The sequence below is a fragment of the Mixophyes fleayi genome, chromosome 11, assembly GCF_038048845.1.
Source record: "Mixophyes fleayi isolate aMixFle1 chromosome 11, aMixFle1.hap1, whole genome shotgun sequence".
Classification (NCBI taxonomy): Eukaryota; Metazoa; Chordata; class Amphibia; order Anura; family Limnodynastidae; genus Mixophyes; species Mixophyes fleayi.
The window spans coordinates 56,022,578-56,279,133 of NC_134412.1; the positions used below are offsets into that span (position 1 = coordinate 56,022,578).

Here is a 256,556-nt window from a genome sequence, read left to right on the forward strand (position 1 = left end):
GTACATTGTGAAGTAGGACTTACCTCCCAACTGTCCTTGTAGTTAGACCAAATCTCACTAAACGAGACAGTCACTAAAATTCGGGACTTCCCCACCAGTGTTCTTGTCACTTACACCACCTGTGGCTGCTGGTGTCTTTAGTTGCTGCTTGTTTGGATCCTCGAATGCTGGAGGCCCTATTTGGAAAATAAAATGGGTACATGTAATTTAGAACACTCCAACCAGCCCTGGTGTTTAATCAATGCAACCCATGTTTTATAATTAGGCCCTCCTCCAGCCACAACATTAAAATTCTAGTATTCACGTTTAATAAATAAACCTATATACCTCCCTCCAAACAACCCCAGCAATAAATTAAATAGCATTTACGTTTAAGAAATATACCTATTTCCCCCAACCATCACTGCCATTAAATAATTAATATTCACATTTAATAAATAGACGTTATTTTTTTCCCAAACAGCCCCACTTTCAATTAATAGCCCCCAAATCATATTATGCCACAATAGTGCCCCAGTTCATACAATAGTGCCCCCAAATCATATTATACCACAATACTGCCCCCAGTTGATATTATGCCACAATAGTGCACCAAATCATATTATGCCATACAGTAGTGCCCCAAATCATATTATGCTATACAGTAGTGCCCAAAAATCATAATATGCCACAATAGTGCCCCAAATCATATTATGCCACAGAGACTTTTTCTGTGTGCCATTATTTCCCCCCTTTTCTTGTTTTCTGTGTGGCATCCTTCACCCCGTTTTACTGTACTTACCTTTTCATCTTCTTTTCTCCTCTTGTTTCTGTCTTCTTTCTTCTTCTGTTGTCCGCTCCTCAGACCTGGCTGACTGGACAGTGAGCCTTCTTCTTGTGGTGGTAACGGGACTTGTGCAGCGGCACGTAATCGTGGACTGCTAAGCTAGTTGAATATGCCCCTACGAGTCTATAAATGTCTCAATCAGCACTTTTTTAGTTTATAAGTCTGTGACTAAAGATGTGGGACAAACTTTCCCAGCAATATGACTACGTGGAGTAAGCAACCTTTGGCAATTGAGACAATACAACTATATGCTACCTACAACAAGTCAACATCCCCACTTTTAAGCAGAATTAGGTGTGATGTCTAAAAATACATCAATTAAGAAACGCAGAACAGCCTATACTTCTACACTAATTGTATTTTGGGGTGAATTTGTTACCATGCTTTGTCCATTTACTATAAACTCCTGTTATAAAATTACCAAACTGTCCTGTACAAAGTATTTGAGCCTAAAATCCCAGTGACCTCAAAAACATAAGCTGCTCTCAGCATTTGACAGGGACAAGGCAGAGACAGCAACGTTACTGAAACACACCGATCGCATTTCACTGTGCCGAACCTGCGGAACAGCAGCTGGACCATCTACCAGATAAAGTGTATTAGGCAGCCAGCTCCAACACCAGCCCAGGCAGTGTCTATAACCCCCACAAATCAGAAAGCAGCAACGGACACTAAAACTAAGTTCCAGAGCCATGATCCCCTGGTGAGGATGTGAGTTGTCTGGAAATGAATGAGCCGTGTCACGTCCACAATAGAGTCCACCTCACCGCTCATTACAATGCAGTCCATCAATTCACCGTGGAGACATGTGATCTGGTGGCTGGTTCCTGGGGAGGAGCCAGCCACCAGGCAGTCAGTGCACGCTGTGTCAGTGCACTGTGTACGCTGTTAGTACACCGTGCAGTGACTGCCCGGGACCGGACCGGCCCATCTGCCCATCGGCCCTTCTGGCATTTGCCAGAAGTGCCAGATGGCCAGTCCGGCCCTGCTTGCACCTCATTGCGCTGTGCGGCTATTTGTAGCTGTGTTGTATAGTGTACTGCAATGTATATATTGTATTGTCCTGTAATGCTATGTACTGCTTTGTTGTATGCTCTCTGTATGGCACTACATACCCTGTGTGGCACCCTATAAATAAAGGATAATAATAATAATAATAATAATAATAATAATAATAATAATAATATATGTTGTACTTTCAAGATTTTTACATTGAGCAAAGTTTGTCTACAAACACGACTGAATAGTGCACAATGTATCCCAACAACAGCACTGGGCCAGACAATATTTCTGCCATTTCAGAGCTGATGCTAAATTCAAGTGTTTTTACAAAGGTGAAACAGCTGTGCGCCCTTCTTCAAAGCAAGGAATGCGCCTAAATATTGCCAACTCAACCCTATTATCTAATTTCATACTTTGCAAGGTAGGAAGTGTCGCTCTGCCCAATGCCTCCCATCGGCCAGTTCCAACCTCTGTTCCTCCCCAAATGCTGACATCATGCTCTGTAAAGCCATGTGCACCTACGTAAATCAAAGCACGGCTCCACCACATAGGATTCTGAACATTTTAAATTTCTTCCACCAATTTAAATGTGCTAGTATACCGCATACTAGCATGTATCAAAGATACAATGTACTTTATGTCTCGTATTTAGGTGGAATCATGATATATAGAATAACTAGTTTTAAGCATTTTATTTCTAACCATTAACATTAGATCAATAAATACACTAAAGCTTAAATATATGCGTTTCATTTATTATGTGTAACAGATGATATATTTTTATATAAAACAAACCCCTGGTTTTGAGGCTAGTGCTAGCTAAAACTAGTATGTTTCCTCTGAGTGATAAAATAATATACAGGTAAGTGCTGCCATATGTGTAACCATAATTGAGATACTCACCTTGCCAAACACACGTACCACAAAGAACAGAGCGGTCATAAGAGATGCCAACATGGTGATAGATATATAGGAGTGTATGAAGTGCCCAGTGCAGACTGGCTGTCAGCAGCAGAAGCTGAATTCTGCTAATAGGATTACTAGACTAGATCGCACACCTGCTGTTCTGAGGATGTAATCCTTCTGAGGAAAAGCAAAGCATTACCAGCAAATTACAAAATAGCATAGGGGGCAAGTGTGAATATGGGGAGGAAGGTTTCAGGCTAAAGTATGCATTCTGAATCCCAATTGCCTGTTAGCCATCCAAACTGTACATGATTGCCATTTTGTTTTAGTAGGAACTAGTGACTGAAGTAGAAATTTAGAACTGCTGGTATGGAACTTTCACTTTGAGATGAACGGCCGGTGGCCTTAGGGCCACCTAGGCCCCCCTAAAGGTTTAGGGTTTTCGATAGAGTGAAATTAATTTGATGCATTTTAACACTATATAGTTTAATATAAATCAGATTAAATGATTCAAGTCTATCTATCTGCGATACCCAGAAAACTGCAGGATACTGGGACCCAGTGGAACTGTCTCACAGCATGATACACTGGAGACTCTAGGACCCAGTGAAAGTCCAGTCTGGTAGACTGCTGGAAAGATCTAGGTTTTGTGCGACAGAAAAATAATAATACTGTTGAGAGTAAGAGAGACTGTGATTCAGCAAGGACGCAGGGTAAAAGAGAGAGGGCTGAGGAGCTTTGTGAAATGAGAAAATAGAATAAAACAGATAGAAAAAAGACAGCTAACGAACTGGAGTGATACAGCAGCAGTGAACAGGAGAATTGATAGAGTGACAGAGAAGCAACAGTGAAAAAAGGTGGTGAGACACAGTGAAAAACAAATCTGAGACAGACATTAAAAAGTCTGAGAAAGACCGCATTATAAAGAGAAATTGATAAAGAGATAGAAAGAGTTAAGAGAAGAGTGGGATGTACTAAACGGATGATCACAGAAAAGGATGATCATGATGATTGCCTGCAGTTAAATTTTCTGCCATTAGTTGGCACTTTTTCCCAATGCTTTCAATGGTTAAAAAGCAACTCTATTAACTTTATTAAAAATATTTACAATTTATAATTTATTAAAGTGTAAATTACACTTTAAAGAAACGTAATAAAATGTAATAACTGCAAAAAAAAAAATCATTTATTTTTATCAAAACAGCTCTATCATTTTAGAACATACTTACTGGTTAGTTAATTGGATGTAAACAAATTGACGTGTGTGTGGGAATTTAGACTGTAAACCCCAATGTGGCAGGAACTGATGTGACTGAGTTTTCTGTACAACGCTGCGTAATTAGTAATTAGTGGCGCTATATAAATAATTGGTGATGATGATGATATACACACACATTATATATATATATATATATATATATATAAATATATATTGTCAAAGTCAAATAATTGGATGAAGTAAACCAAATTGATTAATATTGTTTTACCGTGCGATTGCGATTAATACGCCCCGTATTATGATGCAATAGTACGGGTTCATAACACACATTTACATTCGCACTTACACTTGTAAATAATACATTTTATTAAGGTTCCGATCCACATTTATTTATTAGTAAAATGTATTAGATTATTAATGCATAGATAATACTATAGTAAAGGTATTTATGGTTCATGTGTTTTAAAAGGTAAAGAGTTTGGTCTCATATTAAAGCTTATTTCACCAGCATTAACCCGGTTTGGACAGAGTAGCGATTGCAAGATATAAGTGTCACTCACCGGACTGTGAGTGCTTCTTCCCGTATATTTAGGAACCGTGGCCGTCCTCCATCCTGAGGGTCTGCGCATGCGCAGCCCTTTCAAACCCTTCAGTACCTGTTCCTTTAACTTAATTGGCAGACCAGGCAACACTCCCTATTTAAAGCACCTGAGTTCCATACCTCGGCGCCTGATCTTGGAGTCTCATTCCCGTGAGCCTCTGCAGGTGTTTCCTCGTGTATTCAGCGCTGCTGATTCCTGTGGTTTCCAAACCACTTCTACCCCTGTGGTTTCCAGACCACTTCTACTCCTGTGGTTTCCTAACCACTTCAACCCTCCTGTGTATCATCGTGACTGTTAGCTGATTCCTATCCGCTGCCTCCGTGCACTACAGTCTTCAAGCCACTTCAACCCTCCTGTGTATCATCGTGACTGTTAGCTGATTCCTATCCGCTGCCTCCGTGCACTACAGTCTTCAATCTACTTCAACTCACCTGTGTGCCATCATGACTGTTAGCTGATTCCTATCCGCTGCCTCCGTGCACTACAGTCTTCAATCTACTTCAACTCGCCTGTGTTTCATCGTGACTGTTTGGCTGATTCCTATCCGCTGCCTCCGTGCGCTTCAGTCTTCAGCTCATCTCATCTCTCCCGTGTTTCCTCGAGACTGCTACAACTGATTCCTATCCGCTACTCTCCGTGCTCAACAGTTCCAGCTCAGCTCTGCTCTCCCGTGTTTCATCGTTGCTGCACCTGCTGGTTGCCATCCGCTACCTCCGGGTATCTGCAGAGTCCTGCTGCTGCTACTTCTCAGTTCTACTCGTCCTACAACAGCTGACCCGCTCTCCGTGCTTCTCCGTGTTCCCGCTGGTCTCTACTCGCCAGTCTGCATCGGATCTGCGCCTCACTGTTTTCATCTCATCTAGATCATCGCTACTCTTCAGGGTCCTCCAGGAGTCCAGTCCTACATACTACTGCTTCCTGAGTATTTGTTCCCCTGCTGGTCTACCTACCTGTGCGCTGCACCTACTTGATTACCGTTTCACCCCTCCAGGGACTTTGCATCCTGCCGCCCTTCAGCCGTTCAGGTATCTCTGCACTCCTGTCTGACAGCCTGCTTCTGAACCACGGTATGCATACTTCTCATTGACTGTGCTGGTGTATTGCATATCTTGCTGGACTGAGTTTGTTCTCCTCTGGAGTTTACTATCCGCTGAGACTATTGCCATCATTGACTGTGTTATCTTGTGCCGGATTACCTCAAGTGACTTTCTATTATTGCAGTGCTGTTCAGTCATTAATATATTGTGCATGTTATTGTGGATCAAGTTGAAGGTGCCCGTGTATCCCCTGTATTGCAGTCTCTCCCCGTGCTCCTCCTCACATATATATTCAGTGGTACAACTTGCTAGAGGCAGACCACTGATCCCTGTTTCCTGTGTCACCTGTTCCAGTATCCTCTCACATAGCAGTGGTACAACTTGCTAACGCAGACCACTGACTCCCCGGATACCTCCACGTGGATTCCATTCCTTCACTCAGACAGCGGTACAACTTGCTATCCGCAGACCGCTGACTCTCATCACCTCCTCGTTTCTGTTGGACATTCCTCCTCACTATAGCAGTGGTACAACTTGCTACCGCAGACCACTGACTACCTTCACGTGTCCTTTGTCCATACAGTTCCTCGTGTATTTCTACATCCATATTACCAGTGCTGCTAGTCATAGACTTTCCTGAGCATCTCCATCATCTGCTATTTCCTGTTCCGTGATCACCCTGCTACCAGAGTACCATATTACCATCCATACTGCTCTGGTAAGCCTATCACCTGGTGATCCCTGGGTAAAGACTCCTAGTGCCCGTGACAATAAGAAATATGAGATTAATACTCAAAAGTAGTTTGTGTGTGGGTAGGTTTGAACTGGTTATTCAGAGGAACAATGGAGACAACAGTTGAGGGAAGTTGTCCCTCACACTTTGAAAGGATCAAATGAACTGACCTATGACCAGCAGGGAACTGGAATATAATTAACCCTGGACCAATGAAGACCTCACTAAGTGTTATCTGTATACATAGTGATATCGTCAGTGTTTTGTTCTATACTGAAACTGCATATAAGCAAGCTGTTCCCCCAGCTAGATCTCTTAGCCTGACTACAGACAACATGACCGTATCTTATCATGGGCCTGTGTAACAGGATGGGCCGCCTATGCCACCTTGTCTGTTGTTGGGAACTGGCTGGGCTTATTTTGCCACAGTTTCCCTTCGTTATTCCAAATGCGCCCTCTTGCCGCAGTAGGAGGGGCTTACAAATTCTGCCACCACTGAACTCCTTACCGGCATCAAGAACCGGGTTTCTTCTGGGTAACTGACGCTGCTAGCGTATCTCCTTGCTAGTGTACCTAGGCTGGTACTCCTGACCTCTTACTATGGATCAGGGAAGCTGTGGATGGATCTCCCCTGGCCTATCACACTGACCAGGCTGCATGGGTAGCAGGCAGAGCGTTGGTACCGGAAAGCTTGGGTCCAAACCTCAGAGAATGGATTAGATTTAGGGTCTAATCTGCAGGTCACAGGAATACAGCAATAGTGAAGATATTTTCATGCAGGTCTTTGAAGCAAGTTATGTTTATTTGCTCTCACACTGCTTGGAGGTACCAGTGATCAGGTCAGATGAAAATCAGAAGAACAAGTTTCCAATACAAGCTAGTGCCTTTTATACAGTTTAGATACAAGCTATTTTTAGCATCAGGATATAACCTGTTTACACAAACATGGATTTACATACATTGCAAAGCCAATAATATTTACACTTAGCTATGAAATTCTTAAAAACCTTGCTGTGATATCCTGCGTCTTATTTCAGAGGCAGGATACATACTAGCAAGTCAAAAGGTCTAACTGACATAAATACCTTCTTCAGACAGTTGCCGAATATACATTCCCACAGAACAACACAAACCCAAATAAGCCAATTCCCCACATCACAATACACCAAAGGCTTTGTAAACAAAGGCTCATTGTATCAGATATATACATCAGACATAATGCATTTTGTCTAGAAAGGCTAAACAGAAAAAACACATTTTCTACCCTGGTCTCAGAAATAACGATTTCCTATCTCAAAATATACACAATATCAAACATAAGTGCTTGTGCAATTATATAAATAAGCGCCCTGCGCTATTTCCTTTAAATAAATTTATATCAGAAGTTATTTATCAGTGATCCAGTCACAGCCTGGGTGAAGCACTACTTAACATGTAATGTATTCGGTATATGTTTATACTTTCCTCTTTGATTATAATATCATGTATTGCTTGATTGTAACATATTTTATACATTATGATGGCTTGCTGTAAATCCTGCTATATTTTGCAATTAAATATCTTTGTGCGTTGGAACCACAATTATTTGTAAGCGATAAAATTACTTTAATAATTTGGGGGCTCGCAAAGGCACTACACTGCTCAAGGATTCACAAAACCTACGAATTTTGGTTTATCAACAAAGGGTGGGACGTCATATACGGGCGAGAATGAAAATATTTCTATGCCTTTATATCATCTAGCGTTGATAAATGGAATATCCGCTTGGTGTAATCTATGGGGTGCTAGTGAGAACTTGGGGACAAGAAAGATAAAACCGTTTCTTTTTATTGTCATTTTTGCAATTTAAACATGGTTTGTTGCTTAGCATACGCGTATGCATTTCCTATATTGTTGCCACGTGTTAAGTCAGTTGTGTTGATAGATAGTCCTATTGTATTTTATGTGAAATGAATTGTTAAAGCCTCTGAAAAGTTATTACAACCATTTGGGAAAGGAGTTTTCTGTGCAGAAAACATAGGTGTTTATGTATGTGAATTGTGTGATTGTGAAGATAAAGTTGATTTACTGTTGAAAAGAGACAGGGACAAAGGTTCTGTTTGAAAAGAGAACAAGGTATAGAGACCTTTGTGGTGTTCTGTTCGAAAAGAGAACAGGATATAAAGAGACGACAGAGTATAGGTAGTATACATTGAAAATAGGTACTATACAGTGAAAATAGGTAGTATACAGTGAATAGGTAGTACAAGGTATATGGTGAAAACATGTAGTCCTGTTACGAGCCGCGGCAGTACGCCGCATCCTGGCGTGAGGTAGCAGCAGAGCACGTGCATTAGTTACAATGCACTACTATCTTTGTGGCATAGAGTAGGACAGTGTAGGGACATCCTCCAACTCCAGTGGGAGCTCTCGCATGATTCTAATTGTCATTTATAATTTCATACATGTTCCTGGTTTGTGATATGACCTATGCTAGTTCTAAGCTAGTAATTAATTAGCAGTCTCCTGAGGCTGATTGTCAGCTGTGTCCTCCTCCTTTCTGATTTGTCCATCAAAGTATTTAAGGCCGTGAGGACTGGGCCACACTGCCGGTTATAGTTCCTGCTCTGTGCATACTTACCTGCTCCCTGCTCTGTTCCACTTCTCTGCCTTTGGATTGATCTTACCGTGTATGACCTTGGACCGTGTACTGGACTCTGCTATATTGCCTGTGACCTTGATCTCTGCCTGTCACCTGGATTTGTTGTTTGCGCCAGCCCTGACCTTTTGCCTGTACTACACCACCGCTGCCCGCTGTACCCCTTGACCCTGGCCCATTTGGATTTTGCTATTCTACCACCTGGCCCTCGCATGCGCTGCGGTAGGGTTTAAAACTTGTACTACTTTGAGCTTAAGACCTGCGGGCACCTGAGTACCTGTTAGCACGTTGAGCTCTACGGGAAAGGCGGCTTCTATAGGCGAAGACCTCTGTGACCTGTTCTACAAGTTTATGACACTTGCCGCAGACCTAACAAGTCCCAATTGCATACTACTGAGATCCTGCTATAAAATTTTTAGGGTGAGAGTGTTAGGTGTACTCTCAAAGGGTGGAGCTGTCGAAGTCAAATGTGTTTTGTTCTATACTGAAACTGCATATAAGCAAGCTGCTCCCCCAGCTAGATCTCTTAGCCTGACTACAGACAACATGACCGTATCTTATCATGGGCCTGGGTGAAGCACTACTTAACATGTAATGTATTCAGTTTATACACATACATAAATATATATGGACAATGTTGTAGTTTCTGAATCTGGTTTCGTGATTCTTGTATATCTATTCAGTAGTATTTAAATCTAGTTGTTTATTATAAGTTATTTTTCTGATATCGAAATCTGTTGATATCAAGTTTTTTTAATAATTATTTTATTTGTTAAATAAAAATCTTTTTAATATATAGTAGCATATTTCCGTCATATTTCTGAAAATTCTTTCTAGCTTTTGGCGCACCTTTCTTATTGTTTCAGGTTTGGTTTCCATTTAGGGATTGGCACCCATAAGATAGGTAGCGACAATAGGTCCTTATATTATATCGTGTGAGCGCCTGAGAGATAATTTTTATTTACAATTCCCAAAAATATGCTGTGCAGTTTCCCTTCTGGTAATACAAAAGGACTAGTGAACATATCTGCACAGATTCCAGAAGTGCATGAATGTCCTGAGAGGCAAATTCCCCTGGATAGCCATCCATGTAATGTCTTTATTAGTCAGCCTCTTAGGGGTGTATTCAATTGTTAAGAAGTCCCGCGGTGTTAAAACTATTACAGTTAATACGGTAAAATGTAGCTGCGAGCTGAAATCCAGCGAGTAAATTATCGTTTTAACTGTTTTTCCGCGCACGATTAGTTATTACCGCGAGATTTTTGGCGTTTCCAACGAGAATTGAATATGCCCCTTAGAGGCCACTTTCTCCTACACATGTTTAGTTGTAGCAACAGGGAGCCCTGGAATAGACTTCATAACGTCTTTAGCTCAAACCAGACCGAAGGAAGCCAAAAACTGTCCACAAGCTCATCAAACTCCCTCCAGATGGTGTTCCCTCCCAAATTGTCCAACAGCCAGGTAAAACAAAGGTGTAGTCCAGTTGTAAGGAAAGGAGCAGTCCCACTTGTTCCATGCAAGGAACCTCCAAAGAGGCAGCAGGAAAAAGCAAGACAAGGACTTTCCGGCAGAGCAAGTGTTCTTTTCAATCAAAGTCCTGAGGATACAGTTGCAAACAAAAAGGGCTGGCAGCATGGTGGGGATATCAGATATACCTTTTCCACCTTTGAGGGGCTCCTTGTACATAACTGCCCGCTTCATTTTGTCCATTTTGGAGCCGCAGATGAAGTGGAAGACTGTCCATGTGATGGTCTTGCAGACAGCAGCAAGAGGTGGCTAAGCTTGGGTCGTGTACTGCAGACCGGGAAAGATCTCAATGCACAGCACTAGTGCTTTCCCTTTAATTGTGAGATATCTGTGGCTCCACAAACCGATTTTCTGTCTGACTGTCGCCTGTCTTTTTTCCCAACATTTTAGGACTGCCCCCTCTCCACCAAACTAATCTCTGACTTGACTGTGAAGGGGAATGCAGTTGAGAATGACAGGTGCCACTGCCCAAAGAGTATCGCCTCTGACTTACCACAGATGACCTATGCTCCTGAAGCTCGGCCAAAGTCCTCGCAGATCTGGACGACTGCTGTCACCAAATGCTGATCAGCGCAGTAGAAAGTGAGATCATCCATGTAGAGCGAGCACTTGGCCTCTTGGCTGTCTGGACCTGGTGCAATGATGCCTCTTATCTTTGGATTCTGCCTGATGCACATCGTGAAGACCTCTATACAACAAACAACACCGAGCTGTAAATATCAAGATAAATCAGGTTAACATGAGGTTAAATCATGTTAACAAAACATTGGTCCCAAGCGAAGCCTGCGAAAAGCCCTACGCATACACTCATGAGAAAAACGAACAAAGCCCTTCTCCTGATCAAGACTGACAAGGGCCACGCGTGCATAGCGCTCTTTAATGTAATGGACCGTGTCCAGAAATGCCGCAAGTCTGATCTGGATGAACGATCTGCCCAATGATAACCTTTAGCATGTTGGCTAGTAACTTGGCTAGGATCTTGTAGTCCACATTCAGGAGAGATGGGACACCAAATTTAAAGGTCATATCTCTCCCACTTGTGCTTATACAGGATCGTGATCAGTCCCTCTCTCAGAGTAGGAGGCATTCTGCCCTCTACCACCATCTCCTAATACAGCTCTAACAGGTCCAGGCCAATGAGGCCCCACAGCGCTACATAGAGCTCCGCTGGGAGACCATCAGTGCCCGGGGTCCTACCTGGCCTTAAATATAAAGCAGCAGAGAGCAGCTCCCCCCAACACCAGGGGAGTGTCCATTGCCTCTTTACCTGTAGGATCAATAGCATTAGTGATATGTGACAGGAATGAATCAGCCGCATCTGTGTCAATGGTCTTAGGGGAGTATAGGTTGCAGTAGAAGTCTGTGACAACTCTCATGATGCCCTCTTTCTCCTTTCTGGAAATGCCAGTCTCATCTCACAGCTCAGCCAGGGGTGTTTGGATGGAGTGGAGTTTTCTTAAAAAGAAAGAGTTACATTTCTCACTGTTCTACAGATTCTCCACCTTGGAACGGAAGATAATGCGTCGGATTCTTCCTCAAAGGGCCTTTTCAGGCACCCCTTTTTCTCTGCCAGATCATCCTTCACATCCCAGTCGCAAAGTTGGAGATCCAGCAGGGACTAGTGTTGTCTTTGCAACCTCCTGAAGTTTCTCTTCCTCTCACATGCCTGTTGCCTACATTTATCCTGAAAGAAACTGTGACTGTTGACCTTAACATATTCCCACCAGTCAGACATACAATCAAAACACCATTTGTCATTCTTCCATGTGATGTAGGCATCCCTCAGCTCCACCAACACATCCTCCCTTTCCAGCAGAGCACAGTTCAGTTTCCAGGATGCTGGCCCAGGAGAAAACCGTGGCCTGGAACCCCCTCGAAGAGATTGGTTCTGTGGTCTGAGAATAAGCAGGGAACCATGACATGACTATTCTGCCCTACTGCTCTAGAGGTAAACACAAAGTCAATCTGGGAATGTACTGATCCATTGGATCGGCTCTAAGAATAATTAATAAAGCCAGCCCCCATGGACCCCAATGCATCCCCCAAGGATACTTCGGCTACAATCTGCCGGAGCAACCTAGAAGTAACACCTAGCTTAGCAGCTAGTACTACGACCCCCTTCCTCTATAGGACAGTTAAAATACCTGACTATCACTACCAGTCTGGTGGTCACAAGCTGGGTCTGGAAAACCTCTAAATGCTCTTTCTTACCAGGAGATGCATACACACAGATTAGCCCGATAGGCTCACCTGCCCAAGAGCCATCTACGATGTTAGTTGGGAGAAAAAAAAAAAGAAAGTTAGCACATACAGTACATTAGTTACCAGTTTTGTCAGGTGGGTCTCGGTCCAGTCTGCCCATATACCCATGCTGAGAAGGGAGCAGGCAGGTTGAAAAAGCAGACATCAGGCAGCTGCAGGAATTCGTCTACATTCAACTACTCCTCTGTTCCGGAATTTGAACTTGCAGCAGCTCATCAATCTCTTCCAGGGCCCCCTCCTGAGGAAAGGTGTCCTCGTGGAGCTTGACCGTTGGCTTCTTGGAAGATTAAGAGATGGCAGCTGGGCTGTCTAGCTATTTCCTCTTCCTCCTCTGTTTGTTATCATTGCCTGCAGCGGGTACAAGAGGGGGAAAATCTTAAGCTGGGAAAGGGAGGTAGCTGTAGTAGCGTGGGAGTTTAGTGTGTAACGATCTGCTTACAGCTTGCTGCTTGTATTGGCAGCTCCTGTCTCCTGGAGTTTTGGACTGTATTATTGTGTTTCATTTTATGTGTTAGCAGCAGTACCTCTGATAACCGGAGGTGCTGCAATTGTGCCTGCTTTTGTGTTTTAGGAGTTAACCTTTCTGTTCACTCATTATCCCATGCGCCTGGGTATGTTCCATTTAAACCTGTCTCTCCCAGCAGTCATTGCTGGTTATTGTTGTCATATCCTGATGGTATCCTCTGTGGTCACTTCCTCCTGGATTCATGCTGCCTGGAATCTTTCCTCACCTCCCATTTACCTGCAACTGCAGTACATCTGGTAATTTCTGCAATTTCATTATTTGATCACCTGTTCATACTCTCCAGCAATAAACATTGTTGTTTTTTCACCTTATCCATGGCTCCTTAGCTGTATTTCTACATTGATCCGTGACAGTATAACCAGCCCACAAAACAGCTTAGGAGTCAGGTGAAAGTTGTTTTTTTTCTGGGACCTTTTTTTCTGCAATCAATTTTTCATTTATTTTTTGGAACATGTCTGCTTTACCAGCTTTTGAATTGCCACAGCTACAGGCTTTACAAATGGACATAATCCTGCTACGCTCTCAGCTGGCTAAATTTTCTACCCTGCTTATGGACCTACTCAGGAGGCTGTCAGACTTTGTCTCTTCTAATGCAGAAGCAGGTGATTTATCTCCACCAACCCTCTCTGCTGTGGAATCTATGCAAGCAGCACCTGGTAATTGTGCTCCTAAAAATTTGCCATTTACGAAGAACTATGGCTTAACCAATTCTCGGTTCACAGGTGGTCCACGCCCCCATCTCTCCGAAGAGGAGCGGCGGCGCAGAATAAGAAACAAATTGTGTATGCACTGTGCCAGCAATGAGCACTTCTTACAGGACTGTCCTATCCGTAGACCACGACATCCTATGCAGCAGCCTTCAGTGTGCTCCTCTCCAGACCCTGGATTTGTCTGCACTTCACCTCCTGTTGCTATATTACAACCTGATTTGTTCCCTGGGATGTAGCCTAATCCACCGGCTCCAGTTGCCACCTGTCCTGTGGTGCCAGCTCCAGTTGCCACCTGTCCTGAGGCGCCAGCTCCAGTTGCCATCTGTCCTGAGGCGCCAGCTCCAGTTGCCACCTGTCCTGAGGCGCCAGCTCCCTCTGCCTCCTGTTACGAGGTCCCAGCCTCTGTCTCCTGTTGCGAGGTCCCAGCCTCTGCCTCCTGTTGCGAGGTTCCAGCCTCTGCCTCCTGTTGCGAGGTTCCAGCCTCTGCCTCCTGCTGCGAGGTTCCAGCCTCTGCCTCCGGTCCTGAGTCTCCTGCCACTGTGTCCGGTCCTGAGTCTCCTGCCACGTTGTCCGGTCCTGAGTCTGCTGCCACGTTGTCCGATTCCGAGTCTTCAGCCGCTGTCTCCGTTTCCGAGTCTTCAGCCACTGTCTCCGTTTCCGAGTCTTCAGCCGCTGTCTCCGTTTCCGAGTCTTCAGCCGCCGTCTCCGGTTCCGAGTCTTCAGCCGCCGTCTCCGGTTCCGAGTCTTCAGCCGCCGTCTCCGGTTCCGAGTCTTCAGCCGCCGTCTCCGGTTCTGAGTCTTCAGCCGCCGTCTCCGGTTCCGAGTCTTCAGCCGCCGTCTCCGGTTCCGAGTCTTCAGCCGCTGTCTCTGTTCCTGAGCTACAGTCTGCTCCAGTGGGGGCGCCGCCCTTGAAGCCTGCTCCAGAGGGGGTGCTGCGCTTAAAGCCTGCTCCAGAACAGTTTCCTGTCCATGTCAGCCCGAGTTGCCTTTCCATGCGGTTCAGCCCGAGTTGCCTGTCCAGGCGGTTCAGCCCGAGTTGCCTGTCCAGGCGGTTCAGCCCGAGTTGACTGTCCAGGCGGTTCAGCCCGAGTTGCCGATCCATGCGGTTCAGCCCGAGTTGCCTGTCCATACGGTTCAACCAGAGTTGCCACTCTATGCGGTTCAGCCCAAGTTGCCACTCTATGCGGTTCAGCGCGAGTTACCACACTATGCGGTTCAGCCCGAGTTACCACTTGGTGCTGTCTGCTTTGAGGCTTCTCACAGCGCTGTGTGCTCTGTGGCTTCTCACAGTGCTGTCTGCCCCGTGGCTTCTCACAGTGCTGTCTTCCCCGAGGCTTCTCACAGTGCTGTCTGCCCCGAGGCTTCTCACAGTGCTGTCTGCCCCGAGGCTTCTCACAGTGCTGTCTGCCCCGAGGCTTCTCTCTGTGCTGTCCCTGCCAAGCCTGCTGCCCAGTCCGGGCCTGCTGCCAAGTCTGCCGCCAAGTCCAGGCCTGCTGCCAAGTCCGAACCATCACCTTTCTTTGAAGGGCATCCTTACCAATTTAATGCCCTTTTGAGGTTTTTTGTTTCACAGATCCCCTCCATACCAAGCCTTGTTAGTAGCCCTAGGAGACAGGTATTATTCCTAATATCCCATTTCAAGGGAGAGGCATTAGAATGGGCAAACCCATTTATTGAGACGGACAATCCCATCTTATCGGACGTACAATCCTTTATTGAGGCAGTAATTAACAAGTTTGTAACTCCCCCTGCTATGCCATCTTGCGGGGCTTCTGCAATATCAGCAGTACCACCCATCTCACGTGGCCAAGAGATACCTTTGTGCTCCTCCCAGGTCCCATCTCCAAGGAAGTCCCGTAAAAGGGGAGGACGTAAAAAGAAAGGAGGTTCTGCAGTGCTTCAACTTCCATCTGGCATGGTCTCCTTTGCCTCTCTGCCCATAGACGAGGACTTTTCTGCCAGGCCCCCCCATTCTGGACTATGATTCCGATGAATTCAGACATTGGTGGTAATTTGGGCGTCTGGAATCCGCCCTTAAGGGAGAGGGTACTATAACGATCTGCTTACAGCTTGCTGCTTGTATTGGCAGCTCCTGTCTCCTGGAGTTTTGGACTGTATTATTGTGTTTCATTTTATGTGTTAGCAGCAGTACCTCTGATAACCGGAGGTGCTGCAATTGTGCCTGCTTTTGTGTTTTAGGAGCCTGATACACAGAAAAATCTCCAGGAGCTATAATGTAAATCAGTTCAGTTTACAGTATAGAGAATTCTGGTTCATTAATAAATAGTGAGCAATTCAAAGCAATAAACATTATCACTGCTCCTGGCCAGAAGCAAACTTGAACCTAAACATAACAATAATGGAAACCAGCATATATAACCATACACTGAGTCCAATGGTAAATGATAATAATTGCATGCAAGTTTACAGAATAGACAAGTGAGTGTTCTGTGTTCAAGAAATGAATAGCTATTTCTTTATCTTATTCCAGATAGATGGAAATTGACCAATCCATATTGAGAACGGTCTAAACTGACAGCCAATGTATGTAACAAAAGCACCTTATTCAGAATTAGTTTTGCAGATCTCTGGGACACAGTAATTGAATGGGATATAAATATCTTCTCGAGAGGATGTCTGCTTATATTTGGATCAAGGAATCAACGTGGGCCAAGAAGACAGAGTGTCAGGAAAAGATGAATGAAAGAGTGATCAGATCAGTATTATCACAACTGTGATGCCGACACTTAGTTATCATCTGTTAGGCACTTCAAATCCTGTGCTGTTCCTACCGATATGCAGTCTCTAAATCAGCGGTGTCAGCGAGTAAACTTTTGAATGAAGTGTTGAATAAATAGTACAGTATCAATCCAACCAACGCGTTTCCCTCTAAAAAGAGCTTCCTCAGGGATGTTGATACAGTGTGCAGAGTGTGTTTAAATAGTCATTCTCAGCTGTTAAAAGTAATTTGCATATATCTCTGACTACAATGCAAGGCATACAAGTAAGGTAAGGCGTTACATGTAAGGTGTTATTTCATGTTAAAGTTGCATAATTACTAGAAGCACAGTATTAGGAAGGCATCGTAGTAAACTTCTGTTAACAATGATAATTGAGTGTAATAACTGTTTCAAATAGTCCCAAATTCTTATAATGGACCTTGTACTTTTTCTTTATAGTTTAGTGCTACAAAATCTTACGGATATAAACTGTCCAGAAAAGGATGTCAGGAAATTTTACTGACATGTGCTGTAAAAAAATCACAAGTAAATCAATATTTATTTAGCCTTTTCTCTACCTAAATCTCATTTCCTTTATTACTTTAACACAGAATCCATATGTTATTCTGACAAGTACATTGTAGAATTACAAGGAGAATTTTCCGTGCATTAGTATCCATTTTTGGTAGGTTTCCCTATTTTTCTTCGTCCTGGCTGCTTTACACATACCTATTTGAGGGTAGTGCAGATAAGATCCTTTGCTATGTCACAGAGCCTGAGTTTGGAGTAGACCTCAAAGCCCCGCTCCAGATAGACTTACCCCTAGATAGATGTGCAGTCTAATGGTAGAGAGGTATTCATCAGGGATGCCTGCAAGGGAAGGGCTCTCTAGCCGAAAGTCAAGGTCCTCTAAGGGGGATTAGAGCAGGGTGAGATGGAACCGTGGAGTGGAGCAGGACTACTGGACGATAAATGCAGAGGTTCAGGTGAACGGCAGTGAACCAAAGTGTTGAGGTCTTTAGAAAGCGAATAGCTGAGAACAGGACTGATTATGAGGCACGAGGATCCGCAGGTCTTGATTGTGGAACAGGTAACACAGGATACCAACTGAGAAGTGGTGATCTGCAGAGAACTCATGCACTGAAATCCCTGGGAAGCGAATAGCTTGAAAACAGGACCAATGATGATGCATGAGGTTCTTGCAATAATACCACAGGTCTTGATCGTGGAACAGGTTACATAGGATACCAACTGAGAGGTGGTGAACTGCAGAGAACTGATGCTGAGATAGATGGAAAGCAAATAGCTTGAGGACGGGACCAATGATGAGACACAAGGTTCTTGATCTTAGAACAGGTAACGATACCGATAAGCAGACGGGAGCCAGAGAACAGCGTCTTAACAGGTAAGGAGACCTGAAGATCTGGCAACTTAGTAGAGAAGCAGGTGCTTTAAATAGACAGAGCTGACAGGCAATTAGCCAATCAAGAGAATGCAGGAAGTTTTGAAAACACCAGGGGGTAAATGTATCAAGCTGAGAGTTTTCCAGTGGGTTTGAAAAACCAATCATATTCTAGCTATCATTTATTTAGTACATTCTACAAAATGATAGCTAGACTCTGAGTAGTTGCTATAGGCAACATCTGCACTTTTCAAACCCACTGGAAAACGCTCAGCTTGATACATTTACCCCCAGGTGTGCGCATGCTCAGTTCAAACAAGCAAGTGAATGCAGGCAGTGAGAACCAAGGGAAACAGGTAAGAAAAGTGACCAAAATGCAGGTTAGCTGGTGCACTGTGTGACACAGGGTCTTCCAAAGAGAAGTAGGCTTCTCCCACTGAGGTTGATCCTGAAGTTTTCTTCCAGTAGGTAGGATCTAGCAGAACTGCTTTCCCAAAAGTTGATTTACCTCATCTTCTTGCTTCTCGGCATGATGTTTAATAGCAATTTTTACTAAGACCTGAGAAGGACCCTAACTGCCATAGGTAGCAAGATGCAGTACTGTCTCACAAAAGCAAGAAAGATACTACACTTGATATTAGCCAAAAGGCAGAGAAGCGATCACATCATGCACTGTCCATCACAGGCAGCTCTATCCTCAAAATAGCACATAAGTGGGCAAGTCATTTTCTCCCATATGATAAGCACATTCATAAATACTCTGTGTTGCAGAGAACATTATTTTGATCTGATCTCCCTTGAAAACTATGAAGAGACATTATATAATGAATATTGCTAAAAGAATGGTTGGTGCTCACACTCCAGTCAAACACATTAAATATATAGAGAGAAAAGATTGTCTTATAAAGTATTTATGCAAAAGATTCCCACACCGTTGCAAAACCCACTATATTACACTATGTATCTACCTTTTGAATAAAAAAAAGAACCTTCACACCACTCACCATCCTCCTGTCGTGTATAAAATAAACAAGTCACTGGAGCAAAAGACGTTTTCTTGAGAGTAATGACCGATACCCAATCACCGCCACCTCAGGATGTGGAAAAATCAGGATGATAGTGCATCATATTTTTTTTTTAATATACTTTATTTTTAATTGGATTAAATTCTTTATATTAAAGACCTCAGTGCTTATAGTTTTCTAAAGATTAAACTGGTTTGAGCTCATTTTAATGGCTTACGTGTAGCACATGCTGTCCTGAAAGGTGGCAGTGTCTATGAAACTGGTTATTTAGTGAAACATCCGGTTTTATCCTGCATCTCAAATTCTGTAGAACTTACCTCTTGGCAATTGGCAAGATCAATTTTAAAAACTCCAGCTCTTACTAAAGTTGACCCTCATGTTTACCAAATTTCTACAGAATATGAGGAGCAAGCGAAAACATTATTTTTTTTACTAGATAAGCAGTTTCAGGACACAAAGCCCAGTACAAGTACCTTTGAGATAATTCGGACAGGCTGAAGCAGATTAAGATTTTTCTATTGTGAAAGGAAACGTAAAAAAAATCCCATGGAGCTACCATTACAAATTAATCGCTAAATAGTCTGAAATAAATGCAAGAAGCTATACAGATTTAAAAAATAAAAATAAATATGATTAAACACAGAGGAAGATAAGCTATTTCATTATGTTTGCATAACATTAAAAAGTTTGTTTGATGTATATAACAGATTTATTTAAAAAAAAACAAAAAAAAAAAACACTTTTAGAAATATTTGTTTTCTTCATTAAAGAAATGTACACAAATATAGGGATACGTTACTCTATATTGTCTACAGAATTGTTGTACCTTCCTGAACAAGTATTTAATTTGTGTTTAGATTTAGGTGAAGAAGAATTCACAAGGATAAAGATTTCTCCAAGTACCTAAAGAACATTTCTTTATGTTTATCCCAAACCAGACTTTGTATAGCAGTGGGCTTATTTAATAGTGTTATGTTCACAAATGTGCTGGGCCCATAGCAGTCTTTATGCATTTTCCCTCTTGAGAAATTATTGGTAATAACGAAACGAATAAGGTATTTGAGTTTTTCACTGCACACTAAATACATATTGATCAATTTTATCCTGTTTTGTTGAATACTATTATAGAATGTTGGTACTTTTGCAGATTACAAAACACTTGCTGGCTTCATTATTGCAATTGTGACATCAGAAGGAGAGTTCTGCTAAACACTGGTGATGTCCAATGTGGGTATAGACAGCAAATAAAGTCTAACATTGCTGTTCTGGAAACTTCAGTGAGCACTGCTCTCAGAAATTGTAACACCAAGTGACTTAAGCGCAGCTGGTGCTATTTCTAGCTCTCTTTCTTATGAAGCTTGACAAGTATTATTTTTGCATTTGTCAATTCTAAACCATTCCGCTCAGTTGTAACTAGATTATCTGAGGTACCTCAAGGGCTATTGACATTCAAAAGTGATATATTTTGCCGTTTTATGACCATTTATATGTGATATTGGTATTTTGGACACTATAACCATTGATTTAACACTGGGTAAAGGTTTATAGCTTTAGTTATACAAGGTGCAAATTAGAAGCGTGTTTGTTTAATATTATTTGTATTATCTGTTATGGACAACTATTCAGGTTTGTTTTTAAAAAGTTATTAAATATATTTAAAAGATAATATTTTATTCAATGGCTCACATTATTTCAGTAATATTTAGTATATGCAAATTTATATTTTTTTAGGATTATTATTGCTTTCATTTTTTAATTTTGGATGGTGTCCCATGTTCTGGAAGCACTGTGTTTTATCCTTTAGACTTGTATATCAGTGGGCTTATATAATAAGACAATGCTCACAAACGTCCTGGAACCCATAGCAGCCAATCATACGCTTTCATTTTTACACTATGTGAGATAGTTTTCAGAGATTTAAATTCCACCCTTAGGATCTGGATACTATGGCTTATGGCACCTTAGTGCACAAGACACAACATTATTAAATAAGATGTGGGCTAAATTAGTATGATAACTGTTACCACTTATTTCAGGGGAAGAGTCTAATGATAAATAAAACTTTATAAACTATGCAAAATGTGAATATACAAATAAAGGAAATTGCAGTCCTGAGAAATGACAAAGCAAAAGTGCAAACTGAAGATTGTGATGCCGGAACAACGCACCATTTGGAACTGTCCTGTACCGTGACGAAACTTGAGTTACATGCAATGTTGTAGTCACTTTGTTTCTTTGAATTTTGATGGTGTATCTAGCATAACCAATAAGGCATTGTATAAGAGCAATAGGCACAAATTCTATACTATATGGCTGTCAGCACAATAGTAGCCATTGTGTATTTAAGACACTGTTCATTTAGACACTTTGCTTATTGTGTTTGTGTATATCTGTACAAATTGCACATGCTAATAATATTGTTCCCTGATACTGTATTCAAAATATATATATATATATATGTAAATATACATTGTTTGTAGAAATTGATGTATATATACTGACTGCAGCTCGCACAACCATAGCAGCAGCAATATTTAAAGCTTAGAAACATTATATTTGCATATTTGTAACTGTACTCACAGTGCAACATATCATAGTGACAGCGTGTAATGCTGCCAGCTACACTTACCAGTTGGGATACTATTGTCATTGAACAATTCATCAGTCCCAGTTGAGGTCAAACATCCTTCTGTAAGTTTGCCTACTTGTGAATTAAACCTTCAACATTATTTACATTACAAATGTATCAGGCACCACACAATTGTTTAGGATAAGTAACAAGCAGTATACTGAAAAACTGTTCTTTACAAAACAATATATATCAATTTATCAAACCAGTCCTGTGTGCTACTACATTAGCACCGTTCGTTAAATTCAAAGGCTTTGTAGTGTTGAGAATGCAGAATGTTCATGTCTGGCTCTTCATCTGTAGAAGTGTATCCACTCCATGTCTACTAGTAATGATATACTTTAATTTGGTCGTTTTCGTCCAGACCCAGTTGAACAAATCCTTTTCCTGTTGGGGACCTTATTACACGTGAGGGTAGTGGACTGTACGTTCAGTTAAGGAAAAAAAACCAAAAAAAACAAAGGACAAGGAAAGAAAATTTGAAGTTCTTTTCACAGGTGCAGACCTGTCTGTCACTATGAACAGATGGACAATTAGCACACATCTACATGCATATACTTATGTATATGAGACAACTTTTGAAAGTGATTTGGGGTGCTCATCAGATGCACACTGGTCAATAAAACTCAAAATAATATTGCATTTATTAGTAGAAAATAAAACATGTACATAACAATTTAGAATAGTACATTTTAAATTAAATTAAAAACATAACGTGTGACTTTAAGCGGCTCATGGTAAATATTCTCCATCACAAGAAGGTTGTTAAAAAAAGTACATTATATGTATAAATAATGGCCTCTAAAGGCTTGACCTGAAGGAAGAGACAATGCAACTACTGGTTAAGAGCTAGAAACACTTGTGGTACAGTATTACTCTCATATTTAAATCCATTCACTAAACCTGCTGTGGAAGTGGGAATCCAGACACCTGCTATGCCTTGTGTTCTTCTGTATGTTTCAATAAGTAAGGATACACTTTAGGGTCCATCTTGTAGTTTTCCAGCCACTTCTTGTTGCTGTCAATCATGGCCTGCATGCTGTGTTTGTCTGTGTATTTAGCATGGAGTGATGCACTTTGCATCATTTTAAGCTGTTCCCTGTAGGAGAGATCCAATTTAAGTAATGTCACACATTTGATATATGACGATCTTACTGCCGATACTGACTGGGAACAGCCATGATAAGCTCAACTACAATGGATTATACAGTTCTGTCCACAAATTCCACTACAACAGTATCTTTCAATTACTAACCGAAATAATAGTATGACCAGTCACTAAAATATGGCAGAATGCAATGAGAAATGTAGACCTTATATTAGGAGTAAACAAAGCTGCTCTGATGTGGAGGTAGTATACTGCAACATATCCACAATAGTAGCACCTGTTGTTAGGATTGGTAGTGAAGTGTGAACTGTTTGTGTAATACATATTATTCAATTGTATGCAAAGGGACATGTCTCCTCTAATTTCTAATGTCAAAACTAGGCAACTTAAACCCCCAACTCAGAGGATGAATTCAATGTAAGCCAGCAGTTCCCAAAGTGTGCGCCACGGCACCCAGGGGTGCTGCGGCGCTGCCACAGGGGTGCCGTGGGCAGGATTTTTATTTTTTTTTAAAAAAAAGGTTATCAATCCAGCGGCGCCCAGGACCCAGCATCCTCCTCCCTCCTCGCTTCTCACTGAATGTCGGGAGAGGCGTCATCACGCCTGACATATTCAGTGAGCAGCGGTAGGAGAGAGGAGGATGCTGGGTCCCGGGTGCCGCCGGATTGGTAAGAAAACAGGAGAAAAGACAGAAGAAATAGAAGAAAGACGACGATGAATGGCAAGTAAAGAAACGGAGGGGAAATGGTGATAGGAAACAGCAATGGAGGGGCAAAAGAATGAAGGAGGAGGATGAAGGAGGGCACAGAGTGTGTGGAGATTAAGGAGGGCACAGTGTGTGGAGATGATGGAGGGCACAGTGTGTGGAGATGATGGAGGGCACAGAGTGTGTGGAGATGATGGAGGGCACAGAGGGTGTGGAGATGAAGGAGGGCACAGAGTGTGTGGAGATGAAGGAGGGCACACAGTGTGATCAGGGCCTGATCAACCAATAGGCTGATCAGGCTGCAGCCTGGGGCGCTGGAGCCTGGGGGGCGCAACGTCGCCGAGAAAAAAAACCAATTCCCTGCCATTTTTTTTATTGAGGCATTGACGGGGCTGGAATCATCGGGACCGCCCCTTATCTAAAGCGGACGGCCCTAATGTCACTAATACATGACAGGCAGTCTGGCAGCGATCGCTTCTAGCTGCCTGTTAGTGCGGCCGCGGGAGCTTCTTACTCTGGTCACGTGAGATCAGGACCTCCACACCTCACGTGACCACAGTAAGAAGTGCCCGCGGCCGTGCTGACAGGCAGCTAGCAGCGATCGCCGCCAGACTGTCTGTCATGTATAGCGCTGGGCGGCTGGAGAGAAGACTGCTGCGCCAGAACAGCAGGTAAGTCCTAATGTCTGGGGGCGGAGGGGCTGGTAACAATGGTAAAGGGGCAGATAACAATGCTAATGGGAGCAGATAGTTCTAAAGGGGCGAGTGAAGAAGCTAATAGGGGCAGGTAAAGAAGCTAATAGGGGCAGGTGAAGAAGCTAAAGGGGCAGGTGAAGAAGCTAAAGGGGCAGGTGAAGAAGCTAAAGGGGCAGGTGAAGAAGCTAAAGGGGCAGGTGAAGAAGCTAAAGGGGCAGGTGAAAAGGCTACAAGGGCAGGTGAAATGGCTAAAGGGGGCAGGTGACATGGCTAAAGGGGGCAGGTGAAGAAGCTAAAGGGGCAGTTGACAATGCTAAAGGGACAGGTGACAATGCTAAAGGGGCAGGTGAAGAGGTTAATGGGGGTATGTAACAATGCTAAAGGGGCAGGTGAAAAGGCTACAAGGGCAGGTGAAGAGGCTAAGGGGGCAGGTGAAGAGGCTGAACGGGGCTGATGAAATGGTTGAGGGAACTTTTTAAAAAAATTAGAGCAGCTTTGGGGGGGCATAAACTTTGTATTGTGTGGCGGTTATGAGGATGGTCTCTGTGGTTCTAGGGTCATTAGAAAAGCTAAATTTTAGTCAGGTGGGGCTGACAGAGGTTTGTATTTGATTATAGCTCTTTGACAACAATTTTCATATATTTTATTGCCTACATATGCCTGTGCTATGGGGTAGTTTGACCTGGCCATAATGGACTGTTGTGTTTTGAAGCATAATCATTCAGGATTTGTTAACATTTAGCATTATAATACAATTGCAGCATATTTTCAAAACAGGATCCCAACTTTCCAGAAGCCAACTAGAAGACAACAAAGCTGCAAGAACAGGGAACAGAGAAGAGCAAGAACAGGTAAGATAGAATGCACAATCTGTCTAAGTTTGAATGCTGGCGAATTCTTATTTTTGGGGGAGGGGGGGGGGCGCTGGGGCGGCAATAGCCTAGGGCGGCTGGAACCCTTAATCGGGCCCTGAGTGTGATCATGAATGGGCACAGTGTGATGATTTTTGTACATGTTGTGTTACTTTGTTTGATCTTATTCCTCTTAATTTTAGCTGTAAATTATTCTTTGACAGATATATAATTGAAAAAAATATATAAAAATATTCTTTTCCCTTGGATTTATGTGTATTATTTTTGCAAACAACTAAATAAGTATTTCTGTCCTGACCTAAATACTTATTACGTTATTTTGACTCAACTACTTATAAAACGGGACTGCTCTGTAATTATTTTGGAGGGGTGCCTTGAAAAAATGATGTAGACTCTAAGGGTGCTGTGAACTGAAAAAGTTTGGGATCTCTATGATCAAATTATTTCTCGAAACCTGTTGAGAGTAGCATAGAGAGAGGCCCCTTCCAGTTACATAAATGTAAGCAGTCAATTACCTTTTGTATTATTCTTCCGTTTTCTAGTTAAATAAAAAAAATGACATATCTGAATGATGGAAGTAAAAGATTTTCATTTACTTTCAATAATGATATTGCCCGATAATTACCACTCATTGTAGGATGTTTACCTATGTACACTACATTTACTTCCATATCAAAATCCATAGTTTGATTGGCCTTTTGTTGAACAGCTCTTGCTCCAAAATACAGAAGTAATTATTTTTTTAAGATACATAAAAATGGCAGGTAAAGGGGCGTAACCCGCAATAAATGGGCCCCATAACAAACAATGTCAATGATTCTTCATCCCCTACATAGGCCCCCTCTTTGCTCTTCAGTTTCAGTTACTGAAAACCCAAACAGAGCTTCACTGAGCACTTCCAAGCCCCCTGGCATGTTCAGGAGAACAAAGCACCACAGGGGCAACGGATATAGATCTGCCCAAGGGCAGGAACACAAACATATAGTGAGGCTTTTCCAAGGCCATTTTCAGGCCATTCTGAATTAGACATGTGTAAATGCGTGAATGACCTTACCCAGCAGAAACGTAGCCTAATTTATTCGCTAATTGTGGACGTTGGTCACCGAGTAAAGAAGGTGTACCCCCTGAAAAACAAAAACACACAGTTCAGCTATAAATTGATAACCAAACGTGTATGTATGAAAAAAGAAAACTAGAAGTTAATCTTAATATCAATGTGTTCAATCTAGGTTGAAGAGGAAGCCAATCAACACACATTTATCCCTCTTCCAGCGAATGCTGACACTGAGCCCACGTGCATGAAGTTTCCATGCAACAAAGACAATCCGGGAGCATCTCTATCCAAAATGGCAGCACTTGTAGTGCACCCACTGAAGGTACAAACTTGTGCTGGCAAACAGTGCTGGACATCATTGTGTGAAAGACAACCCTTTTCCTTGCAAATGGTTCCATTGTTTGTCTGAAATGCAAACTGGGTCATATTACCATTTGTCTTAACAAGTAGGAAACATGTTTCAATCCAGGAATGTGTACATGATCAATACAATACAGAAATACAAAATTATGGTCAAATATATGTTTAAATCTTTCTGCCTCAAAAAGTGAGAGATATCATATTTTAAACTTTTCTTGTCTCACCTGGAAAGTACTTGCGCCATTTCTCCACCATAAGGGAGTCCACTGACTGAGTGGCAGAAGAATATGCTGAAGCAAGATTTGAGTGGATACCAGTACTCCAGGCCCATTGAGAGGGTGAAGGGATGCCAATCTGAGGGTTGATTCTAGTCATTGATGTATAGGTAGAAAGAGGAATGCCAGTCGATGAAAGTTGGTTGTGTGAATGTGGCATGGAATTAGAGTCAGTAGTAAGTGGCCCCAGTGATGATAAAACATTATTGAGCTCAGCTGTGATTTGACGTAGTGACTCCGATAGATGCTGCACTTTCAGTGGAAGGCATTTCTGAGATCCCAAAACACCACCTGCGGAGACAGACAAGAAATGGATACAAAAATAGAACAATTTGGATAAACTGACAAATAAACTAGAAATTTGAAATCATTGCCAAGCCAAACAAAATAAAAAACACAACAAAGGATTTGATGAACATGACGGCACTATAATAAAAAAAAATAATCAAGTCACGAGAATGTGAGGAAATGAATATTAATACAGCCCGTATCCAAAAATCACTAGTGTTATTTACATAAAATGGGTGAAAAGGGCAAATTGATGCAAAAATGTAAATCAAAAGCATTAGAAGAAAGCATTAAATGTAAATAAAAAACATTAGACTAGTAAAAGTCTAAAGACTTTCTCCTAAGTGCATTTAGTTTAGTCAAAAATGGTTGCAATATATGCCTACAAATCATGAAGTCATGTGATGTCACCACACAATCACTTAACCAAAATGAGAAAATTAAGACGACTTATGTTCTCCTTAGATCTTCCTCCTATGACATAGTAAATGTGGGGAAAAGACGGCTAATAAGGATTTCATAGAGTCTTACATCTGTACATGTCCATGCTGGTCACACTGCTGGTGTCATCCGAGTCACTAACATCAAATGTCACCACTTTTTTATTTCTTGTGCCTTTCAGAGTATCATCTTCTGAGACCTGGGAAGGAGGGAAAGTGAAGGTGTTCGATTGAAACACATTTTAGTAAGAAAATAAATATTTAAGACAGATGGGTTTTAATAACCATGATCATCAAATATTAAATATTAGACATGGACAAAGTCCACTGAGACCAAATGTTGAGCATCTGGAAGGTAATTGTACTGCAGTCAATAAATGTTTTTCATAGGAATATTTGGCTTTGGGAGTTTCTATCATTCATGTATGGAAGCTTGCAGCAAACCACACAATATTTATGTTGTAACATTTAAGATCAAGAGGTTCTACCTTTGCAGAAAAATGTCCAGGGCCATTACTAAATGTACCATTTATATAAAACCTAAAAATGTGACAAACTCCACTTTATGATCCTAAAATGGTGGCGTTTACAAATACAGCGTGTGTGTATATCTTCAATTGTCCAGTCCTCAATAAGGATCAACATTTTATAAATGTAACCTAATGCATACCTCCCAAAATTAGGGACAGGGGGCGTGGCTATGTCATGAAAAGATTTTTGCACTTAACGTAAAATCTCTTTCTCTATACACAGTTGAAGGTGACTGCTGATCATGGGGTATAGAGGGTGGTGTGGGAGTGAGACACTAAAAGTCTTGTTTAGTCTGTTCCCCTGCCTTATATGCACCCTCTGGCTGTAAATATCAGTTTATTTAACTAAGACACAAGAGGACGAAACACAACCAACAGAACATACACCAGGCCCGTCAGAACCAAAAAAGGGTGGGAGAGCAGTGTCTCCCAACTCTATTTAGAGAAAGTGATTTTACGGTAAGTACAAAAATCTCTTTTTCTCTAGTACATACAGATGGGGGACACTGCTGACCATGGGGACGTTCCAAAGCTGTTCCCCTATGGGTGGGAATGCTCAGATTGAGCAGAATGTAAAACTTTGCTTCCAAGATGCCAGTTTTGGCCTTAAAGACGTGAAATTGGTAAAATCTGGTGAACATGTGGAAGGATTACCAGGTAGCTGCCCTACACAACTGCTCAACCAAGGCCCCGTGCCGTGCAGCCCAGGACGCACTAACCGATCTGGTGGAATGGCCAGCAAGGCCTTCAGGCACTGGAGAGCCCTTCGAGATATAGGCTTGACGTATAGTAGCAGTTATCCATCTGGCTATCGTATGTTCCAAGGCTGGACAGCCACGCTGACGTCCATCATACAACACCAGAAGACCGTTGTTTTTTAGAACACACACAGAACAATCCCCATATATCCACAAGGCACGGACCACATCCAACAGCATATGAGAATCCTGACTGTTAGAATGAAGATGCCTAGGCAACGTTGGAGTGACAATATCCTGATTTATATGGAATCTGGAAACCACTTTTGGCTGAAACGAGAGCATGGTACATAGGATCTCCTGGTCTTCATGAAAAATCAGAAAAGTAGAGCATCAAGATAAAGCCACCAATTTCGAAACCCTTCTGGCTGAGGAAATAGCCAGTAAAAAGAAAACATTCCAAGCGAAGACTTTTAGGAATAAAGTTCAAAAGGTGATTTCTGTAAAGCCCTGAAAACCAGGTTGAGATCCCATGGAGCCACCGGGGGAAAAAAAAGGTGGCTGCACATGAAGAATCACATGTAAAAAGGTCTGGAAACAGAGCCATATGCCTCTGGAAATATACAGACGATGCAGAAACCTGGAGTTTGAGGAACGCCAGACGCAACCCCTTATCCAGCCCATCTTCAAGGAAAACTCTAGCCAACCTGAAGGAAGAAGTTGGAAGCCCTTGCTTCTCACAACAACCAATGTAAGACTTCCAGATCCGATGGTAGTTATTAGAAGTCGTAGATTTTCTCGCTTTGACCATTGTCTGAATGATCTTATCTGACAGACCTTTCTTCCGAAGAATTAAGGTCGCAACTACCAGGCCGTCAAAGCCAACCATTTTAGGTCCGGATGATAAAAAAGGACCCTGGCTGAGAAGATCCTCCGAGAGGTAGACGCCAAGGTAGGTCCACGACCATGTCGAGAAGATCCGCATACCAAGATTTCCGTGGCCAGTTGGAAGCTAGAAGAATGACTGGGACCTTCTCGAGTCTTACCGTTCTGAGAATCCGAGGCAACATTGGAATAAATGGAAAAATGTACACCAAGCTGAAACGCCAAGGAACCGTCATGGTGTCCACTAGAAACACCTGAGAATCCTGCGTTCTAGCACAGTACTTGTCCACCCTGTGGTTCAACCGCTAGACCATCATGTCGACCTCTAGTTGACCCCACCTGTGCACAATCTAGGTTAACTCTTCTTCATGGAGAGACCACTCCCCTGGGTGTATGGCATGCTGACTCAAGTAGTTCACCTCACAATATTTCACCCTTGGTATGAACACTGCTGATATGGCCGGAACATGTCTTTCCACCCACTTCATGATTCTCGCAACTTCCTTTATGGTTTGGGAACTCCTGGTAACTCCTTGATGGTTGATGTATAACACTGCCGTGTATCTGAATAGGCCGGAGCCGCAGGTGGTACTGAGCTTGAACCAGTGCATTGAACACTGCTCTCTGCTCTACACCATTAATAGATATGTCTCCTCCCGGGTCCAGGTGCCCTGCAACCGGAGATTGAGAATGACAGCACCCCATCCCACAAGACTGGGGTCTGTGGTCACCACTGTCCAGTCCCATATTGAGAAGGGACTCCCCTGACACAGATTTTCTGTTTGAAGCCACAATAGCAACAACAGATGTGTTGCTGGTGACAACTTAAAGAACGGACTTTCCAAACGGTGATCTACTCTGGACTATTTTGCCAGGCTCTCTAGTTGGAACTTTTGAGGGTGAAATGGGGCAAACTGAACGGCTTCGAAACAGGACACCATGCACCTCATCAGTTTCATACAATGAAGTATGAAGACACAATTCAGAGATAACAATGTCTTCACCTGTTGATGAAGTTTCCGGATCGTTTCTGGAGGCAAGAACACCCTCTGGGTTCTGGTGTCGAACAACAGCCCCAGAAACACCATCCGTTGGGTAGGATCCATGCTGGACTTCTTGAAATTGATGATCCAGCCAGGTGCTTGCATGGTGTCCGCTGTCAATTGTAGATGTGACCAAAAGTGAACAGCTGAATCTATTTTTAGCAAGAGGTCGTCCAGGTAGGGAATGATCACTACCCCCTGCAACTGTAACTGTGCTGCCATCACTTTTGTAAATACCAGAGGAGCTGTGGCCAGCCCAAAGGGAAGCACCCAGAACTGAATGATCTTGTTCCACTGCAAACTTAAGAAGATTTTGATGGCCTGGCCAGATGGGTATATATAGGTATGCATCCTTGGGAAGCCAGAAACTCATCTTTTTGCATGAAATTTCAAACAGGACTGATGGATTCCTTCCGAAAACTGGGTCCCCTTAAATGGGTGTGAAGTGTTTTTACAGTTGGAAAGAAAGAGAAGGCATAGCTCTTAAACCTAGGATCAAGCACAGTTGTCAAAATGTAATGATCCGATATCAAGATGTTGATAACTCTTGGATCCTGACGAAGCGAATCAAGTACGTAATCTACAAGTCCAACATAATTAGCGGAATTGCTTTGTCTCATTTCCTCCTTCAAATTTCTCTTGCTGCTTTTCAAAAAGTCTAATTAGGGGAATCACTTGACTCAAGCTAACAGTGTCTGCACTCTCTTCACATGTGACTACTTCGAGTGGTTTCAGCACCTCGCACAACATGTAAAGTATTCTCTACTGCGCTGGACGCAAGTACATTTCCCCTAAATTCTATTCTTCTTGCAGCTGCTGCACTCTCCTACATGCTGTTGCAGAATCCCGAAACTGACGCTAAATATTTCAGGACACAGACAGCATCTCCTGCATGTCTTTGGCAATTTTTAAAAAGTTCTGTACCACCAAGTTGATAGTGTGAGCAAAACAGGAAATGTGATGGAATTCCCCCAGCTGTAATGCTCTCACAATATTGGTGGCGTTATCAGAAATCACATATCCTCAGGAGAGTCCAAGCAGGATAAGCCATGTTGCAATGACATGCCTTAGTTTTTCAAACAGGTTGTCAGCTGTATTACCTCTGACCTGCGCCTTGTCTCGTCTCTGATAACCACCTCTCACTCCCGCCTTCAATACTTCTCCCATTCTGCTCTCCACTTATTGAATTCCCTACTGTAACAATCCTGACCAGGTTTTGTTACTTTCCCTGTCTGCACTGTTTTTCTGTGGATCACATGACTCGCCCTCAGTTTAAACCTGCTCTATTTAAACTCTGCACTGACATCTGCTCACTGTCAGTGCAACTTGTTGCTAGCCTGATTCCTTGGACTCTTGTGTATCCTGACCCTGTGTCTTTCCTGTGTATGAGTTCCATTTCTCTACCAATTGCTGGAGCACTTCTCCTGGGACTCGCCTGCTGCAAGTATCATCTTGTGCATACAAGACTGTTTGTGTTTATCCTTGCCATGCTCCGTCGCAGCTAACTGACATCTGCATATCATCATCTGTATATATATACATATATATATATACATACACACACATATATACATACACACACACACACAAGTTAACCCGTACATGATACTCATGCATTCTAGTCAAATCAAGCTACTTAAGGTGTTAAAAAGGTTCTTGTCATGCATTTGGGCCTAGCCCAGGCCTCCTCAGGGGAAGAGCGTTACTTCCCGACGCAAGCGCCCTTTTTTAACGTGGTTTTGTCCACATGTCACCACCTCATCATTTTTCTCCATCACCTAATCCTTCATCTTCATCGCCACATCCTTCATCAAGCTACTTAAGGTGTTAAAAACTCCCCACAGTCACCTCCAGCAACCACCAACCACTCCCAACTGTCACTTCTCCTTCAAGAAATATATAGGTCAGTGTATAACTCTGCCCAGCAGGTGGCGCTGGTGTAGCCATTTATATAGTAGATATATATATATATATATATATATATATATATATATATATATATATGTGTGTGTGTGTGTGTTTTTATCACTCATTGAAGAAGTACATCGTGTCTTGCCTCCTCATTCTGAACCTTGTTAGACTCACATCAGGTCGTGTACAGGCCTGCTCTGACTATCAGACCTGTAACTACCAGCACCATAACAGTTTGCACTGACCTAAAAGGAAATGAACACCATAGACAATCCCTTTCCCAAGGACCTAATTCAACACCTAATAGGGAGAGTGGAAAAGCAAGAGATCAATCAAGATCGCCTCATGCAGTTCTTACAGGATGTATCCTCTCATCTGGATTCTTTTCAGGACACTCTGGCATCCTCCCATGAATCTAAGACATCTGCTGAGTCTTCTGCTAACACAACTATCGTGTACCCACGAATTCCTAATCCCCCTATGTACGATGGGAACCCCAAGTCATGTAGAGGATTCGTGAATCAGTGCGCAATTCAATTCGAATTATTGACCAGAAACTTTCCTACGGATAGGACAAAAATTGTCTACATTCTGTCTTTTTGGTCAAGCCCTGGCCTGGGCCTCACCCCTATGGGAGAAGAATGACTCGTTGCTGCAAAATTATACAGAATTTCTGACAACTTTGAGTATCCTGTACCGCCCTTTGGGCTTTGTAATGCTGCAGCTGTATTCCAAACCCTCATGAATGATATTTTCCAAGACCTTCTCTATCAATTCGTCATCATCTACCTGGACGATATTCTGATATTTTCTCGAGACCTCCCTTCACATAGGGAGCATGTAGGTCAAGTCCTGACTCGTCTGAGAGAACACAACCTCTTCTGTACACTTGAAAAGTGCCTTTTCGAGTAACCTCAGATTCCTTTCTTAGGCTACATCCTCTTGGGCACAGCCCTTCAAATGGACCCAACTAAACTAAGAGCAATTGTGGATTGGCCCTTGCCCACCGGTTTGAAAGCTATCCAACGCTTCCTTGGCTTCGCCAACTACTACAGACAATTCATCAAGAGGTATTCTACCATCATTGCCCCCATTACTGCTCTTACCAAGAAATCAGCTAACCCCAAGCTTTGGTCCGCCGAGGCCATCTATGCCTTTGAGCATCTAAAGTCAGCCTTCTTTTCTGCTCCTATTCTTCAGCAACCTGATTGCCAACATCCCTTCTTCTTTGAGGTAGATGCATCTTATGTGGGCACTGGTGCAGTTTTGTCTCAACATGACACTTCTAGGAAACTACATCCATGTGGGTTTTTCTCTCGCAAATTCCTCCCAGCAGAAAAGAATTATGGTATAGGAGATCAAGAATTATTGGCTATTAAATTAGCCCTGTCTGAATGGCGACAGGTTGGTGATTCGATTTCAGCATAAAGTCATTCATTTGCTTTCTGGAGGATTGTGTCGAAGTCAGCAAATTGGATAAAGTCATTTCAATTAAAATCGAGCAAACTTGGTTGTCTTTGTCTGAAAAGATGCGTACGGTACGCTACAGCGTAAAAGGGCACGCTTCGGCGTAAAAGGGCGTACGCAGCTGCAACACGTGGCAGCAACAGTATTTAGCCTTTTATATACATTCGCACAAGCACGCATACTTGTAAAATAGTACACATTAATGGTAGTTGCAACACAGTCATTTATGTCGAAATATAGTAGTATTTATGTGTTATATTATAAGTTATATGCACATTAGTGAAATATATGGAACAGGTTGAAGAATCATATCATGTGTGGTATCATAATAAACCTCTTAACATTTGCTACTGTTCGGTTCACTCTGCGAAGGAATCGCAGACTGCATACACAAGTTATGAATGATAGGGAATTATGAACTACTTAAGACTAAGGAATCTTGGCGGGAAGAGCAGAGCATACCCCCTGGAGAGATGACCCCCTCCTTTGGATTCTTTAGGATGAACTAGCCAATGATTGACAACCCCTTGGACCTTCCTGAAACCTGGACCAATAGAAGCAAGATATACCATCTTCATTGTTTTACTGTATTCCTGTGTGCATATAAGCAGCAGCTTCTCATCTAGTGTTCAGACATTTTGTCCCCAGACTTCAGGATTGAATGACTGTACACTGGATCCAGAGCGCCTGCGATAAGTAACGGCTGTACTTATTATCACTTCGCTTGAATATATTATACTACTTTTTGCGAATAAATCGTTGTGCGTTGGAAACACAAATCGAGGTTCGACAATCGTTATTGGTTAGCGACAATACGCGCATAACAATTTGGGGGCTCGTGAGCTTTGGAGGTTTCGTTGCCAGACGATAAGCAAGACCAACGGATTTCCGTTTCGCAACAAAGGGTGGAGATGCGTCATATAAGGGTAAGAACGCAATGTGTTCAAAACCTGAATTTTACTCTGTGTTGTGAAACCGAATGTCCGTTTTGCATTGTCTAGGGCATGCTAACTAGAACCTAGGGACAAAAGAGAAAACTGTTTCTTTTTACTGTCATTGTGCGTTTTAACTGTATTACATTGCTTAGCGTATGTGTATTTCCTGCTGTGCGTACGCGGACTTCCAGTAGATTTTCCACGTGGTTAAACAATCATTTTGATAGTTATTATATGTGCATAGTATAATTACTTGTGAAAGCCTCTGGGACATTATTACTATTGTTGGGAACTTTGATTTTCTGCGCAGAAAAGGTGTATGTCGTGTGATTTGTTGACTTTAAATACACTAAGGTTTTATCTATTGTAAAATAGAGTGTCAGTTGCTTTTTGATGAGGCAGGTGATCAACTGGTGTACGGTATACAAGGCAGGTATACCGGGGGCGGAAACTGAATAAGTTTTCGCGACGTGCACACAAGGGTAATCGTATCGCTTACAGATTAGCTTTAAGCGTTGCGATTGCACCGCACGGCAAGGAAAGCCGTGAGTGTGACTTGGGAGTAACGGGGAGGAATTACGTTGGTAAGGCTAGTAATTGACTTTACCGGATGCTGCCAAGCGTAATAAACTCAACAGATTTTGTTGGAGAGTCAAGGGTAATCGAGGAGCTGATAACCCTTTAGTCCGCATTGATATTTCTGTATTAGGGGTCCTCGTTTAATATGAGAGGAAGCGAGTGGACGCGGCTTGTAGCAAATACGTCCACAGGCCGGTAAAATATCTCTAGCGGTAGTGTTGAAATCAGTGGCAGGATATTGTGTTATTTCTGGAACCCTATTTTGTGGCAGGATATTGTGATATTTCTGGGACCCTATTGTTCAACATGGGTGCTAAGCATACGCTAGAGATGGCCAAGGTACTGCCTAAGGAAGGGCCTATTGGTTCAGCGAGATTTCTCATGTGTAAGAAATATGGTGCATACGCAACTGTGTATTGCGACACGTGGGTCAAGATGACCAAAGATTGTGATAGGCCTTTCCCAACAATAGGGAGTTTTAATGCAGAGGTACTAAATACTGTAAAAGATAAAGTATGGTTGATTAAGTCAACGAAAGTGAGGAATAAACATAATGATTGTTTAAAATTGTGGCAAATGGAAGGTAACACGTGGCAGAGCAGCGAATGCACAGCGGAAGTAGGCGTGGCGAAAATCGCGCGCAGGGAGGATGTAGCCGTTGAGAAGCGTGGCGAACTCAGCGCAAGCGCGCCTCTGCCACCTTATGTGGCGGGAGGGGTAAGTACAGCTGTTATTAAAACTGAAAAAAGAGAAATTGCTAAGTTATATCCTGTTTTAAGTCAGTTTAAAACAAGTGTATCAGAAGATGAAAACGAACCCACTGTGATTTCGGCCATTGCTCATGCTGTTAATATGCTAGAGGTTCAGCGTAAGTATGGGAAAGGAGCAATGGCTGAGATAGGTGAGAGTAGTGTGATCACTAGGAGTGATAGCGTTCTAAATCTTGAAACAGCGAATCCTGTAGTGACTTCTGAAACCAGTGAACCAGTGGGTGCGTACCCAGTCCGCACAATATCAGTTCCCAATGGGAAGGCGGATAAGGATGGTGTAGTCCCTTTAAAGAATGTAACAATGCATTGTCCCTGGACTAGATCAGATTTACGTTCCATTATGACTGAATTCCCAGATCCTAGAAAGGAGTTGGCTAAATGTCAGAAATTTGTTAAAGACTTAGGAAATGCCCACGAACCAACCAATAAGGATTGGCGTGTAGTGTTGAGGGCGTGTCTTCCTCCCAATACTGACATACAAAAATTTATTAAAGATTGTTTGTTGGATGAAGATGACACCTTGACTGATGAGATTAACCAAGAGAATATAGAACAAATTGTCAAACATTTAGCCATCTATTTTCCAGTAGTGGTAAATTGGAGTAAGATTTTCACCATAAAACAAAAAGATAGTGAAACTGCAGCGGACTATTTTGGCAGAGCTCTTGCATCAATGACACAGTTTACTGGGGTATCAGATATAAGGGAGAACCCACATCATAGGGAAGTAGCAGTAACAGTACTGATGGATGGCTTAAAGGAAAACCTAAAAACAAGAGTACAAACCTCAACCCCTGGTTGGAGGGGCAGCACGGTAGATTCTCTTAAAGAGATTGCTGTGGAACACGACAAAAATATTTTTAGAAAAAGGGAAGAAAAGAGTGACAAGTTGATGGCGGTGAGTATACAGGCATTAGAGGGAATGCATACACGACCACCAGCATATAACCCACATGACAGGAAACGCAGAATGTTGAGATGCTACAATTGCCACCAGGAAGGACATATGAGGAAAGATTGTACAAAGGGAAGGTATAATCCTAATGAAGGGTCACAGATATCCTCCAAGGAGGGATTCACATAGGCAAGAGAACACACAGCTACCCGCGCATACTATAGCAGCAAATGCTGCGCGGGAAAGCAATAGTCAGCGCTAGGGGTCAGGTCATACCTGTAGTCTAAAGCCAGTGAGGTTAACTGAGAGTTAGATAGAAGAACCAACAATGATAGTTGACATAGCTGGTAGGAAACAAACTTTTCTTGTAGATACAGGGGCGGCCCGATCTGTGATAACCTCTCCTTTCAATCTACAGGTGACCAGTAAAACTATTCCAGCTATGGGGGTAACGGGAAGAGTGTTACATTATCCTCTAACTAAACCCGCTGAAGTTACTATCGGGCCCCTGCATACCAAGCATTCGTTTCTCTTGGCTGCGGCGGCTCCTACTAACTTGCTGGGAAGAGACTTGTTATGTAAAATGGGATGTTTCATATACTGTACTTCAGATGGTGTGTTCTTAGATATACCGGAGAAGGTCGCACATGAGGTGCAGGATATATTGGACACCCCTCAAAGGTTAATGTTACACTCTCCTGTTATAGAATAAAGTCCATCTCAAGTAAAGGGGATGTTGCTGGAAATACCAGGTTCCCTATGGACCAGAGATGGACAGGACACTGGACTGATGGCAAACGTAGCCCCTGTCAGGGTCAATCTAAAAAGTGGTAGGATAGCTCCAAAAATCCCACAGTATCCATTAAAACCAGAGGTGGAACTAGGGGTATATCCTGTTATTGAGAGGCTGTTACAACAAGGGATTTTAATTCGTACAGCCAGTACAGCAAATAGTCCCATTTTCCCTGTGAAGAAGAATGGGGGGAGGGGCTATAGATTAGTCCAGGACTTAAGGGGAATTAATAAAGTTGTTGAGAGCCAATTCCCCGTAGTGCCGAATCCAGCTGTCATCCTCATGCAGATTCCACCGTATGCTAGTCACTTTACTGTCATTGATCTATGCTCTGCTTTCTTCTCAGTCCCTCTTCACCCTGACTGCCAATACCTTTTTGCATTCTCCTACAGGGGAGTGCAATACACATGGACCAGACTACCCCAGGAGTTCATTGACAGCCCCAGTATTTTCTCCCAAGCCTTACATGACTGTTTGCAATCCTTTCAACCCCACAATGGGTCTGTTCTAATTCAATATGTGGACGATTTGTTGCTGTGCTCTGATTCTTTTATGTCATGTTTACATGATACTAAATTGTTGTTGCTCCATCTCTCACAAACAGGGCACAAGGTGGCAAAGGACAAATTACAGCCATGTCAGACTAAGGTCAAATACTTAGGACACTGCCTCACTAAGGGGCTAAGACACCTGACAACCGACAGGATTGAGGCCATACAACACATGACTCTGCCGCAGAGCCAGAAGCAGATTCGTACTTTCCTGGGGATGTGTGGATACTGTAGATCCTGGATCCCAGGTTTTTCTATTCTGGCATTACCATTGCAGGAGCTAGTCTCTTCCTCAAAACCAGAACATGTCGTACACACAGAAGAGTCAGAGCAAGCGTTCTTTAATCTTAAAGATAGTCTGACTAGAGCACCTGCATTGGGAATACCTGATTATGAAAAGCCTTTTGAACTATACTGTACGGAAGCTGATGGTTGTGCAGCAGGTGTCCTCACACAGAAACATGGTGACGCTAGCAGACCGGTAGCATACTACAGTGCACAATTGGAAAATGTGGCAAGATCACTCCCAACATGTCTCAGAAGTGTAGCAGCAACTGCTCTTCTGGTAAGTAAGAGCGAGGACGTAGTATAAGAACATAATTCAACTGTCTATACACCCCATGCTGTATCAGCTCTGTTAAATTCAGCCCAAACCAGATATGTTTCTTCAGCTAGATTCACAAAGTGGGAACTAGCCCTGATGGCACCCTCAAACATCACCATCAAACGATGTAGCACCTTAAACCCAGCTACATACCTTCCATATGTGTCTCTAGAGACACAAAGGGTGGGAGGTGAGGAGACCCTGGTTGATGATGAGTTAGGCAAGAATACTGACACGCATGACTGTATGCAACACCTGAATCAGACCTTTACTGCAAGGCCCGACATACGTGACACCCCCTTAGAAAATGTAGATTTTACGTTTTATACAGACGGGAGTTATCATAGACAGACAGAGACAGGAGAGCTATGTACTGGTTACGCTGTTGTAGACGATCAGGATGTGGTAGAAGCTGAACCCCTTGGTCCACCTCACTCAGCCCAGGTGGCGGAAATAGTAGCATTAAGGAGAGCGTGTGAGTTGGCAGAGGGTAAATCAGCCAATATATATATATATACTGACTCTAGGTACGCCTTCGGGATAGTGCACAATTTTGGAGCCCTTTGGCGTCTTAGAAACTTTACGACAGCAGCAGGTACGCCAGTGGCACACTCACAACACATAAAAGGACTTCTGACAGCGATACAGTTACCCAGAACAGTAGTCGTCATAAAGTGCAAAGCCCATACCTTTGAAGAAGACCCAGTGTCATTGGGCAACAACAGGGCAGACGAAGCTGCTAAATGGGCAGCAGGGCAACCTATGACTGTATCGACCGAGACTATGATGGTTTTTCAGACATTAGACATGCAGAAACTAATTGAAATGCAAGATTTGTGTTCCCTGCAGGAAAAGGCAGTCTGGAAGGCGAAGGGATGTGGTCCTCAGGACTCTGGAGGGATGGACAAGGTAAGCCTGTAGCTCCCCGAACGTACTATCCAAGCCTGACTCACCTGGGTAAAGAAGGTATGTGCAAACTGGTGAGAGCATACTGCAAAAAAGCAAAATTATGTGATTTTAGCAAAAAAAGATAGAGATTGTAGAAAAAAATATGGATCCAAAACCAAAAACCAAAACCAGAACACGGGCTCAGTGAACATCTCTGGAATAAATCAATTATACTGCAGTTAAGTATAATGGAGTATATTTCTCCTTCGCCATCACAAAAAAGTAAAAAATACATCCCAAAGCTCTTAGATAGTTTGATCATATTGTGTGCATTAAACCCCCTTCTCTCTCTTTAGCTCTAGTGGTGTGCCAACTCTACCATCTGCTACAGTTCTGTTGTTCCTCTGAGAATGCCTGTACCAGCCTCTGCTATAGTCCACAAATAAGACTTGTATCAAAAGGATAATGCTGTAGACTAATACAATAATAAATTTAATGTGCATACTGCAATATGGCATAGAATCACCTACTGCATAAAACGAGCTAAATGATGAGTAGTGTTTAGGTCACAGGAAATTATTAGCTTTCTGTTTGTTTTTTTTGGAAGAGAAGAGGATGAGACATTTGCAAGCTCTTATCAGATGGCCAGAATGCCTAGCAATGTCTAATTGTAATACCATATACAGAGCATTTTTTCATTAGTAGACAGTTGGTGACATTTTTTCTTCATGATCTTGGTGGATCCTAGTGAATTATATTTACTTTCTCTGAGGCAAGTGTTCACCAACACCTCAATTAATCTGAAAAAATATGTTTAAAATCGTCCAAAGATTCAATAGGCCCAAGGGTGAGATCTGAGAAGCCCATAACGAGCTTCTGTAACCTGGAAAGAGACAGCTGTCATTACACCTAGAAGTTATACCTCCTCAAGGAGAGAATTCTCCAGCTCCTGCAGACGCTGTTCCTTCTCCTGCAGCAGAATCTGCCCCTTCTCCATTGTGCTGTGAATGTCTTTCAGATTGCGAGCCTCCTGCAGGAAAAGGGGCAATCCATGTTGTTTTTAAAACATACTGGTACATAAATAATGAACACAGTACTCTCTATAATGATGATGAGAATCTACACTGTACATAGATAATTGAAATAATGCTATAGTGATGAATGTCAACATATAATGAAAACATTGTATATCAAGATGTGGAGTATACATACACTGATAATCAACATGTTGTTTTGTATAGAGATTCAGAGTAACAGTACTACAATTAATAGTATGCTGCTCCACAAAATGATAGTGTATTTATACCTTGAGAATGAATAGACCAGACTGCAAAATGGTGTAAAGCATCATACAACAACAATGATCATGCTGCTTTGTGTAGTAATGCAGAGTAAGTATATTCCAGAAAATAACATGCTGTACTTGTCGCTTACCTTCTCCTCTCCCGTTCCTTCAGCAGACCTCCTTGTGTGGCAGATGCCTGCTTCTTCTTGCAGCGCCTGAAAACTGCCAGCACTCTTGTGGGAAGAGGGAGAGGAGACTGGGCCCTTAAGGCCTCCCATAAAATAACAGTGTGATTTTTAAACTGCCATTGAGCCAATTCCTACATAATTTACAGGACCACTAAATACCAAAACTGAAATTTTCAGATATAAACCATGAATGGATAATACATTGTTCACTGCTATCCTGACATTCTGGTAAAGTATCAGCTAAAGCTCCTCCCACATTTATAGGACAGTGTCTAATGAGACAGAAAGCGGAGTCTGCAGGCACTTGAGCTGATGTGACATCATTGGGATGCCCATGTGCATGAATCCACCTATGAAAGCAGTGCATTTCTGCATAGCAAGTCTGGAAAGCTGTCTATCACTGCCATTGACTGAGAGGCTCCTCACTCCTAAAGTGGCAAGCTCACAGACACAAATGAAAATGTATAATACACAAACATTTAAGTAATGACTTTCACATGATAGGAAAAAAATCTTGATTTCACATTTGACTGTGCCAAACATCCTATGGGGGCTCATCATGGAAGGATCCTTTAAACCTCAATTAGTCCTAGTTTACTATATTGTATGCGACGGCGTCATCCGCATCGCGTGTCATGTGATGCGGCCGCCTGTGCGCCCCCCGGGCTGAAACTTCCCAGCCCGCCCCTGGCTAGCACCCATTGTACCTGCAACAGATGGTGGCAGCCCAAGAGGAAAAAATACTAGTCACAGAGTTAAAGCTCAGTTACTGACCCATATATCCATTATGAAATTAAAAAGAAAAACAGAAGAAAAAAACGAAAAACTATGTTATAAAATCTGTAAAAAGTCTATTTTATTTACTTAGTCACCCGCTCACTTAAATCAGAATTCTAAAGACAAGTAAGCAAAGTGTGCTGAGCATAAAATCAATGCGGATTGATTTACTTTTTTTCATTTATGAAAATAAATAATGATGAAATTACAATATTTACTATTGCTCTTATTACTATTAATGAATTAATGAATAGATCCAGGAGGTGCAGTGCCACCTGTGGGTCCCAGGAGGCTAAGCCGCACAGCTGAGCTCAAAGAGCTTCAGCTAGCGGCAGGCAGAGGCTGCTGCCTCCGGACCTAGTGTCTCTCCCTCTGGTACTATTTTTGGCCGGGGGGGGACACAGATCCCGGGGAGCAGGATCCCTGGATGTAGTTTTCTGCAGGAGATTTAAAAGATAAATCTCTCACCCCAGATAGACAGGCACCAGGGAGGAGAGTGGGCTGAGCCCCCCTCTGCCTAGCAGATTGTGGACAGTGGGGGGGAAAGGTACACTCCCTCCTTCCACTAGCTTCTATGTAAAAAGGTGTTAACCTCTCTGGGCCGATTCACGTGCAGGCTGCATGAATCAGTCCAGATTGGTTAAAGGGACAGGAAGCTGGATTACCTCCTGCCATGCTAAGTCTCAAACTGTATAAAAAGAGCACTGGTTTGCAATGAAATGTATTATTGTTTCTTCTGATCACTGGTACCTTAAAACAGTGTGAACGGTCATTATCAGGACACTTGAGGTAATTAACATTAGCTTCAAGATCATGCTTTGACAATTTCTTCCCTGCTTTATTTCCTGTGACCTACAGATTAGACCCGGATCAAATCTGTTTCCGGCTGTTCTGAGGTTTGGACCCAGCGTCTAGTACCACCACTCTACCCGCTACCCAGCAGCTCTGGCCAGTTTGATAGGCTAGGGGTACCATCCACAACAACTCCGATATGAAGGCAGGAGGCCAGGGGTACCAGCCCAGGTGTACCAGCAAGGGGGTACACTAGCAGCGACAGTTACCCAGAAGGACGCGGTTATGGATGCCTTCCATTCAGGGCCGTATTTACCGCTAGGCAACCTAGGCACTTGCCTAGGGCCCAGCGGTCCCAGGGGGCCCTGCGGGTGGTGGGGGCGCCAGCAATGAAAAAAATAATTTGAAAAAGTCACAGAAGTGACGAGACGAGACCGGTCGGGGCATTATTCGCGAACAGGAAACAGGAAGTAGCATGCGTTCCACCATGGAACACACACTATTTCCTGTTTTCTGTTGGAGAGCGGAATTTTTTTTTTGCAGCACATGGATCAGCCACCCTTCCTCTGGGACATCCAACATGAGGATCTGACATTTGGGCTAAGCAACACCGCAAGTACTCTCTCATCTTCCTATCCCTTGCTATTTTGGAACGTTTTCCCATACTCCTGGATATAAACATTTAGGAGCAACCAATTTTTCAGTGGTTCAGGACAGTGCTATTTTTTCTATTGTTTCTTTTTTCTTTCCAATTTCCATATTTCTTGTGTCAACCCATATTGTGCACCTATGTGTTTATTGTTTATTCTGATAGCGATTATTCATTTGTATCTTGGCATCCACATTTGTTTTCTTGTAATGGGATTTTATAATAAATAAAGCCTAATAGGTTTGTCATATACGTATTGTACTCAATTATTTCACTGTCTATTAGTGCTGGAAGGGGCACATGTGATATTGTGAAGGGGCAAAAGTAACAATGAAGGGGCACAGTGTGATGATGGAGGGACAAAAGTGACAACTGCTAGTTTGTTACCAGGTACATTGGTTGTTGCTAATAGGTACACCCCCCAACGATGCAAGCCACGCCCCAAATGATATGACCACACCTCCTTTGACGGTGCGCTGCACGGCAGCACATAGCTTTCCTTCTACTCGGCTATAGGGGTATATGGCATGCTAAAAAAAAACAGTGCTATGGATTGTTTCAGGGAGTGGGGCCCCCAACCAATATCTTGCCTAGGGCCCCATGAGGTCTAAATCCGGCTCTGCTTCCATCCTGTTTCAGTGTGAGCTATGGCACAGTACAATGTTACTGGAGACTGCCAAGAATACTGCCACCCCTCCTCTTTTTGTTTTAGCAATGATGCTGGCCAACTGCACTGGAGACTGCCAAGAACGCTGCTACCCCTTCTGTGTCTGTGAAATGGCGCCAGATCTCTGTATACGACGGTACTTATAGAATCCAAAATTCGGGAAATCCGACGATGCAACAGTGACGTTTTGCCTCATTTTCAGTTACGTGAGTGTGCGAAAGTAACGAGGTGGCTTGGCACGATATTCGGAACTGTGATGTTCGGCATGGGCTCGGTTTTCTGAAAAACGAGCCCGAGCATCTCTAGTTTTCAGTAACCTTTTGCAGATTCTGATGTTGATACCACCTAATTAATAACATATCTGCACAGATACTTCTAATGCCCTCCTCAGAGTGTCATTGACTCTGGACCGTATGGTATAAATTTATTTTAAAAAAATAGCGCAGGGTGCTTATTTATATAACTGCAAATGTATTTATTTTTGATATTGTGGATATGTTTGTAAAAAACATCTGAGACAAGGGGAAATTTGTTAGTTTTATCTTTGCTAGAGGAAATGCATGATATCTGAGGTATATATCTGATACAATAAGCCTTTGTGGAAAAAGTCTTTTGTGTATCGTGATGTGGAGAAATGACTTGTTTGGGGGCTCGAACCTTTCTTTGGGAATGTGTATTCTGCGACTGTCTGAAGAAAGGACCTATATTAATCTCATGTTAAATAAACCTTTTGATGTGTGAGGGTCTAGCACCTGAAGGCACAGGAAGGTTTAATTAGACTGCCGTTAGATTTCCTGTGTCCAAAATGAAATGCAGGAAATCACAGCAAGTTTTAGGATATCACAGATAAGAGTAAATATTGTTAGCTTTGCATTGCATGTAAATCCATGTTTGGGTAAACAAATTGCATCCGGATTCAAAAAATAGCTCAGACCTCAGTGGGCTAGCTTACCCTGTGAAACGGTGTCCAAATCTGTATAAAAAGCACTGACTTGTATTGAAAATTGTTTTTCCCATTCCATCTGACCTGCTCCCCGATACCTTCAACCAGGGTGAGCAAATAAACATCACTACCTTCAAAGACCTGCTTGGAAACTTCTCTATACCTACAGATTAGACGCAAAATCTAATCTGTTCCTGGCTGTTTCTAAGGTTTGGTCCCAACATCCAGTACCACCGCTCTGCCCACTACCCAGCAGCTCTGGTCAGTGCGATAGGCCAGGGGGATCCACCCACAGCAACCCTGAGCCATATCATCATCATCATTTATTTATATAGCGCCACTAATTCCGCAGCGCTGTACAGAGAACTCATTCACATCAGTCCCTCCATTGGAGCTTACAGTCTAAATTCCCTAATATAGACACACACTCACACACATACATACATACATACAGACAGAGAGGTAGAGACTAGGGTCAATTTTTGATAGCAGCCAATTAACCTACCAGAACGTTTTTGGAGTGTGGGAGGAAACCGGAGCACCCGGAGGAAACCCACGCAAACACAGGGAGAACATACAAACTCCAGACTAGGACTAAGTCAGGAGTACCAGCCCAGGTACACCAGTAACGGGGTACACTCGCAGCGTCAGTTATACAGAAGAAACCCGGTTCTGGATGCCGGTAAGAGTCCAGTGGTGGCAGCGTTTGTAAGCCCCTCCTACTGCAGCGAGAGGGCGCATTTAGGATAACGAAAAGGAAAGGTGGCAAAGTAAGCCCAGCCGGTTCCCAGCAACAATAGACAGGGTGGCATAGTCGGTCCATCCTGTCACACAAGTCCTTAGTCTTTGGACCTATTATTACTATTCTGACTACATTTGCTGACTTCTGGCTATTTACTGACAATGCAGCTTGCGGCTGCCCTTTCCATAGTTAGCAGATAAATTGTGGGGTTAGCTTGGGAGTCACAGCGGTGTCTCTGGATACATTAGACTGCCCCTCAGGTGAGCTTAGTGAACTGCTAGTAGCCGACTGGGTCCACATCTGGTTCCCACTACATTTCTCATTTAATTGTTTGCAATTTCTTTCAGAAATGCTTACTTTTTTAGACAGAAATTTTTATGTGTTTCAACTCCAGGCCAGAATAGGCATTTCCTAACATAGATTTGCCAACATTCATTATCACCTAAAAATATTCTTATTAAATGTTACAATGACATGGTGGCAGGTGCACTATAAAGACCATTTAAACCACAGCCCATAGAAACAGCAAATAGAGATTTACTACTGTTAACTTAATATTTTTGTAGAAATATCTGTTGCTCTCATTGAATGTATCTCTTTTATTTGTTTTGTTTTTAAAGCAAAAGCTAATTATTTTGCTCAGCACTTATTTATCAGCACTCGCTGAAAATATCTTAGCTTCTAATTTAATTTATGGTGTTACATAAAATTGCTGCAAATCTTTCCTGTTAGCTGTGTATAGTGCTATATGCATTGATAGAGAAGATGCAGGTGGCGACAGAAAGGTAGAAAAATTCTATGATACTGACAAACTGAATATTTTCAAAGCAGAGAGGGCAATAGTCATCTGCTACAGAAAGTAATCCAAAGCAAAGCATGCTTCCACTCATTTTAGTAACCAAAAAGTAGGACACCTAGAGGTTAACAATGACAGAGACATGTTTGCTTGTATTGGTGGATACAAACACTAACCTCGGTTTTGAAGACACTAGAGATCTAGGGTCTGTACAGTAACGTCACCAGTGATTTGGTATGGTCTGCATTATAAAGCTACCAGAGATTTTAAGCGTCTGTACCAGAGTTTTTGGATGGTTGAATTGTAAAACCACCAGAGATTTGGGGGTCTGTATTTTACAGTGGTCTCCAGAACAGGGGTGGCATTGAGTAGTAGTCACTAGTATGCACTGTGTTTTGATTTTGTGTTTATTACAAGCAAAGTTTTCATTATTTTATTGACTATATTAAACCAAACCAGCGTCAAACAAACATGTGCCACTTCGGTTTTTGTCACCCATTTGGTCACCAATGTTGAACTACGATGTATTCCTTTGTTTTACATACACATTTCTGCAAAAAATTAATTGAACGGAAATATCCTTTGATCACCGACTGTTTTGGATTTGAACACGGCTTCACATCATATTGAAAATGATATAGCACAAAACACTGGAGTTCAAAAAACACAGTACTTGTTGTGAATGGTGTTATTTAATTATTTGTGGGACTTAAGAAAAAGGAATAAAAAAACATATAAACGTTATTGGAATTTATTATTTGTGCATGTCGATATGCACTCTATATGATAATTTGTCATTAGCACCATTTTTGTGTCTATTTGTTGGTTTTAGTATTGATCTGTTATGGACTCGTATGTGGGTCACATTCCAGACACACAAGACTGCTAAGACTATTCTGCGCTGATTCACTATAATTTTTAAAGTATCATTAAACAAAGTATCTTCACTGTACAATTGTCTGTTGATTCAACTCAATACTCGCTTAGGGACATATTCAATTGTTGGCGTTACACGGAAAAGTAACGTGGCGTGCGCACTATTACCGGCATTACCGGTAATAGTGCGCGTAATTACCGTTATTACGGTACCTTTCACACTGGATTTCAGCTCGAGTTGAAATCTGGCTTAGTATTGCCGTAATAACGGTAATACTTTTAGCGCTACGGGAAAATCAAACAATAGAATATGCCCCTTTATGTTTGGCTCTAGACAGTCTTCCATCATGTACTACCAATGCTTCCAAGGGACACTACCACAAGTAAAGTATATGCTTTTAAACAGAGTATTACTCTAGCCTCCTATGGGGGACACCGTGGAAATTGGGGTATATAGTAGGGACAGGGCGAACTGGCACTTTAAAAAAACTCTGTTAACTAGCCATAGCTCCCGCTCTATACCCCACTTCCTGCTAGCTTCAGTGCCTGGCAAAACGGAATGTGCTGCAGTCCTATTCCATTTTATTTAATTTTTATTCCTTTTTAAATCATTTTATTCGACATCGGAAGCTTCTGCCTCCTGTTAAGTGACACCGGTGCCTGTGTAATGGCAGCACACGACACGGACGGCTGTGCGCTGCCTGGAGAGGGGGATCGGAGGTGCCATGGAGGTACCTCCGGAGTCTACCCTTCAACCCTACTAGGATCCAGGCACAGTCGCCACAGGCTGTGCCCGTCCTCCTTAGCAGCAGCTGCAGGAAAACAGTCAGTGCCCCAGTGCGCTCAGGAAGGATGACAGCAGGTAAGTAGAACCCTCTTCCAGCACAGTGCTGGGACAGGGAGTGGTAGAAGTTACAGTGTGTTCCCTAGGTGGCTGCCTATTACCAGGAGCAGCCATTTGTTTTACTTAAATAAATGTGCTTAGGGGATTGGGTCATTCAGGGGTCACGGAGATGTGCAAGCTCCTGCTAGACATTGGATTGGCGGAAGGGTCAGTCCAGCTAGACCCCTGCCAATCCAATGCTTGGCCCTGGAGTGGGGGGTGTTTTTGCCCATCTCATACTTCCTCCTTGGTGGTCTCCCACTCCTCGTGTGCAGACACCAGAATAGGCAACCATTTTCCAGCTCCAGATTATTCCCTTTTTGTATTGCAGGCTCACTTTCTGTGCTTTGATTTTGTGCTGCGTGTCTTATTCACAGTTTTTTTCCCACTGTGTTTTATTTCACGGCTTTTATTCCATGTTTTGTCCCATCTATTAACATGTCCGGTAGAGGGAGATCCATGCGGGGTAAGGCTGGGGTGACTTCTATGTTGAAGTTCACCTATGCCATCTGTAATGCTAAGTTGCTGTTTGGACATTCAGGTGCAAACGCTTTGTGCACAGCCTGCCAGTCTATAGATCGCAGTTTTTGACCAAAAATTGTGGCTGAACTTGCTCAATTGATGCGGTCTCAGTCTGTGGGCAGTCCTTCTCCTTAATCCCCCTGTCTCTGTAGCAAGTGAGGTGGATTCTGTTTCTAGTTCGCTAAGCCAGGGTCCGGCTGAACCTGTGGCGGCGGAATGTGAAAAACCAGTGTTGGGTATGTGGACTTGCATTCTCAATACAGGGTTTGGTTTCCATCTCCTCCTCCTTAGAGAGGATGTTGCAATCTTCTACGCCATACTCCTCTCGTAAGCGAAAGCGGGTGGCAGCACCCCTGCAGGGAAATGAGTCAGATTCTGACTGTTCTTCCCAGGAGGAGGGGCGAATGGCAATTGATTCTGACGTGGACGCTTCATCTGTTGTGGAAGAAGTCCATCCTGACCGTCAGAGTGTGGAGGAATTAATATGGGTGGTGTGTCAGGTACTTGAGATTCCAGAGGCGGCAGTCCCTGACAGTGTGGAGCCCTCTCTTATTCTGGTCCTTTATTCTGTTATCCCTTACCCCCAGAGGTTCTTGCAAAATGGAAGGCACCTCCATGTGTGGACACTCCAGTTGCAAGGCTGGCCAAGGCATCCCTCTTCCAAATGCAGCCACACTTAAGGATGGTGCAGACCGTAAGGTTGAGGGCATCCTTCAGTCCACTTTCGTGGTGGCAAGGGATTCTTTGTGACCCGCCTTGGCGTCGACGTGGGTCAGCAAAGCTGTAGAATGCTGGTCAGAACAGCTGCCTGAGGGTTAGTTGGCCGGGTGACCGTCTTCTGAACTGCTTCCCTTTGTGGAGAAAAGTCAGAGAGCTAGGAATTTTTTGCGAGAGGTGGCCCTGCATGCGGAACGGATAGGGGCAAAAATATCTGCCTCTGTGTTTCTGCCCTTGTTGGACTCTCTGGCTTAAATTCTGCAGCGTCCAGCGGTCTCCTGACTGCCAATAAGAGGTTGTCTGCGGGGCTTCTCCTATTAAGCCCGCAGACTGCCTTTTCTTAATGCCTTAAATGCATTGTGCAAAGTAGCCCCCCCCCCTCCCCCCCCTCTGAGGAAGGTACTTGGTAGTTTCCAAGATGGCGACGGCCATCGCTTCTGGATTCCGGCGCTCTATGCACCTCAGAGCAGTGTTGGTCCCCAGGAAATGATGTGGTCGTGTCTTCTCCCGCTCTGCGTGCCAGCATCATGCAACGAAGATACGCGGTTTCTGTGAGAGCCGTCGCTCTCACTACCTGACAACGCTGCAGTCCTGCAAGTAAAGTAGCCCTGCTGTCCCCTTCTATCTTCTTTCTACACTATCCTAGTGGAAAAAAAAAACGGCCTATAAAAATAAATAAATCGGAGCAAAAAAAAGTTAGCCCAACTCCTTGGGCACTTAGACTACGGTGACTAGCTGCAGGGGGTTGCAGAGGGAGGAGTCTGTCAGCAGTAGAGATGGTCACTGACCCCTGTGTTTTGGATCTGGATTACCTTCGTGTTTTGATTTTGGCAAAACCGCCCTTGCGTGTTTTGGTTTGCTATTTTTGTAAAAAAAATAACAATTTTTGGTCTAAAATAACCTTTTAGTGCTCCACCTGTTTCTTGGATAAGTGAGATAATTCTAAAGCTAATAAACTATGAAAAAACTGTTTAAACCCTGGTAGGCCTTCCTTAATTCTAACACTTGCCTGCAAATTATACAGACAAACCTGGTTGTCTTCCTCTCCATCTTTGACTATTGGCAATGTAGCCATCGTTTTTGGGTGTATATTACACCCTCCACTTGTAGTTAAATAGAAAAAAATCAGCCTGCATAGACTGTACGTTAAATAGAAATGGACAAAGGCAGTTTGGTTTCTGTCTGCATCAGACCACCTCTACACTAGTAGTAAAATAGAAAAGAAGACGGCCTGCATAGACTGTATAATAAAAATAGAAATGCAGAAAGACAGTTTGGTGTCAGTCTGTGTATGACACCCTACCCTTATCGTGAAATTGACAAAACAGCAGCCTTTCAAGACTGTATGTGATATAGAAATCATCATCATCATTTATTTATATAGCGGCACTGATTCCACAGCGCTGTACAGAGAACTCATTCACATCAGTCCCTGCCCCATTAGAGCTTACAGTCTAAATTCCCTAACATACACACAAACACACAGACATGCCCCAAGTCCCTTTCCTATTTGGGGGTAGATTGCACCCTACACTTATACTTATTTTTTTTTGGGTGTGTTTTTTTTCCTGATTTAAAAAGATTATGTACGTTTAAATAGGCTTTACCAGATGACGTACAGGGAAGACTACCATAAGGACTGGTGCCAGCACCTGCTTGCTGATCCTGATCATATATGGACTGATTTGAATCCATTTTAATGAGCCCAAAGCACTTGTAGTGCAAAATATTCAATAGATAGTGCTGTTAGATAAGACATTCTGCAGCCAGAAAATAGTTTCTGTAGGAGGGAATATGACACTACAAACAGTTGGTAATGTTTGCTAAAATGCCTACTCTATCCTCCTCTCTTCCTGCTATAACAATTGTTCAAGAATAATTGCAAGAATAATGAATATAATAATTGCTCTCTGCCTGCTCTAATGCTGCCTGCGACCTAACCCTTCTCTCTCCCCCTGTGAAATGGCGATGGATTGCTGTAGAGGGGGGTATTTATGGATTTCAAATATCGCGAGAATCGAGCTCCGACGACGTCACAATGATGTTTTGCCTCGATTTCGATTCCGAATTGGCGCCAGAGTACCGAGACTGCTTGGCTCGGTACTCGGATAGGTGAAGTTCGGGAGGGTTCGGATGTCGGGGAACAGAGCACACCCATCTCTAGTCAGTAGCCACACTTTAACTAGTTAAGTGCCAACTCCACACTCCCCTTACAACCCCATGGTAGCAGTGTCCCCAATGGTAGCAGTGTCCCCCAGATAGGAAGAAAGAGAAAAAATGTTAACTAGCCCTAGCTCTTCCCTTTCTATATCCACTTCCTGCTAGTATAATTTTATGTTTAGCCAAGCCCCACAGAAAGAGGAGAAAATAAAGGGAAAAACCAGGAAAAGAGAAAAAATAACACTACCTTAAAAACAAGACAACTAGAGCATCAAGGGTGGGTGCCTGGTGTCCCCCAATGAACTAAGAGAAACAGATTTTACGCAAGTATAAAAATCCTATTTTCCTGTTATTGATGTATAAAAATTTAAATCTCCCTTTTTTTGTTTATTTGGATTAACTATGTACGCAGGTCATTTGTGGAAACTAGGAGTGATCTGCAGCTGCAATATCATTGCTCTTGTGTGGCAGCCTAATGGTCATATGGTTCAGCTTCTATGTGTGGAAAAAAAGTAGACCTGCATGTTTGCTATATTACATAGCCAACCTGAGACACCTAGCACTAATTTCTGAATGAGTCGACATCTGTAAGATGCTGATTACATGTATAATGATAAACAAGGCATAAAATGATTATTTACAGTGGAAAACAGCTTTAGTTAAAACACAGACAAAACCTTGTACTTTGCCCATGCTTTCAAATAAGCATTAGAGGTGCTTTCATTAATGCATCTCAGAGCTTTGCTGCAGCACAATGTGCTATGTACATGTGTTGTATATAACTGCATTGTATTTTTTAGCAAAGATTATTACTTTAAAACTCACACAAGTCAAAGCAAAAGCTTGCCAGACAGTGCGCGTGTAGACATACATTCATTTACATTACTTTTTGAACAATGAGCATCAAAGCACATTTAATAGGCTTTGAGAATTAATTGCTTTAAAATAACGCCCATGTGTACAGGGCTCTAAGAATCTTCTCCTACTGGATAGTATAGTGATGGGGACAAGAACTCTCATTGCATAACACTGCTGAATATTTGCGCAATATTTTACCTCCTCTAGGTTTTTTCTCATGCCCTCTAGATTGTGGAATTGCTCCGGATCCTGCTCCTCATGCATGTTGTGATGCCACTGTTGTTTAGCTGTTTTAAGCAATGTCTGCCGTCGGCACATGGAACGTGTCTGAAGCCGCAAAAAATCCTTGGCCTTCTGTATAGAAGCTCCTTGCGAGGAGATGTAATATCGCAAGCTATGGGAAGGAAGGATAGAAAATATAAGTAGGACAAAACAAGAGGGAGATAAAGTAAAGGCAGCTACTAATGGACAGACAACAGTAAAAAGGCGGAATAGAGATTAGGGTAAACAAACAAACGTTTAATGGGAAAACCCATATGTGCCTGTGGAAGCTTAACAAATGTTATCCAAGAAGGTGCATCTAGCACAAAGTGGATGCACAGTGCAATATGCCTGGCTCAAATGCATCTACTTGCCAATACAGGGGTGTTTTGGGGAAAATGCTTTGCATGACCATTTTAGGGATTTTAGTCCTAAATGCTGCAAATTGTGATGGAAAAAGTAAAAATATTGCTTCAAAGGCCTGTGTAATATGAATTTTAGATTACCCTCTAATAATGAAAATAATTTCATTTTTTCTCACAAAATATAGACTGTTGGGAACCTCCTAAAAAAATAAGCGTAAAGGAAAATCTGGCCTTGCTTCATTTTTCATTTTACAATTGTGCATTGTGGGCCTCATTTAGAGCTGTATACAAGTGAGTTTTTGACCTGTAAATATAAGACTTGTGTAAATTTAGCCACACTGCACTTGCATACAACTTGTGCCTGTATTTAGAGATCGGCATGTCTTAAACTTGCGGCCTCTTCCGTCTGAAGAGGCGTGTCAGGGGTGTTAAAGCCAAGGACGTTTAGGAGGCCTACCTTTGTGGTTGCCATAAGTCTGGTAAAAATTTTCGTGCCGATGATGTCTCAAATCTTTGCGACAGATACGCTAGATTACACTCTACTTATATCTTAATACATGTGCAACTGTGAAAACAGTTGCAGGACCATAAGCGTATCGACATAAGAGGACCAATTTGTAATCCAACTCTAAAGCTGGCTCTGTATTATACTTTATTTTTTTACAGGTAGATTTGTGCCAATATAACATAAAAGGTATACCACTAAAGGTATATGCCAATCCCTGGTCTACGCCATCTTGGATATCTTAGATATTATTAGAATTATTACAAATAATTAAATTTTCTTGAGATTACTCCATGGCAGCTATAATGAATGGGTCAACTCCCAAGAGTAGAGGCAGGAAAAAGAATTGCCCCACTATAGTATAAAGACACCTCATTCCCGAGCTCGATCGTCACACTAATTAAGGAATCTGCCTATAAACTGTACAACAGGTGGTACTATACACCTGACAAGCTATCCAAAATGTTTCCTATGTCCTCTCCGAGCTGCTAGCAGGAATGTTGTCAGAGAGGTACGATACTCCACATTTGATGGACCTATCCACTTAGAGCCCTCTTCTAGCCCATGATCCTCTCGCTTATAAACTCTATCTCAGAACAACAGGTGACTAAGGACCCCTGGTCATTCCTGCTCTCTCTCGCCCCTTACCTGATGAGAGCGCCCCCTCCAATAAACTAATCTGCCATATACTAGCAGCTGCTAAGTTCCTGATAGCTAATCACTGGAAGAATCCCAATACCCCTTCCACGCGGGCCCTGCGGTATTATGTTTGGCATATCACAAGCATGGAAAGTATTTCCAACTATCTACACGATAAATCTTACAAATTTGATCAGATATGGGATCCATGGTATCTCTGTGAAAGCCATAACTACATATCTGCCCCACCTCACCCCCCTGTTGTAGGGACATAGATAGAGAGCCGCCTCTGGATCCTCTAGGCTGGGTGAGTTGTTCCTTAGGTAAGCGCTATGTATTCATGTCTGATCCCAAATATCAGTAGAGGACCCTCCCTATTTATATAGAGTTACTGATTTATTCCCAGTTGAACTATTCTCTGCGCTGTTAGTGTCTATTTCACCTCCACCCCTGCTTTCTTCTACCTTCTCTGTCCTATCTCTCCACTGCTACCCCCCCCCTCCCCCCCACCTTTTATATAAGCACAAAATGAGACGAAGCAACATGCATATTCATGTTACATAAATATGTTGGATGTTTCTTTCTCTGTTGCTTCCACTTCAAATACAGTTAAAAACAAAACAAAAACACACCACAGTCCCCTGGTGTCTTTGAGACACTTCCCAGGCTGTTGACAAAAAATAAGCAGACAATACAGATGGGAATATTGGGCTGCCATGGAGTATGTCAAGCAAATTAAATTAACTGTAATAATTCTGTCATTTCCTTTTCAATTCCATGAAATCCATAACAAATGGGATGTACCAAAGCAATACATGAGAAAGAGGATGGGCTGAAGCAAAATCGAGATGCAGAGTGAAAAATGTCCGGTAGATAATATCTGTTAAAGGTTTGAATCGATAACCATCATTTTCTAGGTAACTTGCTAAACTAGAATTAAGACTGACATAGTTAGTTCAACTTTGAATTGTTCTTGTTTATTATATCTGTACTGTTCTACTGAAAAGCCAGTCATTTACTACACAATAACTTCTGAACATAAGTAAGACAACTTACTCATCAACGCTGGAGTCCATTTCTGGGATATATGAAGGAGATATAGAGGTCATGGGAAGCTCTGTGCGATACTTTGAGAAAGAAACAAAGGTTGGTCATCACACTCAATGCTGTATATAAGTCTTTCCAAATTATATTTGATGAAAGGGAGCAATTAGTCCATCTGTAATGAACTAGGATATTTTTCTCAATTACTAGCATCTTTTATAAGCATTAAAAAAGTGAAACTAGAATATACTTCCTTAACACGGAACTGGGTATCCTTCCTAATACCATAAAACGGAAGAGCATTTTCTAGCAACCCACACTGACCTCTACTTAACTCAGCGGAGCTCCACCCACAAAGTATCCGGTGCTTCCCAATTCCAATACATAAATGAGCCAGGATGGGTTGAGGTTGTAATAAAACCATCTTTTCATACCACAGAATTGCAGAACTTACATCTGAGAGAGAATCTATGACAATGTCTGATGGCCCGTTCTAATAAAGAATTGCAAAAAAAAAAAGAAAACTGATCTAACTGTTGCAAACCTTGTCTGTGTCAAGAATATTTTTGCCTGCCGCCTGCCACTGACCACTGGCCGCCTGCCAAATTTATGAATTGTTGATGCCTGCCATAATCACTATTCTATTGTCTTGCCCTTTTACAGTTGATAGCTATCTCTGGTGTTCCTGCTACTCTCTACGTCACCAGACTTTGATATCCATACTAGGGCGTAAATGTATCAAGCTGAGAGTTTGACGGCGGGTTCGAAAAGTGGCGATGTTGCCTATAGCAACCATTCAGATTCTAGCTATCATTTTGTAGAACGTACTAAGTAAATTATTGCTACAATCTGATTGGTTTTTCAAACTCTCAGTTTGATACATTTACCCCAGGAGTCTTTGTGACAGTGAGAAGTGCCAGGCTTCGAGTTGCATCCAGCTTCTTGCCTTCAGGTAAGTGTGTGACAATTATACTCATGTCACGATTAGACTACAAAATGAAAAGTAATAAGATTTCATCTACAGAATGTAATTTTTTTTTTCCCCTAGCAGCTACGTAAAACCTCAATCCTTCATAATTAGCACTTTACATTGAATGAGAATAAGCTCACATGTACGCGGGTAGTGTGAACAGGACTGCTCGGCTTTGTCAGGTCCTCTAAGCGAAGTTCCGATTCTACTTTAGCCATTGCTCCCTCTTTGTTTAACTCATTTAGGTCCTCTCGCTTCTTGTTTATTTCTTCTTCTAAATTGCTGCAGAGATAATTTGATTCATTAGCTACAGCTCTATACATGTAGGATCAGCCTATATTTATGAACCTTGTACACAGTTCCAAAATAAAAATTAAAGGTATTACCATGACTTGCTAGATTTTCCTTAAAAACTTCTATGAATGTTTTTTCACATCCAAAATTGCAAAAGTATTATTTTGACTAATTTTGTACCAAATTACAAAGTTTGTATTTTGAGTTTTAAAAGTAACACAAATTTTACCTTAAAGACAAAAAATCCCACAAGGGGTTGAAGACGCACACTATATAGGTAAAGGAATAGATTCAGGATAAATACCTTAAGAATTAGTACATAAAGGTTGTATATTAATAAAGATGCATGGGAGAGATAATACAGATCTCAGCTGCTGCACTGTCGTGGTCTATTGCATATTAACCACTATCACGCACTTACGCCTATCAGCCAAGACAAACAACACAGACTGCGCTGCGGAGGTATAGGCCGGCTATACACAAGATTATTTTTATACCGTGTCACTACATAGCATACATGTTTTATTGTACCATTTGTGATTAAATATTTTGATGTCTGCAAACATTGTTTATTGTCTTTGATGGACCCTCCAGTAAGATTTATTTAGCAACATTAATAGAGGTCTCCGCAGCACAGTCTGTGTTGTTTGTCTTGACAAATTTTACCTTGCTGTTTTCTGTAGATGGGTGCACTGACTCTGCAGGTGCTCCAACTGGGCCTCTAGCTCAGATTTCTGCTCTTGCATCTGCTCTAGGTCCTTGCGGGTTTGTTTTACTACTTCATTGAGACGTCTTTGCTCCTTGACTGCAGTTTGCTGTGCCTTGACACTCTGAAAATGGGGGAGAGACATTACAAGGGTTTTAATTTTGTTTGTGGGGAGGATGCAGCCATCACCTGTGTTAATGGGCTTTGGGGATCTCTGCTGGAGAGTTATTTGATCAATGTTTTCATGCAACACACTGGTAATACTGACAGCTGGCTGTTCCTTCAGTCCAGTGCGTGGTACACAAACTGTACCGTAGTGCTGATATAGCACACTGCAGCTTTTGAGAGGTGATCAGTAACAATGTATACTGCTATAGCTCCTTCACATCTGCGTTGTGCAAACACCAGGAATCCCTGAGGGGAGAGATACCAACAAACGCACTAATCTAGAGGAAGGAAAGGGTTGTGTAAAAAGTCCATCAAAGCTGGAAAATCCATTTAAAATCGGCATCAACAAGTCTACTACTAATATACACATACATTAATTCATAGAGAACATAACACTAATTGGTATGTCAACTTACCTTAGCTTTTTCTTCTATTTTCTTTTCTTTCACATCCAGTTCTTCTCCTCTCTTTCTCAGGGCCTCTTCCTACATGAAAAAACACAAGGGTTTTAGTGACCTACAAAGTATTATTTTATTATACTTTTCTCTAAATATTTGTCTCATCTGATCTCCTGTGGCTACATGCATTCAGCAACTCCTATTGTGACCACAGAATGAAAGCATGGGTGCTGGATTCTTCTGCAGGATTAGAAAAGTGGACAAGGCATAGTGCCTCTGTGACCAGAGATGTACGCACTGATGTATCTATGGCTATTTTCGTTCCAAACAAAAATTATATACACGACTTCCTTAGGGAACACATGTAAATGTTACATAACTAAACTAACAATATACTAAAACAATATATGCTTTGTACATTTGTTGTTTTTTTTAATAATAGAACAATGGCAGACCCACGTCTCCCAGATTCTTTCAAAAGTTATCTACTCGATAAATCAATCAAGTATTTTGATATTTATTCATGATTGTTGACCACTAGGGGAAAAATCACATTCAAATATATGGATATTTAATTCTATTCTAGCAAAACAAACTGCATGACAGATCCCATTCTAGGTAAACATCAAACCTTGAAATCCCCAAACCACAAGTAGTAGAACCATGCTGCCAACTAAGAAGCTAGCACAAAAGTTGTTTATATGATAACTTCTTTGGGCAAATATTCAGAGCTGTGGTGCTGCCATGTGAGTCTCCCATGCTTTGGGGATCATATGCTTAAAAATTGATAGAAGCAAGGTGTGGGTGGAATCTCATTTAGTGAAAATGTGCAGTTATGAGATTGTCTGTGCAGGTGGATGTTAATTGTAAGAAAATTAAGTGAATTTAAACCCTACCTGCTGGGTCTATCTTGGTTTTGAACATGCAGGTAAGATAATGTTTAATCTATACTGGTCTACACCATTCAAATTCTAATGTCATAGCTTTTATTCTGTTTCCATTCTTACCTGGCTGTCCATCTGACTGGTCTTCATCATTAGCTGTTTTCTTCTAATCTCCAGGTTTTGCTCCAGATCCACCAGCTTGTTCTCCTTAGAAAAGATTTGGCATGTATAAACAAGGAAAAAGACCCTGTAGTACTTATATTCCCTATGAGGATCAGGTGTAAACCAAAAACTCAGTAAGTTGTACCTAATAGTTTGACATCCACTATGGTGTTACCTTCTCCTGGTAGCTGCACTGCCTCTCCTCCAGCCACCTATAATGTTCCTGATGTTGGGTTTCCAGCTCCTGTTCATGGAGCTGCCTTATCCTTTCTAGCTCATCTTGTAACTTTGCCAGCAACTGGGACCTCTGCGTCTGCTCCTAATGTAGAGCATATCACAGATAAGGAACCTCAGTCATTGCCACAATATGATGAAAGAGGCAAAAGTGCAGTAAACAGATACTATCCTCCAAAAAATACAAAAAGTAGTTATAAAAGTGTCATATTAATATTTACAGCTTGAATGATGACAGAAGTGAGCAGTATAAAGGACAGACATTGGAATCTACCTCCTCCTCTAGCTGCCTGCGAATATTCTGGAGCCCCTGCTCGTGTTCCTCTTTCATACATTCCAGTTTTCTTTCATGCTCTCTCTGCAATTCTTGACGTTTCTCTTGGAGAAGATCCCTCATCTGGGCAGGGAATTAGAAATGAACTTAATAGAGGTCACAAAGAGATATTATCTACATTCTACAAGCTATATGAAAGAGTCGTTACCTCTCTTCCAAAGTCCAAGACTTGGGACATTTTCTTATTAGTAAGGTGAAGATCAGTGGGTGTTTGAGAGTCCTCTGCTTGCACCAATGATATTTTAGTGTTCTGCAGGTCAGACACTTCCTGTGAGAGAAAAGTTGTCCATGAGGAATGATGTTTGGACAAAATGAAAGAGGACTAGAAAGAAACATGTAACATTATGTACAGAAATAATGGGAAAGGACAGAATGAATAAAGAGAATAAGGGAGAATGTGTTGTAAAGAAGCAGGCAGAATATGTAAGAGGTAAAGAAAGCTCTGAGTGCCTTCTATCTTGACCTTCATCATCATCGCTATTTATTTATATAGCTCCACTGATTCCGCAGCGTTGTACAGAAAACTCATTCACATCCGTCCTTGCCCCAAATGGAGCTTACAGTCTAAATTTCCTAACATACACACTCAGAAAGACAGAGAGACTAGGGTCAATTTGATAGCAACCAATTAACCTACCAGTATGTTTTTGGAGTGTGGGAGGAAACCGGAGCACCCGGAGGAAACCGGAGCACCCGGAGGAAACCCACGCAAACACAGGGAGAACATACCAACTCCACACAGATAAGACCATGGTTGGGAATTGAACTCATGACCCCAGTGCTGTGCGGCAGAAGTGCTAACCACTTAGCCAACCGTGCTGAAGTTTCTCTGTGGCTGCTGCTCTTAGACACTTCAGCTTCTCCGAAAGCTACTTTAGTGACTCAAGAGCCTGCCTAACATGCCTACAAGAGAAAGTAGATAGACTTAATTGAGGCTGCAGCTAGACCTCTTGTAAACTTTCTCCTCTGTAAACCATGAACAATGCAAAGAATATAAGGTGCAGAAATTTAAGCGATATGGTAACAGCATTCACTTGGGGCACACAAATATGATCATAATCAGAATAAATTATAATAAATTATTGTGAGACCATAACAGTAAGCCAGCTTCCTATAGTCTTTTATATGCATAGAACAGCAACAACAATGTGATATAAGATGACAATTCATTTTTTTTGTTAATTTTATTTTTTGGCAATGTAGTAATCTTTAGATAGTGACCGCTATTTCCTTCTCATTTTCACAGCTTTACACTTCGTCTACAGTCTCAAAAACAGACAATGCAATTTGTGTTGAAATGTTTAACTATTTGTAAAACCTTTTTTTTTAATCAAGTAATTTTCATTATTATATTATAGAGAAACAAGGCACAATACACACATAGAAAAAAAATAAAAGGAACACAAAACACAATTCTAAAATTAAAATCATAAAACAATAGTCGAAAAGAAAGAGCCATATCAGCAAGTATATCTAAGAGGTAGGAATGTTGTCTATTCAGGTAGCTTAAATTTTCATAAGTGTACAGGTAATCACTATAACATTTACATGAACAATGGTTAATCACAAAAGATTGCAAGTATGCTTAGGCATCTTATACTGCGAGTGTAGCAGGGCAGGAGCAAGCACCCGAGAGCTAAGCCAGGGGTAAACAGGAAGCTCTATGGTGAAGGGGGCTGAACAGTCACGCCCAGTCGTGCGGAGTCTATATAGTGAGGAATACCAATGGAACCATATTTTATGGTATTTATGTTCCGCATGCCTCCCAGAGTACATATACCTTTTATGGTACATTGTGTCATATACCAAGGACCTCCATTTATGAAAGTCAGGACCCTCCGTAGCCAGGTGCAGACTATAATATCTTTTTAGTCTTACAACTAGCAAGAGTTGTAAGGATAAAAATATATTGGTAGAAAGACCTGGTCAACAAATCCTCTAGGGAGATGCCAAAAAGGCATGTCTTAGGCTCAAGAGGGAGAACACCACGAAACATATCAATAATACATGGCCATACCTCTATCGAGAAGGAGTGCACCTGCCAACAGTCTCATAAGAGGTGTCAGAAGTGCAGTCCAGCAAGCCACACTTGGGGCAGTCAAGAGTCCTACAACCACCTATCCTGACCAATGAGCTTGTGGAGTGATAAATCCTGGAAGCGAGTATATGTAGTGGCGTCTCTAATGCTCTTTAGAATGTAGCTCCAGTCCTCCTCTGACAATGCATGTACATCTAGTTCAGATTTAGCTTTAAGGGGCAGCAGACTATCAGGAGCAGAGTCATAATTGAGCTCAGCAAATACAGTGGAAATAACTCTGCCCACAGCCATAAGCTGCAGTAGAGCCTTGATAGGAGAACCAGCAATTGGTGGAGGGGAACTAACAAATTGTGATTGTACAGTGTGTCTGAATTGCAAATATCAATAAAAGTCAGTGCAGGGAAGGCCAAATTCCTACTGGAGCTGAACAAATAATTTAAACACCCCAGACTCATATAGCTGGCCTTTTTGCAGACACCCCAAACGGACGCCAAATATTACCTTGGCTTAATTTGTTCAAGCTTAGTATTGTGCCAGAGCGGAGTGTCGGGGTCATTGGTTTCCAAACTTTTTTCAGTTCCTGGCCCCCTTAGAGTCTCCATAATTCTTTCAAGGCACCCCTCCAAAATAATTACCGAGCAGTCACGTTTTTTTTAAGTATGTGAGTTAAAATAACAAAATAAGTATTTAGGTCAGGACAGAAATATTTAGTAAGTTGTTTGCAAAAATAATACACACAAATCCAAGGGAAAAATTTTTTTTTATAGATTTTTTTCAATTATATTTCTGTCAAATAATAATTTACAGCTAATATTAAGAGGGATAAGATCAAACAAAATAAAACAACAATATGTACAAAAATCATCACGCTGTCTGCCCCTCTTCATCCACACGCTGTCTGCCCCTCTTCATTCTTTTGCCCCTCAATTGCTGTTTCCTTTCACCTTCCCCTCCGTTTCTTTACTTACTATACTTGGCCTTCTTCTATGTTCTTACCAATTCAACTGCGCCTGGGACCCAGCATCCTCCTCTCTCCCGCCGCTTCTCACTGAATATGTCGGGCGTGATGATGTCACGCCCGACATATTCAGTGAGGAGGATGCTGGGTCCCGGGCGCCGCTGGATTGGTAAGCTGTTTTTTGTTTTGCTTTTGTCCCCTGGCCGCAGCACCCCTGGGAGGCACGGCGCACACTATGGGAACCACTGGTCTAGGTCACTTTGGGAACCACTGGTCTAGGTCAAAGCCCTCCCCACCCAGGAGATTATGAGACATATTCCATACCTTCATACACTCATAAAAGTACAAAAGGCGCATATTGTAAGATGAACACGATACCGCTGTGTAATCAAAAACAAACTAGATATTGTGCACAATGTCCACCAAAAAGTGTTGTAGTGCACAGAAATACTGGGGTTGCACAATCATCTTAAAAAGATTGATTCTTCCAGTCATAGTGAGATTGAGCAATTTCCATATGTGATACCCATGTTTGAAGTAGTAAGTGATGGGGTATTAAGATAAATATTCTCTTTTGAGGTAGGGGTTATCCAGATACCCAGGTACTTGAAATGCAGCATCCATTGGAGAGAACAGCAGGGGGGCATTGAGGGCAGAAGAAGGCTTTAGCAGCATCAAGTGACATCACCGCAGCCCCCGCCTCAGCTTCATGGGCTATTTGCAGGCACATAAACAAGCAGCACAGGTTGGTTAAGCCGGATAGCAAGAAATTTAACAAGGATTTTAACGTCCGTACCCAACAGCGAGATTGGGCGGTACATCTCAAGGTCGAGAGGATCTTTCCCGTGCTCAGGCAGCACAACAATCAAGGCCTCCGACAGGGTAAAATAATGCCATCTCTATTCTAATGTATTGTAATGAACCAGATGTTGAGGAACAAAGAAGTTTCTACATTTCTTGTACATTTCGACCGGAATACAGTCTATACCCGATGCCTTACGGTTGGGAAACGAGGTAATTTCTAGGTTCATTTTTTGGACCATATGGGGGGCATCCAGAAATGCAGCTGCATTGCTAGATAGTCTGGGGATTCTAATAGAGTCTAAAAACGTGGTAACATGTTAATCCATTAAAGAAAACCTTGGTCCCATACATCGCCTGGTAATAGTTCAAAAATGTGTGGGCAATACCAGCTCTGATAAAATGCTTCACATTGGTGTCATCAAGGATAGCTATAACTGCTCGACCTGCCCCTTCTCCTGAGTCAGGTAGACCATGCAGCTACAATCCACACCCGCCTCAGAGTACTGAGAATGCCTAGTAAATAAAGCTGTCGATTGAATGCGCTGGATTGTCGTGGGTATTATCACCAAAATAGCTCTCCCCCATGAATATGAGGTCAGAGCCAGCAGCCATTATGGGCAGCCACGATGGGTGTAATTTCCAGAAGCATATTCCCTTATATGCGGCTGTGTCTACCCCTTGCCAAGTAGTCAGCCTTGGACACTAGGGATAGTAGCTGAGGGGACATGAGGATGAGGACTATGCGGTAGAGGGAATTGTGAGTAGGGGAATGGCACAAAAACTGTTGTGTATCTGGGAGATGAATCCTCCAGACATCCACAAGGAGTGTGAAAAATACTGTGGGCCTAGAGGATGGCCGAGGTGAGGCCTCTCTTCACCTATCAAGGCCAGGGTCCATGACATTATTAAAGTCACCCATACAGATTACTGGGGTATCAAGGGAAAGGGTTAGGAAGGACAGCGCTTTTCTAAGCACCTTGTAACCATACGGACGTGGAGTATAAAAAGCAAGAATGACAAATTGGGGATGATTCATGTACCTCTCGTAGAAATACTAATCTCCCATAGGGGTCTAGTAGCAAATGTTCTAATATGAAACGTAAGTATTTATTTAATGAAGAGAGAGACTCCCCTGGAGTTTGGAAAATGTACGGAATGGTAGGCCCAGCCCACACATGATCACTTGAGGGCCAATATCTTGCCTCCATGTAAGTGTGTCTCTACTAGGCAAGTTAAATCGGGACAAAATTTCCTTAGAGGAGAAAGTGCTCAGGAGCGTTTAACCCTTTCATTCAGGCCCCTAATATTCATGGTGAGCAAGCAGAGCCCCCCATGCAGGGTTACTTACTGCCATAGAGACTCAAATAAACGCTGGAAATAACAAAAGAAGGCAACTCCTGGCTGAAAGCATGACTCCCTGAGCCTGCCCCGCCCACCTCTGGAAGTAAAGGCACAATATTCACAGAATGAGAACATTGGTAACATGCAAATATACAGAAACATGAATTTGGTGAATCCCACACAAGCACTGCTAATATAACCATCACTTAATACTAAATGGAACCTGCACCGCGGAGGAGGACACAGAGTCCACTCAACCATGAAATGGGGGGAAAAGGCCTCTTTCCCAAACTCTCGGATTAACCAGTCCTCAAGGAACATCTCCAGATTAGATCCCTCTGCTTTCTCAGGGAGGTCCACAAATCTCAAGTTGTTGCGGCTGATCCGTCTCTTTAGGTGCAACATTTTTTGCTCACACTGGGTGATAAAGGCAGCCATATTGGTAAAGTGGCCTTGTATAGGAGCAGTGGCATCCTGCAATGACGAGTACCGATGTTCTACCTCACCCACTCTCTCCCGCATTTTTGGGAGGTCGTAGCGGATAAGGGAGAGGTTGGCCTGCACCTCCCCAATCGTGTCAGTTATCTTCGATTCGCAATCAACGATAGCCAGGAGTACCTGCTGCAAAGAGGGAGCGGTCTAAAGGGTCTGTAGATCAAGTTCTGATGGAGGGTTTGGAGTCTGGGCAGCAGAATTCCCCGCTATAGGAGGTGCAGTTATGTACTGTCGGGCATATCGTTCAGCTTGGCTGCAGCAGCCGCCTCCTGGCTTGATTTCCCCACACTGGTGAAGCAACTTCACGTTAGGACCGCAGTCCAGCCACTGCAATTCAGATGTCTGACGCAACGGTATTACCCCAGCAGACAACCTAAGAAGGGGGGACGGGGAGGAAGGGTACAAGATGTCCACACCAGAGGGCTCAGAATCCAGAGACCCCACAAAGAGTTTGTCCCCAATAAATCTCTATTTACTAATCCTGGCAGTCCCACATGGGTGGCATAAACACTGTATGGAGCCCTGCGTGGTTAAGGAGGCCCTTGCAGATATGCAGGGGTGATCACCTGGGTATTGACAGCCTGTCAATTAGAATGTATATAGTCAAAGTGGCAGCATGCAGGTGTGCAACATACAATGGTGGTACTCACTCAGCTCCTGGCACACGGTTGCAAAGCAGAACAGTCCAGTACAAAAACCAGTGCATGGGATGGGGTCTGGGACAGTAGATTTGCTGGCAACTGGAACCAGAAATACAGTAACAGGTATAAAAGCACACAAGCAAAAATAGATAAACTTCCCCCCAGGAATAATGTGCACAGGCACCGCAAAGGCCGAGGGAGCAGTAAGAAATGGCAGGCTTTACACAGGGGGGAAAAGCCTGGCAAGAGGGGATGTGTTACCTTCCAGTAGTGAAGCACTATCCAGCCCTTGTAAAATGGTGCCTATATTATTATATCTGGTGGGAGCTGCGACCGCCACAGCTCCCTACCAGACTGTCTACCCACCACCTGCGTCTCCAGCGCTGTTGGCAGCCTCCTCTTCAAGTCACCACTGCTTGCTGTCCTATCAGAGAACGAAGCGGGCAGAGACTGCCAGCAGCTCCGTCTCTGCCAGTGCAGGGGGAGACTGGAGCTGCTGCCACGGCCCGCTTCATTGTCCTGGTCCAATAATTGGGTCCTTGGTCCCCGCTGTAAGTGACAGAGTGAACCTTTCACCGGGAGCCCCAAAGATGAAGTGGGGGGTTGCAATTTTAAGCACTATCAGTGTTCTCCCTACTACAGTGGTGTTCATCCTGTAAACACCGCTAACGTTAAAACAGAAGAAAATATAGAAGAAAATAAAATAAAAAGATTAACTAAAAAAAGTGATCTACTTGCTATGCACTAAATAGAAAACTTATGCTGTCAGTCAAGGGGGCAGGGAAATGGGTTTCGTTCTTTAGTGCCTTATATATACATCGCCCTCTATACCCATGGTGAGCAGTGTCCCCCAAATGCTAGTGCAAAAAAGAAATGCACCTTAATTATGCAATAATTTCTTCCAGTTTTGTGCCAGTTATTGGCTTTTCAGAATTGTGCTTAGATTTTCTGTGACAATGTTATTTATTACAAGGCTTTATTTTGGTTTAGTGTGTTTATGAGAGGTGCCAGAGAATGCCACCCCCTTTAAGCACTGGTACTGGGCATTTTCCTTGTCCTTATTTGCGAGTTTCCTGGTAGTCTCAGATGACTCACATTCGAACGATGGTAAATATACATCCAATACACAGACAATGCACCTGATGCTTCAGGCTCTGTGAATCCCTCAGTGGATATATACAGCTCAAGACTACCACATGCTCACACTATGGACGGGGTTGGGAGGCAGGAAGAAAAACATCTGCTACTTATTCTGAAGCCTGAGCCTCTGTCACATAGTGTACAAACTCAAGGACAGTGCTGGATCCAGGAAATAATATATAAATATAATACCTACTTTTTCAGCTTCTATAGAACAATGTAACTATTGCATCAAAATGCAATTTGCAGTTCCCACTATTATACTAGGGAAAAAATATCAGAAATATATCTGGCTGGCTTTTATACACTTCTGCAAATATAATAAATCTACTTTTATTATTGGAATTAGATGTTTGCTGCCTGAGGTCACTCTCTCTCTGTTCACTACACAATGATTTGCCCACCACTGTGCTTATTCTCATTATTCAGCATTACTAAATCTATGTGGTTATTCTCATTGTTAGAATGAAATACCAATCTAACAGAGACACCTTGATGTGACTGACAGTTTTACAGTTTGCAGACATGTACACTATATGGACAAAAGTATTCGGACACTTGACCATTACACCAAGAAGGACTGTAATGACACGGTATTCATATACATATACTTTAATATTGAGTTGGTTCCCCTTTTGTAGCAATAACAGCTTTAACTCTTCTTGGAAAGCTTTCCACAAGATGTTGAAGTGTTTCTGTGAGAATGTGTGCCCATTCATTCTGTAGAGCATTTATGAGGTCAGGCACTGATGTTGGACGAGAAGGCCTGGCTCACAATCTCCGTTACAGTTCATCCAAAAGGTGTTCAATGGAGTTGAGGTCAGGACTCTCTGCAGGCTTGTCAAGTTCTTTCACATCGAACATCGAACTCATTAAAACCATATCTTTGTAGTCCTTGCTTTGTGCACTGGGGCAGTCATGTTGGAATAGAATAGGGCCTTTCCCAAACTGTAGCCACAAAGATGGCAGCATAACAGTGTTCAAAATGACTTGGTATGCTCAAGCATTAAGATTGCCCTTCACTGGAGATAAGGGGCCTAGGCGCTACACCCTGAATAACAGCCAACAATCTTCACAGTTGGCATAATACAGTCAGGCAAGTAACGTTCTCTCGGCATCCGCCAAACCCAGACTCGCCCATCTGACTGCCAAACTGAGAAGCGTGATTCGTCACTTCACAGAACACGTTTCCACTGCTTCACAGTCCAGCATTGGTGTGCTTTATACCACTCCATCTGACGCTTGCCATTGGTCTTGGTGACGAAAGGCTTGCATGCAGCTGCTTGGCATGGAAACCCATTCCATTAAGACCCCAACGCACAATTTTTGTGCTTACATTAATGCCAGTGGAAGCTCGGAACTCTTCAACTATGGAATCAGCAGAGTTGGCGACTTTTACGCACCATATACCTTAGCAGCCGTTGACCACGCTCTGTGATTTTACGTGGTCTTCCGCTTCGTGGCCAAGGTGCTGTTGTTACTAAAGCTTCCACTTTCTAATAATATCACTTACAGTTGACTGTGGAATATCCAGTAGGGATAAAACTTCACGAACCGTCTTATTGCAAAGGTGGCATCCTATCACAGTACCCCGCTTGAAATCACTTGGCTCTTCAGAGCAACCCATTTTGCATCACAAATGTTTGCAAATGAAAATTGCATGGTTAGGTGCTTGATTTTACACACCTCTGACAACAGGTCTGATTGAAACACCTCAATTCAATAACAGGTGTGGCTAAATACTTTTGACCATATAGTGTACATAAAAGATCTCTGCATTACAATTAAGACACTTTGTTGGTTGCTCAGAGTGCCTGAAGGATCTTCTAGGGCTTGTACACACAGGTATTGAAAAATACCTATAGACAAAGCCTCGCACTTTGCTCTCGCTTTTAGCACAGTGCTCAAAGCATGTTCTCAAACCCTCCATGCAGCATTGTGAATACAGTTGCTGCTCGCATATCGATGTAATGTGCCTAAGAGTGGTGTGATACTGGCACTTTCAAAACTAGAGATTTTGCAGACAGAAAAGCACTAGTGCTCAATCACTACCATTTGACAGGTTGAATGTTCTCACCCTATTATACGTGATAAATACGGGTAGAAGCCGGTTTCCAAGGTCACAACATAGTGTCCACTACTCTGGTGGATAAAACTTTTGCCCGCCAAAGACTGGCTTCAATAGCTACACCGTTAAAGCCAACCGATGAAGGTCCTGAAACTGAAATGGGCCCTGTAGTAGCAGTTCATTGCAAAGCGGTAGACGCTGCCCTTGCTCACTTTCCAGGTGCAGAATGTCTGCGAACCAGACCAGACGTGGCCAATGTGGAGCCACCAGGATCATGGGTAGTCCTACTTGTTTCACTCGTCCAAGTTCTCAGGCCAGTTGGAATGAAAGGAACAGATATCCTAGCTGGTATTCCCAGGGCATGATCATTACATCCACTGCTACAGCCAGAGGATCCCTGGTTCTCGAGCAGAACTTGTCCATTATTATTATTATTATTATTATTATCCTTTATTTATTAGGCGCCACAAGAGTTCCGCAGCGCCGTACACAGCACAAACAGTAGACTAAACAAGGTGACACATTACAAACGGTTAACAAAAAATACCAAAACTTCAGAGACTCCAGGCAGGCTAATGCATTAAAGACGGAGCAGAAGAGCAGGTATGGAGAACAGAGGGAAGAGGGCCCTGCTCAAATGAGCTTACATCCTAAGGGAGGGTAGACAGATCTCAGGCACACAGGGAGCAAGTTGAAGTAAGTGAGGAGAGAACAGGGGGGCGGGAGGAGAGAGGGGAAGAACAGGTGGAGGAGAGGTTAGGTGGAAGGTTGGTAAGCCTTTAGGAACAGGTAAGTTTTGAGTGCCCTCTTGAAGGAGGACAGATTGGGAGAAAGACGGATGGAGCGTGGGAGGTCGTTCCAGTGAAGGGGGGCAGCACGGGAGAAGTCTTGGATTCTGGAGTGGGAAGAGGTGATCAGAGTGGAGGAGAGGCGACGGTCATTGGCCGAGCGCAGGGAGCGGGCAGGGGTGTGAATGGAGAGGAGGTTAGAGATATAAGGAGCAGTAGACTGAGAGAGAGCCTTGTAAGTGACGGTCAGGAGTTTGAAAAGGATTCTGTAAGGAATGGGGAGCCAGTGTAGGGCAAGGCAGAGAGGAGAGGCAGACGAGGAGCGGCAAGAAAGGAAGATGAGTCTTGCAGCCGCATTGAGTATAAAGCGGAGGGGGGCGAGTTGGTAATGGGGGAGGCTGGTAAGAAGGAGGTTGCAATAATCACGGCGGGAGATGATGAGTGCGTGGATGATAATTTTGGTGGCATTATGGGAGCGGAAGGGCCGGATGCGGGCAATGTTGCGTAGCTGGTAGCGACAGGCTTGGGCGAGGGATTGGATGTGGGGGGCGAAGGCGAGAGAGGAGTCGAGGGTAACGCCCAGGCAGCGGAGTTGGGTGACAGAGGAGATGGTGGTATTGTTAACAGTGATAGAGAGGATGTGGTGGGCAGGGAGTCTAGGGGGAGGAAAGACAATCAGTTCAGTTTTGGAGATGTTAATTTTGAGAAAGCGCGATGACATCCAGGAGGAAGTGGCAGAGAGGCAGTCAGATACACGAGAGAGGAGGGAGGAGGAGAGATCAGGCGAGGAGATGTAGAGTTGGATGTTGTCAGCGTAAAGGTGATACTGAAGAACGAATGAGGAGATGAGAGACCCCAGGGAGGAGGTGTAGAGCGAAAAGAGTAGAGGGCCAAGAACAGAGCCCTGAGGGACGCCAACAGGGAGAGGGAAGGGGGTGGAAGAGGAGCCAGACGTGGATACTGAGAAGGAGCGGTTAGCGAGATATGAGGTGAACCAGGCAAGGACAGATCCAGAGAGGCCAAGAGAGAGAAGTGTTTGTAGCAGGAGGGGGTGGTCCACGGTGTCGAAGGCCGCAGAGAGGTCAAGGAGGATGAGCAGGGAGAAGTGACCCTTAGATTTGGCTAAAAGTAGATCATTAGTAACTTTGGCCAGGGCAGTTTCGCTGGAGTGGAGGGGGCGGTAACCGGATTGGAGAGGGTCGAGGAGGGAATTGTCCGAGAGGTGTCTAGTGAGACTGCAACAGACAATCCTCTCAAGTAATTTGGAGGCAAAGGGGAGAAGTGAGATAGGGCGATAAGTTTGCAAGAGAGGTGGGGTCAAGATTAGGTTTTTTGAGGATGGGAGAGATAAGAGCGTGTTTAAATGAAGAGGGGACTACACCAGAGGAGAGTGATAGGTTAAAAAGGTGAGCAAGGTAAGAGCAGGCAGTGGGAGAGAGAGAGAGCGAAGGAGGTTAGAGGGGATAGGATCGAGAGGACAGGTGGAGGGTGGAGAGGAAAGAATGAGGGAGCGAACTTCATCACCCGCAGTGGGGCAGAAGGAGCACCAGAGTAGGTTGTTGGAGAGAGAAGGGATGAGGGAGGCGGGAGAGGGATGGGATGAGGAAATGTTCAGTCGGATGGTCTCAATTTTAGAAGAGAAAAAAGTGGCGAAGTCAGAAGCGGAGAGGGAAGGCGGGACAGGAGGGGGAGGGGGAGAGAGGAGGGAGTTGAAGGTGGCAAAGAGGCGGCGGGGATTGGAGGACTGAGAGGAAATCTGCCTGTTGTGACGAGAAGCCATCAGGTCTATGTCAGGCAGACCCCACCTCTGGGTTAGAGACTTAAAAACCTCAGGATGGAGGGATCACTCACCAGGCAGTAGTTTGTCTCTGCTCAGGTAGTCAGCCACAGAGTTTTCCACCCAGAGAATGAACACTGCCGTTATGGCCGTAACAAACTTTTTTGCCCAAGCCAGAATCTGAGCTGCCACTTGCATGCCTCCCACACTTCTGGTACCTCCCTGACGATTTACATACGCCACAGCCGTGGCATTGTCGGACTGGATTACCCTACAGAACTTGCTGTGCCTCCTGCAGAGGTAGCAACAGGACCTTTAATTCCAAGACATTTATCGGAAGAGAGGTTTCCTGAGGTGACCAGGTCCCCTGAAGGCACAAGTGTAACACCACAACACCCCAACTAAGGAGGCCTGTGTCCGTTGTGACAATGGTCCAAGATCAAGTAGCCAAGGAAATGTCCATGGACAGAAGATCCCTCATAAGCCATTAACGAAGGAACAGACGGGATTTCCGAGAGACAACTGAATCAACTGGGAATCCAAGTGAATGGTGGAGCCTGTCCATTTTTTCAACAGATCACACTGAAAGGTACGTGAATGGAATTTTTTAAAAGGAAAGTGTCTCGAACAAGCAGACCATCTGGCCCAGAAGCTTCATGCATACTAGCATGAAAGGGCGAGGAACCGCCAGAACCCTTAGATTGTACGCTCCTCTGAGCAGGGCCATCTCTCCTCCTGTTTCCACCACTTCTAAATCTGCTCTCCAGCTACTTAGCCCTCCTCCTCGAGGGTCCTCCACCCCACGTCCACTCTCGCTCCCTCCTCCCCCCTGGGGGTCTCCCTGTCTTCCGCGCCTTCCTTCTTGGGCCCCGTCATTGCGGATCCTCCCTCCCCCTTCCCCGCCCTCTCTAGCTGTGCATTGAGCGTACTGAGTTGCTGTGTTTACTGTACTGTGGTGTCTCCCATTGTATTGTGATTTTGTTTGTCTCTGTACGGCGCTGCGGATGCCTTGTGGCGCCTTATAAATAAATATTAATAATAATTAATAATAACTCTTTGCACAGAGTTCAGAAGAGAGCGTCATTTTGTATGTTAAGTGGATTTTTGCTTCTGCAAACTAGCAGAACATATATCTATTTTATCTAATATATACATATATGGCTGGTAAAACACAAGATATGTAGAATGGTACTTAGCTCTATTAGGTGACCAAGGACCCTCTGATGCAGAGTGAGGAATATGAGGAGAGAAATCTATCTGCAGGATGTGGAATTTACAGCTGGTCTCAGGTCTCTGCTACCCGTACAGTTGCCGTTTTCTCCCACTCCTGGGAGATAGATACCACTGACCGCCATATCTGTAGAGGTGGCCTCTCTGTAAGCCATCCCACATTATCTTTAGTCCACAGAAATGGCAAATGGCGTGCTTGTCTGCATTAGCAAGCCGCCTGCCTTGTCCTCACTATAGAGCTGATGCGTTGGCTTCTATTTGTTAAGCCGCAGTCTGTGGCGTTTTTTTTTTTTAAGGGGGGGGTTGGACAGTAGCCCTTGGTACTCCTTGGATTTTATCAAGAAAAAAAAGCAGACAGGAAGAAACAGTCACACAATATTATGTCAAAATAGGGCAGTAAAGGAGGATACTGATTTTTCCCTGTCTAGTGGCCCAAACCAGAGCCGTAACTAGGGTGGTGCTGGCGGTGCCGTCGCCCCGGGCGCAAGCCCGAGGGGGCGCAGCAGCCGCCCGCTACCTTCCCCTCTGTGTTACATAGTAAAAAAAAAAACATTTGTGGCCCCTCCCCCGACTCGTGGCACCCGCCCACTCCCTGGCGAGTCGGGGAGGGGTGTGCCGCGAGTCGGGGGAGGGGGGGTGCCGCGAGAGGGGGGAGGGGCTAGTGTGGTGGCTGGTCCATGAAAGGACTATGAAAAAAAACGCCGGCTCCCTGTCACTGCAGCATCACTGGTGATGTCACCATGCTGTCAGTGCAGAAGAGCCAACACTGCAGGGAGCTGAGAACAGACCTTAAGTAAGTGAGGGGGAGGGGGATCGGTCAGCTCCATTAGTTGTTCTCTCCCTAAGCACTGGTCTGTTATATCACATGCTGTGTGTTAGCAGCTCTCTGCTTCCAGGACTGCCCCTTCCAGCATCCCCAGCTCCTCCTGACAGCCCTACGTTCCACCAACACTCTCACCTCTGCTCCTGATAACTATGGCTCCAGTGCCCCTCCCAACTCTCGGTACAGTACAGAGCCCCCATCATTGACCTTTCCTTGCCCCGCATATCAGTTTCCTCTGTTTCTATCCAGATATGTTTCCCTTCCTTCTGATCCCCGACACCTGTCAATTCTGACTCCTGGACCCCGAAATACAGCTGTAACCTCTGTACCCTCTCCATCACAGGAATGCTCTCTGTATGGTATGGTGGTCACAGGAATGCTCTCCGTATGGTATGGAGGTCACAGGAATGCTCTCCGTATGGTATGGAGGTCACAGGAATGCTCTCCGTATGGTATGGAGGTCACAGGAATGCTCTCCGTATGGTATGGCGGTCATATGAATGCTCTCCGTATAGTATGGTGGTCACAGGAATGCTCTCCGTATAGTATGGAGATCACAGGAATGCTCTCTGTATAGTATGGCGGTCACAGGAATGCTCTCTGTATAGTATGGTGGTCACAGGAATGCCCTCTGTATAGTTGAAAAAGAGGGATAGGCTGCGCTTCCTCCAAATATATGAAGCAGCCAAATGCGAACCTGAGAGTGTGTGGGGGACCCCTAAACTCCCAACAATGTTAGATACGTATAAAAATAGTCAGGTTCTGGGCGCTTGTAAAGGAAAGATATATCAATTTAATATGGATAGGTCCACAATACGCTCCGGCCGGAACGAGACAGCTTAGATGTGTTAAACAATTAACATGCATCAATTGACACTGCCGAAAACAATGATAATGGTAAAAAACACTATAAACTCAGTGTGATTGAAAATATGGTTAGAGTGCACTTGCAAGCTACTAAAATATGAAATGACAATTGGTATGAACCGCAAAAAGGGAATGTAAGGAAATATAATGTCCAGAGTTGTAAAATAAAAATGTTGGTGATGATGAAAAATGCAAGCAAAAATGAAATTGGTAGCCGTTACTCACATGAAGCAGGGATGTCTGGCTGTCTATAATGCAGACAGGCACTTAGTAGCGGTCCCAGAGTCTGTGCTGATGAGGTTAGATATAACGTTGATTTCAATGATAAAAAGCACCCAGCAGAATGCCAATTATTAAAACAAGAATGAGGAAGAAAGTTCTTCTAGTTCCTAAAGGGAAATCCTCTCCTTGTTGAAAGAAAAAATGATCCCGCTCAAATAGCGTGTGCACGCTGCGGGATATCTTCGTGTTGAGATTAAATGTATGGATATCAAAATGCCTCCAATAATGGACAGGTACCCAGCAGAATATAGGTGGTGATGATCCAAATGTAGTCCTCCTAATCCCCAACGTAGTCTCTCTCTTTCTCATAAAGTTGAGGCTAAACAGGGGAAGCGGTAGTGCCGCTACGGATGAGCGCATACACGCTACAGGCTGGTCTCCGATGTGGATGTCTGTATATGGTAATGTAAGATGCTAGCATGCTAGTAAGTTGAATAAAACTGAGTTGAGGGACAGTCTCCAACGCGTTTCGCCCGGTGGCAATGGCCAGTGGGCTTCCTCAGGGATAGTAATGTCCAACTGGTCTTCCTAGCCAGTTTTTAAAGAGATCCGGATGTGCCAATCAGCCAAGAGAAAGAGAGAGACTACGTTGGGGATTAGGAGGACTACATTTGGATCATCACCACCTATATTCTGCTGGGTACCTGTCCATTATTGGAGGCATTTTGATATCCATACATTTAATCTCAACACGAAGATATCCCGCAGCGTGCACACGCTATTTGAGCGGGATCATTTTTTCTTTCAACAAGGAGAGGATTTCCCTTTAGGAACTAGAAGAACTTTCTTCCTCATTCTTGTTTTAATAATTGGCATTCTGCTGGGTGCTTTTTATCATTGAAATCAACGTTATATCTAACCTCATCAGCACAGACTCTGGGACCGCTACTAAGTGCCTGTCTGCATTATAGACAGCCAGACATCCCTGCTTCATGTGAGTAACGGCTACCAATTTCATTTTTGCTTGCATTTTTCATCATCACCAACATTTTTATTTTACAACTCTGGACATTATATTTCCTTACATTCCCTTTTTGCGGTTCATACCAATTGTCATTTCATATTTTAGTAGCTTGCAAGTGCACTCTAACCATATTTTCAATCACACTGAGTTTATAGTGTTTTTTACCATTATCATTGTTTTCGGCAGTGTCAATTGATGCATGTTAATTGTTTAACACATCTAAGCTGTCTCGTTCCGGCCGGAGCGTATTGTGGACCTATCCATATTAAATTGATATATCTTGGGGGCGTGGCTTGGCGGCCATTCGAGCTGGACGTGCTGGGAGTGAGCTCCTGCTCCAACGTGTGGTGTACCCCTCGGTGCTTCGAGTTTAGGGTGCCCTCATCAGCAGTGTTTCAACGGAGCTGCACAGGGGAGAACCTGGGCTGCATTTAGAGCCCTCAGGCACCCGTGGAGCTGCCGTGTAGCCGAGTGTCGGGATTGCGGCCTGGACCTCCACGTGGCTATTAAGGAGCCTCCATCACATCCCCAACCCCATCCTAACATCACAAGAGGGGCCACACATCCGGATCTGGGGCTTACCTATTTGGAGGGCATCCAATCGTCCCCGCTTGTCAGAACCCCTCTTGGCGGGGCAGCTTAGCGGACGCGGCAGCCTGTCAGCCACGGGTGGACGGAGAGCTCCTTCTGCACACAGGATTGTGTCTGGAGGTACGAAGGGGAGATTGCGGGTGGTTGCGGCGGCACCGCTGGGAGTCCCCAACGTCAATCAGTGGTCTGGATTAAAGGGGGCAGCCCCGGCCCCCCCCCTGCATACTAGCACCCAAACGCTCGCTGCAGCACAAAACAGATCCTTCAGCTACTGACACTTTGGCCTCACTGACGCCGCGAGACACCAAAATAAGGTACAAGCTGTTTGTATGTCTGTGATACCTGAAGGAGTAAAGTTGGCTTCCTACAGATAGCAGGGCAGTAATATAGAACCATTACAGAAAAGAGTAATCACCTGCTAAATACCAGGCTACATCCAGTGGAAATATTTTTGTTCAGATTTAACGTGTAACAGACCTGGATTGAGTCTTACTGATGTAGCAACACTGACATCCGGTGGCAGACTCTCGCTACTACACTACATTATTCAACCTAAGTTTACAAAGTCAACTAGAATATAAATCCTGCTCTTGGGAAGCTGGCTCTTTAGTCAGAATAGGACCGCACTGGACACATGGTAATATTCCTTTGAACAGACCACGGCTCGCGTCCTGCGAGATGGCCGCCTAGACCAATCATGAGGAGGGGTGAATGGCGGCAGTCTTACCTCAACATTATGTACTACCTGCAATGAGTATTATACCTCGAACATACTGCTGAACACACATAGAGTCGTCTTGATGGGCAAAGACCGTAAAAGCTCAGCTAAGAAAAATCAAGGAAAATCCCAAGAGACCCCTCAACGTTCTGACCTTCGCTCATATTTAAAAACCCCTGTGGCCACGGAAGAATCAGAAATGGCATCTCCTTCCGTTGCTTCTGGATCAACATCACCTGACCCACGACAGGACGAAACACGTCGCCAGAAGGGGACTGAGATAACAGAGCAACCTGATTTGTCACAAGTCTTAAGGATGCTTAAGTCTCTCCCAACTAAGCAAGAGCTACCCTCTAAAAAAGACTTTGAAGCGTTAGAAGCAAAATTACAAGAGATTGTACACCAAGAAGTGGTCACACTGCAAGCAGATATCGCCCACCTTGGCCATCGATTGGTTGCACTCGAGGAACACAAAGAAAAAGGTGATGAACGTGTTACAGCTCTAGAAAGGACGGTGGCGGAGCAGGCAAAGGCCTTGCAAGGATTCCAGCAAAAGATGGACGATCTAGACAATCGAGGTCGCCGTAATAACCTGCGGATACGGGGTCTGCCAGAAGACGTCCCCCCACAGGGCCTTATTGATGCTTTGACAAAGATGTTTAATGAGGTCCTAGAATTACCATCCGACAATATAATCGTATTTGACAGGGCGCATAGAGCATTACGCCCAAGGGGGTCCCCAACGGAAAGGCCCAGAGATGTTATATGCCGTCTCCACTATTACACACAGAAGGATGAAATCGTCCGCAAGCTAAGGGGTCTCCAAGGAGTGGAATTCAACGGTCAGGAAATCCACATATTCCAAGATCTATCCTGGCAAACCCTACAATTTCGGAGGTTACTTAAACCCCTTACGGAGGAGCTCCGGAAAAAATCGATTAAATACAGATGGGGCTTCCCGCTCCAACTACAAGTTACACATGAAGGGAAACTGACGGTCCTCAGGATTCCATCAGACCTGCCAGACTTCTGTACCACCTTGAACATTCCTTTAATCACTCTAGCTGAATGGCAGGAGTCCCATCAACGTTTGTATCCGGTAATGGAGTCCCAACACGATGATAGGTTCCAATTTCCAAGTAGATCCAAGCGGTCACCCCAAAAGCGTCTGAATCAGCAGGCACAAGGGAACACTTGAATACGCACAAATGAGTGCGAGACTTCACCCTTAGGAGGAGAACTTCTCATAAGACCCAACTAAAGACCTGCTACCGTGAATAGCTTCTCTTGGGCGTGAATATTCCTATCCTACCTTTGCCTACTTTATCCCCTTCATCTCTGATATGTTATTTACAACTGTTAGTGTTCAATATAGATTTGCCTAACTCATCAATATTTTTCTAAAAGTTTTTCTATAGATTTCTAAGGTTATAGTGTTATAATGTTTTCCAATATTACAATGTTCAAGTATTTTCGATTAGCTGTGTGTTCATGCATAGTTGTTTGTTGTTCTCTTTACAAAAATTGAATATGTTAGTGCATATAAGTAACAGAGGTCCTGCACCTCCCTGGAAGATAGGGACCTGGGCTGAAAATACCCGGGACCCTGCTGAGGACGAGATGCGGACCATCTATCTATGTATGTTTGGCTGTCGCTGTTTACTGCCCTCCTCAGGGCTCCAAGACCGAGTGCTATATTCCGGATCATGTTTGGATCACGATCCAATATGGTATGCCGGAACGGTCTTACAAAATTGCCAATGATTAGTAGCTCTTTGCTGATACTGATACTTCAGTCTAAGCACTTATGGCTTCCTGACCCTCTTTCCTCCCCCTTCATTCCTACTTTCTTCAATTCCCCCCCACTACAATTCACCTATGGGTTCATACACACTTTCCCCTTGTGGTGGTACACAGGTAAATACCTAGAACTGCTTGGTAATGGTGGGTAGACTTAAATGCGTTACCCTTAACGTTAAGGGTCTAAATGTCCCGGAAAAGCGGTCCCGTTTATTACGCGACCTTATGGCCAAAAAAATTGACGTAGCCTTTTTACAGGAAACTCATTTCAAGCAAGGTTCTGCTCCTAGGTTGAGCAGCCGCCAATTCCCACATGTCTTTATGAGTAACAATGCGGAAAATAAGTCCCTGGGAGTGGCAATTCTCATGTCCAGTCGTTTGCCTGTTCAGGACATAGACACACATACATTACAGGAAGGAAGAGGTTTGGCAGTGACATGTATGATATCCACCCAAATGTATACCTTTGTTAATATTTATAGTCCGAACTCTAATCAACCTGTATTTCTAGAAAAGCTTCTGGACAAAGTGGAACCGTTAAAGAAGGGCATCACTGTAATGGGCGGAGATTTCAACTGGGTTCTACATCCTCCGACGGACTCATCTTCGGGATCCGCTAGACTGGCCGGTAAGCTGTATCGAAGGGTGAGACGTACTATGCACGAACACCAGCTGGTTGACGCATGGCGTCTTAAACATCCCACAGACCGTGACTATACTTTCTTCTCGCACCCACATAACACGTATTCGAGACTGGACTATTTCTTCCTTACCCATAACCATTTGCCCTTGATTTCAGAGGTAACTATAGGCCAGATCACATGGTCAGATCACGCGCCGGTGTACCTGACGCTCTCTATTTCTAAGACAGTTAAGAGACCTTTCACCTGGAGACTAAACGAACTCCTAATTCAAGAAGCGCATAACAAGACAATGATAGAAGAGGCCATCACGGATTATGTCCAAACCAACGACACACCCGACATTTCGAAGATTTCCTTATGGGAAGCTCATAAATGCGTTATACGGGGTAAGCTTATTCAAATGGGTGCGGTTAGAAAGCGAGAAAAAATTGCCCATAGGGACTCGCTCCTAGAAAAAATAAAGACACTTGAAACGAGTCACAAATCAGACCTGGATCCCTCTGTTATGATAGAACTGACAGAAACCAGGAAGGCCTTAAATCAACTAATGTCAGATAAAATTAAATATGACCTCCGTAGATGTCAGAACCAATTTTATCAGTGGGGAGATAAGCCAGGGAAACTTCTGGCCCGTGCTTTGCGCAAACAGAGAGCTCAACTATATGTTCCCCAGATCAAGACAGACGCAGGGTCCACACTAGTTCACACTTCTGATATCGCTGGGGCGTTCCGGGACTATTGCACCAAGCTTTATAATCTGTTTGACACATCCAACACATCTAGCCTCCCGACTAAACAGACCCGCATAGCAGAATACCTTGAACGCATAGATTTTCCCACGCTAGATGAGGACTCTGTACAACTGTTAGAAGAACCCTTTACGACTGAGGAACTAGAGGAGGCGATTAAGACGACGCCATCAGGGAAGAGCCCGGGGCCGGACGGTTTTACCACTCTTTACTACAAAACTTTCAAAACACAATTAGTACCTCTTTTGCTCCAGGCTTTTAACTCTGTCTCTGCCCAGAAACACTTCTCCCCTCAAACACTAGCTGCCCAGATTACTGTATTGCCAAAAGAAGGGAAAGATCCAGCTTCATGTGCTAGTTATAGACCCATCTCTCTACTTAATGGGGACATTAAACTTTACGCTAAACTGATTGCAAATAGATTGAAACCATATTTGACCCAAATCATTCATTCTGATCAGGTGGGGTTTGTCCCGGGAAGGGAGGCAAGGGACAATACCACAAAGATAATTAATTTGGTACAATACGCTCACACCGCCAACATCCCTACGGTTTTACTATCCACAGACGCCGAAAAGGCGTTTGATAGAGTGGACTGGGAATTTATGAGGGGGGTCCTTAGTCACTTGGGTTTAGGTCCATTGAGTATGGCCCGAATAGAGGCTTTATATATGAAACCAACGGCAAGAGTCCGGGTTAACGGGGAACTATCAGAACCCATTGTAATATCCAACGGTACCAGACAGGGATGCCCCTTGTCTCCGTTGATCTTTATCTTGTGTATGGAAGCATTAGCTCGATCCATCCGGGCAAACTCTGATATTTCTGGTCTACGGTTAGAAGACAAAAGCTTTAAATTGGCGCTTTTCGCAGATGACCTCCTGGCAATCCTCACTAATCCTGTGGTCTCAATTCCTAACTTAGTGTCAGAATTTCAGCAGTTTGGCGAGCTGTCTGGCTTTAAAATAAACTACTCAAAATCGGTAGCACTCAACATCTCTGCGCCCGAGACAGTGGTTGAAGGCCTGAAGCCAGCATTCTCATTCACGTGGCATCCCTCACGACTTAAATATCTGGGGGTGTTTATCAATAAGGATAACAAAAAGATTTTTGAGGACAATTTTATCCCCATCACCAATACAATTAGTAGAGACCTGAAAAACTGGTGTCCAAAAGGCTTTTCTCTGATAGGCAGAGTCAACGTGGTCAAGATGAATGTATTACCACGGATTCTCTACTTGCTCCAAACTCTCCCTATATACCTTCCCACATCCTGGTTCAAGACGCTACATAAAGCAGTTAGGGATTTTGTATGGAATGGGAGACGCCCACGTTTTAAACATGACATTTTATATATGCGGAAACACGCTGGGGGGCTACAATTACCCAACTTCGCGTTATACTACGATGCGGTCATACTAAATAGAGTGGTGGACTGGACAAGGCAGAGACTGGACAAACAATGGGTCTGGATAGAGAGTTACGTCGCAGGCAAGGCCCTTAAGTTCTCACCATGGCTACACTCACTCCCTAAAATCATCCACCCGACTGTTTCGCCAACCCTAGCTAGATGGGCCAAATTACGCGCGGCTCCTCATATTTCCTCACGACACTCGCCTTTGACCCCGATATTTGACAACCCAGAGTTTCCTCCAGGACTTACTAGACAGACATTCAGATGTTGGATTGGGGCAGGACTTCGCAGGGCTGGCCAGCTGGTGGACGCGTCTGGAGTCTTACCCTTCACCACTCTCCAAGCTAAATGGGAACTACCAAATGCGGAGATTTGGCGATATATACAGCTCCGCCATTTTCTGGGGTCTTCGGAGGTCCGAGGGTCGGTGGGGAGGTCGCTTACCCAGTTTGAATCTATATGTACCACTGCATTATATCCTAATCATACTTTGTCTCTCATTTACAGTATTCTCATTGAACATGCTTATAACCAACAACCTACCTTCATTAGGGAGTGGGAAAGGGAGCTGGCTTGTACGATTCCCGAGCAAGATTGGAAAAATATCCTTTTACGCACTCAATCAAGCTCGGTCAGTGTACGGGTGGTGGAGACACAATATAAAATTTTGACTAGGTGGTATAGATGCCCCAACTTGCTGGCTAAGATGGTACCCGGGATGTCAAACTTGTGTTGGCGATGTATGTCAGCACCAGGTACTCCGTTGCATATATGGTGGGAGTGCATAGCTCTTAGAACTTTTTGGGACGCAGTTCTTTTGATTTCAAAAGAAATAATGGGCGTCGAACCGCCTAATTGCCCCAAATACTGGTTATTGAATCTTAATAAATTGACCATCTCAAAATATAAAAAATCAACAATTAAAAACCTCAGCAACGCGGCAAAGGCTGTGATTCCGGTGCACTGGAGATCACAGAATATTCCTACCATCAAAGAATGGTTTGCCCGTTTAGAATCCTACAGAATAATGGATGACATACTCTATTCATCAAGAGACAAATATAGGGAGTATTACTATATATGGTTTAAATGGCTTGAATTTAAGGATTCACCACTATATTCTCAGTGGAATAGGTGAACCCCCCCCCCCCCCCCTTTTTTCCCCTCTCTCTCATCTCTGATCTATCCCTCCTTCCCTGTCTGCATTCCTCTTGACCTTTCCCCCGTCCTTACATGATGTATTATAGTATACTAAATGGTACTTTGTTTTTTATATACTGGTGCAAAGACACACCTCATTCGTGTAACTGTATCTTTATATGCAATGTTTATTAATGACTTTAATGCATCGTTCAATTCAAAACAGATATATTTGTAAAAGCTGTTTAATTTTCTTTCCAATAAAAAAAGAATTTAAAAAAAAAAAAAAATTGATATATCTTTCCTTTACAAGCGCCCAGAACCTGACTATTTTTATACATGCCCTCTGTATAGTATGGCGGTCACAGGAATGCTCTCTGTATGGTATGGCAGTCACAGGAATGCTCTCTGTATGGTATGGTGGTCACAGGAATGCTCTCTGTATAGTATGGAGGTCACAGGAATGCTCTCTGTATTGTATGGCGGACACTAGGAGGCTCTTTATAGTGTGTGTGTGTGTGTGTGTGTGTGTGTGTGTGTGTGTGTGTGTGTATGTATGTATGTATGTATGTATGTATGTATATATGTATATATATATATATATATATATATATATCCTCTCACCACAACCTCTCTATCGTTGTTAACAACACCACCATCTCATCTGTCACCCAACTCCGTTGCCTGGGTGTCACTCTTGACTCCTCTCTCTCTTTTGCCCCCCACGTCCAATCCCTTGCTCAAGCCTGTCGCTTTCAACTGCGCAACATCGCCCGCATCCGACCCTTCCTCTCACTAGACGCCACCAAAACCATCATCCATGCTCTCATCATCTCCCGCCTGGACTACTGCAACTTCCTCCTCACTGGCCTCCCTCTCTCCCATCTCGCCCCGCTCCGATCTGTACTCAATGCAGCTGCCAGACTTATCTTTCTCTCACATCGCTCCTCCTCTGCCACCCCTCTCTACCAGGCCTTACACTGGCTCCCTTTCCCTTACAGAATCCTCTTTAAACTTCTTACTACCACTTACAAAGCTCTCTCTCCCAGTCTACTGCTCCCTACATCTCTAACCTCCTTACCATTCATACTCCCGCTCGCTCCCTGCGCTCGGCAAACGACCGTCGCCTCTCCTCCACTCTTATTACCTCTTCCCACTCCCGAGTCCAAGACTTTTCCCGAGCTGCCCCCCTGCACTGGAATGACCTCCCTCGCTCCATCCGTCTCGCTCCCAATCTGTGCTCCTTCAAATGGGCACTCAAAACTCACCTGTTCCTGAAAGCCTACCAACCATCCACTTAACCCCTCATCCACTCTGCTTGTTCTCCCTCCTCTCCCCTGGTCCCTTTTTCTCCCTTGCATGACTGCCTCCCTTCGTGCCTGTTTTGTCCACCCTCCCTTAGGATGTAAGCTCGCATGAGCAGGGCCCCTCTCCCCTCCTGTCTTCATACCGACTCTTCTGCTCCGCCCTCACTCCATATGTCTGCCCGGAGTTTCCGAAGCATTGGTACTTAGTGTTTATTGTTCTGTGATGTTTTACCCTGTATGGTCTACTGTTCGTATTATGTAAGGCGCTGCGAAAACCCTGTGGCGCCCAACAAATAAATGATAATAATAATAATAAATATATATATATATATATATATATATATATATATATATATATATATATATATATATATTAGGACAGCAGCGCCCTTAAGCTCATCCGTGACAGTGTGTGGTCCGAGTCTCCCTCTATCATTACCAGGGAACTTGGTACCGTCCTAAAAAGGGTGGCCTGCGTGAGGATCACAGCGCTCTCTGCTGACGAGCAGCATCGGTTACCATCCTGTCACTTTTTATAGTGATCTGAAGTACCAGAGCCGTTGGTGCTCTGGCAATGCCGCAGCCGGGGTCCTGTGAGGAAATGTGTTTCCAACACAGCCCCAGTAAATAGCAGCTGCTGCACCTGCACCTCATGCTAAGTAAAGAAAGATATAAAAAAAAAAAAAAAAATTCTCTAAGTCTGTAAAAATAAGCTGCAGAGCATCACACAGGAAGCACAACTCCATGGGCACTCAAATTACATTGAGGATGCAGAGGAGAGGAGCATGTCTGTAGGTTAAAGAAATAATTAACTGTTTGAGTGCTAACTCCAAGCTCCCCTCATACAACCCCATGCTAGCAGTGTCCCCCAAATCGAATGAAGGAAATGAAATTAACAGTAAGTATAATTCTCTTATTTACAGAACATGATATTAATATGAGCTTGTAGGGTGGCATTTGTACATAAATGAACGTGTTCCTGATTTTGCATTGTGCTGCAGGGCTTTTAATAAACGCATAATGATCAGAAATTTACCAAAGGTAGGGTGAAGCAATCATTTTCATTAAACTTTAACTGCCTTTCTTGCTATGCAGGTGCAAGCACATAGCAAGCAGGTAAGGTACAATGCCCACATATATACGGACATAAACAAAAATGCATTTAACCAAACTAAATGAAAATATTTCTCACATAAAATAATGGAATATCTTCTGGATGTCAAAATTTGGTGGAAAAGCGTAAAAGATTGCATTAACTATAAAGGCAATCAAATGTGATTGTTGCGCATATTTAATATTGACAACATGACAATGGTATAAGACATACTCTGTAGAGTACATCCTATTGATCTGTAGATGGACCATGGCCATGTTCAATATTAGATTTCTATTATCTTTTTACTTATGAAGTGATGACATATTATGCAACGCTGTATATTGAGATCATGATACAAACCAATAGCATACAATGACATAGAACAGAAGGTAAAGATGGCCGTACCTAAATGATCTTACAATGTAAGAGGTGTGGGGAACACATGATACAGAAGGAAGCGGAATAACAATTAGCGGGGAAACAACAGTTGACAGTCTCTTATAAGAAATTATAAAACAGTCATTTGCAACTGACATTTAGATGCTGCTACCGATGATGTAGTGCAGTTGCAACAAATAGAGACAGCAACATGAACTATTCAGTATAGAAATCTTAAAATAGCTACTGGCAACCATAACTGCCCTTCATCGTTTATCACAACTGAGCATCCTTCCTCTGCTTGTTCTAGAGATGGCTTTTGCAAACTGTGCACAGCCTGGTGCTTTTATATTGTTATACTTGCCAGACGCAAAGAGATAGGGGTCCAGGTCTGGCTGCCATTGAAATGAGTAAATGTAGCCTTAACAAATAAATTAACACTTTAGGTATTTTCAATGTTGCTCTTTCATATTAACCATACTTGCCAAGTTTCCTGGAATATCTGGGAGACTCCCAGATTCCGGGTAGGTCTCCCGGGAGAGTATGGCAGCCGCTCACTTCCTAGTGAAGTAGGCAGAATTAGATCCAAAATGCCACAATTCTCCAGGAATTGCGCCATTTGACCCCACCTCTTGTTGTAAAATGACGCGTTTGCACCATTATGTCACAGCGGGGGGGCAAAATTATGCAATTTGCTGAGCCGCGCCCCCGTCGACCCACCTCCCCCCGGCAGCTCCCGGATGCCGAAATCAAGAATTCGACAAGCATGATATTAACAGAGGCTGGTTTTTTTTGTGAAAAGGGCTCACTCACCTCACTAGTTTCTTGCTTGAGTTTGTCCCTCAGATCTTTAAGGGCACATTCTCTCTCGCGTGAAAGCTTTATTTTCTCTTGTTCCAATGCACTTTCTGTCTCTTTTTTAATTTTTTCACTGAGAGCATTTTTCTCTTGCAACAGTTTCTTTTCTTGAGACAGCTGTAACTGCTCTAATGCCTGCCTGTGCTCCTCTCTGATCTCCTCTTCCTGGATCCTGCAGGAAATGGGCAAGCAGGGATAAATTCAGTCTAAGTAAGGTTGGTAAAACTATCAGGAAAACAGTTTTCTTGCATTTTATGCTTTTAAAGATAGGTGATGACCTGTGCACAATGTTACAATAATGCAGTGGGAAGTTAAAGTTTTCTCTCAGTTTAACTGATCTAGAATCAATGTTCTCAAGTCCACTGTGTCTCTAATAGAGCCTTGCACAGCAGTCAGTTCTCAATAAGTGATATCTCTTGTTCCATATAAATAGTCATTAGCTAAACAGAGATTATAAATCTACCTACTTTTTTGCAGAATAGTAAAAATTACAGAAAGAATGAATAACTGCAACAATAGCAATGTTCAACTTGTAAACTGTACAAATTAAGGTTTTTATGCAAAATGTCAACAGTAAATTGATTAACAGTGGCAACATTAAAGTATCCACACACAAGCGGGTCACGTTGGTGGCCGAATCTGAAAGATCCGGCAGTTTGCAGCCCAGGCCAAAGTATCAGATCAGCACAGATGACAGTAAACATGAATGGTTGAATGGTCTTAGTGGCCCATATATGTTGCAATTTTCTTCTAAAGCAGTCTAATTGCTCAACAAAATGAATAGGATGTCCACATCAGATGATCGGCTAGGAAACCCCTTTTAGGCAGGTATGCCAGGCTGCTGCCAAGTCTCTCAGCCAATAGTGGCAAATATTGCAATGTAGCTGAAGCTTTCCATCCCCTTTAAATCTATGTTTTAACATATAGATATAAATTATGCACAGGTTTAATGATCGTGGAAGTCATTCAAGACACATGCAAAAATTGTGTCCCTATGAATACCCTCACACACCAACACTGAAACTCTACGTGCACATTTCCAAGGTTAACAATAGATTCTTATTTAAGGCAACTTAGACTTCAGGTTTACTAGTCCTTAAATATAAAACAACACAGTGAAAAATAGATTAAAAGCTGAAGAGGGAGCAACAATTGTGGGAATATATTGTGATTGTACAGAAGGACACAGGAAAAAGATGGCAAACTGTCACCTGGCACCACAAGACCATGTAAATGAACAGTGATTTGTTCAATGTATTTACAAGTTATCCACTATTTATTTTTCTTTCTCAACATGGCTGTACCTAATGTAATCTCAAGTTAAATCCTTATTGTGTAAAAGTTATCAAATGCAACTAGAGCATTTACCGCTGAAATAAAACCTAAAGACAAGTAGTTTTATTGGGATTTTTTCCTCTATTTTTATATTATTTGTTTTTATATGAAAGACTAACAGAAATTGACATAAATCTTCATTGGACATTTCCTACTGATCCCTTCCTTGGGGTTTCAGTTTTACACTGAGGTCTGTAGGGGTTGCAGAGAGGAGGAGTCAGCAGCAAGCTTAGTTAGCTAACTATCTAAGTGCCAACTACATGCGCCCTTATACAACCCACTGGTAGCAGTGTCCCCCGGATGGATTCAGAGAAAGAGACTTAAGGTAATTTTGCTTACTTCATTCTATCCTCTTCTTCTTTCCTCTCCAAGTTGATTTCTGTTTCCAGTCTCCGCAATCTCTGCTTCTGCGCCTCTCTCATCCTTTCCTCTTTCTCTTTTGTCTCTTCTTCCAGCTTTACCTGCAAGGCCCTATGTAAAACACAAGTTATTTATAATTGCAGCACCTTGATTTAACGAAACACATAACATGTCTTCATCTCCAGATTATACACCTGGCTAAGCCGTCTCCTTTTCCTTTTCTTACTCCTCTGTATTACACTGATGGTTTAAATTCATCTAATAATTGCACCATAAAGCATAAATCCTATTTGATTACTGTGCGCATTCAAAAATAACAATTTAAACTTGCTTTAAACCCTTTTTTCTCTTATTGCATTGGGGGATACCGTACATTGTTTTTTTGTTTTTGTTTTAGTGCACTCACTCCTGGTTGCACTCAATAGCCCAAGATTTAGAGAAAAGGATTTAACATAATTATAAAATGTTATTTCACAATCATCCAATCTGGGGAACACGGCTACCATGGGTTGTATCAGGGTGCATGGAGTTGGCACTTAAACTACACTGAAGTCTGTAGGAGTTGCGGAGGGGAGGAGTCAGCAGCAAGTTTTGTTAACTGTTTAAGTGTCCAAGGAATTGGGCTGATACTCTAACTATTGCAGCAAGTACTGCAGAGCAGTAGTTTTTTATTTTATTCTTAGTTTCTATATTAATCTCTAGTATAGTCAGAAGTAATTGTGCTGCGGGCAGCACATTTTCCTATTAGCTTAGGATGGAAGTTTTTCCATCCGTGAACAAGTAACTTAATTTCAGCTTCTATTGTCTGCTTCGCAGATTCAGTGACAATCACTTACATAAGCGAGACTGTCATACATTTTATAGCAGGTCTGATGCTGCCGGTAGGCAGAGAGCGCTGGGACACTGTATGAAGGGCAGACATGTTGAGTGTAGGGAGTGGATGAGGATTCCCCCATGACTTTGGTGTGCCCCACAGCGGGAAAATAATGCTGACAAACGACCGGATTCTGTGCAGCACCACAGAGCCATAACTGTCAAAACTGCAGTTTCTGACTCTTTTCCTCACCAATCCTGCTCCTCACTGAGGCCACTGCTAATAGCAGAGCTAACCACCTCACTGGGGAAAATGTTTGTACATTCAGTCTATTAATACACATTATGTAGTAAAAAAAACAACACACTATTTGGTTCACAGATTACTTAATTTAGAAGTATTCCTGTAACCCATATTCACACTACATATCAGAGTTTTGCTGTAAGGTACTGTTTTGGGGTTTTAGTCAGGGACAGAACACATATTTGATTTGATATGTGATTTTTTTTTCCTGCACTTTCTTACCTTGCCAGATGTTTTCACAATGTCTGACAAAGGGAAGACTGCCGAGGTTAAATTTTATTCATGCTCCAACTGAACAGCCAAACTTGCAGTTGGACCAGAAGACTGTATGTGCAGAGTGTGAAGCGGCGGCCCAGGATAGGCATGCACAGGGGACCACCACACAGATGATGGAGGAACCGGCGTTGTTGGTCTCTCTGGTACAGCCAGTCAGTATGCTGACCCAGCTCACTAACCGACAGGCAGTGAGGAAAGCATCCTCTGGGGGCCCGGATGTAGCTTCTACATAAGCGGCATCAACAGAAATGGTTGTCACCCCTATTCAGGAGGTAACAGGGGAAGAGGCAGGCCAGGTACTCGCCATCTCTCCCCAAATCACCCAGAAGGAACCCGTCTGGTCATCTTCTTTAGGAAAACGCCTAGACCGATTAAATCGGTTTCTGGATTCTCCCAGACACCTGGTACCTAGAGCAGAGCACCACAAATCTTCTCAACCCCTTCTTTCTGTTACAGACTCTGAGGGATCCTCAGAGGAGGAAGGGGAACCGGTGGAGGATTCTGACTCTACCCAGTTCAAAGACTGGGATGAAACCTCTAGGAACCAAGGTATACAGGACTTGGTACTGGCAATCCATCAGGTCTTAGGGCTAGATTTACTAAACGGCGGGATTGAAAAAATGGAGATGTTGCCTATGGCAACCAATCAGATTCTAGCTTTCATTTATTTAGTGCATTCTACAAAATGACAGTTAGAATCTGATTGGTTGCCATAGGCAACATCTCCACTTTTTCAAACCCGCAGTTTAGTAAATATACCCCTTAGACTTTTAAAAGTGGAAGACCAAGTATCTTCAGAACAAAGTCTTTTTAAGCATTAAGAAATGCAAGACTGTTTCTTTTCCATCATCAGTGGAAATAACGGACATAGCCAAATCTGCTTGGAAACCGCCAGATCAGAAATGTTCTATTTCCCGTTGATTTGTGAACCTTTACCCTTTGCAGGAACAAAAGGTGGCTCGCTGGGAGCAAGTTCTCCGAGTTGACACACCAGTGACTAGGTTGGCTCGTCACATTACCTTACCAGTCCATGGCTCGGCAGTCCTTCAGGACGCTATGGACAGGCAAATAGAGGGGTTCCTCAAGGCTATATTCGTAGCAGCAGGACTCTCGTTTTGACCCATGTTCTCTTCAGGTTGGGTAGCCAGAGCCATGGAAACTTGGGCTGATCAATTGTCAGCGGGGTTGCAGGACTCAGAATTGCTACCACTAGCACAACATTTGAAGGAAGAATCTGGTTACCTTAATGAGGCTGCACAAATTGCTGCCTCGATTTTGTACTCTGTGTCCGCAGATGCAATTGCGGCTAGGAGGACCCTCTGTCTTCATTCCTGGGACATGTATGTAGAATCTAAGAGGTCCCTAGAGGCGCTTGTCCACTCCTGATCAATTCTTTACGGACCAGAATTGGATAATATCATATGCCATGCAATGGGTGGCAAGAGAAAAGTCGGGGGTTCTGCTCAAATCTTTTCTTAGCTCCTAAACAAGACGTTTCCTTTCTGACAATCACATCTCAAGGGTCTCAACCAACATCTTCGGGTGGACAACATTCGTATGGAATCAGTCCTCTCAGTGATCAACGGGTTGGAACCTCAGGAGTTTCTGCCGTCCATAGATATCCGGGACGCATATGTCCATGTCCCCATTTGGGAGGGGCATCAGCCTCTCCTTCATTTTACGGTGGGAAGCTCCCATTACCAATTCAAGGTGCTTCCCTTTGGTCTTTCCACAGCTCCAAAAGTATTCACAAAAATAATGGAAGTCATGTACGCAAGCCTGCGAGGTCTGGGAGTGAACATTGTCCCTTACTTAGATGATCTGCTTATCAAGGCGTCGTCGAGTCAACTTCTAGGTCAACACCTGACCCCCACAATAGAGATTCTGGAGCAACATGGGTGGATTATAAAAAAAAGTCCCAATTGATTCCCTGTCAAAGGATGAATTTTTTGGGTCTTCTGATGGACACCAGACTTCAGAGGATCTTTCTTCAGGAGCTAAAGGCTTGTTCTCTGCAGATGTCGGCCCGACCTTCCATGCTCTTAGGCATGAAGCTCCTGTTCCCTTACGAATGGTTTCATTCTCGCACCTTCCAGTGGGACCTTTTAAGGCAATGTTAGGGGTCTCCAGTCAATCTCGACACCCAATGGATCCATCTCTCCACAGAGACTCGTATTTCCCTTTGTTGGTAGCTGAATGAGAGCCATTTAATGATCGTCCTTTGTTCCGTGTTCATGGACCCTGGTAACAAGAGATGCCAATCTACAGGGCTGGGGGGAGGTGGCGTTACATCTTTGCCTGCAAGGACATTGATCCCTCCCTGCTGGACCACTTCCCATCAATGTCCTAGAACTGAAGGCCAAGTATCTAGCACTTCGGTGGGTTCAAGCCTACCTCCAAGGGAAACTGGTCGGTCTACAATCGAACAAAGCCACGGACGTGGCATACATAAACCGTCCGGGAAAAAGAAAAAGACTAGGTGCCATGCTAGTGACAACTCAAATCTTGTCCTGGGCAATATCGGCAGTATTCCTCCCCGAAGTAGACAATTGAAAGGCGGATTATCCCAGCAGGCATGTAATTATCCAAGGAGAATGGTCCCTACATTCTCAGGTCTTTCAGGAGCTGGTCCGGGATGGTGCCTTCCGGTTCTGGATCCAATGGCGCCTTGGCACAATTGTCAGGTATACCCGTTTTTGTGCAAGAACCAGGGATCCATTGCCGGTTGCAATAGACATCATGACCATGAGATGGGAGTTTCAGCTGGCGTTACACTTCCCACCGATTCCAATGATTCAATGCATGCTCAGATGTGTAAACATGGGAGGTCTTCCTGTGATTCTCATGGCACCAAACTGGCCAGACTGGTTTGGTTCGCTAACATACTGCAAACTGCGGAGGGACCAGGGCGAGAGGCCCTCCTCATACAGGGGCCGTTTTATATTCATGACTTGCCTTGGCTAACTTTAATGGCATGGCTGTTGAAGCCGGTCTCTGGCGGGCCAAGGGATTTTCCTCCAGGGTAGTGGATACCCTGATGCGGGCAAGAAAACCAGTTTTGGCTCGCATATATCACAAGGATGGTGTGAGTGTTGAGATTGCAATCCGAAAGCCTTCCGGATGTCCCATTTCCTGGTTTTTCTGCAGGATGGTATGGAAGCTGGACTTCGACTTAGTTCCCTGAAGGTTCAAGTCTCAGCTCTGTCCCTTTTCTTACAACGTTGTTTGGCTACCTTGCCAGATTTGAAATCTTTTCTTCAGGAGGTGTTACATGTTTAACCTCCATACGTTCCCCTTTTGGCTCGCTGGGATTTCAATGAAGTTCTTGAGGTCCTGAAAAATTCTTCTTTTGAACCTCTCGGTTCTACAGAACATCTATTGAAGTGGAGGGTGGTGTTCATGTTGGCTATAGCGTAAGCTCGCCAGCTTGTATTTCATGAGGATAGGGCAGTCCTTTGGACTGGTAATTTTTTTTTCTACCGAAAGTGGTCTCGGGATTCCACATAAATCAAGATATTGTGGTTCCGGCTTTAAAGCAGGGTGTGTCTTTATCGGGACCTTCCTCTCCGGCTTCCCTGGAGGTGGTCAGGGCTTTGAGCATATATGTAGATAGGACCTCGTCTTTTTGAAAAACTGACTCTCTCTATGTGCTATACGACTCCCATAAAATGGGCTACTGGGCCACCAAGTAAACTATCGCTCGTTGGATCAAATCTACAATTAGGCAGTCCTATGTAAGCTCCAACCAGCCTGTGCCAGATAGGATCCCGGCATATTCTAACTAGTCGATGGGGGCATCCTGGGCCGCACGTCACAGGGCTTCTGCAGAGCAGCTTTGCCGGGTGGCTACCTAGTCATCTGTCCATACCTTCACCAAATTTTACCAATTCAATGTGTTTGCGTCTTCAGACAGTTTTGGCTGCAGTGTTCTACGTGCCAGGTAGTTAGAGCGGTCTCTCCTTTAGGGGGGCTGCTTTAGAAAGTCCCCATGGTAGAAGTGTCCCACAGATTGGATGATTGAGAAAAGAGGATTTTTGTACTTACGCTAAATGTCTTTCTCTGAATCCATCTGGGGGAACACTGTTTCTTCCCTTTTGCTTTTCTACTGTTTTATCTTGGTTGCTTGACTTCCCTTCCTTGGGCCTTTAGTATTACATTGAAGTCTGTAGGGGTTGCAGAGGGTAGGAGTCAGCAGCAAGTTTAGTTAGTTAACTGTTTAAGTACCAACTCCATGCACCCTCATACAGTCCAAGGTAGCAATGTCCCCCAGATGAATTCAGATAGAGGTTTAACGTAAGTACAAAAATCCTCTTTTTCCCACCTACCCCTGCTATATTTTCCTTACTTCATACTATCTTCTTCTTTTTTTCTCTCCAAGTTGAGATCTGTTTCCAGTCTCAGCAATCTCAGCTTCTGCTCCTCTCTCATCCTTTCCTCTTCCTCTTTTGTCTCTTCTTCCAGCTTTTCCTGCAAGGCCCTATGCAAAACAGAAGTAATTTATATTTACAGCACCTTGATTTAATGAAACACATAACATGTCTTCATCTCCAGACATTACACCCGGCTAAGCTGTTTCCCTTTTCTTTTACTTACTCACCTGTATTACACTGATGGCTCAAATTAATCTAATGAATGCCCCATTAAGCATAAATCCTATTTGATTACTTTGTGCATCCAAAAAGAGTTTACATACTGTGGTGCAAGAAAAGAAGAAAAGGTGAGAGCTGAAGTGGTACAATGTTGGTACATGTTTATAAGTTATAGATATTAAAAAAATAAAGATTTGTTTTGTACGTTAATTCTGTCTACACTTTCTGGTATTCATTTAACCTTTTCATTCATTATGCAACCTAAGCTTTTATGTCTGTACATGGTGCGTCCTAAAAAAATAAAATAAAAAATAAAGAAATGCTTATAGGAATTTATGAGAATTTTTTTAGAATGCGGTTTAAGTGAGTGGAGGGCATCTTAGGAGCATGTATGCATTAAAGCTATTCTGATATGCCCACAAGGAAAATTTTCTGAACATAACTGTATTATATCAATGCTTAAATACCTGAGGTTACTCTCCTGGTGCTGTTGTAACTTATGTCTCTCGTTCTCCTCTTTTTTAGTCAACTCTTCTCTCAATTCCTGCAATTTTTGTCTATGCTCTTCCTCTAGTGCAGTCTTCTCACACTCCACCATCATTCCAGATGTATCCTTTGAAGGTTTAGAAGACTTATCAGGGAGCTTCACTGGCTGTTCCGTTTCTAGACTGAACACTTTACCAGTATTTTTCAATAACTGGCTGCCAAGTTTGTATGATTCTGTTGCCTGTTTAAATGGTTCTTTTGTAGATTTGGCTTCCATGGTAGAGCTCACAGTTTTTGTGTCTGAATGAATTGGACTACAAAATAGCAAAATAAAGTTGTTGTTTTTTCAATCCTAGTCAAAATAGATGTACATGATTGTATAGCCCTAGACTTAAACCCACCTCTCTCTGGTCTGCAATGGCCGTTTTACTGGATCCATGTGATTATCTTTACTCCATTCCTCTTCTTTGTCTTCATCCACCCCCTCTTCTATTGCCTCCTTAAAGAAAAAACCCGAAGAGTTCTCAGATTATCCCATATTTTATAGTCATAAACATTCAAAAACAGCAGATCTAGCATTACAGAAATCACACTACTACCACTTTTGTATACTCGAATTTCACAAATGAGCCACTGCCTTTGATCATTGAATGTGGTATAATGTTATCCACTTAATGTACAATACTTCCTGATCTATACAACCTACTGCTATGTTAAATTGTTCAGCTAATTTTATTAAATCAACATTATTTTCCAGTTCCTTTAATAACTAGTGTGCCCCTTCTGTTACACCTGCTCATGCTTACTATCATGGGTCTGTTATTCCCGCACACAGACAGAGTACACAGAGTAATCTGCACATGCTACAGCTGCCATCCAGCTGAGTCCTGAAACAATAGGCATGAACATATAATATCAATGCATGAAGTCTGCCAAGTAACATCAATGTATTTAAGAGAAGAAAACCACATGATGCCATCTGCTGGCAACACACACTCATTGCAAGGAGATTTGTTTTCCTGTTGAGAGTAAGCCCATTGTGTGAATTTAAAGCTGAAATAATTTAATTAAGTATTTTCTTCAGTATAATCGCAAACTCATTGACAGCAACTATTTACTGAAAATATGTAATGGATAGGAGAATGTCATACTTTTGGACTGAGAGGTCCAGGAGACAAAGCAGTGATGTCAAGAACTTTTTCAAAGGTGTGACCACCAAGCTCAAATTCCTGTAGGAAAAAAAAAAAGAAGAAAACAATATATTATATATAATACACATAAGAAATTAACATTAAAAGCAAATAATTGCTGCATCCATAGCATAGATTTTTTTTCAGTCTTGACAGCCAGGGGTGAATTTACCACAATATTGTATTCTGCCCTAAAATTAACTTACAAAGGTGTAGGTATAAAGAGGTAGCTTTCTAATGTAAAAGTTTGGAGCTCACCATGCTTGGCAGTCCGCTGTGGTCAGATTTAGGAAGATCCTTCACACTTTCACTGGGTTCAGTTGTCTGTAATAAGAGGTAATGTGGTTGTGAAACTAGAGGACAAGAAATGGATTGCTGCAGCCACAGCAGGTTCAGGAATACAACATGCAGACTACTATACTTGCTAATAAACACAAAGAAAGCTCTAAAAACACATGGAGGCCCTCTCGAAAGCAACAACAGCTGAAGAAAAGAAGTGAAACTTATATATGAATAAACCACCAGAACCTGTGAACAAATCGATTGAGAGAAGATAACTGTTGTGGTGGCCTGGGCAAAATTAATTACATAATTATTTATTAATAATTATTATTATTAATAATAATAGTCTATTATGGATTCTACCACCTTGGAAAATACCAATTGTGTAGGATTGTCAAACGTTCTGTTAGCAAAAGTGCTATGCCTCTCAGTATCAGTTATGTGGAACCAATGATATAAGCATGGTGTCCTATATAGATCAGTGGTGTCCATGTTGAATGTAAAAGGTAGCCTATACTACATGTTGAAGGACCATTCATGCAATATATGTGAAACAAGACACCATCATACAAGTCTATGGCATTATACCGGACACTGGACATACCACAACTAGTTAGCCAGTTCTGGCTAGATCATTGATTTAACCTACAAACTCAATAATGTAGCTAATGTGATAACATCCGTTTGATTTCAGAGTGGTTCACGTGTCTGTTATGACAAATGTCAGTTTGGTTTATGAAACAGGCACACAACCAAACTTTCTTTTTAGTTTGGTAAGTTCTGTGACAAACAGATGCTACATCAATGTGGTTGCTGGATGTAACAAAAACGCAACTCCTTTGCAAAACAACAAAAAAAGATGTATTAATCTAATTCCACATTACACACCCTGGAATTTTATTATTTTGAGGTGATGTCCCCATAAATGCATGCCCAGTAATGTCGATAAGTAAGCAATTTGTTTCACAAGGATGCTGCGGTGCAGTGGCGCACGCAGGATTGTTAGGGGGGGTTTCCCCCCTCCCAAAAAACAAAAACACACGCGAGAGAGCTGCTGCAGCTCCGTTTCAGCAGCACTGTAGTATACAGCAGCCGCGGCGCCGTCAAAGAAGCGTCCGCGGCGGTGCTGTATATAATACAGCACCGCCACGGACGCTTCTTTGACAGCGCAGCGGCTGCTGTATAGTACAGTGCCACTATGTGGGGCACTTCATTAGCGGAGGGGAGGGGTTTCTGGAGACCCAGAAACCCCCCCCCCTGTGTGCGCCCCTGTGGTGCTATGTATACAGTACAGTAAATGCAGATTTTTCACTACACCTTCCTTTTACAGGAAGAATAAATGAGTATTGCCCTCAGAAGACATAGAGCATTGAGAGTCGCACTAAACACCCACAGCAAAAGGGTCAAGATTGGCATATTTTGCTGGCAAGCCAGTTCCAGCATTATTATATTAAAAATAGTAATTTACTGAGCAAAGAGCTTAACATGATAGAGAATAGAATAGAAAAAAAAAAAAAGAACCGCAAACTAAAAATCAGTTTTGTGTGAAGATGAAGAGAGATGTAATACTTTGCAGGTGCTATTTCAATCCTCCTGGGTCCCAGAAAGCTATGGCTCTGGTACTGATATATGGCACCAATATGCCCAACACACTTTAGACCGGCTAAATAATAACAATGAGGATAAAAGTGATAAGGTGGAAATATCCACTTACCATATAATATACTTTTAGTATATCTGTCAGTTTTAATAACCTCCACATGTTAAAAGCGACATTCCCGAATATCTACAGTCATAAGTAACGTCACTTGTAATGGTGTGGCTGAAAACTGCGGTTTTAAAGCAGCAAAGGCCGGACTGACCGCCTGTATAATGTAAAGCAGGCGATGGGTCCGGCCACTGCCTCTTTAAAAGCGGCATTTTCAGTCAGATCATTAAAAGTGACATCACTTCTGACTGTAGATATTCGGGAACGTCGCTTTTAACATGTGGAAGTTATTAAAACTGCCGGATATACTAAAAGTCTATTATATGGCAAGTGGATATTTCCACCTTGTCGCTTTTATCCTCATCGTTATTATTTAGCCGGTTTAAAGTGTGTCGGGCTTATTAGTATCGTTAAAGTGACTACCACCGAGAGCTATAGTGTGTGATACAAGCAAACAGTAAGCTTATAGGGAAGTGGAATGTGGGTCCATTACAGCCATTGGGCACTCGCAGATCCAAACAATGCCTGCAAGGTAAATACAATGTCTTCAATTATCTTTTTACTCCTCTTTCTCCATCCAAAACACAGTTGTTGTTCTTTAAATATATATTGCTTTGATACCATGTAGTAGATAGCAACACTACCCAAGTTGCAAAAGGAGGAAATGTCTTATTTTGCCCTGAAAATACTGACTGTAGTATCTCCATTATTCAATGGGCCTGCTAAAAAGGTAAAGCAGCACATCCTTATATAGAGTATACTATAATGTATTTTTTTTTTTTTTCAATCTAGGAAGCTGATGCATCACACACTAAGTTCTGCCTTCTTATTCAATGCCACTACTACACCTAGAGGAGCTAAGGTTCACCCCTGGTTATAACAGATGCAGACTAGAAGCAGAAAACAGATCTAGTACAGTAGCAGCACAATAGCCAGTTGGGTAGGTTCACTGGAAAAGCTCAGAAAGCAGGTATAAGGGACTTTTCTTACATCCTGGGCCTCTTGTTCCAGGACATGATCCCTGGTGCTGGAACATGGCTCTCCAGCTATGGAGACTCCAGAAATTCCATCCTTGGAGTTATTTTCAAAGGAGCCTAGTACAGACTGCCTCTGTGCAGGTTTTTCAACTGGAGACGTACTGTGTACCAGCTGGGTCACGGACACTCCAGGCTGCTCAATCTGTCCTCTGTCCAAACTGGAGTCGTGCGCTGGTGAAGGGCCAGCAGAAAAGGGAGATGGGCGCACACTCCAACTCCCCTGCAAACCCTTCTAGAGAAATTGTGGGGAGGAATATCATTGTTTGATGTTACTAAACCCGATGGAGGTAGACAAAGAACAAACTACTAAGTCCAAAGAAAAACAGCTCTAACACAACAGGAGACACAAAGCATCAAACAGAACAGTCAGAAGCGTTGGTGGAAAGTTCACGTCAAATAGAAGAGATTTTGATGTATGAATGTAATAATATTTATCACAGAGGAGTACTTATTCATTTCCAGACTACCAAATAAAATTAGTTTTTTCATTATTCCATGTGAGACATTGCACGTTCTATATAATCACTCCCAATATTACATTTAGAATCTATTGCCCAAATTCCATCTGCTGCTGAACAATTTATCACATTCATATATACAATATCTTTCAACCAGCTGTAAACACTCCCAAAACAGGAGCATTTTAAAAAGTCAGATACCACTTAGTGTTCCTCTTCTAATCAACAGACAATAACATGACTAATGGGAATGTCTGACAAGGCTACAGGTGAGTGAGGGTCACATACACAGGATCAAACACACACACACACATGCAGGGTGTCCATGACATCACTAAAGCCTGATGTCATATGCCCAGGGGGCACCTCTTTCTGGCTCTCCTCTTCATCATCAAATTTTCCAAGGTTCTGTAGCTCTGGTTCAGAGCCCTCATCTGTGCAGCTGACTGCAGCGCATTCCGCTCCCCGCTCACTGTCCTGGATGATACATAGAAATGGAACCTCCACTTCTCAGACAGACATGACAAGAACTAACTGAATGCTAAACAATTTGTTATTGTGATTGAAACAACATTAGTTCTACTTTATCAACCAACATATATATTAAAACTATCCATTTGACCCCTAACTAAAGATTATTATACAGAACATGCAATCTGCACATTTAGCCGAGTCAATATGATGTTAAAACCACTGAAAATCTAATAGCACTCTAAGATGTGCACCAACATTTGCCTCTGTATGTGTATCTGTGTGCTTATTTTCGATCAAGTACTTCGCATATCTGATTTAAAACACTTTTGCCAACTAAATAGCATGAGAATATTAAGCAAATTCCAGCTGACAAAACAAATCTGTACAAAAATAATGAATTTGACCTTACCTCATATTCAAAGTCCATATGTAAGTTCTTGAGTAGATGGGATGATCCTCTTGGGCTCTACAGGGAAATAAGAGGATTTGTTTTTTACTCACCATAAAATCCATTTCTCTGACTCCATTGGTGGTTACTGCGAAACATTGGGGTATAGTAGGTGATACAGGAGTATGGCACTTTATACATAACTGCTTTGAACACAAGCTCCTCCCCTACTATGCCCCTCCCAGTCCAGAAGACTCAGGTTTTGTATAACCAAGCTCAGAACAGAGTGCTATCCAGGCGTAACAAGAGAATAAAAATTTAACTTTAAACCACAACATTAATATCAGAACAAGGGAAGGGTGTGCAGTGTCCCCCAATGGAGTCAGAGAAATGGATTTTAAAGTGAGTAAAAAAATCATATTTTCTCCTTCCAACCATTGGGTGACATTTTGAGATTTTGGGGACATACCAAAGCAGCCCCTAAGGGAGGTATTGCTCTGGAACAGTAGCGCACAACCCCTTGTGGCCAAAACTAACATCCAGACATGCAGAGCCCTGCAATTTATAGAGTTTAGTAAAAAGTGTGGACAGACAACCACCTTATCAAAATCTAAACTCAAAAAGGCATTTTCTGGGATCAAAAAAGATTTGGTCAAATTGAGGATCCAACTGTGAGCCTCCAAAAAGAGAATCATTACACGGATAGCGCCTTCAATAACAGGTCATCTAGATAGGGCACTAGAATGATTCCATAAGAATGAAGAATACATGCCATGACTGCCATTATCTTGGTGAATACCCTTGGAGCGCAAGAGAGTCCAAAAGGTGAAATGATCATGATTGTTCCGGATTGCAAAATGAACAAGACACTGATGATCTTCTTATATTGGAGCATGTAGGTAAACATATTTTATGTCGAGTGATGGAAAGAATTCCCCGTGTTCCACACCTGCAATCAATGAACATGATTCCATCTTGAAACCCAATACCAGAACCATTTTGTTTACAGTATTGGGGTTGAGGATTGGGAGAAAAGGGTTTGGGACTAAGAAAAGTTTGAAGTAAAAACCCATTCCCTGTTCGTTAAACGGAACCAGAAAAAATTACAACAGTGACCATTAGCTGTTGAACAGTCTCTTGTAATGCTAGACTCTTGCGTGAACAAAGCAGAAGACCCATGGTAAAGAACCCTTTTGGAGGAAATCTGAGTAGGTCTATAATGTAACCCCGAGACACTGTCCCCTGTATCCAGAGATCTGAAGTTGAGGCCCGCCACTGGCTCTGAAAAACCAGTAGAAAGGGCTCCACCAATTAATCGTGGTGAGATATCCTGTCATGCTGCCAGTTTGTCCCCAGGTTTTGAAGCTCCACGTCGACCAGAGCCCTAACGTTCGCCTTGAGGACAATGACTGGTCCTAGAGGGTGTCCCTCTGGGGTTACCAAAGCTCTGAAAGGACCAGAAACGAGTCTGTTTAGGTTTTGCAGTGCTGACAGGTAAGAAAGTACTTTATCCACCAGTGGCTACCTGGATTATCTGCTCAAATTGAGAGCCAAACAGAATCACCCCATCAAATAGTAAAGATTCTAGAGTACGCTTGGAATCTGCTGACCATGAACGTAAGCACCTGCATATATTCTGCCAAAATAATTAAGTAATATCTGGGCACATTATCCTGAAGACCTTTAGCTGATTGCTCAGCCCAGGTCTGAATAGCTCTATTGGCCCAAGCAGTGGACATATTGGGATGAAATAAAGTTTCTGCCACTTACATAAGGTGACAGAAAAAAAAAATCACATCTTCTATCCGTTGTATCCTTTAGGGGTACCAGTCCCTGAACCAGAAAAGTAATGGTTGTAGTGAGGCGCACAAGAGGATCTACTTTCAAAGAACTCTCCCACTTAAAATACTCTTCTGGCGGCAATGGGTAAATTTACTTGTAATTTTAAACTTTTAGTGTGGTGCTTTCCAAGCCTCAGATTCCATCGCCAGTGGAGGAGATTAAGGATAACAAACTGGCTGTTTATTTAGTTTCTTAAAAGAAGGAAAGCCAGAAGATTCAATTATCTCAGGTTCTGCAAATCCTAAAGTTTGTCTAATGCCCAAGATCAAATTATCTATAATTTGAGATGTATCATCAGCCCCTAAGGAATCCACACCTTCCGTATTCCTAAACAAATCTTCATCCTCCTTAGAAAAATGATCAGATTCAGGGGTAGGAACCTGAGCAGAGTCAGAAACCTGGCATTTTTCAGCCCACATATGGGGGGGGGGGGCACTGAGGAGACATTCCAAAGAGGAAGAGGCTCTCGCCAGTGCTGTGCTGACTCATCCAGCGAAATCGCCAAAACTGTCTCAGTCAGAGCAGTCCCACTATTGTGCGTTGTCTGGCCTGAAGATGAAATGTGTGGTGCACTTTAAGAAGTAGAAAAATCACCTACCTCTCTTTGTGGAGTGTCACGAGCCGATCGACTCACTCCGGGTCCCTGGCTGCGACCCAGCCGTTGTTATGATGACCGGGATGTCACGATGACCGGGACCTCACATCCGGCTCTCGTCACGGCTGTCCCCATGGCAATGGCTGGGACACTCTTCATTTCACTGCCGCGACCCGGCCAGCTGGGTAGCCGGGCTCGTGCACAAGGACATCTGGTTAATTATTCACCCACCTGTGGCGGATTATGTGGGTTGTTGCCCTGTGTTCTGATTGGGCAGTTTTACTATTTAAGGCAAGGAGGGCTTAGTCTCCCTGGCGGTTATAGCGTCCACTGCCTGTGTGTTGCTGACCTGCTTTGCTTCCTGATATTTCCTGATTGTTTCTCCGTTGTAACGTTGGTTGAATTTTTGGACCTTGTCTGATTGCCTGTTGCCCTGACCATTTGCTTGGATATTGGATATTGCTTCTCTGCTTGAGACCTTGACCCTCGCCTAAATATTGGACCTGCTTGCTTGCTGCCAGCCCCGACCTCTGACCTGTACCTTGCCCTTTCTTCTGGCTACGGACCCCCTTCCAGGTCTGACCTCCACCTCCAGTCACTCTATCTAGTGCTGCAGCTATCCTGATAAGCTTCTACTACCATAGAGATGTCCTGGGGGCATCCTAGTACCGGCGAACGTTTATAGTTGTATGGGAAAGGCGGCTGCTAAAGGTGGACCTCTCTAAGTTCGGTTCTAAAGGCTTATCAATAGCTGCGATCCTAAAACTGAGCAATTACCTTAGCAAATTCAGCTATGCCTGTCGCCATACTGGTTCCTCCAATACTGCTGATGGCGCAGTAGGCGTACGCTGCTCATGGGACTCCGTCTCACACGCTGTACACAAGGCATCCGGGTCAGAGTGCAACCAAGAATGAATATGTGTCTATCACATCGTATAAATAAGTGCTAAAGGCATAAGAAACAGATTTAAAACAATATAAAAAGAGTTAAACCCAATAGGAGCACAGTAGGAGAGGCTGCAGTCTGAGGTGATCGCAATCTGTCAATGGCAAGACGGCGGAATCTGTGAGTGAGAGCCCGTCAAACCTTCTGAGGAGGAGGAGTTACTTCCTTCATCTATTCCCACCTAAAACGGCTACCTCCCCTAAGGGAGATGCATCCGTTTATATGTAGGTGTGGTTAATATAATTGAATATGCTTAGTTCTTCTTCGGTGCTTTCTTCCTCATCCTGACCGTTAGTGCGACGTTACTTCTTTAAATAGTAACTGTCACTGACATTTTCCTCTCTCCCCTGCTGTTAGCTTCCACTCTGAGGAACTGCTCGTTGTCAGGAGTGCAGCTGAGACGAGCACTTTACAGCATTACTCATGAGCTGCAGTGTGTATGTAAAAAAAACACCACACTAGATATCCAGCAACTGTCGTCGCATCAGGGGTAAGGAAAGCCCAGAGGCTGCACACCTACTGCAAGGACCCAGAGTGAAGGCAACCCTGAGGGAAAGACATACTAGGAGAGAAGCTTATGTTCAAAGCAGGTATGTATAAAGTGCCATACTCCTGTAGCACCAACTATACCCCAATGTCAAGCATTGCCCCAAATGGCTGGAAAAAGAAAATACAACTTATAAGTTTGATTCTTCCGGTTGCATTGTGAAGTATACAAATTTTGCAAAAAATGAGTAAACTTGTCTGATGTGGAGATCCGTCCAACAACACAGTGTATGACACCACAAAGGGAACATTTAATATTTCCACATAGACACACACAAACAAAATGATAAAACTGTACTTAGGAAGATATCACAATGTTCTGTTCTCACCGGATCTTCACTGTACCGGTCATCGTCCTCATCCTCCTCTTCCAAACCTGGCAGTGTGAGGCTCACCCTCTCCTCTGGTGGCTTTCCTCTGACGGTTCTGATATAGGTTGCTGATTTTTGGGGCGGTAGAGCAGTGATCTGATGAAAAGACGTAAGTATGATCAGAAGAACCATTAATACTGTTTAAAGATAAAGCAATTAATACATAACAGAATAGGAAAAATACCACAATGGTGTATGGTCTAAGGGGGTATGAACAGCTGTGTTACTTACACCAGGAGTTCCACCCAACAAATTGTCAAATCCTCCAGAGCTTCCTGTGCTGCTACTCAGAGATCCCCATACTCCCCCGCCGCTTCCAGCAGGGTCACCTAATGCCCGAAGTGGAGCCAGACTTCCAAGGGGTCCCTGCACTGGTCCAAGGGGTGATCCCAGAGACTATTAGACAACAATTAACAATGTGAGAGATACACGACAGGGAAGAAACTGAAACTCTTACATTTCAAAAGAGTACAGCAATAATATATATGCAGCATGATTTTGACATTCTAGTATTGTAGTGTGAGGAGTTCAATTTGTAAAATAAAGCAGATTACATAATGTAGATAATCCATGAACAGATCATTCAGTAGTGCAATTATTTTCACTGCTGTAACACAGCTCAGATAGGGGATCATGACAAAGTGGGCTACTGATGGTCCTCATTCTGAATCCGGATGCTCAGGTACAACCAAGTGCATGATTTATGGACTAAAGACAAACAGGTGTTTGGATCACTGATCCATTCCTAACATTTTCCATATGAGCTAAATTACAGCTATTTATACCAGAAACTATATGTACGAGTGATGCCTAGAGAGTCTCAAAGAATAAGAATCCTTATGGATTTTTGACACAGTGCTACTGACAGAATAGGAATAAGTCTATATGAAATGATACTTGTGCACATTTATTAATACAAACATCAAGACATGCTTGGTTGTGCTCACGGAGGATTGCTGTATGTTTATTCAATTATAGTGTGCTCAATCAAAGATATTCTTACGTGCTACATTTACTGACAGGAGGGAAAATAAACACATTGACAAAAACACATCTGTTCAGAGACTGATTCACACACAAGATGTCACATTATTCTCTATACCTAATTGATAGTGGGTTACACTAGGAAGCTCTCGTACACTGACAGGTTGATTCTCGCTTTAGAGACAACCGATTATTTTAAATCTGCAGTTATTAAACTCCAGGTTACACCCCAAGCACGGGATATGTGGTTGTCAATCAGCTGAAATGTAGAATTGGGAATACATTTCCTGCTTGTAGCCAAAAGCAATGGCATAGCAGGTAGATTTCTACAACCATAAGGTGACAGAATAAAGCAGTGTGCTGAACAGGAACATATGAACCGCATGAGTATATTCATTGCCTAACTATTATAAATAGCCTTTTGTTTTACCTTCACTTGTTGAAATGCGCAGATCGAGTATTTAATAAGCAACATCCCTGAGTTATTTACAAATACTGAATTTTGAAGTTGAATATATAAATCATGGCAAGCCCCATTATTTATATTTATTTTTCCAGCATTTGCAAAAGAATTTTGGGCTGAAGCCTGCAGGACTTCCTGTACCGGCTATAGCAGTTCTTAAGATTGCAGCTAGAAAATCATTGTCCGCACAATTTATCATTAAAATGTCACCTGAGCAGCAGAGCGATGCTCAGCTCCCCAGCAATATAGACTGGCAGCAGCAAGAGGAGTTTTAGAGCTCACCAGGCCAGAGACTGTTCACGTGAGCTCACACATACACACTGGAACTGGAAGCCCGGATTCCAGAATTATAAAAATAATAAACAAAATATGTAAAAAAAAAAAAATGTAAAAACACTCCTGATTTTGCTGGATTTAGGGCTGATCTTCCTTTTGATAAACAGCCCCCTAAGTCATTCATAAAATATTTGAAGAGATGGCCCTCTGATCTTTGACATTTGACCCATGGAGCCCTAAGGCCCTTTGAGGCATACCTCCACTGCAAGGCTCGGTGGGCCTTTTCTCCCTGAAGTTGACAGAAGCTTTCCTTGGGGAAGTAAATTTTCAGCTCCCCAGAAGGAGGGAGACTCTTATGACTAGGGAAGAAGGAATTTTATACTTGCGTAAAAATCTGTTTTTCCTAGTTCACTGGTGGGCACGGGGGACATTGAGGTACAGTGGTAGTGAGATAGGCGTGTGGCACTTTCAGAAAGATGTTAGTTAGTGTGACAGGATGGACCGCCTATGCTACCCTGCCTGTTGCTGCTGGGAGCCGATTGGGCTTACTTCGCCACCGTTCCCTTTCATTATCCCAAATACGCCCTCTTGCCGTAGTAGGAGGGGGCTTACAAATTCTGCCACCACTGGACTCCTCACCGGCATCCAGTACCGGGATTCTTCTGGGTAACTGACACTGTGAGTGTACCCCGTTGAAGCAAGTGATGTTTATTTGCTCTCACACTGGTTAAAGGTACCAGTGATCAGGTCAAATGAACAAGAAGAACAATGTACAAGATAATGCTTTTTATACTGATTTGGACACAGGCTATTTTTAGAATCAGGATGCAATGTGTTTACACAAACATGGATTTACAGGCATTGTAAAGCCAACAATATTTACACTTATCTATGAAATTCTAGAATGGCTGTGATGTCATGTATCTGGTTTTCAGATGAAGAGAATCTAGGAGCCAGTCTTAATTAAAAGTTCCCCACTTTAATGTTGGACCTTCACACATCAAAATATCTAATTAGCATGGGGCCCCTCATCAGTGCAGAATATACATTCCCAAAGAAAGGTACAAACCCGAAACAAACCACTTCCCCACAACATAACACACAAAAGACTTCTATCCACAAAGGCTTAATGTATCAGATATATACCTTAAGAAATAATGCCTCTCCTCTAGCAAGGTTAAACAAGAAACAAATTTCTTCCCCTGGACTCTGAAATTAAAGATTTCCCTTACCAAAATATACACAAATATCAAAAATAAGTGCATGTGCAATTATATAAATAAGTTATTTCCTTTAAATTAATTTATACCAGAAGTTATTTATCAGTGATCCAGTCACAGTTTGCCCTAGCTCCTCCCCTCTATACTTCCCCTTTCTGCTAGTTTATGTTTAACCAAGCCCCACAGGAAAGGAGATAATATAGAGAAAAGAAACGATGAGAGAAAACATTAACTTCTCTTGAACAAAAGAAGACAACATGTCAAACAAAGAGAAAAAAAAAGAAAAAAAGAAGAAGAGTTAATGGTGGGCATCCTGTGTCTCCCGATGGACTAGGAAAAATGGATTTCTCTTACCTCCACCTGGGGGACCCTGCTTACCATGGGGCTGTATGAGGGAACTTGGAGTAGGCACTCAAAATAGTTAACTTTCTTGCCGACAGGCTATATACCCTCTGCAAACCTGTGTGAACTTCAGTATATGTTTGAGTGCCAGAGGTGTAGGACCTCTGGCGTGCTGTGCTGCAGCCATTTCCTTTTTAAATATTACTTATCATCATCATTTATTTATATAGCGCCAACATATTCCATAGCACTTTACAATTGGGGACAAACACAGTAAACTAATAAACAAAATGGGTAAAACACACAAAGAGGTGAGAAGGCCCTGCTTGCAAGCTTACACCTTTTTAGAAGGTGCTATAGGCAGCACATACACAGCTTATGTAGGTTTTTCAGCTTGATATATCAAAGCGCAGCAGCCACGGACAAGAGGAGGCTTCTGCGGGGATGTTTCTGGTAAAAGCACCAAGTAAGGATACTGCCGTTACCCTGGGCCGTTCAGACATGGGCACTGCCTTTTGGCAGTGAGCGCCGCATCTCTGTGTGCCAGGCACCATTTTGGAATATACCAAGTCCCTGCTGCATTTGAGGGGGGCACTTGGCTCGGACCAAAAACGGAGCAGCTGCTATTGGAATATCTACAGCTATAGACAAGAGGCCAGCAGGGTTATGCTAACAAATGCCTGAATTTGGCCTGTATGCTCAGGCTGCCTGAGAGGGGAGGGAGTGATTGAAAAGGAACTCCCTGTTTGTTGCAACAAGTTGGTATGTTCCAACCCAGGAAATACAAGGGAGGCACCCATCTACAGTCAGGGGACTCTCTAATCATTTGAGCTGGTTCTTGGGCAACGGGAGGGCTAATTACCTTTTTCTATCATCTTTTTCACACTGTACACAATAGTGTTATAGTGGATATATGTATGCTGATGTTTGGAGTAAATATTGTGCCCCATAAATCACAATTTATGTACCTAGGCTTGCTATAGAAGTATAGGCTGGAACCTAGGTACGAGTGTGTATATATACATATTCATATGGTTGAAAGTTACTGTGGCGTATGTCATAGACAAAACAGTATCCTCTAAGAAAGTGATTTTTCTTTCCTTTTCTGATTAAAAAAAAAAGCACACCTTCTCCCAATTATCTCTGGGTATGGCTGCTACCTTCTGCCTCTATACTAGACAGGTGGCAGGTAATGGTGGGGAATGTATTATTGTGTTATATAACAATGTATTATCTTGTTCTATAACAATGTCAGACTAAATATTACACCTGTTCCAAATGTAAAGTAAAGCTTCCTAGTGGACAGTAGGACACAGGGGCGGATTGTGCAGACTGTGCAGACTGTGATGCAGGGGCCTGGGGTGAAGAGGCCCAGGGTTCTGCACCACAGCAGTTGGAGGAACCGGCGTGGGCTGTTACACTGGCGCAGTCGGTGTTGGCACTGACTCAGAGATCCCAGCCCCTGGCTTCCGCCCCGTTTGCTGCACCAGTGTCCACGGCAGTAGGAAGTGAACCTGAGCCTTGTTGGTCAGGCATCCACCTCCTCTTTCAGAGGCCCCTCTCAGGGAGAGCCTGTGTGGTCCACGTCCTTAGTTAAAGTCCTGGACTGGGTTAAATCGGTTTTTGGACACTCGCAGAACCCAAAGACAACGCTGCAACCGTCATAGGTCTACTCATCCTCTCCTCTCACTTTCTGATTCAGAAGAGTCTTCGGTGGAGTAAGGTGAGCTTTCTGAGGATTCGGATCCCTTTCCCTGGTGGGTGACATGGCTGAACCATCAGGGAGTTAACGCATTGAGGATCTGGTACTGGCAGTGCGCCAGACATTGAATCTATTGGATCTAGAGGAACCTCGGTCAGACCTAGGCCTCTTTAAGTGCAGGAAACCTCATGTTGTCTGTTTTCCGGTATCAGTGGAACTTACAGAGATAGCAGAGTCAGCTTGGAAGCAGCCAGATCGTAAATTTGTTATACCGCTCAGATTTCCAGTCCTTTGTCCCCTGCAGACGTTTGAAACCTGTTCCCAACGGGCTGTTTCTAAGGTGGATATGCCAGTGGCCAGGCTGGCCCGCCATACTCCTCTTCCAGTGCCGGGTTCTGTGCCACTTCCTGGCGCCACTCACCGCAGGGTGGATGGTTTTCTTAAATACATCTTCCTGGTGGGAGGTGCATTACTAAGACCTATGCTCTCTTCAGCGTGGGTCGCCTGGGCATTGGAGACCTGGGCTGACCAGCTGGTAGCAGGGATACAAGACTCACATCTTCTTCACCTGGCTCTACATTTAAAGGAGGCCTCAGGTTACCTGTATGAGGCTGCTCAAAAAGCAGTCTCAGTTTCCTAATCTATCTCAGCATTGGCAATAGTGGACCGTAAGATTCTCTGGATCAGGTCCTGGGATGCCGATGCAGAGTCAAATAAATCTCTGGAGGCTCTTCCCTACTCAGGTTCAGCCCTTTTTTGCCAGAATTAGATAATATTATCTCTCAGGTAACGGTAGGTAAAAGTACCTTCCTTACGAAGAGTACCCCAAAAACTAGGGTTCTGAGGTTTGGGTCTTTTCACCAATACCTTCGGCGGGGTCCACTGGCGAGAGGCCAGACCATTAGGGGAAGATCCTCTGTGGCCAGAGGTCATTCCCAAAGAGATAGAGCCCTATTCTCTACAAAATATCAAGACCCCAGGCTCCCGGACCTGCAGCCTGATGGACCCTTTCCTTTTCCATGACAGCAGGGGTAGGGGTACGCCTCCTGTGGGTCAGAATTCTTGGAGCAGTGTCCACCCAGAACTTGGAGAGGGGTGATCATTCAGGGGGTCAGCATAGCTGCTGTTCTAGCGTCGCCCCCCCTTGCTCTTTTGACATAACGATGACACTATATTGATGCCAGGCTGTCGCTTTGATTCCTTCAGCAGAAGTCATCTGCCGGAATATGACTGGGAGAAGGTTACTTAAACTCTTTTAGATCTCTCCTAGATGGCTCCTAGATGGCTGGGCATGAAAGTTTACACTCTTCAGATACAAATCCTCCAGGTGGGGGGGGCTAGTCTAGCTACATCCTGCAGGGCCCATTGAGCAGTGGGGGGGGGGGGCTTTCCATCCCTCACAGAGTCCCAGAAGTTGCTGGCCTTTCTAGGGCAGCTTCTGGTGAGCCTGAGGGTTCCAGATTGGCACAGACACATCAGGTCCACAGACATTCTAAGCAGGGTAGGAGTTCCAAGAAGGTTTCTGCTCCGGTGAGGTGAACTGTTATGGCAGGGCCTGGTTCTTTACCAGTACCTACCTCTGTGGGTTTTCTTGGCATGGTCTTTGAGGCCAAACTCTGGCGGTCCAGAGGGCTTTCCTCCAGAGTGGTAGACACCATGCTGCGACCTCAGCCCACATTTATTACAGAGTGCGGCATACCTACATTAAGTGGTGCGAATGAAAACTGCCGACTAATTTTTCATCTTTCCTGTATCCTAGCCTTTCTCCATGATGGCTCGGACGCAGGTCCAGGTGTCGGCCTTATCTATCTTTTTCCAACTGAAAATAGCTGATATTCCGGAAGTAAGAACCTTCCTTCAAGGGGTCCTGCATATAAAGGCCCTTATGTTACGCTTATGGTTCCCTGGTTCTGATCATGCTTCAGAGGTCTCCTTTTGAACCAATGGTTTACCGGAGCGGGGCTGGCCAGCTTCTAAGCAGACCATTGCTAGGTGGATTATGTCCACAATCAAGCAGGCCTACATCAGTTCCAATTGGCCTGCTCCTAGTCGTATTGCTGCCTATTCCACCCGCTCAGTGGGGGCTTCTTGAGCTGCGCATAACAGGGTCTCAGTGAATCAGCTCAGCCGGGCAGTCACCTGGTCCTGTCCATACCTTCACTAGGTTTTATCAAGTTAAGGTGTTTGCATCCCCGGATGCCAGTTTAGGCCGCACAGTGTTGCGGACCAGACTGTCAGAGCGGTCCCTCTATTAGGAGGGCTGCTTTGGTACGTCCCCATGGTAAGCAGGGTCCCCCAGGTGGAGGCAAGAGAAAAGAAGATTATAAACGTGCTTAATTAATATAATAAATACACACAGCAAGGTTTTGGTGGCTTTTGCTGCCATTTTAATGCACTATACGTTTTGCACTACGTCACTATCACAGTTTTTGTTTTTAACTATTTCGCAGCTAATCCATTTCAGGAATATATTAACAATTCTCCTCTTCATTTTCCCATATTTTAAAATTCTTTAATAAAGATTATGTTTTTATAAATCTACTTTTTAGTGTTTCACAAGAGTGCCCAAACCAAACATGTTTTCTCTCCCCATTACTCGTAATAATGAATGAATATTGTGCTGTTAATCTCAGAAGACTAGAGAACCAGATGAAGCAACAGATTAAGAGCACAGGTATGAAAGTAAATCGTGTCGGTGTGTGCGCATGAATCGTCAGACTGAACGGACTTTCAGTCGTAGGTTTAATCGTTTCAGACAACATGTCGGTTGGAAAATTCTTCAGTGTGTATCTAGCCTTACTCTCCCAGAAAGTCCAGACCCTAGGGGACCAGGCAATTCTCAGAGAGCGTTTACCTGCTACAGGGTGGGCAGGGACATGAAGTGAATTGTGTAATAAAGCCCCACCCTTCTCAGTAAACACTGAATGGCAGGGGTATGATGATGCACTACTGCACAGTGTTTCCCGTGGTGGGTGGGGTTTATTTACCACACACTAAAATGACGATATGCATTGTGCATCAAGCGACACTCGCCTCCACTTTCCTACCTCACTTCTCCATCTCCCTAAGGTAGGAAAAGTAGGCAAGTATGAGCCAAGACCTGCAAAGAACGTAGCATAAAATGAAGTTTGAATTGGAAAATGATACGTCAGACGGAAGGCTGCATAGCAGTATCTAAACAAATGAATCACTCCACGTAAGGCCCTGCACTGCAGTGTGACAGGTAAGTTTTGCCAAACTTCCCCTAAACAGTGTTTATTTATATGAAGCAACCCCTTTTGTGTGTGTATGTAGTCAAAGTGCACTTTATTCTTAGTAATTTTATAGCAAGCCAGTACCTCTACATCCTTTATGCAGTTATTCATGACCAATGAGCGCTAATCAAGTCCTGAAAAACGTCTGAACACTGAGACGGGTGGCGTTGCTGACAATTTATGAAAGTTTGGCCATAGAGGGCACTGTTTCATTACATGTCTACTAAGGTTGGGTTGAATAGCTCTAGTGTACAGTACACTGGGGGCAAATTGTAAGTTAAACTGCTCATGAAGAGTGCTGGAGTAGAAGGATTTAAGAGCAGGAAGTGGCAGATGGTGAAGGTTGAGTGTCAGGGAGGCATGGGCTAAAGATACCAATTTACAAATTGAAGTAACATTAAAATAGCAACAACATTACCTCACACAGTATTCAAATCAGACATCGTTAAGTACTTGTTAGAACAAGGAGATAAATTCTTGGGGCTTATCCTTCACACTGCATATCTGTGTGTATTTAGCAGAATAAGAAAGCATGAGGTATTAGTTCATATTTTGATCAAAACATAACCTATATGCTTTAAACACCATTAAAATGCAGTTAAAATCAGATGCACTCACTTCCCAGGTATATAGGTCAGTGTAGGACCGGCACATAATGAGGTGCCCTTGATGCTGGGATGCAGGCTTAAATGTTTTGATCAAAATATGAACTAATAACTCATGTTTTCTTATTCTGCTAAATACACACAGATATGCAGTGTAATGGATAAGTGCTGACAACTGTCTTTTTTGTTTTATATATAGAATTTCATTAGTTCACCTACAATGTATACTAGAAAAACACAATAGGTTTTGTTTTAATATATTGAATATGATTTACTCTCTTGTTAACTAGTCAAAGGTGAGCTTTGTTTCCTGCTTTCTAACTATAGATTTAAAGGATAACCCCACCCAAAACTGAAAATTCAATTCATTAAGTTAGAAAATATCACTTGCTTCAGGTCCAGCGTGTTCCCTGCTCTCCTCACTTCTGCTGAGGTAGGCTTTTCTTCAAACAGAGAAGGTGCTGTCAGCTCTCCCCCTCCATGAGATTCCCATTCTCATAAAGCGGTAGAAGGAGCAAGGAGAGCATAGCCAGACTACTACAGATATTGGGGGACCGCCAGATTAAGGAACACCAGACACCAGGGATGCAATATTCAACATTATTGTTTAACATCTAAAATAATATTGCTTATCCTGCAATATAGGATTTCTACATGCAGATAAAACAGGGAAATTACAGCCATATTTTTCCTTTAACTGCTTGCTGATCACAACAGTATCAGTATCTAAACTTCTCTTAGAATATCCTACTGGAATCACAGCCATGCAGCATGTTTACTCATGCTGCTGCTGGAACCAGTCACTGTTTGATTCAGTTCCCACGTACCCTATCATTAAAAGACTGTTTCCTCATTGAGGTCAGTGTGGAAACCTGGTGATGTCATTGAGGCTCTGGTTCTATTTGTTAGGAGTCGCGGCGGCCCGCACTTTCGGTGCCTCGGACTACCCGGCCGTCTCCATTACGACCGGGACGTCACTTCCGCCTCCCACATCCCGGTTGCCTGGGCAACAACCGGGACGCTCTGTTGTCTGCCGCAGCGCCTGGCCAGCTGTCCTACTGCTCCTACTGCTGCTGATGTATGGAGTCTTAGGGAGACAACAGCTGCTGTATAAACTGTTCATTGAAAGTACAAGTAGTACATAATATATGTATTGGGAGGAGTCTCGATGCACGCTGCCCTGATTGGTTCCTCTCGCTACTTAAGGCAGTGAGGACAGAGCCTCACTGCCAGTTATAGCTCCCAGTGTAGCTAGGCTCCCTGTTCCTGTTTCTGCTCCTTGATTGTTTGCTTGACCTGATCTCCCGTGTATGACCCCTGGCTTGTTTCTAGACCCTGTTGTATTGCCTGTGACCTTTCACCTCGGCTTGTTCTTTGGATTCGTTGTCTGCTGCCGGCCCTCGACCGTTGCCTGGATTTCACTCTGCTGTTTGCTTCTACACTCTATAGCTGGGTTCTCCCCAGTCAGTGCTCATCTCACGACCCTCGGTTTGTCTGCGGCCAAGTCTGTCCCCACCACTAGGGGCTCCAGTGAACACCAGACTTCAGAGCAGACTCCGGGTTTTGATGTACTGGCTGGAGGGGTTCCTAACACTATTATAGTTGGAGAGATGGGATCTATGCTTCACTAACATACCATCTAGTATTAGGTCACTATTAGAACAGACCTAACGTTGTTAACGGGCAGGGATAACGTGGATCAAATTCCTCCTTAACCATTGTTAAAAACAACAATAAAACAGTAAATAAAGACTGAAAAGATGTCCCTTTCACCCAATCAATTCAATTCTAAGACTATTAAGGCCCACTCTACATGATATGGATGCCTATTACTACAGTACTGTAAGAGTGTACATTACCAAAAACCCACAACAAAATCCTCCAGCCTCCACAAGTTTTGCAGCCCAAACCCACCCTATCCCCCCTTTACACTGATAATAAAGATTTTTGCTAATAAGAGAAAGCTCGATCAATCCAGGCGAATACAATATCAAATTATAAAAGCCGACACATTCCAAGAAATCTGGTCTGATGATTGACGGGCAAAAAACCCTCCATTGACCAAGTAGTAGAATATTGTGTGCACACCTCTTTGTACAAATCCAACTCTAACTGCATACAACAGAATCATATACTGGTCTGTATTATACATACAACTCAGGCACTTCTGCTATTTTATATTTTACATTTTAAAGACTGATGTACAGTATTTCCATACAGTATTTGCCACAAGTTGTCTAAACCTTCCCTAAACTAAATTGTGGAAAGACTGGCAGCTTGCTGTAGCCTGAGAATGTCTAGAGACATCACTAAGTGACTTACCATAACAGGTTTGGGAAGCTCCTTCCTTCCTTTCTTCTTTTCCTTTTTCTTTTTTTTCTCTCGCTTCTTTCCCCGACCTGGAGCTTGCAGCTTTGCCCGCTCCTCTAGGACCCGTTCTTTGTAATCCTCATCTATGGGATGGTCCCAGGTAGATTGGCCAGTGGCAAAGTTGAAGTAATAGATTTCACCTGTAACATCTTGGCTGGAAGGAAAACAGAAAAGTTAGCAAGGTGAGGGTGGCCAAATACAGGAATAAGTAAGATAATGTATGGCAGTTAAAGGATAACTGCATCCAAAACTAAAGTTTTAAGATAGATTAGAATAAAATACATAGTCTGGCTTACAAGTGGTCCCCCTGAGATCTACCAATGACTGTAATGGTCCATTAACTTTCCTCCATGAACTTTCTTTTTGCAAAAATGAAAATCAGGAAAACAGTAGCAGGACAGAGGGTCTCATGTAGTGGACGATTACAAGCATTAGGGGCATTGCTGAATAAAGTTATTGCAAGTATTTTTTTTCTTTTGTATTTTATTTTACTAAACATTTAGTTTTGGGTGGAATTAGCTTTTAAAAAAATAGAGATAACAAAAGAAAAAAAATTATAAATTTTGGGTTTTTAAATGGCAAGGCTAAAAAATACATTGCAGTGTTTTCTGATGACAAACTCATCACATGCCGACAATCCATTCCTTGTGCTATTATATATGTGAGAGAACAATAACACAATCATTCTGACAGGTGGGTTTTGGGACAAGATAAGGGGATTGAGGGAGTAAGACCAAAACAATGCTTTAAAGTTTAGGCTGCCTAAAGAACATCATTGTCACAACCAATCAAAGAGGTGCAATAAAAATACATTAATTGCTTAGTACAGTGGTTCCCAAACTTTTGCAGTTCGCGGCACCCTTAGAGTCTCCATAATTTTTTCAAGGCACCCATCCAAAACAATTACCGAGCAGTCCCGTTTTATAAGTAGTTGGGGCAAAAAAACGTAATAAGTATTTAGGTCAGGACAGAAATACTTATTTAGTTGTATGTAAAAATCAGGGGCGGGCTAACAAATTTCAGCCCGGGGGGCACACAGGCGGCCGCATCACATAACAAGCGATGCGGCCGCATCAATGACGCGGCCGCATCGAGTGTCATGTGATGCGGCTGCCTGTGCGCCGTTGGTAATATTCAGTTTATGTGGACGGCACCACTTGCATCCACGGGGAGGGGCGGCCGGCCCAAACAGCAGATGTCTGCTGTTTGGGCCGGTTTGCCTTTACAAGCCAGTGCCGCTTTAAATTTTAGCTGTAAACTCGCCGATTTCCGGCAAGTTGAAAAAAACGGACCATAATACATTTACCCCCTGATCTTCTTTCCAGAAGATCAGGATTTCATCCAAATTATAATAATATCTTCCATGTATTCAATTAGACAGTTTCTCTCTCCCATCGACCTAAATACAAGTTCCCGAAGGTCGGGGCACAGGGCACTCCCATCACCGTGCCCCGCACCTGCAAATAGAACTTGTCTTCAAAAACGAAAAAGTTCTTCTTCAATGAGACTCAAATGCTCAACTAAGAAAGCTCCAAATGTTGAACTACTGCTAGTTTGCAAAAAGAATTCCACCACTTGTATTCTGACTTTTTATTAGCCACGTGTCAGAATCTACTGTGATCCCTAATGTGAGCGGAACAATAATGGGTGTCTGCAGGCAACAGTGAAGCATGGTGGAGGTTTCTTGTAAGTTTGGGACTGCATTTCAGCAAATGGAGTTGGGGATTTGATCAGGATTAATCGTGTCCTCAATGTTGAGAAATACAGGCAGGTACTTATCCTTCATGCAATACCATCAGGAAGGTGTGTCTGATGGGCTCCAAATTTGTTCTGCAGCAGGACAAGGACCCCAAACATACAGTCAATGTCATTAAGAACTATCATCATCGTAAAGAAGAACAAGGAGTCTTGGAAGTGATGATATGACCCCCACAGAGCCCTGATCTCAACTGAGTCTGTCTGGTATTACATGAAGAGACAGAAGGATTCCAGCAAGCCTACATCCACAGAAGATTTGTGGTTAGTTCTCCAAGATGTTTGGAACATCCTCCCTGCAATGTTTCTTCAAAAACTGTGTGCAAGTGTACCTAAAAGAATTGATGCTGTTTTGAAAACAAAGGGTGGTCACACCAAATATTGATTTGATTTATATTTCTCTTCAGTTCATTCACTTTGCATTTTGTTAATTGATAAAAATAAACTATTAAACACCTTATTTTTTTAAAGCATTCTTCCTTTGCAGCATATTTTCCACACCTGCCTAAAACTTTTGCACAGTACTGTACATCAGACCCCAAGATGGAACGACTTGGTAGAAAGACAGACAGCAGAACGAGTCTAAAAGAGGGCAATTCATTCCAAAAAAAAGACACTTGGAGACATGCAAATAGATGTGCAAACGCCTTTAAGTCCATAAATTAAAATACACACAGAAAACAACAAAAAGAATGAAAAAAACAACAACAACTGAATGAAAAGTGAGAAAGTTATACAGAATACAAACAGCTTCTTGGATTAGGGCATTATTGGAGGAATGTTCTAACCATATAGAACCTAATCCCAATTTATACATGTAGGCTTCTGTAGAGACGGATTTTATTTAACCTTTGGGTTTCTCTAAGGTACCTGTTTTTCTGTTGTATAACTTGCACAGGCTATAGGTCGGGTATAAGTGCTGAGTGATAATGATGATGGTAGTGTATGAATGCTAGAACATGTTTTTACAATCAAAAACCAACTATAAAAATGCATTTTATGTACAGCAGACATTCATAACATCCTAATAGATGTATTTTATAAATAAAAAACTTTTTTAATGTTTTGTCATTAATGACTTTAACTATTTTTTTTTCTGTGTGTTCTTTTGGAGCTTTATATTCCACATATGTATTTTAGGTATCCTGCTGGGTATTTTAAGTATCCTGCCGGGTTAGAGCAGAGCGTACCTAGACCCATATTTTCATCTGCTTCTTGTTGAATACGGACGTGCGTGCTGCCGATTTACATGCATTTTCTTTATACTTTTGTTTTGTGTGCCTTAATGAATCAGCCCCTCTGTCTCTTGTACTTTGGAAACGGTACATACTGACCTCCGTAGGAGTGCTGCACCAAGTGCCAGTAAACATAATATGTACCACTGTTTGCGCCTGAGCTGCTATTTATTTATCTAACCGCACCACAAGCAGACAGTAGTTAATCACACTTGCCCACTTTCTGAGAATGTCCGTCAGACTCTCGAATTCCGGGTAGGTCTCCCGGACTCCTGATACAACGTGCCATTCTCCCACGTACTGTCCATCCTGCCCACTTTCTAGTGAGGATGGCACTAGAATCTGATTGGTTGCCATAAGCAACATTCCCAATTTTCAAACCTGCCGGAAACTCGCAGCATGATATATTTCCCCCAAAACTTACTAACAAAGTTAATATGACATGTTTACAATTATTTTCTTACCATGGTTTCCAATCTGGAGGCAAAAGAGCAACAATTCCTTCCCGAGCTAACCACATGAGCTCAGGTTCAGTTTCTGGATCAATTCCAATCATTCGTGCATACTCAAGTATTTCTACAGAAGGAAAATAAAAAAAATATTAAAATAGTTTGCAAACATTGAAGGCAAATATGGCACTACTGTGAAAATAAAGATGTAACGGCTCTATTCTTTGCCTCATTTAACTCACATAACAATAGAAAATGTTGCTCCATGGATGTTACAATACAGCAATTTATAAATAAGATAAAATGTGTAGTTTCCCGACATAAACATCCATACATCTTCCCACAAAACATAAAAGGGGATGTGAGCAGCTGCTGCTAACCACTCGGTTGATAAAAGTTACCAATACTTTACTCCAGAATATGCTTTTGGCTAAATAATCTAGAGCAAGATTTAATTCTGCTGTAATCAGGTTGAATTGTGAAGTAAATTAAGTCCTTGCATGTGGTTCAGTGAATGAAACCTATTCTAATTGACGTGGTTGTTCAGTGAGTCAATAGGATGAATAGAAGGGCAACACTGCCTAGCGTATCCTTAGTTGCAAATGATCACTTCTGTAAGACATAATCCTCCTTGGCTACGCTCTTGTGAACAGTCTCACTCAGCGGTTATCTATGTTTCTCTGCCTCTGCTAGAATTTACTTACCAAAAAAAGAACGTAGAAAATCTAAGTTGCAAAAAATAACAGTGGCAGAAGAAAAGTACACTCATGTACACACTCTGGGATAGAACTTTGAAACAACCACACACACACACACAACAGCGCCATAATGCATTTAGCCCTTATAGTGTTCTGGTATAAGCAATAAAAGTGGCTCACCATCCTCTTGAGGTAGGTAATTCTCATCATGATCTTCCTCTAGGATCAGCTGATCCCCCATTCGAACAGATGGAACAACCAACATATTTCAGTTTCGCAAAGGGAAGCCTATAGGAGACACATTCAGGTGAATAATGTACAGTGTGCAGTTGTGTAAAAAGGCTACACGTGTGTTCATGTTTCACAGTCACTTTTCAGTCTACTCCACTCTCCATGGTACATGTACATCGTCCTTCCACAATGCAATCTCATTGTCACTGATAAACAAGCCACTCTGACAATGAAAGATAACTGACATAATGAAATAAAAATTCTGTAAGGCTGCCTTTACTACTTTATGCTATAGATTTATCATAAAAGGTCTGCTTTCAGGCCTTTAATGCCAGAGTTTATTTTATGGTCAGTGAGAAAATGTGTTCACTGCCTACCTAATAGCAACCACATAGTATAATAAAATTCCCAATAAACCATATAGTTCAGATGTTATATACATAGACATTTTTGCCGCCAAACTCTACATGTTTTTTTTATACAACAGACCAAGTTCCTGACAGCCATGTTTTGTGTCATACACGGACATTATGGGCAGGCAAGGTTTTTTCCCTGCACCTCAACCTAATGAATTGTGTAAAGCCCTTTCTAATCTAGATACTAAATTGCAAACATGTGGAAAAAATAAAAAACAAAAATATGGAGAAATAAATGGCTAAAAGGAATGAAACTTGCACTTACCTATTGTAAGATGTGAACAGAAGAGATAGGTCTCATTCACAGAAAAACTCCAAATATAGTAGGTAAATTTATTACCTTAATACAGTTTCTTCTGAATACTTTTGATGTTTCAAAGCGCACTGTTTCCTTTGGTATCCTTCATCGTGACTGAATAGACATCATGCCCAATGTGTGTTCTTGGTGAATGAGATATAGGTCTTCCGTTCACCATTTACAATAGGCGAGTTCTTGTTTCATTGCTTCTACCTATTAATTACACATTGGGATACAACATCATTTCTGAGTACCCACCTTTCTACATTTCTGTTGTCACTTGTGGTCTACTGGATCCCATGTCCAGGATCCTCCTGACAACCATTTAAACTCTGCATGGAGTGTATTATTCTCCACTATTTCTAAATTTGATTGACAGGCACAAGAAACTGAATCAAGTGAGTGCATCGTTTTACGATCTATACATTCTGACTACAACACTATCATTTGGGGCCCTTTGTGGTTTTCCTTGGTCTCCTCAGGATTTTGTCTATGGTACATACAGCTGTCACTCCATACAAAACAGCCCAGTGATTTCCATGCCAACTCACCACATCAATCATTATCTTAAAGCAAGTTCATTTTGCCATATGTATTTGTAAGAACTAGAGATGCTTAGGCTCGGTTCCTCAAGAACTGAACACACCCGAACTTAGGGGATCCGAGTACCGGGCCGAGCCGGCTCGGTACTGTCGCGCGCCCTCGGAATTGAAAACGAGGTCGACGTCACAATGACGTTGACAAATCTCGGGAGATTTGAATTCCTTTTTAAGACCACACATAGCGGGGGGTGGGAGGGAGGACAGACCCCCATTTATCTTTTCTGCCACTGCTGTGTGCCAATGTGTCCTAGATGTGCTAGGAAGTGCCGTGTGTTTGTGTCATTGCTCTGCCGCTTACCATTCAGCCAGGTCGCTGCAGTATTTGTCTGAAAGTGTATGAAAATAATACTGTTACCTGTAAGGTGGTCTAAATTAACTGCAAATGACTTGAAATTAGTGTTACTGAGGTTAATAATGTATGAACAGAAAAAGACCAAATTATGTTATTTTAGCATATTTTAGGTTTTGCCAAAACCAAAACAAAAACACGAAGCTAATCCAGATCCAAAAACAGTTCACAGGGGGTTAGTGAGCATCTCTAGTAAGAACAGAGGTAACAGAAATATATAATATTGATGTTATATATAAACACCATCGAGCCCATCTAATCTTCACATTTATTTTTTTCAATAGTTTGCTCTTAAAAATACTTTTTGTTTATTTAAAAGGTGTGATCATATACATTATTATTATCATCATCAAGGTAATTATAACAAAGGTAATCATGACATCTGCAGTCATAAATTATTACAGACAGCATGGTAAACTGAGTTATATTACCCTTGGTGAAAACACTGTCAATGGCGTTAGAATCATTTATGACTCTAATTTATAACTGGTTATGATGAATACCACTAAGCTATGCTAAATATCAATCCCCATAGGAAACTATGGGGACTGCTTTTGTATACGATAATAGTGGGTCCATAGCAGGTATCAATCCTTCAGTTATAAATAGCTGGGATCCTTAATAATACTGCAGTTGCCCACTAGACTGTCGAAAACAGCGTCAGGCTCTAATAAGCTTTTAAAAAAGGCATCAAAGGATTGAACATGCTAGGTGCAAGAATCGCGGGATTATGTGAGAATTCCCTGCCTAATATAAACTGGGGAGCGATTCTTGGAAAAGATAAGTGGCATAGAGGATGGTGAGACAACGCCGACGCGCGTTTCTCTCCGTGGCTTGATTTTATAATCCCGCGATTCTTGCACCTAGCATGTTCAATCCTCTGATGCCTTTTTTAAAAGCTTATTAGAGCCTGACGCTGTTTTCGACAGTATAGTGGGACTCATATAGAGATCCGAATCTAGCCATTTAAGGATATAATAATTATGTTTATCAGTCCTTTAGGAGAACTTATATTACAGCTCCTATTGTGCAACCTGGTACATTAACCTCTAAGGGCACTATATATTCGGGTTATTAACCATTTTTGTTACATTATACTGTAACTCAAACCCGATAAGAGTATTAACAATACTCTTTACCAGCAATCAGTGCCTTTTCACCCCAGGCCACAGAGGATTTCATCACCTATTATGGACGCATAATATTACGATTAGGTGTTTTATAGATGTAACATTTAAGCGCTATTTAAGCTCATTACGGCATATCTACGAGGATACAGGTGTGACCTTGCATTGATTTGCAATTTTAATCACTTGTCACTTATTTTATTCATATTTTTTTAAATTATTTCGCTCATCTCTTTCCATTTTAATCTACCTAATAAAAGTTAAATTTTATTGAGCACTCATGGAGTGCCTCAAATTACACTGTCTTTCCCTCCCTCCCCCTTCTTTTTCCTCTCTATATTGTTTGGGGGTTGTAAGGTTGCTAGTGGAAACCTCCAATTAGGCATATGGGGAGGGAGTCTGATTGCAGGAATTGCTGACTAAGTTTTGTGATGAAGTGTCAAATGCCTGCACTGGGCAAAGGCCCCGCAGGGGGTCGTTACTGTGTGGCCTTTTGTCAGAGTGTTCAAACCTTTCTGAACATTGTAAACAGCATGTGATGCAGGACATCACAGTGTCTCTAGAATTTCATAGATAAGTGTAAATATTGTTGGCTTTGCAAAGCATGTAAATCTATGTTTGTGTAAACACATTGCTTCCCGATTCTAAAAAAATCCTGTGTCCAAACTGTATAAAAGGCAGTGGCTTGTATTGAAAAGTTGTTCTTCTGATTTCATCTGACCTTAGCACTGGTACCTTCAACCAGTGTGAGAGCAAATAAACATCACTTGCTTCAAAGACCTGCTTGAAAACATCTTCAATATTGCTGTATTCCTGTGACCTGCAGATTAGACCCTAAATCTAATCCATTCTCCGGCTGTTTCAGAGGTTGGGCTCAGCTTTTCCGATACCAACGCTCTGCCTGTTACCCTGCAGCCCTGGTCAGTGTGATAGGCCAGGGGAAATCCAGCTACAGCAATCCTGATCCATAGTAAGAGGTCAGGAGTTACCAGCCCAGGTACAACAGTAACGGGGTACACTCGCAGCGTCAGTTACCCAGAAGAAACCCGGTACTGGATGCCGGTAAGGAGTCCAGTGGGGGCAGCATTTGTAAGCCCCTCCTACTGCGGCAAGAGGGCACATTTGAGATAATGAAAGGGAACGGTGGCAAAGTAAGCCCAGCCGTTTCCGAGCAACAACAAACAGGGTGGCATAGGCGGTCCATTCTGTCACAAGGCCCCATAGACATATACTCAGGAACAGACCATTCACTTGAGGTTGTGAAGAGGGTCCATTAGGTTTAAGTGTATGGTCTGAGCCTGAAGTATAAGTCTATGGGGCCTATTTAAGAAGCTCCTAGAGTAATTTCCCCCGAAAATGGCAACCGCATTATTAACAATCCCAGTTATTTATAACTAAAGATTCGATATCCACTGTTATCGTATACAAAAGCAGTCCCCATGGGTTTCTATGGGGATTGCTATTTAACGTGATTTATTATGTTCCAAAAATCAAAGATTTTCGGAACCTGAGCCCGATGACGTTAGCCATTGAAGCCTATGGGGAGATCATTGCAGTAGAGGCATCTTTTGGTCAATTCTTTTAGACCAAACCAGATGTCAAAATTTGGTGCAGAGTCATCTGCATCATCCCTGGGTGTCTTGGGAAAGCGAAGTTTTTCCTAGCAGTAGTTGAGTGAGAAACTGAAGGAGGAGATGCCGTCCTGTCAAGTAACACTTGAGCGGTCATCTTGCTCACCAGGAGCTCCTTGCATCTCTTCAGATCTGGGTCAGTTGGAAACAAAGAGAAAACATAGGTCTTAAACCGAGGATCAAGTACAGTACCAAAATATAGTGATCCGATTTTAAGATTTGGATAACTCTTGGATCCTGGCGAAGCGAATAACATACTTGATCTACAAGTCCGACATACTTAGCGGAATTGCTTTGTTTAATCTCCTCCTTAAGTTTCTCATGCTGCTTTTCCAAAAGTCTAATTAAGGGAATAACTGGACTCAAGCTCGGAGTGTCTGAACTCACTTCACAGGTGACTATTTCAAATGGTTTTAGCATCTTGCACAACACGGAAAGTATTCTCCACTGCGCTTGACTAAAATACATCCCTCCTCCTTTCCCAATGTATGGCTTGTGGAGTAAACGTGGATGTCTTTTCGTTGTTCCTCCATAAGCAGAAGCATACACAGGGTGGAATTTCACCTTGTCACAACTTCTTGCTTCAGTTTGTGGCAAGGCAAATGAAACTGCTCTTGCAGCTGCTGCAATCTCCTACACGCTGTTGCCAAATGCTGGATATGTCCAGATATTTTACGGGCCACAGACAGCATCTCCTGCACGTCCTTGTCATGTTTTAAAAAAACTCTGCACCATCAAGTTGATTGTGTGAGCAAAAGAGGGAATGTAATGGAATTCACCCAGCTGTAATGCTCTCACAATATTGGTGGCGTTATCAGAAATCACATATCCTGAGGAGAGTCCAAGCGCGATAAGCCATGTTGCAATGACAACCCTTAGTTTTTGTAACAGATTGTCAGCTGTATGCCTCTTAGTGAAGCCGGTGAAACACAGAGTAGCCTGTCTCTGACAAATGTGACGTACTTGGGTACATGCTGCTGCTGTATCTGCTGGTGAGGCGAATCACCAACCCAGTGGGCTGTCACAGTCATATAATCTTTAGTTTTTGCCCAGTTCTGCTTGTCCACATATCAGTTAAGTGTACAGTGGGAAGAATGGCATTTTGCAGACCAATAATAACATTTTTACAAACCTTCTGGTAGAGGTGAGGAATAGCTTTTCTACTGAAATGGTGTTGTGATGGAATTTGGTAAAGGGGACACAAGACCTCAAGTAACTGTCTAAAACCAGCTGCATTAATAGTGGATATTGAACGCAGATCTAATACAAGCATAGTCGCAATGGTGTCTGTGATCCGCTTTGCGACTGGGTGACAGCTTTCGTACTTGCTTCCTCTTGCACGGGATTCTTTAACAGTCAATTGTTGTTAACTACTAGTAGTCTTCTTCTTGGTCTGCTTTCGGGATAAGGATTCACCGCCAGCAGCAGCAGTGGGACTAACGCTCAAGAATTCGTCAGAGGAATCAAGGATAGTGCAGGAGTCATCTAGCCTTAGCAACTTAGATGCAGGACTAACGCAGATCGCTACTGAGGATATTGATGAGGACGTGTTGTGGGTGTAGACTGCAGGCGTCAGGATGTGAGAGAAGTGTCCTAGCTGATGATGGACTGTTTGTTGTTATTTTTTTACCATAACTTTCTGATTTTCCCAACATCTTGCCATGAACTCGCGTCAAATGGTGCAACATGGATGAGGTTCCTAGATGGTTAAGGTCCCTCCCTCGACTGACTGTGGCTTTGCATACACTACAAATGGCTAGACAACTGTTTGCAGGATTTCGGTAGAAATAATTCCACACATAAGAAGTGGCTTTTTTGGTCTAATGTCCAGGCATGACAAAGGCCTTCTTCCTATCACGTGCCAGAACTGCTGCCACTGGTGCAGGACATAAACAAACAACATCATCTTCATCAACATCCTCATTAGCGCCCTTGTCGGCTACACAAATATCCCCCTTATCCTCTTCCAATTCCAAAGTGGCATCCTCAATTGGTGTATCACCGGCTACACTCGGGTTGTTCAGGCACACTTTAGCAGAAATGCTGAAAGGGCCCTTCTTTATGGGTAGACTATCAGAATGGTCACAATTACACATAGCACTCGTGGATGGACTCTCCTCAGGGATTGGTGTCACTTCTGAATCTGAGCATACATTTTCCTCTAATGCTTTACTGATTTCTTCCAGCTCGGCTTTTACACGTAAAAGTATTTGGGCACCACTTTTGGAGTCCGAATTACTTGGTCTTGCTTGGTCACGAGTGACCAAGAAGATGCCTCAGTAACAGTTTTAGATCTTGCACTCATAGAGAAAGGCAAAGGCCTCATTCTTTCTTTGCCACTGTGTGTGTAGAATGGCATGTTGGCAAAAAAAAAAATTCCGGCATATAACTTTACAGGTCTTTTTTTCTTGACCATGGTAAAAGGTTTTTTTTAGATGTTTGTTTCCGTGACTTAAAAAGACTATGTACTTTAACATAGGCTTTACCAGATGACGTACAGGGGTTACCATCATCTGGACTGGTGGCAGCAGCTGCTTGCTGCTCCTGCTGTTCTGTGTTCTGCTGTGAATCCATTTAGATAACACCTTAAACTTTTTGGTGCAAATTCAGAAGAAAAGCCTGCAAGGACTACTATTTGTATTTCAACAATGACAATTAGCAACGCAGCTCTGCTTTTTGTGTTACCTATATAACACAGTAGAATGTTATAGCAGAATTACAGCAACCCTGAAAGCACTAGTTTTTTTTTATTTTTATGCAATGAGAATTACCAGTGCAGCTCTCCTTTTTGTGTATTACCTATATAACACAGTAGAATTGGACTGCAAAATTACATCAACCCTGTAAGCACTATTATTTGTATTTTTTCTGCAATGATATTTAACATTGGAGCTATGGAGCTCTCCTGAATGTCACTGATTACTTTCTTTAACACTGCTACCACCCTCCTCTTTCAATTCTCTAACTTTGCCTGCCCAACTGCTCTACACTCTATGCTACCCCTCCTGTATCCCTCTGTCAAATGGCGCTAGATCACCGTGGAGAGCAGTATTTATAGATTCCAAAACTCCAGAGATCCGACTACGTTACGATGACGTTTTCCCTCATTTTCGAATCCGAAAAAGCGCAAAGTACCTAATTTCGGGTGTGTTCGGTTTCTGAGGAACGGAGCCTGAGCATCTCTAGAGATTACATTACAAGGATACATAAAATATTCACATTGTCATACATGAATTCAACAATTAGTCATTATATATACTAAATAATCGTCACAGAGGCGATAGAAGTTAAACTGTGTCTTCACCAGGACAGCCATTTATCATGACTGGCAGAACACTTTTCATAAATGGTCCCAATCTTTCATTCCTTATTATTGTGATAAGGAATGAAAATTATCATATCAACAAGTTATTTTAAAATACGCTCCTGAGTTCTTAGATGAGCCCACCTATCCTTACATAGAGCTGCACCTGGCTTTACCAAATCCACGTCTTCGGTGTTTAGCCAAAACCAGAGCATCAAAAACTCTTGTAATCCAGGCCATCATTACCTCTCCTAAGCATCGTCTGAAATGCCTTTTACAACTCCAAATAGCAAACTTTCCACCCGAGCACTGCAGGTCCAGTCACGCATCACCCATGTTATCTATACATCACTCATCCCGTAATATCCTTACCTGCCTCCTCCTCCTCAAGCCGTTCTCTATCAATAACGGCTCCGCTTCCAGGGACGCTTCCTGCGTTGCCCTGCATTAACAATCGCAACCACTTCCGGGATCTCTCTCCCTGGCAACGGAATTCTCCCTCCTACGATGATCACTGATAGGCTAATACGATGACGTCCGCGTGTTGATTTGTTCATCCTACCATCGATCATTCCAAAGCTGGTTACGACGTCACAATCGCCCGTAGCTTGACGCGATATGTAGTCTTTACATTGGTATAGGTAACTGGCAGAGATTACAGGGATGACCATGATAATTTTAATGTTGCTTTAACATACTGCAAAACACAAACTATAGTATTAAACCACAATCTAATAAGTGAAAATTAGGAATATCGATTATTGTGAATTCCAGTTATTGTTTTAGTATACGCATTGTGAATTTAGGAGATTTTCTAATATATTATCTGTGACGGGGACAACCGAGTTACATTACAAATTATATGGTTAACACGATACAGTTATAAAGAAAGTTATTAAACAACTAGATAATAAACTATGTATTTTTTTATTTAAAATTAACTATTACTCTATATAAGACAACAAGCCTCTGACCAACACTGCAACACACACACCACACTCAATACTTTTACCTTTGCATTCTAGCTGGTCCATTGTGCAATATGATGTAGCACATGCCCTTGTGTTTCTAACTTCCATTGTCCTATAGATTGTAAGCTTGCGAGCAGGGTTCTCTTACCTCTCTGTCTGTATGTATTACCCAGTATTGTTTTATCAATGTTTGTTCCCAATTGTAAAGCGCTTCGGAATTTGCTGGCGCTATATAAATAAATGTTAATGATGATGATCATAGACTGCAGAGCTCAGGATTCTCAATTAGCGGTCCAATATATAGCATACTTACCAACTTTACAATGTTGGTATCCGGGAGCCTGCGGGGGAGGTGGGCGTCATGGGGGGGCGGGCCTCCAAAATCCGTGTCATTTTGGACCCGCCCCCATGACGTCATGACGCAAAATGCGTCATTTGACAGAGGGGGCGGGGCCAAACGCCGCGATTCACCAGGAATCGCGGCGTTTGTGACCTAATTCTGCCCACTTCACTAGGAAGTGGGCAGATCCGGGATTTTGCCACACTCGCCCGGGAGTCCGGGAGACTCAAAATGCGGGAGTCTCCCGGACATTCCGGGAGAGTTGGCAAGTATGATATATAGGCTTTGTAAAGAGTAAGTAAGGTTCCTTTACTATATTAATCAAAATGTATAGTTACTATTATTTACTACTGACTGCAGCTGTAAAACAAAACACATTACTTACTTCAACCTGTTGAACGTGTTCTGTGTAATGCGTTAATACATTCTGTCTATAATAAGTAATATATATAGTAAAATACATATAGATAACACAATAAATATATTTAATCTGGAATAGGAGAATTGAGAGTTCCATTTTTAAAAAATAGGTGGGATTCTGCCCCCTATGTAATATTACTGTTGATTTACTGATGATTTTTACAGATCACTTGACCTCCTCCCTCTACTCAGTAACGTTACTTTGTATCAGCACATTGAAAGAGTTAACTCGTTTTCAGATTGTTCAAAAGAATATTGTTCAGGCCTACAACCTTGCAAGTCATAATTTGCTCTAGCTTTTAGCAAGTTTTTGGGACACGTAAGAGCTGCAACAATCATTTGTAACAGTTATGTCCCGTTCTACAAAGTTTCTTCAAGATATGTACATGTCTCTTTTTAATATTCGCTGATGTAGAACTTCATGATTTACACTTGCGCAGAAGTTAAAAAGGCCGTACGGTGGGTAGACTTTTATATGCTCTGTACTTTCTGTCCTCCTATGTCATATAACCAGTCAGTCGTCAAGGAAAGCTTGGGTAATGTAGTAAGTCTGAGTGATCAGGTGTTTACTTCTTTTGTGTACTTAAAATTGTTACGAGGTGTCTGATTGTGTGAGTGTATGTGATTGTGTTGAATTTTGGATTGTGAGGCGATCTTATTGAACCTAGGAGTAACCTAGAAAACAGTCTGACATAGTTGCCCCTGACTCTCTGGTGATATTTGATTGTCACTGCCAAGATCGACAGAAAGAAGTGACGGTGTATAAAGCTGCCCCTTGAGTCTGGCCAGACACCCTTGCAGTACTCCGTTGTGACCCATATGAAGTGCACGGATTCATGGGATTGTTACATGCATGTCTGTCCTCGTGAATTCTAGTCATATATGTGATACTAATTGTAAGTGGGTAGAAATAGATTCTACTGAAGGATTTGTGTTGTTAGTTGCCCCGATAATACTATTTGCAATAGTCCTGGCATATTGGATAGGAGTGAGAGGAAGAAAGGGATACACAGCAGCCAGTTTATTCTTATAAACAATTAAAAAATAAAGCCTGTTCAATGATTTGTGAGGCTTGTGTATGCACAGTTCTATTGGAAAAACATTCAGACTCTATAATTTATTTTCAGTGAAATTTTGTGCCAGATTCTTTCTGGTGATGCATATCAAATAGGGTCTGTTGTTTTCATACCAATTTTCTATCATTTTGTGCCACTGACAAACAGGGCCGCCATCAGAAACTGGTGGGCTCAGTACCAATTAATCTGGCAGGCCCCCCTCCCCACACATGGGCCACCCGGCCCCATACATGCCCCCCCCTCCCTCTTCGCCATACATATGCCCCCTTTCCCTCATCACAATACATTCCCCCCACTCCCTCATCACAGGAAAGGTTCCCCTCCCCCTAAAGAAAATGGCCCTCTCTCCCTCCCCCAATCACAGTTAATGTCCCCCTCTCCCTCCCCCAATCACAGTTAATGTCCCCTCCTACCCCCCAATCACAGGTAATGTCCCCCTACCAGAGCCAGATTAAGGGGAGGGCACAGGGGGCACGTGCCCTGGGCCCCCCTCTCAGGGGCCACACGATCAATGGCAGCTACAGTTTTTTGCAATTGAAAAAAAAAAAAAGACCTGCAGCTGATCCGTTCCCCCCTCTCTTACCTTATGTGTGTTTGTGTCTGTCTCCTCCCTGCTCTTCATGTGTGTATATGTGTGTCTATCTGTGTCCCTGCTCTACATGCGTGTCTATGTCTGTGTCAGTCCTCACTCATAGACAATGGTGCATTGTACTAGGATACCGGTTAACCATTCAGGTTCCTCATGCTATTACAGAGATTCTAAATCAAGGTCAAACTAGATATCTGTCAGCTGCCAGAAGTACAATCTATGAGGTAACCTTCTAACATCATCATCAAGAGATGCACAGTTCGGAACCAAGCTACACTGTTGCCTCAGGGTCCAGAAGAACTGAATACTGAGATAGAAGGATGGGATGTTGAACATGTAGAAAGCGAGGGGGAGGATACAAATGGCAGTCAATTTTTTTTCTGATTGTCCTCATGACTGCCTTGAATTAATGAAATCTAAAAACACGAGATCTCTCTAAAATGACTGATGTCCTCTTTAGAATGCTGATTTGCAGCTTTTTGTAGATGGCTCTCACTATTATGTAGATAGAGTACCATACACAGGTTATTACGTGACCACAGAAACTGAAATTTTAATTCAGGAAGCACTACCAGTGCAAGAAGTCGAATTGCGAGCTCTGGCAGCAGCCTGTATATATGCTGCAGGACAGACAGTAAACATCTACACAGATTCCCATTATGCATTTGGTGTAGCACACGACTATGACCCTATTTGAAAGAGCAGGGATTTTATGGAGTCCTTTGGGAAGCCAATCAAACATGTAGATTGCATTCTGTGTTATTTGCTGCTCTGCAGTTACCTAGGCGGGTAGCTGTGGTGAAGGTGAGGGCACACACTGGAGACAATTCTCTAGAGCAGTGATGGCTAACCTGTGACACTCCAGGTGTTGTGAAACTACAAGCCCCAGCATGCTTTGCCAGCTATCAGCTAGTTATCTACTGACAAAGCATGCTGGGGCTTGTAGTTTCACAACACCTGGAGTGTCACAGGTTAGCCATCACTGCTCTAGAGGTTAAAGGGAATGCGCTTGCAGACCAGGCAGCCACGGTAGCAGCTTTGAAGCCCTATATAGTTAATATACTAACTGTGGTAATTGAGACATTTGATTTTGACATACTAAAGCAGATGGGCCGGTTTGGCCGAATGCCGGAAGTGACGTCCCGGTCATCATGGAGACGGCTGGGACGCCAGGAGGAGACTGGAGCGAGTTGCGGCGGTGCTCATAACACCCAGTAATGGCCCAGATTTGGCATGGTGAGGCACACATTTCAAGGGACATGATGGTAAACACCTTAGAGAAGTACCGGATAGCACCAGGCATCACCCAGGCAGCATAAGCATATATACTACAAGCTGTACCATATGTGCTTTTCATAATCCTGGCAAAACTGTCTCAGTGCCTGCTGAAACCATGGCCAAAAGTCATTATCCATTTCAAAGACTACAAATTGATTTTATATAACTACCTAAGGTTGCAGGGTATGAGTATGTCTTGGTGTGCATGGACCTTTTCTCCGGTTTCGGACAAAGCTTTGGCCTGCAGGACAGCAAGTACCAGAAATGTAGGAAACAAATTAATGTTAGAAGTAGTTTGAATATATGGTGTCCCTAAGGTAATAGAAAGTGACAGGGGAACACATTTCACTTGAGAAGTGTTAGGACACATATTAGTAGATATAGGCATCTCTCAGGCTCTCCACATCCCCTATCACCCACAAAGCAGTGGCAAGGTAGAAAAATGTAATGGTACTATTAAACTAAAGTTACAGAAATTAATGGCTAAAATGCAGAAATATTGGTTAGAATGTCTTCCATTAGCTCTGTTCTCAATAAGAATAGTCCAAGTAAAAAGCATGGTTTAACTCCATACGAAATCCTTTTTGGAACCCCTGCTAGGGCAGGATGTTACTTTCCTCAACAATTACAGCATAACTATGCAGATTTGACTCAGCATGTAATACAGTTGCAACAAAATATAATACAAATACCATAGGGTATATTCTTCTATTTAATATCCCAACCTATCTGATGAGATGCATAACCTCCAACCAGGTGACGGGGTGTGTATAAATGAACACATGAGAAAAGGATTGGACTCCCAATTTGAAGGGCCATATCAAATCCTCCTCACCACGCCAACTTTTGTCAAAGTGGCTGGATGAGATACCTGGATCCGAGCATCTCACTGCAAGAAAATGAACAAGGGGAGTAATGATGTATTTCATGTTGCTAATGTTAACCTTGCATCTGTGTCTGGGTCTAGAATGGTACAATGAAATTGTTAACCAAAATGTTCCAAGCAGTAGGACTCCTCGTGAATTATATAAGTATTTGCAAGACCCATGGGACAATACACTTATTCAAATACCCTATATGCTTGCAGAGACAGGAACATTTTCTAACTGTTGGTTATGCCTTCACTCTCCTATTCCATTGCAAACAATGTCTTTTCTAGCTACCCCTGTGTCACCAGAGGAGCTAAGTGTTATTGAGGGCTGGAAAGCCCCTGACGATTTAACTCTCTGGCGACATATCAGTTGAACTAAGGTGATATCCCTGCTGCCACGGACACCTAACTGAACACCCACCGGAAATCAACCCCTTCTCTCCCCAGCTAATTGTTATACCTTCTGCCTGGGGATTATACAAACTGCTCATTTCCCACTATGACTTAAAAGTGATGGGAAAAAAGTTCTAATTGTGGCTGTCTGCTGAGAAATTAAAGCAAATTCAGGAGCAGCACCTAAACCGTGAACAATAATCATCACCGATTGTATTAGGCTCCCTCTCCGGCATTGTTTTCCTCCCACACCTGAACGTCATCTTGAGACCTCTGCTGTGTGGTGACAAACCGAATTGCTACCACTCATGAACCTATAAAAGCATATGAGCCCTGTGATTTTACAACTATCTATCTGCTTTGGCTTTTGACTGGCCACAGATATAAAATACCTGTTTTGCCAAACCCCCTGTGTTATATATTACAACTGCAATGGGAAAAAAGTCTCACAACACTGCTTCAGGCAAAATAGATCACTTTGCTAAAATTGCAATTAGTTCTACGTATAGTGAGACACAACAGTCCTCTCCTTCAAGAATCCAACAGAACTCTGAACCCCTTACTACGGGTAAGCCTGAAATTACATTACAAAAATATCTGCTTGCCATTAATTCCTCTGAAAAGAGGATTACAGACAAAATTGGTGAAATACAAATGGATTTGTCATTGTTGTGTCAAGATATGCAAAAAATGAGAGAGAATGTGACTGCCCCTTAATATTATGTGCATGTAGCCATTAAGAACGGTGCAGGAGACATATATAGAAGCTGTACATATATATTTTATCACTGCAACCGTTTAAGAATGTGCTGGAGTGAAGAAGGAGTGTAAATAAAGAGTTTATTTTGCAATATAGAGATGGTGTGATGACCAATGCATTGAGTTATCTAATTGCACTGCACCACCCACCCAGTTACATCACAGTGTCCCAACATCTTCACAGAGACTCTGTAAAAAATCACCTGCATGTGCAGTATTAAAGTAATTCTATCGTTTTAAAATAAGCATTGCCCAATCAATTGTATGTGTTTCCAAAGCTATTTATTTTTAGCAGATGTAAATAGTCAACAATTCAATACATTATTATATTCTAATAAAGTATAGTACAGCACAGCCAATACCAAAAGTTACATACATACATACCGCTGCAATCGCTGCGCTTCCATGGGTCCCAATGGAACAGTGTATCTGTTAGATAACTGTGGTCAGAGTAGACTGAGAGCCAAAGGAAGCGCAGCTATATTATATACAGTACAGTGTTACACTTGAACAATAGAGATGACGTAGATTGTTTCTATAGGTCCAGACGTTGGGTGGGTCCAGGCCAGACAGGTAATAGGTTGATTCAATCTAAGGAATCCAAAGGTGGGGGTCTTCTCTCCAGGGGGTCTGCTCCTTTCATAGCCAGTATCATACAAAGGTTTACTCTCTAATATCAATAACTAAAGTATGCAATGTGCGATCTCTTCGCTGACTGCACCGGACAGCTGCTGATGATTAGGGCTTCAATATGACATCAGGCATGACACCTTTCCTATAACCTAAACCTTTAATAACACTACAATGTACATATAATCACTATATATATATATATATATATATATAGACTAATAATATACCGAATACTATCTGCGCCTGAATTACAGTGTAACAGAAGCAATATGAAATTATATATATAACTAAATGTTATAATGAGAGTGTGTGCGTGCGTATTTTACCGTGCGAACGCACCACGCCACATGGCGTACGCTTCGCAATACGCACGGCAAACCAATATTAAACCAATATACTTTCGTTCATCCAATTATACGACTTCAACAGTCCACCCTTTGATAGTATAATAAACTATCACCTTAAAGATGTTATATGCAGGATCTCAGTACCACGTTTCATTGTTATGTAATACAAATCCCCCTTGGTGTGTCACTCACCGGACTGTGAGTGCTTCTTCCCGGACATTTAGGAACCGTGGCCGTCCTCCATCCTGAGGGACTGCGCATGCGCAGCCCTTTCCATACCTCCAGGGTATGTTCCTTTAACTAAATTGGCAGATCAGGCAACCTCCCTATATTAAGCACCTGTGGTCAACACCACGTTGCCTGATCTTGGAGTCTCATTCCCCATGAGTCTCTGAAGGTGTTCCTGTGTTTCCTCGTTTATTCAGCCCAGCTGATTCCTGTGGTTTCCAAACCACTTCTACCTCTGTGGTTTCCAAACCATTTCTACTACTGTGGTTTCCATACCACTTCTACCATCTACTGTTTCATCGTGACTGTGAGCTGATTCCTATCCGCTGCCTCCGTGCACTACAGTCTTCTAATCACTTCAACTCTACCATGCATCATTGGGACTGTTAGCTGATGCCTATCCGCTGCCTCCGTGCACTACAGTCTTTCATTCACATCCACTCACCTGTTCATGATTGTGACTGCCAGCTGATTCCTATCCGCTGCCTCCGTGCACTACAGGCTTCAACCTGCAACTCGTCTGTGTTTCATCATCGTGACTGTTTGGCTGATTCCTATCCGCTGCCTCCGTGCACTACAGTCTTCAACCTGCAACTCGTCTGTGTTTCATCATCGTGACTGCTAGCTGATTCCTATCCGCTGCCTCCGTGCACTACAGTCTTCAACCTGCAACCCGTCTGTGTTTCATCGTGACTGTTTAGCTGATTCCTATCCGCTGCCTCTGTGCGCTTCAGTCTTCAGTCCTTGTCAACTCTCCCGTGTTTCCTTGAGTCTGCTGCCACTATTGCTACCCGCTACTCTCCGTGATCAACTGTTCCAGTTCAACTCTGCTCTGGTGTCCCATCGTTACTGCACCTGCTGGTTGCTATTGGCTACCTCCGTGTTTCCCGCAGAGACCCGCTGCTGTTACTTCTCAGCGCTACGCATCCATCTACTGTTGATCCGCTCTCCACGCCTTCCTGGGTTCCCTGCTGGTCTACCTACCTGTGCGCTGCACCTGCTAGACCACCGCTTCACCCATCCAGGGACTTTGCATCCTGCCGGCCTCCTGCCGTTCAGGTATCTCTGCACTTCTGTCTGACTGCCTTCTCCTGAACCACGGTATGCATACTTCCCATTGACTGTGCTGTGTATTGCATACCTTGCTGGACTGTGTTGGTTCTCCTCTGGAGTGTACTATCCGCTGACTCTATTGCCATCATTGACTGTGTTATCTCATGCTGGATTACTTCAAGAGACTTTCTATATTGGCAGTGTTGTTCAGTCATTTATACATTTATATTGTGCATATTACTGTGGATCAAAGTCAAGGTGCCCGTGTATATATTGTGTTGCAGTCTCTCCCCGTGCACCTCCTCACATATATATTCAGTGGTGCAACTTGCTAGTGGCAGACCACTGACCCCTGTTTCCAGTTTCACCCGTTCCAGTATCCTCTCACATAGCAGTGGTACAACTTGCTAACGCAGACCACTGACTCCCCGGATACCTCCACTTGGATTCCATTCCTTCACTCAGACAGCGGTACAACTTGCTATTCGCAGACCGCTGACTCTCATCACCTCCTCGTTTCTGTTGGACATTCCTCCTCACTATAGCAGTGGTACAACTTGCTACCGCAGACCACTGACTACCTTCACGTGTCCTTTGTCCATTCAGTTCCTCGTGTATTACTACCTCCATATTGCCAGTGCTGCTAGTCATAGACTTTCCTGAGCATCTCATCATCTGCTATTTCCTGTTCCGTGATCACCCTGCTACCAGAGTACCATATTACCATCTATACTGCTCTGGTAAGCCTATCACCTGGTGATCCCTGGGTAAGACTCCTAGTGCCCGTGACAGTAAGATCAGGCCATGACAGACCCAGATACGGAACCTACCGCTAAAGAGATGCTGCAGCATCTGGTCAGCCGTGTGGAACAACAGGATGCTCGCCAACAGCTGTTACTTCAATGTTACCAATCGTTAACCTCTCAAGGAACATCTGGACAGACTGTTACAGCTAATATTGAAGCTCCTGTGCTTTCCTCCGTTTCCCCAGTGCCATCCCAGGTGTCTACAGCTCCTACGCTTCACCTGCCTACTCCGTCAAAATATGACGGGGACCCCAAAACTTGTCGAGGTTTCCTTAACCAATGTTCGGTCCATTTTGAACTCCAACCTCAAAATTTTTCTACCCATCGTTCCAGAGTGGCCTATCTTATCTCATTGTTTTCTGGACAAGCCCTGGCTTGGGCCTCCCCTCTGTGGGAGAGAAACGATCCAATTCTACAAGATAGTGCCAAATTCATTTCCACGTTCCGAAGTGTGTTCGATGAACCAGGTCGTGTGACCTCCGCTGCTTCCAGCATTCTTCGTTTGCGACAAGGCTCCCATACAGTAGGACAGTATGTCATTCAATTTAGGATCTTAGCCTCTGAACTTCAGTGGAACACTGAAGCATTAGTTGCCGCCTTCTGGCAGGGGCTCTCCGATAAAATTAAAGATGCACTGACTACCCAAGAGCTTCCTTCGTCACTAGAAGATTTGATCTCTCTTTGCCATCGTGTAGATATGAGATTTCGTGAAAGAGAGTCTGAGAAAACAACGGCTGTTAAAGCACCTCTTCGTTTAAATCCTCAATTTCGTCCAGCCCCATCATCTGTGATTCCCATGGAGATAGGACGTTCCAAATTATCTTCAGAGGAAAGGAAACGAAGAGTAAAGAATAGACTCTGTATCTATTGTGCTGATTCCACGCATATGCTCAGCTCTTGCCCTAAGAGATCGGGAAATGCCAGGCCCTAACTAGTTCTGGAGAGGTGAAGTTAGGGTCCCTGGAATCCTCTCCATTGTCTATGAAATCTAAAGTCTGCGCTTTCGATGTTACGATTTCCTTTGCTACCAAATCCTTTGAGTCACAGGCATTGATTGATTCCGGAGCAGCAGGAAATTTCATTTCTAAATCACTAGTGAATCAATGGTCCCTACCAGTGATCACTTTAAAAACACCCATTACTGTGACGGCTATAGATGGATCACGCCTCATCAATGGTCTCATCACCCAGAGTACGTCTCCAGTAACCCTTCAGATTGGTGTACTACACCATGAAGAAATTTCGTTTTTAATTCTTCCAGTTACGACAAGTCCGATTGTCTTAGGCCTTCCATGGCTTCAGTGTCACTCTCCCCAGATTGACTGGCGCACCCCTCAAGTTACGTCTTGGGGGTCTGAATGTCACCATCGTTGCCTCTCTCAAGTTATTCCTCTTAAAGTACAGCAATCTTCCATCTCATCTTCCTCCCCGGGACTCCCTCCTCAGTATGCTTCATATGCCGATGTGTTTGATAAAGCTCAGTCTGAACGTCTTCCTCCTCATCGTTCTTGGGATTGTCCGATCGACCTTCTACCTGGCAAGACTCCTCCCAGGGGTCGGGTCTATCCTCTCTCGTTACCTGAAACTCAAGCCACATCTGAGTACATACAGGAGAATCTCCAGCGTGGGTTCATTCGACCTTCCACCTCTCCCGCTGGAGCTGGGTTCTTCTTCGTCAAAAAGAAGGATGGATCATTATGCCCTTGTATAGATTTTCGTGGACTCAACGCCATTACTATCAAGAATCGGTATCCCATTCCGCTGATCACTGAGCTATTTGATCGCATCAAGGGAGCTCGGATATTTACTAAGTTGGATCTTCGTGGTGCCTACAATTTAATTAGAATCCGTTCCGGTGACGAATGGAAGACCGCGTTTAACACCAGAGATGGGCATTACGAATATTTAGTAATGCCCTTCGGGCTGTGTAATGCCCCCGCGGTTTTCCAGGGTTTCATCCATGAGATCTTTCGGGACTTATTATATGTATGTGTCGTTGTCTACCTGGACGACATATTGATCTTCTCACAGGACCTGCCTTCTCATCACCAACATGTGGCAGAGGTCCTCTCCAGACTACGGAAGAACTCGTTGTTCTGTAAATTGGAAAAATGTTCATTCGAGTTACCCCAGATTCCATTCCTGGGGTATATAGTTTCCGGAGTTGGCCTGAAGATGGATCCAGACAAAGTAAATGCTGTACTACATTGGCCTCAGCCAACTACTCTTCGTGCCATCCAGCGTTTTTTAGGTTTTGCCAATTACTATAGACGCTTCATTCAAGACTTTTCATCCATTGCATCTCCCATTGTGGCCCTAACTCGGAAAGGGGCTAATACTAAGCAATGGTCATCTGAGGCTCTCCAAGCCTTTCAAATCCTCAAAGAGTCCTTCTCGTCTGCTCCCATTCTGCGACAGCCTAATGTGACACTCCCCTTCTTCCTAGAAGTAGATGCCTCTAATGTGGGCTTAGGAGCTATTCTCTCCCAACGCTCGGAGCAACAAAAATTACATCCTTGTGCCTTCTACTCTCGGGGTCTCCTGCCCGCAGAGAAAAATTATACTATCGGGGACAAGGAGTTGCTGGCCATCAAAGCTGCATTAGAGGAATGGAGATACTTGTTGGAAGGAGCTCGCCATCCGGTGACGATCTTCACGGACCATAAGAACTTGTCATATTTGCAATCTGCTCAATGCTTGAACCCTCGTCAAGCAAGATGGTCTCTTTTCTTTTCCCGTTTTGAATTAATTATAACCTTCAAACCAGCCGCTAAGAACAAGAAAGCTGACGCTCTATCTCGAGCTTTTGTGACGTCCTCTGATGTAGAAGAGGTTCCCAACCATGCTATTCTAGACCCCAAATGTATTTCTCTGGCTGCTTCATCCACCAAAATGCTGCCATTTGGGAAGACCCTTGTGCCTCCTACTCTGAGGAGGAAAATCCTTTCGTGGTTCCATGCCTCTCGTTTTTCTGGACACGCCGGTGAACACAAAACCTTTGAGATTCTCTCTCGTAGTTACTGGTGGCCTTCAATGAGGAGAGACGTCAAAGAGTTTGTTGCTTCCTGTGATTTATGTTCTCAGTTCAAATCCTCCCGCAGAACTCCAGCAGGGTTGCTGCGACCACTACCCATTCCGTCCAAGCCTTGGACCCATATTAGTATGGATTTCGTTACTGATTTGCCACCAAGTAAGAATCACAATACTATTTGGGTAGTGGTAGACAGATTTTCGAAGATGGCTCATTTCGTCCCTCTGTCCGGTTTACCTTCCTCGTCTACTCTGGCTGAACATTTCATTAAAGAAATCTTCCGCATCCATGGATGTCCGTCTGAGATTGTGTCGGATAGAGGAGTACAATTCGTTTCCAGATTCTGGCGGGCCCTTTGTAAAACCTTGGGCATACGATTAGCACTCTCATCTTCTTACCATCCGCAATCTAACGGACAAACAGAACGAGTCAATCAAGATCTTGAGACCTTTATTAGGATGTTCTCTTCAGCCAACCAAGACAACTGGGTAGAATTGCTCCCTTGGGCTGAATTCGCCCATAACAACATGTACCATGAGTCATCATCCAAAACTCCATTCTTTGTGGTCTACGGTCACCATCCGTCTTTTCCGGAATTTCCTGCCCTCCCGCCCACCCAAGTTCCTGCTGTGGAGACTGCTTGTCAAACCTTCAGAAATATCTGGTCTCAGGTCAAAACCTGTTTAAAGAAGACATCTAATAAATATAAGTCTTTCGCAGATAAGAAGAGGCGGGCTATTCCACCACTAAAAATTGGAGATCGTGTCTGGTTATCTACCAAAAATATTCGTTTGAAGGTTCCATCTATGAAATTCGCTCCTCGTTTTATTGGTCCATATAGGATCATTCAAGTTATCAATCCAGTATGTGTTAAACTTCTTCTTCCTAAGAATCTTCGGATCTCCAATGCCTTCCATGTGTCCTTGCTCAAACCTCTCATCATCAACCGTTTCTCGACTCCTCCCTCAGCACCGCAGCCAGTTCAAGTTCATCAGGAGGAGGATTTCGAGATTACTGAGGTATTGGATGCAAAAATTTCGCGAGGAGTTCTCCGTTTCCTCGTTCATTGGAAGGGCTTTGGTCCTGAAGAGCGTTCATGGATCAAAGCTGAAGATCTTAATGCTCCTGCCCTTCTGAAGAAGTTTTATTCCAAAAATCCGGACAAGCCCGGTTCCAGGCGTTCTGTGCCCACCTTTTAAAGGGGGGGTACTGTCACTCACCGGACTGTGAGTGCTTCTTCCCGGACATTTAGGAACCGTGGCCGTCCTCCATCCTGAGGGACTGCGCATGCGCAGCCCTTTCCATACCTCCAGGGTATGTTCCTTTAACTAAATTGGCAGATCAGGCAACCTCCCTATATTAAGCACCTGTGGTCAACACCACGTTGCCTGATCTTGGAGTCTCATTCCCCATGAGTCTCTGAAGGTGTTCCTGTGTTTCCTCGTTTATTCAGCCCAGCTGATTCCTGTGGTTTCCAAACCACTTCTACCTCTGTGGTTTCCAAACCATTTCTACTACTGTGGTTTCCATACCACTTCTACCATCTACTGTTTCATCGTGACTGTGAGCTGATTCCTATCCGCTGCCTCCGTGCACTACAGTCTTCTAATCACTTCAACTCTACCATGCATCATTGGGACTGTTAGCTGATGCCTATCCGCTGCCTCCGTGCACTACAGTCTTTCATTCACATCCACTCACCTGTTCATGATTGTGACTGCCAGCTGATTCCTATCCGCTGCCTCCGTGCACTACAGGCTTCAACCTGCAACTCGTCTGTGTTTCATCATCGTGACTGTTTGGCTGATTCCTATCCGCTGCCTCCGTGCACTACAGTCTTCAACCTGCAACTCGTCTGTGTTTCATCATCGTGACTGCTAGCTGATTCCTATCCGCTGCCTCCGTGCACTACAGTCTTCAACCTGCAACCCGTCTGTGTTTCATCGTGACTGTTTAGCTGATTCCTATCCGCTGCCTCTGTGCGCTTCAGTCTTCAGTCCTTGTCAACTCTCCCGTGTTTCCTTGAGTCTGCTGCCACTATTGCTACCCGCTACTCTCCGTGATCAACTGTTCCAGTTCAACTCTGCTCTGGTGTCCCATCGTTACTGCACCTGCTGGTTGCTATTGGCTACCTCCGTGTTTCCCGCAGAGACCCGCTGCTGTTACTTCTCAGCGCTACGCATCCATCTACTGTTGATCCGCTCTCCACGCCTTCCTGGGTTCCCTGCTGGTCTACCTACCTGTGCGCTGCACCTGCTAGACCACCGCTTCACCCATCCAGGGACTTTGCATCCTGCCGGCCTCCTGCCGTTCAGGTATCTCTGCACTTCTGTCTGACTGCCTTCTCCTGAACCACGGTATGCATACTTCCCATTGACTGTGCTGTGTATTGCATACCTTGCTGGACTGTGTTGGTTCTCCTCTGGAGTGTACTATCCGCTGACTCTATTGCCATCATTGACTGTGTTATCTCATGCTGGATTACTTCAAGAGACTTTCTATATTGGCAGTGTTGTTCAGTCATTTATACATTTATATTGTGCATATTACTGTGGATCAAAGTCAAGGTGCCCGTGTATATATTGTGTTGCAGTCTCTCCCCGTGCACCTCCTCACATATATATTCAGTGGTGCAACTTGCTAGTGGCAGACCACTGACCCCTGTTTCCAGTTTCACCCGTTCCAGTATCCTCTCACATAGCAGTGGTACAACTTGCTAACGCAGACCACTGACTCCCCGGATACCTCCACTTGGATTCCATTCCTTCACTCAGACAGCGGTACAACTTGCTATTCGCAGACCGCTGACTCTCATCACCTCCTCGTTTCTGTTGGACATTCCTCCTCACTATAGCAGTGGTACAACTTGCTACCGCAGACCACTGACTACCTTCACGTGTCCTTTGTCCATTCAGTTCCTCGTGTATTACTACCTCCATATTGCCAGTGCTGCTAGTCATAGACTTTCCTGAGCATCTCATCATCTGCTATTTCCTGTTCCGTGATCACCCTGCTACCAGAGTACCATATTACCATCTATACTGCTCTGGTAAGCCTATCACCTGGTGATCCCTGGGTAAGACTCCTAGTGCCCGTGACATGGTGTATGTCCACGCTGTTAGTAGATCTAAACAAGTTATCATAAGAGAAAGTCTTAATCCTCTAAACGACTTCTTCTTTTACTATAAACCATACACTTCTGGAGCTTGGAGATAACCTTTTGTATGCCCTTCAAGGGTGCAAAAACACTTAATACATTATTTGGAAAGGTACAAGGTACAGTAGAACATGTATCAGCTATACAGAATTCTCTACTACAGTTCTTCAAGTTTAACAGGTTCTTCTGTCCAACGCATGTCTTTAATCTCAGAATACATTTAAACACTTCATGTTCATCAATAGCATCATCCTATGTCAATCAATAATGTCATATACAATCTCCTTCAGCTTGCGTTAATATACACACTTCTAATAATGTCATCTGTTCTTTTCATCAACACTTGTGGGCGGGCTATTGTCTGTTCGATCTTCCCAGTCTCCCAATACTCAGATTGAACAGTGATCGGTTTGCAAAGCATTGGGAGACTTCAGACTAAGGGACCTAGGTGTCCTACTTCTTCCCCCAGTGACCTCCCACCCATAGTTCAGGTACCTCAAGAATATTTAGTGGAAAGAGAACTAATCCTACTTGATATAATCACTGAGGCACGTGTGAGCACGCCCAGCACCTTGCTTGGTCTAAAATCTTACCCTCCCAAGAATGATAATCATTCTCAAGGATGCCTGCTCAAGTCCGAATATTACTGGACTGGCATCGCTGGGTGTATCTCCTTTTAACCATGGGGTTGCCGTACTTACGGACGTAATGCTACTCAGACAATAGCCCCTCGCACTTTCTCCAAGCTCCGAGGTTCCCAAATTTTCCTTTACCCCTGAATTGAATAGAGTAATTGGCTGGACTGATTATGCTACTAACTTCTTCCTCCCCAATACCTCCTTATCATTACCTGAACCAGTCTCTGTCACTTGCTAATAATCAAAAGAATTAACCGTCCTGAGAAGAGAAGGAAATGAGAGAACACAAAACAGGAAAAACTACAACTTCATGCTGGACAACAGTCTTAGCCTTTGGCTCAGGTGCTACTAACTGCATTTGAGGCCTTCCAGTACAGACTCATGAGTGCCCTTGGACCCTTCTCTGAGTGTTGGCCCCTCTGCAGTGGGTGGAATGGGCACCAGTGTGTCTCTGCTACCCTTGAAGCCGTGATGCTGGTAGCCTACACCTGGTACCTGTCTGTCAAATAACCTAAGCTTAAGAAATTTCTGCTCCACAACTTACTCTCCCGATCCAACATCCTGACAGTTAGTGTGACCTTTCAGGAAACAGTGTTTTGGACATTCTTGGTTGTTGTCTCACTATTTACCTTCTCTCAAGATCTAACCTAGCCTCCCAGTTACAATCTCATCTCACGAGGGGTCAAGAACATTTCAAAAACTGACAGGTTAGGAGTCTGCCCAGGAGTGATCTTTTGGTAGCGGGAAAGGACTAGTGGCCGAAGCTATCAGTCACTTCAATCAAGTTCCAACTCTTATTCTATTCAATTCATTCTACCGAGTACCACTACTTTATGTTTACACTGGTTTATGGTTAATTGAAAGTATGTGATTTGTTACCACTACTCATACATTATACCTCTATTATCAATAACATGAATACCCCTATCATCTATTATAACTCTAGGACTATCACATTGAATAACAAAAGCTTTGAGTATGATACAGTAATACATTAGACACATTTCAATACACCTCTACCCAGACATATTTCATTGGTACACCAGTGTATACTTGAGGATCCTGCATGGTGGTAATTGGATGGCGTGTATTTGTTTTACCTGGAGGAAAACCCATCAGCAGGAGGGATATGGGATGGCTCTATTGATCTACCTTGTCCATCTCTCCAGAGTCCGCCAGACTCCTCACCACATCTCTTCACCTTCCAGACAGTTTATCCCTCAGTTAACACAAACCTTCCTATATTAACCAATATGTGTATGCGTGCATGTGTGTGTGTTCACATTTTAAAACTTAAAACAATACAACAAAAAACAAAACAAAACATAGATTTGTTAACTGTAACATAAAACCCTGCTGTCGATTTGACAGCTATGTTCGCCCTGGTGTGACAGCCATGTATGGTCGTGTGTGTAAGTGTGGACCTTACTAGCAGCTACTTCAGTTGGTAACTGTGTCACTGTATAAAGTCCTCTATGTAGTGTCCTAATCATGTGCTGGTATTGCTATAAAACGATTTCTCAGTCACCTCAACATCGCCCCCTTGACTAGAAAAATGCTGAAGACCAATGTATATCAATCGATTTTCCCTCTGCCAACTCACATGTCATTCTCAGTACCTCACATTCAGCTACTTGACTAAGTGGGAAAGGCAAAGGGGTCTATTTCTATGACACTTTCTTCAAATATAACAGTATCCAGTACATACGTATCATAAACCAAAAAAAACCCAAAACAGATATGCAATCTATGAAACATGAATCGTATTTCCACAACAGAACCTTTCTGCTTAAAAATCAGCAGTTTCTATACACATGAAAACAAAACCCCTAACTGTTTCTGTAACTCATGTCAATCTAGTGTGTGTATCCCTGAATTTGTCTTATGTAAAAATAGAAAAATATGTCTTAGCCCCATTGTTGAGACTGTGTCTGATTTTATCTCTACCAGAGCAGAGAGAGAGAGAGAGAGAGAGAGAGGGAGAGAGGAGGGAGGGAGAGAGAGAGAGAGAGAGGAGGAAGAGAGAGAGAGAGAGATACTAGCGTTTGTGTAAAGAATGGGAAATAGGAAAACAATGAATGATGGGAATACAAAGATTTGAATACAAACATACATGTAGAAAGGGAGATTTTTACAACAAAATGACAGCTGGATTGGACTCTGACTCTATGGGGAAATGGCTGTATTCATTCCACTGCTCCCCTTAGCTATTTGCTAACTATGAGCCCTCCCCATACTTGACTAGGGGGTCTTAACAGTGCAATCTAGTGTCGTCCGTCGTTTGTTCATTAAGAACTCGGTATCTTATTGACTACATACCTTTTCAACGGACTTTTCTAACTTATGATAGAGAAATGAAAAATTTACTCTTAGTGACTCATGTTTTCTCTGAAATACATAAAACGATATTTTGGAGCAAAGTATGTACATACTTCATTTTTGGATAATGATTCTCAGCCAAACAAATTATCATGAGACACTGCAGCCTAAAACAAAAGAGTGTTCCAATTGTCTATTGTTAATTTGTCTTTCAAGAGTGATTCTTCTATTTCTCTATCTCCCCCCTTTTATCACTAAGTCTATACTCCTTTTGTGTCCCCTTTACCTGTGAGAAGAAAAACAAGATAGTTATCTTAAAACAGCAAACAAAACAAGCATTTCCATTCTTTGTCATCGGCCAGTGATTTAGGGAAACAAACATGTGACAACATAAAGCAAACAAACAAAATCAACAAAGATTATTTTTTTTAAATAAGTTTCTTTCTACACTTTGCACATTAATACTTACCACAGTTTAATCCCCACCTGGTTGTAGGACTACAGGTCTGACCTAACCTCTAGGGCTGGCTATGGTTCTCCCCCAAGGCATTGGCTGCTATGAGGTGCACAGGAAACTGTTGAGAAATATCTGAGACTTGTGTGCACCGCCTCTGTGGGTGTCTGTGTGATTCCCCCTTAGATGGGCCAAGTCTCTTTGCTTCGTGTCCCATTTTCTTAGCCTTGGCTCAAATATTTTCTTTGCAATCTTTATTCAAATGTCCCTTCTTAAGACAGTTAAAACACTTCAAAGATTTCTGTTTCTTTCGTCCCTTATAGTGGTTTTTATAATTCTGAGGTTGTGGATGTAGTTTTTCTAATGCCTGGATACTCAACATCATTAACCTATCACTCTGTGCTTTTTCCTTTTTACATATATTTTTATCATGTTCTATAGCATGCTCTCTAATATCATTTACCGTGAGACCTCTCCAATTGTATCCAGGTCCTTAGATCCTCCCGGAGGCCGTCCATTAGTACTGCAACAGCTACCTCCCTGTAACATGGATTTACCCTTATATCCCATATTCCTGTGTACTTAATAATGGCCGCTAGAGCCCTTGAAAAATAATCAGTTGTATTCTCATTACCTTTTTGTTTGATGTTGTATATTTTGCCCCATTCCATAGTCACTGGAAAATATACGGCCAACTCTTTGATTATACGTCCAATATTATCCTGATTGTTATCCTCAGTTAAGGGTTTATCCTTCTCCAAACTACAACCCTCAATGAACTTCTGTATATCAGTATCGAGAGGAAGACAAGCTCTAAACAACATTGGCCAATCTTTATTAGTAGGTTCATGTGCATTACCTAAATGTCTAACAAATTTCTGACACTTGGCCAAATCATTTCTAGGATCAGGGAAATCAGACATAATTGTAAATAGTTCCATCTTAGTCCATGGAGAATACATTGCTACCTGTTTCATGGGAACTACACCATCTCTGTCCGCTTTCCCATTGGGAACTGCTGTTCTGCGGATAGGATATAAGCCTACCAAATCACTCTGTTCTGACCTAGTTGCTGGAATCGCTGTTGCAGTATAATGAATGTCTCCCCCTTCGAAAACCTTTAAAACATTACTTAAGACATCATACAACTTACTAGTTACAGTTTTCACATTTTTGGTATTGGCTGTACTTCCCGTGCCGACCGAATTTGTCGGGGGCGTGTTTGCGCTCAGTTCGCCACGCTTTGCAACGCACACTTCCGGAATGCTTGTTTCCGGTACGCTTACTTCCGCTGAACGCGCGCTTCCTTGCCACGTGTACCCTTCTTGTTGCCACAATTTTAAACAGTCATCATGTTCAATTCTCGTTTTTGTTGATTTAATCAATCGCACTTTATCTCTAACATTATTTAACACCTCTGAGTCAAGAGTACCTATGTTTGGGAAAGGTTTCACACACTCCCGGGTCATCTTGACCCATTTGTCGCAATATGCCGTAGCATAGGCACCGTATTTATTATACATAACATATTTTGCCGAACCAACCGGCCATTCATTAGGCAGCACAGCATGAACTATCTCTAGCGTTTGCTTCGTATCCATTGTGAAAACAACCTATTTCTCAACGCTACACAAAAAGACTTTTTACCTGTTCTCCTTTCAAACAGAACTTACTAGAGATTTTTTTATTCATGGACGTTTTCAACAGGCACGTCCCCTTAAAGATATCAATGCCCTTCCTAGTTTGAGTACTTTACCACTGTTAGCACCCGATATCAATCAAGAATATCAGTGGTTGCAGCGTATTTCCTCCATCTCCCAAGTCGCAATCACGGCTGCACTAAATCAATCATGCGGTCCGATCGCACCGCTTACAGATACTAACTATCAGTAAGCTTTGCGATTAGTATTTGGAAATGCCGCGAAAACCTGTTATTTTCGCTTCGAGTATGCCATGCATACTCTGTGGTGTCTCTTTATCACCTGCTCTTTGTTAGAACAGAACACCACTCACACAAAGGTTTCTTTATATCCTGCTCAGCCCTAGAACAGAACCTTTGTTGTCAGGTCACCTTTTTTTACCATGCCCCGTCAGACACACCTGAACAAAAGCGCTATCAATTTTCAACAGTTCCACACTGCCCTCCCAATACTTAATCAAGGCCCTGCCATGCGGTCCAACTGCACTGCTCAGAGATACTAGTTATCTGTGAACATCGTGATTAGTATTAGGCACATGTGTAAAAACCTATAGTTGCCTATAGTTACCAGTATATTTTTGCCTTTATATATTCATTCACATACACACACATAAACTTTGTTTTCTGTACAGAAAATAAATTTCCCAAACAATGGCACTATCTTTTCAGAGATTTTACCAAGTGATTACACTATGCATAGCTAACAGACTGTGATCATGACTATTTACACACGTGGCAACAATACCGGAAGTTCATACACACTAAACAGGAAGCACACATACACTAGGCAATGCAGTACCCTTTAAAACATAAAACGAAAAAAGAAACATTTTTCTTTCTTGTCCCTAGATTCTAATTAGCGTTCCTTCAGTCTATGCAACAACGGACATTCGGTTTCGCAACACACAGTGAACCACATGTCTTAAACGTATTACGTTCTTTCCTGCTTTATGCGACGCGTCCGTCAATCCACCCTTTGTTGAGGAACCGAATATCGCAAGCGTTGCATACCTGCCGGTAACGTAACTCCTAACTCACGAGCCCCCAAATTATTAAAGTAATTCTATCGTTTGAAAATAAGCATTGCCCAATCAATTGTATGTGTTTCCAAAGCACAAAGTTATTTATTTTTAGCAGATGTAAATAGTCAACAATTCAATACATTATTATATTCTAATAAAGTACAGTACAGCACAGCCAATACCAAAAGTTACATACATACATACCACTGCAATCGCTGCGCTTCCATGGGTCCCAATGGAACAGTGTATCTGTTAGATAACTGTGGTCAGAGTAGACTGAGAGCCAAAGGAAGCGCAGCTATATTATATATTATATATATTATATACAGTACAGTGTTACACTGGAACAATAGAGATGACGTAGATTGTTTCTATAGGTCCAGACGTTGGGTGGGTCCAGGCCAGACAGGTAATAGGTTGATTCAATCTAAGGAATCCAAAGGTGGGGGTCCTTTCATAGCCAGTAGCATACAAAGGTTTACTCTCTAATATCAATAACTAAAGTATGCAATGTGCGATCTCTTCGCTGACTGCACCGGACAGCTGCTGATGATTAGGGCTTCAATATGATATCAGGCATGACAACTTTCCTATAACCTAAACCTTTAATAACACTACAATGTACATATAATCACTATATATATATATATATATATATATATATATATATATATATATATATATATATATATATATAAATATATATATATAGACTAATAATAAACCGATTACTATCTGCGCCTGAATTACAGTGTAACAGAAGCAATATGAAATTATATATATAACTAAATGTTGTAATGAAAGTGTGTGCGTGCGTATTTTACCGTGCGAACGCACCATGCCACGTAACACGTGGCGTACGCTTCGCAATACGCACGGCAAACCAATATTAAACCAATATACTTTCGTTCATCCAATTATACGACTTCAACAGCAGGAACCCTCTGGTCATCTACATCCATGCCAGGATTTAGCCAGGGCTGAGAAAGAGGTGCACTGCCCAAACTGTGCAAATCAACACTATACACAGTGACAGGGGGCAGTGATATGGTACACTTGCAATGGAAAAAAACTCTGACAACACTACTATAGGCAAAATAGATTGCATTGTTAAAATTACAACCAGGGCCATCTTAACAACATTATGGGCACCCGGGCAAAGCAGTGCACCAGGGCCCCATATATATATATATACACATATATATGGGCCCCCTTAACTTACCTTTCAATCGCCATTCACTGTGAGCACAGCACGGAAGAGGGGAGCAGGGAGGGGGTCGGATCGTCACCTGATCTGAATGATCAGGTGGCCGCAAAAGGTAAGATATTTTTTTTTTTTAGCAGGATTTTTTTATTTTCATTGAGTCCTGCTGTGGGCCCTCTTTCCCCCGTCTATCGTGCTTAGTCGGAAAGACGGCCCTGATTATAACTACTTCTACATATAGTGAGCCACAACAGCCCTCTCCTTGAAGACCCTGAAAGGACTCTGAATCATTTACTACGGATAAGCCTGAGATTACATTACAAGAAGATCTGCTTGCCATTAATTCCTCTGAAAAAAGGATTACACAAACAATTGGGGAAATACAGAAGGATTAGTCATTGCTGCGTCAAAATATGCAAAAATTGAGAAAGCGGGTGGGGGAGGTAGAGACCCACATTTCTACTTAGAAGATGTTACTACACCTATGAAATGACAAACTACTAACCTAGAGACATAGATGATTACTTGTAAACAGAAAATATCTAACATTAAGTGACGCTTCCGATGTAATAATGTTCGATTTGTGGGCATTCTGGAGGGGACGAAGGATGTGTGGTGATAAGTCAAATTGCTATCACTCAGTGACCTATAAAAGCCTATAAGCGCTGTTATATTACAACTATCTACCTGCTAGGGTTCTGGATTTTGAATGGCCACAGAGCAGGATTTGGTGGGCAGTTCTGCCTGTTTGGAAACTGTAAACGTCTTCTCTGCATTTGAAAACTTCAACTGCCGTCATAACAGCTAAGTTGATGTCTCTATTTACATCCCCGGTGTGATCTAAATGAGTAAAGCTGCCAAATATGTCTCCTAAACAAAACTCTATATACCTACACTAGCTATTTATTAAAGATGAAAACACTGATGCAACCTGTATTGATGAGACTAAATTACACTCTTTCCCTGCTGCCTTGGAGACTAAATACCTTTTCCTAACAATTAGAGGTTACAGTCCATATTTTAGTACTTTTAACTAGAGATGCTCACTGACCCCCGTGAAGTGGTTTTGGTTTTTGATCTGGATTAGCTTCCTGTTTTGATTTTGGCAAAACCACCCTTGTGTGTTTTGGTTTTGGATAAGTATTTGTTTAGAAAGATTGCTAAAATCACATAATTTTGCTCTTTTTTTTGTTCCTACATTATTATTAACCTCACTAACACTAATTTCAAGTCATTTGCAGTCAATTTTGACTACCTCACAGATCACATTATTATTTTCATACACATTTGGACAAATACTGCAGCGATCTGGCTGGATGGTAAGCGACAGAGCAATGACTCAAACACATGGTAGTTCCTAACACATTTAGGACACATTGGCACACAGCAGTGGCAGAAAAGAAAAGTGGTGCAATATGGAATTGTCCTTGGGCCCTCCCACCCTTATGTTGGATCTTAGAAAGGACATGCACACTTTAACAAACCAAGCACTTCAGCCACAAAAGTGCCTCTCCTTGTGGCTGAAGTGCTTGGTTTGTTTGGGCCCCCACAAAACAAGGTAACAATGGCCTTAAGCCACCTAAGGTAACAGTGCTGTTAATTAACTCTACTGTGGCAAGATGTTGTCATCATCCTAAGCCTCATCCTTACCATCATCAGTGTGTACATCATCCTCACACATTATTAATTCATCACCGCTGGAATCCACCGTTACAGAAGTCTCAGTATTTTGAAGTAATTGGCGGGAAAGGCCTTCCTCGTGGAACTTGAAGTTAATTTTTATCTTTTCCACATTTTGAGGAAGTACCCTCCTATGCCGATTACTGACAAGGTTCCCGACTTTGCTAAAAACTCCTTCCGAGTACACACTGGAGGGTGGGCAGCTTAGGCAGTGCAAAGCGAATTGGTACATGGGTCTCCAAATTCCCTTTTTTTCTTCCCAGTATGTAAAGGGACTGTCTGATGTGTCTATTTCTATGCCGTCGTGAAAATAATCCTCCACCATCCTTTGGATGTTGATAGTAGGATCAGGTGGAGTTAAGGCAGAGGTTTCAAGTTTTTTGGTCAATGCTTTTAGACCAGACCAGATGTCTGGGTCAGTTGGAAACAAAGAGAAAACATAGGTCTTAAACTTAGGATCAAGCACAGTCGCCAAAATGTAGTGATCCGATTTCAAGATTTTGATAACTCTTGGATCCTTGCGAAGCAAGTAAAGTACTTGATCTACAAGTCCGACATACTTAGCGGAATTGCTTTGTTTAATCTCCTCCTTCAGATTCTCAAACTGCCTTTCCAAACGTCTAGTTAAGGGAATAACTTGACTCAAGCTCGCAGTGTCTGAACTCACTTCACAGGTGACTACTTCAAATGGTTTCAGCACCTTGCGCAACACGCAAAGTATTCTCCACTGCGCTTGACTTTAATACATCCCTCCTCCTTTCCCAAAGTCATGGCTTGTGGAGTAAGCGGATGTCTTTTCGCTGTTACTCCATACGCAGAAGCATATACAGGGTGGAATTCCACCTTGCTTCAGATGGTGGCAAGGCAAATTAAATTGCTCTTGCAGCTGCTGCAATCTCCTACACGATGTTATCGAATGCCGGAAATGTCCAGATATTTTATGGGCCACAGACAGCATCTCCTACATGTCCCTGTCATTTTTTTAAAAGCTCTGCACCACCAAGTTTATTGTGTGAGCAAAACAGGGAATGTGATGGAATTCACACAGCTGTAATGTTCTCACAATATTGGTGGCATTATCACAAATGACATATCCTAAAGAAAGTCCAAGTGGAATAAGCCATGTTGCAATGACACCCCTTAGTTTTTGTAAAAGATTGTCAGCTGTATGCCTCTTAGTGAAGCTGGTGATACACAGAGTAGCCTGCCTCTGACAAATGTGACGTACTTGGGTACATGCTGCTGCTGTTCCTGCTGGTGAAGGCGAATCACCAACCCTTCACAGTCATATACTCTTTAGTTTGCCCAGTTCCACTTGTCCAAATATCTGTGGTTAAGTGTACATTGGGTAGAATGGCATTTTGCAGTCCAATAATAACATTTTTATAAACCTTCTGGTAGAGGTGAGGAATAGCTTTTCTACTGAAATGGTGTTGTGATGGAATTTGGTAAAGGGGACACAAGACCTCATGTAACTGTCTAAAACCAGCTGCATTAATAGTGGATATTGGACGCAGATCTAATACAAGCATAGTCGCAATGGAGTCTGTGATCCGCTTTGCGACTGGATAACAGCTTTCATACTTGTTTCCTCTTGCAAAGGACTGTTTAACAGTCAATTTTTGTAAACTACTAGTAGTCTTCTTCTGGGATGAAGATTCACCCCTCAGCAGCAGCAACAGCAGCAGTGGGACTAACGCTCAAGAATTCTTCAGAGGAATCCAGGATAGTGCAGGAGTCATCTAGCCTTAGCAACTTGGATGCAGGACTAACTCCGATTGCTACTGAGGATATTGATGAGGACGGTGTTGTGGGTGTAGATTGCAGGCGTCGGGATGTAGGTGAGAGAATGATCCTAGCTGATGATGGATTGCTTGCTGTTATTTTTCCCAACACCTGGCCATGAACTCGCGTCAAATGGCGTAACATGGATGAGGTTCCTAGATGGTTAAGGTCCCTCACGCAACTGACTGTGGCTTTACATACACTACAAATGGCTAGACAACTGTTGTCAGGATTTCAGTAGAAATAATTTCACACATAAGAAGTGGCTTTTTTGGTCTTATGTCCAGGCATGACAATGGCCTTCTTCTGATCACGTGCCAGAACTCCTTCCACTGGTGCAGGACTTACACAAACAACATCATCCTCATCAACATCCTCATTAGCGCCCTCGTCGGCTACACAAATATCCCCCTCATCCTGTTGCAATTCCAAAGTGGCATCCTCAATTGGTAGATCACCGGCTACACTCGGGCTGTTCAGGCACGCATCTGCAGAAATGCTGAAAGGGACCTTCTTTATGGGTACACTATCAGAATGGTCACGATTACACATAGCACTTATGGATGGACACTCCTTAGGGATTTGTGTAATTTCTGAATCTGAACATACATTTTCCTTTAATGCCTGTTTTCTTTCAGCTCGGCTTTTACACGTAAAAGTTGTTTTTTTACATTTTTGTTTCCCTGACTTAAAAACACTATGTAGTTTTACATAGGCTTTACCAGATGACGTACAGGGATTACTATCATCATGACTGGTGGCAGCAGCTGCTTGATGCTCCTGCTCTTCTGTGTACTGCTGTGAATCCATTTTGATAACACCATACAATTTGATTGCAAAGTCAGAATAAAAGCCTGCAAGGCCTAGTACTTGTATTTCATCAATGACAATTAGCAATGGAGCAATGGAACTCTTCTCTTTGTGTGTAACCTATATAACACCGTACAATTTGACTGCAAAGTCAGACGAAAAGCTTGCAAGGCCTAGTATTTGTATTTCAGCAATGACAATTAGCAAGAGAGCTCTTCTCTTTGTGTGTAACTTAAATAACACCTTACAATTTGACTGCAAAGTCAGAAGAAAAGCCTATAAGGCCTAGTATTTGTATTTCAGCAATGACAATTAGCAATGGAGCTCTTCTCTTTGTGTGTAACCTATATAACAACGTACAATTTGACTGCAAAGTCAGAAGAAAAGCCTGCAAGGCCTAGTATTTGTATTTCAGCAGTGACAATTAGCAATGGAGCTCTTCTCTTTGTGTGTCACATATATAACACCGTACAATTTGACTGCAAAGTCAAAAGAAAAGCCTGCAAGGCCTAGTAATTGTATTTTTCAGCAATGAGAATTAACTATGGAGCAATGGAGGTCTCATCTTTGTGTGTTACCTGTATAACACAGTAGAATGTGACTGCAGAATTACACCAAGCCTGCCAGCACCAGTATTTGTATTTTCTGCAATGAAAATTAGCAATGAAGCTCTCCTCTTTGTGTGTTATCTATATAACACAGTAGAATGTGACTGCAGTATTACACCAAGCCTGCCAGCACTAGTATTTGTATTTTTCAGCAATGAGAATTAGCAATGGATCAGTGGAGCTCTCCTGAATGTCACTGTAGGCTTTGTTGAACACTGCTACCCCCTCCTCTTTCAATTCCATCTATGTTGCTGTCCAACTGCTCTACACACTGTGCTACCCCTTCTGTGTTCCTCTTTCAAATGGTGCCAGATCGCCGTGGAGGGCGGTATTTATAGATTTCAAAACTCGCGTGTTCCGACGATGTAACAATGACGTTTTGCCTCATTATCGATTCCGAAAAAGCACAAAATATGCTAAGTTCAGGTGTGTTCGGTTCTCGAGGAACCAAGCCTGAGCACTCTACTTTTAAGTATGTAAGCTATCCATCACATGACTAACGGAGGAGATATCATAGAAATCTCCTCCGTTGCGTCAAATAACGTGCAGCATCACAGTCCCATGACTAGCCAATGGGACTGCAATCTGCAAGCTATGCATCAACCTTTGAAAAGAAAATCTTTTCGTATTTGTGCCCTCTTAGCTAATGCCATCCTGAGATGGCATTAGCTGTAGAAATAAAGCGAAGATGAGACATTTTACCTTAATCTAGCCACTCTGCAGGAGCCATCCCATGTCATCAGCCAAACTCCTACTCCTTCCTGGTTATTCATTAGCAGTAAACCGAGAGGAGGTAATGATATTAGACTCAAACATAAAACTTTACAATAAAAATGGAATAAAAGTATATAAATATAATAAGTATTTAAATAATAAAATGTTAGATAAAAGGTAGATATGTAAAATTTGAAAATGTAGTGGTCATAAAAGATTTTTTCATATATATGTACGATTATGTTATATGAATAGTTAACAAAATGTGTGTGCATTTCTTATTTTTTGTGCTCCCGTTATCATTAATATTTGGATCCCTTGATTTGGTAAATTATATATGGTATAGATGGGGGCATATTGTGCACATGTGCAGACCTTTGCTGGCACATGCGCACTTGCATCAATTACTTTACATCAGCCTTGCTGATGACGAGCTGCAGTCAAAATTGGGGAAATACAGATGGATTTGTCATTGCTGCGTCAAGATATGCAAAAATTGAGGGAGTGGGTGGGGGAGGTAGAGACCCACATTTCTACTTTAGAAGATGTTATTACACCTATGATACTGAAACAGATTGTTATTTTTAAACAAATAAAATTAAAATGGTATATTTATAACTGACAAAACTTTGTTAATCTCAAGTAACTGATTAAAAAGTGGAGGTGCTCTTACCCTATTGATCTAGAAGTTCAATACCTGCACCTAAAACTGTATATTATATCATCTAAACCCAGTTACTATAGTAGTATTGCTGACTATACCTTACCGTACTCATAAAATACCTGTTCTGTTATCAATTACAACTGCTATGGGAAAAAAATCTCACAATACTGCTTGAGGCAAAATAGATTGCTTTGTTAAAACTACAACTACTTCTACATCTAGTGAGACGCAGCAGCCCTCTCCTTCAAGACCCCAACATGATTCTGAACCCCTTCCTATTGATAAGCCCGAGATTACATTGCAAGAGATTTTGCTTGCCATAAATTCCTCTGAAAAGAGGATTACAGATAAAATTGGGGAAGTACTGATGGATTTGTCATTACTAAATCAAGATATGCAAAAGTTGACAGAGCGGCAAAATAACATACTAGAGACACAGATGATTACTTGTAAACAAAAAATATTTGACATCGAGAGACACCTCCGACGTAATAATGTTCGATTTGTAGGCATTCCGAAATGGGCGGAGGCTTTCCATAAAAATTTGATGAAAAAGCTGTTTAGAAAAGATAGTTTTACTATACACTTCACTATTGAAAGAGCACATCACATTTCACATTTCCAATATCAAGTCACCACCTAGGGCTTCCCCACGTATATTCATTGCTAAAATTCTACATTTTCAAGACAGATATGCCATCCTATGTCTAGCTTGGACCAAGGGTCCATTGATATATCAGAATCAGCTAGTGGCTGTGTTTCCAGACTTCTCTATAGATGTGCAAAAATGCAGATGGCACTCATTTTTTAATCTTTTTTTTGAATCTCTGCATGCTGTGACTGACTGGTTGGATAGTTATTTTTATTATTAATTCCTGTTGGGACTGGAAACACTGGTCCCTCTTTTGGTTCTAACCGTTATTATTTCTATTATGATGAGATATGTATACTCCAATGGGATCATATGATCCTGATATCTTACAGTTTGTCATGGGCACTAGGAGTCTTGCCCAGGATTTCACCAGATGACTGGGCTTACCAGAGTAGTGAAGTTCTCACAACGGTCCTCTGGTAGCGGGGTGACTAGCGGAACAGATATCACAGCAGATGGAGAGAGAATGCCAATAAATAATAGGAAAGTCAGTGACTTGCAGCAATCTTTGGTCAATGAATCAGCGACTAGCTGATATAGTGGAAAGGTAGATTTGAACACGGAGATCAGGATGGACGTGAGTAGATGCAGGGAGGTAGCAGGGAAGTCAGTGGTCTGCGTACAGCAAGTTGTGCCACTGCTTATGGTGAAGAGACTTGTCCAGGTGCAGGTAGGTAGCGGGGAAGTCAGTGGTCTGCGTATAGCAAGTTGTACCACTGCTTATGGTGAGAAGACTTGTCCAGGTGCAGGTAGGTAGCGGGGAAGTCAGTGGTCTGCGTATAGCAAGTTGTACCACTGCTTATGGTGAGAAGACTTGTCCAGGTGCAGGTAGGTAGCGGGGAAGTCAGTGGTCCGCGTATAGCAAGTTGTACCACTGCTTAATAGGTGAGGATGTGTACAAGTGTTGATGAGTGGAAGCATACAAAGATAATAGGATGCAGACACTGAGAGCACAGAGGAACTTTATCCCAATAGGTATGCAGCGTATCCAACAAAGTCTATATAACGGTATGTGTGGCGCTGCTTGGTAGAGACTTGCTCAGCACAGATATGCAGGCCAATAATGGATAGTCAATCACAGTTATGCATATAACGACTGAGTAGTACGGTTAATTCCAAACAGGTATGCAGCGTAACAATAACAGTCTATAGCGGGTATGGATACCGCTGCTGAGCGTGGAGACTTGTCCTAGCGGATATGCAGAGTAAACATAGAAAGTCAATAACAGATAGGCATACCGCTATTCAGTAGAACAGTCTGTCCACAGGGAGGTGCAGGAACTGCAGAGACGCTGGACGGCAGAGACGAGTGTAGGAACCACAGGTGAGTAGATCCGGTAATCAGAGTCCAGCTGAGGACACAGACAGGAAACAGGAGACTGTAGCAGGTATGGAAACCAGCGATGAGTAACACAGGGAATCCACAGGAACTGAAGACACTAGTAGTACACAGGAGATAGTAGCGGGTATGGAAATCAGCGATGAGTAGATCAGGAATCAGCAGGAAACTGAAGACACTAGTAGAACACAGGGAACACCTTCAGAGACTCACAGGGAATGAGACTCCAAGATCAGGCAATGAGGTAATGCACACAGGTGCCTTAAATAGGGAGTTGCCTGATCAACCAATTTGGATTAAAAGCAACAGTCACAAGAGTTCTTGGGAGCTGCGCATGCGCAGTCCATTAGGATGGCGGACGGCCGCGGTTTAGGACCGGTGCCGGCAGGAACGCTAGGGAGCCACGCACCAGCGCAGAGGCACTCACGGTCCGGTGAGTGACAGTTTTTTTTGTATTCAGATATATATATGTATAGATCTATAACTATATATATATATATATATATATATATATATATATATTGACTATATAGCCAAGAGCTACCAACATCTTGTAATGACATCTCCTCCTTCAGTTTCTCTGGCAACTGCTTTTCGGAAAAAACTTAGCTTTCCCAAGACACCCAGTGGTGATGCAGATGAGTCAGCACAACATTTTGGCATTTGCTTTGCTCTAACATAATTGCCCAAAAAATATTTTTTATTGCCCAAAAATCGTGACAGCTCTGCCATAAAATGAACTACAAATTCCATGAGGAAGGCCATTATCGCCAATTACATCAAAGTACACATACTTCTATGATTGTGGATTCCAGCGGGGAGGAATTAGTATTGTTTAAGGAAGATGTACACAATGATGTGAGTGAATATGATTACAGTGTAGATTGCAAGCGCTGAAATCTAGCTAAGAGAAGGGAGCTACCTGATGCTGGTATGCCTGGTAATATTTTGGGTAGAATAGTATCTTGAAATTCAAGCAGGAAAAAAACAAAATAATTGATCCGTATTCAGCACAAATAACAATTGCAGCTAAAAGCTTCTCCCGAAGACCGTGCACAGGTGAAAACCAAAGCTAATAAAAAAAAAATAATACAAAAAATTAGGTGTATTGGATGCCAGCAGGATCGTGAGCCTACTCCAATGCACATCATCTTGGTAAAGACTTCATGTGACCACTTTTCCGGAACGCTACCACACTTTCATGTGATCTTTACTCTACAGTTCGGTATGGGCAAACGCATCCTTGGCTTATTGTATTTTTATGTATGTGTGTTTGCTTATGATTAAATTTTACCCATCATTTTAAACACACTGCACTAGATCCATATTTCTTTCTCGTTGCATGTGTATTTTGGTTCACACGTTTCCATCCACGGGGTTGCCGGTATTGGCACACAAGAACCTGCTATGTGAATTTAGAAAGAATCCATATTGCAAGTGTAATTCCTACTTTAATGGATGCATGAAGATTGGAGATTTCCCAGCTTAATTCAAATTTTATTCAAAATATGTGGGACATTATGTGAGCATATAATCATCAGCCCAGTTAAAGTGTCTGTATGATTGATTATTACTGTATTTAGTGTAATCATTTACATGTAATTTGTACATTTCAAGTCACATGAGATACCAATAGCGCTTTATGCAAAGTCCATATCTAATTTTTTTTATTAGAATGGTATCTTGGCAATTTTATGTTTTTCTACAGTAAACTTTCACCTTTTTTAGGGAGGTTTTTTTTTTCTTTAAAAAGGTACACGCTTTTTATTTACATTTTTGTTTACCTGACTTAAAGCCACTATGCACTTGAACATAGGCTTTAGCACATGAGTTAGGATTAGTATCATCATGACTGAGACTGTAGAGTGACACCAACAATGTCACCCCTCCTGTTTCTGTATGAGCTATGGCACAATACAATGTCACTGGAGACTTTGAAGAACAGTAACAGCCCTATTATTACAATTTCTGTTTCAGCACTGAACCCTGCTACCTCTCCTGTTTCTGAGTGAGTTATGGTACAGTAAAATGTAACTACAGATTTGGACCAAACCAGCCAGCCCTATAATTTCTATTTCAGCAATGACTCTCAGTAATGGAGCACTCCTCTTTGTCTATTACCTATATAACACAGTAGAATTTGCCTGCAAATTCAGAAGGCAAGCCTGCTAGCCCTCCTATTTGTATTTCAGCAATGGAGCACTCCTCTTTGTCTGTTACCTATATAACACTTCTGAATTTGCCCCCCCTGCAAAAAAAAAACCCATAAAATAAAATTTAGTTTAAAAAAAAAAAGAAAAAAGGGGGCAGTGAGTGCCCAGGTCAGGCCCCATGGTATGCCAGGGCCTGGGTGATTAGTACCCGCCCCCCCCCCCCTCTCAGCGGGCCTGCTGACTGTGAACATTATCCACCTAGCAATAGTTTCTTTTGTAGTCAGCCTGCCCTTCTTGTGTTCATCATAGTTGTAAGCTAGTGAGGATTTCTTGTAAGTGAGGATTTCAAGAGTTGAACAAGAAGAAAACAAAAGAAGAATATTCTATCTAGAAGCATTGCTACATGAGGAAAACATTCAACAATCACCTGTGAGCTCTGAAATCCACGAACACCTGCATTGTGCACTCCCTGCACACACCCTGTTGATCTGATTCTCAACCTTAATTCTTGCATCTGGTGTTTGATTATGACTTGTTGGTGTCACTCATGCTGTTGCTTGTATTCCTACCTTCAAAACACACTTGTTGCTCCACTTACCCAGATTCTCTAAGTGGCGCCCCTGTTCTCCCTTGCACATGGTTCATACACAGCTACCTCAGTGCACCTTCCACTGTGGCTAATGTTTTATAATCTCTCCACTCCTGCCCTATGTCACTAGCTTGTCTAACTGTTTCTTACTCACGCATCCCTTATCTCGACTGTCCTAACTACTTCCCATTCCCTTGCTGATCCTTTTACATCTTTTCTTCCTCTTCACTCTCCTTCTACTTCTACAGTCTCTTACTTTACTCACCTGTCTCCGTCCTTACTTTCTGACATACTTTCATTTGTCTTTTCCACGCAATATTTCTCTCCTATTTCATGACTCTGCAAGGTCTCAATTACTACATCTCCTGTACCTTATTACTCTCCATTCAGCACTTCCACCCATCCCCCCTCATGGCTCTCCACATCACTACTCCATATTACAGACCCAAGCCTATTCCCTCTATCCCTTGTCGCTTCCCCCTCCACCACAAATCACCCTATCTCCCCTGAATATCCAATCCCGCTAACCTTATTCCCATCACTCCTCTTACTCACCTTGCCCTGTCCTATGCACTCTGGAATGCAAGATATGTGTGCAACAAACTCACTTTCATTCATAACCTCTTCCTGTCCCATTCCTTTGGTCTCATGGCCCTTACAGAAACATGGCTCTCCCCATTTGATACAGCTTCCCCCGCTGAACTCTCCCACAGGGGGCTCTTCTTCTCTCACAGTCCTCATCCTGGGGACCGCCAAGGAGGTGGTGTAGGTGTCCTACTGTCTCCTGGCTACACCTTCAGTGTTATTCCTCCTGAACCCTCCCTCTCCTCCTTTGAAGTTTACTCCATCCACCTCTTCTCCCCTCTCCACATTCATGTTGCGTTCATCTATCGTCCCCCTGACCCATCCTCTAAATTTCTTGATAACTTTGCCACCTGGCTTTCCCATTTCCTCTCTTCTGATCTTCCCACTATTATTACTGGGGATTTTAACATTCCTACCAACTCTCCTATTACTACTGCTGCCTTTAAATTCCTCACTCTGACTTCCTTCCATGGCTTCTCCAAATGGACAACTTCTGCCACCCACCGTGATGGTTACTCACTAGACCTAGTATTCTCCTATCTCTTTGGCATCTCAAACTTCTCCAATTCTGTCTTTCCCCTCTCTGACGACAATGGCCTTTCGTTTACACTCTATTTACCCCTTGCCCAACCTCTCCCACCCAAAGTTGCTCGCACGCTGCGTCCCATCAACAGCATTGACCCTATCATCTTTGCGTCCTCTCTCAAACCCTTACTTGCTCCCATTTCTTCCATATCACATCCCAATGCTGCTGTCTCTCTTTACAACAGCTCACTCTCTGTTGCCCATTGATACTGCAGCCCCTGCCACCCTGTTCATCCCCGCCAATCTAAACCCCAACCCTGGCATTCCCCTCTTTCTCGTCTCCTCCAAAAGTGCTCCTGCTCCTCTGAACGCCAATGGAGGAAATCCCGCTCCATTGCTCACTTTAACCACTATAAATTCATAATTTATTCCTACTATACTGCCCTCTCTCTTGCCAAACAAACTTATTGCATATCCTCAACTCCTCCCTGTCCAATAAACCCTGACGCCTCTTTGCTACCACTAATTCTCTACTGTATCCTTCCCCACCTCCTTCCCCCTTGTTCATCACCGCTCTTGACTTTGCCACCTACTTCAAAGACAAAATTGACTCTATACACAGTGATATATGTTCTCGTCAAACTTGCCTCCCCCCACCTGTCCTCTCTATAACTCACTCTGCCACCCTTGGCTCCTCCTCAAATGTTACTGTGCCTGAGATCCTCTCTCTTCTCTCCTCCTCTTCTTCTACAACCTGTCCTGTCCTTTCCAAGTTCCTCCGCTCCCTCTCTTCCAATGCCTGTTGCCCCCTTGCTCACCTCTTTAACCTCTCTCTCTTCACTAGTATCTTTCCCTTGGCCTTCAAGCATTCTCTCATCTCTCCTATTCTCAAGAAACCTTCCCTTGACTCATCCTCTCTCTCCAATTATCGCCCCATATCTCTGCTTCCCTTTGCTTCTAAAACTCTCGATTGACTTGTCTTCAATCGTCTGACCCACTTTCTCTCTTCCCACTCAACTGAAACTGCCCTCACTAAAGTAACAAATGACTTGTTCTCACCTAAGTCCAATGGTCACTTCACCCTTCTTGTACTAATTGACCTCTATGCTGCCTTTGACACCATTGATCATTCTATTCTTCTCACCACCCTTCAGGCCATGGGTCTTCGTGAAACAGCGCTCTCCTGGTTTGCCTCCTATCTCTCTGGCCACTCTTTTAGTGTGTCTGCTTCTGGCTCCCCCCCCTTCCCCTTTCTATTGAAGTCCCAGAAGGCTCTGTTCTTGGCCCTCTGCTCTTCTCGCTCTACACTACCTCCCTTGGTAAATTCATTCAATCATTTGGCCTCCAATACCACCTCTATGCAGATGACATGCAAGTCTATCTTTCCTCCCCTGACCTCTCTCCTGTTGTAATAACCCAGGTATCTAGCTGTCTTGGTTTTGGCAAAACCGTTCTTGCGTGTTTTGGTTTTGAACCCCTATTTTTTTTTAAAAAAATACTTATTTTGTTTTGCTAAAATCACGTAATTTTGCTTTTTTCTCCTCCCTACATTATTATTAACCTTAATAACAATAATTTCAAGTCATTTGCAGTCAATTTTGACCATCTCACAGGTCACAATATTATTTTCATACACTTTCAAACAAAGACTGCAGCGAACTGGCTGGATGCTAAGCGACAGAGCAATGACTCAAACACACAGCATTTCACAGCACATCTAGGAAACATTGCCACACAGCAGTAGCAGAAAAATAAAAGTGGTGCAAGATGGAATTGTCCTTGGATCATGAAATCAGTTATGGTTCATTTGATCGCTCCACCCATTCCTTGCATAAATGTGGTAATTCTACAGTTAATACATGGTGACGAGTGCTGACCCCTCTCCGGGATGCATACTTTTATTAGACCCAGACCAATCCAGGGTGCCAGACAATGCATTAAAAAGAGCCATTGTAATTTTACAGCAAAAAGCAAGTTTAGCACTGAGCTTTGAATCAGCCCCAATTCCCCAAAAATTGTAATATAGTTAGGTACCTTTTACGTAAAGTGCAGATTACAAACACTTTGTGCTATACTGATGAAACAGCAGCAAAGTGGAAGGTAATACATATACACTTCTATTTAGACATCCATGTTTACATTACCGTGGCTTTACAAACGCTACAAATGGCTAGACAACAGGATTTGGGTAAAAATAATTCCACACATAAGAAGTGGATTTTTTGGTCTTATGCCCAGGCATGACAATGGCCTTCTTCTTATCACGTGCAAGAACTGCTTCCTTTCCCTCACTTACAAAGCCCTTACCAACACTTCTCCCCCCTTACATCTCTGACCTTGTCTCAAGGTACATACCAACCCGTCCACTCTGATCCGCCTCTGCCTCAATACACCCCTCATTACCTTCTACCATGCTCGCCTCCAAGACTTCTGCCGTGCCACCCCTAATCTTTCGAACTCCCTACCCCGTCTGACTCGACTCTCCCCCAACCTTCAGCCCTTCAAACGCTCACTCAAAACTCACCTTTTCAAGCTCGCCTATCCTACCACCTCCTAACCATATATCCATCACCTCTTCTTCCTCGTCTTCAATCTAAATTTTTAGTTGGACCTACTGTCTCTCACCACCCCTCCCTTTAGAATGTAAGCCCTCGCGGGCAGGGCTCTCTCTACCAATTGTCCCACATCTGTCTCCTGTCCCTCGTAAGTCCTGTCACGTCTTTTGCTGCATTCTGTGAGAGTCCCCATAGCATTACACACAATCATCTGTGCTGCTGACATGTATTACTTCAACTATTTGTTACTTGCTTCTGTATCTGGTGCTATGGAATTTGTGGCGCAATATAAATAAATAAATAATAATAATATTAAATAAAAGGATATCATTCCTCTGTATAGCGGACGTCCTGCTCACATACATTTTTAGAGGATGGACCACATCCAATGAAGTTAAGGATCCCTGATCTGAAAAGGCAGTCGCCTACTAGAAGACTAGGAACACAATCTCTTGATTAAGATGAAAACCCTACTACTTTTGGTTGGAAGGAAGGTATCGCGCACAATACAGCCCTGTCAGTATGGAATCCCAGATAAGCTGAATGACAAGAGAGAACTGCAAGTTCCGAAACTCTCCTCGCAGAAAAACCACCTTCCAAATTAGGAATTTGAGTTTAGTAAACTACAATGGTTCAAAGGGGATTGATTTAAGATCCCTAAGCACCAACTTCATGTCCCAAGGCTGCCGTATGACAAGTCCTGCGTTCGCACCAACTGACTTAGGTCCGCCACACTATGATAATTTAGGGCAGAGACTGGTTTATTTGCCTATAAAATGGCATCATCCATCCCGTTCTCTCTCAGGAGGCCACCAAAACCATCATACACGCACTCATCATCTCCCGCTTGGATTACTGCAACCTCCTCCTCACCGGCCTCCCCCACTCCCGTCTCTCCCCCCTCCACTCTATACTCAATGCGGCCGCAAGACTCATCTACCTCTCACACCGCTCCTCCTCTGCCTCCCCTCTCTGCCTTGCCCTACACTGGCTCCCCTTCCCCTACAGAATTCTTTTCAAACTCCTCACCACCACTTACAAGGCTCTCTCCCACTCTACTGCCCCTTATATCTCTAACCTCCTCTCCATTCACACTCCCGCCCGCTCCCTGCGCTCAGCCAATGACCGCCGCCTCTCCTCCACTCTGATCACCTCTTCCCATTCCAGAATCCAGGACTTTTCCCGTGCAGCCCCCCTTCACTGGAATGACCTCCCTCGCTCCATCCGCCTCTCTCCTACTCTGTGCTCCTTCAAACGTGCACTCAAAACTCACCTCTTTCTCAAAGCCTACCAACCATCCACTTAACCCCAATCTCCTCCGCTCATTCTCCCCTCTCTCCCATTCCCTTAACTGGCTCCTCTTGTGCCTGGTCTGTTTAACCCTCCCTTAGGATGTAAGCTCGCATGAGCAGGGCCCTCTTCCCTCCTGTCTCCTCACCCATTCTTCTGCTCTGTGTCTATTGCATCTGCCTGCCTGGAGTTTCTGAAGTATTGGTACTTTTTGTTTATTGTTCTGTACGGTTATACCCTGTATAGTCTACTGTTTGTACCTTGTGGCGCCTAAAAAAAAAAAATGATAATAATAATAATCATCAACCTTGGGAGTCAGATTGCTAAAATGGCTCCTGAAGCAGTAGATTGTCTTGATGTAGAATTAGCCACCCTTTATTAGCTACCATGCGCAGTATGTCTACATACCAGACTTGACATGGCCAATCGGGTGAAATCAGGATCACTTGAATTCTGCAATATTTGATGTCATGTCATGTTCATGACATCCCCCGTGCACACCAAGGGGTCTCTGGTCCTGGAACAGAACCTAGGCAACTAGCGGTTACGGCAAGATGCCATGAGGTTCACATCCGGAGGTCTACACTTCTGGACCAACCATTGCAACACCTCTGTGTGTAGAGACTACTCCCCTGGCAACAGTGTATCTGCTTAGGTAGTCGATCTCCCAAATTTCTGCACCCATGATGATTATCTGAGAATTTGCTGGAACATACATTTTCACCCAGAACAATATCCGGGGCATCTCCTTCATCTGGCTCTGGCACTCCTGGTGCTGCCTTGATGATTGATGTATGCCACAGCCGTGACATTGTCCGACAGGAGGTGGACTGGACCACCCTGATGGAATGCCTGAAGTCCCCATGCTAGCAGCATGGCTAGGAACTCCAAAATAGTTATAGTAAGTGACACTTCCTGATCAGCAGCAGTGAAGAGCTACCACTCCCCAGCCTTGAAGACTGGCATCTGTGATGACTATTGTTCAGGACCAGGAGACAATGGACCTGCAGACCGTCAAGTGACCCACCACCAACCGAGAGAGGCACATCCTGGGAGACAACTGGAGCATCTAAGAGGCTAGCTGAAGGTGGGATCCCAACTAGTTGGACAAGAGGTACCACTGAATCATGTGAGAGTGGAACTGTAGGGAAGCGTTTCGAATGTGGAGACCATTTCACACATCTCATCTCAACCAGTTTCATACATAGTAGGATATAGACCAGAAGAAAGTGCTCCTTGTTGATTGGTAGAAACTCCTTCTGCAGACTGGTGTGCAATATAAGCCCGAGAATAACCATCCTCTGACGGGACCAACTTGTCACGGTTCAAATACAAAGTACAGCTCATGAGCCAGGAATGAGGTGAAAACACACGATGTTTAGTGCTGGAATTACAACCTGATGGTGTAATACTGAGCATACAGGAAAATGCAGGAATAAATACCGGGTAGATGGCTGATGCAGGTAAGTGGTGATATGGAGAGATCCCAGGTAGCAGGTAAGCAGTGATATGGAGAGATCCCAGCAGCATGAAAACCACACGCACAGCAGAAGGCAGGAACAACAGAAGGCAGGAACAGGATGAGAACAATAACCAACAATTTTCTGCACCCACGATGATTATCTGAGAATTTTCCGGAACATACATTTTCACCCAGAACAATATCCGGGGCATCTCCTTCATCCGGCTCTGGAACTCCTGGGTTGGAGAAAACTTTTTGATTACTGCTTCAACAAACAGTTGTAAGTCTGATAGGATGGAATGATTTGTTTTAATAAATGGGTTTGCCAATTCCAAAGCTTCCCCTCTAAAATACGAAATTAGGAACAGTACCTGTCTCTTAGATTTGTTAACAAGCTCTGGTATGGAGGGAAAACAAGAAACAGCAAATCTCAGAAGGGCACTAAGTTGGGAAATGTGCCCCTCAAAGAAAGGCAACGGCTCAGACTTGGCACCCTCAGCAAAGGATGACTCGGACTTGGCAGGAGACTTGACAGGAGACCCGGACTGGGTGGCAGGCTTGGCAGCAGGCCCGGACTGAGTGGCAGGCTTGGCAGCAGGCCCGGACCGGGCGGCAGGCTTGGCAGCAGGCCCAGACTGGGCGGCAGGCTTGGCGGGAACAGCACTGTGAGAAGCCTCGGGGCAGACAGCACTGTGAGAAGCCTCGGAGCAGACAGCACTGTGAGAAGCCTCGGGGCAGACAGCACTGTGAGAAGCCTCGGGGCTGAACCGCATGGACAGGCAACTCGGGCTGAACCGCATGGACAGGCTTTAAGGGCAGCACCCCCTCTGGAGCAGGCTGGAGACAGCAGCTGAAGACTCGGAACTGGAGACAGCGGCTGAAGACTCGGAACTGAAGACAGCGGCTGAAGACTCGGAACTGGAGACAGCGGCTGAAGACTCGGAACTGGAGACAGCGGCTGAAGACTCGGAACTGAAGACAGCGGCTGAAGACTCGGAACTGGAGACAGCGGCTGAAGACTCGAAACTGGAGACAGCGGCTGAAGACTCGGAACTGGAGACAGCGGCTGAAGACTCGGAACTGGAGACAGCGGCTGAAGACTCGGAACTGGAGACAGCGGCTGAAGACTCGGAACTGGAGACAGCGGCTGAAGACTCGGAACTGGAGACAGCGGCTGAAGATTCGGAACTTGGTAGCATGGTGGCAAGAGACTCAGGACCAGGCAGCATGGTAGCAGGAGACTCCGGTGCAGAGGCTGCGTCAGGAGACTCAGGACCGGACACCGTGGCAGGAGGCTCAAGACCGGACACCGTGGCAGGAGGCTCAGGACCGGACACCGTGGCAGGAGGCTCAGGACCGGACATCGTGGCAGGAGGCTCAGGACCGGACATCGTGGCAGGAGGCTCAGGACCGGACACCGTGGCAGGAGGCTCAGGACCGGACACCATGGCAGGAGGCTCAGGACCGGACACCATGGCAGGAGGCTCAGGACCGGACACCATGGCAGGAGGCTCAGGACCGGACACCATGGCAGGAGACACAGTGGCAGGAGACCCAGGACCGAAGATAGAGGATAGCACCTCGGAGCAAGAGGCAGATAATGGAACCTCGGAGCAAGAGACAGATGATGGCACCTCGGCACAGGAGACAGAGGATGGGACCTCAGCACAGGAGACAGAGGATGGGACCTCGGCACAGGAGACAGAGGATGGGACCTCGGCACAGGAGACAGATGCTGGGACCTCAGCACAGGAGACCGAGACTGGGACCTCGGCACAGGCGGATGAAGCTGGCGCCTCCTGACAGGCGGATGGAGCTGGCGCCTCCGGACAGGCGGATGGAGCTGGCGCCTCCGGACAGGCGGATAACAGTCCAGTATGAAGTGTACATTGCTGGCACAGTAGAGACACAATTTGTTTGTTATTCTGTGCCGCCGCTCCTCTTCGGTCAGATGAAGGCGTGGACCACCTGTGAATTGAGAATTTGTTACACCATAGTTCTTAGTAAACAGCAAATTTGTAGAAGCACAATTAAGAGGTGCTGTTTGCACAGGTTCAGCAGCAAAAAAGGTGGATTGAGACAGACCAGCAGCTTCTGTATTAGGAGAGACAGAATCAGACAGTGTCCTGAGAGGATCCCAAAGTAAAGCGGAAAATTTAGAAAGCTGAGAACGTAGTAAGGTAATGTCCATTTGTAAAGTTTGTAGCAGTGGCAATTCCAAGATTGGTGAAACAGACATATTGCAAAAAACAAATGAAAAAAGAATTGCAGAGAAAGGTCCCAGAATAAATATCTTCTACACGACTCCTAAGCTGTTTTTTCTTTTGGCTGGTTATACTGTCATGGTTCAAATACAAAGTACAGCTCAGGAGCCAGGAATGAGGTGAAAACACACAATGTTTATTGCTGGAATTATAACCTGATGGTGTAATACTGAGCATACAGGAAACTGTATGAATAAATACGGGTAGATGGCTGATGCTGGTAAGTGGTGATATGGAGAGATCCCAGGTAGCAGGTAAGCAGTGATATGGAAAGATCCCAGGCAGCATGTAAAACCACAAGCACAGCAGAAGGCAGGAACAACAGAAGGCAGGAACAGGATGACAACAATAACCAGCAATGCATGCTGGGAGTGACAAGTATAAATGAGAGCACACCCAGGTGCAAGGGATAATTGGTGAGCAGGTTAACCCCTAATGCAAACAATAAGGCACAATAGCAGCACCTCTGATGACTGGAGGTACTGCCACAATAATAACAATAATAAAGTCTAGAAAGGCAAGAGCTGCCAGGCAAAGCAGTATGCACTGCAAGGGGCTTGCAGGCAGATCCTGACACATCTGGGCTTTTTGTAAATTTTGGTTCCAGCACTTGTTTGGTCAGTGAAAGATTGAGCCGCAGGGTCTGATCCAAGTCTGCCTTTATTAGCAAATCATCAAAACAAGGGATGATGCAGACTCCCATGGTACACAACCATGCTGTCTTGATCGCCATGATCTTTGTAAAGACATATGCATCAAACTCAGATTTTGAAAATCCCGCGATTTTCTAAGGAGAGTTGAAACTTCATAATCATCATCACCATTTATTTATATAGCGCCACTGATTCCGCAGCAAACTCACTCACATCAGTCCCTGCCCCATTGGAGCTTACAATCTAAATTCCCTGACATAGAGACAGACAGACGTCAATATTGATAGCAGCCAATTAACCTACTAGTATGTTTTGGAGTGTGGGAGGAAACCAGAGCACACGGAGGAAACCCACACAAACACGGGGACAACATACAAACTCCACACAGATAAGGCCATGGTCAGGAATTGAACTCATGACCCCAGAGCTGTGAGGCTCTGTAACCACTTAGCCACCGTGCTGCCCATAGATGTATTAACCTGAGGTTTGATGTAAAATCGTCAGAGATATGTTTCTGTCAAAATTGCTATTTCAAAAATCACTAGAGATCAAAGTCCCGACTGTTTGCCACTGTAGTTATACAAGTCTCCAAATGTATGAAGCTGAGATTAAGCAAACTCTCCCGAATTTGCTTTAAAAATCGCTAGATACAACATGCTGCTTCCTAGCTGCGAGATAAGTAAACATAGCTGCGAGATAAGTAAACACATCACTGTTATACTGCCCTGCCTATATAGCCGGAGTTAAAAAATAGATAATGTTGAAAGAAAAGCATAGGGTCCCCCTGTCCGAGCACTGTTAACCCTAGTGCTGCCGACCTACTGCTGGTTGCACGAAAATCGGGGGGAAAAATTTGCATGGGGTCCCCTCGATTTTCATACAACCAGCACTAGGCAAACCAGACAGGGTGGTTGGCACTATAGCAGGGGGATATGCAGCAGGGGTCAACCTGCCATAATGACATACCAACCCCAGGCTGTTCAGCACTGGGCTGGATTCCCAACGAAGTGGAGTCAGCAAAAAAAAACAAAAAAAAATGTGCGATTCCCCCCCCCCTCTAGGAATAACCAGCCCAGTGCTGATAGCACTAGTGCTATTCCTACACCCCTGGGTGGCGAGTGTAGGGTAATAATGACAATTAAATTGTGAAAAAAGCCAAACAGACACCATTATGTTTTGTGGAACTACAAGTCCCAGCCATGCCAGGGTGTCATAAACAATCTGGGCATGCTGATGCTTGTATAACTACAAGCACCAGCATACCCATGGCAGCCAGGTCATGCTGGCACTTGGAGAACCACAAGTGCCAACATGACTTGACACCCATGGCTGGCTATGACCTATAGTTCACAAAACAAAATGTTAAAAAAATCCACAACACTCTGTTTAATATCCCAAACATTTAATAAAAAAACCCAGTAAATACATAACACCACCTCTTTAATAACACATAAATTTGTTAAAAATAATATACTCACCAATAAGATGTCTTCTTCTTTTGTCAGCAGCTTTTAATCTAAAATTGCTTGAAAATTATGTCCCAAAATATTTGTATTCCTAAATGTCCATGCTTGAAATGCATCTTCTTATCATCAGGTCACAATGACCCCCATATTTGTAATTCCAAAATGTCCATATTGATTGAAGTCTTCTTATCTTCAGGTCACAATGACCAAAATATTTGTAGATCCAAAACCGGAACATGCTTGTGAAAAAAATAAACCCTTATCACAAACGAACGAACCTCTGCTTGTACAGTGTACAAGCAGCCCGACGCTAGTGAGTATAATACAGATGCGAGCTATATTTATGCTCTATGGGTGTTTCCCACGCTGCCATGGGTATTCCCCATAGAGCATAAAGGAAGAGTGGTATAACACGCCTAGTGCGCTACAGGTATATCCACCTTAGGTACCATTGGGCCATCTCATCCAGCTGAAGTGGAAAGAGGCTAGGGAATCTACACATGAATTTTCTGTATGGCTATTTCCTTACTGACTCAATGAGATTTGACAGCTCTTCAGAAGGAGGGAAGCAGACTACATGTCTCTTCTGCCTCTTTCCCACTGGGCCTCTGAATCAGAGACCACTAGAGGGGATGTGCAGACATATGCCTATTACGGGAAGTCCGGCTTCTCGTGGACTCAAGAAATGTATTTAATTTTTCAAGGTCCTGTACCAATGAAGTAGACCAAGAAGCTTCTGCCTGGATTTTACCTTGGGAACCAAGAGGAGCTGGGAGGACAGAAGAACCTTCCCCTACAACCTTGAAGATATCGTAAGGGTAACAGTCTTAGAAGGCTGAACTGATACATTTTGAGCCAGAGTGTTAATCATATCCATTGTGGGTATCGCTGCAGGATGGGTGAGCAACTGAAATAGCACAACCACCGACTGCCCCAATGCAGTCGCCTATGCTGGTTCCCCCCTCTGAGGGGGGCCTTCATGTGCACCCACCCCAGCCATCTGCATCACAGTCCACACCTACCGACCTCGGATCCTACCTTCCACTGGATAGTTTGGTTTTACATTTTGCAGAAATACAATATTTCACCTTGTATGTTTTACCTTTGTCAGACATGTTTCGCAATATTTTGGATGTAACAGAAACAGGTAACCTGCAACACAACACTATATAAATAATCACAGTTACACTACTTTTTCTTTTAATTACATATATATATATATATATATATATATATATATGTAAATGCTTATACATAGCTATATATAGTTATATGTTAATATAAATACACATACATATCTCCTAACTCTACAGGGATAAACCCAGAGTTGTAATCCCCAACATAATTTTGTATTAATATACATAACAGAATAATCCTCACAATAGAAAGAATCTCATTCAGTAAGACTATGTGAAGGAAATTAGTAAAAGTATGTAAATATTCTACAGCTATCTCTTTGTACAGATATGTGTAAGACAAAACTGATGTAAGGTACTCATCCCTCCAGAACCATGTCTAGGGCAGAGTATCTGCAAATAGAGAGCAGCCTGTCAGACACAGTATATACTGCTGATCAGTAGCAGTGTCTGTGAGGTAAAACTGCTCAGGAAGTTCTTTAACTGTCTTCCAGCTGTCACTTCTCCTAAATTGGCTCCAAAGAACATACCAATTTCCGAAGTGGGAGCAGTCCTATATGAAAATGACTTGCTCCTTCTTAGTTTTTAACCACTATATGTGTGTAATAGTACTGTAACGCTCCAGTTCTGCAAATAGCACCTGTCTCGTTACCTGCATTTCATTGATCTAGAAACTGCCATGTTCCAGCGTCAGACACTCTTCATTCATTAATTCAGCTATATTCAGATCTGCACAGGTGCAAGTCTATTGCACTCCAGGGCCTCCTCCCTCTTTTCATTGGCTAAGCATTTCTGGAGCACTATTTTAACCTTCTGGATTCATGTCTGATGCCTGTCCTTCAAGCTCACCTCCTGCAGCCTGTGGTTCTGGTTCCTGTTCTCCTTGTGGTTTGCGTGTATTCCTGCCTGCTCTCAGTTCGTGGCCTGTGCTGAACCATCGCTGCTCCAGTACCTCTATTACCATCTCCAGTTTACCTCATCATGACAGCTTGTTTTCTCACTGCTACTGCTCAGAGCCGCTACTTCACCTGTGACTCATCAGCTGTAACTATGAGTTACCTTCGCTACTTCAGTCTGCTCTCAGTCTCCGGCTGTGTTGAACTGTTCCAGTACCTCTATTACCATCTGCAGTGTACTTCATCGTGACAGCTCCAGTTCTCTCATCGCTATCACTCATCGCCGCTATTACATCTGTGACTCGTCAGCTGTTACTACGAGTTATCTCCACCACTCCAGTCTGTGGCTGTATTGAACTATTGCTGCTCCAGTACTTCCATTACCATCTCCAGAGTACTCCATTGTGACAGCCTTTGTTCTCCCACTGCTGCCTCACAGAGCCGCAACTACATCCATGACTCATCAGCTGTTGTCCTGAGTTACCTCCGCTTCTCCAGTGTGTCCAGCTTATGTCTAGGGCTGAACTTCCGCTGTTCCAGTATCTCTGCTACCTAATCCTGAGTACACCATTGTGACAGCTCCTGTTCTCTCACTGTCATACCACCGGGCACCTAATCTCCTAGTGACTCATTGGCTGCTGACCATCAGCATATTTTACTATTGTTCCTATAGCTATACCACTTACCTGTGGGTACCCTCGTCTCTACCTGCTTCACCTGGCTCCTCCACATCGTTCTGCTGTTCAGTCACTCACGGGACTGCGACCTACAGGTTTGGTGCTGCTAAGACCATACCTCCTTGCGGGGGTTCCTGGTGAAAACCACCTGCCTGTTAGATTCTGCGCCTGTGGGTGGGCTTAGCCATGTTCAGCAGAGCCTAGGGATCTATTTACAGTAAGCTAACCCTGACAAGTACTTATATCTGTCAAGTTATCAAAACTATATGTAATACAGTTTGATATATGAATATATTCAGTCATATAAAAACAGTTGACACCAGTAGACCGTAATATAAGAATTCAACAAAGTACTTATCACTCTAGGATAGTGGAAGTACAGTCAGGAGGAGAATCGTGGCAGTAAGGATAACAGCAGAAATCACTCCTTAATAATCCTCTCAGGAGTGTACAACCGACAAAGTAGCTTGTTTTCACGTCTTAGGAATATACCAAGTCCACTGATGAGTAGGGGTGTCCTCCACTCTGGCTTCCAGGCATGCTGTCTGCATTGGCTTACTATTTTTGGGCCAGCAAATTAGCTCCTCCTTGTCTCCTTAGTGTTATCCTTCCGTGGCACTGATTTTTACAAGTGCCTCTCTCCTAATTTGAGAGGGGGACTTGGTATGAGCGGAGATATGGCTGCTACATCTTGACATCGCAGCACTGTATGCCACCAATTGCAGCTTCGGATAGTCAGTTTAATAAAAGTTTACAGCAGTGATAGCCACTGAACTATTGGAAAAGGCACAGCAAAAATGTATTTTCTGTAAGAGCCACTGACACTTATCTGTACATCTACTAAGCCTGTCTGTGGGGATTAGTTTCCCTCAGCAGACTATGCCTGTCAGCACATGAACCAAACAAAAGAAAATAAAAACCTAACCTACAGAAATAGCTGCAGAACAGCTAAAATTAAGCCTAACTCCTATGGTAGCTAAAACACAGTACACATTACATGAACCAAACAAAAGAAAATAAAAACCTAACCTACAGAAATAGCTGCAGAGCAGCTAAAATTAAGCCTAACTCCTATGGGAACTTAAATAGTACTGAGGAGCTACAGGGGTTGCAGAGGGGAGGAGATTCTGTCAACAGTTGCGCTAACAGTTTAATTAACTATTAAAGTGCCAACTCAGGTGTCCCCTCATACAACCCATGGTAGCAGTGTTCCCCAGATTGGATGAAAGAGAAACTCTAAATAACGTAGGTAAATATATTAACTTAATACAACTTTCTTCTGAATACGATTGATGTTTGAAAAAGCGTTGTTTTCCTTTGGGGTCCTTCATCGCGACTGAATACACATTATGCCCAATGTGTGTTTGGTAAAAGAGATATAGGTCTTCCATTCACCATTTACAATCGGTGAGTTCTTGTTTCATTTCTTCTACCTATTAATTACATATTGGGATAGAACACCATTTGAAAGTACCCACCTTTCTACATTTCTTTTCGCACGTGGTCTACTGGATCCCATGTCCAGCATCCTCCTGACAGTGTATCCAATCATCAACTTTGCAAGTACAATTTGATTGCAAGACACATGGAACTGAAACAAGTGAGTGCATAGTTTTACAATCTATACATTCTGACTACAACACTATAATTTTGGAGCCTTCTGTGTGATTTTCCTTGCTCCCCTCATCATCTTGTATTGGTAAACACAGCTGTCACTCCATACAAACCAGCCTAATGATTTCCATGCCACCCCACCATGTCAATCGCTATCTCAAAGCAAGCACATTTTGCCATATGTATTTGTAAGAACAGGAAGATACAATGTTGCTGTTATATAAAAACCATTGAGACCAAGTAATCTGCACATTTATTTTTTCAATACTTTATTTTTAAAAATAGACTTTTTGTTTCTTACAAGCAAGTTTAAAAAGTGTGATCATATACAACTTTATTATCAAGGTAGTTATAACAAAGGTAATCATAACATTTACAGTCACAAATTTTAACAGACAACATGGCAAAGTGAGTTATATTACCCTTGATGAATACATTGTCAATGGTGTTAGAATCATTTATTACTCTAATTTATGACTCGCTATGAAAGACATAAATACCGCTGTTAACTATTGTTTCTTTTATAAGTGTTTCCCAATCCCAATCCTCAGGGACCCCTAACACTGCATGTTTTCCATATCTCTGCTGAAGTATAGGTGGATTCATTACTGAGTGACACATTTAGAAAGTTCCACAGGTGGTACTAATTATTTCACTTGTGACCTGGAAAACCTGCATTGTCTGGGGTCCCTGAGGACTGGGTTTGGGAAACACTGTTTTATGACAATGAAAAATGATGTCACATGATGGCTATTCCTCAGCAAACTACATCAATGGAATAGGACAGACATATGTAAATTAAACAAAATGTAAAACAGAGGTATCCTCAAGAGCTACCAACAGGTCATGTTTTCAGGATTTTCGTCTGTAAAAACAGGTGGGTAATTACTAACCCAGCCAAATAGATTAACTCACCTGCACATATTTAAAGAAATACTGAAAACATGAACTGTTAGTAGCTCTTGATGACTGAGTTTGGACACCTTTGCTGTAAAGTATATACACAAAAAGGAAAAATTAACTATAAGTGTTCAGAATTCTTTCTTCCTAAAGCAATAAAATAACCCAGTCACTAACCACAACAGGTAATATGGTCATTTCCTCTTCCGTCCCGACCGTTTGCAGGACAACGGTTGGGACACTCTTTGCTAATCGCTCTAGCAGCCAGGCCCGTATGCAGATATAAAATTATATTATCTTTTGTGGCTCCTAGGAGAATGTGCAGGGACATTTTAAATTGCAGCTGGAGCTCTGCCATTAATGAAAACTGCCTAATACATTATTGTATGCATGTTCCTGGGTAATGTTATGCCCAATACTGGCCCGAAAATAGCAATTAACAGCCTCCTGAGGTTGATTTTCAGCCCTGCGCCTTCTCTTTCCTGATTGGTCCATCATAGTATTTAAGAAAAAAAGAAGCCTCTCGAACCATGCAAGCCCAGCAAGCTACTTCGGGCCCCACAGTAGAGCCCAAATTGAACTTACACGATCATTTCTCTGGTGATAGAGCCTTATTCCGAAACTTTAAAAAGTGTTGTAAGCTCTATTTTCGCCTAAGACCACATTCTTCAGGTTCGGAGCAGCAAAGACTCGGCATCATAATCTCTCTGCTCCAAGGTGACCCTCAGTCCTAGGTGTTCAGTCTTCCTCCTACGAATCCCTCTCTGCAAGTTGATACTTTCTTTATTGTCTTGGGTCTGCTCTATGATGATCCGAACCGGTTGGCCTCGGCAGAGTCTCATCCCAGGGCTTTGAAACAAGGGCGACGCACCGCCAAAGAATATTGCGCAGAGTTTAGACGATGGTTCACTTATAGTGAGTGGATCGACCTGGCACTCCGGAATCAATTCCGCCTAGTTCTCTGAGCAAATCAAAGATTCTTTAGTGCAGTCCCTATACCAACTTTTCTGGAAAACCTGATGCAGTTGATAATCAAGATTGATCGTAGGATCAAGAAAAGGAAAGCAGAGAGATAAATCTGCCTCTTCTGGCTCTTCGCCAATCTCTTACTCCACATTGTTGGACATTCCGGAGCCCATGCATTTAGGTGTCTACCGTCTCTCTTCAGAAGAATGTTCAAGACGACGTTCCCTCTGCGTTTCCTCTAGCCTTTACATGTATTGTGGCAACAAGGGCCACCTACTCCGTGCTTGCCCTAACAAGCCAGGAAAAGACTAGGCCTAGGTGTTGGAGAAGAGGTATGCCTAGGTCTTCAAATAATCTCTTCAGAAAATTTTGTCTTGATCCCTGCACGCCTTTTCTATGGTACTCAGTTCACTGATGTTCCAGCCTTTCTCGACTTTGGTGCAGCCGGTAATTTCCTTGGCCTCAAGTTGGCCCAGACTTCTGGTATTTCCTCGATTAAGATGGACTCAAGTATCACCATCTGTGGATTGGACGGTAACCGTATGACTGGAGGCCGAATTCTTGCCAGGACTCCACCCGTTAAGTTATCTGTCGGTATCCTCCATTCTGAGGTTCTCGCATTCTATTTGATCTTGTGTCCTTCCGCTCCTTTAAATCTGGTGCATCCTTGGCTTCAAGGCCACAATCCCCACATCAATTGGAAGAAAGGAGAGATCATTCGCTGGAGTCCTGAGTGTTCATCCACCCGCTTGACTTTACCACTTTGAGTCCTTTGGCCTAGTCTGGAATCCCTTCCTACCAGAAATTTCATCAAAAAGGCGGATTCTCTAGGTTTGCTAAATCGATCTTATCCCTGGGTCTAAGTAGCCTAAAGGACGTTTATATGCCCTGTCCATTCCAGAGACCCAGGCAATAAAGCAGTATGTGAAAGAGAATCTTCAGAAAGGATTCATTCGACCTTCCAAGCCTCCAGTTGGAGTCGGGTGTTTCTTTGTTGCCAAGAAAGATGGCAGCTTGAGGCCTTCCATTGACTCTGGCAGTCTGAACAAAATTACAGTTACAAACATATACCCGCTTCCTCTAATCTCTACATTCTTCAATCAACTGAAATTAACCACTATATTCTCTAAGATTGATCTTCGAGGTACCTGCAACCTGATTTGGATAAGAGAAGTAGATGACTAGAAAACAGCCTTCAATAATCACTCAAGATACTATGAGTATTTGGTTATGTCGTTTGGCCTCTGCAAAGCTGCTGCAGTGTTTCAAGATTTAATTAATGATGTTCTGCAGGAATTCTTCGGCAAATGTGTTGTAGTTGGACAATATCTTAATCTATTCGCAGTCTTTGGCTCAGCACCGCCAGCATATCCGTGAACTGCTCCTTCAACTCCTATCTTCTTAGGTTATCTCATCTCTCCCAGCAGGTTCTCAATGGATCTTGACAAGATGTAAGCCGTCGACGATTGGGTGCTTCTACTAATTTGAAAGCCATTCAGAGATTTCTTGGCTTTGCCAATTATTGGAGGTTCATCTAAGTACTAGTGGCACCTATTACTGCTATTACGCGTAAAGATGCCTATACAGCTAATTGGAACATTGCTAGGAAAATCTGGGACACACAGTTACAATGACTACCCGAAAGAGAAGTAGCATACAGACATTACTCACCACCCGCGCACCATATCCAGCCCATCTTGTTTTCTGATGTTCGGAGTTATGTCCTTTCCTGTGTAGAATGCGCCATAAGCAAATCCTCGAGAAGCTGCCCTTCAGGTCAGTTGATGCCCTTGTCTATTCCAGCTAAACCATGAACACACATATCAATGGATTTCATTGTTGATCTACCATGGTCATCTGGTCACAATACCATATGGTCAGTCGTGGATCACTTCAGTAAGATGGCCCACTTTGTACCTTTACTAAACTACCTGATGCACGAACACTGGCCTCGCTATAAATTCAACATATTTTTCAGTTACACAGTCTTCATGAGGACATTTTCTCTGACCATGGTTCCCAATTTTTTGCCCACTTTTGCAGATCTTTCTGCAGTCTGCCCGGAATGAAGGTTAGTCTATCATCTACCATCCGCAATCCAACGGTCAGACGGAACAGTTCCTTCGCTTGTATATTTCATGATAACTGGTCCTCTTTACTCCCATGGGCTGAATTTGCCTATAACAATTCTTGTCATTCCTCAACCCGCATATCTTTTTCTTTTGCAACCTTGGTATCCACCCCAGGGCGAATTCTCTCTCCTCTATAACATCTCCTTGTGTTCCCGAAGCTTCTGCTACTGCCTCACAGCTCAGGGTTATCTAGTAGAAAGTCCACTCTGCTTTGCTTCAGAACTCCTTTAGATCCAAGTCTTTGTCGGATTGTCATCGTAGAGCTTGTGTCAGATGCCGTCCTGCTTCTACTTGTAGACAGACGCCTGCCCCCTTGTGATGCCCACGTCCCGTTGCATAGCGACAGGACATTCTCCGCTCCTGATTCATACGCATGTGCAGAGCATTGCATTCTGTCGCATAGCGACAAGAGACACTCTTTTCCTGTTAGCGGTTGGTTGTGTTCCTACCGCCGAAAACCGCAGCACCAATGAAGGAGCACTTTCCTCTATTTAAAGATAATTCGGACACCATTAGGGTGCCAGAGTATTTGGTCTTCAGCCTTGCGCCAGCATTTGTTTCTGTTTTCCTGTTGCTCATTTGGATTCTGACCCAGGCTTGTTCCTGACTCCTCCTTTGGCTCCGAGTGATTTCCTGGTTCTAACTCGGGTTCCTGACCATTCTCCTGCTTCTGATTTTGGCTGTGACTGTCTCTCTGGTTTTGACTCAGTTCTGCGGACTATCCTTCCTGTGTGCATTGCTGCAACTAGGCCTCCATCCTGTATCCTGGTGCACCATCACCGCTGCCTCATTGGTCACCTCTCCAGCTAACGGATACTGAGGGCCGCAACCTGCACGCCTCTTACAGCAGAGTCCATATTTCCTTGCAGGGGTCCCTGGTGAAAACCAGAGGCGTGTTAGACTCCGCGCCTCAGTACTCAGTAGCGCCTATTTCGGGTGGTTGTGACAGTATACTCTGGCCATGTCAAATACCAAAGGCAACGGTTATCTCTCCACCGTTGACCTTCTGCAGCACCTTGCACGCCGTGTCGATCAACAGGAGGTTAATAAGACGCAACTCCTGCAGTGTTTACAGGGACTGACTATGGTTTGGACACCCTTCAGAGAATTCGGACTCCTCCAGGAGTATCTGCTGCGCCCACATCTTCTGTTGCCAGCACATCTTCAGTTACTTCCAATTCTGCTAGTGGGATTCTCTTTACACCTCCTGACAAATTTGGTTGCGACCCGAAGAGATACAGAGGGTTCCTCAACCAGTGTGCCATCCAGTTCAAATTATCACCTAGAAATTTTTCTTCTGAATGAGCCAAGGTGGCATACATTATTTCACTGCTCACGAATCAAGCCCTTGGATGGGCCTCCCCTTTCTGGTAGCGCGACGACCCCTTTTTGCAGAATTCCTCTCTAGACCTTCAGAAAAGTGTTTGATGAACCAGGTCGGGTTGCGTCTGCGGCATCCAGTATTATGAAGCTACGTTAGGGAAGTCTCACCGTGGGTCAGTACACTATTCAGTTCAGGACTCTTGCCTCAGAACTAAAATGGAATAATGAGGCACTTGTGGAAGCTTTCTGGCAGGGGCTGGCAGATCGAATTAAGGATGAATTGACCTCTAGGGAGTTACCTGCCAAACTTGATGACCTCATCTCTTTATGTGTCAGGGTCGATATCCGTTTTCTGGAATGAACTTAGGAATGGGAACAGTCTTGCCAGGCTACTCCACGCCTGGCTCCCACCTTTCAAAGCCCAGCTATTCTTCCTGAGGAGCCCATGCAAATCGGGCGTTCTCATCTGACTCTTGAGGAGCGGGAACGAAGGTTTAAGAATCATCTATGCCTCTACTGCGCTGACTCTAGTCACATTCTGTCTCAGTGCCCTAAGAGACCAGGAAACGCACTGTCCTCGAGATAAAACTGATTTCTTGATGCCTATCATAATTCATTCTTCCAGCGGTCTGGTCTCCTTTAAGGCCTTTGTGGACTCAGATGCTGCAGGGAATCTTTATTTCCACATCCCTGGCGGTCAACCATCAGTTACCTATGAAACCATTGTTGCAACCTCTCATTCTTACGGCGGTGGATGGCAACTGGGTAGCCAATGGATATATTTCCCAAACCACTTGGTCTCCTCTATTTCGAGTGGATCTTTCTGGTTCTTCCACAGACTATCAACCCCTTAGATTGTACGCTCCCTTGAGCAGGGCCATTTCTCCTCCTGTTACCTGCAACTTTTACTCTGCTCTCCAGCTACCTTTCCCCCCACCCCTATGGGGGTCTCCCTGTCATCCGCGCCCTTCCTCTTGGGCTCCGGCGCCTGCCGGTCTTCCCTCCCCCCTCTCTCTAGCTGTGCTCTGAGCTTACTGAGTTACTGTGCTTATTGTTTACTATATTTTGCCGTCCCACCTTGTACTGTACTTGTTTGTCCCTGTACGGCGCTACGGACACTGAGTGGCGCCTTATAAATAAAAATTGATAATAATAATAACCCAATTTTAGGGTTACCTTGGTTAAGGATTCACTCACCACAATGTGATTGGCAATGAGCTCTGGTTACCTGGTGGGGTCTACTCTGCAGAAATCGATGTTTACGTGCCCTGCCCACCAGATGCCACATTTTGAAACTAAGTCATAGTCTTCACTCAGAGTACATCGCTTCCAAAGATGGTTTCAGCGAGACTGCCGCTGAGATTCTCCCACCCCAAACGGTTCGTTGAGACCATGTATTGATTACAGACAACTCAATGCCATTACCGTGAAGAATAGGTACCCTATACCTCTCGTTTCTGAGTTATTCGGTCAGATCAAAGGTGCCACGGTGTTCACCAAATTAGACCTCAGAGGGGTCTAAAACTTAAAAATAAATATAAGATAACCAGGTTTCAATGAAATCGGCGATTAAAATAAAAGAAAGTGATAGGAATTGAAAAATAAGTGATATCTTTTCCTATCACTTTCTTTTATTTTAATAATTCGCAGATTTCATTGAAACCTGGTTACTTGATTTTAATGTAATTTTCAATAAATTTTGTTTTTATATCTACTTAATAGACTGGAGTGCTTCATTAACCAAGTCTTTCCAGGTGATTCTTCTCACCATTTGTGTAACTTATATGTAGCCCTTAGTTGGGAGAGCACCCCCTCATATCTAACCTCTGAATTTTTCTTGAGGTAGAACCAATGAGGAAGTCTTTACCCTAGAGCAAGATGGGATTTTTTTCCTTTTCCAATTACTGCTCTCACCCGCAAGTGAGCATCTAAATCGTGGTCTCCCGAGGCTCTCAGTGCCTTCCAGTCCTTAAAAAGGGCATCCTCCTCCGCCCCAATTTTGCAACAATCTGATTTGTCTCTGCGTTTCTACATTGAAGTTGATGCTTCCTCCATTGGTATAGGAGCCATTCTTTCACAGAAAGATTCTACTGGGAAGTTTCATCCTGGTTTTTGTTCCAGAAGATTCTCCACTAGTGAACAAAACTACAGCATCGGGGATAAAGAGTTATTGGCCATTAAGATTGCTTTAGAGGAGTGGAGACACTTGTTAGAGGGGGCTGAGCATGCTGTTACTGTTTACAATGAAAATAAGAATCTCACTTACCTTCAAACAGCTCAATGTTTGAACCCACGCCAGGCCTGCTGGTTCTTGTTTTTTGCCAGCTCTAACCTCATCTTAACCTTTCGACCTGGGGTTAAAAATATTAGGGCTGATGCTCTCTCCCGTTCGTTTGATGATAATGATCTCTACTCTCTTTCCACCCCATGAACTATCTTGGACCCTGCCAGTATTGTGGCCCTCACTAGAACCTCATCCAAAGTCCCCCCCTGTTGGCTGTTCAATTCTTGCTCCAAGGCTTCATCTGAAGGCTCTCAAGTGGACCCATGACTCCCTGTTAGCCGGTCATGCCGGTGTCAAGAAGACACTCTGGCTAATCTCTAGGCATTATTGGTGGCCCTCTATACAGGCAGACATGTAAGTCTATGTTTTTGCTTCTAGAGTCTGTGCCCGACATAAGATGTCTAGGCAATCACCATCAGGACCTCTGGTTCCAATTCCTATTCCAGAGAGAACATGAACTAGTATTTCTATGGATTTTGTCATCTAGTCATGGATTCGAGAACATCTGGGTAGTAGTGGATAGATTTTCCAAACTGGCACAATTCCTTTCAAGAAACTCCCTTTGTCCTCTGTTCTTGCCAATCTTTTTATCAAAAAGATTTTCTGCCTTCATGGTTGTCCCTGGGATATAATCTCTGATAGAGGTGTTCAGTTTGTTTCAAAGTTCTGGAGATCATTTTGCAAAGAGTTGGGTGTCAGTCTAAAATTTTCATCAGGCTACCATCCTCAGACAAAACGGTCAGACTGAGAGGATCAACCAAGAACATTGCACTCACCAACGCGTTTCTTCCCAAACCTGGGTCTTTTTCAAGGCTCTGCACGATCCGACGACTGAGCAGAGAAAACGACACTGAGGAGAGATTTTGCTGTTTGACATAATATTGGTTATGTACCTTCCCTGCTGTTTTTCCTTTGCCTCTTGGTACGGGTCCTGCATTATTTATGTTTGATACAGTTCTATTATTAAATCTTTTTATCCTGTAAATATACTAGATCTCCTTCCTTGTTTTATTGCCATTTTTATATATACATGGAGTATCGATTGAAGGGAGAATTTTCATGCCACATTGAAGATTTATCGTGATGTGATATTGAGGATGCGCTTTTACCGTTTGTGTTGAGACAGCATACATCCATAAAGGGTTCCCCTTTCCTTCTGTCCTTTGGAGTAGTGGGTCAACTTGGCACACATTTTGTATCCATGGTGAAAGATTGGAATGAACATATGGTGGTGCAAGTCACTTTGAATAAGACTTTGTTCATTTTCATATTACGCTATGTTGTATTTTTCTCTGTCTATTCGACTGCTGAGTCAATTTTAGGATTATTGTGTTATATCCAGTGATTGAAGAACACACTACATTATTATTCCTTGAGCAGTCTGAATGGAGTCGTTTTCTGTGTCTGGCAGAATTTGCTCATAATAACCATGTGCAATGCTCACGTCACTGTTACGGACTTACCTTATCCCCGCCGCTCCGTCCAGCCGCACTTCCGCATTCAGGACCATGTGACCGCACCCGGAGGCGGTCACATGACCACAACCTAGAGGCGGGGATTTTGAATCCCCGTCTGTATAAAAACCTCACTCTGACACTCGCTGAGTGTCAGAGCAACACTTACCTGTTCCTGGCTCCTGCTCTTCGTAGATTGCAGTGTCTTCCTGTTTCCAGTGTCTCCAGTGTGCTGATCTCTGCCTGTTTGACTTCCCTGGCTCTCTAATCCCTGTGTACCGACCCGGCTTGCTGACCATTCTCCTATTCTTGTGACCCGTGTACCGAACCTGGCTTGTTGACTCCGAGTTGCCTTCTGATTCTGCCTGACTCCAGTCCTGTGTACCGAACCGGCTTGTTGACTCCGCAACCACCGCTTCACTCCGCTGTACTACATCTTGAGGCGAACCTGGGGACCGCGACCTGCGACTCCTGGCAGCGAAGCACACCCCGCCTTGCGGCGGTTCTTGGTGAACACCGGGGAGATCGTTAGACTCCGCACCTCAGGTAAGCCAGCGCTAATCAAGATTAGTAATATAGTATCCAGAATCTGTTACAGTTTGCTCTGACCATGGATACCACAGCTAAAGATCTGTTGGAGCATTTAGTAGGAAGGATGGATAAACAAGAAGCTAACCAAGAGCAACTTTTAAAATTCCTCAATAGTCTATCCACTCGCTTGGATGTTGTCCAGAACACCCTAGTGGCTGGTGGATCACCTGGGCCGGCAGTGGCCCCTGTACCTCAGGCAGCAGCAGCAGCTTCTTCCTCGCAGCTACGGTTACCTAACCCACCTAAGTTCGATGGAGACCCTAAAAATTGCAGAGGATTTTTAAATCAATGCTCTATACAATTCGAGCTTCTACCTGGGAACTTCCCCTCCGGAAAAACGAAAGTGGCCTATGTGATTTCGTTATTGTCCGGTCAAGCCTTAGCATGGGCTTCCCCCTTATGGGAGAGGGACGACCCCATTCTACATAACTTCAACCTCTTCTTGTCCACCTTCAAGAAAATATTTGATGAGCCAGGAAGGGTGTCCAATGCCGCTTCCGGCTTACTACGACTCCGCCAGGGAAACCAGTCTGTGGGGCAGTATGCGGTCCACTTCAGAACCATGGCCTCTGAACTTCGCTGGAATGATGAGGCTCTAGTAGCTACATTCTGGCAGGGCCTTTCAGACCGAATCAAAGACGAGTTGGTATCCCAGGAACTCCCTACATCTTTGGACGACATTATCTCCCTCTGTGTCAAAGTTGATTTGCGTTTCAAGGAACGTAATTCCGAGAAGGAACAGTCGCGGCGTAGCATGATTCGCTTGGCCCCCAACTTCCAAACCCCTGTTCTTCCCCCTGAAGAGCCCATGCAACTTGGGAGGACCCGCCTATCAGCCGAAGAGAGGGAGAGGAGATTTCGGAACAAGTTGTGTTTATATTGTGGAGAGAGTGGCCATCTTCTGAGTTCTTGTCCCAAACGCTCGGGAAACGACAGGGCCTAACGAGTTCTGGAGCTGTGTCGTTGGGCCTCTTTTCTCAGTGTCAGTCAGTTCCCAATAGTAATGATTGCCTGTCTATTCCCATTTCCCTTCAGTTAGGACAAAAGACCTTCCCGCAGTCGGCTCTTCTAGATTCCGGGGCCGCAGGAAATTTCATTTCTGCCACAGTAGTTAAACAATTCGCTATTCCCACACAAGCCTTGGAACAACCCATCTCTCTGATGGCCATTGATGGGGGAAGAATCCCTGAGGGGTCCATCTTGGTACGCACTATTCCTCTTCTACTTCAGATAGGAGCACTTCATCGGGAGAGGATTTCTTTTCTAGTAATACAGAGATCAACCAACCCAGTCATCCTAGGACTTCCTTGGTTTCGTGCCCACTCTCCCACCTTGGACTGGAAATCTGGTCACATATTGTCCTGGGGACAGTCCTGCTTCTCTCGCTGCCTACAGAGAGTGGTTCCCCCGAATAGTCCCAGACGTACCCAAGAATTTCCTGTGACTCTCCTGCCTGAGCCATACCAAACCTTCTCTGATGTTTTCTGTCAACAAGAGGCCACTAGACTTCCTCCTCACAGAATCTGGGACTGTGGCATTGATCTGATACCTGGTAAACCCATTCCCAGGGGCCGTGTTTACCCCCTTTCCCTCCCGGAATCTAAGGCTATGGAGGAGTACATCCAAGAAAATCTAAGCAGGGGCTTCATCCGCAAGTCTGCCTCCCCAGCTGGGGCTGGCTTCTTCTTCGTAAAAAAGAAAGATGGGGGCCTCCGCCCTTGCATTGATTACAGAGGCCTGAATGCCATTACCGTTAAAAATCGGTATCCACTGCCACTGATTTCTGAACTATTTGACCGGATCAAGGGTGCCACCATCTTTTCTAAACTTGACCTCAGAGGAGCGTATAACCTTATACGCATTAAGGAGGGGGATGAATGGAAGACGGCGTTTAACACCCGAGACGGCCACTTTGAATATCTAGTCATGCCTTTCGGGCTATGCAATGCCCCAGCCATATTTCAGAGCTTTATGAATGAGCTGTTTCAAGACCTCTTGTACCAATCTGTAGTCATCTACTTGGACGACATTCTCATCTTTTCTCAAGATCTAGCATCTCATCGTACTCATGTATTGGAGGTCCTCTCTCGTATCCGAAAAAATCAGTTATTTTGCAAATTGGAGAAATGCACCTTCGAGCAGAGACAAATTCCCTTCCTGGGATATATTATTTCGGGCACCGGTCTACAGATGGATCCCACAAAATTGAAAGCCATACTTGACTGGCCCCAACCTTCAGGCCTTAAAGCCACTCAACGCTTCCTAGGATTCTCCAACTATTATCGTCAATTTATCAAGGGGTACTCCTCTCTCGTGGCTCCCATCACAGCATTGACCCGCAAATCTGCTGACGCTGGTAGTTGGTCCTCTGAGGCTATCCAAGCCTTTATATTATTAAAGTCTCTCTTTTCATCCGCACCCATTCTTCAACAGCCAGATTGTTCTCGTCCCTTTGTCCTGGAGGTAGATGCCTCTTCTGTTGGCACAGGAGCCGTACTATCACAGCGAGGTCCTTCTGGAAAACTTCATCCCTGCGGATTCTTTTCCCGTCGCTTTTTACCTGCTGAGAGGAATTATGGGATTGGCGACAAAGAGCTCCTGGCCATCAAATTGGCTCTCTCCGAATGGAGACATTTACTAGAAGGAGCACAATTCCCTATCACCATATATACCGACCATAAGAATTTACTGTACTTACGCACTGCCCGATGTCTAAATCCTCGACAAGCAAGGTGGTCCTTATTCTTCTCACGCTTTGATTTCAACATCACTTTTCACTCAGGATCTAAGAACACGAAGGCAGACGCCTTATCTCGCTCTTTTGATCCAGCTGACATGGAATCCTCGGAGGATAAGAAATTCATTGTAAATCCATGTCAAGTATTGGCAGCTACACACCTGAAAAAGGGCTGCCCTCCAGGCAAAACATTCATCTTGCCACATCTACGCACCCGGCTCCTTCACTGGGCTCATCACTCACTCTTCTCTGGGCATGCCGGCATTCGCAAGACCTGGGACTTATTGTCCCGAAGCTACTGGTGGCCTTCCTTGCTGGAGGATGTGAAGAAATTTGTTGCTGCTTGTTCCAAATGTGCTCAACACAAGACCTCTAGGAAGAAGCCTTATGGATGCTTGCTCCCATTACCCATTCCTGATTACCCTTGGTCACAGATCTCCATGGATTTTATCACGGACCTTCCCCCTTCCAAATCCTGTACTGTAGTGCTTGTGGTCACGGATCGCTTCTCTAAAACAGCTCACTTTATTGCTCTCAAAGGCCTTCCTTCTTCCTCCTCCTTAGCCGATATTTTTATTAAAGAAATATTTCGCCTCCATGGCTGTCCTCAACATATTGTCTCCGATAGGGGATCACAATTCATATCAAAATTTTGGCGGTCTTTTTGCAATAAATCCGGGATTAAGCTTGACTTCTCTTCCGCATATCATCCCCAGTCCAATGGGGCTACTGAGAGAACCAACCAAGAATTAGAGAAGTTTCTAAGAATATTTATCTCTAGTAACCAAGACAACTGGGTGGACCTTCTCCCTTGGGCCGAGTTCGCCCATAACAACCATTTTCATGAGGCCATCTCTAACTCCCCCTTTTTTGTTCTGTATGGCTGCCATCCTAGACTACCCACCTTCTCTCAAGTCTCATCTTCTGAAGTTCCAGCAGTGGACTCTCTGGTTCGTAACTTCTCTGATATTTGGGAACAAACCAAGACAAACTTAAAACAAGCAACTACTCGTTCCAAAAAATTCTACGATAAAAGGAGAAGAATGACTCCAAGTTTTGCAGTTGGTGACAGGGTATGGCTATCCACCCAGAACATTCGTTTAAAGGTTCCCAGTAAAAAATTTGCTCCCAAGTTTATTGGCCCATTTGCTATATCTGAGATTATTAATCCCGTAGCCTTTAGATTGAGTCTGCCTCCCTCCTTACGCATACCCAATGTCTTCCATGTCTCCTTGTTAAAACCGATGGTAACCAACAGATTCTCCACCTCATCCAGAACTCCTCCTCCTGCTGTGGATCGGGATCAAGTTGAATACGAGATTAAAACTATCCTAGATTCTCGTAAAGTTCAAGGTGCCATACAGTTCTTGGTGGATTGGAAGGGTTACGGTCCTGAGGAGCGCTCATGGGTAAGAGCCATTGACCTACATGCTCCCCGTCTACTTAGATCCTTCCATAAAAAATTTCCTTTGAAACCCTATTAGGTGTTCGGAGTCCACCTTTATGGCAGGGGGTACTGTTACGGACTTACCTTATCCCCGCCGCTCCGTCCAGCCGCACTTCCGCATTCAGGACCATGTGACCGCACCCGGAGGCGGTCACATGACCACAACCTAGAGGCGGGGATTTTGAATCCCCGTCTGTATAAAAACCTCACTCTGACACTCGCTGAGTGTCAGAGCAACACTTACCTGTTCCTGGCTCCTGCTCTTCGTAGATTGCAGTGTCTTCCTGTTTCCAGTGTCTCCAGTGTGCTGATCTCTGCCTGTTTGACTTCCCTGGCTCTCTAATCCCTGTGTACCGACCCGGCTTGCTGACCATTCTCCTATTCTTGTGACCCGTGTACCGAACCTGGCTTGTTGACTCCGAGTTGCCTTCTGATTCTGCCTGACTCCAGTCCTGTGTACCGAACCGGCTTGTTGACTCCGCAACCACCGCTTCACTCCGCTGTACTACATCTTGAGGCGAACCTGGGGACCGCGACCTGCGACTCCTGGCAGCGAAGCCCACCCCGCCTTGCGGCGGTTCTTGTTGAACACCGGGGAGATCGTTAGACTCCGCACCTCAGGTAAGCCAGCGCTAATCAAGATTAGTAAAATAGTATCCAGAATCTGTTACAGTCACGTTCCATAGCAACGGGACTTTCTCCAGTCCTGATCTGTACACATGCGCAGAGCATCAAATTCCGTCACATAGCGACAAGAGATACTCTTTTCTTGTTAGCGGTTGGTTGCATTACCGGCTTCCTAACCATTCTCCTGCTTCTGATTTTGGCTGTGACTGACTCTCTGGTTTTGACCCGGTTCTGCCGACTATCCTTCCTGTGTGCATTGCTGCAACTAGGCCTCCATCCTGTATCCTGGTGCACCATCACCGCTGTCTCATTGATCACCTATCCAGCTAACTGATACTGAGAGCCGCGACCTGCACGCCTCTTACAGTGGAGTTCATACTTCCTTGCAGGGGTCCCTGGTGAAAACCAGAGGCGTGTTAGACTCCGTGCCTCAGTACTCAGTAGCGCCAACTGCTGGTAGGTGACACCATCTTCATCCTTGTGAGAGCCTACTTCTTTAAAGTCGGTGATAAAGTTTGGCTCTCCAACTGGAACATCAAGTTCAAACAGCCTTGTAGGAAACTAGGACCCAGGTTCATTGGACCATTTACTATTATCAAGAAGATCAATCCCATGGCTTTCAGACTTAAATTGCCTCCATCTTTAAAAATTCCAAACACATTCAATTGTTCTCTATTGAAACCTGTTGTCCCTTCTAATAAGTTTAATTGTCACAGGTCATATAGAGCGCGGCCAGTCAATGTACATGGATGCCACAAGTTCATTGTGGAGAAGATTTTGGATTCCAAGAAAGTTCAAGGCCAGATACATTTACTTGTACACTGGAAAGGAACGTTCTTGGGTTCTGAAGAGACGTCTCCACACTGACAATCTCCTCAAGGAATTCTTGCACGAGCCGTGGCGGTGCCCCTAGCTGTCGCGACTCTCGTCCCCTACTTCAGCTCCCTCCCGGGCAACATGGCGACGGCCTGGACGTCATTTCCTTTTTCGTCTCGACCGTTGCCAGGACAATGGTTGAGACTCTCTTTGCTAACAGCACCGCATTCCGGCATGATCTAATACTGGGCACATGTGCAAATATAAAATGATATAATCTTTTGTGGCCTATAGGAGAATGTGTAAGGGCATTTTCAATTCCAGCTGGAGCTCTGTCATTAATGAATGCTAGCTAATACATTATTATATGCATGTTCCTGGGTAATGTTATGGGGAAAAGCAGCTGCTATAGGTGAAGACCTCTGCTGATAGTTCTGTAAGCTTATGATAATAGCTGCTAGCCATAACACAGGGATCTTCTGATCAGACTTTTCAGGGTGCAGGTGAAAACTGGAATTGCCAGAATGATTTGGCTTCCTGCAGCACCCTCTGGTGCTTGGTGTCTTGATGAAGCTTGCTGTGTTTTCTCCCGCTGTATAATGCATTCTGTTCTGCTACGCAGGCATGTTCTCTGCATTGTGTGTGGTGATAGATATATATATATATATATATGCTGTAACACAAAAACAGGCAGGGCGCCTCTTAGTGGAATACCAAATATACAAGGTGGAAATGCGTAATAATATGCGTACCGTAAGGTAAGCAGCAAAGGATCTCCGGGAGAGGATGGAGTAGTCTCTGCTATACTTGTAGTCCTCCAAATCTCCATCAGTCAGTACAAAAATATGGAAAGAGCGAACATAGTATAACACTGAGATGTAATTGGTAAGGGCCGTTCACCAAATACCCCACAATTCTATGGAGTGTCTGAGATTATTATCCCAGATTACCGTGTACAGGACACTAAAATGAGTGCAGAAAAGTGTATAATAAAGATCTGGGTACCAGATGTCATGAAGTATCTCACATCTGATGGGTACTTAAAACATGTGCAACACCAATGACTTCCTAATCCCAGCCAGGGTCTAGACCAGGGGTCAGGGAACTTTTTTACCTTTTACCCCAAAATATATTTAGATATGCCGACGTTACCCCCTTGATTTGAAAGGAAGGAAATCATATATTATTAATTATTGGAATTCAAAATTTTATTGAATCTATTCAAAATTTCTTTGAAAGCTTCAACTTCGAAACTTCAGGTTTTGGAGAAATGATGTTGAGCATTCAATATGAGAGCATCAATATTAGGGCATTTTGATGTCAGAGCAATTTGGATACAGTCTTCAGCGTCCAATCGATTTCTCTGCTTTGTTTCTATGGTCGTTAGAGTGGAAAATCCTTGTTCGCAAAGGTAGGTTGTTGCAAAAATCAGCAACTTTTTGACTGCCTCCTCATGTGCAATTTTGAATTCCTTTGCAGCTGTTGACATCCAAAAATATGACAGATCTGCTTTGTTTTCAAATGCAATACATGCTTCATTATTGCATCGAAGCTCAAAATGTGCCTCTGCCAACCCTTGAGGCTCTTCTGGTACAACAGCAACTTCACATTTAAAGGGGTCTACAATCCAACTGACAGCATGTGAATCGGCAGCATTACCCCCAGGAATTTCATTTTTACCCCACTGGCCTAGACGTATTCACTGCCACCTGTTCTAGAAGAACAAGCTGTGGGAATCTATTAGTGTTGCTTACAGATGAAGCAGAAAAAGTCAAGGTCAGTTGGGCTTTTATGCATCAGGTACTCAACCTCCTCCCCTGGTAATACCACCCAGATCTTTATTATACACTTTTCTGCACTCATTTTGGTGTCCTGTACACGGTAATCTGGGATAATAATCTCAGACACTCCATAGAATTGTGGGGTATTTGGTGAACGGCCCTTACCAATTACATCTCAGTGTTCTACTATGTTCGCTCTTTCCATATTTTTGTACTGACTAGTGGAGATTTGGAGGACTACAAGTATAGCAGAGACTACTCCATCCTCTCCCGGAGATCCTTTGCTGCTTACCTTACGGTACGCATATTATTACGCATTTCCACCTTGTATATTTGGTATTCCACTTAGAGGCGCCCTGCCTGTTTTTGTGTTACAGCATTGTACTTGTCCGGACCGACCATCTGGTTTCAGGCTATCGAGGCTGCCACTCTTATAAGAGTCAAGTGATTTTCATGGACTTTGCATGTGGGACTGATATCATATTATTATGATTTGATGTTGTTACGCTGTGGTGATTAGCGCCAGATATATCTTTTTTTAATTATATATATATATATATGGGCAGCACAGTGGCCTAGTGGTTAGCACTTCTGCCTCACAGCACTGGGGTCATGAGTTCGATTCCCAATCATGGCCTTATCTGTGTGGAGTTTGTATGTTCTCCCTGTGTTTGCGTGGGTTTCCTCCGGGTGCTCGGGTTTCCTCCCACACTCCAAAAACATACCGTTAGGTTAATTAGCTGCTATCAAAATTGACCCTAGTCTCTCCCTTGCTGTCTGTCTGTGTCTATGTGTGAGTGTGTGTCTATGTTAGGGAATTTAGACTGTAAGCTCCAATGGGGCAGGGACTGATGTGAGTGAGTTCTCTGTACAGCGCTGCGGAACTAGTGGCGCTATATAAATAAATGGTGATGATGATATATATATTTATGGCGCAGCACAATGGCTTAGTGGTTAGCACGTCTGCCTCACAGCACTGGGGTCATGTGTTCAATTCCTAACCATGGCCTTAACTGTGTGGAGTTTGTATGTTCTCCCCGTGTTTGCTGCTGAATTAGTGGTGCTATATAAAAAAATGAGATATATATATATATATATATATATATATATATATATATATACATATACACACACAACAATATATGTGGTATAGTTGCTCCACATAATACAGAATACATATCTATGTAGCAGAACAGAATGCACTATATAGGGAGAGAAAACACAGCAAGATTCACTCAAGATATCAAGCAGCAGAGAGCACTGTAGTACACTGACTCATTCCGGTATTCCGCCATTCTGGCAGTTTCAGCTTTTCCCAATCCTGACTTTTCAAAAATGTTCACAATCTTTCATTTCTTATCACTGCGAAAATGACTGTGTAAAAAACGTGGTTATTGTAAAATAAGCCCCAAAGTTCTTAGATGAGCCCACCCATCCTTACATAGAGATGCACCTGGCTTTACCAAATCCACGTCTTCGGTGTTTATCTAAAACCAGAGCATCAAAAACTCTTGTAATCCGGGACATCATCACCTCTCCTAAGCATCGTCTGAGATGCCTTTTACAACTCCAAATAGGCTGAACACTGCAGGTCCAGTCCCGCTTCACCCATGTTATGTATACAACCATCATCCCGTAATACACTTTACGTAACTACCTCCTGCTCCTCCTCCTCCAGACCGTTCACTATCCATAACGGCTCCGCTTCCAGGGACGCTTCCTGCGTTGCCCTGCATTAACAATCGCAACCACTTCCGGGATCTCTCCCCCTGGCAACGGAATTCTCCCTCCTACGATGGTCACTGATAGGCTAATACGATGACGTCCGCGTGTTGATTTGTTCATCCTACCATCGATCATTCCAAAACCGGTTTGTTCGCCCGTAGCTTGACGGGATTTGTAGTCTTTACATTGGTATAGGTACCTGGCAGAGATTACAGGGATGACCATGAGAATTGTATTATTGCATTAACATCCAAAAGTAAAGAGCTATATAATAAACCGTGTCACTTTCAATTTAAAATGAACAATTACTGTATATGATTGACTGCAGAGTTCCGGATTCTTAATTAGCGGTCCAATTACTAGGCTTAATTATAATAAAGAGTAAGGTTCCTGAACTACAGTAATCAAAATGTATAGGTGACTGCAGCTGTAAAACAAAACACATTACTTACCTCAACCTGTTGAAATCATACTGTGTAATGCATATATATATATATATATATATATATATATATATATATATATAGATATAGATATAGATATAGATATATATACACACACACACACACACACACACACACACACACACACACACAATATATATTAGCTGGAATAGGAGATTTGAGAGTTCCATTGAAAAAAATAGGTGGGATTCTGTCCTCTATGTAATATATATGAACTACAGGCGAGAAGTTACTGATAATTTTTGCACATCGTGGAATATCTGGACTTCCTGCCTCTACTCAGTAACGTTACATTCTATCAGCACATGAATGCTAATTAACGTGTCCTGGAATCACCAGCAGGAACTACATCTCCCATGGACCTGCAGGAAGCCCCCTCCTCCTTCCAGCATCATAGGATCTATCCTCCTCCGCAACTCACTGTAGAGACAAGGAGGGGGGACCGACAATTCAGCCTGGCACCAACGGGAGGATGGTTTAAAGGGAGGGTGAGAGACCCTGGAATGTAGTATCTCCTCAATCATGGTGAGGGAGGGGGCAAAAGCAAACTCTTCGGCCTGGGGCATGAAAGCATTATTCCTGGTCCTCCTCCCTGCAGACCTCTAGACCAGAGCATCCTTCATCCTCAGGAGGAGGGAGGAGTGATTCAAGGTCTGTGTGAGATACTCTGAGCTGACATGGAACACTAAGGTTTTGAGGCTGCTTTCAGAAAGAGATACCTGTTTTGGGGATTCTCTGACTTGCATCCCTGCAGAGAGGGAGAAGACATTGCAAGTCAGAAATATGGAGATCTTGGTTTTTGCAAGTGTAAGCAGCCTTTTGCTGATGCTACTACCCTGCTTCCTGCCTGCTTCTGGGCAGGTAGCCATCAAATTACCCCTGAAGAATTTCCTAGGCCTTGGAGCAGTGCAGTCTAACAGAGTCAAGCGGTCACCTGAGGAAGAGATGGGGCAAGACACCAACTTCATGGACATGAAAGACAATCTGAGAGGAAAGTCTGGTCAAGGATATTACGTGGAAATGAGGGTGGGCACTCCTCCACAGATGGTACGTGATGATCTTATGCCAACTCTTGATTGTTGTGTTGGTATGCCATTGCGAAAGACCTGGAAGTGGCCTGTACAAATGCACAGGAGTAATGTTTATTTGAGGGGTTTGTCAGCTGATAACCTGGATAAAGCATAAATGCGCTTTCCTAAACAAAATTAGGAGTCAAAAACTGAGCATGACTGACCGCTAAAGGTTGAGACAAACCATTAATATGTTATTTTTTTCAATTGATACATTTCCTTTTAACACATAAGAATGTACAATAGCAATAGAGAATGCTCACCAATGAGTCATATCCATTTCTAATACCTAATTATATATTCCAGAGAACAAGTATGAGACCAAGGCACATAGTTTATCAGCTTACAACAAGCTAGGACTCAATCTGGAACTTTAGTATTTTTGGCCAAAAATGTCTCAAATCATAAAGTTGCCAGATATTCCTAATTTCAATGACATTCCAAAATGTTGTAGTTTTGTCTCTGGATATTCTTGTAGAACTTATCCTATCTGACAATATTAACCAACTGTACGTTCTCGTTTTATTATTCTAAACCAAAAAATTATTTTATCTAATTTTATTCTCTGGAATTTATACGTTAGCAGAGTGTATTACATAAAAAAACGATCATACTCAACTTCAGTATAAATGACATTATGGGTGGCTTTAGTGCATTTGATGTATCCATTAAAGATAGTCCTGTGCTTGACATGGTTAGATGCACCGTCCATCTGCATCATGTCCCTATTTTGAAAAGTTGGAAGCTATGAAGAAATTGGGTTTGATTCATTACGGAAAGCATCTGCCGGTTTTTAGCGTACTGTACCCAAAATCACTCTGCGCATGCTCAGAACTGGAAGATACGGGCGTCAAAATAGCCCTCTTTCATACTCTAATCCATGGAAAGGAGACTTACTACAGCCTACGATAAAGGGGAGTGATCAGGGCGGAGAAGGGGCGTGTGGGTGTAGTGACTGTACAGTGTGGGCCTGCAAAACTCAAGCACACCTTACAATCCTGCTGAATATCTTGCTTCTACTCTGGTGCGTTAGCCGGCAGCTCTATAAAGTGTTAAAAAATAGTTGTTTTTTTTAAAATGTGTGGGCTTGCCCCCTCCTAGTGCTATTAATCTTAGCGATACCAAGGTAGTGCTGGTTGGGGCAAAATCGTGGGGTCCCCCTGATTTTAGCGTAGCTAGCACTAGGCCAACCAGACGAGGTGGGTGGCACTATTGCAGGGGGAAACGCGGCAGGGGTGCCCCTGCCATAATGACAAACCAACTCCAGGCTGTTCAGCACGGGGCTGAATTCTCTAGGGAGTGGGGTCCGCAAAAATAATGTGTGGCTCACCACCCCCTCTAGAAATAACCAGCTCCGTGCTTAAAGCACAAAGGGCTCTTCCTACACCCCTGGGACGTTGGGTGTAGGGTAATAAAATTAGTCTAATCATATGAAAAAGTTAAAAACACCATTTTAGTTGGGCATGCTGGTGCTTGTTGAACTACAAGCACCAGAATACATATGGCAGCTAGGGCATGCTGACAGTTGAAGAACCACAAGTGCCAACATGCCCTGACACCCAGGGCCCACTGTGACCTGTAGTACCACAAAGTAAAATGTTAAATAAAACACAACACCCTCTTTATAACCACATTTTTTCCCATGTGTGGGAAACCCCCGTACAGTATAAATAGACTTTGCGTTTATTTCTCATTCAGCGTTGCTGAATGATGTTCCTCCATACAGGAGCAAAAGTCCAGTCGCTTGTTAATAGTTTGTTTTTTTGCTAAGTCTGTTCCAGTGGAATTATTATGGGGTCCTTGGGACTTAAGAAAGAAGATGTTTGTATGGACATTTGGAATATATCTTTTTAGGGAGCTTTATTTATTTTTTTAACAATTCCTGGACCTGGAATGAGATTTTTTTTGGACACCTACAGGACCTTTAGGAATATTTTGGTTTTGTTTTGGGTATGGTTTAAAGACCTATTGGATTGAAAGTTTAGAATATTTTACAGATGAAAACATCTGATGGTAAATATTTGGGGTTTTATTATTTATAATAAAGAGATGTGGTTATAAAGAGTTGTGATTTATATAAGGATTTTTTTATTTTTTATTAAACTAATGTGGTGTGAAAGAGGGTGTTGTGTTTTATTTAACATTTTACTTTGTGGTACTACAGGTCACAGCGGCCCTGGGTGTCAGGGCATGGTGGCACTTGTGGTTCTCCAAGTGTCAGCATGCCCTGGCTGAATTGGGTATGCTGGTGCTTGTAGTTCTAAAAGCACCAGCATGCCCACATTGTTAATGGCAGCCCGACTGGCTGGGACTTGTAGTTCCACAAACTAAAATGGTGTTTTAACTTTTCCATACCTTACACTCACTTTATTACCCTACACCCACAGCCCCAGCAGTGTAGGAAGAGTCCTTGTGCTTTCAGCACTCGGCTGGTTCTTCCTAGAGGGGGGCCCGCACAACTTTGCTGTGGACCTCACTCCCTAGGAAATCCAGCACCGTACTGAACTGCCGTGTTCCCCCTGCTATAGTGCCACCCAGCCCCGCTGGTTGGCCTAGTGCTGGTTTCGTTAAAATTGGGGGTACCCCTCGCATTTCTTTACCCCGATTTTGCCGCAACCAGCACTAGCCTGGCAGCATTAGGGTTAATAGCATTAGGAGGGGGGACCCCAGGTATTTTTTTATACTATTTTTAACACTTTATAGAGCTGGCAGATCAGACAGCTGTAATGCAGTCTGACCCGCCAGGTCAGCAGGTGCTGACAGGTATGTATGTACCTTCAGCACCTGAGTACTACAGAGGCCTGCTCCCGAATTCAACAACCCTCGGCATAATTGGTATGGCAAAGCTAGTGCGTTGCATAGATAGGGAAGGATTTAATCACTTTAGACAGACCAGGTAGTTGTTTTTGATTAACCCTTTGTCACACACACGTCACGCAGGCTCAGATGAGTGCTGATCAAGAAGTATAATTTCTTCCATTGTAATGTCTCTACTCAGCTGTTTTTCCACCTGGTGGGACAATTTGTGTAGCTTTTTCATATAGGTATAGGCAGAGCCGTAACTTAAAATGTTAGTGCCTCGGGTGAGAAGTGAAAATGCCACCCCACTTGCTCTCAATTTCAACCACAAGAAATTAAAATATTCATAAACTGCCCATGGCCCTGGGTATAGGGTCATAGTTTAAGTGACCATTAGAGGCTTTAATGGTCATGATGTTTCAATATGATTCCTGGCGCTTGATCAGCCTTGTCAACATTGTCACCATTTTCATAAAAAAATATTTTGATTTCAGTTTTTGGCTGTTTGCTCAAAATAACTAAGTTCACCTTTAATTTTTTCTGAGTATGGATAGTAATTTTAGGTCTGGATAAATTTTTTTTCTAGTTTCCAGCTGTTGTAGTTGTGTGACGAGCACAGTTGTTATGGCAAGTATTTACACTTAAAGGTGGGTGCATCCAGAGCTGGATTAAGGCCTTGGGGGTCCGGGGCACTTAAGACAGGGGGGGCCCTAAGATCTAAAATTAAGGGCATAGTGACACATCCTGCATTACATCACCTACAGCCCACAGTATGACACTTACAGCTCTCGCAGAGAGCTCGCTTAGGTTGTCTGCATAAGAAAAACCATTGCTTCCACAAACTAAAATACTGTACATTAAAACAATCATCAAAACACCACATTAAAATGGGTATTGATACCACACATTAAAACTAGCAATGATATCACACATTAAAAATACCATTGATAACGTACACTAAAACTAGCAATGATACCACACACTAAAACTAGCAATGATACCGCACTTTAAAAATAAAATTTATAATGCACATTAAAACTAGCAATGATACCGCAAATTAAAATACCATTGATAATGCATAATTGGGCATGGCCAGGCCACCCTCCTACAGACAAAAAAACCTGCATTGTTGTGTACACCATTGAACGGTCACCAAAAATTGGGATTGTTTCACTAGAATCACAACATTTCACAGACTTTGCTGCTCTCTCCTACCTGTTCTTCTCATTTTCACCACCTGTGCTGCAGGTTTCTTTAGTTGTGGCTTGCCTGGATCCTGGAATGTTAGGGGCCCTATTTGAAAAAAAAAAAAATGGGTACATTTAGAAAATTACAGCCACCCCCGGCGTTAAATCAGTACCACCCATGATTAATAATTACGCCTTCCTTCAGCCCCAACATTAAAATAATAGTATTCACATTTAATAAATAAACCTATTTCCCTCCCTACAAACAACCCCAGCAATAAATTAATAGTATTACATTTCCCCCCCACCAACGAAGGGAGCCCCGAACCCGCCCGCATCCCCCCCCCCCTGCCGCCGCCATTAAAAAAAATAAAAAAATAAAAAGAAGAATAAAAATAAATAAATCAGTAGAGCTTATGCGCGCAGCGGCGGGGGGCCCTCGGAGAGAGGGGGCACGTGCCCCCTGTGCCCCCCCCTTAATCCGGCTATGGGTGCATCCCCACCTTCAATCTCACTGGTTGTATCATCATCATGTTATTTATATAGCGCCACTAATTCCGCAGCACTGTACAGAGAACTCATTCACATCAGTCCCTGCCCCATTGGAGCTTACAGTCTAGATTCCCTAACATACACACAGAGAAAGAGAGAGACTAAGGGCAATTTTGATAGCAGCCAATTAACCTACCAGTATGTTTTGGAGTGTCTGAGGAAACCGGAGCACCCGGAGGAAACCCACGCAAATACAGGGAGAACATACAAACTCCAGATAGATAAGGCCATAGTCGGGAATTGAACTCATGACCCAAGTGTTGTGAGGCAGAAGTGCTAACCACTAAGCCCACTAAGCCATGTACCCTCATGTCATGTTCCTGATGGAAACAGCAGCATAAGACAGTGAGCTATGGCTGCATTATATGGGGACTATTCTGGTGGCATAATATATGGCTAATTGTGTACAGTATAGTAAGGTAAGTTTAGGTTTGAGGACTGGTAACCGTGAGCACTGAGCACAAGGAACTTGGCTCCCTCTGTGCAATCTAAGCACCTCTAACTTCTTGGCCGGCAACTATTGGATACTATTGATGCCCACATTGACAGTATCTGTAAAACAACATGGATTTTCTTGACTATGGCCAGAGATAAAAAAAAACCACCTATATTCCTTTGTGGAGATCTCCATGTAAAACCCTCACCTGGTGAAGTAGGCAGGATTGGGCGTATATAATGGGATTCGTTGTGACTTGCAGTATTGTGTGTGGGGAAACAGGGCCATGATGTTGTGAGTATCACACTACTCTCCCTCCCCCCCCCCTTCCCCCCACACACACACACACATAGACACTCACACACCTGAATCCTTCAGGTTCCCTCTGGGATTTCCTGGAGGGGAGTAGTTTAAAGTTGGCAAGTATTATTTGTATTAGTGTAAATTTCATTTTGCGGAAAGTTGCAGAAATTCGCGGTTGTAAGGGTACATCATTATTTAAAACAGTACTTAATTGAATATGAAAATGTTTATTCAGATATTGTACCAATATCCAAAAATATGATTTTTATATATTCTCTTTACCTTACAGCTCAATATTCTCGTTGACACTGGCAGCAGTAATTTTGCAGTGGGCGCAGCTCCTCACCCGTTTCTGAAAAGATACTACCATCGCCAGCGGTAGGTTCGGACTGTTTTATGTATTCAGTGTGCACAAGATTATGTCATATATTACTTTATATATTATTTATTATGTTAACTGTGTTACTGTTCTAAATAGCTCAAAAAGCTAGTGTACAGTTGTTTAACACACTTTCTCACTGCTCTCTCCCTTTACAAATGGGCATCCCCCGTCTCCACTCCACTGATACTGCCCTTAACAATGTGATAAATTATTTACAGTTGGCTAAGCTGAAAGGAGACTTCTCCCTGACCTCTCTGCTACTCCTCCTTAACACTCTTCACCACCTTTACACACACACACAAACTGTATATATTGATAATAACTGGAATGCATTATACGATGATGAGTTTTTATGCAACGTCAAAATGGTTAAGGCCGTGAAGCCAGATAGAATAAAGAGGGATGTGGATTAGAGTTGCTGACAGTCATTTATTATCAAAAAAACAACTATCACTATATACACCACAGGTTTTACTACTGTAAGAACAACTATGAAAATATGGGATAAATACTTGTGTAGTAAATGACATTAGTTCACCATGACTAAAGACATTTTCAAAAAAAATGGGGGTGCTTTATTAAAGAATTAAGATTCAACCAGCTTGGTGGATATGAGTTCACATCTAACAACCAACCATATTAGGAAATATTTGAGAATATCCTAGTTTATTGTTTGTTTTTCTTAACGTGATAATTGATTTTGCCAAGTTAGAGTAAACCTGCTCCTTTAATAAATCAGCCCAATGGACTATTAGAGATACTGGAGAAAACATTTGGGAATTGCCTTTTGCTGCGCTATATGCAGGTGCTGCAATATAATGAATTCTAATTTGCAGACTGTTCAATAGTTAAAATATCAGGATGGTGATAAGAGACAGATGGAGGGCCAAGTCGCTATGGAAACCATAGCAAACAGCAGCTGGTGATCTTGTTGTTAACTGTACAGGCGCTGTGTATAAAAAAGAAATCAGTCATTTATTGTTAAAAAGCAATACACACACATTTCTTTTGTGACAAAGAACTTGACTAACAACAGGTAATTCAATATACTGTCCAAAGTACTACTAACTAATAGATGGGCCCAATTACATGTATTTTTATTTGTGTTTTAAAGACCACATTGGTATTACTGAACTATATTTAATTTCCTTACACATGTTAAGCTGGCAACACACATACAGTGTCTTACCTTTGATTGGATCTTATCTAGCAGGATGCAAAATCAGGTTGGTTAATGAGCCCCATCAGCAAATGTGTGAAGTCATTGGGTGACCAAGGGAAGAATGTGTGTCCAATTTCAGTTGGATTTGTGCTGAACTGTGAAATTTGTGTCTTCATTTTTGATTAAATTGTACCATTTCCATTTCAATGATCCAGCATGATCAGATTTAATTTGTATGGGCAGCATTACATAATTTCTTTTTCCTTATTTTGGCTAAGATAATCATTAGCACTCAGATATCGAGGGGGCTCACAATAGGACTTAGCCCCTAGTTTTTATAATAAGGGTAAAAATCTGCAGCGATATACTCATATATTGTCATAGCCAGTTCTTGGTAGTAAGTGGCTAAGTGCACAAGTGGTGAATCTGTAAATTTACCCCTCAGAAGATCCAATCTCTAGACCAAACATACTCAAACATACAGCTGAAGCTCAACTTCCAAAACAGGTTTGTGAAATATGAGGAAAAGATAAAAGGGAAGTGAGTAAGCAATGGATGACAGGTTACACAGGAGAAAATGCACTCGCTATCTTAGCTTTAACATAATGTAGAATCTGATTGACAGATAGCTTTGTGGTGAACATTACCACCACCCCACCAGGTAATGACCCACTTTGTGATGAAAAGGTTGATTAATGCACTATCTTGATGATGCCTTTTAAAGAAGGTGTCCAGTGTAGTTTTGAAACGCATGTTCATAGCAGAATTCTTCTGTGCCTAAAAAGACTAGAATTATCCCATCTGAACACTGATATCTGAGCTTCCTTCTCCTGCTATGTTTCTACAGGTCCAGAACATATCGAGATGTCCGAAGAGGAGTGTACGTTCCATACACTCAAGGAAAGTGGGAGGGGGAGTTGGGTACAGACTTGGTTACAATCCCACATGGTCCTAATGTCACCATCACAGCAAACATTGCAGCCATCACTGACTCTGACAAGTTCTTCATCAATGGTTCCAACTGGGAAGGAATTCTTGGACTTGCATATGCTGAAATTGCAAGGGTGAGTGGATTAAAGGGGAATGGTTTTCTGGGTGTCAATCCGAGAGACATAATATATCTGCAGTAAATTACACTATCTAAGCACAATGTAATCAATAGTGAGTTTAGAAAACATTCAGGTCTATTAACGACAGAGTGGTGTTTTGTAAGCCTTTGTTTTCCACTGGAGCTTGGCTTTGAACAGGAAGATGTTGACATTCCTTTGTACATAGAAACGTGTCAACTATCCATGCAGAGTAAAAGATGGGCTATCAAGAGAGATTTTACACCCAGAGCAGCTGCTGTAGATGAAATAAATGACATTTGTTCAATATTGTATCAAATGCTTTCCATACTTTTACTCCATGTCATTTGACTTCTTGGTTAGACTTGTCAGAAGGTTAGTGTCTTTTTCCAGTCTGTTGCTGGAATAATATTTGCAGTCATAAAAATGTGGTTCAATAACCTAGGAGGAGGACACTGTGTGAGTCAACTTATTTCACAGTAAGAATGTACGTGGAAAGGGATGTATCAGTTACACTGGCAACCATTTACCAAAAATGTGTAGTCTTTGGATAGAACCACTGCACATGGAAGTGGTAGCTGTGATGTCTTCCCACTACCAAACTGTCCTTGACATGTGTGGGTCTGAAAGGGGTAATGCCCCTCACACCCTTAAAATGGCAGTCACTTTCCCACAGAGCTTAAAATGAGTATATATACCCACTAGATAAGGAGACCACACTTCTATCTGACTGCCACCACTACTTTGCTATATAAGATAATATAAAAAGGAAGTGTAAGTCACCTCCAATCTGATACTGAATATCTTATATAAATCACACATTTAGTAAAATAGATCAAATAGGTCTCGGCAATGTGAGCCGTTAACATAGGTTCTAAATCCCATATATTGTAAGTAAGTGAACAAGGCTTTCTTACTTGTCTGTATTACCCAGCAATATTTTATTACTGTGTTTGTTCCCAATAGTAAAGCGCTACGGAATTTGCTCTCGCTGTATACATAAATGTTGAGGAGTGATCCATACACCCGATTAGGATAAACTTTCTTAAAAATTACAATAAAATCTGCACAGATATTGCTTTTTTGTCAGTGTTTTGCACGCTCTGGGCTCATTTACAGTTAGGAGCAAATCGATCTGGAATATGCAATTTTGCACCTAGACAAAACCATGTTGCAGTGCAGAGGGGGCAAATTTCAAATGTGCTGTTAGGTTTGCACATGAAGGGTGAGTGAGATCCTGCTGTCTCAGCTGGTATTGGCTAGACTTCCCCAGAGGTGCGAAGTCTAACAGAATGGAAGGTATTCACCAGGGTTCCCCCGCAAGGAGATTTGGGCTTCAGCAGCTTCCACCCTGCAGGTCGCGGCCCTCTAGGGAAGTTCCCAGTGAGACAGATTAGAGAAGTGGTTTGGCAGCATTCAGAGAAATACAGTTCTAATAGCAGATGATGATCATAGCAATTACCACGAAGGAGTGGAACATGTATGCAAAGTTCAATGGAGTAGAGAGTATGCAACATAGGATGAACCACGGCTATTATCACTGGGGAGTGGAAGCGATCAGCGGAGGTCAGCGGTGCTTGCAGAATAGATAGTGGGCGTTGATCACAGTAAATACCACTAAGGAGTGGAACATCTATGCAGCGTTCAATGGAGTACAGGGTATACAGCAGACGATGAGCCACAGCTATTACCACATAGATGTGGAACGGATCAGCGGAGGTCAGCGGTGCATGCAGAGTAGGTAGCGGGAGTTGATCACAGCGATTACCACTAACAAGTATAACAGGTGAGCAGAGATCAGCGGTATCCAGGTATGCGGCAGATGGTGAACCACAGCTATTACCACAAGGATGTAAAACGGATCAGCGGAGGTCTGCGTTGCATGCAGGGTAGATACAACGGAGAGTAGGAAGCTGATACAGGCCAGGTGTAGACTCGAAGAACCAGCAATGAAAAGGTGATAGGAGGATCTTTATAAAGGAGCACTGACCAATGGCTAGACAGGCCAAAACACAGGTGAAGCATAGCACAAGTGCAAACTGCTGCTGACAGCCTGCACAATGTGGAGAATTAATGTGAGGGTAGGTATGCTGAGGCTCGGGTGGAGATACCCGTAGAGCGGTATGTGACATGTGCGGACAGATTTAGGGTTGGGAGGAGGTGCTTTCTATCTAAACGCTTAAAATAAAGCTGCACAATATTTGTGTTAGATTCAAAAGCAGCCAGCATGTTCTCTGCATGAAAAGAGAAGAAAAATGTATTTGCACTTTTTGCATCATAACATGGTTCGCAAATCTGCATCCTTTAGTTGGATGTTTTCCTAACTCTAAATGAGGCCCATTATTTCAAAAATACCAATACATTTACGTTAGCATGAGGTGGTGATGGATGTGTACAAAGTACCTGGCCCAGGACTCTGTTGGGGCCGCGGCAGTGGTGATTATAACGCAGATAGGGCTCAGATTCAATCCATAGCACCATCTATCTCAAATTGTGTAGGGGGTAGTGACTGTGTAGATGAATAACTTCCTATTGGTCCGCATTGTCATATCCCCATAGGCTGTGCACTCTGGGCTCAAGATTCTTCTTGGCAGCCCTGAGTACCATTGGCCTCCAACAGCCCTAATATCTATAAAAGTTAGTTTGTCAGGGTAACCCCCAGATCATAGTCCCATTTGTTAATATATGGGTAAAGAAAAGAGATCAGTGTGGAAGCTAGATAGAGGTACAGCTAATTAAGACACACAAATGAAGCTTGCTATAGTCAGATTTTTTTTATTAAGTTTCTATATCACATCGTTCAAGACTATATGAATGTAGTGAGTGATCGGTTCTCAGGGATGTCAAGGCCAAGGTCCAATAGCTGTCAGGTGAACGCAGAAATTATATCTCTGCACAGTAGTGACATCAGGAGCCTTAGACTTGGGACTTTGAGTTCCGGATTTCCGGGTAGTGCCTTGGTCGGCACTAACCTAAGAGCAGCAGCCTTACATTGAAGCAGAAGCTAGTATCTCACTAGTCAATCAGCTCTTACTTCCAGTTAGTAAAGAGAAGTTGAGTGTGTCTGGCACCATTAAGCTGTGCACGTCTTTCTCACATGCTATACTCATTGTACGTATGGAGGCTAGTGAGGACCACAGATTATGGGAGTCGCGGGGCAGCAATGGCACTGAAGAGGGATACGGAGATGGGAGGGGATCGCAAGGCGGGCGGATGCCAGCGGTGCAAAAACAGATTGGACAGATAGGTAAGCCCATCCTACCTTTTACACCTGAGCAGCTCAAGTAGCCACTCAGGTTAAAGGGGTGCGAGGCAGATCGAGGATGAGGGGATTTGAGGTAGAGGGGGAGGCAGTTGTTGCATATTGTTTTTTATTCTCCAGGGCTGCACAGTGAATGGGGAAAGATGATTTTACTTACCTGGACAAGTACAGCAGTATCGTGGACCAGTGACAGGAAAGAGAGTTAATCAAAAGCCTTTTTCGGGAGGAGGACTATCAGGATTCTACTTGCTGCAGCTAGTATGGACGATCACATGCAGCAATATAGTTTACCTCTAATATCAGCGATGCCAGTGAATAGTTCACTTACAGTAGCAGCAGGTACACCTTCAGCACATTCTCAAGGGACAGCTGGGCAAGGGCAATATTTCAATGAAGAATCACTGGGATCATGGGTGTACACGGTACCAACACAGTTTTGCAATGGGCAACTACAAACATCCAAAGTTTCAACTAACCAACATACACCACTCATCATCATCATCATCATCATCATCAACATTTATTTATATATAGCGCCAGCAAATTCCGTAGTGTTTTACAATTGGGAACAAACATTGATAAGACAATACTGGGTAATACAGACAGAGAGGTAAGAGAACCCTGCTCGCAAGCTTACAATCTATTGGCCACTGGGGGCATAGGATCACAATGTAGTGTGCCATGGACCACCAGGGCTCCAAGACATGCCTGCACATCAGTTTGTCACGCCAGACAAGATGGTCCCCACTGTCTTGTTCAAAACCAGTGCTAAATTATCAGCAGGACAGGAGTTGCCATTGTTGCAATCACAGTCATTGCAGAAGATCGGATAATTATGTCAGCATAGAACAAGGATAATGCCGGAGTCCTGCTTATGTATCGGAAGGCATGGACAGGCAGCAGTTTATTCCATGGAAGGATAGGACATGGCAGCAGAAACAGCCACAGGAGCAACAATTACATCCAACATATCAAGAAGAACGACCGAGCATCACAGGAGCCTGTGCCATACCCAGCACAATGTCTGTTTATAGACAGTACCGGGTTCACGCCATGTCCAGCGGGACTCCATTGACAGCACACGGGGAAGCTGACGCCATGTTCAGCGCACTGGGTGGTGCTTCATTTCCGGCTGACCCCACTACCAGCAGGGCCAAAGAGAGGACATTTATTGCATCACATAGAATGGTGAGAACAGTAAAAACGCTGATCACATTTTTAATGTAGATTGTCAGATTGAGAGCCCGAAATAAAATATTAAAATTATAAATAGAAATGTACATTTCCTTTCAGACAAAATGTTTTAAAAACATTTGGTCAATTAGTGTGGTTAATTACCTCCATGTGGGAGGTAATTAGGTTCAGTAGACATTCTGTCAGGAAGCTAACTTAACATATGCAGATCACTGCCATGCATTGTCTTGATCCTACATGCCATTTTCTATTCAGAATACACTTCCTTACAATTGGTATTGTAAAAACAAAGTACCCTTCTAGGTGAGAACCTTGTAGGCAAATGCATAAGATGAAGGCTACCTATACAGGTATATAGAAATATTAACTTCAAAGAAGGAAAATCAGTGTGCTACTCTGTTGTGAAGTATAGAAACCAACTGTACAGGGAATGCGCAGTAGTCACATGTCATTTGGAATGATATTTGATATTGTTGTAATGCTATCATATTTGGTATCATATTATGTAAATGCGCGGGAAGTTATGACTGACAAAACATTTGCAATATTTTTGAACAAACCATAGATGACACCTGGGGGATATTTCCTCTCTCACATTAGCATATACACTGCCCCTCTGCATGCCAGGTTTTTACAATTCATGCTACAAGAAGAATTATCCCATGGGGTGTAGATAGGAATTTCAGAAGTCCATTAACGTGCAGTCAGCAATAGTTAGGGAAAAGATTGTCAAGGAGCCGATCTTGGATCGAATGGCTGGCCCATTCCAGGGGTCTGCAATTTAGATTTGGTAATTTCGCTCTCGGGCTGTTTCCTAATAAGTCAGTATGGAGATTTAGGCTCATTCAGCACGTTACCTGGTGGGGGCATTGGTGAACAATGCTTTGCTTGGGGAGAAGTGTTCAGTCCAATATCAATCTTTTGACAGGGTGGTTGAAAAGCATGGAAAAGGGGCCCTTACGGCAAAACTAGACATTGGGTCTGCATTTCGCTTATTTTCGCTGCACCCTGACAGTTTTATTTAGGTTGACGGGCTTTCAGTTTCACTGGTACATTTTCATAGACAAGTGTTTGCCCATTGGGTTCTTCAATCTCATGTGCATATTTTGAAGCTTTTTCCTTCTTTTTTGCAGTGGTGTTTTCAATCCTGCGCTGGTTGCAAATTGATGGTGCACCTGGATGATTTTTTTGTTGACAGGGCCAGTGCAGTCAGATCAGTGCAAGAATCTGCTAATAGAGTTGTAGCATAAGCTTAAGGATTTTAGGGTCCCTATCGCACCATAGAAAACAGAGGGCCCTAAGGCTGTAATTTCCTACTTGGACATTGAGGTTGATACACAAACAAGGGGTCTGATTCATTAAGGAAAGTAAAGCAAAAAAAATGAGTAACTTTGCACCTTGGCAAAACCATGTTCCATTGGAAGGGGATGTAAATTTAAAATGTGATGGTACATTTATATTTGGGGTATGACAAGTATTTTTGTGCTACATGAAAAATCAGATAGTATTTAACTTATGTGCAAAATAACAAACTAATTTGCACCCCTTGCATTGTAACATGGTTTTGTCCAGGAAAAAAACCTACTAATTTCTTTGCCTTACTTTCCTTAATGAATCAGGCCCAAGGAGTGCAGGAAATGGAATAAGTGTAAAAGCTGTGTTTTAAGCGATTGCAGTTAGCACAGGGGCGAAGAAAGTAATACTTTCTGGGGCAGCGGAATTTTACATGCAGTGTAAGTCCCATGGGGCGTATATTCAGGAGGAAATCAAATTGTTTCAAATCATATCTCATGCCATCCACAAACTAAGTTTTGTCTTTGCATTTACAGTTTAGTTTCTCTTCTCACTCGTTCATTCTTTTACCTTCTCCCCTCCCAACCCCCCACCCTGCTCTCTTTTTATAGTTAGCGGCAAGAGAAGAGATGTGTGGATCGTTGGACACTCGTATATATTGGGCAGCCATCTGTTGAAATGGGCAGAAGTTGGGTTTGTTGCGGGAGGCAGGGAAAGTTACATGGCTGAGCAGGAGATGCGTGAAGTGGGGGGAGTGGAGAGGGGTCCTCATGAAGGCAGAGCAGGAAGTGGGTGCTTTGGATGTGATTTTGGTGGGAATGACTTTTTGAAGGTGAAGTCCCTGGATTTGTTTAGGGTAATTCAGCAAGATGTATGGCAGCACAGTGGCCTAGTGGTTAGCACTTCTGCCTCACAGCGCTGGGGTTATGAGTTCAATTCCCGACCATGGCCTTATCTGTGTAGAGTTTATAAATAATATATATATAAATAAATGATGATGATGAAGATGTGAAACGGATGAGGGACTATTGGAGCAACGTTGCCATTTTGTGGTCGAATGTCATTCCAAGATTATCATGGAGGGAAGTGTAAATGGGGTCATGCATTAATATGGCAAGAATGTAAGTGAATTTAGCTATTGCCAAGCTTATTGCCTCCCGCTTTCGCTGCAGTATTCAGTCTAAAGGAATTGGGGTTAAATGTATAGGTTTTTATAGGAACAATAGGGAGCATATTTCAGATATTGTGCTAGATTTATTTAACATCTATGGTGCCAGAGGCACTTGAGAGGTCATTGTTGCAGGAGGTTGCAGTGGCTGGGGGGTTTTGGACTCCATGGGCATGGTCATATGGAACATGTTTGGCAGGGAAAGTGGTGAGCAAGGCATAGAAAGGGCAGAGCCAGCAGGGGCATGCAGTATCACTCTGGGTAGATGGCTCCACTCCTGGTTCCAGCTTCAATGGTTGAGCCAATATGGGCAGCGTGCCAGGTCCTGAAATATGAGCGTGATTTAAGCCCCGGGGCTGGCCTCAGTAGGACATTGTTGCTGTGCCTATGTGGTAGACAGAACTTGTCCTAGTTTTTACATAGAACTGGAAATAATTTGGTATGTTTTATATTAGATATAGAATGGAGGGGTCCCCTATGGCGCAATGGCTATTGGTACCAGTACTATAAGTGCTCCTAAATATGCCTGATCCAGTGTGTAATAAGTCAATTAGCAGCATACAGCTAGCATATAAACCCTGGAAACGGCTAACAGATGGTGGCAATGCAGACCAGCTAGCATGTACACCCTGGGAACGGCTAATAGATGGTACAATGTAAATTGTGACAGATGAATAGGTGCACAGTTTTCAATTTATTCCATGGACATATAAAAAGTAGCAGGTATAAAGCTATAAAAGTACAGCATTGTCACTCACCGGACTGTGAGTGCTTCTTCCCGGACATTTAGGAACCGTGGTCGTCCTCCATCCTGAGGGACTGCGCATGCGCAGCCCTTTCTAAACCTTCAGTGTATGTTCCTTTAACTTAATTGGCAGATCAGGCAACCTCCCTATATTAAGCACCTGTGGTCAACACCACGTTGCCTGATCTTGGAGTCTCATTCCCCATGAGTCTCTGAAGGTGTTCCTGTGTTTCCTCGTTTATTCAGCCCAGCTGATTCCTGTGGTTTCCAAACCACTTCTACCTCTGTGGTTTCCAAACCACTTCTACTACTGTGGTTCCCATACCACTTCTACCATCTACTGTATCATCGTGACTGTGAGCTGATTCCTATCCGCTGCCTCCGTGCACTACAGTCTTCTAACCACTTCAACTCTACCATGTATTATTGGGACTGTTAGCTGATGCCTATCCGCTGCCTCCGTGCACTACAGTCTTTCATTCACTTCCACTCACCTGTTCATGATTGTGACTGCCAGCTGATTCCTATCCGCTGCCTCCGTGCACTACAGTCTTCAACCTGCAACTCGTCTGTGTTTCATCATCGTGACTGCTAGCTGATTCCTATCCGCTGCCTCCGTGCACTACAGTCTTCAACCTGCAACTCGTCTGTGTTTCATCATCGTGACTGTTAGCTGATTCCTATCCGCTGCCTCCGTGCACTACAGTCTTCAACCTGCAACCCGTCTGTGTTTCATCGTGACTGTTTGGCTGATTCCTATCCGCTGCCTCTGTGCGCTTCAGTCTTCAGTCCTTGTCAACTCTCCCGTGTTTCCTTGAGTCTGCTGCCACTATTGCTACCCGCTATTCTCCGTGATCAACAGTTCCAGTTCAACTCTGCTCTCCCGTGTCCCATCGTTACTGCACCTGCTGGTTGCTATTGGCTACCTCCGTGTTCCCGCAGAGACCCGCTGCTGCTACTCCTCAGCGCTACTCATCCATCTACTGCCGATCCGCTCTCCACGCTTTCCTGTGTTCCCTGCTGGTCTACCTACCTGTGCGCTGCACCTACTAGACCACCGCTTCACCCATCCAGGGACTTCGCATCCTGCCGGCCTCCTGCCGTTCAGGTATCTCTGTACTCCTGTCTGACTGCCTTCTCCTGAACCACGGTATGCATACTTCTCATTGACTTTGCTGTGTATTGCATACCTTGCTGGACTGTGTTGGTTCTCCTCTGGAGTGTGCTATCCGCTGAGTCTATTGCCATCATTGACTGTGTTATTTCGTGCTGGACTACTTCAAGAGACTTTCTATATTGGCAGTGTTGTTCAGTCATCTATACATTTATATTGTGCATATTACTGTGGATCAAAGTCAAGGTGCCCGTGTATATCTTGTGTTGCAGTCTCTCCCCGTGCACCTCCTCACATATATATTCAGTGGTACAACTTGCTGGTGGCAGACCACTGACCCCTGTTTCCAGTTTCATCTGTTCCAGTATCCTCTCACATAGCAGTGGTACAACTTGCTAACGCAGACCACTGACTCCCCGGATACCTCCACTTGGATTCTATTCCTTCACTCAGACAGCGGTACAACTTGCTATCCGCAGACCGCTGACTCTCATCACCCCCTCGTTTCTGTTGGACATTCCTCCTCACTATAGCAGTGGTACAACTTGCTACCGCAGACCACTGACTACCTTCACGTGTCCTTTGTCCATACAGTTCCTCGTGTATTACTACCTCCATATTGCCAGTGCTGCTAGTCATAGACTTTCCTGAGCATCTCATCATCTGCTATTTCCTGTTCCGTGATCACCCTGCTACCAGAGTACCATATTACCACCTATACTGCTCTGGTAAGCCTATCACCTGGTGATCCCTGGGTAAAGACTCCTAGTGCCCGTGACAAGCATATATACAAATTATTCCTCAGTTACATGAGAATAACAAGGAAAACCACAAGGTGGCCAAATATGGTCTATTATGACACAGCCAGTCAAGCTGATAGTGACCACAAGAAGCCGGCAATAACCTAATCCAACACAAAGTCCAAATGGATAAAGTCTATATATATATATCCTTCGGAGCGGATCCAATAATTGACAGTTTGTCTCCCTCAGCATCCAAAGATAATCCAGTGCTGCAGGTAAGTAAAGTCTGGCATACAAAGTTTGTGGAAACAACTATAAGACTTACCCTCGTCAGGGATGGTGTCTGCGTCCTCTCAAAACTGAGCTGTGTCCGGTCAGTGAATAGTCGCTGTGTGCGGTGGAAGTGTCGCGGATGCGCATGCGATAGAAAAACAAACAGTCCTTCTTCGTGCTGTAAACGGGACGATGGGCTGGTAATAAACGTGTATCAGTAGGCGTGTATCGGTACCCAACGCGTTTTACCTAGAAGGCTTCTTCAGGGATAATCTAAGATCATGAGTTTCTTTAGGATTTTATAAAGGGCGCCCTTCCCAGTGATAGGTCAGCTGACCCTGCTTCCTATAGGTTCACACGGATGTAGACATATTAATCATCCAATGGCACTGGGGGAATGTCTCAATAGGGCGGTAAGCTATATAAATGCTGCTGGTAGGTAATGCAGTTTGATTGATGTCCGTGATAGCCAGTCACATCCAGAAAAATAAAAACGTGTGTAAACCTACGTCAATGCATATGTAACATACGGCACGAGTCCAGGGGATTGAAATTAGTGGCAGGCATTTCTCATAGCCTAAAGGCCACATTTGCACCATATATCCCCCTCACAGCCATATTCGCATCTTATGTCTCCCTCACGGGGAGATAGTCAGGGTTAATAATTGTGCACATATTAGACTCTATCCCGGACATAGGTACAGTCATGAGTGTATATAGAGAAGTACACATGATCCAACAGAATAAGACACAGTAAGACAAGTCCATCCAGTAATCATGGAGTGTGTTACATCGAAATGCTGATAAATGTAATACAGGACTTTAGGTGTACATTACAGATCACAGAAAATGGCCAAGCTCAAAATCAATATTCAAGCCCTGGGGTGCTAGGGATTTAATACTATAGATCCATTCAGATTCTTTCTGAGAGATGATCTTAATGAAATCCCCACCCCTCCATGGCTTAACAATCTTCCTGATTGCCATAAATTTGAGTAAGGATGGATCTTTGGCATGTTGGGTCGAGAAGTGTGCTGAAACACTATGAGTTTCCAGACCCTTCTTGATGTTCCTATGGTGTTCGGAGACCCTAACGCTTAATTTCCTAATCGTCCTCCCAATATATTGTAACCCACAGGGGCAGTCCAGAAGATAGATCACCCCCGTGGTGTCACAAGTAAGTTTACTGTCAATTCTGAATTTTTTTCCAGAGACATTAGACTGGAATGTTACAGTAGGTTTGGTGCTAGAGACTCGAATGGTTCTACATGCTGCACATCGATGACAATGGTAGAAGCCTTTCTCTGTTTCTTTTAGCCAGGTCCCTACGGGGGAAACTTTCTTTGGGGAGATGGTACTACTGACAAGCTGTCTTCTTAAATTATTAGCTTTCATGTATATAAACTTTGGGGCCGTTGGAAGGATTTATTTTAGTGTTGCGTCCCCAAGGAGCACATTCCAGTGTTTTTTTATAATGTGTTCGATCTTCCTGGAATCTGAGCTAAACTTCGTAATGAAGGGCAGGGAAACAGAATCAGGTTCCTTAGTATTGGTAGCAAGGAGATGTTACCTGTTAGTGTCTCTGACAGATTCATACGCTTGTTCCACTAATTGTGGTTGATAATGTCTCTCAAGAAAACGAACCTTGAGAACATTGGCCTGTAGTGCAAATTGTTCTGGTTTTGAGCAGTTTCTCCGGATTCTCGTAAACTGACCTTTTGGAATGTTACGTATCCAATTACTATGATGGTTGCTATTGAAGGGGATGAAGGAATTGGAGTCAACTTCTTTAAAAAAGGCTTTAGTCTCGATCTGTCCATTCTCAATGTAGATTTTGAGATCGAGAAACTGAACTGATTCTCTACTAGTGTGTGCAGTAAATTGTAAATTGAGTGCATTAAAATTTATGTGACCTAAAAATAAATCTAGATCACTTTTAGTGCCGGTCCAGACAAAGAGGATATCATCGATGTATCGGCGCCAAAAGAGGATATAGGGGGCATAGGGATTATTATCCCAGATAGTGGCATTCTCCCAATCGGCCACAAACAGGTTCGCGTAACTGGGCGCGAAGTTCGCGCCCATAGCTGTCCCGCGAACCTGTTTGTAGAAGTTCCCCTCTGACCAAAAATAGTTGTGATGGAGAATGAAGGAAATATCCTCCATAATGAAATTGATTTGTGGTCCTGATAGGCCAGATTCTTTAGTAAGAATGTTCCTAACATGGGTACAACCTGCCTGATGGTCAATCACGGTATAAAGGGAAGTGACGTCGCAGGTGGCTAGGTAGTAACCTTCCTCCCATTTTACATCATTAAGGAATTCCAGCACATGTCCCGTATCCCTAATATAACTTTTTTGTTTAATGACCAAAGGTTGCAGGAAAGAATCGATATAACTTGACAGATGGGTGGTGAGGGACATGATGCCCGAGACGATAGGTCTACCTGGGGGCTTTTCCAAATTCTTGTGTAATTTGGGCAGGTGGTAGATGACGGGGACTCTGGGAAATTCAATGTGTAGATAGTCATATTCAGCTTTATTCAGGATGCCCCTTTGAAAGGCCGGCTTTAGGAGGTTAGATAACTCTTCTTGGTATTTAGCAGTGGGGTCACTAGGTAGTACTTCATAGGTACTAGTGTCTCTGAGTTGTCTATTCAATTCCTCCAGATACATGTCTTTATCTAGGATGGTGATCCCACCACCCTTGTCTGCTGATTTGATAATAAGGTTGGAATTGCTTCTCAGTTCTTTGATAGCGGTCCTCTCTTTCCGAGTTAGATTTAAAGATTTAGAGGAAATTTGAAGGTCCTGAATGTCATTCTCTACCAATTTCTGAAATAAAGTGATAAATGGCCCTTTTAGATAATTCGGGTAAAATTTAGATTTATCTTTTAATGTGGTGTGCTGGAATTCTGTCTCAGCTTCTTTGGAGGTGCTGGAGGGTAAGTTCTTATTGGGTTGGCTGAAGAATTTTTTCAGGGTAAGTTTCCGAATGAATTTATGCAAATTAATATAGGTTTCAAATTTATTCAAAGATTGGTCAGGGGCGAACTTCAGGCCTTTATTGAGGACCCTAATTTGAGGTTCTGTGAGTGTAGTCTTGCTCAGATTGAAGATCCCTCTATTGTTAGCAACTATTTCCTTACTTTTGGTTTTGCTCCTAAGGGCCTTTCCTCCTCGCTTTCCTCTGACGGTTTTCTCCTCTTTTTTGTGTTGGAGGTGTGTATTGATAAGTCTCTGGGATGTTGGCTGTGGCCCAGGGATGGGTGCATGGAGTCTGTAGAGCATGGGTCTTTTTGGTAGGTATCTTTCGATATCAGCCCTAAAAAAATATCAACATTTTCTTCTGCAGTGGAAGTAAGGTCGGAGGGGGGATCTTTATGGAGTTTAGCTTGTTCTAGTTTCTTCAGAAGTACCAGCTGTGAATTGTTGACCTCTTTGTTATAAACCTCTTTCCCCTTTTGGAAACCTTCCCGAACCTTTTTTGAATACTTAGTATTTGTCTTTATAGGTGATTTACAGGGGCTATAAATATTCTTAGGGTTAAGTGGTTTGTAGATTCTTTTGGTCGGACCCCTAACAGGTAAGATCTTAATCAAAGGAGATTTACGAATGGGTGAATGAATTTCTTCTATTATCTGAAGTAGAATGTCTCTTTGTGGGACGGTATGGGCTTGGGAAATTACGTTGCGGGACAGATCGGGGGGACTGAAATGATTCCTGTTCGTAATCCCTAATATCCCGTTGAAACTTCTTTTCTTTCCCTTTGATGATACCTTCCTCAATACCTCTAATTTTATTGAGAGTCAGTGATTCTAAATTCCTATATTCATCGAGATGTTCTATAGGTTTAAGGGTATTTTGGATAAGGCTGATCTCCTCTTCTATCCTCTTTAATGAAGACTCTCTATCTGCTATGATGAGTCTCATGAGGGAGAAAGAGCAGAAATCAAGAGCCTTATTCCATGCATTCATAAACTCATTATTTTCTTGATTAAAGGTGTTTTTTTTTACTATCCTCAAACCTCTAGGGATAATATTTTTTTCTAGATATTTGGAAAGTGTGGTTGCTTCCCACCATTGTTTTAGCTCTTGTATCAGCAAGTGTTCGTACCTTAAAAAATTTTCACAAAAGGTATTCTCACTGATTTTAGGCTCTACAATCTTATCTTTTAGATTTTCACTAGAAAAAATACCTTCTAATCTAGAGGATCTATCCTCTCTAAGAAGGTGTAGCATGTCTTTATATTGATAAGGACAAGGGGTGCAGCAGTGGCCCTGGGACTAAGAGTAAACAGTGAATGAGAGGGGGTGGGCTACCGCGCTCCCTTCCAGTATGGAGGTATGTAATGCTGCCTGGGGGACAAGAGAAGGGTAGTTCCAACCCTACAGGTGACTAGATATAGAATGGAGTGGTCCCCTATGGCGCAATGGCTATTGGTACCAGTACTATAAGTGCTCCTAAATATGCCTGATCCAGTGTGTAATAAGTCAATTAGCAGCATACAGCTAGCATATAAACCCTGGAAACGGCTGACAGATGGTGGCAATGTAGACCAGCTAGCATGTACACCCTGGGAACGGCTAATAGATGGTACAATGTAAATTGTGACAGATGAATAGGTGCACAGTTTTCAATTTATTCCTTGGACATATAAAAAGTAGCAGGTATAAAGCTATAAAAGTACAGCATATATACAAATTATTCCTCAGTTACATGAGAATAACAAGGAAAACCACAAGGTGGCCAAATATGGTCTATATTAGCTTTGCATGGGGCTTGTCTGCCAAATAAAAGTTTTAAAGGGTTTAATATAACTGTGACCAAATTTTTGCCAAACACTTGTCTCAGAGTAGTTCTTGAATAGCGCATGGTGTGGTGCACCGCTTAGACAGTCTGTGCCCCTTACACAAAGGGAGGAGTGACATATGCAAAATACAAGGATAAGAGAACAGATAATGGGAAGGAGAGAACATATCAGTTTCTCAGGCAAAGACTGGAAGAATTGTGCAAGAATCTGCACAGTATTTATGAACGTAGATTAGGTAAATTGGACATCAATAGCAGAAGTCTAATAAACACTGCAACAAATATAGATGAACAAAACCCTCAGGAATAAAAGACAGAATCCTGGAAATTATATGCAACCACACAGAAAACAGTTGCAGATGGAATAACAGATGCAGGTGGCTAAAACTGCAGAAATTTCTTAAAGAAAGTATTTACCACATAATTACACCTAGCAGTTGTTAAAAATTGAAACTTCAAAGTTACCGTAATTATGTTCCAGCAAACAGATCCAGAGGGTAGTAGTAACAAACACAGCCCAGGAAGTGAAGCCATGGCCTGTGTGTCCTGCAGATTAGACCCTAAATCTAATCCGTTCTCCAGCTGTTTCTGAGGTTGGACCCAGCTTGTCCGGTACCACCGCTCTGCCTACTACCCTGCAGCCCTGGTCAGTTGGATAGGCCAGGGGGGATCCATCCACAGCAACCCTGATCTATAGGAAGAGGTCAGGAGTACCAGCCCAGGTACACCAGTAACGGGGTACAGTCGCAGCATTAGTTACCCAGAAGAAACCCGGTTCTGGATGCCGGTGAGGAGTCTAGTGGTGGCAGCATTTGTAAGCCCCTCCTACTGCGGCAAGAGGGTGCATTTGGGATAATGAAAGGAAACGGTGGCAAAGTAAGCCCAGCCAGTTCCCAGCAGCAACAGACAGGGTGGCATAAGCGGTCCATCCTGTCACAGATTTCTGGTGGCAAGCTGCGGGATAACCCCGGGCGGCATTTTGTGAGAAATCAGAAAGGTTACACACAACAGTAGTCAGGTCAGTACAGGCAGGATGCAGTAGCTGAAGGTTAAAAGCACAGGTCACATTAGTCATTTTTCAGTCAGAGCCTGATTCCTAGTAGTAACAGGTTTTTATAGTTCAATAATTGCTAATCGGAACGGGTGTCACACTGCTAATATCCAGGTATGACACCTTGTAGAACATATATGGCAGAGTTCATCCCCCAGCTGTGAAATAAAAGGTTATTAAAAGTCTCCAAGTAGTAACCTACCTATATAAAGGCAGGCTGAGTTGTTGCACAAGTCACAAATTTCCAGGGTGCCTTTTAATATTCTTATATTTTGGATATTTTACAGTAGGGGGCGTGTTATTCCTTATAATAGTAGTATGTTTGGAAATTAAATGAAATGTTTCGGATTTTTTTTTTTACCATTTTATGAAGTTACGGTTTGATTAGCTTTTCAGTCTTATTAATCTTTGATGTTTTCCATTACTCATTCTTTTTCACTTTTACTTTTTCCCCTCTTTCACCTATCTTTCTGTCCTTCTTCTGTCAGCCTGATGACACGCTGGAACCCTTCTTTGACTCTCTTGTGAAGCAAACGCGAGTCCCCAACATCTTCTCTCTGCAGCTATGTGGGACAGGATATCCCATCAAGGAGAGCAACTTGTCTTCCTCAGTGGGGGGGAGCATGGTGAGTAATATCCCAATCTAGAAATCAATCATGACTATTACTAATATTCATGCAAGGGGAGTTTTCAGAGTCACAGCCATGTACACATGGTTAAGTTAGTCTAATATTGACACTAAGGGCTAATAAGTATAATTAAATATGCATGTATGCTGCTCTCTATAGGTGATTGGCTGGATTGACCCATCTCTGTATGTAGGTAATATCTGGTACACACCAATCAGAAAGGAATGGTACTACGAGGTCATCATTGTAAAGATTGAAATCAATGGACAGGATTTGATGATGGACTGTAAAGAGGTGAGTGTTACTGAATTGACAATCTTTGGATATATTGATTAGCAGTATAATTTACATCATACATATACTTTTCTTTAATAGTTGAGCCCTCAAAGAATTTCTTCCTAATTGTTATCTATGTCTTTTATTACCTAGTGTCAATGGGCCTGATTCAGTAAGGAAAGTTAAGCAAAACATTTAGTAATTTTTGTTAGAAATTTTCTGGACAAAACCATGTTGTAATGCAAGGGTTTGCAATTAGTTTGTTATTTTGCACATAAGGAAAATACTGGCTGTTTTTTAATGGAGCACAGAAATAATTGATAGCTTATTTGTACACTAACATTTAAAGTTGATCTAGGACATGCCCTACCCCAACTATAAATCTTCCATCACATTTTGCATTTACCTTGCCCTCCAATGCAACATGGTTTGCCTTACTTGCTTATTTTTGCTTAACTTTCCTTAATGAATCAGGCCCAATATCAGTAATAGCAACAGTTCTTAAACCCAATCCTGGTTGCCATAAACATCTCGGGCCTGATTCATTAAGAAAAGTAAGTAAAAAAAAAATGAGTAGGTTTTCTCCTGGACAAAACCATGTTACAATGCAAGGGGTGCATATTAGTTTATTATTTTGCATAGTTAAATATTGGCTGTTTTTTGTGTATCAGACAAATACTTGATAGCATTATGTTTACACTCAAATTTAGAGTTGATCTAGGACATGATCTACCCTAACTATAAACTTGTCTTTACATTTTAAATTTAGCCCCCCCTTCAATGCAACATGGTTTGCCAAGGTGCAACGTTACTCATTTTTTGGCTTTACTTTCCTTAATGAATCAGTCCCCCATGTTTTATGCATTTCTAAGTACTAGTTGCTTGGTAGAAATAACTAAGCTTGGCATCAACATGATTGGTATTTCATGATCAACACATCAGTAAATAAATCAGGGGAACAAAAAAATCTGTTTTTCACATTCCCATATTTTTCAGCCTAAAAATTAAAGACACTTTTAGGGGCACACGTTGCTTTAAAATGTAAAATGAATGTATTAAATAAATGTCATTAAGTTACAGCAACAGATCATATGTGTTGTGCAACAAAAAATATACATGTATGGTTTGTCAAAAAGATGCGCTTGTTGCAGCTTACAAGTAAATAATTAGTATGTGTTCTATGGTAGAACGAACATCACTTCTTTCACAGAAAAGAACAGCACAGATCAACTGGTATTATCATATCAGGAAGAAACTGTGTTATATGGATTCTGCTCTAAAAGTAGAGTGTTATCAGGGTATAACTCTGGAAAAGCTGAAGCCTGTGCAAACTATTTAACCTGTCCTTAACCAAGTTCTCAATTCAGGGTGCATGAACAAGCATTTGAGGTTTCCATGACTATGTAACTATAAATTAGTTTACTGGTTCCTCAAAGAAATATCTTTGACCTACTAACATGTTTCATCATGTTGTTTTTTTTCCATCTTCTCAGTACAACTATGATAAGAGTATTGTTGACAGTGGAACCACAAACCTACGTCTGCCAAAGCGAGTGTTTGATGAAGCTGTAAAAGCAATTAAAGCTGCTTCCTCGGTGAGTGAAAAGAATCGATATACTAAACAGAACTGGAACAAAATGTGGTTTTCTATGAGGTGTCATTTGTATTTGCATATGTACATATTATATATCACTAAATAAAATGTGTATTATTTCAAACATTATGGGGTCATGGCTTTTCCTCCCTTCTTGCATTGAAGGACTTTCTTCAGCAGAGACCACTATTTCCTCTGCACAACATCTCCATTTTTCAAACCCGACGGACAACTCTCAGACCACACTAAGGAATTGTAGGCTAGCTATCAGTCTGTATGAAAATGGTACCAGATGAGGGGAACACAATAGCTATGATGCCAGAGATGAGAAGCGATGGATGTTGCCTATAGCAACCAATCAGATTCTAGCTATCATTTTGTAGAATTTACTAAATAAATGATAGCTAGAATCTGATTGGTTTTTCAAACCCACCGGAAAACTCTCCGTTTGATACATTTACCCCCTTGTATACACCTTGTGTAGTTGTTGGTGTGATTCTGCATACATTTAATGGCCAGATTGTCTGCACTTCTGTTACTAAACTTTATTAAAGCACATATAGTGTCAGTGGACCCCTTTTCTCTACTAAAACAATAACTTCTTATACCTCAGCTTACAAAAGGGGAGTCCTTCCAAGGTAGACTCTCTCCCATTGCTTGCTTATCCAAGACCACCGCTATTTCAGTGCCATGATCGGGGAAGCTGCATATAGCTGTAAGGCGCTGCTTGTGGTTACGTTCCTGGGTGATTGATGCAGAATGTAAGAGACTATTAGAGTTTTTTCCGTTTGATTATACAACTCTTTGTGGATTTGAGCTGGAATGAATCATTAATGTGGCCATGTGAGGTAAGAGCTCTTTTCTTACCATCAGTACCATGAAATCTAAACAAGGTTTCATTCTTTTCATATCTTGAGAAAAACGAGAAGAACTTCCTCCAGAGGACTGCCCACTTCCTCTCTGGAAGGTTTTCAAAGAGGTAGGGGGTTTACCTGGGGCAGTACTTCCCAGCCGGCAGATAAACAGATGGTATGACGAGGCGGAATACCAACAACTAGTGGTGGTTGCCTGTGCCCTGCAGTTTCAAGAACGATGGTTGGCCTTAAATTCGGATGCCTGAGCGCGGGAAGTGGTAACAAGGGGCTATGTCATAGACTTTGTAATTTTTTTTCCCACCGCAGGTTTTCACCACAAGACTACCTACCTGCAAGCACAAGAGATTAGCTCACAGGGAAGCAATTTGGAAACTTTTGTCTTCTGGAGTAATGTTTCCTGTTCCAACCCAAGAAAAAGGTTTTCCGCCAATCTTTTTCTGGTAGCAAAGTCCGATAGGTCATTTTGACCGTATTAGAATCGCAGGTCCCTCAACAAACAGGATTGGTTGTTACGGTCTGTATTTACAGGCATTAAAAAGGGGGAATATCTTGCATCTCTGGACATAAAATATGCTTACCTCCATGTCCCCATATGGGAGAGGCATCAATGTCTGCTCCGATTTGCAATAGACAATGTGCGCTATCATTTTCAGGCTTAACCCTTTGGTCTAGGTACTGCCACAGGGGTCTTCCCCAAAATTGAGGCCATCATGGCGGGTCTCTTGCATTTCCATTTGGTGACAATCGTTCCATAATTGAATGATCTGTTGCTGAAGTTGGATTCAGAATCTGCCTTCCGGCACAATATCCAGCTGACTTTCCAAATTCTAATGAGTCACAGCTGGATTGTCAATTTCCCCAAGTCATCGCTGATTCCAGCCCAGCAGATGTGTTTTCTCAGGTTGACCATTGACACAGTGTTTCAGAGAGTGTTCTTTACAAAGGATAGGACACTTCCCATTCAGAAAAAGACTGGATCGTTACAGAGCCAGAAGGGTAGTGTCTCTCGTCAGGTATATTAAACTGCTGGAGATCATGGTGTCTCCGTTTGAAATGGTGTCTTTTGCACAGTTCCAATCCAGACTGCTTTGGCAGGAACTTCTCAGTAAATGGTCCAAGTCCACCTTACAGCTGAACAAGCAGATCATCACTTTGTCCACGGCCACGTCAGTATGTCCGGGTGGGGCGCTGTCACGGGTCATCACCATTTTCAGGGACTCTGGTCTCACAAGAGTCATTATTGCCCATCTATGTCCTGGAATTGAGATCAATCTGCAGGGTATTCTTAAAGGCTCAGGGAGATCTAGCTGGAAGGGCCTTGAAGGTCCAGTCAGACAATGCAACGGCAGTACCTGAACCATCAGTGGGGTACACACAGTGCCATGGCCATGAGAGAGACAGTGTGTATTATATTTTGGGACAGAACATCATGTTCCGGTAATATTGGCCACATTTATTCTGGGGGTGGAGAACTGAGAGGCCAACTGCCTCAGCCAAAACAGTATCCACCCAGGACCATGGTACTTTCACACAGAGGTGTTTGCACAGCTAGTGCAATGCTTGGGTAAGCCAGATGTAGACCTCTTGGTATCTCATCTGAGCTTCAAGGTTCATTGGTTCTTCACAAAGATCAGGTAACCCAGGGTGTGGCACACGGATACCATCCTGTGGGACTTCCGTCTGGTGTACCTGTTCCCTCCGATCCCCGTGTTCTTTCAGGAGGTAAAAAAAGCTCAAAAGTGAAGGGATGGCTACCATTCTGGTGGCTCCAGTTTGACCATGCAAGGTCAATCTGGAGCCACTGGTTTTAAGTCATCTGGCTTTGATGGCGTGGTTGCTAAGACAGTGATCCTTTGGGTTAGGGGTCTTTCGCACAGTGTGGTATAGACTCTGATATGAGCTAGATAGCCTTCAGTGAATTATTACCAGGTATGGAAGGTTGACATTAAGTGGTGTGAAGGCCATGGGTTTCACAAATCTCGGTTCAAGCTTTCATGCCTGAAGTCCTTCTTACAGGATGGTTAAGACAAGGGCATCAGGCTTTCCTCTTTAAAGGTACATGTACAAATTTGCTCTCTTCATCTTCTTTCAGTGGAAGTTAGCGTCAATGTGCAGACTGTCCTGCATGGGGTTATTCCTGTACAGCCTCTCTTTGTACATCCCTTAGAACTATGGAATCTAGACTTAGTGCTCAGGGCCCTTATCAAGGCTTACTTGAGCTCTTGGATTCGGTAGATCTGCGTTCTGTCACCTGGAAGTAGTATATTTATTGGCCGTTTTTTTGGCTAGGCCGAGTGTCTGAGTTGGGGGCACTTCCTACAGCCCACCTTTTCAGTTTTTTCACTCCAAAATCTGATGACTCGTTGCCTCTTCTGGTTGCGGTCTGAGCACTCAAATGTCATGTAGACTGTACAGTTTCAGTTCGTAAGACCAATGGTCTGTTCATTTTGTATGATGCACGCAAGTACGGATAGCCAGTGGCTAAGCAAATTATTGCCCAGTGGATTGCGTCCACTATTTGATTGGCTTACATTGTGGGGTCTAGTTTTGGTGCCCTTGGTTTAAAAGCTTATTCAACCAGAGCGGTTTCTGCTTCCTGGGCAGCATCTCATGATGCTTCTGCCGAGCAGTTGTTCTGGGCTGCTTATTGTTCTTCTCTCCACAGCTTCTGCAAATTTCCAAACTTTTAGGGTTTTGCATACCAGGATGCAAGTTTTGGTTGTTAAGTCTTACACACCTCTGTTTCAGAGTGATCCCTCCCTTGAGGGCAGATTTGTATTGTCCTCATTGTCACAGTGCCCTCCAATGACAGGAAAGAGAAAGCAGGATTATTTACTTACTGTAATATCCATTTCTCTAAGTCCATTGGGGGATACTGTGCTCCCTTCCCTCGCTCTTGCTGCACTGTTTTTTTGTTGTACGTGTTATAAGTATTCTGTTAAGCCTAATTAGGCCCTCTCTTCTAGGCTTTATTATAAAACTGAGGATAGCTCCAGATGAGGGGGCATAGTTGGTGGAGGACCTATCCCCAACACTTTCAGATTTAAAGTGTCCTGGCTCCATTTCCACCTACTATACCCCATTGTCTCAGTGTCCCCCAATGGACTTAGAAAAATGGATTTTACAGTAAGTAAAAAATCCTGTTTTGTTCAGGGTCAATTTTATTTTCACCACAGACGATCTGCAACAGAAACTGGTGTTAGTGTTGTTGTTGGGAGTAGAATGCAGTTAAGCCATATCTCAATTGATTAAATTTTTTTCCAGGTACTGCAGTCAAATATGACAAAATACTCTCTACCTGTACAAAGCCAACAGCTCCAGCCATAATATGTATTTCTATTGCACATCCATAAATATGTCTGTTCAGTTCATAATTAATTGCAATCGTTAAAAAAAATCCTCTTTATGGCATCTCAGAATGTTGTTTGTTCTATATTCTCACATTCCACAGACGGAGAAATTTCCCGATGGGTTCTGGTTGGGGGAACAGCTTGTTTGCTGGCAGGAGGGAACCACACCATGGAATATCTTCCCTGTTATATCTCTCTACCTGATGGGCGAGGCTACAAACGAATCTTTTCGCATCACCATTTTACCACAGGTTACTACTTAGTTCTTATATAAAGCTCTAGATGTAGTATGTTCCATACTAAGTGTATTGGAACCAGGTCCGATTTACCCCATGTGCCTGTAGCTACACAGACTTTGGTGCCACCTCAACTTTTATGTAGAACAGTCCACAGATTTTCCCGTACTTATTGTGTCCCTGGTTCATCTCCTCTTCAGTTACATCCTGTTCTTTAGGTATATATATTTTGCAGATAAAAAGCTGCATATCAGCCTCTGCTGCCTAATGCAAAATACCGGCCTGGTTTTGTTATATCTATATATAGATACAATTTATATGTTATATCTTTAATCTGGGGTTTTTTCTTTTCTTTGATTCTTCCCTGTTTTTAAATGTTCCACTTCTCCTTCCTACATCCATATAGTGATACTTCCCTGGCATGACTGAACCCCAGCATATATAAATCTCTCTTCTTTTCTCTTTCCTGCAGCAATATCTGCGTCCTGTGGAGGACATAGCTACCTCTCAGGATGATTGTTATAAATTTGCCGTGTCCCAGTCTTCCACTGGCACAGTTATGGGTGCTGTCATCATGGAGGGCTTCTATGTTGTGTTTGATCGTGCTCGTAAACGTATTGGATTTGCAGTCAGCACATGTCATGGTGAGAACTTATACATACTTTTTGAGGCCTGTCACAATAATTATATTTGTATTGGCAACCAGGACAGCCTTGCTTAGCCAATAAAAGCCAGGATTACTTCTCTTTGGTTGTTAAATGTGCAGTGCAACAGCAATTTTAAGGTGAAATTGAATAGGGTTAGAGCACTTTGGGCTAAATTTACTAAGCTGCGGGTTTGAAAAAGTGGGGATGTTGCCTATAGCAACCAATCAGATTCTAGCTTTCATTTATTTAGTACTTTCTACAAAATGACAGCTAGAATCTGATTGGTTGCTATAGGCAACATCCCCACTTTTTCAAACTCGCAGCTTAGTAAATCTAGCCCTTTGTATTCTTTCTTTATTGTCTGTTATGTCTTCATTCTTGAAGTGGGAGGGTACAGAACGACCTGTAGCCAATCACAGCATTGGAATTCTGAAAGCAGCAAAGGCTATTTTAGAAGATGAGTGTGCTGATCTTAAGGGAGGCAAACTAAGGTGTAATAGTAATATAAACTTTAGAAAAAGAAGACCTCTATGGGGTCACTAGCATGAAGTAAATTATTAAGCAATGTCAAGATGGGGTTACTGGTCTTATTTAATGGGATTCAACTGAAGCCTGTCCGGCTTCCCTCTCGGGTGAAAACAATGTGCACATCTGCGTAGCACTTTCTCCACTTGTTGGCAGCATTAGGCTGCCAGTGCAAGGAAAAAAGTATTCGTTGAGGACGAAGGGGTCTATGCCAGCCTCCCAGTGCAGCCCTGGTCTAGTAAATTGCAGAGGTACTTCATTATGTGCTGCTTCGATTTTCAGCGATACATATTGATGGCTACAGCACTGGGGTCATAAATTGACCTGATAACTTCAGCTGAAAATCTTCACATTTAATGGGCTTCTGGCATGGTGATCAGATCTATTACGACATTTACTAGACAATTGTGTACCGCACTGGGTAAGCCCACTAACCTAGTGATATATTATTTTGTCAAGATCTATTACGACATTTGTTCTTAAAGGGTTAAAGTTTGATATTTTGTGAAATTATCCCTTGAGTGCTTAGAACTGATCCTGTAAGTAGCAGTTTACATCTAGAGCTGGAAGCCATATATATTTTATTCAGGCAAAACCATGCAGATGGGGAGGGGTGCTGGACAACAGTGTAGAAGTATTCAGTGTACAAAACTACTAATCTTGGATTTATTCATTCACATTGACCTAGGACAGTACAAACTCTTAATATAAGTTTGAATTGATCACCTGAAGTTACTTCAAATTTGTGAACAGTAAGTTACTGGGGACAACTATCAGTAACTTTATAATAAGCAGCATGTATCATAACTCAATTGATCTTTTATTATGTTACTAGTAAAATTATTTCATATAGTTGTGGTTTCATTTCTTACAGTTCATGACTATTCCCGCAAGGCATCTGTTGATGGTCCATTTTATGCCTCTGACCTGGAAGACTGTGGCTATAACACTCCCCAGCTGGATGAATCTGCACTGATGACCACCGCTTATGTAATGGCTGGTGTGTGTGCTCTCTTCATGCTCCCCCTCTGCCTAATGCTATTCCAGTGGCGTTGCTCCCGCTGCCTAAGAAGGTCGCAAGATGATTTTGCTGATGACATTTCCTTGCTGAAATAAGCAACCATCACCTCTGTTACCATCCTGAGGTGGCTGCACGCAAGTGGAGACAAGAGCACTTGACCTGTGCAGGGGGTCCGGATATAGACTGGACCTCGCTCCTGTTCCAACACTGACTGCCAGATAAGCAAGGGTACATCAATCAAGTGGTCTACAAAACAATGGACTATTTTTCAGCTTTACAGTACAGCTTTTCACATATCTCACTTGTGATTCAACAAAAACGCATCTTTATATGTACCAATGCTAACAGAAACTAGGACAGAGGGTGTGTTTATTAACACTAAGCCATACAGAAGATTAACAGAAATTGCATTCCCAGTGGTTCACGCTTAATATGACCGCTTCTGGGCCTTGGTTTGCTTGTGACTGTCTAAGTGAACATTATGTGAAATATACTGGAAAATGGTTGAATGAGACAGGTGCAAAAGGAGTGACGGCCATAGATTCTGAGTATGTAGCAGCCCTGGGGTTCAATATGTAATCCTTCATTTACCGGTGTGGTGGTAGCTCAGTACACTCACATGGATAAAGCAGGCCAGTGCCTGTCTGAAGTGAAAATATCTCTTTCCAGACCACAAGGGCTACAATGCATTAAGGACCAAACCTTTAATATAAGAAAGGAAACATTAACAAAATAATACAATAAAAAATGAATAGGGTTTTTACACCTTTAGATACACAATACTGTATTCCTTCAAACATTTGCAAAACTCTTCTTGTTGGCATATATATATGCTACATATAAATATATAAGCTGTCAAGAAACTCTACAGTGAGTGGGGTGGGGTTCAGACCTAGGGGGTAAATGTATCAAGCTGAGAGTTTTCCGGCAAGTTTGAAAAGGGGAGATGTTGCCTATAGCAACCTATCAGATTCTAGCCATCATTTTGTAGAATGTACTAAATAAATGATAGCTAGAATCTGATTGGTTTTTCAAACCCGCTGGAAAACTCTCAGCTTGATACATTTACCCCCTAGACTGTTCCAAACACTGCAATGGATAGGTGTGTAAATAGCAGTTTTACTATTCTGTGGTAGCATTTTTTTGGTAATTATTTCATGAAAATCAGGAAAAATAAAACACCAACAAGAGAAAAGTGCTATTATTTTAAGCATATAAACCAAATGTGTTCCCTTTCAAAAATATAGTTCACATATATCATATATTGGATTATAATTATACCAATTATTGGCTAGGAATATATGTTATTTAAAGTTATATGAACCCTTTTCTTTTTTTAGTAAACTAAGAGGTCTGTTTACATATATAAAAAAAAATATTAAAACACACTTGCAAATCATTGTAGGACATAAATGCGTGCTTTTAATTCTCACAGGAGTCTGATTAGGAATTCTAGTTTTACCACCAAGGTTCTCAAAGTCAGCCCTCGGGTCTGACTGTCACATAAAATGTCTTCAAATGATAGATGTGACTTGAGAAAAAGCTCTTTAAGCTCACATACTGTGCTCAGATACCTACCTATCTGTCGTCTACGCTCAGTGGAGACAGCTATTTTGTGGCTTAAATCCATTAGTCAAGAGGATGTGGCCTATCCATTCACTTGGACCTAGCGATAACACTAAGCCACTCTGAATTGAATATGGAGGTAACACTAGTTCCTCCTAAATAGATAGACTGTCTCCATGACTATTGGTCCACCTCAAAAAATGTATGCCTCCTCTGTGTGTAGGAGAAAGGTGCATTAAAATGTATACAGCAAAATAAGATTTGATTACAGTTAATGTTTTGTCATGGTCGCAAGAATGTCTAGCACCATAAAGAACTTTATCCCATAGAAGTTCTACGCAAATAGCAGCTTAATAAACCAGGCATCTAAACCAAATAATACTCCAAAGTATGCATTATGCATTTAAGCATTTCTATGCATTTAATTAATATTCATGTTTACAACATATTCAGAAATACATCTTTTGATGCCAATATTTCTGTATGAAAACATGCTGTTACTTCTCCTAATATGCCTGTAGTCTTATCCATAGACAAGGCATTAATTACAAAAAAAAGTATTTATCGTAAAACATCATATCCACGACCAGCACAACAAATGTTTGAAAATAAGTTGTCACATGTGAAATTTAAATGGTAAAAAATGATAAATGTTTTTTTATGGTGACATCAAAAAAATGTATTATTAGATTCAGAAAATTTTCATTAACATTTGTCATTCACTTTAGCCCCACCAACTGCTCTGATCACTAATTTATTTATTTTTTTGTTTGTATAGAGGAAACTTTGTTTGGAAAGTTCGTTTTAAAGTAAATGATCACACTGAGGATATTGTTTTTCTTTACCTGTAACTCAGTTCTCATAAAATGTCCCCCACAGAGATCAGATATTATTCTGATAATGAATATGCTTTGCTAGGAAGGACAATTTACTTATTGGTCCAAATCAACAAGCAACAAAATGATTTTCTGAGTAAACTGAGCATTTTCTGACAAGTTAATACAGGACAGTGACCTCAACAACGTATGAAGATATTTGGGGCGCTAGTTTGATGTTAAATCATCTATACTAATCAGTTGATCTTATTTGAAGTGATAAAGAACTCATATTTAGAATCATTGTTCTACAGGTCCTTAAGCCCTGGTAACTACAATATGGCTTAGTGGTTAGAAAATAATAGAATTTGGAGCTGGAGTTGACTTATTCAATGTTTCATTATGGCTACTTTTTTACGGCATTTTTATTTCAAATTCAAAGCTTGACAATAATGCAACAATCATCCTGGAAAGGAATGCAGATGAACTCCACCTGTAAACAGTTCTCTTACGCTGTATGTCATGTCTCTGTTTCCACCACAAAATGGCCTTACAGAAATATACTTCAGTTAATGCTTTTCTTATGGTTCAATCTGTATATTTTTCAGTTGGATGTTCAATCAGTTTTCTGGATATTGTAAATAATGTGTGTGTCTTATAAAAAATAGCTAATCTCATATCGATGCAGTTGTCAGGGACCATTTTTTGAATCTTTAATAGGTTTTTATTTTGAAACTTTTTTAAGCTAACAATACACACAGAAACCCATTAATACTACATTCATACCACCCAGTGCCCAAGTCAAATTAGAGCATTAGGGAATGCTATTATAACTAACATCAGACCATATGGGAACCTCAGTGGCTCATAAATATGTCAGAATTAGGAAACACACAGTCACTGTATTGAAATAAAATTTTAAAAAGGATGATTTGGGTGATGTCTTCTCACATATGATAGTTTATACTGTGGGAGATATGCGTTTCATCAGCAGGCCAGGATCTTTTCAAACACAATTTCCCTCTTGGGATATAAAAAACAGAAAAATTACCTACTTTTCTACCTTAGTGGGAATAATATCTTCTACCACATCTTATGTAAGTAATGGATTAGGGAGTAAATTTACTAAGCGGTGGTTCAGATGGATAGCCAATTCTCTGCGCTTTGCCCTCAATTTTTAAAATGCCAATTTCATTAAAGACAAAGCCTGTCGCAGTGGCGCACGCAGGGGGGGTTTCTGGGTCTCCAGAAACCCCTCCCCTCCGCTAAAGAAGTGCCCTTGTACTATCCAGCTGTATTGTATACAGCACCGCCACGGACGCTTCTTTGACAGCGCCGCGGCTGCTGGATAGTACAGAACTGCCGAAACGGAGCTGCTGCATATGCAGCTTTTGCTTTTTTATCTTCTTTCTTTTTTTTAGAGGGGGGGGGGGAACCCCCCTTAAAAATCCTGCGTGCGCCCCTGTGTCAGGCATATGTTGCAATTTGAAAGTTCATTTTCTGTAAGTGAGCAGAGATGATATAAAATCACAGTTCACAGAGTTATCCTGTGACCCTTATTTATTATATTTTTGCTATATTTAATGATTCACATCAGTCCTTGCCCCATTGCACCTTTAAGACTAAATACTCTACAATAAGAACACACACTAGGGGGTAAATGTATGAAGGTCCTATTTTTTTCAGCGTGTTAAAATCGCGGCAAATTTTAGTCCAAAATTTCTCAAATGTATTAAGCTGTGATTTTTATCTTGATCTTCAAAATTGCTGGTCATCTGTGGCACTTTGCTGCGATGTAAAGCACTCCCGTGTTTAGCTAACTCTCCCGTGTTGTCCTTATCTAGCTGCGAGATTAGTAAAATACATCACTGTTACACTGCCCATGTCTATACAGCCGGAGGTCCCGGGAGCTGTCAAAACTGCTAAAAATAGATCAAAGTTAAAAAAAAAAAAACGGTTTCCCCCTCTATTCACCATTAACCCTAGTGCTGCCAGTCTAATGGTGGTTACGTGAAAATCCGGGAAAAAATTTGCGTGGGGTCCCCCTGATTTTCCCATAACCAGCACTAGGCAAACCAGCCAGGGTTGGTGGCACTATAGCAGGGGAACACGCGGCAGGGGTCCCCCTGCCATAATGACAACCAACTCAAGGCTGTTCAGCACTGGGCTGGATTCCCTATGGAGTGGGTCCTCCCTCTAGGGAGGGTGTAGGGTAATAAACGGCGATATAAGTGTAGAAAAATAAACAGACGCCATTTTGTTTTGTGGAACTTAAGTCCCAGCCAGGGTGCCATAAACAGTGTGGGCATGCTGCTACTTGTATAACTACAAGCACCAGCATACCCATGACAGCCAGGGAATGCTGGCACTTGGAGAACCACAAGTGCCAACATGACCTGACACCCACGGCTGGCTGGGACCTGTAGTTCCACAAAAGAAAATGTTAAATAAACCACCACACCCTGTTTACAACCTGTTTTTTTTTTACTTTATTTTTATCAGTTCTGACAGCTGCCGGACCTCCGGCTCTATAGACAGGCAGTGATGTGTTTACTGAACATGCTGCTAGAACGCAGCGTGTTGTATCTGGCGTGTTTTAAAGCAAACTCGAGCGTTTGCTAAATCGCAGCTTCACACATTTGAGACTTGTTAGAGTGGTAAACAGTCAGGAGTTTGATCTCTATCGATTTTGGAAATAGCGATTTTGACAGAAACACAAATCTGGCGATTTTACATGAAATCTCTGCTTCATACATCTGTGAGTTGCACCTCTCCCAAGAAAATCGCTGGATTTGCAAAATCGAAACTTGATACATTTCGTATGTTTTTGGAATATGGGAGGAAACCATGGTCGGAATTTGGCATAACCACCAAATGTGTAAGAAGATGCCGGGTGGTGAACCTCTCCAGCATCAATTGGAAGCGTCAAAAATAATTTTGTATAATCTGGTTGGAACATAGTACCAGTGGTGCAACAATTGGTATGTATTGTTTTAATCTCTACGCAGACAGAGTTGGTAGATGTGCGCTCCCAGATTTTGGCCCAGACCTTACTATCCACCTATTTCAGATTCCTATGCATGTTCATGAGGGTCTCCAGTTCGACGCACAGTGTGAACTGGACCTTTGGTGGAGGCCTGTGTACTGCAGAAAGATTCGAAAGTAGTGAGAGGTCTTATCATTCAGGCAAGTCTTTGGATGGATGGAAATTTCTGTAGGAATTTATAAACAAATGTTTAAGTGAGATATTCAGTGAGGCTTGGAGGGCTGCAAATTGGGGAAATGAGGTTGAACGAGTTAGCTTGTTAACAAATCTGACACCACCTGTCAGCCATGGAGCAAAGAATGAGGAGTAAAGGCCTCAGTGAAGGCAGAATCACCCAAAAATGGGAATTTGGGGGGAAGGTTCTGGAGCAAGAGCATAAATCTTGCTGGCACAATTCCATACCGACAAAGACAGTGCCATCACTCGGTGAATTTTTGCTAATTTGGGTCATCGGGTATGGATTAACCATAGGAGAGAGGAAAGTTAGGGTAGATTCATAGCATCTGCATGTATGGAGACCCATGATATTAAAGGAGAAACCATGTTCCATTGGACAAACTGGGCAAGTTGTGTCTCCTGATATTACCTTTTGGAATTTTGGACACCTGGGGGAAAATGTATCAGGCTGAGAGTTTTCCGGCAGGTTTGAAAAGTGGAGATGTTGCCTATAGCAACCAATCAGATTCTCAGCTTTCATTTTGTAGAATGCACTAAATAAATGATAACTAGAATCTGATTGTTTTTTCAAACCCCACGAAAAACTCTGAGCTTGATACATTTACCCCCTAAACTTTGTAAGCAGATTCTAGGGTGTTTTTATTTTGACTCCTATAAATGTGGATGTTTTATGTTGTATGGATGTAAACATATTGGGGGGGACTCATATGGGAGTGGGCTTGAGAAAAGGTATGAGTCTGAGGAAGATATCCATTTTGAAGACGTTGATGCATCCAACCCAAGAGATATATTGTGAGTTCTTAATGTTGGATCAAAGCAGAGCTAGTTCTTCTGATGGCCCTTAAGGTGTACACATATATGATACACATATAAAGTTCTACAAATAGATGATACAGTTCATGGGTTTCCTTACATTGTTATTAAAAGTTCCAAATGGTGTAAGGCTTGTCCCCCGTTGTATAGGCTTTTAAAAGGATATCAATGATGTCTCATTGAATTGAAACACATGCAGTTTGCACTATGTTTCTATTTATTTATTTTTTATGTATATCATTTTGATGAATGGAGGTGGGTCTAACATACAACGGGGGACAAGCCTTACACCACTTGGAACTTTTATTTACAATCTACGGAAACCCATGAACTGTATCATCTATTTGTAGAACTTTATATGTGTATTATATATGAGAATACCTTAAGCGCCATCTTCTCCTATATTTGTATATTTTGTGCATGCTTTTCTCAGCATCTGAATGGAAATTGAGATACCAAGGCAGATTTAATTTGAGGTGTGAGGCGAGTCCAGCACCTGTGTTTTGGATATTAATTTTCTACCCAGAGAGATAACTAAGTATAATTTTCTACCAGAAGGTCCGGGAGAGAGCTGAGTGACTGTGAGGAGAATATTGTTGGTCTATTAGGCAATTTTATGCTCTAATTTACATGACTTAATGCAGAAGATCTTGTTATTGGAATGAATGCTTAATGTTAGGGGTTCAATAACCGAAGCAAAGATGAGGGGAAAGAGGGGGCAGCCGTGTCTCATGTCGTTACTGATGTCAAATTGGTCAGAGGCAATACCATTTGTTAGTACCATAACTGAGGGGGAAATTTACCCATAATATCTGTGTGGAAGAGTCTCTGAAACCTGTATTGCCAGGAAATCTGCTTAATTTCCTTCTTGGCATCCAAAGGGAATACAAAGGTTCTTACGTTTATTTATAGAATAGATTAGATCAATTGTTCATCTAATGTTGTCCAAGGCTTGTTGGCCTGGGATAAATCCGACTTGATCAGGGTAAATTGGAGATGGCAGAAGGATGTTTAATTGATTGTCTAGAATTTTTGCAAAAAAATTTAAATCTACATTTAGAAAGGAGGCAAGCCAATAATTAGTCCAATAGGTGGAATCTCTCCCAAGTTTGGGGATGATAGCATTGTTAGCGCGGATTGTTGCCGGGTCAGAGGCTGCTAGACAGATTGGTGAGTTTAGGTTCAAGGAGTTCAGATCATTTCTTGTAGCAGTGTGGGGTGGGACCATCAGGACCAGTAGCAGAAGATACTTTTAATGATTTGACTGCCTACTGGGTCTCTTAAAGCGAGATATCTTCATTTAAAAACAGTCTGCTCTTACAGTTTAATTAATCATCAGTCAGCTCTACCTGGGCTTCATTGAAAGATGTGAAGGAGACCAGGGGGTAAATGTATCAAGGTGCGATTTTGCAAAATCAGCGATTTTTCTCGGGAGAGTTGAAACTCGCAGATGTATGAAGCTGAGATTTCATGCAAAATCGCTATTTCCAAAATCGATAGAGATCAAACTCCCCACTGCAGCTATACAAGTCTCAAATGTATGAAGCTGCGATTAAGCAAACTCAGGAGAGTTAGCTCTCAAACATGCCAGATATAACACACTGCTTGCTAGCAGCGTGTTGTATAACACATCACTGTTACACTGTTCTGCAGTACTTCCGCAGGTCCCAGTTGCACTGACACTTGTACAGTGTCAGTGCAACTTGTTTGCTGTGCTGCTGACTCCTGTGTTGCTCCCTGTGTGTTCCTGCTGTCTGATCTCCTGTGTACCAAACGTTGCCTCTCTGACCAAGAGTTCTCTGACCTCCCAGGTACCGAACTTGCGTCGGACGATCCTCTTCCTGATCCGTGTACTAGTCCTGCTTGTTCCTGTTTACGCTGCACCTCAATGGTACTTCTCTCTTATATTTTCCCTGTTGTTACATCCCAAGGTAGTCCAGGGGGCCGCAACATGTGAGATCTCGTCAGCAAAGCCCATCCTGCCTTGCGGAAGTTCGTGGTGAAAACCGGGGAAATCGTTAGACTCCGTGCCCCTGGTCTGCCAGTGTCAATTGGGATTGACCCAGGGTTCTAATTAGATTGTAACATCTTTAAACGTCTTAAAGCTCACATAGTACTCTTAAAGGAAACCCATTTCACACACACACACATACACACCCCAACCTAGCTGACAAACACTTCCCACAAATTTACTACTCAACCTCAGATTGCAAGACGAAAGACACAGCCATCTTGCTTTACAACATAGTCCCGTTCACCCTAGAAACCACTGTTTCCGACGATCTGGGGAGATTTGTTTTTGTGGTTGGAACAATCAAAGCATCTCACACTGGTATTAGTCTTTGCCTTCTTCACTAGTTTCTTCCTAAAACTTTCCAAAGTTGCCAAAAGGTAAAATCATTGTTGGTGGTGATTGTGATGCAGTCCTAGACCCCACCCTGGATCGCTCACCTTCCTCAACGCCAAATTACAGTGTGCAAAATTATTCACGCAGACTCACCTCCGCTTTGAAACAACACAACCTATATCTATACTTGTCCTTTACTCCTCGGCCTGGACCTTCTCCCATTACTCCACTCTTCACCAGCTCTATTCGAGATTTGATATTAGCTAGTTGACAGGTCGCCCACACAGCTACTCTGCTTTGCGGACACCATACCTATCTCCTGGTCAGACCACTCTGCAGTATCACTGGAGATGGACCTCCAGACCCCTAGCCCACCATGTTTCAACTGGAGACTGCCAGATCATGTTTTTCTTCAAAATGAGAACAGAGACCAGATTGCCCGAGCGATTCAGGAGTTAAGAGAACATAATTCTTCGACGGAGATTGCCCCTTCAATAATAAGGCCACCATCAGTGGTACCCTTATATCCCTAGCTAGTAGTGAAAAGAAAAAGCTCCAGACGCAAATCACCAACTTAGAATCCGCCATAACCATTATCATGGTGTCACATTAATGATCAAACCAATATAAAATCTCAAACAAATTACAAACTACTGGCGCTCCGCACTCAATCAACTTCTCCCAACGAAAGCGGCCAAAATCCTCCTCTGGCTACGCCAATGCTATTATAAGCGAGAGGGTAGGAGATTTTCCATCTAGGCCCATAAACCAAGATCAAGGAGGACGCGAAACAAGGTGACATCTGTCCAAGACCAAGCAGAACGCCCGCTTTACGACCCGCAAAAAATTGCAAACCAATTTCAAGACTATTACAATAGACCTGTAAGATTACCAGAAAGCTGAGGCCCCCAGGTACAACTTAATGATCAAATCAAACAATACCTACAGAAATTCCAATTGCCCAGACTCACTCAAACTCAACTAGCATCCCTTAATACTGAAATCACTGCAGAAGAATTAAAAGAATCGATTAAGTCACTCAAGAACTCATCGGCCCCGGTCCCTGATGGCTTCCCGGCCGTGTCCTATAAAAAGATTCTCTCACCCATCACGCCCCTCCTCCCACACCTTTTCAACTCTATTCTTTGAGGCAAGAACCCTGTGGAATCCATCCTCACTAATGGCTACATGTCTCCTCCCCCTTCATATTAAGAACAACACCAGACAGGGGTGCCCCTTGTCCCCTCTTCTCTTTGCACTTACAATGGAACCACTGTCAGCCACCCTCTGCAACCACCCGGGTATCACAGGTATTAACTTAGGACCCCATGACCATAAATTAGCCCTCTATGCTGATGACACCCTATTCACACTGACCAGATATATAATTTAATTATTTATTATTTTATTATACTAATTTCAAGATAATATTAATAGTAATGTGACCAAAAAAATAAATGTTCCAATTGTGCCACATAGTACCTTTAATTCATATTATGCACATTAGTGCACCAAATTCATATTATGCCACAAAATACCGTATTTCCCCATGTATAAGGCGCTCCCATGTATAAGACGCACCTTCATTTTGACCCCGAATTTTTTTAAAAAAAATATTACGGCAGCTGTCAAAAAAAGGCAGGGAGAGTGTAAAGGCCGGCTGCTCTGATTGTGAACAGAGCAGCCGGGCAGCACACTCTCCTGCAATCTCTCCCCCCCCCCCTGCTGCCACTGTGCCTCTGTCCCCCTCCTCCTGGATCCCCGCTGCCACTCTGCCTGTCCCCCGCCTGCTGGATCCCCGCTGCCACTCTCTGCCTGTCCCCCGCCTGCTGGATCCCCGCTGCCACTCTCTGCCTGTCCCGCGGCTGCTGAATCCCCGCTGCCACTCTCTGCCTGTCCCGCGCCTGCTGGATCCCTCCCCGCTACCACTTTAACGATGCCCCGCTCTCCCAGTAAAGCTGCCCCCCCCTGCATCCCCGCTACCCATGTATAAGATGCACCCAGGTTTTAGAAAAAGGTGCGTCTCATACATGGGGAAATACGGTAAATGCCCCAGTTCGTATTATGCCACATAGTGGTTCTCTCAATTCATATTATTATTATCCTTTATTTGTTGGGCGCCACAAGGTTTCCGCAGCGCCGTACACAGTACAAACAGTAGTACAAAACAGGGTGACAAAGTACAGAACAATAATCACAAAGTACCAATGCTTCAAGAACTCCAGGGAGACATATGGAGTAAAGACAGAGCAGAAGAACCGGTATGGAGACAGGAGGGGAGGGGGGGCCGTGCTCATAAGAGCTTACATCCTAAGGGAGGGTGAAACAAAAACAGGCACGAAAGGGAACCAAAAGCAGGGGGAGAGAAGAAAGGGGCCAGGGGAGAAAGGGAGAACGAAAAGAGTGGATGAGGGTTAGGTGGCTGGTTGGTAGGCTTTAAGGAACAGGTGGGTTTTAAGTGCCCGTTTGAAGGAGCACAGGTTGGGAGATTCTGCCACACAATATTCTGCCACACAAGTGCCTCCAATCAAATCGTATTATGCCACACAGTAGAGCCCCCAGTTTATTTTATGTCACACATAAGTGCCCCAATTTCATATTATGCCACACATAAGTGCCCCCAGTTCACATTATGACACACATAAGAATCCCCAGTTCATATTATGCCGCATTAATGCCCCCAGTATATTACAATTTGCCTTTGGCTGCACTGCAGCATCTTCTATAGGGAAGCTGCTTGCCTCCTGCAGCTCCTGTCTGCTAAGATCTATGGGCCTGATTCATTAAGGATCTTAAATGAAGAAGCATCTTATTTCAGTCTCCTGGACAAAACCATGTTACAATGCAAGGGGTGCAAATTAGTATTCTGTTTTGCACATAAGTTAAATACTGACTGTTTTTTCATGTAGCACACAAATACTTGATAGCTTATTTGTACACTGAAATTTAAATTGATATTTGTGTGCTTCATTAAAAAACAGTCAGTATTTAAACAAAAGTGGAAGCTGCTCAAATCAATTTATAGGCCATAACAGGTGCTTGAAAGGGTGGGGTTATCCTGCAAGGAACATACACACAACATTTTTTCCCCCAGCACACTGCTATAGCCAGCAACAGATCTGCCATTTCTACTGTAGATAAAAATGCAAAAGTCTTTGTTGCACACATTTGCAAATGTATGTTTAAGCCATCCTGCCACGCCAAGGCGCTTTTGCTAATAGGATGGTCCTACTCTAAACAATGAGAGTCCCATATATTTGGGCCATACATATGTGTTTTTAAATTGAGAGCCAACTTTCCAAAGAGGTAACCCAGAAGCCTCCAAACAGCAATTCAGTGCCAGTACCCCTCTCAGCTACTGACACCAACATGCCTCTCAGACAAATACAGAAGTGGAAGCTGCTCAAATCAATTTATAGGCCATAACAGGTGCTTGAAAGGGTGGGGTTATCCTGCAAGGAACATACACACAACATTTTTTCCCCCAGCACACTGCTATAGCCAGCAACAGAGAGGGGTACTGGCACTGAATTGCTGTTTGGAGGCTTCTGGGTTACCTCTTTGGAAAGTTGGCTCTCAATTTAAAAACACATATGTATGGCCCAAATATATGGGACTCTCATTGTTTAGAGTAGGACCATCCTATTAGCAAAAGCGCCTTGGCGTGGCAGGATGGCTTAAACATACATTTGCAAATGTGTGCAACAAAGACTTTTGCATTTTTATCTACAGTAGAAATGGCAGATCTGTTGCTGGCTATAGCAGTGTGCTGGGGGAAAAAATGTTGTGTGTATGTTCCTTGCAGGATAACCCCACCCTTTCAAGCACCTGTTATGGCCTATAAATTGATTTGAGCAGCTTCCACTTTTGTACAGTTCGCATTATGCCACATAAGAGCCCCAAATTAATATGATGCCACATTAGCCAGCTGTGTTTGCAACTCACCTCTTGTACACACAAGTCATCTGTTCTGCAATGGGACCCAGTATTTTCAGCCGCTCTGGTCACTCACAGAAGCTTCTCTTTCACATAGAAAAAATTGCCTACTGAGGAGCGTATCTCTAGTGAAAGTCTATGTTATCACTCTAGGCTTGGATAGTCTATGAATGCAATTAATAAGAAGATCCTGATCTGCGAGTGATTTAAGCAATTTGCGCAAAAGTATTCTGACATATAGCAAAAGGTTTACAATAGTAACCAATTCCGGGATGCCTCTGATCTTAACGTTATTGCGTCTCGTATATATCATATTCTCCATTTTGTCCTTGAAAGTTTTCAATTGATGCCGTAGAGTGTCATGAGCTTCAATGAGATCATTATGGGATGCAACCTTTTCTCCCATTCTGAGTTCAAGATGGTTAGTGCAGTCTCCAATTTCCTCTATTTCCACTTTGAGTTGTTTTACTGACGTTTTTTATGTTATTTGTGAGCTCAGTTAAGGTTAGCGAGCATGAGTTGCATTATTCCAACAGTCAGAGGAGCATTAGGGTCCAAACGGGTGGGAGAGGCGGTGGAGAAGTCATGTTCAGTACAGTGGAAGTAGTGTCGTTATCCATCATAGATCCCCCTGGAATGGCTCTTTATATCTAGGGTCAATGTCACGAAACTAGGAGTGCGTAGCTTACTGGTTTCAGCACTACTCACCAAAGAGGCGCGGAGTCTAACGTGTCCCAGGTCTTCGCCAGGGAGTATGGGCTTTGCTGCGGCAGACACGCAGGTCGCGGTCCTCAGAGGGAGCAATCAGTGAAGCGTGCGAGATGGAAGAGGAGTCAGGCGGTCCGGGTAAAGAAATAGGGAAATCCGAAGAGTGGTCGATAACTAGCCGGGTCAGGTACCAGGAGCACGGGAGACAGGAGAGTGGTCAAACGTAGCCGGTTCAATACACGAGGAATCCAGAAACAGAGGTAGTCAAGAACAAAGCCGGGTCAATACACTGGGAAGCACAAGGAATACAATAACGCTGGAGATCAAGGGACCTAATACTCTGGCACTCATTAGGTGCCAGAGTCAGGAATAAATAGGTGAAGGGGCAGGGCTACCTAGCGGCGGTGGTGACGCTGAACACCACCACCAGAGACTGTGAATGGCGTCCCGTTGCTGAGCAACGGGACGCGCGGCTGCCGTGACCCTGGAAGTGCGTCTGGTTGCCTAACAACCAGACGTCTATGGACAGAGACAGGCGCCCGTCCCTGTGCCGCGTCTTCCGCACAGGGACGGCGCCTGACAGTACCTCCTCCCTCTCCTTGTCGGGTAGGCCTCTCTTTGAGGAATTGTTTCAATAGACGTGGGGCATGGAGATCTTCTTTATTCACCCAGGATCTCTCCTCTAGCCCGAAGCCTTTCCAATGAACCAAGAATTGATGCCGTCCGTGAAGGGTATGGGAGTCTAAGATGCGGCTGACCTCGAATTCTTCACCAACAGCAGTCGAATAAGAGCAGGGTGACGGGGCAAGCGGTGAAATTTATTAAGGATCAGTGGTTTGAGGAGGGAAACATGAAACACATTGTGGATCCTTAGAGAGGGGGGCAGCCGGAGTCTATAAGTTACGGGGTTGTTAACGTGAGTTATAGGGAAGGGACCAATATAACGGGGAGCCAATTTCTGAGAGGGTACTTGAAGTTTGAGGTTGCGGGTAGACAACCAAACCTTGTCATGGACTTGAAACAAGGGGAATATGTCTTCTATGACGATCGGCAGCTTGCTTGTAGCGTTGGGAAGTCTCCTGGAGTTTGGTTTTGGTCACTGACCAAATGTGAGAAAAGTCCCGAATAAGGGTATCTGCAGCAGGAACCGGGGACGGAATATGGTTGGAGAAATTAGGGAGGGTGGGCTGGGTTCCATAAGCAATAGAGAAAGGAGAGGAACCGGAGGATTCGTGATGGTGAAAATTATGCGCAAATTCTGCCCAGGGTAGGAGATTAGACCACTCGGATTGGTTCTCTGAAGATAAGCATCGTAGGAAGGACTCAAAGTCCTGGTTGACACGCTGGCCATTGGTCTGGGGATGATAGCTAGAAGAATATTTTAGTTCGGAACCCAGTATCTTACAAAAGGCCCTCCAGAATTGCGACACAAATTGGACTCCACGATCTGAGATGATTTCACGGGTACAGCCATGAAGCCTAAAGATTTCCTTGATGAAGATGGTAGCCAGCTGAGATACAGATGGAAAAGCGACCAAGGGTACGAAGTTGGCCATCTTCGAGAATCTGTCAACCACAACCCAAATGGTAGTAAAACCATAACTAACAGGGAGATTAGTGATGAAATACATAGATATGTTCTGCCATGGAAGATCAGAAATAGGGAGGGGTTGCAGAAGGCCAGAAGGTGCCAATCTAGGGTTCTTACAATGGGCAAAAGTCACGCAGGAAACCACGAATCTTCGAACATCAGAATGTAAGGTTGGCCACCAAAATCATTACGTCTTCTTGACTCCAGCATGTCCGGATAGTTTAGAGGAGTGTGCCCACCGTAGGGCCTTGGGTGGCAGATTCGGTTCTAGGTAGGAGCATCCTCTGGGGGGTGTTTTAGCAGAAGTTTTAGTAAGAGCGATAATGCTGGTGGGTGTAATGATGGGTAGCGGCTCCGAGGGAGAACATAGGTCAGCATTGTCGAAAGAGCGAGAAAGAGCGTCTGCCCGCACATTTTTGGACCAGTGATGGTATGTCAAGATTAGGTTAAAACGGGAAAAGAAAGATGCCCATCGTGCCTGGCGTGGGTTGAGACACCATGATTCACTGATGTAGAGCAGATTCTTATGGTCTGTTAAGTCCGTCACAGGGTGACGAGAACCTTCCAAAAGGTGACGCCACTCCTCCAAGGCTGATTTGATCGCGAGGAGCTCGTTGTCACCGATGCCGTAGTTCTTTTCATGACTCAGGAATCTCTTAGAAAAGAACCCACAGGGGAGGTGCGTGCTAAGTGTGGACTTTTGGAACAGGACCACACCAATACCAACAGCAGAAGCATCGACTTCTAGATAAAAGGGTTTCAGTTGGTCCGGCTGGGAGAGAACAGGGGCAGACGAGAAGGCCTGCTTCAGGCGATCGAAAGCCTCTAGAGTGTCAGGAGGCCAGCTCCTAGGATTGGCCGATCTTCGAGTCAAGGCAGTTATTGGAGCAATTAGAGGAAAAGTTCTAGATGAACTGCCTGTAGTAGTTGGCAAACCCAATAAATCTTTGAATGGCCTTGGTACCCTGGGGACGGGGCCAACTAGTAATGGCTGATACCTTTTGTGGATCCATGCGCAACCCGGAGCCTGATACGATGTATCCAAGAAAAGGAATTTGACTTCGAAGATACATTTCTCTAATTTACAATACAGTTGATGGATTCGTAAACGGGATAAGACCTCCTTCACATGAGACCGATGAGAAAGAATATCCTGTGAGAAAATCAGAATATCGTCCAAATAGACAACAACAAAACGATATAAAAGATCCTGGAAAACTTCGTTGACAAAGGACTGGAAGCGTTACAAAGCCCAAAGGGTATAACTAGGTATTCGAAATGTCCGTCCCGTGAATTGAACGCTGTCTTCCATTCGTCCCCTTGACGGATACGCAAAAGATTATATGCCCCTTGTAGGTCTAGTTTGGAGAAGACTTGTGCTCCGCTGATTTTGACAAAAAGATCGGTGATAAGGGGCAAGGGATAGCGATTCTTGATGGTAATTTTATTCAATTGTCGATAGTCGATGCAGGGGCGAAGGCCCCCATCCTTCTTCTTAACGAAGAAGAATCCTGCACCAGTGGGAGAAGAGGACTTTCTGACCACGGGGAATCTGCTTACCCGGAATTAATTCAATCGGGCAATCCCAGGGGCGATGAGGTGGCAAAACCTCAGATTTCTTTTTGGAGAAAACATCCTTAAAGGCCTGATAGGCCGATGGGAGAGTAGTCTCGTCAGGAAGTGTACGAATAAGGCAGACTCGTGGGCGAGATGAGGAGATGCACTGGTTATGACATTTGTGGACCCCAGGAGATAACCTCGGCTCGGAACCAGTCGAATTGTGGAGAATGGGCTCGAAGCCAAGGCAGGCCCAGAATTAGAGGATTCACAGATTGTGGTAACACAAGGAATTGGATCCACTCTTGATGTAAGGCTCCTACCAGTAACTGTACCGTACTCGTGATGCTGGAGATGGTACCGTTGCTGACGCGGTTACCATCCATGGCTGTGAGAGTAAGCGGTTGGGGAAGATCCTGGATGGATAATTGGAGCTGTGAGGCAAGAGAGGCCGAGATAAAATTCCCTGCGGAACCGGAATCCACAAAAGCAAAAGTTCGCTGGGGGCCTTTGGTGGTCACAAGCTGAACAGGCATCAGGAACTCAGGGTTGGAGGTGGAATAGGGAGTAGAAACGGCGACTCCTAAGGTGGCCTCCCTCTTACCATCTAGGAGGAGGCGTTTCCCGGTCTCTTAGGACAGAGACTTAACACATGACCGGCTTCCCCGCAGTATAGACATAATTTCTGCTTGAACAGTCTCTCGCGTTCTTCAGGTGTCAATCTTGAACGGCCAAGCTGCATAAGCTCTTCAGTGGAAGATATGGGATTTTGGAAGTGGGGTGCCAATCGGGGGGTACGTCTCGTAGAGGATCTCTCCGAAGTTCTCTCCCTGAAGCAGAGATCAATCCTGATACACAAAGAAATAAGAGAATCCAGTTCCGAGGGGAGTTCCCTGGTGACAATTTCGTCCTTGATTCAGTCAATAAGACCCTGTTAGAAGGTGGCAATGAGGGCCTCGTTATTCCATCGGAGTTCTAAAGCAAGAGTGCGGAATTGTACCGCATACTGGCCGACTGACATGGAACCTTGTCGAAGATTTAGGAGACTGGAAGCGGCAGAGGAGACTCGATCAGGTTCATCGAAATCCTTCCGGAACATATCAGTAAATGCAGCAGAATTCTCCAGCAAAGGATCATTGCGCTCCCATAATGGTGAAGACCAGGCCAAGGCTTGCCCGCTGAGCAGAGATATCATGAAGGCTACCTTGGTGCGTTCAGAGGAGAAGGCTGAAGAGTTGCACTCAAAGTGGATGGCGCACTGATTGATGAACCCCTGCATCTTTTTGGATCTCCGTCAAATTTCTCCGGGGGGGAAATCTAGAGCCCAGAGGAGAAAGGAACCACTGGAGCTGCAGCAGAGGGAGCGGGAGCTGCTGGAGTAGGAGGCGGTTCCGTTGGGGGTATTGTTAAGCCACCCTGCAAGCAATCTAATTGAGAGACCACTCCTTGGACACACTGGAGTAAATTAGCCTGATCCGCCTCCTGCTGTTCGACTCAGCGAGCAAGATGGAGAAGCTGCTCCCGCGCAGAAGGCTCACCTGTTCCATCTGACGTCAAGGCCAGAGTATACTGTCATGAAACTAGGAGTGCGTAGCTTACTGGTTTCAGCACTACTCACCAAAGAGGCGCAGAGTCTAACGTGTCCCAGGTCTTCACCAGGAACCCCCACAAGGGAATATGGACTTTGTCTCGGCAGACACGCAGGTCGCGGTCCTCAGAGGGAGCAACCAGTGAAGCGTGCGAGATGGAAGAGGAGTCAGGCGGTCCAGGTAAAGCCGTGCATTTCAGAGATAAAAATAGGGAAATCCGAAGAGTGGTCGATAACTAGCTGGGTCAGGTACCAGGAGCATGGGAGACAGGAGAGTGGTCAAACTTAGCTGGTTCAATACACGAGGAATCCAGAAACAGAGGTAGTCAAGAACAAAGCCGGGTCAATACACTGGGAAGCACAAGGAATACAATAACGCTGGAGATCAGGGGACCCAATACTCTGGCACTCATTAGGTGCCAGAGTTAGGAATAAATAGGTGAAGGGGCAGGGCTACCTATCGGCGGTGGTGACGCGCTGAACTCCACCGCCGGAGACTGTGAATGGCGTCCCGTTGCGGCTGCCATGACCCTGGAAGTGCGTCTGGTTGCCTAGCAACCAGACGTCTATGGACAGAGACAGGCGCCCGTCCCTGTGCGGAAGACGCGGCACAGGGACGGCGCCTGACAGTCAAATTTCCACAGCGTTTTTCCCTCCCTGGGTAAACCCCTGGGTCTCTCCTTCTTAAACATTGGTGAGTGCTGGATTAGGGGGTTGGAGGGGGAGTGGAGATGAGCTGTTATTCCGCAGTGATTTCCTTTGCGGTTTCCCAGACAGAATGTCTCAGGCAGTCCTGTGGAGGACAATGGGTACTAATTGGCATTCCCCACCTCCAAATATCAGAAAACAGTTAACCCCTCCTGAAATGAACCACTTACACTACTTTGTGATGTCACAGGGTCCCCAGCTGTTCCATGCTTCCTGTAGAGAAAGGAGGGGGGGGAGAATTAATGCAGATCCAACCCCCTCATCTGTATCCTGCACACCACCTGACCCTTACCCATAACCCACCTGGCTTCAATTTGAGAACAATGCATAAGAGCATCACTGAATTAACAACATACACGTTTTAACAATGGGTAACACTAAATGAAGAAGTGTCTTATCTAGGCATGGCTACAACATCCATGTATCCACATGTAATTAGACACTGCAGGTGTACTCTGTTGAGCAGGGGAACAAAAGCAAGGGCTATAAAAATTACATGCTATAATTCCCATTTTGTGAGGAACAGACTGGTTAAGGTGTTACCAAACTCGTTTCATCAAGGGATAGTTTTAGCACCCTTGTGCTTTTTCAGGGGCCATTATGCATATGATTGGATGCTGATCAGTTGGAGAGAGCAATCGCGCTGTACAGCAGTGAGACGCCATAGTTGTAGTCCAGCTACTTTTATGTAAATAAGTCAGAGTCAGGGGCACAGCAGGCAGGAGTTCAAGCTGTTGTGCACATGGAGGGGGACCTAGGTGATCGCACAGGCAGCAGACTGAGAAGGGAGCCTTTTCCTGGCAAGCCTGGTTCTCCTCATTTTAAGACAGTGTGTCTTTTAATGTGGATGCGATACATAGGTACGGTGGGGAATCGAGTGAAAGGACCATAGTCAATGACCTAGCCTATAGATTGAGCAAAGGGTCCTGTGAAACATGTGCTGTGAAAGTAGGATCACACCTATCAGACACTAGTGGTGAGGGGTCTCCAGGAAGTAGATAGCCCACTAAGCACTTTTTACATCCACAGGACAGGACAAGTGAACAGGAGCAGGTCAGCAGGACTGGGACAGATACGCTATAACCGGCAGTGAGGCTTCAGACCTCACTGCCCTAAATACTACAGTCAGCCAATCAGAGCCTAGCTCTGAATTACACACAACCCCTGCCACTACACTAAATGAATACATAAATTAGCCCACAGGTGGATGAGCGCTGCGCGCACGCGCCTGGCTTCCCTAACTTGCCAGGACGTGGCGCCGAGGGAATCTAGCGTCCGACCGTTGCCGGGTCCCAGGCGGAAATGACGTCCCGGTCATCAAGGTGACGGCCGGGACGCCAGAGGGCACAGGAAGCAAGCCGCGGCGGCTTTGAGTACCGCCGCGGCTCGTGACCGTACCCCCCCTTGAGGAGGGGTTAAGGAACCCCGACATCCAGGTTTGATAGGAAATGTTTTGAAGAATTCTCTTAAAAGTTTTGTAGCATGAAGTTGTCTTCGCGGGACCCAGGACCGCTCTTCCACCACTGTACTAGGAAGTGCACCTGACCCTGCACTCTCTTAGAGTCAAGAATCTTCTGAATGATGTATTTTTGCGGTTTGTTCCTATTCTGCACAGGCGAACTCGAAGGCTGGGATTGATTAGAGTATAGCACAGGTTTAAGCAGAGAGCAATGTAATGTGTTGGGGATCCTCAACGAACCAGGAATTTTCAATCTGAAGGCTACAGAATTAATCTGCTTGATAATGAGGAAGGGACCGATGAATTTAGGCCCCAGTTTCCTGCAAGGCTGTCTGAGACTAATATTGCGTGTAGAAAGCCACACTTTCTGGCCCACTTTGAGGGAGCAGGTGGTACGGTGGCGATCAGAAATTTTATTTGCAAAAAATGAGGCTCGTCTTAGATCAATGGCTGTGGAACGAATCTCCGGCATACCAGCGGATTTGAGAGAATACTAGGAATTAGACCTGGGATTAAAACCAAAATTACAGTAGAATGGAGAAATTTGAGTAGATGAATGACATGAATTATTTTTACCGAACTCTGCCCAGGGTAACAAGGAGGACCAGTTGTCGTGAAATTCAGAAATTTAGATGGAGGGTGGTATGAGGACTAAAGACTGATTTTGATTCCAAGAAGGGTACAAAAGGATTTCCAGAATTGTGCTATGAATTGAGAACCACGATCCGAAACGATATCAGTAGAAAGTCCATGGAGACGGAATATATGCTGAATGAACAGGATAGCCGAATCTCGAGCACTAGGAAGCCTGGGTAATGGTATGAAGTGTGACATTTTGCTGAAGCGGGCAACCACCACCCATATGGTGTTGTGTCCTGCGGAGAGTGGCAGATCGACTATAAAGTCCATTGACAGGTGTGTTCAGGGTTTTGCAGGCATGGGCAATGGAACCAATTGGCCTGCAGGACAACTCCTGGGGACTTTATTCCTGGCACAACTTTCACAAGAGAGGACATAACTCTTGACGTTAGCGGACAATGATGGCCACCAGACAGTACGGGAGAGGATTTCCGATGTTTTCTGAATTCCAGGATATCCAGCAGTCTTACTATTATGTGCTTCTGCAAGAACCGCCTTCCTTAAATGAACTGGAACAAATAAACATCCTTCCAGAGTATTATCAGGAGCTAATCTTGGAAACCTTTGAAGTGTGGTACTCAAGTCTTGGGTTAGCCCAGTATGGATTATGGAAGAGGGAATGATAGGCTCCGGATTTGTAACTGGAACATGGTGTGCCAAGAAGCTTCTAGATAGGGCATCTGCCTGGACATTTTAAGATCCTGGTCGGTAGGTGATCACGAAATTGAAGCGGGTGAAGAACAATGATCAGCGGGCCTGTCTGGGGTTCAGACATTTGGCCGATTGTATGTATTGTAAGTTCTTATGGTCTGTAATAACAGAGATTTGATGTGTAGCACCCTCCAGGCAATGTCGCCACTCCTCAAAGGCCCATTTAATTGCCAATAGTTCCCTATTGCCCACATCGTAGTTGGCTTCAGCTGAAGAGAACTTACGGGAGACGTAGGCACATGGGTGTAGGCGATGAGTATGAGGGTCCTTCTGCGATAAGAGAGCGCCGGCACCGACGTCAGAGGCATTGACCTCCAGAACAAATGGTTTTTCAGGATCCGGGTGTTTAAGGAGCTGAGTAGATACAAAGGCTTTCTTCAAGCTTTCAAATGCGGTTACTGCTTGGGGCGATCAGTTAGTTGGATCCATTCCTTTGCGGGTCAGGGCGACAATAGGAGCCACAATGTCAGCAAAGCCAAGAATGAAACTTCTATAATAATTGGTGAAGCCCAGGAACCTCTGCACCGCCTTGAGATTGTTTGGTTGTACCCAATCCAGGATAGCTTGGACCTTTGTTGGATCCATGGAGAATCCCTCAGAAGAGATTACGTAACCCAGTAAAGATACCTTCTGCAGCTCAAACTCGCACTTTTCTAGTTTGGCGTAAAGGTGGTGTTCTCGTAATTTCTGCAGAACCTGTTTGACGTGACCCCGATGTATCGATAACTCTTTAGAATATATGAGGATATTGTCTAAATAGACAACCACAAAATAGTCAAGGAACTCTCGGAGAACTTCGTTAATCAGATCTTGGAACACTGCAGGTGCGTTGCTAAGACCAAACGGCCTGACCAAATATTCGTAGTGGCCAGACTGTGTGTTGAACGTCGTCTTCCATTCATCTCCTTCTTTGATACAGATGAGGTTATATGCTCCACGAAGATCGATTTTAGTGAAGACTGTAGCGCCTCTTAACTGATCAAATAATACGGAGATGAGAGGAAGGGGGTAAGTGTTCTTGACTGTAATGAGATTCAGTCCTCGATAGTCGATACAGGGTCTTAGTCCTCCATCTTTTTTGGTTACAAAAAAGCTTCCAGCTCCTACTGGAGATTTAGATGGCCTGATGAAGCCTTTCTCCAAGTTTTCATCAATGTATTCCTGCATGGATTTTGTCTCTGGACCAGAGAGAGAGTACAAGCGTGCCTTGGGTAATTTGGAACCAGGAATAAGCTCGATAGCACAGTCGAAGTCATGGTGAGGTGGTAAAGTGTCGGCAGCCTTTTTAGAGAACACATCCCAGAACTCATGATATTGTGAGGGAATTGACTGAATGATTCGCAAAGGCATTGTTAAACAAGACTGTGTACAATAAGAGCGCCACTGGATAATTTCTCCTTTCACCCAATCCACGACAGGGTTATGACGGGAAAGCCAAGGATGGTCCAGGATCAATGGAACCGATGGACAGTCGATAAGGAACAAGGTCATGGACTCTGAATGGAGAGCTCCAATGTTCAATTGCAGTAGCGGGGTCTCCCGGGTAATCTTGTCACCAGGCAATGGACTCCCATCTAAGCCACATACAGTAATGGCAGATTTGAGCTTCACAGTCGGAATTAGAGGCAGAGCGGGCAAACCTGATGTCGAGGAAGTTGCCTGCAGCTCCACTACCAATGAAGGCCGACAGGGCCACGGAACTGGCACCGAAAGTGACTTGTGCAGGAATCAGGACAGTATTCTTTGGGGAAACAATTTGCAGACCTAGGTGGACCTTCCCCAGACATGCTCCTTTTTCAGGTTTGTAAGGACAAGAGCAGGAGAAGTGGCCTTTATTACCACAATAAAGACATAGGCCTTGTGACTGTCTTTTGTCTCTTTCCTCAGGAGAGAGGCGATACGCCCCTGACTGCATAGGCTCCTCAACATCCGTGGGAACTGGGATAAATGCAGACGAAATGGAAGATGCCTCTTTCTCTGTCTTCCTCTCCTTGATTCTCCTGTCAATTTAAATGGCGAGTTGCATAAGGCTCTCCAACGAGGTGGGGGAAGGATACTGCACAAGTGAATCTTTAACCTGCTCTGACAGTCCTAGGTGAAACTGGCTGCGCAATGCTGGATCATTCCATTCACTGTCAGGCGACCATCTGCGGAATTCAGCACAGTATTCTTCTGCCGAACGCCGGCCTTGCTTTAAGGCCCTTAGATGAGCCTCAGCGGAGGCAACTCTATCTGGGTCATCGTAGAGGAGACCCAATGCATTAAAGAAAGCTTCCAAAGATTGCATGATAGGACTCGACTGCGGGAGGGTGAAGGCCCAAGACTGGGGGTCACCTTGCAGGAGGGAGATGACAATCCCGACTCTCTGCTGTTCTGAACCAGAAGACCGAGGTTTCAGCCGAAAGTAGAGCTTGCAGCTTTCTTTAAAGTTCTGGAACAGGGCTCTATTTCCGGAGAACTGGTCCGGCAAATTTAACTTGGGTTCATCGGCGGGACCGTAAATAGCTAGTGTAGTCCGGGAGTCCTCCTCTTGAGCGGACAAACGCTGCGACAATCCCCGGACCATTTGATACAGGGTCTCAACATGACCCGCCAGGGCTTGAAATGGAGACAATTTGGTTCCGCTTTCATCCATCCCAATTTCGTCTCCAGAATGTCTGTATGGCCGGTTATAATGTTAGGCTGCTGGCCCTGATCACCAACCCACAGAACCAGATGAGGAGATCTTCGCCTATAGCAGCCGCCTTTCCCTTAGAGCTTGACGCGCTCACCGGTACTCGGAGGCCCCCAGGACTTAGCTCCAAGAGTAGTGTGGGTTGGAAATACAGGACCACAGCGGCGGGCCAGGAGACTGGTAGAAGGCAGCGGGTAGTCAATACGATAGACTGTGAGTACCGCCGCGGCTCGTGACACTGGCATGAACATGTGATGCTGCTATCTCAAAACAAGATCAGTAATTTCTTAGCAAACATAATGTGTGGCCAAGCGCAACTTATGGGCCCATTTTCTGGAGCGTCTTAGTACATTCAGTTTCACAAGAATGGGTCCATAAAAAGGTGATTAACATATGCTATTATTTATGCGGAAAAAGGGAATAAATTCTGTACCACTAAACTGAAGAAGCCTGGAACACATGCAGTTATTTGCTCCGATATATTTATAAAGAAAATTTCTATTAACAACAAGCATCACGGTTGTTGCTTATGAGCTATGGCATTATTATTATTATTATTATTATTATTATTATACCAGTGTGGTCGTTTTTAATCATCTTGATTAAAAAATATACAAATATTAGTTAAGTTGGGATGCAAATCAAACCACACAAGTCATTTACAATCCACAAAAAGTGAGAACCTGCAATGCTTTTTTATGTGCTGTGCCAATTGTCCATCGAGTGCATTTGAAGGTGTATGCCCATTTTTACAATGCTTGGATCTGTAGCCAGCTTTGCACATGTTTTAGGCAACTGCCTATGACGCCAGGCTCTGGGAGTGGGGGAACTTAATGCAGGCGGTGCGATCACTCACAACACAACCCCTGCCTGCCATTTCCCCATGCTACAGACCTCAAGGAATATATAAATGCATTACAGCATCTGTCCAGTGCCTGCATGACATCATGAGAGAGGAACAAGGAAACAAAGAAGAAAGAAGAACGTGCAAGAGAAAAGAAGATAAATAAATATACAAACAAAATGGGATGAGGCTACAGAAAACAGGGTGGAGAGGAGGCTTCAGAAAACAAGGGGGTGAGGAGGCTGGAGAAAACTGGGGGAGAGAGGAGGCTAGTAAAATCTGGGGGAGAAGGGTACATTCTATATTCAACGTGAGTTACAGACTATTAATTTAAAGGAACTGCAGAATTGAGCATTTATTTTTATTTTTAGTGTTTATCCACTGTTTTGCTCTCTTCTGTTGCTGGCTATTAGCAGTTCATTTAAATCTGCAGAAAACATTAACACTTGCAAATAAATAGGGAAAGGTCATTTAAATGACATATATCGAGCATTAAGCTGTTATTTATTTAAAGTTGGTGGGAAATAATAGGGCATGTGAGCAAAAAGCTGTTTGCAAGGAGGCATTTGAGGAGAAAGCTGGTGGGCAGGGGTGTATGTGAGAGAAAAACTGTTGGGCGGGGGGGCATGCAAGAATATCTGGTGGGCAAGAGGTGGCATATGTGTGAATAGATGGTAGATGGGTATGTGTGAGAATAGCTGGTGGGTACATGAGCATGTGTGAGAATAGCTGGAGGGCAGATGGGCAGGGGCATGTGTGAGAACAGCTGGTGGGCAGCCGAGGGCATGTCAGTGTGTAATGTCAAT

The 256,556-nt window shown here is 43.3% G+C and overlaps 2 protein-coding genes across 3 annotated transcripts; one reads left to right on the forward strand and one right to left on the reverse strand.

The window, feature by feature from the left end:
* Positions 1–19,864: 19,864 nt before the first annotated feature.
* CEP164 (centrosomal protein 164) lies at positions 19,865–128,626 on the reverse strand. 2 transcript variants are annotated; one of them, XM_075190013.1, is made up of 30 exons: positions 128,525–128,626; positions 121,182–121,352; positions 120,375–120,482; positions 119,512–119,623; positions 116,010–116,211; positions 105,073–105,237; positions 104,800–104,937; positions 100,563–100,619; positions 96,453–96,518; positions 96,156–96,233; positions 95,406–95,503; positions 94,986–95,318; positions 94,275–94,406; positions 88,516–88,647; positions 86,797–87,013; positions 60,079–60,198; positions 59,871–59,993; positions 59,538–59,681; positions 59,324–59,407; positions 58,335–58,403; positions 57,711–57,874; positions 56,891–57,032; positions 55,793–55,863; positions 53,165–53,360; positions 41,034–41,141; positions 27,654–27,762; positions 26,784–27,125; positions 26,200–26,269; positions 22,741–22,863; positions 19,865–22,186 (listed from the first exon to the last, which is right to left on the reverse strand). In XM_075190013.1, the coding sequence occupies exons 3-30, from the start codon at positions 120,457–120,459 to the stop codon at positions 22,090–22,092; spliced, it is 3,777 nt and encodes a 1,258-aa protein (XP_075046114.1). In that variant the 5' UTR covers positions 120,460–120,482; positions 121,182–121,352; positions 128,525–128,626; the 3' UTR covers positions 19,865–22,089. The 2 variants fall into 2 exon arrangements, with proteins under 2 accessions (XP_075046114.1, XP_075046113.1); XM_075190012.1 differs by lacking the exon at positions 121,182–121,352.
* A 68,581-nt stretch (positions 128,627–197,207) lies between these two features.
* On the forward strand, positions 197,208–233,635 carry BACE1 (beta-secretase 1). Its single transcript, XM_075190038.1, has 9 exons — positions 197,208–197,851; positions 203,441–203,529; positions 205,543–205,759; positions 221,907–222,044; positions 222,207–222,341; positions 223,817–223,918; positions 228,244–228,393; positions 228,851–229,022; positions 230,425–233,635. Exons 1-9 carry the CDS (start codon positions 197,588–197,590, stop codon positions 230,664–230,666), a joined length of 1,509 nt encoding a protein of 502 aa, XP_075046139.1. The 5' UTR covers positions 197,208–197,587; the 3' UTR covers positions 230,667–233,635.
* Positions 233,636–256,556: the final 22,921 nt, after the last annotated feature.

Excerpts from the sequence above, each read along its gene's own strand:
- CEP164 (XM_075190012.1), bottom strand. The coding sequence starts at position 120,459 with ATGTTGGTTGTTCCATCTGTTCGAATGGGGGATCAGCTGATCCTAGAG. Across the intron at positions 57,033-57,710 it reads CATCTACAGAAAACAGCAAG|CAATTTAGAAGAAGAAATAA; the intron begins GTAAAATTTGTC and ends TTATCTCTGCAG. Across the intron at positions 27,763-41,033 it reads AGAATTCTCTCCTTGAGGAG|GTCTCAGAAGATGATACTCT; the intron begins GTATAACTTCTA and ends CCTCCTTCCCAG.
- BACE1 (XM_075190038.1), top strand. The coding sequence starts at position 197,588 with ATGGAGATCTTGGTTTTTGCAAGTGTAAGCAGCCTTTTGCTGATGCTA. Across the intron at positions 205,760-221,906 it reads CATATGCTGAAATTGCAAGG|CCTGATGACACGCTGGAACC; the intron begins GTGAGTGGATTA and ends TTCTTCTGTCAG. Across the intron at positions 222,342-223,816 it reads TGATGATGGACTGTAAAGAG|TACAACTATGATAAGAGTAT; the intron begins GTGAGTGTTACT and ends CCATCTTCTCAG.